Raw genomic sequence first — 287,878 nt, forward strand, 5'->3', positions numbered from 1 at the left:
AGGGTGTTTGTTATTTCTGTTGAAACTGTGTTGGAAAAAGGAGCAAAGTGATGAATTCACTGACTGCGCAGTAATACTCCTTAAAACTCAACTACATAAACCATCACCAAAAACACTGAAGCAAAAGCTTCTCCCCATAACAAGATTTTTTTTTTTAATCACCATAGAACACAAGTTCCTGCGTAGGAGCCTAGAAGATGTCATGGCTCCAAGAAAAGTACTTCATTCTGAAAAATGGATCAGTGATTTGGGGCTACTGATGAATTCAAGGTGGAGAAGAGTGAAGACTGGGATTGGTGGACTTCTAACCATTTTGTGTGTATGTGTTTTGGAGGGCTTTTTTGCATGTGGGTTGTGGTTTCTGTTGTTGTTTTGTGTGTGGTGGTGGTTTTTTTTGGTTGTTGAAGGATATTTTTTTGTTGGTTGGTTAATTAGGATTTATCTCCCTAACAGAGTCATTATCCTGTCTGAGCAGCTAGGTCATGGTCAGCACCAGTTTCTTAGTGTAATTTCCAGAAAAGCTGAGTCAAGGCTTTTGTGCACAAATAACATCCTAAATTAAAAACCCCAACATCACTTCGTAGGGGAGCTATGGGGCAAAAGGCTTCAGTGCCTAAAGGTTTATGTATTTTTTTCACAACTGCGTTATTTTCAATATAATATGAAAATACTGCTCTTCTACTTGCTGTGATGTCTCCAGACCATCACAGCTGCAACAGAACTTGTATGTTAACTAATTCATTTAGAAGCTGAAAAAAAGTTCATGCAGTATTTAGTACTTGAGGGCAACCAGGGTCAATGAAGACTGCTCAGTATCTGATCATCAGATCAGTGTTTTGACATTTCTGCAATGAATTTATATAGTATCCTTCAAGATACCAAGAAATAGATGGTTGATGAGTTTCACAAGCTACAGGGATACCTCAGACCCATGTATGTAGTAGCATAACTACAAGTTTATAACTGGCCACTATTTTTCCTACTAAGGAAGAAATCTGACTTCTTACAAGAACAGGAGTTGCCATCTCCTTACTTTTTTAATGATACCTGAAATTATTACAGCATACTTAAATGTCTAGCCTTAGATTATAGCTACATTTAGTGCATCCCTAACCTGGGTTTGCTTTTATGTGGCAATTTATAAATGGATTTCTCCTCTGTGCTCTGGAAATCACTGGAAATCTCTGACAATCTCTCTTCATTTAGAAACACAATGTCTTTCACATAAGGACTTTGTGTCATATTAAAATCAAGAAGCATGGGGTGCTGTTGACTCTTTGAACTTGAAAAAGTTCCTGTTTCGGGATAATATTTGAGATGGCTTATATTCAACACAGTCTTTTATGAAGCTAGAACATTATGGACCCATTCCTTTATATCTTGCACAAGAAATACAAAGTTGTAGCATTGGGCAAATAAAAATGAACAAGGAGGAGAGGGAGGAGAATATTCCTTTTGGAAATGGAAGTGTCTGCTACAGTGTTTTGATTCCTATGCTGAGTCCTTTTGAATTTTATTGTAAACTTAGATTTTTCAACAGATTTATTGTAGCTGGGAGTAAAACTGTCAGATTTGTTCCTGCATCACCAGTCTAACATATTTTGTTATATTGCCATGGACTTCAAAAAATAATTTGACCAGTTCAGGTTGTAATAGTGAGTACATTGAGGAAAATGACGCACATGTTAAAAGGTATGTTCAGTCAGAACACAGAAAAGACCAATTAAGTTAATGGGTTTTACTCATAACATGGAAATTATGCTGATAGTATATTACTGAAGTGATTATCTGATGGTGTAATGTCTACATATTTTCATATCTGAAGTATTGGGTCTTCAGACTCACTCAGCAAAACACTCCTGCATCCTGCTGCTGTAATGCATATCTTCTCATGTGCTGTACTTACAATCCATGTCATGGGACAAATGTTTGTTATTAGCAAAAGTTTCACTGATGAGTTTCACCATCCATTTTCTGGTTGACACCAATTTAACAACAATTTTCTATTTTGCCTGTAAGCTAGGCTTGTGCCTAGGCTTTTTCTTTTAAAATAAACCTGGAAAAATTAATGCAAAAAGGAAAAGGTAATTTATTTTGACTTTTAAAAAAACTCTAATAAACAAAGAGTTAATTTATACTGTACAATGAGCATAATGTAGTCTTCAGTTTCATAGCAAATAGCTGAACTTGACAAAGGGCATTGGTTTGATAACAAGTTGTTACGATGGCCATTTCAACATCAAAATTCTTTGCTAGATCTTAACTTTTCTGTGGACTGCAGTCCAACTTATTTTTCCTGGATAAGCTCTGCCATTGTTGGGATTGTAGGGAATAATTCTGAAACCTAATAGCATGACAGAAAAACAAGTGTATAAAAACTGTTCATAATTAAATGTGTTGTTGAAGATGTGCTGGATCAGTCACTTCTACACAGTGTTTGCAGTTAGGTACAACATTTTGTCTGTAAAGAAATATTGGAGTTTCTCAGACAGAAGTAGTGACAAAACTGAAATTTAGTGTGTGCAACCTTTTCTGTCTTAAGCGGTATGGATAAAAACTACTGATATATGCGCTCAGAAGACAATTTACAACGATGTATCAGTAGGTTTTGATCGCATGTCATTTAACATATGCTCAGAGTTAAAGTTCAGGGCACTTAAGGTAATTAGTTTGTGGACATTAATGTAACTGATGCACTTTGGAAGGCCTCTTAAACTCACTCTGTCCTTATTCCCATAACAACCACTGACACTTTTGAGATTTTCTGCCTTTGGGCTAAAGCTTCTCATATTTCATTTGAATTCTTTTTGGTTTTTGGATTGAGGAAACGGAGCAAAGGGAATGTAAATGGGTTAAAGTGTTTCTGTTCCTCTCACACACCCCGTCTTTTTAATGCATGTGTAGGAGGAATGAAGAAAAAGCTATGGTCTCTTTTACTTGCTACAGCTTTCATTTCCTTGCCCAATGTGAAAGCAGAGACTGCAAGAAATAAAAATCCTGTGCATCATTTGCTGGGATTTTATGTTAAAGATTTAGAGTTTGGGTTTTTTTCTGCCAACACCTCCCCCACCCACCCCCACCAAATTATGAAATATTGCATTTGTAGTAAACAAATACCTAAATAAATTCTTCCTGTGACATTAGCCTAATATGTGTCTAACACTGGGAACATGCTTGAGCATTTTTCTGAAAAGCTACTGAATTGCAGATTTTATGAATTTTGATACAAACCTCATTATGTTTGGTCAGGCAGGCAGCCAATTTTATTTTCTTAAGACTCTTAATTCACCTAAAGATATAGCAAAAAATGAAAGGAGTATATACTGAAAAACAAGCTACAAGTAGACCTTATGAGATCAGTCAAGGCAGGCTGTGCTGTACCTGCATCATTCCTGACACTTCTCTCCTCTGTTCTTGAAAACTTTTGATGTCCAAAGCTCTACAGCTTTTTGGGTAACCTGTTCCAGAGCTTTGCTAATCATACCATTAAAAAAAAAGAGGTACTTTTTTTTTGCATCCCTCTGTAAATCCACTAGTTCTTTTATGGGCACAGTGAGCAAATCAATCTTTCTTCATCACAGCAGCCTGTCTGTTATTTATGGTTCTTATCTTGTCCTTGCTAAGACCCATACTCAATATTGAGAGGTTTTTTCAGGTGGTATTTTCAGAACTTTGCAGGGTTTCACAATCTCCTTTTAACTTTCATCTTTGGTCCTTCAGGAAGGATGATGGTCCTCTTTCACACAAGTAAATTCAGTAGGAGAACAGAGCAATCTGAGAGGACACCTGCTATCCAGTTAGGTGTGCCAGCCAGCTGGCAGCCAGGTACGCCAGCGAATGAATTCCAGGTCCTAACCCTAGGATCAGATGCTAGCTGACCACTGAAGTGGCCTAAGGGAGCAAAAAGAATCTCTGGATAACCAGTGTTAGTTACATAGAATTGAATTGTAAAATCAGTGAAACTTAAGCAATTGCAGCTACTTATTTTACAAAATGAGTAAACTATATAATAGAAAAATTAGTCTGGACATATTTTTTCCTTGTAGTAAAGGGGACTCAAAATATGCAAACTAATGCTGGGCCTTGAAATTCTTGGCAAAGCTCCATTAGGAGGTAAAGTCATGTGTATGAAAGCATGCTGTAGCTAAAATGGTTACCTACAGTTGAATTTTTATGAGTTTTTAGTATATAATCTTAATTTTTTTCAGGATAGTAAACTATCTTGTACTGATACTGTAAAGATACAGTATGATACTGAAGCACATGCCTAATTCCAACCTTGTTGCTAGTTCAGCTGAACTCAGTAGAACTAGGTATGGCCTAGCAGGTTTCTTCTTAGAAAGAAAAAACAATCAAAAAGCCAATAACTCAATAACTTTTTTAAAGTACAACTCCATATATTCTTTTTGGGGAAAGACAATTTGAGCGGGAAGCTGCTGTTATCTTCAAGTCTCATTCTAAAGGGCCTTCAATGAAAAAAAAGTCTTTCTTCCAGAAGACTGTTACCAGTGCACTATGGGCAGTCTTCCCAAAATCATCTTCTTTATGATCTTTCTTATTCCTGCTTGTTTCTGACTCTGCCATACATGCAGTCAGTAAACGCAGCCTCTAGTTTTCAGTCACAAGGGAAAAACAATACATATCGCATCACTCAACTCTCACCTAAATCTTGCCAGCCTGATCTGTGAGCACTCCCTTCTGTTGTTACCATTATCTTTAGTTACTGTATGTATTTAGACAGCAAATCAATTATTTTTAAATTTGCAGATCGGGAAAATATTCATCTGAGACTTTTAAAAGCAGTGGCTAGTAAGCCAGCTGCTAGCAGCGGTTTTACAGCTGTGAGATGGTGTCAACAGGCTGGAAGAGACTGTGTCATTCCAAAGTTCATCTTGACATTTGGGAACCATGAGAGGAAAACATGAGAACAAATTTATAAACTATCACACCAAAAAGATTTAGTGAAGGTCAACAGCTATCAGTTCAGAGGAAGGTAAATACATCAAATGTAACCTGGTATCTTTCCCTAACGAGAATGCAGCTTGAGAGAAGGTAACAACACTCGCAGTATTTGTTGACACTCAATTGACAACAGTAGGCCAGTAACAAAGAGGCTCAGGCTGAAGAAGGAAGGACCTTTATATGTATCTCATCCTATCTTCAACTATTGTGTGTCATCTTCCTATTACTAGAACTGTGAATGTGATGCAGACCAGCTGTAAAGCCCCCTACACAGAAAGCTTGAACTTGTCATTATTACAGCTCAAACAGGTGTTAGAAACCAGCCTGTGTTTGTGCTGATTCCTTCAAGGCTACCAAGAATTCCTTCTGGACATGCTGGATTCCAGGAGGAAGGAGAAGTTTCAGCTCAGTATGGTGTGAACGCACAGAGAGCTCAGGAGTAGGGCTGTCCCCAGGTACCTGGACCCCACCTTAGCTCAAATCACTGGGAGCACAGTCCGGAAATACCACACTGTACCCAGCTGTGTGTACTTGGAGATGGTTCTGGGTGTTTTCCCTTCTTCCCTAAGCAATACATAATTCATGCTTGTATCTTCGGAAAGTATCCCAGTGCCATATTAATGTAGGCTAAAGACCACATATAATTTTATTGGTGGCACCTAGCCCTTTGTTAGCCTTTTGCCTTTGCAATGTCTGATACTTTATGAGACATTATAGTTAAGAATAAACAGTGTGCTATATGGATTTATACTTCAGTGTAAGTGAGACACACCAAACAGTCAAGAGGCTTTCTAATAGGCCCTCTAGGAACTAATTCTTGTTCCTCAGCTATTTAATACTTAAAAGCAACTTAAAAAACCAGTAAAAGAATAGGACCTTACAAGTAAGATAACAGGTGGAAACTGATCAGGAAATTATTGAGGCTGACCTACTCTAAGCAAACAAAAGATATTTCATACAACAAGCCAGACATTTAGGAGCTAAGACTGTTGGTTGAACTTAAGAGTATTTTTTTCCTTTCAGTTACTGCATAAAGCAGTAACTTAATGCATCATAAACCCCATGACTTCTTTAATCAGCTTTGCTTAAGCTCCCAGAGAACTTAGGACAAACATGTATCATAAACAGTAAAGATTCTTGTAAGAATTAAGTGATAAACATTACCGTGTTTGGTGCTAGGTCAGCCACTATTAGAACACTGTGTTACACCCTGAAAGCCAAACTTCAAGAAGGATTTCTATAAACTGGAAATGGCTCAGGGAGGAAACACCAGGGTAACCTGACAGACTCTTGCAGCTTGGAAAGAAAGGTTGGAAGGTGAGTGGTCACGTTTGCTCCTATTTTTGCGTGGAACAGGACTAGGCAATCACATTTGTGTGATTGATTTAGACTGTAGATATTTTGGGGGTTTTTTTTGTTGTTTTTTTTTTTTTTCTCTGTGGTTGTACTGGATTTGAGCCAACAGGGTGGTTTGGTTGTGTGTTTTTTAAGGGATCCAGTCAGAGGTTATCCTCCAAAGACAGTTCTTCATTTCTGTAAGTTATTTCTAATTGTGAAACCATCCCTAAGCTTAAGCTTTAACATCAGTCTTCAGTCATCACTTGATCTTGGCTGGTTTGTCCTGCCTTCATGCTGCTTCCAGACAATTGAAAAATATCCACAGAAAGTTGTCTTAGACTTCCCTTCCTTGCATGTATTCTTCATTTGACATCGACACTTTATTTCCCATTATCCTCCCAGGTTTTCCCTTAAAGTGGTTAGGGATTTTTACTTCAGTTCATTGTTGTTTGCATTCTTAGAAACTTTTTTAATTTCCATCTTTGCTTCTATTTTTAAATAACTTGTGTCTGTCCTTGTGCCACCCTATTCCTTTAGCACATGTAGTTCTCCGTTCCTGGAACTTACTAGAAATTATGTTCTGTCATCCAGTTTCCATTAGGATAAACTAATTATTTTCGTCCTTCATTATGTTCACCTTGGTGGAACGGAGAAAATGGGATGATTCCAAGCACTCCATTGCTACATATACATTCCCAAAACAAAGCACCAAAAGTATGTTGGAGTAATCCATGCTGTGAAATCCAGTGTCCTCATTGACAATATGACTGGCAAATAGTTTGATGCTAGAGGAAAAAAAACTTGAGCATAGTAAATCTGTACAACATGCTTGATTTTCATGGAGCTATATTGATTCTTGCCCTCTGAGAATTTATTAGAGAGTGATTAAGCATCAGTTAAAAAAAAAGAAATTTGCTTTCAGAATGGATGTTTTTAAAGTAAATGGTAGATTGCTGTAGCTGCTAAGAAGTTGCTCCTAATTATGGGAGGAATATTGAAAGAAGTGATATTTTGAATTAGACTCCCTTTTCATTCTCCTTAGGTTCTTGTGATCATTGAGGGGAATTAGTACTTTCATTTCCAGGAATTCTTACTCCAGGCCTCTGTCCTGTATTTCAGCTGATCTTAGAACACCAGAAGTCAGAAGCAACAGCCCAATTCAAGTCTTTCAATGTTTAGGTAGAATTATATTACCTGGAGCCCTAACTGTTTAGGTGGCTGGAAGAAGGAATCCATATCAGGATGCTAGAAGAAACTGTGAAGTAAAAAAATTAATTCTTGCAATAGACAACATTAAACCTGCCTCACTTCAATTGCTTGTTAGTCCAGCTGGAGAAGGAATTCTTCTGTGAGTTTGATTCCATCTGCTACGTGTTCATCCATTAAGCCACTGTTGACCATTGCCTCTTCATACATGAGCGCTTTCTTGGTAACGTTCATGTTCACTGGCACTCTGTTCCTGTGCATACGTTTTAAAACTTGCAAACATACGTCTATCTGTGAAAGTGTGGGATCTTTTTACATGAGGGTGTAAATCCTAGGATAAACTGTGATATGAAATAAGTATTATTGACTGCAAAGGAAAGCGTAGCTGGCTGAAGTTAAACTATTTCTGTAATTTAAAGAAAAATAAGTCTCATGCCCTCCTTTTCCTGTCTATACAGCCTCATAAAGCATGTGAGACAAATTTTCAGTTCAGTCAGAAGTCTCCACTGCAATCTGTAGGAATTATGTTGACTTTCTCTAAATAAAAATAAAAATACTTGTTTAACCTCAAAAATATCAAGAACATCAACTCATGACTTGTCTGTTTTTACTGGAGATTCCTCTGGATAACTGGAAAAAGTTGTTCTGAGTTAAAAAAAGAATAATGTGGAAAGAAAGCCAAGTTAGTGCCAGAGGACAGTTTAAAACTGTTGAGGACAGATGTTTAGAGTGTTCTTTGGGTCAGTTTGGAGGAAAATATGCTTGTGTGACCCACTCAGAAATTCTGTTGACAGTGATGGTTATCTGTGTTTTTTCCTGGAGAAACAGAAAAGCATCATATTGGTTAACAGTAATAGTGGTATTTAAAATCTGTCTGCTTCGTCATGATGGTTGAACCTGTGGGCAATCAGAAATTAAATAAAAAGCTAAAATAATTCCCTGAAAGTTGGGTATCATTAAACCAGATGACAGAAAATCAAGGTGTCCTTAACTGTTTCTTACCTGGGCAGATGAAGTCCCATGAGAACATTCATAATAATTCCCTTCAAGGTTGCTTCATTTGGCCCTGCTCTAGCATGGGTTGGACTGGGAGTAAGAGATGTAGGTGAAGAATATGACTTGAATAGGGAGCACTTTGTGGGTATCCAACAAAGAGTCTTGTTTTAACTATGTACTGAAACTGGGAATTTTCAGCCTCTAGAACATCATAGATTTAAGAAAGTGCAAAGTGCTTTCTAGGACAACAAGCGGTGTTCCACATCATATCCTATACATATCTTTACTAAGTGTCAGATGTTCCTAGATTTCACTGAATCTTCTATGAATGATGTGAAAGTGGTAAATCCTCAGATAAATGATGACAAAGTAACTTAAATATTACAGAGCTAAGAAGAAAGTAAAGCATTTGTGTGAAAATAGAGATTAAACAGTTCTCATTGTAGCTGGCAGTACACACTATGCAGAAGGAAGGGTCTGTAGGTGGAGGTTTCAGGCTTTTTAGCAGCTCAGAGGACAATTGGCTTGAGTTCCTCAAGAGGCACCCTGTGGAGTGCCAAAGATATATTTGGCTAAAGCTAACAGCAGCTGCAGAGCGTTGCTGTGTTGTCATGGGATTTACAGAGGCTGGGAAATGACAGCTCGAGCCAACAAAGATGGGGGCCTTCAGAAAGGCTTTTCTGCTCCCAGCTAATGTGCTCGGGAGCCACAGCTGTTGTGAGTCAGGGAATCTGCTAGAGCTGAGTAGTTCAATCTGTGAGCTGAGTGCAGAGCTGATAAAGTGATTGTCCGTGATGTCTATGTAGATTACACAAGTGCTTAATACATAAACAGGGAAACTGCCTCCCTGTACTGGGCTCTGCATGTGGAAGTGTCATGTGGTGCTAGGCAGGGCTGTCCTGAGGTCATTCTTTAATGTTCAGTAACTGTCTGGTGTGTGGCCTGCAAATTACTGTCTTCTCCACAGGGGAAAAAGGTACCCAGAAAGCAGTACCTGGCCCAAAATCAGAGTGTAAAGATTCATCATGTCAGTATTTATAAATAAATAATAATGCCTTGTTGACATGGAAATGCTGACTCTGATACTTGGAGAGCCATCTGTGAATTACTGTTAACACCAGAAAACACAGATTAAAAGACAGACCACAACTTAATTATCAAGAGAATATGTCTAGAGATATGTGGATATACCATAGTCAAGAGTGCCAAGATTCCATCCTGCTGGCTTGGGGAGAGAAGGAGGAATCCCCAGCATCAGTAAAGAGCTTCTCACTAGATGGACACACATCTACTGCAATTGCACCTTCTAGATCAAATCCAAATCCTACCAAAACCCATAACAGAAACAGAGGTGCAGCCCCTATTACAAAGTGATGGGTATTAAATTCACTTGGGGAAGGAAACTTTGCAGGCAAAAGATTTCTTATTATTGAAGCACATTTGACAGCTTGAACCACAGTGCAACAAGGTAGCAGAACCCAAGCAAACACCAAATAACCCTGACAAAATAGATGCAGTTAATCTGCAGTTATAAAATATATTACTTACTGATCTATGTCAGCTTCAAGTTTTCCTTCTTAGCTCGAAAAATAATGAATCTTCTTTAGGATGGTGTTGTATAAGCTAAATACTTAGGTTGCAAAAACCATCAGTACTGTCTCTAGGGCTGCTTACACTGACTTAACCTGAAGCTCTTTTACTTTTCCTTACAGAAATGGCTCTTGGAACATGTCATCTTCAAACTGAGGAAAGTACTTTCCAGACTATTGTTGACTCCTGCAGTGTGAGCTGCTCAGTTAAATATCTTCTGCTGTATAGAAGGAAATAAAGGTTTTACATTAGACTGAAAGACTCAAGGAGACTTGTTAACTTATTGATTTTACAATATAGGTGTATTTATCTCATTTGCTCTTTAATTTGGCACTTCAGAGATCAACCACTAGTGAGAACAGAAATAACTGTAAGAAGCTGACATTTGTAGCAATACTCTGCTCTGTCCCAGCAACACTGTCCTTTATCATGAAAACACTGATGTCTGCAAAAGCAGTTCACTATCTCAAATAGCAGCTTCCTCTGAATACACAGCGCTGAATGCTATAGATGAACTATACTGAGATGAGTCAGGAGGGTATGCCTTATGTGAAGGAATACCCTTTTTTGTCCATGTAGTTGCAGTGACATGGGGATGTTCTTTGGAAACCATAGTAAGAGTTTCCTGCTGACACTAACAGTGCAAAGTAACTTTCCCACTGTGTGACATTTGAGTACCCAGAAGGATTTGTAACTGTGGAAATGCTTGACTTGCTTAAACTCTATGAGAAACACCTTGAAAGTGATTAATTTATGTAATTTAAGTATATAGTTTAAAAAGGGTTAGACTGCTCGTACCTGTGTATTCTTACTCTCACCTTTGCTTAGCACAGCGTCTGTTCCGTACACCAGTGTATAAATAGACTCCCGTTGTCACAAAGTGTGGCAAACACTCCAGTCATATCAGTAGTGGTGTGGGCTACTCCTTAGCATGTTAGCTCAATTGTTTTTTACTGCTGAACAGATATTGTACTTAACCATTTCGTTTGCTGTGTTGCACAGCTCATAAATGTTTTATAGCCTTAATTCAGAGCTGGTGATAAAGCTGTTCCCAAACTTAGAAATACCAAGAGCCAAGAATCACAGTTCATCAAATCTCTACAGTAAAAAAGGCATGTGTCAAACTTGCCTATCCATTGGCAAGGGGATGCCATGAACACTGGTGTCTGATTGTTGATAAGGGAATGTGAGCGTTGTGAAGTGTTGACTGATACAACACTCAAGGGAATGGAAAAGAGAAAGCTGTGGAAGGTGCAAAAATGTGCCAGCTGATATCCCAGCAGGACTTCTTTTTCTGGTTCTGTGAAGATACTCTCCTGATGGATTGCAGGGAAGAATAACTCTCAAACTTCTAGCAAAATCAGTTTTAGGAGGTTTATTCCAGTAGTTTTGTGGAGTTGCTGTGTGGTAATAGAGAGTCTGTAAGCAAGGATTTTTTTAAGTGCATGCCCGGTCTGGTTCCCTTGGCTGTTATTTTTGTGGTTATTAATACTTTTCACTTTTGAAAAAGTAACCCTATGTTACCTTGGTTAGAACATCCAAGAGCTGATGTGACAGAATTGACAGATACTTTGACTTGCTCTTTACTCCATTTATTTATCTCTATATGAGGAAAATCACATTCAAAAGGGAGACTTTTTTCGTCCTTTTATTTTTGTTTGTTTTGAGTACCTTTGAGTGTATCTCAAGGCTTCTCTTTTCTTTTTTGTACTTCCTCTCTAAGAATTATGCTCTTGTTCTCATAGGATATGTCAACTACTCATGCTGTTGCTAGTAAATCAGCCAGGATCATTTCCAGTAACAGAGGCCATGTGTCATGATGCACTAGCACTGGTATCCCACAGTTATAAATAGATTCTTGCATGGACCTCAGAAGGGTAAGCAGACATTCAAGATTACTGCAGTCTTATAGGAGAGGAATAACAACTCTAAAAACTAATGCCAGAGCCCAGTGTTTGGTTATTCAGAGAGCTGTTCTTTCTCTCAAAGGACTTGGCTTGTATAAATCTTTAGACATTTAAAAATTTAGTATTTTTTTCTTTAGTTTTACTTTATTTGTTTTCCTCTGGCACATGGACAAACTGCTGCTACCCAATGTGTGCTTTACTGTTGTTACTATTTTTTAGGAGGAAAAGGAAAGTTTTCACTCTTATGATTATTTCTGGTTTTCATGTTGCTGCATTCTTTTCACTGCTTCTGTCCCCACATATGCCTCACTCTGGTGTGTGTATAAGAAGCCTCCCCGTGTTCTGTGTATAAGAAATCTGCTGAGTCAAGTAAGAATCTTTTCAGTCAGAAGGATGCAACAAGTATTTGAAAATACTTTGTCTTGTCCTCCATAAGTGCAAGAGGTTTTGGCAGTATTGTAAGAACATGTGTAGAAAAGAGTGTTATTTGCTGTGGTGTAGATGCTAAGCCTGACAAGGCTTTGGCCTTGTGGATAGGTCTTGCAATATGTTTTGCAGTGGATTCTGCCCCCCCCCCCCCCCAGCCCCGTATACACTATACACAGTTTTCTGAAACACTTCTTTCTGCCTCCGTCGCCTGATAGGCTAGAGCGAGCCACCTGGGTGTCTGTGAAAATTTCAGAGGTTTTTTTTGGCTTGGGGATTTGTCAAGCAAATTCTGGTGAATCTTGACACCGTACTTTAAACTGTTTCCTTGACCTGCAGCTTTCCATGCTGCAACTCTGCTGGAGGTTTCCACCTCTAAGGTTGAGTCAAGGTAGTGCTCGAGTCTCAGATGCTATAACATGAAGTCTAGCATTTTAGCTTTAAACTGATGGAAAAAGTGTGTACCATCTTCTTGTAAATTATTTGGGAGTAATAGGTTTGGAAAGATGCAAACCAAGGCTAGTAGGGATGTGTAGATAGGGTTTAAACCATCACAGCTCTATTTGCCTCTTTCTAAAGCTTGTGACACGATATGCCTCCTAAACTTTGTTCTGGTAAAAACCCAAAAAGGAGCAGAAGTCTTGCTGGCTGTATGGATGACAAATAAACACAGGGCTCACATGCTCATAAGAGAAAAGTTTGGGTTTGGCTGACGAAACTTCCTGTGTCACACTTCCCAAGGACTTGATCTCGTGCACTAACGGATGTGTCACACTGAACAAATCCTCAAAGAGTCTCTGGCATGTACACATCGTTCCCTATTTTTTGAAGAATGTTCAAGCAGGACTACATTTTAGTGAAACATTATGTCTTTTTAGAAAACTTTTGTTGACTTGCATGGGTGCAATAAAACATCTGGGCTGCAAAATACAGCGTATTTAATTTGACCTCCCTGTGTAAGTTTTGGAGGGCTAGAGCACAGCATTATGCCTTGTATGTTTGCTCAGCACTCCCACTTGTCAGGTTCTGGTTCCAACTGATTCTTATGTGCCAGGTTTTAACCATTTGCTCTTGGCGTTTCCATGGCATGTTTCCGCTGTGAGTGTCAGTATTAGGCTGAATGAAGCTTTCCAGAAACAGCAAGAATGATTCAGCTTTCTAAGATAGGAAGGGGAAAAATATTAGTGTCCAGAAAATTCTTCATAGCCTTTTCAGTGAGCAGTTCTTAATTATTATTTATTATTCATTATTTCTTATTGTTTTATAATATCATTATTTATCTTTAATCTGACACAGGAGTTCCCTTATTTTTTTCTGATATAGGGGAAAAAGAAACCAAATAAACCAAACACACATACGTATGTTGACTGGAGACTTGTTAGCTTGTCATCTTAAATTGACATCTGTGGTCGAAGCAGCGGATGCTTTGAAATCTGACGTCTCTGCGTCTGTCCCCATCTCCCCTGAAGTACTCGGGACCACGCGCTTATCTAAAATACCTTTTAATGGCATCCTTGGAAGGGTTATAGAAACTCTAAGAAGGCTTCCCTAGGGAGCGACCGCTTTCCCCGCTCCTGGCGAAGGGGTGAGCCCTGTTACCGGCGCCTTCCTCCCGGCGTGTCACACACGCCCGTGCCCACTAGATGTCACCATTGCTCTTCGCCACCTCCAAAGGGAGGCTCTTCAGGCGGGCTCAGCCCGTCCCTCGGCCACCCGCGTCCCCATGCAGGCAAACAAGCGGCCGCTGGATCGCAAGGCACACGTAAGCGTTCACACACTGAATTTTCGGGGAACGGGGTGTTTCAAAGCCAAGGTCACGCACGCGCTAGTGGTGCATCTGACAGAAATACCCCAGTGCGCTTGCGGAGAGAGTATCATCAAGTGGCAGGAGTCCCAGAAGTGCTATTGCACTTCCAGAGTTAACTGGAACTGTAATGGCTCAGAGGGAGTGATCCTGCCTATGAATAAAACTGCTACAATCCGTGTCCTCCACTGAGTTCACTATGCCTGAAAACCACAAATGGAAATCACGAACTTGATTGATTCTGTTTTTACCAGAATGACGTGTGATGGTTTCCATGCCAGAAAATTAGTCAGTATTGTTTAATTAACTTACTCTTGCATTTCTTGTTATCTTAGCCCTAATCTTTGACAGAATTTTGTGCTGCCACTGGCTCTAGAACAACATGTTAGATTACAGTTCCCAAACTGGAGACGCTTGGATTTAACTTTTTAAGGGTTTGTCTCTTCCATAGGATTCTTGATAACTACATAGATGAGTTCATAGAGTATTGCAGTAAAAATATCTGGGTTAAAAAAAGAATTAACGATGCAAAATAAAGCATATGTGTTAAATTTAATATTGCCTGTGTATCCTGTGATTTCTCCTTTCTACAGAAGTAGAAATTCCGTGTTTAGATATACAAACAGCAAACTGCTTATTTTTACCATGTCAGCACGTTCTTTCGTCTTCAGCCGAGATGGTCTTTACATCAGCAGCATTCAACGCTTCTTTTATCTTCATTGAGAAAGATATGATTCGTATTGTGTGATGATGACTGAATTAATAATTTCTTTGTGGACACTGTTGTAATACTTTGTCTATATAAAAAACAAGCAGCGCTACTGGGCAACCTGGGCAATGTTGTGAGACGGGTCAAAATTGCCAAGCTGCTGTTAATGTTGATGGTCACAGTGAGATGTCTTGAAAATGCTTTCCAAAGCGTGCTGCTTTTTTATACCATATTAGGTATTCAGAAAGCCATCGATACATGAAACTTGGGCTGAAAATGCAAGCACTCAGCCAACTTGGCCAGATGTTCCACATGGGACATGTAAGAAGTGAGAGAATTAGTGAACATCATATAAGTTAAGGTTTTCTTTGGAATACTGCCTTTTGTTATGTACAATGGCAGACATAGGCCCTAATTCTTCAGGCAGCATTCAACTGCCTTGACTCTAAGAATATACTTCTTTTTTTTCTCCCTACAGTGATCTTGATTTGCCACCCATCTCCTGTGTTACTTAAAACCCAAACAGCAACAACAAAACAACAGAAAAAGAAACGAGACAAAATTATAAGGACAATAGCAGCCCTGGCTATGTAGCTGTGATCATGGTAGAACAATATAAGACTGGTGCAGAGGCTGGATACTGTTGCCAGCTTGTCTTTAGTTCCTCTTGAAAAAGTAATAGTTGAATATATTTGAAGCAATCCTTGTTGTCTCCACCTGAAATTGATGTACCAAAACTCAGCCTTTGGAATGACTGTGAAAATGCTGGAGCAGAACTTTGCAATTCCTTCTCTATGTGCTTCATGAGGGCAGGAAATAATCTCAAGTGAAACAAGTATTTTCACTGTAAAGAATATGGATTCATAAATGTATTTAGCAAGCCAAATAAGCCAACTTTAGCACTGATGTTTTAGGTGTAAATTCACACTAGGGACATATGGTTCACCTAGGTGCTTGCCCTTTGTACTGGCTGTGTCCAAATTTGATATCTTCACAAGTCCCTTACTTAGTGGACAATGGACTTGCCCAGTTTCTATGTCTGCTTACATTCATTTACATTAGAAGTACCTAGTCGCCATCCAGAGGGACCTTGACACACTTGTGAGGTGGGCTGATGACAACCTTACGAAGTTTAACCATGCCAAGTGCAAGGTCCTACACCTGAGTCAGAGCAATCCCAGGCACAGCTACAGGTTGGGCAGAGAAGAGATTCAGAGCAGCCCTGCAGAGAAGGACTTGGGGGTGTTGGTTGATGAGAAAATGAGCATGAGCTGGCTTCAGTGTGCACTCACAGCCCAGAAAGCCAATCGTACCCTGGGCTGCATCAAAAGGACAAGGGCTAAGGGGCTAAAACTTAAACAGGGGAAGTTTAGATTGGATATAAGGAGGAAGTTCTTTCCTGTAAGGGTGGTAAGGCACTGGAATGGGTTGCCCAGGGAAACTGTGAATGCTCCATCCTTGGCGGTGTTCAAGGCCAGGTTGGACAGAGCCTTGGGTGACATGGTTTAGAGTGAGGTGTCCCTGCCCGTGGCAGAGGGGTTGGAACTAGATGATCTCAAGGTCCTTTCAAATCCTAACTATTCTATAATTCTAGATGTCTAAAGCTCTGTTTTGAGCTATGATATGAACTGCCTCAAATGACACAGTATTGGAAATGTGCATCTTTAAGGATTCTGTTAAAAATTTGGGATTTCTCTGCCTGTCCCAGCTTCTGTGCTCTGCCTTCTGTTGTTCTTAGAGCAATCTACGCAAAATACATGGGAGAGAAAAGCAAAGCCTGCTTTCTGTTCAGCTGCTCAGTGGCTGCGATACTGGCTCAGGAAAACTGGATTTGGGTGTTATTAAATGGGTTTAGACCTGTGTGTCGGAAGAATGTTGCTAAGCTATAGCTCTCTGAGTTGCAGCCATGCTGACTTCCCTTTGTTTGCCACAAAATACAGTGGGTTTCTTGCTTATTATGCTGGGCTTTTTTTGACTCCTATTCCAAAGCATTCACATTTCTTCACATAGCAGCATAAGGAACACAGCAGCACTTTGCAGGGATGGCCAAGTTCCCCAGTACTTACAGTCACAATGGCTTGCTCGCTATCACTAAACTCATATCCATAGCTTAACCTGCCCAAATTCAAGACTGTCTAGCTGAAAACTGAAAACTAGTGGCCTCACTTTTCCTGATTTTTCTGAAATTTCTTTCCTGAGCATTGCAAAGAAAAAGGTGAGGGCTCTTAAAGGCTTTCAAAGCATCAGAGAGAGCACAGGGGGGGAGTGTTGATTTCCCGCTGGCTTGTGCAGAGAATTTCCCATGCCTCGGATTCCAAAATGCTAACTGGAAACAACACACCCTCACACAAGGGAAGGCAGAAAAAGAGGAATATTTGTTATTCTTCTCCACATATGCAAATCTAGAAAAATCAGCTGGAGAGATGAGTGCTCTTATAATAGGTGTAGTAACCCAAAATGTTTTTAAGGTATTTCACGTTCTGCTTTTTCTACTTTCAAATCCTAATCTTAGGTGATACAAGTCTAATTCACACTTTGCAGCAAAGATTTATTTTCATTTTCTTCCCAGTGTCTCTTCATTTGCTTTTTCTGGGCCTAATTGCATTTGTTACTGCTGAGTTGCATGCAGTCTCTGCAGCTGTTTTTTCTCCTGTGTACTTGTGATCCTCTTAGCATTTATTTATCAAATCCCTGGGAATCCTGAAAAAGGGACAAAAATTGAAATACAAGAGGTGGTTTAAGGCTAAAATCTGGTGTCCAAATTCTGCAAATCTGCATCTCCCAGACCACAGAAGTAACCAGGGTAAAAACTTCTTTCACAGTTTCTCTTAAAACATATGTTCTCTCACACTTAAATCACAGGAAAATCTCTGTACCATAGTAGCAATAGAGCCACAGCCAGGAACCCAAATGAAAAAACACCCCAATTTGCAGTTATGAGTAATCTTGTTTGGATATATTTTTTTTCCCTGCCCCACCCTCTCCTCCCCTCCCGTTTGCTTTCAGACAAAATGCAGGACAACTTTGCAAAGCTGAAGCAAAATCTAAGTTTTCTGTTTGAGAAAGATGTAATGAGTTGTTTTGCAAAAAAATGGCTTTATTTTCTCAGCCCATGCACTCCACAGATTCTGGTCTTAAGGGATAACATATTTTGGGATTTCTTATTTTTAAAGAAAATATTAATACTGAAAAAAAAATCCAAAATAACCCAGCAACCCACCATGATAAAATTCCCTTTCACTTTACATACAAAACACTGCACTAAGCTGCTTATCACTTGAATCAAGGTGTGTTTGGATATTTGCTTCAGTGAAAGCATCTATATTGAGGTTGCTTTATGCTGTTATCATGGAGGTTTGCATATTTAACTGCTGCTTGATGCATTAAGGATGTATATAAAACAAGAGTAATTCGAAGAATATGAAGATACAGCTGCAGCATGTACAGGTTTGCATGCATATTGTATATTTGATAAGTTAACTCCTGCTTAAGACACAAGTGGGTCAACTATTGTGAAGCTGCCAACAGTCTGAAGCAACAATTCAAGGTTCCCATTCTGTTGTTCTTGACTCCTGTGGAATGCTTTTGGGAAAATCTTGTACATAGTTCAACTGACTTCTGTAGTTTCTGTTGGATCTTGTTTGTCTGTGCCTCATTTACCCATGTGTCTGGATGTCAAAGAAATGTGGATGGAAGATTAGCATTTAATTAACCTTAACACATTTTTTTTTCCTTAAGTACTTCTTCATCCAAATAATGCTTAACTTACTTTGACCACATATTTTTACATTCAAAAACTGGGATGCAATTCAGCACCAGGCAGTTTGAGGGGTGTTGATGGTTTTCAAGATTGTGTGATGTTGAGGTTTTCAAGATTGTCTGGTTATTCTTAAACTGTTTAAGAAAAAAAGAGAAAGTACAGAAACATTCTTGGGCATGTATTCCATTTCCAGGAGAAGGGGGGGGAAAAAAGATGAAATCTATTATTTAAGAAAGAAATACAGCCAGTGTGATAAAAGTGTCTTCCCACGTCTTCTGGCCAGGTGCTGCGTGCATATAAATGTTTCACGTTAAGCTTAAAGATCAAGGAGAAGTCTGTGGGGAACCTTATTTCCTGGAGATCTGCTTGCTAGAGTAGCTCTCAAGTACTGACTTCCCATTTTTTATTTGGTTATTAAGGATGAAAGGCTACATCATTTTCTGGAATAGCTGTTCCTTGCATGTTATTATCTTTGTCCACAGCTATGAAACATGCACTTCCACAGGTACATGTGGATACTTAGCCTAACTCAGCCCCTCTTTCTGCTGCTTTATGTAAGTTTAATTCAAAGGATCACCTTTCTATTGTATTGTAGAGCGAACAAAAGATACATAGTTTAATTAGCTGAGAAACTGGGGTTTTCGTAGGTACAGGAGAGTATAATGGGTCTTCAGCCTATGTAAGAAAGGGCACACTCTGTTACCACTGAAAAGGAGACTTTAGAAGTCTAATTTTCTGACAGGTTTCACTCTTGGCAATGTGTGTATGTATATGCAGCTTTACATAATCAAATCGCTAGTATGAAATTTTGCACACTATCAAATGTTTAGAGAACCAGTAGAAAAATGTGATTGAAAACCATTTATATTCAGTTTGCATCAGAAAATTATGCACAGGATTAGAAGTTCCAGCACTTATTTATTTATCACAGCTACCCTGCAAAAATATCCCTTCCACAAAGTCAAGGCTGGCTCTTTAAAAAAGACTAGCATGATTAACACGGATGCTTGAAATATCTAATAAGCTTAGCAAATAATTTTTTTTTGCTCGGAAAAAATCCTGGTTTCTTTATTGTATTTTGTTATTTAGCTAGTTCATAGCTGGTGAATGCTATCAACCTGAACATTTCTGAAGCATTAAACAGTTCTTTCTAAAAAAATGTAATAATTCAAGCTATAAAATTCTTGCAAAATATTATTACCGATGTAATAATTCTGTCAATGTAAATGACAGAAGCAATGTTCAATCAAATGTAACATATCACTGCGAGATGGCAAATAGTAACAGCCTTCATACAGAGGTATCAAGGAAAGCACAAGAGCTGCAGCAATTTAGAATGAAACAAAGTCCTGCAAAAAACCAAATAAATCCTGGTAATTTACTAAGGTTAAAAGTAAGTATAGGTGTGGGTGGTTTTCCTTTCTCACGGGTGAAGGATCCAGCCTATAGATCTTTTTCGTCCTCTGACCTGCTGCTTCTCTCGCTCTTTAATGTATTTGAAGGTACTTTTGATTCATCAGGATGCCTGAAAACAGGTGTCACGGAGTTGCTTGGGAAGAAGCTAATAATGGCAATCTACTGTCTGGAGAGTTTCTGCTCATGTGTTTCGCTAACATGACACACATATCAAATATAAACTTAACAAGGACTGATCTATATTCCGTACCTTTCAGATGCTGTTACTGAATCTATTTCCTACTGACTCTAGTGAAGAGTAATGGTGTTGCTTAAAACCAGACACATGGTTGGTATTGTGTAGAAAAGGGAACTTATTTTTATCTATTTCCATGCGTTGTTTGTGGGACCAAGAAGCCTGTATGTGTGTACATATTTACACACACACCCCAAAAATGTATGTCTGAGTACATCTATATACAGAATGGATACTTCTAACTCTTCTAACATATATGAGGTATAAATGCTACTATCTTTCTCTGAGAGATACAAGCTGAGTTCTAATATATGTACCCTTTTAAACACCAAGAACATGTTAAGGAAAGAAAGGAACATTTATTTGCAAGTAAACATAAATGGTAAAGCAGAAGACCAGACAGTTTCTATTTTCCCATTAAATTCACTTTAGCTTTGATTATCTTTCTTATTTACTGTCTCCAAACCTTCCTGTGGTTGTGTCTTTTTAGCAGTTTCATAGAAAGGGTAATCCGACTTTCTAAAAATGGAAGGTAACCTTTTGTTCTGTATAAATATGATTAAGAGGAATTTCCATGCAGTTGTATGAAGGGAACAGGAAGAAAAGAGAGCAAGCACCACTCTAATCGTCTTCACAACAAACCCAAGACTAAACCACAAGGCTCTGATAATTTGTTATTAAGCAGTGGTTTATATAATTCGAAATGCTTTTGTGACACTTTCTTTAAAAAGCTGTTTACATCAGATAAAGACTTATTTTTAAAACTTGGTCTTGTTTTGCCTTTAACATAATGCAATGTGTGTGGGGAAAATAGCATCAACAACTTTTAAAGCAAAATAAGTAGTTGTTTAAGTTCCTGTGCTGGAAAACCTAAGACTTAGCCAGCTAAAATCAACTAACTATAACCAGCTTTACCAAACCTGTTGTGTTTTTCCAACCACTGTTATTTATGCCTCTTTCATAGAAAAGCAAAGGGGCTCAACTTAGAAGTTGCCTTGTGGTAAGAACAATAGGAAGGATTTCTAAGCAGCGGAAGATAAAGAAACTGTTTCAGTTAATTTAGTTTTGACGATAAATGCAGATAAAAGCACAGTGTGCAGGAGAGTAATATCCTTGGCAGAGGAAGGAGATAAATAATTTGCATGGTCCATTGCTCTGTCAGCTTTTCATTGCAGTAGGTGCTGAAGTTCAAACACTGGTTTTTAGAATAATTCAGTTAACGAGTTTCTGAAAACAGTCTAGGAGTACGAGTTGGCTTTGTGTGTGGTGTCAGAAAAGCTAGCAGTCATGAACTAGTCCTGTCCTTCCTGTGTTCTACTTCGGTCTCTGTCTCTGATACATTATTTTGATGCAGTAAGCATTCTGTTTACTTTGGTGTTCTGTTAAGTGTTTCATGGCCTGGCATGAACTGAGTATCTGGTGGCAATGCTAGACTAGGCTTCCATAATATGGCTGGGTTTGGTTACAAGGTGCTTGAACTGGTGACTAATATGAAGGAAAGCCTATGTGCTTATGTTATATCTTTATCTTTTTTTCCTTCCCCTCACACGTATTCTCTTTCTCATTTCCTGGGTTTCTTCTGTTCTGTTCTTTGAGAAGCTTTTCTACTCACTGTGGACATTTAACATTTTCCTTTTTTATTTTTTTTCCCTAGGCTCCTGTTAATCTTAACAGATGCACCTAAGGGAAAGTAAATAGTTTTACTTCTAATAATTCTTTTTTATTAATAAACTCCTCGCCTGTTTTACTTGGGTTTAATAATTCGGTTTTGATTCCATCTTCTTTTCTCTCTGTCCCATATTCTATCACTGAATCTTTATTTTCATTTCTATTTCTCCTCTTTCTTAATTTATCTTTAATTTTTCTCATAGCAGGGCTTGGGTTTGGGTTTTGGTGGTGTTTTCCTGTTTGTTTTTTTTTTCCTCCACCAAAATCTGACATAATTCTATTTCTCTTCCTTTGATTCATTCAAGCCTGAAAAAAAAAAAAAAGTTTTTCTTTTTTAGGCTCAGTAATCCTTCTCAGCTCTCAGGATTATAGAGGAATGAGGTGGAGCCCTGTACTTCTGAGGAAGGATATATAGTTTTTGGCATTTGCCCACTGTGAGGAATGAGGGGAAAAAAAGAAAAACTCCAAAATTAAGAATCCTACAGGAGACCCCTTGAGAGCTGAAAACCACCCTCCTTATGTGAAAACCATGTCATTTACATTGTTTCTAACAGATCACAATTGCTTGTTGATAATGTGAGTGGTTTGGTCTGTTTTAACAATGAATTTCAAAGTGTGTGCTGAAAAGGAAAGTGAAGTTTTAAGAGTAGCGCTTAGAAAGTGTACTCTGACGTACACAGATTGACTTAAGCCTGGTATGTCTTCATGCTTCCCCTGGAAATCGAAGTGCTTGGTCATTAACACAGTGAGTCACAGTAATGTGTTATGACCTGATCTGGCATTTATAAGGAAATATAGCGTCTAGCCTTGGATACCTCTTCTACAGGTCATTTGTTCTAGTGATAAAGAGAGTGCTTGCTCCCAGGGGAAAGCAAAGCTGCCCATTATGTCAGCTCACACCCTGGAAAAGGCTGCAGATTTCAGTGCATCTATTTGTGATGTGCTTTCTAAACAGGGTCAGTGTTATAACTGGGAGGATGGAGCAGTTTCAACTGTGAGTGCTTGGAGAAAAGGTATAGCTGACTCTGTCAAGGATGAATACAAAATGTAGACATTTTGTCAGACATGCTGGCATGTTTTATACTCATTTAAAAAAAATACATATGTAATGATTCAGTGTTTGGACCATTGATTTATGTCAGTCAGATGAAAAGCAAAATTTCTGTGATGTCTTTATTATTATTCTGACAAGAACTGCTTTTAAGTTAAAGACTGGTAAAGAATGCCAACTTTTGACATTACTAGAACAGCTCTATCAGCTTTAATTTTCTTTTGGATTCTTGTTGTTACAGAAAGCCATTAGGGACAAATTATGTTCTCAAAGTGGTTAACATAGTGAGGTACATTTTTTCGCCATAAATTGCCCAACCTGGTTTGTAAAGCATTATATGATCTCATTGAGAAGCAAACTGCAGAAATCAGAAATTACAAATATTGAACATCATCAGTCATTAGGCCAGAGGGTTCTCAAACCACTGGAAGACCATTGGTGAGTTGTCCACAGATGAACCGTTGTGTCATATTTAACTGCAATGTATGAACCCATTTGTTCTGTCTGACTGTACTTTTGTGTGCACAGTTCTTTTATCATGCTAGAGACCGCTAGAGTGTGCTCAATTATAAGTCCGTCAGGAAGCATACAGCGGTGCATAGGGAGTATTCAAGGTTGCTGAAAGTTTATTTTTTCCACTAAATTAGGGAGCTAGTGCTCTTGTCATTACAGATCAAAGTTAATTGACCTCATACCATTAGCATCAGTATAGTCACAGCACAGAGTGTATACAGAAAGCTGGAGAATGTAAAACTAGAAAGTTTCATTTTGACCAATATCTCTGTGTGTATGCTGCCGTTTCACGCTTCAGGAGAGGAGTAACTGCAGATTATGAGGATTTCATGCAAAAGTTTGTTGCCTTGTATCACTCTTGGGCTCCATTACATTCAATTTCAAATCAGACTTTTCCCCCCTCTTCTTTGCTCTCTATTCTTCTTCTTTCTACCAACTTACTAGTTTGAATGTTCAACCATGGTGTTTTCTAATAAACATAACTGACAGCTAATAATAATTTGCTCCTCTTTAGCCTGTGTTATATCAACATTATATTAGCGTAGTCAATGTTTTCAAAACCTTTATAAACATTAACTAGAACTAAGCATTGCCCAGCCAAGTAGGCCAGTATTTGTGTATTTTGACAGGTAAACTAAACTACAAAACAAAATTGTATTGCTTCCTTGTGACTGTAAGACTGTGCAAAAGCCAAGACAATAACATGCATCTTCTGACATTTATTTCTATGCTCAACCATACAATGTTGATTTTTTTTTTCCTTTCAGATATGTATACGTTTGTCATTATAATTAAAGGGTTATGATTAACTTTCTTCTGAGAATAGATAAAATGACTTCTTCGTATTTATACTAGAAGCTTTCAAGTGTAATATATCATCATGAGTAGGTTATAATAAGACTGACACACTGAGCACACTTAAAAAAAAATGATCTGTGCCGCTCAGCTGGATGTTAGCACAGATACATAAGGCAATATGTGAAGTCAAAGAGAGAAAGAATCGGAGAGAGAGGTGAGAAGATGCTGATAAAATCAGCAGAAAATATAGAGAATGACAGAAAAAAAAAAGGGGGGGGTGGAGGGGTAGAAGATGGGAAGGAAGAGGAGCCAGGCTGGATTTATTAATACTTAGGACTAAATTGTATATTATAAATACTATGTCCAGGATATAATAATCAGATATTATTTAGTAAAATAAGCATATTGAGCCTAGAATCGCACAAGTTTAGAATAGAAAAAAAATCATGTTTCCTCTCACAGTGTGTAAAGACTCCACTGTCAGCCTTCTCTATTTTTAATGCATGATTGTAAGGGAATAGAAATATTCTGTATGTTTCACTATCATGATGTGGTGGTGTCATATATCAGTGTGTATATCTTATCATATATCTGTGTCCTATCAGTGAATAGAAATTACTTGGAGAGAAATCCTCGATTTATCAGTGAATAGTAGCATCTTTGTAGGACAGAGACCCAAAATAACAATACCATGCAGAGTTATTGTAAATTAAATCTTTTTTTTTTTCTTTTCTTTTTGTTTCCTTGTAGTGTATGTGTTTGCAGTATCCTCTTTCAAGACTTTGGTATCACAGAATAACTGTTAGCGTTTAGTCACCTTCTGCACCAGTGATTTCATCTGCTGGGGATTCAATTGATTTCTCACATCTCAGCATAAGAAAGCCCAGGCTGTGCCCTATTACCTGTGAGTGTGTGGTGGCAGCAGCAGTAAGGGATGTCAAGGCAAACGCTTTTAGGACAAGAGCAGTGATGATAGAAATATCACAGAAAGCCTTAAGGTTTCATGAAACTGCAGACATTTTCTGATCTGAGCAGTTCAAAATGTGGATTTCATATGGCAAGGGGCCTCGCCCTGCAGGATCTTGCCTTCTTAGGTTTTAAATAAAAAGTTGTGTTATTGTTCCTTGAAGTAATTTTCTTTTCTATTTGGGTTTAATCCTCAACTATTTACACATGAAATTAATTTGTATTATTTTCTTAATCCTATTTGAAGATACTCCTGGGAAGTAGCTCTTTCCTGGGAAGCACAGAAGGTTAGGGATAGATGTGGGAGCAAGCAGATGATTGATTCTATGCTACCTGAGATTTTACCTCTTAATATTTTGTGCCCAGGCAATATATTAACTGCATTTAATTGCTGTCAGGGCATTTGAAACTTCTGAACAGGCTGAAAATAATCATAGATTCTACCTAGCCCCTTGCTGCACTCTTTTGCACTTCTCCAGCCTTAGTTTCATAAATGGAATGGTAATAGAGGCCAGTGGGACTGTGGTGGCAAAATAGGTGCATAGAGAAGCACAGTCATGAGTATGGAGGCCCTTTGCAACACTGTGAGTGGGTTACTTCTTGAGTTTCACCTAATGGTTGATGTTTGTAAGCATTGCTTGCTTTTTCATATGGTATTCCCATAAAATCAACCTTCATCTTTCCTTTGTTCATTAGAAGTTTGCAGGAGCTTAACTCAGCCTTTGGCAAAGGCAGATTAAGGCCTTTTGACCTGGAATGACAAATCAGGGTGTAATGCTCTTATTAAGGTATGACCATGTGACCTCTGTGATGCATGTAAGAATTAAGTCCATTAAAGGGAGGATTCCAGCTCATTTACAGGAAAGACCGAAAGACCTTCCTAGGTTGATGGCAAACATGACTGCTAAAATAAGCTCTGAACTAGGAAGTTGGAGAAGGATGCTGCTAAAACTTAAGCCTGCTACAGACAGTAAAAGGGAAAGAGGCATAGTTACATGATGATGAAATTAAGAAAAAAGTAATGTTTAACACTGGCAAATGAAAGATATATTAAGTACACTATCTATGTCACTGCAACTGGCCTTTCCTCCTGCTACTGGAAGTCTGAAAATAGGAAGCAGGAATTAGAACTCCGAGGACTGGATACAGACCAAATCTTGTAGTAGTGATAAGAATATGGAAGACATGACATATTCTGGATTAACAAATTGAAAGATATAAACTGATGAGTAAAGTGAGAACTGTATATATAGGCAGTGAGATAGCACTGTCTGTTAGTGAAATGAAAAAAGGGACCACTGGAAAGAGGGATGATGAGAAATATCCAAGGCTCAGAACTGGATAATGATATCCATTTTGTGAGTGGAGGGTGGGGAGTGGGAGGGCAGGAAGTGGTAGTGGAATTTATATGATCATGGGTAACTAATTTTCCCAGACTAAGACACAAATAAAGTTCATTGAAAAATGAACTCTGAATACTGTAATCTTTTTCCCAAATTTATTTTCCAATAAAGTCAGGTCTCAGGTATTTTTGGAAGTGAATTAAGTAGATTTGGTTGGTTGGTTGTTGTTTACTAAAGAGTCAGTGAACCAGCAAAAAAAAATAAAAACAAAAAATGATGTGTGATGCTTAGTTTCACTAAACAAGAAGATCTAAAGGGGCTGGACATAAAAAGTAAACTTGGAGCAGATTCAATTTTGTCCAGTTCTCTTTCTGAGAAAAGTAAAAGATAAATCTGTACTTCTGGAGGCTTAGAAAGGCAAACTGAAAAACTGAGGATTCTTAGGGAGTACTGGGAAGCTTACATATTTGAACGTGGAGGAGGAGGCAGACTATAATAACTTTGAATCAAAAAAAGTTTTAACAGCAAGCAAGATACTAGCAGGAAGGAGCATAGATCTCCCCGGAATGATAGTCATCTAAAACTGTGTGTTAAAAGCAAGAAGAGAATCTATAAGGAATGCAGAAGAGGATTGATTAGGAGGAAGAATTATGCCCTGTAGTTTGAAAGATACAGAACTGAAGCAAGAATGGCTAAAAGCTGTGTTAAACCAGACTTTACTATTCATTTCAGTTCCCCCCAGAACTCTTCAGCTTTGCAAAGAAAAATCGAACAAGGAGGAAAATTTCTCATCCTAAGGAGCATGCACAGGTAGAGGGATGTGTGGCGGCTTTAAACAGCTGATCAGCAAAACCCACCTCATAACCTTAGAGAACATTCACTGTTACTGAGAAATACTGGAAGAGGGGCTATAGTCCCACTACTTCCTCATGCTTCCTCCCTTTGCAAAAATCTGTGCTGTAGTCTGTTTTGTAAGAACCTTTTCAGAGGGGCCTGTTTTGTTTGCTAGTAGAACATCATCAACAAACAAAGAACATCAACATAAGTCTTTTGGCTTGCCATTCAGAGAGCTAGGCTAAATGGGGCTTATATGAGGCATTCCACTTGGTGCCATGGCAGAGAGGAAAAGTCTTTTGGAAAAATGCAAGAGAAGAGATTCATGTCCCCAGGACTCCTTCCTCTTTTACTGCCCCATTTGGAAGGTTTGCAGCGAATTCAGGAGGAGATTATAGGACAAAATATAAAAGTAAATGATCTCAGAGTTGATGAAAATGATTTTACTTCTGTAGAATTCATTTCAGTCTCAGTGTTGTTGAGAAAATTAGTTGTCACTTGACACTTTGATTTTAATCTCTCTGGCTTTTGGTTCTCCATCTATAAAACGGGAATAATTTTTCTGCTGGTGGAGGCTGTGTATGTGAAAATACAGACATTCTTGCTGTAAAGCACAATGAGAACACTGACACAGAAATCATTTTTATTCTCAGTGCAGGAATGTGGAGTGTGTGAGAATAAGGTTTGGGATGATCCTTTCATCTGCAGGACTTAATATGTAAACATTTGAATTAGGTAACGATTTTGTAGGGAGGAAAAAAAAGTTCTAATGACATTTAAGATTGTACTGTTCTGGTGTTTCATGGAGAAACTAAGGTTGTACAAAGAGATCGGTGTTGCTTTTGGTTTTGAAATGTTTTTTCAGTTTGTGAGTGACTGACTTGGCAATCTTTATATACATGAGACTTATTTCAGTGTATTGAGACTTATTTTAGTGTATCATATAAATATTTGCACACAGAGAGAAAGGCTTGTATTGCCTATGTATATAGCAGAAAAAAATATTAGCTAGGATAGGAACAACCTTGTGTTATAGCCTCTTACCCAAAGAGGTATTGCTCAACCAGTGAGCTCTCTACAAGTGAAATAATCACAATAAGCAATTAAAGAAACCATTTATAGGCTAAGATTTACAAAATCCTGCAGGACCATCCAGCAAGAGCTCCTCACAGAGATGAGATTGTGTGTGGAAATGCATGCCCACCCCTATGTTTGTGAGGGAGTGCAGGAGGGAGGCTGACTGGTAGACTTGGTTGTTGACCATTAATAGCAATTCACTGCTGAAATTCCTAATTGCTGTTTTAAGGAGAGAAGTTTAAGACTGCAATAATCTGTTTTACATGCATGCATACTGCTCAGTGCACTGTGTCAGCGTTCAACAGTACTGTTCCTTCCACCAAGGACTGGGGAGCACGTGTCACACAAAGTAAAGTCAGTCTTTACTCAAAGTTTCACTGGACTCAATGTAAGACTGTCCAGGTGAAGCCTGCGGTGCTAGATAGTACAGTTCTGGACCTCCTGAGTGGGTCAATGGATGTGGGCAGAGATAACTGTTAGTGGTGTTATTCTGAGTCACTAATAAAAATCATGACAATGAAAGTATTAATTTAAAATTTCAATATTTTATGCTACAATATTCAGCTGTGAGGTTATTGCAAATTGTAGTTGAAGGGAAAACAGTGAAGTTAATAAGCTGCAGACTTTGATAAACAATGAGCAAAGAGAGGTTTCCACTATTTTTATTATGTATTATTTCTAAAACATTGTACAACAATATCTTCATGTTTGCTTTATACGCTCTGCTGGGTGTATACCTCAAGTTTACAGTGTGATTGTAAATTCTTTTAAGGAAGATGCAGCACTTCAGCAGCCCACTGCCTTCTGTGATATGAGTGCAGTTTCTTCTGCACTGGTTCTTTTGTCTGTAATGTAGCTTTTGTTGCTCATCTAAGAGGAATAGTGAATTAAAGTGAGCTAAAGCTATGAAACGTGCTTTGTAAACAGTGTTATTTCAGCAGTACTGCTCATAATATTAAAGCACAGAGTTAGGGTTTTGGTTTGGATTTTATTTTTTTTTCCACAAATGATGAGCTTTTGAAATGATCATGCAAATATCATAGATATTCCAGTACATCTGCAGTTCAGCCCTTAGCTTCCATTCCTCTGAGATTCACATAAAATTTGACTGGTGTTTTCCCTTTTATTTTCTACCTTTGCATATGATAAATCAAACAGTGCGCATATTCAAAACACATTGGTTCTTTGAATCCTTCTGGAAGACTCCCTGCTGTGCTCTCTGAATTTTTAAGTTTTTCAGCATCTCATATGACAAGTGTGTTTTCTTCCAATGGACATGTGCAATGCACAGCCTGTCAGGTCTTTCCCAACTGTGTCTCTCAGAACGAACTTCAGCGTTGTTACATCAACTTATTTTTGATAGCTGGAAGCTTTCAGGTCTTTCTCAGTGCATCCCGGAACTGTAATTCTTGCGCTGGAAGAATAAATACAAAGGGCACCCCCTTGGTTAATCTTTCCTCACGTTCAGCTCGGCTTGCAGGCTGGAGCCACCAAGGCAATATGGTTTTGCTTCAGTCTTGCTCTGTGTGCTCCCTCTAGTGATCTAACCACGTAAAACATTTTCTTCTGAGGGGAGAGCTGGAATTTCCCAGGTGGCTCACAAAGCGTTTAATGAAGTGTGTAGCCCAACCATTTCATTACAACATATTGTGTACTTTTGCCTTTAATAACTGCATTCCTCATCCAAGAAGTCTCTGTAGCTTTCAAAAATGAATTACAGCGGTATTATTTTTCTCGGAATATATTTTTCCATGACAAGAATAGCACTTTCCTAAACTATTGTATTTATTAGCAACCTGTTACCCTCTGACACTTCTGTCATTTTCATCAGCCTTGATAAAGTGAGTATCATTTAAAATCTCTTTAAAAATTATTAAACCATTTTTATTGGTTTGGGTTTTGTTGGTTTGTTGGTTGGTTGGTTGGTTGCATTTTTTTAACTGTTCACAAAGCAAGAAAATAGTCTGTAAAAAGATTAGAATTCTTATTCTGATTTGCTGGCATTTGAAGAATCAGACTAGCCTGAGGGTGAAATAATCTTCTGTGGTGGGACAGAGGAATCATACTGTCCTGATGAAGAACAGGCTGACTTAGCTTGGAGATGGAGAACACCTTCTAAAACATGAAGCTTGGTGCTCCTATTCCTAGGTGGGTACTGCTTCAGCTTCAGGAAGAGCTGTTGCTCTTTCTGGCAGTTCAGAGGTACTGAATCTGTAGGAACAGAGTCCCCTGCACAATTTCTTGCTTCCTTCCTCTTTCATTGCTTTTGCACATGCCTGTTGCTACTGCCTTTCCTCTGTCCACTGAGGATGTGAAGATATGAATCAAGATTGTCTATAGATAGGGTGGGAGATCTCGTGCTTGCTTGCTACATGATATGCGAATTTTACCCTGTTAGAAGGACATAATTATGTCATAAGGAATTTATTCCTTCAAAATACAAAAAACCAAACCCAAATCATAATCAGTACATTGACTCCCTGTACCTCTTACGGGACCTCTGCTTAGGTAATCATTCTTAATTTATTAAATAAGTTTTTAACAACAGCATAGTTACCGGTGGTCAGAGCTGCAAATTAGTTAACCACTGGCACCTCTTAGCTAGGCTGAGGAATTAAGAGGCAAAGAGATTGAACTGTCTTTTGATACAGAAGTCGTGCTCCTGACATATGCTCTTACATCTTTGTAGAAATCCTGTGTGACCTAGCAGCTGTGCACAGGGTTAGGATGGAAACTCTTTCCAAGGGTCTTTTCCGCATGGATGTTCAATCCTCTGTAATAACTGTCATTATGAAAAGCTTCAGCCATTGTGTGATTCAAAGGAGTTAGAAGAGTTGTGATCAAAATAATTTTATTTCTAGCATAGAACTATTAGAACAAAATTTTTAATTTTTTTTTTTTAACTGTGGCATTATTAGCAGAATTCCATCCTTGGAGCATCACGGAATTGGGTTTCATGTTCAGTTCTTGACAGATATTTGAAAGGGGTGCTTTTGTTGTAAGCACAGCAGCAGCTGGAGCTACAGCTCAGCTTCACTTGTTTACAGTGTGAATGTCATCCTATTCATTACAGCCAAATTCTGCCCTTTTTGGACAAACTTCAGCTTCCCATGAACTTCAACAGATGCTGAGACCCCATACAGCAGCCCCCAGTCCTGTGCCAGTGTCAACATTTTAATAAGTGTTTGATTATTCACAGGGTACAGTGTACAAACAGCATCCAATTCTTCTGGTTGAGTATTTCTCAAATCAATGGGTAGAGGACTTAATTTGCCAGCAATCAGGGTGTTTAAATGAACTGTGCCTCAGACAGCAGATCAGATAGCTGTTCACATGGAGTTTTGCTTGTAAACAGTACCTCTGATAGGGCCAAGAGGTGTTAAATCTAATACGTATGTGTGACTAATTTGTGCATACACAGTGAGAATCACTGGCATAGAAAAAATAAAGGTGATATCCAGTTATTTTATTAGCCCTCAGCAATTCTAGATTAAAACAAATTTATAGAAAAAAAAATCTTCAATTAGCCTGACAGCAAATTTTGTCCATTGCTATTGTCGATATTTCCATACTTTCTGCTAGCATCTGTTATTTAATTCATTCCTGTAGTTGAAGGACGAAAAGAACCAAAACAAAACAACCCAAAAACAAACTTAGAAATTTCCTTATCATGAAGAATTAAAGAATTATGTCAGGCACATAGGAAAAGAAAGAAACTGTGTACACTGTCTTGCTTGTGCAAGGCAGCGAAAGGGGGTAGGAAACCACTGAAGAATTCCAGGTCTGTCAAAAATATGACCTTGCTGAGTGTGTTGTTCACATCAGCTAGAGATGAGCAGGTCGAAACTGCAGCAGGTGGTGGCTTCCCCTCATGCAGTGATGGAGGTAACAGGGCTGAAAGAGGTTTCTGTAAATTTTGAATCAAGATGACAGTGTAGGCAAGATCTGTACATATTAAATTTTATGTTTGCTTGAGTCCTTCAAAAAAAAACTGAACAAAAACCCCAACCAGTTTGTGGTTGTCAAAGCAAACAAAAAAACTGCACTGCAGAAATCCATCCAAAGGCTGTAGGAGTCACCAAGGGGGTGATGGAGGAGAAGCCTGGTCCAGAAGGAAGGCTTACTAGCAGAACCAGAATGGATCCAAGCACTTCTTCCCTTTGATACAACTATTCAGGATGCCATTTGGGATTTTTTAAAAAACCTTCCTTTTTTCCAAAATGGAATTATGTCTGGTTTTCCCTTTCCCTATATTAAATTGGGCAATAGCTACTTTTTCCACATTCCTGTTTGATCCAGGCAGCAGTTTGATATTTTTTACTGTTTTCAGCATCCTGAATGCTTTGCCAAAACTACTAGCCACTCCTCTGCAAATTATGAGATAACTAATACTGACATTCTTCCCTTGTTTGTGAGCTGAGTCCAGAGAAATTTCTGCAGAAGCTGAATTTGTTGGGAATGTAAAGTCAATGATTCTATGCATTTGAAGCAAGAAAAAGCCAAATTTCAGTTTTAATGTAAAAGTAACCCTGCCTGCATGCCAAACTCTGAAACCAGCAAAGAATAACACAGCAGAGGGGTTGATCTTAAGACTTACATCCATCAAATGGTGCTCCAAAGCAAGGGAGCAGCTCAAATACAATTTTAGCACCTCTGCCTTTCAGAACTCAGTTGGATGTAATGTCTACATCAAGGAACTGACAGAATGAAGCTAACTGGTGTGAAAAAAACCCAGTCCTTCTGAAGAAGCTTCTAAATACCAGTTGTCTAAGTCTATTGATAAGCAGGGATGCATTATTAATGAAGCCTGCAGCCTGCCTAGTGCTGCTCAGATGGTTCAAGCATTTAGTAGGAAATATTTCTGTGAAGTGCTGCATGGAATAATGACAGTGTCTGTCTTAAATTGAACAAATGACTGTAGCAAGCTCTGGGGAGGCTCAGAGCAAGCAGATGCTTTCCAAGTGAAAGGCAGTGGGGTACCACCTGCTGTAGGCAGGCAGGCAGGAACAGTCCACTAAATATTGACTTGTTAATAATTCACGACAACAGGAACCCCTAGCTCTTCAAGCATTGCACTGCTCCTTCATCATGTGGCTTTTCATCACCCTAATGAGCTACTTGAAGAATAAATGTCTTGCAGATATTCCCCAATCTGCCATAATTCTGAATAAAAAGTTGTCTGCACTTCACAAAATCAAGAGAATTTTAAAAGTGGAAGGATCAGTGGCTTGGCTAAATATTGCTGTTTGCTGCATGTTGCTGTGTGGTGACTCAGTCTGCAGTTTGTGAAGCTCCTGAGGCAGAATGCGTGTCATTTCTCTGACATTTCTCTGGCTAAAAATAATTGACATTCCAGTTTATTACTGGCATATCGATAGTATTTTTTTCAACAAGAAAAAGAGTTCTGTGAAAATCCACAAAAGATTACACATAACTAGAAGTCTCAGTTAATGCTTTCTGAAAAGGATCTTGGTTTTGTGATTAGTATGTGTTTGGGACCCTCTAGTGTTCCTGCCTTCATCATGGATGTTAAATCAGCATTCGCAAACAAATACTTTTCAACTGAAAAAATTGGAATTGAATAACCCAGTGATGATGAATAGTTTTTGAAAAGTTAGCAAAGCTTCTCTGCAGACTTTTTTGACTTCCTGGTTTACTATCAACAGCAGCAGTTTGCCCTGCTTAAACACTGCCCTGCTTAAACACTGATGAAATGCAGGAGCTCCTCTATGGATGGTATATACCCTGATGATTGTTGATGTTGCTTCTCTTTCAAGGTGAAAAATTAACAGAACCTTCCTATTCATTTCCTTTTTTTTTTTCTAATTTAAGATGTTTTTCTTCCCTAAATATATAATTTTTCATTTATTTTGGAATGATAAAGTAATATACTGAGATGTTTCTTGTTTGTATGGTTTTCCCAGCAGTCAGCTATCACTCAGCTAGCAGACATTGTTACAAACTTCACAGTGAATTTTGCTGCACTTAAGCAAGGTGATGAGGCTTGACTCTGTGAACAGGCTTGACAATTCCAAATGGAATTTAGTACACTGTTCCTAAAGCAGGTGATTATCTGCACTGAGGAACTTAAAATTACAGGAAATTCAGTAGTATTGCTATGAAGAGAGTGCTTCCTTCATGCTACAATGAGTGACTTTCCAGCACTTCATTTAAAAGAGCCATGTGTATGGCTTTCTCTGCTGCACTATTGAGCTTCTGCTACAGCCTTCTAACTTACTACTCATCTGTATATATTGACAGTGTTTGGATTTATCAGAAAAGACACAAAATGACCTAGGCTCCCCTACTGAGCTGGTTGAAGTTGCCCCCACACCTCCGCAAAACTTATGTTTTCTGTCACGTGGAACATCTGTCATGCGGAACATCTGAGCAATCTATACTGTTCATTCAGCAGTGGCAGGTCCTTACTAGACCATCTGAAAGTGTTGTGTATGAAATCACTCTGTAAAGAAACCCCAGGAATTTAAAACTGCAGCTGTAGTCTTTTCCCAAGTACTGTTCGTTTTTAATTGAGAAAGGTCAGCAGGATAAAAAAAAAATCCCACTTATTCCAATCCTAGAAAGAAATTAGAAGCTAAACGAATTGCTGTACTTTGTATGTGAGGCAGAAGCAATATGAGCTTTTGTTGTTTTATTTTGCTTACACAACACCTTGTTTTATGATAGGTCATTTTTCTGGTCAGATGTTATTACTAGAGAGTGTAATTAGTCCCCAATTTTTTTTTCAAATGGATTCTACTGTCAAAGTGTATGACTACAAATTGGCAACTACATGTTTGTCTTACCTACAATGGTATTACTAAACACTGATCACTTTTCCGCTTTCTAAATTAAACGGTGAAATAAACATCAGTCTTGTTTTCTCAAAATACTGCTACATGTTGATAGATCCTGAGATGTCAACAGAATATATGACGCTGTTGAGGAGTTATATGCATGAAGTTTGCATGTTTCAATATGTTTCACTAGTAGAAGCAATAAAGTGCCAAATTCTTCACCAACACTGCCAAGTAGACAGGATTTAAGGAGGAGAACATAATAGTGTTATTCAAGAGTGCCTTTGATCATGGGAAGCTAAAGCTTTTGAAATATCTTGCAACTGGCTAGCTTAGAATGAAATTTTTAAAGGCTGCAAGGATCTTAAAGCCTTCAAAGCTGTGCTTTCTGTCAGAAATCACTGTGATTGCTCTGCTATGTGAGGCTTTGCTAACAGAAGAAATACTTGCCTTGTATGTCAACATTAGCATCTCTGAATGCCAGAAGGTAGTCAGTAAGATAGTTTTAAATGTCCATTGAGCCATTTTTCTAGTGGACCTGCCAGGACCCCATCCGTGCAGCTACCAGGCAAGTATGTTGAGGTAGATGATGCAAAGATCTGGGCAAAAGCACAGCTGGCAGAAAGGACTCCCTCCACCACTGCATAACTGTTTGGAATCAGAAATTGCATAGACAAGAGTATCAGGGACATAATTAATAGGCATTTATTATTAATTAAGAAATAGGCATTTCTTAAAATGTTTCATTGTAATTTTAACTAAGCAGAAAAAGAAGTCCCTCATTTTCCAATAACTTTGGTATGATCAGAAATAACACTCCAAAAGTCTCTGTCAAAACATCAGAGGAATCCCAGCCAACCCTTCATGGTGCTGAAAGGGAACAGAATCAAGTCTGCCATTTTATTAATTCAGATTTTTTCTGTGATTAAATTTGTAACTAGTTTTCCTCTATAAAACCAATTTTTTTTTCATGTGCAGTTACTCATGTGAGTGCTACTTCAGCAAAGGAGAAAAAACTCGGGGGGATTCTACATTGTGGTAGTGCATGAGGTTGCCACTCCTCCGGCAACACTTGCTGCTCTACTGCAGACTACATCTGTTGCTCTATTTTAAAAGTCTATTCTGCCTTTCCTCACATTCTCACTGATTTTTTATGTTTTTTTTTCCACTCTGAAGAGAGGATAGTTCAACAGAATGCAGTAGCTTAGGAATGCATATATTCAGTACCACCTCTCAAGCTGATCTCATTTTTATTTAACTGTACATCTAGACTCTCCAACTACAAACCCCAAAATACCCTCAAAACATAGGCCATTAGCAAATGCTTTGTTGATTTAGCCAGTAGGTTGACTAATAGGTTTGGGTTTTTTTAACTGGAAAGGAGCCAGGTGTTCTATTAGGACAGCTGGAAGAACAATCCACCCTGTTGATGTTGCCCATGTCCCAGTCGTACAGCTGACTTGTTCTATGGCCTTGGATATGTCCCTTTCTCTCTCAGGCTTCCAGGTTTTAGGGTCTCATGTAAGTAATTTTCCTGGAGTTAACTATATAAGCTTAAATGCACGCTAAGATAAGATTCTGATTTACTGACTGTGAAGAAATAAATTGCCGTTTTACATGGGGCAACTGTAAGAATTCATTAGGAAAATGTTTTGAAAGGATGTCTAGCAGAGCTAAATATACTCCCCAGTCATGATATTAGAGTATCATGATTGGGACTTTTTATACCTTATAAAAATAGTGCAATACCATAAATCTGAATATACACCAGCCACTCATGCTTAATATCTATCAGAATGTTTTTCTATATAATATATTTTAGTTTGCATGTGCAAATAATCTTAAAAATGTCAATTTTCTGGCCAGGAAAATGTAATCTCATCTATTAGTACAACAGTAACAGAATGGTGTGGAATCATTACCTTGAATGATCCTTTGGAATGTGAGATAGTGATGTCACGCAGCATAAGAGTGGTCCTATCCCCAGAAACATTCTTTAACAAATGCCTTTTTCACACTAACTTCACTTAAGGCAAGAATGTATTTTTTTGAAGCTTTTCCCAGTATCCTTTTTCTTCCTCCTTCTCTTCTTTTGGTGGAAAGTCTCAGCTTTGGCAGGGTGAAACAGCTGAAAAACTTGTGAAGTATAATGCTTTGACTTCAGCTTAGTGAATGCCCCAAACTTCTGATCTGTCCCCATCACACACACCCCTCCCCCCCCTCTTTTTTCTTTTTTTTTTTTAAATTTTTCTTTCTTAATATTGGAAAGGCAAATACTAAAAAATTGTCCCAATTATTTGGACTAGCCAGATCTAGGCTATACAGTGAGTAAGAAGAAAATGTCAGACCCTATTCTGTCACCGCAAGATACAAGTAATTGCATATAACTTTAATAAACACTAACTATATTGTGGGCAGGAAAATAACATCCAGATTTCCTGATTAATGGGGGTAAAACCATGTAAATGGACAGATGTACTTTCATTTAGAATAGTTATGTTCAAATTCACTTTTTTTAAAAAATGTTTGTTTAAATAGTAATTACTTCTCTCATTCAAATAAGCAAAATGAAGCAAGGACTTAGGGATGTAAACTATAAAGAGAGCAGAAAGCTATTTTCACACAAGTATCTGTCAAGGTTGCAAGAGTGGAGAGTATGATGCAAGGAAAGCATCATGCAGAATACATTAACTTTATCCATAGATAAATTTTGTCATCAGTGGTGTTACAGCTGTGATGGCCTAAAGACAGATGAGGCAAGGCTTGTAAAAAAGAATGGTATCTTCCATTAGGTCTTCAGTACAGAGGAGCTTTTGGATGCATGAACCTCTTCCTCATGTTTTGTTTGCTTCTATAACGCACTGTAACAAGGCAGTTCCATTACATCAAGGGTTGGAGCTCCAACTGCTGGCGGCTAGTGGGGCAGAGCCTCTTTTATTGAGGCCACCTTGAATATAAGAAGAGGAAATGATGAATGACCAGGGGCAGGGTCTTCCATGCAAAAGGAAACTGAAGATCTGTAGTTGGAAAGATGATATAAGCTGGGACATACACTTTATTAAAAATCCTTTTTTTCAATTTAAAAAATCTTAGGAGATGTCTCTTTACAGCGACTATGTAGTTCAGCAGAGTTGGTTGGACATTCTATCACCTCATAACAACATTATGTTTTGAGCTGGGAAATGTTCTTTCCTGCTCAGAACATTGTTATCTTTCTCAATTATTAGAAAACCACTGCTTTACTGTCACCTTCCCCCTCTGGCTTTTAAGCAGGTTTATCAGTTTTCCTCTGCATTATCAGTTGCTACCTTATAATGCAGAGGAAAACTTGCTGGCTCATAGAAACACCTGAAGTACTTTTCTAATTGTACAGGAGGGAAAATATTCTTATTCTGAAGTCATATCAGTTTTGATATATTAGACTTGAGATCACACAATGTTCATTCTCTCTCCTCTTTTCTATTTTTGTTCAGATTTTTATTGTGACTTTCAGAAGTGACTGGATGTGTCTTTCACTGAACTGTTATTTTCTGAATGGTCTATTATTCTTCCTTTCATTAACAACTTTAGGTATTCAGTACTACTATTCTTTAATAATATGTCAAGGAAAGAAGTTTTAACAGCAAAGACACCTGGTCAGTGAGAATACAGCCATGGTATTTAACCTGGTTCCATGTTCCATTATAAAATATTTTTACCAGAAAAAAACCTCTTGCTCCTTTTTTTCTTATAATCCTTTTAAAGAACTAGTGCATTTTAAAGTATATCTTAAATAAGTTTGTAATTTTTGGCATCTTAAGGTGCCAGAGCAGAGAAATGAACCATAAATGAGAAACATCAAAAGTAACTTAGAATTTTTTTTTAATATTAAAGCGATGAATCACAGGCCAAATTAACAAGTAAAGGAATCCATTGATAATGAAATCTTTTTTTCTAACATAACACTTCATTATAAAGGGAGTTTTTCTATAATAGTAGCAAGTGTAATTACATTTTTATATATAATTAGGACATTATTATCATTTCACCATATCAAAGTTCATTATAAGACATGTCCAATGCATTTTTCATAGAGCAAAAATAAAAAGAGAACAGGGGTCCTTCAATTAGACTAGTATAAGGACATCCACAGAGACTGAGGGAAGCTGATCAAACAGCTTAGACCAAAAGGGACCAGGTAGAAACTCATTGCTTCTCTGGCACAGGGAAGTTGCATTTTTACATATCCTACTTGGTATTAATTATACTTTTCACCCTTCTCATTTTCCACTACATTGTTTGGGATACAAAAATGCTTTTCAAAATATAATCCACCAGAACTAAATATGGAAGATAGGAAATCTCTGTAGTCTATGAATTTGAGTCATGAGAGCTTCTCTACCTTCTTGAGTATGCTGCTCTTATACCCAGAAAGTTATATCTGTGTCACCAGAAGGACATGCAGAGGGAATCCACATAAGGTATTCCATTTTCCAGATAAATTTTAAAGTGTTTGGGATCCCCTTCTTTCTAATTTGGAAAACAATTCGACCTTTTCCTCTTTCAAAAATTCCTTTATTTCTGAGTAGGGTAAGGATTAAGGAACTATTGATAATTGGCACAAGAACAATCAAATGTCATGTTGATTATTAGCTTGTATATTTGTTAAACATTGTTAAAACTATGCATCGTTTGAGTATGCTCCGTGTACTTTCCTAATCCTGAAAGAGTTTGTTATCATCTGATGCACCCGTACATGTAAATTCTACATGACTTTGTAGCTTCCAGAAAAGGTGTGTCCTCTTCGCTTTATAAAATACATTTAAAAGTTCTCTGGTAGACCCATGGAATGGAAAGTGTTTAACTCTGAATTAGTGTTAAACTGAGTGTATTTATCCCATTTATCTATCAGTCTAGAAGCCAGAGATAGGTAGATTAAATCACAGACACAGAAGGAAAATGAGTATTTGCCATATAAAAAACCTGCAGTCATTTGTGAAGCTGGCAATAAAGAGATCTAATCAGATCTTGAAAATGTGGCTTTGGACACTCCACCTGTTCTGGGATGTGGTAGGGGAACTACCACATGGTGCTGGACTGTGGTATCTAGTGTTTGGCAACGCAGATGTGTTCCTTCTCCAAGAATGCACTATAATGCATATATAATGCTCACTAATGTGACAACAACTGGATGAAACAGGTTGTGAAATACAGAAGTACTTTAAATGGCTACAGGTAAAATGGCCCACTCATCAGAGGTGCCTGACTTGGTTGCTTGACTGCTCTCCAGGCTGAGAGCTCCTCAACTTGGTGATTAGTTTTGGCCAGTGGGAATTGCTGCCTTCTGGGCAGGTCAGAATGACACAAAAGGTGCCTTGTACAGAAGGTATGCTCACTAAAGAAAGGAGCTGCTCTCGCATACTCTTGCAGGCTGCTTCTACACTAGGAAAAATCCAAGTTTATGTTGAAAGTATACTAAATAAGGATGCCATTTCTAGAAACCAAATAAAAAAACCCTTAACCAAAAATCACTGTTTTGTTTTAACACTGTATTCCTGGATGACAAAAGCAGATTTTTGTCTGAATAGGTTGTGGCTACACAAATGACCTCTGCTGCCAGAGCAACACTTGCTCTCTGACACTTCTGTGCTGGCAGAAGGCTGTAATACAGACCAGCTCAGGGATCGGGCAAGAGGGAAAATGAGTGGGAGCCCCACCTGCCCTGGAATTAAAAATGTCTTGCTATGACCCTGCTCTAGAGATCCACATTCAATACATTTCTAATAACAAGCTGTTGTGTCAGGTTGATTTCTGCATGTGAGATGAAGAGAATCCCTGGCTTTATAAGCGCTGTGGTGACTCCACGTTTTACTGGTGTTACAATATTTGGTGATTTCTAGAAGGTAGCTGATAGATTGTCTACTGAAATGGGTGATTGCAGAGAGCTGACTGTAGCAATTGGCATTTTATTTTGCTCATCTCAAATGATACCTCTGGCTGTAAAGCAATATATTTCAGTCCTGCATTTTGGAGATTCCTTTCTGTTCTGTTCTGATCTACAGGCTGTTGTAACACTTCACTGTGCTCTGTATTGTAAGGCCTTGCCACATTTTACCTATAAATATTGAAAGAATATATTACTTTCTGCTGTCACACAGAACACCATTGACAATTATTTGCTTTGTTATTCCTGGAATAAGAATGGCTTTCAGAATGATGTAAAAGTTTTTTGTAACCACCAGTGTGTCAGGGTGTAAACTGTCACTCGGGTGGTACATTTCAGGCTTGGAGTGCTTCTTTGCGCTGCACAGGCAGAGGTTGGAGGTGGAATGCCATCACGCACTGCCAACAGCCCTGACCTCCCACAGCCCTCCTGCTTCCCTACAGCGAGCTGATCGGCAAATGCATCAGTCCTGCAGGGCTGAGAACAAGCTCATTCCTTTTTTAGTGTAACATGGGTGAAACATGCCTACATTAAATTAGATGAATGTTCTTGTTTCACTTGTTCATTTCTTCACTTTCTCCTTTCTTTTCCCTCCTAGCAGCTTCCATTAATTATTTGCATTTAGCTCAGAATTATCTCCTTTTTCTTGTTTTCCTCTTCTCATTTCCTGTGAAACCAGGATTTTTGTCCTGTAGGACAAAAGTTAAAGTATAGTTCAGTTGCTATAAAATGGAGTAGTATTTGTTCAGGGATCTGACAGATCTTATATAGGACACAAGAACTGCTGAAAGATCTAAATCAGGAAACTACAACTGGAACTGAAAGTTCTACTGTAAATAGCACAGGCACAGGAATTTCATTACAAATAATCGCATTTATCTGAATGGTTTCTGCACTGCTCGAGTGAAAGAGGGCGAGTAACAGCATCCAGGGGGTTTATGTTATATCCTCCATTTTCACAAAGGTGGACTTTGCTCAAGTGAAATACTTATGAAATCACTGGGCCCTGCTGGAACAGTTGGGCTTCTCCCCAACTTCACTGGGATCTGTGAGACAAGACACAGAATGCAGGGAGGAGAAAAGCCTGAGATAGCAAGGGTGGAACACGAAGACCTGCAGACCACCCATCTGCAGATGTAGACAACTGCTCAATGCAACCACAGGTCTCCAATAACAGAGCAGCTGTCTTTGGTTCTTTCTGTAAACATTACAGCACAAATGACTTTTAAAACAGGCCTGGAACGAAAGAAATGTGGGGACCTCAGCTTCAAGTTGTGCTGCATCATTTAGTCTGACACAGAGGCTGCTCAAGGCCACTGTTAAGCTTGTAAAATCTTGCTGGTAGTTACAAAATACAAAGAAGCTCCTGCCCTTATTTACCAAATCAGCAAAGACAAAATTGTGATAATAATTTCTGCTATGTAGTCCCATGTCAGTGAGGTTTGGATGACTTAGGAAGTAAAAACCCAGTCAAGCAAAATACTGTATTTACTGAGGGATGATTTTTAACTGCTTAAAAAAAGTAAAGCATGTCACTTCATCTTTGTACTACAAACCAGATAAATCACCATTTTTAATGAATCATTGCATACAGACAGTCAGAAGTTACACAGATACCCAATTTTATTAATTGTAAGAATCTTAATTATTCTCCTGCACTCACAGCCAGGAAAAAAATGGTGATGTGGAAAACTCTCAAGCTTCCTAAATTCTGGCTGTGCCTTCTCTCCACTATACTCTTCACCTTGCAGAGTGGCTTCAGTCTTTGAAGAAATAAAACACTAATTTTTAAAGAGAAAAGAAGGACATAAAACTGATTTAGTATAGAGTAAAAACATGTGAAAACAGCCATGAGAGGGGGGGGGTGAGACTTCTGTAACATATGTTATTTCCAAGAGAGTAATGCAACAGCTGTTGCTTAGAACATGTGTATGAAGTCTTTGCAATAAGGATGGGAAGAGGCTCTACCTGCAGTCTGGGCAGCTAAAGCTAAATAATAATGTTACCATAATGCTGATCCTGGCTGCAGGGCCCATTCGTTGTCCCTGTGTTCATCAAAGCACTAGCCATGGCTGCAGGTTTTCAGTTTGGAGTGGTCCATTCCTGATAAGCTCAGAGAATGAGCAAAGCAGGCTCTTGTCCTTTTGAAAGACTGTAGATGTCCCTATAACCATTCATCACTTCGAAGACTGAATTTCAAAGTATTATGAGGCAGCTGTTTGCCCTTTGGCCTTTTCTATTGAAGATATTTTGCACTCACACAGATACATGGTGGCAGCACTGTGAATTTCTGGTGCAGAAGTGCTGAGCTAGAGGAAATCGAATCTCAAAGACCTGGGTAAGATGCTGAGAGTCCAGTTTCTTGCACTGAAACTTTTAACACTTGGCCTTCTACCTGAAGTCATTTGAGTTTAATTTTCTGTGATGCTGAGCATTGGCACAACTTTTCTTAGCTGTAGTCATGGGAGCCCAGCACCTTTTAAAGGAAGGAGGAAGACAGCAGGAAGAAATATAAAACTTCCAAAATCCAAGGGACCTAAAATGAAGACCACTAACAAATGTTTAGTCAAAATTTCTGACTTCGTCTTGCCTCTCTATAAAGTAAGGCTGTTAACAGCTATATCTCTCAAAAATGGATTTGGGGGATTTCAGTATATGTTAAAGCCCTGAAGAAATACTGTCTGTTCTCTTTAATGAAGCTCTTGGGAAGAAAATGAGTTTAGTGTTAACATGATCCTGTCTGCCTGTCCTTCCCCTAGACAGCTATTCCCTTCACAGTAAATGGCCCATATTGCACTTCAAATATGGCAGGTAGAAAAACAACATGAATTTTGTCCATGGGAGCTTTGCTTTGCCTGTGACATGGGAAGGGCCCTGATTCCAGCAGTGTGACATGGTTCACTTCTGTTCCCTGACCACCTTATGGCCCTTAGTATGCACACACTCAAAGTGAAGGCAAACTTTTGGAGAAATAACCAGAGAAACCTCTCCCAAGACAGTGGCCCTTTAGGAATAATAGGAGTAGTATTTTGGGTTTCCTTTCCTTTTCCTTGCCTTTCCTATTTCTGTTCTACTGCTGGGATGGGATTTGCTTGTCATCTAAAACAGTAAATAGACTAATAAATAAGTTCTTCTCACAAATATTAATAAAGTTGTCTGCAAACTTAGGCAGGTATCAGTGATTTTATTTAACTTGGATCAGATTCTGGATTTCTTTTTTTTAATGGCCAAGACTATTAACAGAATCATAGAATCATAGAACAGTTAGGGTTGGAAAGGACCTTAAGGTCATCTAGTTCCAACCCCACTGCCATGGGCAGGGACACCTCACGCTAAACCATGTCACCCAAGGCTCTGTCCAACCTGACCTTGAACACTGCCAGGGATGGAGCATTCCCTGGGCAACCCATTCCAGTGCCTCACCACCCTAACAGGAAAGAACTTCTTCCTTATATCCAATCTAAACTTCCCCTGTTTAAGTTTTAACCCATTACCCTTTGTCCTGTCACTACAGTCTCTAATGAAGAGTCCCTCCCCCGCATCCCTATAGTCCCCCTTCAGATACTGGAAGGCTGCTATGAGGTCTCCACGCAGCCTTCTCTTCTCCAGGCTGAACAGACCCAACTTTCTCAGCCTATCTTCATGTGGGGGGTGCTCCAGTCCCCTGATCATCCTCGTGGCCTCCTCTGGACTTGTTCCAACAGTTCCATGTCCTTTTGATGTTGAGGACACCAGAACTGCACACAATACTCCAGGTGAGGTCTCACAAGAGCAGAGGAGAGGGGCAGGATCACCTCCTTTGACCTGCTGATCACGCTCCTTTTGATGCAGCCCAGGATACGGTTGGCTTTCTGGGCTGTGAGTGCACACTGAAGCTGGCTCATGTTCATTTTCTCATCGACCAACACCCCCAAGTCCTTCTCTGCAGGGCTGCTCTGAATCTCTTCTCTGCCCAACCTGTAGCTGTGCCTGGGATTGCTCCGACCCAGGTGTAGGACCTTGCACTTGGCATGTGGTTAAACTTCGTAAGGTTGGCATCAGCCCACCTCACAAGCGTGTCAGGGCCCCTCTGGATGGCATTCCTTCCTTCCGGCATATTGTTGAAATAAAATGCTTCTATTAAGGTATTTAAGCAAGGGACCAAGTTAGGAAAGCTGAGGCCCAGTTAGAATGAAATGGCTAAGGATGTGAAAGATAACAAGAAGGGATTCTGTAGGTACATTGTGAATAAAAGCAGACTAAGGACAACGCGGGTCCTCTTTGGAAGCTATCAGGAGAACTGGCTACCCTGGATTTGGAGAAGGCTGAGGTTCTTAATGACTTCTTTGCCTCAGTCTTCACTGGCAAATGCTCTGACCACACCACCCAAGTCTTGGAATGCAGATGCAGGGACTTCAGACAGTGGTAAAAGATTTTTATGTTTTGGAGGAGAGGGGGTACCTTTTTAAATCATTAAGGCCGGAGATATAAAGTTCCTTCTGTACTGCCTCACTGATAGCATTCTCCTTCCTAGGGGAGGGTTTCAACATGAACTGATTGTTTTGATGGTGATGTAATGTGCTTCTAGTGACTATTTTTCTTGGGACCCTTTCTTCTTTCTGTTGCTGTCCAGTAGAGCCAATCTGCCAGTATCTAGTCAATAAGGCATTTCTCAGGCAAATCCCAACCATGCTGCAGGTGCATTGGTAACCACAATACTGTATGAATCCTCGCCCTGATTTTGGCCAGCTGAATTACTGAAGGGCATGCATTGTCTCAGTTATTATAATAGGACAAACAAGCCATAAAATAAACACCAAAGAAATAAAATCAGTCAAAGCAAAGTATGCACCTTGGAACAAAGCTACTAAAAGATTACTGAGAGGTACTTCAAGGACTGCAATATCTGTCAGATATGCAGTACAAGAACTAGATTAAATGATTCAACTGATGCATTAAATGATTTCAGTATAATCAAGTGGAAAAACTCAGTGAAGAGGCACAGCCCTTGAGTCTGGTAAGGAGCATGACAGCTGGTAAAAAAAATGACAAAATACATTTACATAGAGCAATTCATTTAAACAAGGTAGTACAGACATGAGCTCAATAACAGATGCCTACAATTGAGGAAATAATATCTGAGTTGGCTGGCAAATGCACAGGCTGTTTTGCAAGCAGGTATTTTTGTGTTAAGCAAGCAATTACTTACCCTAATCTCCACACTACAGAGCAGAAATGCATGGCTGAGAGAGACAATGTCGATTAAGTTTGCTGTAAAAGAATATTAATGCTGCCAGCCAAATATGCTAAGAGGACTCATTTGGATAGATATCTGGGTGAATCAGCTTGCTCAGGTATAGTAATTTGAAGTTAGCAGAAACTAAGGCAGATCATGTCTGCAACATCCTATTGCTTCTCAGAGCAAGCTAGGGCAGCGTGACTAAAATAAAGGGAAAAACAGAGAAGCAATGACTGACAACAGTGTTATACAGGGGTCACTTGCTGCCTGTTATGAGTATAACTTGATCCTGGGAAGGCTAAAGCAATGTGACAGCTGCCTGTACCTGAAGTATATCATCTTCCTAGTAAGGAAGGAGAGACTAAGAGACTATTAATATCTGTAAGTTTTCAGGACTATATTGCTTCCAAGCATTTAAGGTGTCACTTGAACAAAGATGCAATGCAGACATAACTGTTTCCATTTGGTGCATCCAGTGTGTAACTGGAAGTAAGTGACCATCTGTTTATTGTACAAATCCTAGATTCACAAACAAATAATGTGGTGTCAGAGAGAATGTGTCTGGGGCACTCCTTCTCCGTAAAGGACACCAGGTAGCTTCCATATCAAACCTGCTGTTATCAATGGAATGCACATTATGAAAGTCATGAATTGGCTTTTCAAATGCAAAATTTGGCCAGTTCAATTTTGCAATTTGAAGATTGTGAATCAATTTGAAAATGAGCATGACTAACCAGATTTTTTTCTCAAAAATATTAGGAGTGGCTTCCAAATGCTTTCAACGCATGCAGCTAAAATACTGGTGTTCCTTTTATACCACTAATATTGCTTAACTTAGATTAATCCAACAAGGAAAAGATTATGGTGTATATACAATCTTGAGAACAGCAGAATTATAAAATTGTAATAGAATATGTCTGAAATTTTCGAACTTCAAGAGAAAAAAAGTGTAAAACCTCTAAATCTATCAACCAGACCAGTTATGAGGCACTTTTAAGAGAGGCTGAAAACACCTGATGTAAAGAACAAGAAACAACTATATGTTTGTTGTTCTGTCAGTCTGGCCAGACATCAGGAGCTAAGGACCCCATTTACATGGCAAATTGACTCCTTGTGATACTTGGGTCATTGAAAACATGAGCTCTAAAGAATGAAAACAGATCTCAGATAGAAGTGTAAGTGCTCTAAGGGGGCAGTTACCACATGCTGGTCAGACATCACCCAGGTTAGCAGTGACCTAAGAAGGGAACTTTCCCATTAGCAAAGCAAAAGCTGCCAAATCTGTATTTCTTTCTGTGTCCAATGCAAAAGACATATATGAAAGCAGAAAAATAAGAAACCAGGTGCAAATTGCATGAGATGTTGTGTTAGAAAAGGAGATCTGGACAGACTGTTTCATGATCTCTTTGCAGTCTTTCCTTCAGTAATAAATGTTTGGTACCCAACTGTAAAATTGTTTGTATACTTTTTATTGTAACTATAGATTTCTAATTACCTTCAACCATGGAGCCAAGATGACATTTCCTAATTACACTTTTTCCCAGTGACCTGAACAAGTGTGGCACTGCTGTTTAGATTAGGTTTGTTCTGTTTCACCAGGATATTTTAGAACAATGTGATTATGCATGGTTGCACCTACCTACTACTATCATGACAAGTACAGAAGTTAAATTATGAAGCAAACGTAAGCTTTGAAGAAATTTTTATTTAATCTGTATTCCCCTGTTTCATCTGCTCATCCATCCAGCACAATCTGCATCATTATTAACCACACCATATTTCTAAAAAAGGAGTATAGAAAGTAAGACATCTGTGTTATAGCATTAATATATTCAAAGGTTTTTACTTTCATCTTCCAGGCATTAACACTATGTAAGTGCAATGTAGGCGCAACTTACAGCATTGATGAGATACCACAAGAAAAACGTAGTAAGTGGCAAAAAAAGAAGGAAAAAAAGATGCAAGTAGACTATTATGTAAAAAGAGGACTTTTTTCATAAATAGAACACTTTCACCTATTGCTCCTATATATGTTTATTTCTAATTGCTACCACAATTTTTAAGGCACTGAGGCAAGCCTCCAGCAGTGTGCTGAAGGTGTGTTTGTGCTGTTATGCCCTCTGGCTTTGCTGCCAGCCTATTCCCTCAGATCAGAGCCAGAAGGCAGACTGTTTTCGAATACCGATCACCTCACCCGGACCTAATCCTTTGAGTTCTCTTTGGCATCTATTCCTTCTGCCAGTTTCCTCTTCTGTTCCTCTCTTTTCTTCTGAAGTTGACAACAAAGACATCCTCAGGGCCCTCCTTGATGTAAGACCACTCTTGATGTTGTTACAGTGTGGGTTTTTTTTTGTACCCTAAAGTTGTGCTACTTTTATATTCAGCTAGCACAATATTTGCACACCAGAAGATAAAGAAAATGAGAATACGTTACACAGAATGATAGTTTCTTTTTTATTTGTACACGCTGGTCCTTTCAGTGCAAACCTTTTTTCTTTTTCTGTCATTCATCTACATACCTGATCAAGAACCTAAAGGTATCTTTTTACAGTCTGTGCTGCTTATATACCTTAAATTGGCCTGACCTGCCACTTTTAATTTTAAAAAGATGGCTGTATGGAATGTGGATGAATACGGAATTTCTATGAAGCACAAAACTTTTGAACGGTTCCTGTCCTCTGTGATAGTGAGTTTTAAAAGGGAAATCTCCAAAGAGCTAATTAGTAGACAAGTAGAGCTCAGGCTGAACAAAGCTGAAAAGATAGCAGATAACTAAAAGGACCTGGCCATAGCTGACAAAAATCAAAGCGCTGACAGAGAGCTGGCAGTAACCTTGGGCTGCTAACTGACAGGGACAATAATAAAAGCCTCTGAGTGTGGCAGAGAGTGACAGCCACAACCACAGTCTCTCTAAAGAGCATGAAACCTCCACCAAAACGAAGATATAATCTTCTGCCTGGCAGCACCATACACTTTTCTCTCCCATTCCAAATCAGGGAAATCTGAGCTTATCTAAATAATTCTGCTGCATGAATGTGAACTGAGGAAGGAAACACAATGTGCAAAGTTTAGTGTCAACCCTACGATCTGAGGGGACATGTCTGCAAAAATGTGAGTTTAACTGGGGGACAGTGAAAGTTTCCTTTGCTTACCCTGGCACTTTTGCTGGAGCAGCCATAGAGCTGCTTTACTCTATAAACCTTCACAGAATAAACATATAGAACAAACTGGGAAAGACATTTAGTCACAACATGCTCCCTGAAATGTTGTATAAAATGGAAAACAAAATTAGTTTCTCTGCAGTTAGTGGGGCAGGGGAGACACCGCTGTATCATATTCACAGAGGAAAATGTGCTTGATCTGGTTCTAAAAGTCACATTTTTGCATAATAAATTGTTGCGATTCCATATATTTTTATGCCCTCACTGGCCGTAACCATTTACACACTGTGATCAACAACATGTGAAGCCCTGTTCAGCAAGTAATCACTCACAAACTAAGATACTGAGGAAACATACACAGGCAGCAGGAAACATATTGGACCAGCATCCACGCAAATGAGATATGCAAAAAAGACTTGGAGATTGTTTCATAAGACAGTAGAGATGGTAACTGCAGGGAAACCAAGGTTGCAGAATGCAGAGAGCTGTTATAAAGTAGTATCATCTTCCTGAAATCACCATGACAATAGTTTGGGTGCTACTTTTGGCATATTCATGTTAAGGCAGAGATTCTAAAGTTTGATTTTGTATCTCAGTGTTCTGTCTGCAACCAATTTATCTTTTTTCATATAGTGAAATAGGGACCAACCTTTTTCAGAGGTGGCCAGTTTCTTTTATCCTATGAGTTTACTACTTATCAACAGTCCTCGTGACACCTAGCAAACTGTAACACAATTACTAGGAAAATTTCTCTTGTTTTGTGGAAGGGATGGGATGATTTTAAGGTTAAAGAAGCGCTGAATTTTTCTCTATATTCTCCAGGAAATCTTGACAGCACTTAATTGTTGACTTACCCAGTCCTAAACCAGTCACTATGCCCCATTGTCTTGGATATATGTGTTTAACTTGATCATTCAGCTAAATGGTCAGTTCTGAAATGTATGTATTTGAAACATTACATAAGGCTCAGAAGTAATATCTGCCCCTGACATGCATGAAAAATTGATATACCTCAGTACTATTTTTTCACTTACTTAAAAGCTTAAAAATGTCTAAGTCCCTTTTTCAAAATTAACACTGCCATTTAATAGTTTCCATCTATTTGCAAGCCAGACCAAATTCAAACTCATACAAATCGGCCTGCAGCTTCTAACTCTCATAAAAGCAATGTCCTTTTGCTTCATTTACACCTGTCATTTAGCAGCCTCCAGACTGGGAAATTCTTTTATTTAAAAACTGTAATTCTAAACGAGATCACACAAAGGCTGCTTAAGAGAGCTTGTGTGGTAGGACAATGAGATGAATCTGGGCATCCTGCAGACAGCCCTGTTTACACTTGCAGTCAGAGCCATGCTCTATACGAGAATCTTTATCAAAAAACTGTCATGGAATCCTTTGAATGTTAATATTTTTTTAAATTTCATTCAACCTATTTGCCACCTATTTTCATTCTCTTTTTCATATGACCAAAACAGTCTTTGGTTAAGCTTCATTTCTTCTTTTCTAAACCATGTCCTGAATCCCTAAGGATTTTTCTCCTCTTTCATGCAACATTTGTTACAGTCTCTTTTTAATCCTGTAAGTTCTTCATGGTTCCCACTTTCTTCCGCACAGGTGTTTCTCACTCTTTGTCTACATACATTTCTCCTTCACCCCCTGCAAAGGATATACTTCTTTCTCCCTTCCTCAGAAAGTAACTTTTCTCTTCCAAGTATGTGTTCTTCATTCATTTGATGTCACAACTCTGTAAATTCATATGAACCAGAACAATATAAAGGGCCAGCAAGAATATGGCTGCTTCAGGTGTTTTCTTGCTTAGTCTTCTTCAATGAAATATGCCTTGATCATTTTTCCTCTCCTCTTTCTCAAACTGCAGCATTCATCTCTATTTCCCTGCACTGTATTAACAACTGCCCCCACTTAAAAAAGGGTTCACAGATTCAATCTCTGTTCTTACACTGATGTAGCTGAAGAGAAAAGCTTTTAAAAGCTTTCGTTAATCTTAGTGGTTTAATTCCTTACTAGCTAAAGGGCTGGTACAGATTGACATACTAACACATATATACACTAAAACCATTGTAAATTGGTGTTGGAAGGTAACATTGTACTGCGTTATACTCAATGCATTCCAAATGAATACAGTTTATAAGGTGACATTCATTTCTGGGAGCAACTGAAACAAAATTGGACCAGTTTAACTGAGATTGACATTAATATATCATTGAGCAGTTAGTTTTATCACATGAATTAGGTATTACAAACTCAAGAATCATTTGTTATGCTTTTAGTACAAATTTTCCTGACGTAAGTGAGATAGAGATAAATAGCCAGTCACAAAGATGTCATTCGGTCTCTTGGGGCTATATTGATGATTCCTGCTGAGAAACTCTAGCAGCAGTTTACCATGCACTAAAATGTGGAATGGGTATCTATGGTTTTTGTAGGGGTCTTTTATGATTGGTTCCTCACTTTTTAATACTGATTTTCATGAGGATGGTGTCTGTGTAATTTGGCAGAAGAAACTCCATTGAGAAACTTTGGCATCTCTTCCATTTAACTGACATTAAAAGAAATGTCATAAAGAAAAGATGAGTTCTACTTCGTTACTACTTCCAGTGGAAAAGAACAGCTGTAGGTAATGAGGCTTTATTTTGAGTGTTACTCAGACATATCTCTACTTTCCTATTCTCAGAACTACCTTGTACAGCCCTTCCAGATGTCAGCATATTCACAGTTCCAGTAATTAATTACAGATTGATGATACTAAAAAAAAAATAAATAAAAGTTTATTATTTTCAAAGATTGCTTCTGTACTGTTATATTTATGTTGAATTGTTCGAAATCTGTTCTCCCTGAGTTTTGGGAAAATTCAGTAGCAAATTAAGAAATGCTGCCTTCTTGTTCCAGTTCAAGATAAAAATTCAGAAATGCCTGAATTTTCTCTTGGGCAAATATCCTACCTTCAAATTCACCCGAACATTGACATTAACCTGTGCGCACTCTGTGTATTCTTCCTCAAGTACAGTTTTGTGACTCTGGATCTTGTGGACAGCACTTGTGTTCAGCAAACATTTCTGATACTGTCAGTAGACAGGATTTGTAGCAGCACAGCCATCAGCAGTTGCTCTTGCAGCATACAGGCTTCCTTTCTTTAAACAAAAGTGTCCACTACTCAAGGGATGCTTGATGAACATAGTACCCATTGCAAAATATCCAAGTGGAGATGCCCATTACAGATCAGATCCTTTTATTTATTGTACCCTTACTGGCCCAATATGATTCTTTCTGCTTAGCTACCTTTTACCCGGGTCTGTACAGTGGTAGTGAGTCCTCTCTGAGCCTCTCTGTGCGTCCACAACCCATTGGCATTGATGAATAACTAGATGTGGCTCTGAGCCTGCAAGGACTCAGGCCTCATGGGCCGGATCTTACTCTTCTGAAACTAGTTCTACATTCCAGTGATGTAAATGAAGGCATCCCTCATGCAGTAGCGAGAGAAGCAAGAGCAGCTACATGCTTGAAGTGCCTTTTCTATTAATATGCACATTCCTTGAATGTGCCTTAAATGACCAACAGCAGAATGTAAAAATGAAAACTGAAGCTTCTTCTGCCAACGCAATCCCCAATCATCTGCTACAGCAGGACTGAATACTTACTGAAGAAACGTAGTCACAGAATTAAATTAATATGAACATTGCCAACACAGCCTCACAGAGAAAATGCAGAAAATCTAAAAATCTCTTATCTCCTCATCATACCACACTGCACATCCTTCTGTAGTTTTCTTTCTTTTTAAGTATAACAAAGCTGCCAGTTGCTGCATGCATACTTTGTCTAGTACACAGATATTTTTTGGGGCCAGGGGCATCTTTAAGCAAAAGCTACAAAGGATTATTTTGTGTATATCTGGTTTATGAGAACTGTGTCTGAAATATGAATAGAAAATTTACTTTTAGTAATATAATTCTGAAGTAGTTTGTGTTGCGTTAGTTAAATGGGATCTTCTTTAATCTTTTCATTAAAAGAATTTGCTTTCTTCATAAAATTTATTTTAAAAATTCTTTTATTTAAATGAAAATCAATAAAACCCATATCACAGCTACTGCTAAGTAGAGATACAAAAAAGTAGCATTTTAGAGAGACAACAAATGGTCTAATGATTTTTTGCTTTTTATCGTGAGGAAATTTCTTCTGGTAAAATACACCTGCCTGAAAAGACATATTTTTGCAGGAAATGTGTACAAACTAGGACTTTGGCTATTCATGATGGACGAATAATGTCAGGACCTAAGGGTGTTTTCTTCATGCATATATTTGGCAAAGAAAACCACAGATTTTCCTTTCGGAGATTCATCTTCACCCTGTAATGCATTCAAGCCGAGATAAATCTGATGTCTCTTCATATACAGGATGTGCCCGTTTGTGTGTGGTGGGATTGCTCACAGGGAAGCTTGCAGTTGCTTCAGTGTCCAAACACATGAGTTTTATGGCTTGAGTTACTGAACAAAGGTCACTCCTTTATTCATATTCTACTTTGACACTTCAGATGAGATGAAATTCTTGAATTATAAAGCTATTTAGGCAGCTATGAATTGTGCTGAGTAGTGAGAGCTCAGAGTTCAGCTCCCTAATGACTAAAATAGCCCCAGATTGTTCCCCCAGAACCTTCCAGGGCTGATCTTTTTCAAGAGACTTTGATGTACCCATAAACTGCATTTTTGGAGGAGTGTTTTAATTGACAGTGGCTCTATTAATCTAACATGCTTTTAGTCTCATAAGCATATATTATAAATCAAAAGGGAGATGCATTATTGTACATAATGTGGTTAAAGAGAATATTAACAGTATTTCCAAGAACAAAGTATACACCATAAGTATGAAATAAAAATGGGATTACACAGTAATCTCTTCTCATTAAAAATGTAATTCATTCACATGAAAAAGTGTTAATTGCATCACAGTGTAAACTACAGTTAATTATCAAGATTAACCATCCCTGTCTGTTCACTGACTGCAGTAAAATAATTCCTGAAATGGATCTGGCCTAGTGACGCATACCTGTGTGTAATGATTTTAAATGGCTCTTCTGATCTCAGGTCATAACAGCCTCATGGAGCAGTGCGCTGAAGGACTGTCAGAGCTCTCACTGTACTGGGCTTGTATCTCTTTGCTTTCACCAAGGATTCATCAGATTAAAACTGATGCGAGGGTGACAAATGCTCTAGGCAAAATGATCTTAAATCATATAATTTAAGGCCATTTTGTGTACTTTCATTAACAAGTTTCTAGCACACATTTCATGAGGGGGAAGGCAGTCAAAGGTCCTTCTCACTCCAAATAGCCATGAGAGAGATGTTTGCCACAATTTTCGTGAACACATCAGTGGCTAGCATAACTATTCAGTAGCATGGCTGCAGATTAGCTCAGCTGAAGTTCCAGTTTTCTTCCCTTGTTTTCCCCAAATTACCCCACATGTATGAAGTAAACACTGGAGAATTCTCACACAATAACTCATGGAAGTGCTTGCTTTACTCCAGTGCGAGGGAGAGCATATGCTCTGAACAGAGTCAGTCAACTTCTACACCTGTTCGATATTACAGCTTTTGGACGCAATAGCCCGTAGTGTTAACTTGACTCTGTTATTGTATTACACTAAAACATTAAGTGTTGATTCTGCATAGACATTTTCTGTGTGCTTATTCTCGTGGCTATGAACACCAGTAAAATCTTTTAAATACCTTGTATGAAAAAGCAAAAGTTAAAGTATCAAAGCTGTACAGTAGTACAGATGGGTTTAAAGTTACTTATTGCCTTTCTTTCCAGCTGTAAAGTGCATGCTAAGGAAAACTACAGGCATTTGACTGTCGTTACCTGTTGCTAACTGCTTGATGTTAATGGGAAAGAAGAAAACTTGCTGCAGCTTTTTAATCATCTCCTGGCTCCATAAAGACAAGAAAAAAAGTTTATTTAAATTGAACAGAAAGCAATAGGGAATCCAGGAGCTGCAGTTCACTTTTCTTCTATGTTTTTATTAGCATATGGAGGCAATGTTTATATATTCTGATCCTTTGTGATCTTCAAAGTTAAGCTTTATAAGATTAGGCCTACAAACAAAAAAATGACACACATTTGTTTGTTCATTTGCAAAGTGGCTGTTGTATTACAGTTAGGCTAACTCAAAGAGTAACTTGAATTAAATCTGTAAGGCACCGCAGCTAGGTTGGAACACTTCTCAGTCTTTAGTAGTATATAATATCCTTTGGCTAATCATTTTACAAGAACATTTTCTATGATATAAAAATTACATAGCACAAAATCTAGACCACTGAAATATGATAGGTTGGTTCTCATCATAGGTGTGCTACAGTGCTCATCTACCTGCTAATAGTGACACATTAATTCAGCTCAAAAGTCTTGACAAAATACTGAGTTAAGTGTTCTGCCCTCCACTAAGATAATTACAGTGATATCTCAAATATGAACTGGTGGGTTTTTTCCAGTAAGTTTGTTTGTATTTACCATAGGCAATGCCCCAGCAGTTTAATAGTCAAAATTAAAACCTGATTATAATCCAAATATTTAGGACAAAAGCATGGCACTTACAAAGTCTTAAAGTTTGCATGAGAGGACAACTCTGCCAATGCACTAATAAGAAAAATTTACAGACATGTAGATATTATTGTATGCTGTAATGAGCAGGGCAACACAGGAATTCCCTAAAATAATGTCTTTACAGTCAGGTTATATTTGTAGACTAATCATTTGTTCTAAAAAATAACCAGTTTCTTGTTTTAATTAGTCACAGTCTACGGAATCCAAGGAAGGGTACTAACAGCACTAGACAAGAGAAGGCTCTTTTTACCAACAAATAATCCAACACAAGTTGTGTCACTGCCATCAAACATGGCTTCTCCAGCTTCATCCTTCCAATAGATCTACAGACCCTTAGTGATAGCTGCAAACATGCTATGTAAAGCAGAGACACACTAGCACCTCCCACTCTTAAAGCAGTTGCATTGAAAATCACTCTTCCATCAGTCCCTAAGTATTCCAGAAATTGCCTTTCCCCCAAAAGATCAACCCCAACACAAACACCTCAAAACATATTAAATTTGAGAGACTTTAAAGACATGGAAAAGTAGAAGTGTAATATAAAAGATAAATTGTTCTTTTCCTCCTCATATAATGATGGAGGCATTATTAATACAATCGCCAAATTTCAGTTGGCAATCTCATGTGATATGTTGTTAAAGCCTTCTATCAAAATGAGGGAATTCAGGTTCTGTCCTAGTTCTATCATAACCCTTTGGTATGAGATGATAGAGAAAATTGTTTTCTTCTACTTCAGTTCTCCACAGATAAACTGGGATAACAGTGCATTTCACAACAGATGGCTGCTGGTGAAAATTTACTGATAAGCCTAACACAGGCTAAAAGCATGGGCTTTAAAGGACACCACCCATTTGCTAGTCTGAATCATACTGGGAAATGGGAAGTAGCAGATAGTTTTTTAGCAGTATGGGGGTGGGAATGTCTTTTCTATTTTTCTTTCTGAGTTTTAGAAAAATGTAAACTGAGGACAGGAGAAATTCTAAGCTGCAAAAAAGACTTATAAAAACAATAGCTGTTAAAGAGTGAATGGCAATTATAATTGTCTAAAGGAAAACAGAGGGTAGCTGCTTTGCTGCTATTAAGCTGTGCTTTTTAATATCAACTACACATTGGTATGAGCAATTTATCCTAGTCTACACGAATTTAGATTAGGTTAGCTGTAAGACTCTTCAGTACCAGATTGTTGCAATTAAACCTGCAATGGGTAAGCAATTTCCAAAGACAGCAGATGGTACCCTTTCCCTGATACTGCTACAAGCAACCCCTGCTAGTGGAAAAAAGTGATGTATGCTCCTTGCAATTCTTTTCTGAGAAACCATTTACTCAATAGTGAGAATAAATGCTACATCCTACAGCCAGGTATACTGAGTATCAGGCAGTTGTCTCTCAAAAACCACAAACAGAAACACTGATGGAAAGTTTTGAAGATATAACAACTGCCTTTTAAAGAATCACTTAGATGTTGATGAAAAAATTGCACAAGTAATTAAGTATTATTCTGATCTAAATAATACTGTTGATGCAACGAAACATAATGTGAGACACAGCTAAAGTGACTCTTGGGGCTGCTTTATTAGCAATACATGAACAAAAGCAAGGAAAACATAACAGGCTGTTGGAAGAACATCAGTTCAGTAAAATGCAAATGAATCTAACGGAGATGTCAGAGTTTCAGAGTTATTTTCAGAAAGGAAGGCTATTAAATCTGTTTTCACCAATAAAATCAGAGAACGTACTCTCGTAAACCAGACTGATGAGTTGCACATGTGTCAAGAATGCACTGAGGTGAAGAACTGACTAGAACAGAATAAGGGGAGTTGCATGTTTCTTGTCTTGGGTTCTGCAAAGATACTTGTGTGCCATTTACACATAGTTAGCTAGTTACTGTAAATGGCCAAGCCTAGATTTCTTCAGCACAACAGTAGCAGGTATACTGATATGAAAGAAGGAAGAAAACAGACAAAAATAAGTAGATCAAATTAATTGTTCATGTGGACTTACGTGTTCTGTCTACCATGGTGACCTCATTCATCTAGTGAAAGGTGTTGCTTAGGCTTAGTAAATACTTTCAGATTCAGGCATAATTGATTCAACTAAAAATAATATCTACTTCTTTAACCTGTTCTTATATATTTTCACTTAAAATAAAAGTTATTATACAAGTCCTACAGATGAGGAAATGAAGGCACTGAATGCTGTGTAATTAGAATAAGCTTGTCCTGCAAGGTAGCAATTAGAATAAGCTTGTCCTCCACCAGAGTCAGGAATGGAACCAAACTTGATGCAATTACCCCTGGGTCACATTGATTCCCCTTTGGCAAGGATTGCATATGATAAGTTAAATGCCGCTATTGGTTTTGTTTCTTTAATTTATGGGATTAGCTCTTTAACAGAAATGCTGGTTTATGTTTTGGATAAATAGAACAAAATTGAGCAAAAGTGCTTGCTGACTCAAGTGGGTCAAGATCAAGCTATATAATAGTAATTCACAGATGTTTTGTGTATCAAAGCCAACTATCTGAAATCCCTGATCACACAAATTTGCCATGGGGAAAGATAAATTAGGTTATCCTTGGCCTCTTGCCTTGTTATCACTTTTTACTACAAAAGAAGTTATTCTTTTTATTACCAGGTCTAAAGGCTTTGTCTTCTCTTCCTCAATGCCTTTACTTTTTACCCTCCTTCTCAGCTCTTGTTCCGTCTTAAACCTCCTGTCTGTACCTTTGTCCGCTTCTCCCTGCACCACATTCCGAGGCTCCACAGGAGTTTCCTTTTTTCTGTACCCAAAATACAGACAGACATAGCATAGTAGTACAAAAGAGGCATTGTTTGGAAAGGGGATGGGAAGCATAGAGCTTAATACAGCTGCCAACCCTGCCAACACATTCTCCCATGCCACAGCATCAACCCACAGCTCCAGCCATGCATGGTGGCTGGGGAGGCAATGCCACAACACATACAGTGGTTGCTGATTCTCTATTCCTCATTCTTAAATAAATATTCATATATGACAGAATTAAAGAATACTTATACAGAACAGGTTACACTCTGTTGTTGCCTTCCTATACACCCCAGTAAGACAAGAAAATATAAGTACTAAAGTATATCCGCAAGTGTTGTTTTGCTAAAAATACAAATGTTCCATGTACTTTTCCCTTCCCTTCTCTATAATTATTCCATTCATGTCCAGTGATGCATATGTCTCTGATCTGATTAAATAGATTTTGGAATTGTAAAGCAGAAAGAGATATACTCATGTGTAGAATTAAAGGCCCCACTGAAGTCAGCAGCTGTTACATACACGGTGCTAAGCCTGCATGCTGAGTAGAACAGCCAACCTGAAAACAACATGGACAGCCCAATGCATTTAGAGCAGTTAGATACTTGTAAGGTTTGAATGTACTTAGTGGCTGTTTTACTAACAGTACTTTCTACTGGAAAACTTATACATACACCTTTCCAGAAAATACACTTACAAATTTAGCTAATATACTGTATGCATCTTGAATTAACTTCCTTCACAATGACAGGATCTCATACTGAAACAAAAACATTTTCATCTTGTTTTTTTAATTTACCAGTACTACTACTAAAATGATTAACTACTACTCACTTATTCCCACCAATTATCCAATAGAAAGCAGGATATTAAGATATATAAAATAATACCAAAACAAGATATATTATTTAAGCAATGAAGCTTGGGGCTGGAACTAGAATTCTGGTCAAACTGGGGACTCAGGTTTTAGTCTACAGCATTACAGAAAAGGCTAACTGCAACTTTGGACCCAGCATAGAAGCTTGGCATAGTGTGATTTGCATGACTTCCCAGGGAAAGATGTAACAACCCATTCTCATTTATGGAAATGTATTTTACAGAATTAATACAGAATCCAAAGAATTGCCAGGAACTGGGATGTTGTTTCTCCTCTTTTCTCTTTATCCATTTTCTTTGTAAATTCAGACAAGGAGATTACATTCAGAATTTTAAAAGGAACAATTTTCCCAGTCTCTTGTCCAAACTTATCAATTAAGCATCATCTGTTAAGACACTTCATTCTGATAAGGAGGAAAGAAAGCGACTCTTCCTTGTCCTCTTTTTTCATTCTGAAGGGGAGATATTCTCTTTTCCAGGTTGCCTCTTCAGAAGGGTTAACTTCTAGTGATCGTAGTTGACGTTTCCCTTACACACTTTTATTTAGTCATTTTATTTAATGACCCCATCCAGAGCTGAAGATCACAGAAGTATCATTAAGTTTGTAGGAAAAAAACAGCCTTACTTGGAACACTTGGGACTAAGAAAATGCAAGCCTATGTCCTACAAGCTCTGGCACAACTTGCAGCATTTCATCCCTCTGTTTTGTTGTGCACCTTGCTGGGGCAGCAGATCAGCCTCTGTGACTGTTTCTCAGCTGCCTGGTTTCCCAGACTAGCACATTATCATAAAAGGCTGATTTGAAAGTGTTTATACTAAGATGTTGCCTATGAACTGATGTTCTGTTCTGCTACCCATTTGCTGAAGTATTAAACCAAGAGGAAAAAGGTCAAAGAACAAGAAGGGGCAGCCCATCACAGTCTAATTTGCTATGACTTTTCTGTTAGAGCCCCTCCAAAAATATTGATGGTATCTGCATAATCTCAAGGTTCTCAGGGAGGGGCTGATTATGACAGTCATGTCTCTGCTGGCAAAGAAAATTATTTTGCCAGTACGAAATGGAAGACTGTGGAAGATGGTGCGGTAATGAATAGACCTTTGGTTTTCAAAGAGATTTTTGATTTTGAATATCAACCAAAAGACAATGCTAACAACACTTTATAATGCCTTCTGATTTATATAGAAGTGACACCAGAAGAACTTACGAGGAAGGAACAGATAAGACACTAACTGAATGACACCAAAATAGAATAATAATATTAATTTCAGACTACTGAATGAGAATGATGACTGGAGAAGGTCTAATTAAGAATTAGGGGAGGTCTGTGAAGAATGATGATATGTTACTATAAATGATGGAAACAGCACAGCAAATGTACATCTGGGATACTTTCTTGTCTTTTCACACGTGAACTAGAAGACGGAGGAATTTTACCGAAAAAGAACTAAGAGCTCCTCATGTTGATTTTTTAAGTGAGTTACTAGTAACAGGAAAAATATTCTCTGACAGAAGAAAGTGGGAACATGAGGGATCTACAAAGGCTTTTTTCAGAGTATTCAGTGACAGACACCAGTACAGCAGAAATAAGAAGCTGTATATTAATAATAAGAAATAAGAGGCTGTGTAATATTGTGTATTTACTGATATACTTTGCTCTTCATAGTAAAATTCTTGTTCTTCAGAATTCTTTCTTGTAGATTGGAAAACATATTGCCTGAAGGTTTCACAGCTGTCTTCACGCACTTCTCATGTTCTGTTCATAAAAATGGTAAGGGAGCTTCAAAGGGAATAGTAGCACACACATTTGTATATAAGTTCATGTTTGTGTTGCCTGTCTTTTGCCTTGACTATTTCCCTAATTTACAGCCTCTTGAGATAGGAATTATTTCCTTTCTTACTTAAAGCATTTATATACCAATTCATTTTTATAGTCATTCTTGCCCTGCAGATTACCTTCAGGCAGTTGGTTAAAATATTTTACTGTTTTTCTGTGGACACTCAGTGAGATCATATGCTTACTACTTCTTCAGTGGCTGGCAATAATTTGTAGCCAGGTTTCTGGTGTAAAGACTGGTATTCAGCAGTCTGCTACCTCTATGAAGGTTCCTACTAAAATACCTGTGGAACTGAATTCCTCAGCTGAATAGGGTGAAATGAACAGTTTGAACAGTCAGATTTTACTTTTCACAAGCATAAATGTCTTTTCAAAGTTGCTTACACATATTCCTTTAACTAACTGGATGATGTCTTCCAGTGTCATTGGAAGAAAATTAGCATGCCATCTGAACATGTTCCTTTGAAAGATTAGAGTCATGATAGAACGTAGCATTTCAAGGAGACTACACCTACTGTAACATAGAGATTTCATTTTGCTACATCTGAAGTCTTACTTGAGTGTAGCCCAACATACAGTCTTCAGCTGTATCAGACCAGTCAAAACATTGCCAAGTAACTGTTGATCATGAGTAACCAGTTGAAGAACATTTATATTTAACAAGTCTCTGTGATTATCACATGAAAAATATGCTGAGGGCAAAGAGCTTAGGGAATTATCTAACATAGAAATTCTTCTAAGATTTTCATTATTTCCCAAAGTAACTAAGCTACTCAAATGCAGAGATGCAGTTATTCATTTGCAGCCCATAAATTCATGTAAAATGAAATTTTTTTTCACTTTCCATTTGGACAACAGCATAGTGCAGAAGAAACAAGAATGTTTGCTTGATGGACCATAAGTTTTTATTCACACATATCCAGAAATAAAGGAAGGAATCCCTGAAACTTTTGGAAAACAATTTTCATCCAACGGAGACCTAAACTATGAAAATTTCAACTGGCAACCATAAGTTTTCAGAAAGTTATGAGCTGATGAAATGGGAATAGCATGGAAAACGTCACACAACCTTAACAGTAGTAGTCATTTTCTCTCCTACTGTAATATGTAACTGTATAATTTATTCATGTTCTAACGTACATTAGGTAAAAGCAATGAACTCTTAGTGTTGAAAGAGTTAAATCCTATAGAAGTCAGTATAGTTTCTCATGTGTAAGATTAAGCTGGAGGCTTTGCCTCAATTAACAGTTTTCCAGTTGCATTAAATGAGCAAGATTCCATTTTGGTTGGAAATACAAAGTGCTTGTCAAAATGCCATTTCTTACTGAATTTCAGTTTCCCACCCTGGGAAAACAAGCCCTAATAGTTTCCCCTCCCCCCATTGCCTAGCCCCCTTCACATTTTCCCTGCTTTTTTTGGAATAATTATAGCACTTCCTAAGCATAAAAATGCTTCCTTACAAAGCATATTGTTTTAAATTAATTCTTCAGACAGGAAAACTCTTTAGAAATTAAAACTTAGTGCTTTCTAGCTATTGTGCTATAGTGCCTCCTCCTGCTTTTTGCGATCATCTCTGGTTTTCATACACTGAGCTCCTTTTGTTGTTCATTTCACAGAATTCTGTACCTTGATTTTTTGTTGGTTTACTTTTTACACAGAAATTAGATTTTTCACCCATATAAAAATCTGCATATACAGAATTGGAAATGGGCAGCGTATGTATCTAATTACAGTGTGTCTTAGCTTTGAAACCTTAATGGGTAAAGACAAAGAATATTTTCACCAAAAAAACCCCCAAGTTGTCCCCAGTGTATATAAATCAATTTGAGTTAATAGGCAGCATTGACTGCAAAGTCTGTTTTTATGCTACCTTTTTTTTTCTTGAAACCATCAGAAATTTCCGTTTTAGAGTAAAGGTTGCAGTCTGTTCTAAGCAGGCCAGGACTTCCAAAGCATTATTTAAATGCCTCAGCTGAATACCAGCATTCTTTCATCCCATTTCATACACTGAAGTACCAAAAGGGTAAATAACTTGCAATATCATTTTTGACTGACTTGACTTTGAAAAAGGCAGAACCTATATAAACAACTGAGCAGTTGTTAGGTGCTTAACTGGATCTCTAAATGATCCCATATGCTAGTCTGCTAATGCTGGTAATGATTATAAATACCTCAGTTCATCATATTAATGAGTTATAGCCAATAGAAAAGGACAAAATCTATAACTTTTCCACAAACTTAGTTAAATGTCAAGGTTTTTAAAGGCATAGTTAGCAAGTATATTAGATGAGATATGTCAGTTTCCCAATTTACGACTCTGACTTGTCTCTTGTGATTCCTTATAGCCTCTAGCCATTCTCCTCTTACCTGAGGCATTCTCTGGCAAAAACCTGATGCTTCCAGTCATTCTGCATTCTTGTGTTCCTTCAAAAATAATTGGACAGGCACCTCTCCATAAACAATCATCATTAGTCACATAAGGTACACAGATAAGAATAACATACAAATAAGTTTCAATAGAATGTCTGGAGTCAAATAATAATAATTTGGCTAGCTTGCTAAAAATTGATTGACAGGGAGTTAATGCACTTAACACTTTTCCAGCAGGCTGTTAAAATTAGTTCCTTGATGCTCAAAAAGTCCTGCTCCCAGAAAAGTGACACCGACATTGACCAGTGAGTTTGTTGCTGTTCAGTAACCTGCTCCATTTCCAGACTATATGATTAAAGTCATTATGGGAACTGTCAGTAGGAGGGAAAAAAATGAAAACTGTCAGAAGAAGCAACTGTTGGAAATCTTAAGAATTTTTTTCTATAATGCTAAACTATTTTAAAATATTGTCTATAATTTTAATATTGCAATATTCAGCCATATAGTAAGGGTCAATATAATAAAAGAAATCCTTAGAAGTTATGCCATAAATGGTAATCACATCTTTCTTTATTACATATATAGTAGAAAAGAAATTAATCATAAATTTACTTTGACATCAGAGTGAATTAGCTAACAAAAAAGAATTCCTATTTTAAAATGTTGCCATCCTCTGTTAAATGTTAAATCCTCTATATTAAATAAGTAAAACTAGAGAATGGAGGGAGAAAAAACAAGAACTCACAGTTGCAAGAATTTTGCTGAAAGAAAAAGCCTGTCAACTGCGTAATCATTTTTATCAATCCTACAGCACACTGTAGTTGCACTAAATCAGAAAGATAAAAATGTCCTAATTTCAACTTAAAACTTTGCTAAATTTATTTTAATATTTGTTGTAATTATATAGTAATAATTTCACTGATAGTTTATATTCATAAAAACCCACTAAGCTCTGTTTTAATTGCCCCCCTCATGCACTGTAAACTGTTGTTAGTTAATACAGAGATTACAAAACTTATAAATAGATATAAATTATAGTATTTGTCTTGTGTTTGAATATTTTAGTAGGCTTTACTAATTTTGTAACAAATTCACAAATACTTAAGCTGTTGAAAGATTTGGGTTTTTTTTTACATACCAACATAAAGATCTGACCCTGTCCGTATGTTTAAAATATTTTTATAAATCAAGAGGATGCTTAAAAGGAGAGTGTCTTTAATACAATAATACCAACACTATAATTTTCTTATATTTATTTTTCTTTTCTCACCTGCTATGCCTAGGTTTCAACATTAAGAATATTGTGTTTGATATTTTCAGCATTAAAAACCACTTTATGCTTTGGTTCCATTTTACTCCCAGTCAGAAAGATCAGAAAAAGCTCAAGTCACACAGTGAGAAACTTTATCCACTGAATGAGACATTATCCATTCCACCAGACTACAAATCAAAGAGTATCTCTTAGGCTGCTTAAAAATTCATTTTAAAATCTGATCCTGATTGTACTTTTATGGTAATTTCATACCATCAATCATCCTTTTACCTTTAGTCTCTAGGTCCACTGCTTTCCCCATAGATCTCATTCACTCTACCTCATTATAATTCTTTAGGTGAGAAAACAGGGTAAGAAACCTTAACAGAAAATGAGAGAAAGATGTAAATTTCTCAAGAAAAGTCAGGTTCACTAAGAAGCATAGCTAATGATATGTTCTGATCTATGAGGCTTTTTAAAAAAAATTAAAAGATGGAGGAGAATAGAATAGAGTGAAAAACATATTTGCCATGCAAAAAATGTGTTTGCAATTTGTATTCTCACTCAACAATATCATTTATACAACTAAGCTGTCAAAATATCTTCTTAGATGGAGTTCCTTAGGAAAAGAATAAAAGAAAGATTTTTGGAGCTCCATAGAACTTTTCCTAATCAGGCTCTGAACTTCCTATGATTCTGCACTTTCCATTACAGCTGAGGCTGCCCCATCTTTGCTAATACTATAGATTATGTAAATTGCAATAATTAGTGAATGGAACTAACTGTAAAGTGCTAGAAACATGCAGATCAAAACCCCTTTCTTAGACTTACACCTAGACTTACACTACTTCATTATATAAAATGAATATATAACCTTGGTTATTTCTTCAGCAGTGCTAATACCTTCACCAAAAAACAGCTGATCACAGCAAGGGAAAGCTACTGTGTATTGTTCTGTCAACCACTTCTCAGTGGCAGCTAAAATTCTTGAAAACAGCTGAAACCTGGTCTAGATGTGATGGTTTCTACAAAAGTGATACTTTTCCAGAAATCAATATTATATTTCCACTCTTTTCATTTGAATCCTGTCCTTGAAAAGCCTTTCTTACAGCATTGAGAGATAATGACAAATAATGAACCCACTATTCGAGACATCTAGACTAAAAGAAAAACTGTTGTTAATCACAAGGGAAAAGAATGATTTATTTTTTTTTCCCCAACACTATGGGCCCATCCATGTTACAGTTCCTAATGTCTTTAACAAAATGTAGCTATACTGCTGAATATCGGTAATAATCCCTCCAAAATGGTTTGTAACCAGCAGTTAGTGACCAGTTTCTTAGTTAATTGCCTGAGGGGAAAAGCTTTAAAAAAGCTGTATTCACTGTTTCCTCTCAGGCAATTTAACTGGCTGCATTAAACTGTATTTTCATTGAGCTTCCTAACATTTCTACTCTGATAAAATTCTAGTCAGGGAAGGGAATGAGGCAATGGTGGAGTTTGTCATGACTGTATTTTTTAACAGGAACATTAAAGAAAAAAAGTTACTGAGTGCCTTACTACTCTGAATGATGGTAGGATTTGGTACTGATTGTAATAATAAATTTTCAAGTCTTTAAATATTATGTAAAATTTAAAGTAACTAGCAACTTTATCCGAAGAAAGGTGAAAGAGTCTTCAGCTTTATGGTATGATGCAATGCCCTTGAAACAATCAGGAAATACAAGAAAAACTTTATGTGCTTTCATGCAGAATCAAAATGCTAATCTGAAATGCTCATTTATTTTCATAAACCAGGTAAAAATAGTAGCTTATTTGGAAGAGTATCACATGCTAATGTGATACATGGTAATATTAAAAGGTTAATAAAACATGAGTATAGGAGAGCATATAAAACAATTAACATACAGGTTCCATTTATATTTTAGTGAGTTAATACATTGTTTCATAAAGTGCTTCCAACTATGTCATCAATGTACGGGCTTATGCAAGTAGGATTTTTTTTTTTTAAATACACATGCTTTATCTGTACTTTATAAAAAACATTCTCAGTATATGAAAACATTTTACAGCACAGTGCTCTATGAAAACGTAAAGCATGAATATTCCTCCACTATTTCAGTTGTGTGTAAGTCAGCCAAACACATAAACAACACTGCTGATTCCTCTGCCCATCTCCACAGCTCATTGGGTTTATATGGTATCCCTTCACTTTTTGCTGACATGGGTAAAAAGACTCATTAATCAGAAAATTTTTCCCAAGTATAGCAATAAAGTCAAAGGAATGATTGGCATTACACAGAACTCTCTGTAACATACACACAGGAATATAGGCTCTCATTAGGCACAGCATATTAAAAAAAAGCCCCAAAACAAAATACTCTAATCTTTGCTTGTGCTATATAGGATGAAGGAATAGTAGAGAAAATAATAATGTGCAGAGAAGTGGGAGTGACTGGAGGGAATCTGAGGTTTCTGGAGTCTGGGCATGAACAGAAGGAATCGGTTCTGGGGAACTGTCAACCTGAATTAGAGCTTTGGTGAAAGGTTGAAGATGGCACAATCCTGAATAAAGTTACTTTTGTGAAGGACACCAGTGTGAGAGTTTACTGGGACAGAATTATCCCATTCGTGCTCAGCTGCACTGTATGCAGTAAGACTTAGTGACTTTTCATGAACCTTGCTTTTCTTCAAGGGCTCTTAGAGCACTTTTACTGTCAGGTCCCAGTTCAAGGTGCTCTACCACCCACCATAGGGAGAATCATATACCCAGCAATTTTAGGTCTACCATAATTCCCATATGTGGTAGACTATCATTTTACAGAACTTTCAATGTTTTAAAGCTGATTCTCATCCTGAGGTGAGCTGTTCATTCTGTGTAATCTAATGATAAAGTCAACTGAATTATGGTGAGTAGAATGAACTACATTGCATGCAAAAATTTAGAAATAGACATGGTGCTTGTTGGAAACATGACATTCATGCAGTTAAGTCAGTCACAGGATGTCTGAAGTAAATAAATAGTGTTAATAAGCAGCATTAAAAATTACTGAAATGGAACTTTAGGTAGCAACACTGGAATTTGGTATAATTAGGTGGAAATGTGGAGGGGGCAAAGAAAAATACTGAGAAGTGGAGAGAAGAGCTTATGCTTTGAGAACAGAGGCAAAGGTTTTCATGGGAAGCAAAAGCTGAATACCCTTTGGAAAGGTCCCAGTCAAGAAAAATATTTATTTTAAAGAGGAGCTTTCTGTCACATTTACAATTTACAGTTCCAACAAGCTGAAACATTTTTCTTTAATTAAAAAAGAGTAACTGCACTTTTTTTTTCCTTTGTGTATTATACGTAAGAGGAGATTGAAAACCTTCAGGGTTTTTTGTGGTCTTCCCAGCCTTCTTAATCCTCAAGATATCAGATGTTAATTCCGCTTATGCTGGAGAACAACTTGGTGGATGTACCTCCTGCGCTTTAATTGAACTGATAAGAGAGAAGGGACTGAACACTTAATAATAGATTATTCCTTCAAAAAATTAGTAAGAGTATGAAACATTAATAGAATTACTTGATATTAAACTATCTAAAGAAGGTTCTAAACACAAAGGGTCTTGTCATTCAGGTGACCCCATAGGTTAAGTGCTCTGTCTGGATAGAAAGAAATTGGGGGAAATCTGGTCTCCACTGGACATTGTCTCATCTCTAACCCTTACAAGGGGCTGAACTCTTACACCCACTTGCCTAAGCCCAGGCAAGCTTTTAAAACATCAAACTGAAGGTTAGTTCCTACGAGCCAAGGGACTTTGCAGATCAAAAACTGAGCAGAGAAAGGAAAAGAGAATGGACTAAAAGCAAGAGGAAGAGATGAGAGACAAAAAAGGTATTTTCTTGGCAACAAGAGCTGGCTCAGCAGTGTCAGATTTGTATATTTTGAAAGGAGAATTACTTGTTTGCAATTTGGATCATCTTTATTCAAAATAAAACTATTTGTGTTCATTTTGAACAGAAAGATACCCAGAAGCTGGGGCATTTCTCTTTTGGCTGTAGAAATCTTAAGTCACTGTAAAATACTGATTCTGTTATGACTTTGGATGCAGCAGTATTTGTTTCACGCTAACCTGACAGTTTCTGTCAGATTCACCACAAAAGATGTATGATGCAGGAAAAGTTCCTATCTCTGATAACCCCCATAGAAAGAGCTGGACTGATGATAGTGACTTGATTTCTAGGCAATTATCTTCCACTGAAGATAGAGCAACTGCTTATAACTGAGGTGGGAATTTGAAGAGAGAGTAGCTGGTGGATTTTGTGTTTAACAGTGTTGTGGCAATTTACAGAGATATACAAACTGCCAGGTACAAAAATAAACTTTTTAAAGTTACTTTATAAAAGTATTTTGCTATGATGACTGTATTACCTACCAGTTGTTTTGCAGGAAGAGAAGAATTCTCAACTTGTTTTACTTCTCAATGTTTTATTTAAATCTTAGTGAGATGATAGAGCATGGGAAAAGACCTCCTATTTCATGGCTGAACCTCCTTTCAAATCTTCAGGCTCAAAAAGAATTGCATAGTATTATGTGAAATGTATACTATATACAGCCTTGTATACTTGGTTGCATCAAAAGAAGCATGACCAGCAGGTCAAAGGAGGTGATCCTGCCCCTTTAATCAGGAGACCCCACTTGTAGTATTATGTGCAGTTCTGGTGTCCTCAGCATAAGAAAGACATGGAGCTGCTGGAGCAAGTCCAGAGGAAGGCCATGAGAATGATCAGAAGGCTGAAGCACCTCCCATCCAAAGACAGGCTGAGAAAGTTGGGGCTGTTCAGCCTGGAGAAGAGAAGGCTGCATGGAGACTTCATAGCAGCCTTCCAATATCTGAAGGGGGCCTACAGGGGTGCCAGAGAGGGACTATAGTGATAGGACAAGGGGTAATGGGTTTAAACTTAAACAGGGGAAGTTTAGATTAGATATAAGGAAAAAGTTCTTTACTGTGAGGGTGATGAGGCACTGGCACAGGCTGCCCAAAGAAATGGTAAATGCTCCATCCCTAGTATTGTTCAAGGCCAGGTTGGACAGAGCCCTGTGTGACATTCTTGAGTGTGAGGTGCCCCTGCCTATGTCAGGGGGGTTGGATCTAGAAGATCTTAAGGTCCTTTCCAACCCAAACCATTCTATGATTCTATGATTTTATGATTATGTACACTGACTTTTCTGTCTAAGCTTTGGCTGCATACTGCCCAAATGGTCAGTAATGAAGTGACCTCTACTATGATTTCTGCAATATTAGCAATGATGTGAGAAATATAGGTCTTCCATTAAAAAGACAAAAATAAAAAACAACAAACAAACAAAAAAAACACCAAACACAAACACCCCCACCCCCCAAAAAAAAACCAAACAAACAACAAAACAGAGAAACACACAACGTGATTTTGTTTAAAATCTTTTTCTTCTTTACTCCTCATGCTAATACATTTGTGACAAATATTATTTTCCCAGATGACACTTGTACAGTAGGTCTATAGGAAATGTCAGCCAGGGAAAAAAGACTCCTGCATTAATGTACATTCTGAAAGCTTTCTCATTATTTCTCATGCCAGCTAGAAGAATACTAAATAACAAAATAGAATATAAATAATAAAAATGATGCAATTAAACTCATACAAAGTTGGGGTGCTCCAGAAATAGCGGAGAAATATTGCACACAATATTTATGTATATATGATTCCCTTAAGAAAGATAGGGTACTGGTTTTAAGCACACTTTGTATTCTTATCACTCAAATTATGGAAAATTTAAAAAAAGAAATTAAGGTAATACTGTGCTATGGAACAACATACAGTGATGAGTACAATGGAATCTGTCAGGGGTTATCTTTATGGATTCTTTCAAAATAAATGTATGGGAACTGCAGTAGAACCAAAAAGGAAAGTTCAAAAACTACCTACAAATTTATGAGATTTTTTAAAAAGAATGAGGGTGATTTCTTAATCTTTTCAGCAAATTAGATTATATCTAATATTTTCCAGAAATTCTTGTTTCCCAAATTTTTCTTCTAAAAGAGAGAAGGAGCAATCATTCCTTGACCAGTTTCTTCATATGAGGAATGACTATATAGGTCTCCAGCTATTCTTCTCTTAGTCAACCCTTTCTAGTTTAGGTAAGCCTTTCTCTTACAAAAACTATGCCCTATCCTCAATTGTCTATATGAACAGATCCAAAGATGGATTTTTAGGGGGAATGTCACAGAGAACAGGACTACATACACAGTACTAGTCCCTGAAAAATGAGGAATAGCCAGTATGTCTGTCCAGCCTGTCTTCCTTTTAGGCACATAAAACTGAATTTTAGTGAATGTGCTGGTCCAGAATCTAAAGCACACTATGACACAATGCAGAGATTCTGCGCAATTTTCTTTAGTAACAAAAATTATTGTAATCTATTAAAGGGATTTTTCTACAGATAGTATTTTAATGAGGAAAGTTCATAATGTTCCTCATACCAAAATCAAAAAGGTCTAGGGCAAGAAGAAACATTCTTTTAACTATCTTAAAAGCAATCTAATTTAACCTTAGAGCAGAGAACAGAAACAAAAATAGCCAGTTCAAGACACTGCAGTCATCCACTCAGGGAACTAAAAGATGTGTGACCTGAATGGCAGGTTACAGGTAAGAGTCCTACTTGAATGAAAGTAATTGCACAGCAGCTATTGACAGAACGTTATTAAGAAACTTAGTGTAAGTCATTTCAAATAAATTAGAAGATGCTTTCATGTGGCCAAGTGGCATTCATCTAAATAGTGGAGACTGACATATCCTGAAGTAGAACTCAGCTTCATGTGAATGGCTGTAGCTACTAAGGAAAATCTCCTTTCTTCCATGCTAATAATCATACCAGTAACTGTTACCCTTAAAAATAAATGTCTGAGTCCTTACCACCTATACACAGACATATCATGAAATTAATGTCAGAAGCAAGGTAAATACTCAATTTCTCTGGTTTCACTGAAGTTATTATATCTTCTTTCTGTTGAAACATTTCTTTAGAAAAAGTTTCTCTGTCATAAATATGACACAATAAATCTAAGAGTAGAGAAATATTTAGTTAAAATTATAATTATTTATACATACATATAAACACATACACATCATTACAGCCTCTTGCTATTTGCCTTTTTCTTTCATTAGCGAGCTATAAACAACATTTTCAAGGGTGATTTTATTTTGAAAGCATGAAGTTGGTGACCTTTCCTTAAATATAGTTATAAATTTCACATAGTCATAAAATTCCAAGAGAGGAGTCTTGGAGAAAAATCTTTCATATAGCTAAGAATTTTGTAGAAAATAATTTTAAAGTTAATAAAATTAATAAAATTTAAAGTCTGGAGCATTTTATATTTAATTCTGAGTATATTTAACAGGTAAACATAGAGTGCATGCCTTAGTATAGAAGAAATTTAACATACTTTTTCATTAAGTTTTAGTTATAATTTTTAAATTGTATGTGCAGGGTAAATTCAAAATTTAACCCAAATTTGAAAAATATAACTAGCCTGTTTGTGTTATATATCCTTACACCACCACCCCTTATTTTTGGCTTTTTATCTGCTTCTCTTGTTGACAAAATCTCAACTACTTTCAATGTAATGTTTTTCTAGTGTCTCAAATGTGACCTTGATCAGCCCTTCTTCAGAACATTTTTGTCACAGACAGCCATACTTTTCCAGAATACTACTAACAGCTTGAGAATTTATTCAGTCTTCAGTCCTAACTGTACCTTTTCCTGCTCCCTCTGATCAGTCTGTCTTGAGTGCTGCTTTACCCCAGCATCTTGTTTTTTTTCCTGCCCACATTTCTGAACAAGTCTATTTAGATAGTCTGTTTCATCAATTTTCAATTTTAACATCAAACTCTATCATTACCTGTTTTGCCTTAAAAAAAAATAAGCTTCCTGAAATCCCACAAAATCCTAACACCAGAGCAGCTGTCTACCTAGTAAAATAAAGACATAATTTCATTACCACGTGCCAGTATCCCTGGTTAGCTAAACCCAGCTGGCACTGGAAACAACGGCCCACAGGAAAGGGTGCAGCATGAGCTTTGTAAGGCAGGAGTCCACAGCATCCTTTTCCCAGGATACTTGGAAACATTGTACATTGTGTAAAGCCAGCACAGCCCTTGATCTGACCACATAAAATTGAGGAACTACTGTTTCATGAGGGCCTTATTCAGTATTCTAGTCTGAAAGGCTCTTTCTTCCTGATTGTATTTAACACATGCCCTGTGTCTGGCACTGCAGATCCCACCCACTATCCTGAAACAAAGGAGATATGAATGTGTTCAAATAGTTTGTTAATTATTTTTATCCCAAGATACCACATTGTGGTATCATTATTTTTTACTAAAATATTTTGTGCACTGCTTATGTAATATCATTTATCCTCATGAGAGCATAACACCTGCCACATCAGGCAGAAACAGATATCTTCTGTTTGTGATATAAAAAAGCATATGACGTTTCAGTGCAGAATTATGACACAATTTTCCCTGATTGGATGTTTCCATCTTACATTTTCACGTACTACTGGGTTACACTCTGAAAGAGTTATATGAAGTCTGTTTCCCTATTTGAAGCCAGATAGAATTCTATGTTCGAATATTAAGCTTGCTTTTTTAATTTGTTTTTAATTCACTATTTTTGCTCCCTAAATAAAAATGTTTATTCCCTTTTAAAATTCTATTAAAATTTGGAACACAGTATAGTGATGAGCTGCTAGACTTATTATGAGCATATAAAACCACATATATATTTATATATGCTAATCCATTTACAACACCCCTCATTTAGGAAATGTATTATTAATTATGATCTGAATTTACTACAAAACAACTAAAAAGCAATGCACTAGGAACCATACTGAAAGTAAAAATACCATATATCCTAAAAACATTCTTTAACAGGCATAAAATCTGAAGCACTTGTTTTCCTATTTATCTAGATACTAAATGTGAAAATCTCTTTAATTTTTTGAATGTCAGATTAACATCTAATGTTAGTCATTGACAAGATAATTGACATTCCTTCTAGAAAAAGAAATGCAAAGATTTCCTATCTGCTCTTTATAACCAACCTTAATACAATGCTACTTGGGGGTAACTTTTTATAGTGGAACTTATACAAAAAAGTATGTAGGGAATGAATAGGAGATGGTGATACATGATGTTGAAGGAGAAACAGCCAAGTTAAATGAGACTATATACAGGATTTGTAAAGCAGTGGTAAGGGGATAAATCCCATATGAAACGTTCAAAAATGGTCTTGGCAATTAGGAGTCAAAGATGAGATGAAGTTTTAAGTACAGAGAAGGATCCAAATGTCAGAAGAAAACCACTCTGAAAGTGCGATTTCAACGGCATGAAATTTAAAAGTACAGAACATTAAAGGACTGTGGAGAAATGTTTCTGCAAGATTAAGTGAAACTCCTGAATGGGTTCAATTTTTTGAATTTTTTTTATGTAAATGCATAAAGCCTAGTGTCGTGGTTTAAACCCAGTCAGGTAATTCATTCGCTCACTTCCCCCCCCTTTCTTGCCCTCCCCCTGCTCTCGGAGGGATGGAGAGGAGAATTGAAAAGAATGCAACTCCCACGGGTTGAGATAAGAACAGTTTAGTAACTAAGGTATAACACAAATCACTACTGCTACCACCAATGATAATAATGATAAAGGAAATAACAAGGGAAGAGAATACAACACCTCAGCACCAGCTGACCGATAACTCGGCCCCCAAGCCCGACCAAGCTCCGACCGATACCTCCTCCAACCCTGCAGTCTCCCAGACCTTCTGGCTAACTCCCAGTTACATCCTGGGCATGACGTGCTGTGGTATGGAATACCTCTTTGGCCAGTTTGGGTCAGGTGTCCTGTCTCTGCTTCCTCCCGGCTTCCCCTCCTCCCTGGCAGAGCATGAGGCTCACAAAGTCCTTGGCCAAACCAAAACATCGCTATCAGTTCTGTTCCCAGGCCGAAAGTCAAAACACTGCACTGCACCAGCTACCAAGAAGGAGAAACATGACTGCTACTGCTGAACCCAGGACACCTAGAAAAAGCAGTTGCAGTACATGGGAATGACACCTTTTATGACAGCTTTGGAGGCATGAAGTCCAGGGTATGTGGTGCAGGAGTAGAAGCTCATTCAACCTGGAACAGGGTTCTGACTGGAAAGTCATTCAAGATCTTGGGCTAAAAGTATTTATCAGTGTAATCAATACTAAAAGTATGTATCATTTGTGCTTTTCTACGTCACCTTCAGCTCAGCTAATCCCATCTCTGGCAGGAAGAAACAGGCTACCTCTGCATTTGCTAGCTTGTCAGATTTCCTCTGATGCTCTGGCAGCTAATATCATGCTAAGACATTCCTAAAGAGAAATCCTCTCTTCACCAGTCTACCTGCTCTGCTGGAATTTCCTTCTTCCAGCATCAGTCACATCTTTGTCTCAGTTCTTGCAATGCTGTATAGGAAAGGTCAGCTCCAAGCAACACTACTTTGTGGCCTCCTCTTTACCTAGTTGTGGATGACTCTTGTCATCTCTGTTGGATGCAACAGTGTTAGTTTCTCTTCTTTCTGAAGTGGCTTAGGAAGAACACTGTTCTTCATTTCAGAGTCTGCTGCTTTCCTCCATTTTTGTTTAGAAAAGGATGAAGTGTAAATGTCAGCAGTTTCTTCTAACACAGCACAATTTCTCTGGTACTCAAATATATAATTCAAAGCCACCACTATTAATGCTTTTTTGCAGCTGAGATGTTACTTTAAAAGGATATTTTATGGTCCCCTCCCTTAAGAGAAATGCCAGATAAAAATGGCATTTTTAAATGGTGCCTGACTTGAAGGTATTTTTAACATGTGGAATAGATAGATCAATAGAAGATTGTACTCCCTTCATCAGGATATTCCCACCTTGTAACTCAACCCTATCCTACTGAAGGTATCTGAGAATGAAAAGTCTGTTTACATGTTACAGCTGCCTTGGACATCTCACCTTTTCTTCAAAACTTCCAGACATTGTAGTTGGCAACACTGGTATCAGTCCACTGGATATCCAGTTGTATTTACCTGCATTTTCACTCTTCTTTCTCAGCCAATACCTGCCCTGATGATGTTTTTCCTCTATTTTCTCTCCAGAAGTGTATTCAGCATGTTTTTAATAACTTACTTTCTCTCACTAATATTAGTTATGCCTTCTTTTCTTCACATTCTAACTACTACTTTTAAATCTTTCATCATCCTCCACACTTCCTGATCTTTCTTCACTAACCGTTTGTATTTCTTTGGATTACCTATTCCACATTAGAAGTCTGTTCTTCTTCTCTTCCTCTTTCAATCTTCACCTTAGTGTCAATCTTTATTTCAAAATTTATCTTTTTTCTGAAAAGTTGTTCTTAGTTTCCACATACATCCTTTTCCAAGGATTTCTAATCAGTTTGCTAATCTACAAAGTCATAGTCCTTTCTTCTTTCTGGAGATTATTCTTCATTGCTCAGTTCCTTCTTGTTGCTTGTCTGCATTACACCCAGTTTGCCCAGCTAGATATCTGCAGCAGCTGTTAGCTGTTTAGGGCAAAACTAAACATGTATGTTGATAAGATATCCAACTAGCAATAAGAACCCTAAAACGGTCCCTGCACCCAGACATAAAACATCTTAATATTTGCTAAAGAAATTTAATAGGCATAAAGCAGCCAGGAGTCAGGAATATAGTTCTGCAGTTACAGAGCCCAGTTCAATGTTATGTTACAAAAAGAAATCTGAACATTTTCTCCCTACTACTAACTAGTAGAATCTTACCTGTACAATTAAAGAGCAATGTAACCACTTTAAATATAACCACTTAACATTTAATTTACTAGCCATGAGTGTATATATATATATATATATTGGTTTTTAATGTTAAATTAGGTGACCCAGTTTTATAGTTTGTGTTTTTATCATGCAATAAAATTCTAGTCAAAATAACCACAGAATGTATATACAAGGTGAAGACACTGTATCGTAGAAGAAAGATCCCTCTACCTCAATGAATAATTAATTTGTGAAGCATGGAGGCGATAAAAATCTGAGAACAATAAATAAATGTAATCCATACCACAAAGCCTGGGAATGCTGAGTGGAAGTTACTCACTTGAGCTCAAAGATAGTGGAAAGAGTTTGGTTCTAGCTGCCCTGCTGAAAATGCCAAGACTGTTATCTACTACGTTAATATAATCAAAGTTATGATCACAATCTCTTCAACCTCAGATGTAAAGAAAATACTACAGCAGAAAAGCAGCTGTCAATTGTTTCTAAACAACTGAAGAAAACACGCTGCTAATCCAAACTGATGACAAGAAGGCAGAAAATTAAGAGACCTTTACTCCAAAAAGATCTTCAGTGGCTGGCAGCAGAGAATGTAGGAAATACACCGTGGTTTGTAATAATTGCTGTCTGCCCTGGGAAATGGCATCAAGGCCAGAGCAGTCACGGCTCCATGCAAGCACATACTCTAATTACTGAAAAACCTGTGTAGAGTCTCAATGTTAATCAGTCTCTCAGAGACTTCAGCTTTATGTGGTTAGTGCAGATTTATGGCATTTTTCTTTTCTTGTTATTAAAACTGATATTTCACAAGGAAGAAACTATCTCCAGACAACTGTTAAAATGCAAAGTTTCAGTCATAAAAGAGAACTGCAGGATTATTCTGAGACTATTCCACAGAGAACTCAAACAAGAAGAGTAAGAAACAAAACATCAAAGACACAAGGAAAAATGCAAAAGGTGAGATTTTAAAATACTAACTAAAGATGCAACAGTTGGCCTATAGATTCAAGAGGTTATAGTGTAATTAATTAAGTGCTTGTTACAATTAGGGAAGTAAAACAGTGCATATGCTAAGGCAACATGAATAATGCATAACTATAAGAAAAATTAAAACAAACTGAGAGGTTTGCATTGCCACATTACCTGAGTTATTTACATTATTGTATCAATGGTATCCTTAGAAAACAAACAAACCCAGAACTTTAAAATTCTATTACATGATCACAGTTTGCTTCCTTTTACTAGTGTTGCAGTAATAGTATAACATACAATTACTGATTATTCCATATTTTAAATTATATTTTGGTCCATAGTACTGAAGCAGTTTTGAAATATTATACACAATGGTCTTTGCCAAACAATATACTTAATCAGTAACATTTCAGATTTTCTGCTAGCTGTGTCTGCAAATTTCTGGCAAAGTAGAAAAAGTTGTGTGTCTCAGTACCCTTTCTCTTACTCTTACATATTACATCAATCTCTACTTTCCAGAAGTACCTGCCACTTCATAAATAGTAGAACCCTGTGAAAGTTCTCAGAAATGAAACCATAAAAATTGCAAACTTCTGTGTCACTGACAGGATTTGAGAAGTGCTTGGGAGGGGGAGAGATAGATGTGTTAGTCACACATCATTTAGTTGTTGTCATGATTTTGAAAATATGAAATCTGAGATCTGATTTGTCTACAGGTTTTAATTTACTAGTGATGGTTCACTGCTCTTCAGTGGCCTAAATTATCATTAAAATAATCCTTCTGGAAAGACATGCATAAATACTGCATAAGAACTGACCGTAGATTGTACTTATAATTTAGAAGTGGCACGTTTACTCTGTATAGAAAAAGATTGTGCAAGATAACAATTATCTATATGGCAACAGGAAGTTCAAAAGATTTAACTGGAATAAGCAGTTGGAATGCCTGAATCAGAGCACAGGACTGGAATCAAAAAAGGATATGCAAACTGACACCTGACATTGGCTTTTTATTTCACTTATGATGCTAATGCTTGAAAAGAAAATAAGGACTAAAATACCACAGATATATGTGCAGAAAAGATGCACAATGATTTAAAGTACAAAAACTTGTATGGAAAAGCAAGCAATGTGTGTTCAAGAATTCTTTTATCATCGTACAAAGCTCTTAGATATAAAGACATCTAGGACACCATTTTAGGCTAATTTACAATCCACTTCCTTAACTGTGATGGTATGATAAATCATGTCACATGCACTTAAAAGTAAATCACAGGTGAAGTTTTTTGCTACCTGATTTACTCTGAAGATGTGAACAATCACGTACAACAACCAAGAAACATTTATGCAGTCAAGTGCTTTATCTTCTGTGGAGGTTATGAACAAGTCCAACCCACAACCAGAATACCTATTTCTTGGTTTGGATTTGAATTTGAACAAACTCCAGCTAATCCTTGGAGGAAAAACATGCACTGAAGTCAGTATTTTATGCTCAGAATGGCATATAAAAATGCATCCCCATGTGAAGTAACTTGATCACTACCAAAACAACTAATACTGTGATAATGGTTATAATAGCAAATAAAAATAACAGGGGAAACATAGAAAACTGTGCATGCTAGTGTGTTTGTGAGCCAGGCAAAAGCAATTAGACTGATGATTACTAATTACATATTATATTTTAGATGTCTATCAAAGAATGAAACCACTCGGTAATAATCTAATTGATGTTTTGTAAATAGCAGTTTCGATCTGCATATTCTTACTTGTATATGTTTTTATTTCTCAGTATTAGCTACCACACTGCCTTAAAAGAGATGCTTGTCTCTACTTCTGGATGCATGTCCAGAAAAAGTTAAGGGTTTCTCACCCTCTTATAAGAACATCATGCTGAATTGCAACTGTGTGCTGATTATATATTATATAAAACATAGACATGAAGGTCTAGGTTTTCACACCTGTTTCTCTATCTGCATCATTATAAATGTGCACTTGAATATTTAGCTGTTCACTCTTAGAACTTGAAAAACTGAATTTACTGAGTGAAATACAAAGTGAAGTATCACATTTATAAAGTGCAATATTCTACAGTAACTACTGCAAACTGCAGTATTGCTATTGTTACTTATAGTGTCTTAAATAATTGCCATATAAATCCTGTAGTAATATTTTCAAAAGGAGGAGAAATGCTTGATTTGTACCAGTAAATATAATTTTCATTCCCCCAAAATTAAAAATACTTAATTTAACTTTCAAATCATACATACAGCCATCATCAATATTTATCCTTTGATTCAACTATGTAAACATAAAAAAGTATAACACTTCATTCTATGATACATTATTATCAATTAGTGAAAATACAGCTGACAGCATCAAAAATATAAACAGAAACTGAATTTTAATAAAGGCTTAGTTCACTGCTTTTCTAACCTGCCACTTATTGGCCTTACAATAATGAGAGATTATTCTACCTTTTAAAATGAACACAAGATTTTTTTGGATAAGAAACTAACTCAACATAATCTTTTAAGACTGAACAGCAGGCTTGATTAGCACTTTTTTTTTCACTTATAAATAAAGCAGATATTCTGCAAAGACTTAAAAAGCTTAAATCAAAATTGTTGCATTAAGCAATCAGTGGCCATATAATAACATATGTATGATTTTTATTTTATTTCATTCAATTTTATCTTATTTTATAAGCAATCCACAATTATATGTCAGTATCCTACTTTTGCCACTGCCTGCACTAGACATTGTAAGCTGTGTCTTGATGAGTTTTCATGTACATAAATAAGTTATCTGAAATGAATGGACCCTGACTAAAACTTTCCTAGAAAAATAAATAAATAAATAAATAACTCTTACTAAATTTCCATGTGGATATGACTATGCCATAAGCAATATGATCTGCTTTTCTGGGCATGCCTGCCTGTATACTAAGTGTCCAGTGTTTCTGTGTGTTCCTGAAGCCCTGCTTGACTACTCCCTGTCTGTATGGATACAGAATTTTGTCCCTCTTCAAGAGACAATGTAAACATAATGAGAAAAAAAAAAAATTCAAAGGTAAAAATGGCAAAACCAAGGGACTGTTCTTGTAAGAAGGCCCATTTTGCTGTAAGTTCAAAGAAGAATCAAGAATTAGCTTTAAATTAGAAAAAGAAACATCAGTACTTGAAGGAAAACGTTAGGTGCAAAGGAGAATCACTAGCTCTTTCTTTAGAGACATATGCTTGAAAACAAGCCAGATAGCTGTGTGTGTCACACATTTTTGTCCAGTACTGTATATTGATAAAAGTAAAACCAATCAAGTGTAGGATCTTTGCAATGCCAGTATTTCATCCACTTCAGTCATTGCATTGCTATGGTACTTATTTATTTATTTTATTTTATTTTATTTGCAACTGAGAAAAGAAACACCAAATTCCTGAAGGTTTTGGGGGAACATGTCTTTGTAATGAGTTCTCTCTGGCTGGATAGCAGGGACCCAGCTCTCACAGGAGTGTGCAAGGCAGAGAAACTGAATGCTGAAACTGTATACGAAGACTGAAAGGCAGTGCCTAAATTCTGCTGAGGTTGAAAAGCAAGAATTGAGACGCAAAAGTTTACCGGGTAGACAAGAAGACAGCTGTTAAAATTACAAAATTAGGCAATTATAAAATTAAAATGTAGGTGATTATAAACCTACATTATGCAAAATTCTTAACCCTGTACTTTTTAAGAAGAAAAGGTTCTGGTTCTGCAAAACAGATAGGAGGAATTCTGTTGATTTCCAAACTTGTTACCCGACACACTGTCCCAAGCCAGTTCTACCATTTTTTTCTTCCTCTTTGGTCAGCTTCAGTTTAGCAATGCAGTCACGCTGCTGCTGATTCCAAATACACATCTGAAGCCTTTCACCCATCAGACTAAGCAGCAATAACTAGGTCTTCCATTCTATCCCCAGCAATGAGAAATGCCATTCTGGGGGATGTTGTCCCCAGTAATAGCTGGTAAAGCCACCTTCCATAAGTAGAGGCACAGGTACCTCCTGGGTAAATACTCTGTTCAGAGTTCTGGAGACTCCAAATTTCTCTCAATAAATCCAAGATTAAAGGCACATGGGTGCTGGCATTACAGTGTATAATCCAGCAGGAGATTATGTCTTTCATTATGGATGTTAGCTTCTAATCTTTCTTGCAGCAAACTTGTATTGCTATCTTTACTATTACTGTAATCCATCTCCCAGGTGAGCCAGGTGACTAAACTTCAGCTTGTTTCAAGACAGAGATACTATGTACTTAGCTGAAACTGTTTGAAAAAATTATTAATCACTCTGTAACATATATCTGGCAACATTTAAGACTAAAGACTGAAGCTAAAGACTGGTGTTGGTATGACATAAATGTTATAAAGGTTTTGAATTGACAGTCAAATCCCAAGAAAAGGAGTCCTTAGCATCATCTTCACTTCTTTCTGGAGTTTAAAGATTAAAAATCCAGAAAGCATGATGATTATGGAAAAAATTATGGTCAGGATAGATGATTCAGATGCCTGCATTCTCTGCATCTGAGGAAACTGTGGTGTAAAATTGCTACATATGTACGTACTATAGTTACAGTAAAGTTAATCCACAGAAGAATCAATGCCAAGAACATCCCTTTTCAATAAACAGTGTGCTCTCCCTAAGGCTAATCCATAAGAAACTGCCTGACACAAACTTCTGTTTCACATTTAGAAAAGAATGTGGCCACCACAAGACAAAGGCTTTTACGTCAGAGCCTACTGCAACTGCACGTAGATCCAAGTCCAGCTATTACCATAGCAAAATGTCTTTTCCAGGATTTATGGTCCTAAACTGTCATTGCCAGCTGCTGTCTTCCATTTCACTTTCCAAAAGATGTTACTTTGACTAGATAAGTGATCAGGAAAAGGCTGGACTGAACCAGTATTACTTTGAGTAACATTTGGATGTCCCTGCATACTGAGGGGCAATAAATGTCACCTCCATCTCTAAACACTGTTTTGAGGCAGATCCATGAAGAATGAGTGAAGCTGTTCTTTCAGGGACACAGATATAATGGCTTATGCTGGGGAATTTCTGCTTCTCTATTCTGGACATCTTGCAACAAGTTAAAAAATCTTCCTTCTCTTTGCAAGGTACAGAAAAAAATCAGACAAATGTTAGTGATTCCAGCAATATATCGTTCCAACAGAAGCTCTGTGCCTTGGCAGTACTTAACTGAATTCTCTGGCTTCATCAGTTCAGTTATTATTTTATATTATCTGGTAATTTAGATACAGTTATTGTAGGTTCTTCAGCCTGTGTTAGATATTCTCTATACTCCCCAGAATTTTTTATCCTGTTTTATACTTCTCTTGTTTTTACCAGTTGTCACCTATTGTGCCTCAGTATTTTATTCTCAGCTGCTTCAATTATACATGAATGTGATGTGGTTCACAGCTGCTCATTCTTATTTGCCATCTAAATACCTTTGTACATGAATGGAGTAACCTACATTTAGCTTCATAGACAGTTGTGCAAATCTACTGTATTTCAGGTTTGGGGTTTGGGGTTTGGTTTTATTTGATAAATGATTTCTAACTGCTTTTTCCCTCTTTCCATATAAAAATAAAACAGGGGGAAAAAAAAAAAAAGGCAAGAAGTCACAGAGCCTATCCCTAAACCTGAAGGGAAAGAAGGAAAAGAAGGGAAAGAGGCAAGCTTGGGATATTAGAGGACTCATTTGACCTAAGAGATTTGGTCATACTGGCTCCTTTGGTGTAGTTCATGTACTTAAGCTTGGCAATTTCCTTAGAAGTGTCTACTTCAAGAAAGAGTAGCTTGTCTTCTATCTTGTTTTAATGTCTTAGTAATAGCAGTAATTATTTGCAAAGCTTTGTTAGTACCCCACAAGACTGATTTTCAAAAGTACTTTCATCATGCAATGAAGCAGAAGCTGTTTTCCCAGTACTCCTAAAAATAAAAGCCTCTGAAAACAGCGAGAAAAGATCTCTGTTCTAAGAGTATTGCCCACAGACAACAGCCAGGTAAAGAAGCAGCAGATGTATGGACTGGCAATGATATTTATATGAATATTCTTTGACTTATTTTCAGGAAATATTTGCAGTGTCCAATACACATAAATGTATTTGACATATTTGACACCTGTGTAATTTTTAACATAAATAGGAAAATCACATATACCTCACATCATACTTCTCTATGCTCTTCATACAGTATCACAGGATAGTGAAATAGAATTTAGTGTCAAATTCTTGTAACTTTGAGGTTGGGCTGTAAGTGTTAAAATCATATGAAACAAGAATCAGTGCACTATGTTATCAAAACCATTTTTCATTTTACCAGGTGATTTTTTTCCCTCACCTGTTTGTCAGAACATCTTTGCTTCAGTCTACATTATTCAGAAAATATACTTTGTAGAAAATATCCATTGAAGAAAAATAAACTGGACACAAGTGTTTTAAGGATGCTCCCACTTCTTAAAGTCACTTCACAGAGCAGATAATTATCTGTTCAAACTCATGGAAACGGTTTGAACTAATGGTATTAATACTCCTATAGTATTTTGTTAAGTACTCATCTTTCTGCTTGCAACTGAATTTCATACTCAAGTATGCTTTTAATATAATGCCAGTCTTCAGAAAAACATATAAAACAATAACCATGTATTCTTGTAAGAAAAAAAAATAATCTCAGTACTAGAACAGAAAACAGCTGCATTGGGACAAAAATAATTCAAAGCAGAAGCCTTCAATATATAGCAATATAACATTGCATTTGTTTTGATTTTTGCTCTTCTGGATCCCATGAGCACCAAATATATCTTTTAGACTAATCTGAAATAATTTTGAAAGTAAATAATTTGGTAGGACTTTCAAAATCAATTGTTAATCTATTATTTGACTGGCAGTCTCACTAATCAGGAAAGCAGCATGACCAAGTGTAAATACAAATCAAAATGCACCAAGAAATAAATGTCTGGAAAAACTAGCAATGCACCAGGGGATTTTCTGACTTCAAATTTGCGCAAATACAGATTGAGCTTAAGATGTGTGGTTATTGGTTAAACAATTTTTAATGAAATATAAAGACCTGTGTGCTCTTAAATGGATAATTTATGTGCATTGTTATTGTCTCTCAAGGTTTAATTAAATGTTTGCCTTGTGGCTAATCAGCTACAATTAATAAAAGAAGCCTATATTCATGTCACTGATAGGGAATGTTAAAATGGCCTCCATTAGAATTTCAGTATCACTTCTGTGGCTGATTGATTACAACAATCCAATGTACCAGAAACTTACGCAAAATAATTTGATAAGAGTACTAAGACAAATTACATTCATATAAAGCAATGTTTTTAACATGGTGCATAATTTTAAGTTCAATTTGAAGGTAAGTAATCTGGAAGTGTATGCCTGAAAAGTGCTTTTCATCCCCAAAGTTTCTGAAGTTCAATTTTAATATCTACTACACCTAAAACCAGCAACGCTTCTTAGCCTTATAGAAGTTTACACAGGGGAGCAAAAACATCCATTAATCGCTAGCCCTACTGAACCCAAAGGACTTGATCTCTGACACAATACACAAAATTTTGTCCTACGACTATGAAACAATGCTACATTATTTTCCTAGACATGGCCTTTCCATGCCTTTTCACTTCTGCTATTTTAAGTTACAATCCTCAGTAGGTGAGCATTTGAAATGTAGGTGAGCCTCTACTCACTCTCCCACCTGAATACATTATATAAATCACAGACCAACAGAGAACAGGCCAAAGGCAATCCTGGCTGTCACTGACAGTGTTCCAGAAGTCGACTAGAAAGAGAATTTCAGATCTCCTGACCTCAAAAGACATCTGTTCTATGTAGTTAACATACTGTTATTTATCATTTACACTGCAGTAGTGCACAGTTCTCAGGGCTAGGCTCCAACATGAAATGTTACCTGTAAATAACATGTATTTACTTCTCTGTATCAGTGTTTAAGATGGGAGGCAATCAATGGGTGTAACCAGAGCTAGAAGACAATAATGGAAGAAGAATTTTATAGCAATTAAGAATAAACAACCTGCAGGGACCAAGTGTAAAACTTCAGAATTTCAACTTACTGAGGAAAAAAAATAATCCTTCAGTGTCATTTAATATGAGCACCTTTTGCTGGCAACCTTTCTGATTATCTCAATTTATATTTTTTTCATTAATTTTAGTACAATCTATTAGACAAGGAAGAGAACTGTACTGGATAATTCTGTTTTCATCACTCAAGTCGTTAATTTTGACTGCACCTCCTTCGATTTAGTTAGATTATCATTCAGCCACAAGTCATACCATATACAGAATCATGAACTTCACTCATAGTACTATCTTCTATTAGTACAAAAAAGGCATAATTTATTACAGTAGAGTAAGGATATTGGCTGTATACTTTGTCCCAGGAAATGAAAACTTATTTAAGAATAACTTATTTTTTGGGGGGTTGTAAAGACATCTTTATCTGTAAGTCACTGTTCTTTTATACAGGCTTCCATTTATTACAGAATTAAGACTGTACAAATAAATGTATCAGAGCTATTCAGCTCAATTCTCCAAGAAACAGAGCTTGTCCCAACACATACCAGAATAAACAGACAATGACACAGTGTATACACAAAACACAGTGAAGTTTTCTACATATGATTATAGTGGCTATTTCTATCAGTTATTAATATCAGTTATACAGATGAAGTTTGGGGTTTTTTTCTTTTTTTTTTTTTAAGTGCTCTGTAAAATAAACAGTCCTAACCTCATTCTGATTACTGTTTTCCATTCAATCATGAAGGAGACCTTCAAACTCACTTGCCCGAGGCACTGAGAAGCTCCAGGTCTTTGACGCTCATGAAAGAAAGATAACGATCACTCTTCAGGGGAGAGAGATCTTATTATACATACCCCGTGGGGTTTTTTTATCCTTTATCAAACTGCACCTTTGTGGGCCTTTAATTTCTTAATGGGTTGTTTATCCTTTACCCCATAATTCATGATGATAAGCTAGATGTCACATAGATACTGTTATGGTGATGAAAAAGTTGTACTGATGAGCCCAGTCAGTGATGTATTTGATTAACTTTTTATATAAATCTTTTTAGACAACTTTCCAAAGACGACAAACCAAGTAAGTTGATAATGTTACAAATGTTTCAGGAGATTAAAATCTAATGCATACCTATAAGTCTGTGAGTACTAACACTTGAAATAAGTAAACATTACCACAGAACTAGGAGGAGATATTAAAGGGATAAAATTCAGTTTATTGTAAAATGAGGGAGCAGAAGTAAACGTATAGAGTGAATGCTGGGACAGTTTTCTCTGCAATGCCTGTAGAATGTAGGCATACAATGGCATGATAGAAAAGACTTGACAGCATGAGTTTTGGAAAGCCGTATTACTTGTTACTCCATTATTCACTAATAAGTTTATTAGGTGATCTCAGAGAAATGCTAATAAAATCTTTGTACAATGCCACCTTTGTTTGTACCATATATGTCTCTCAAGTCAAAGAAATACCGATTTAGACACTTTCTGAGATGTGTTAGGTTACCATGAAACCAGTTTTCATTTGTAATAGCCATAAAACTGAAGTGCAGTATCTCTGGAAATTCCAGGCCTATGAATGAATGTTTATACCCACTTTTTAACAATGCAAAACTCAAATTTCTAGGCATGCAGAACAGTAATGGCCAAGGATGAGAAATAATTTGTCCATTGTAGCCCTTAAACCTATTTGTTTAGAGCTAAACTAGGAAGAGTTGATACTTATTTTAGCAAGTTTTTAGTTATATGAGTAATTCTGTTTTGAGTGAATGGAAAAATTTATATAAGTAAATGTTCACCAGTACATTAGTGTTAACACAGTCCTATTTTGCTTAGTTTCCCATTACAGTGTTTGAATTGCCATAAGCAAAGAGAAATGGAAATTGTGATAAAAGAAAAGTTTATGGTGTCTAATCCTTTTCTCTATTGCTAATCTGGAACATTTCCAAGCTACAGCAAGATAAAACACGACAAGAATCATGAAGTAAAGATTTTGGAGACTTGCGTTCTCTGTCAAATATTTGGCTCATTCCTGAGCCTATTATGCCAGCAATTGAACTAGACAGTGATCTAGTATACCAATGTGCAATATGGATATAATTTGGCATTGCACATTTAAGAATGGACAGTATATTAACAATTCCCTTTTCAAACAACCATAAAAGCTGCACCAACACATTACCTAAAAGGGTACCAGCTACTCAAAATTATCAATATCTTGTACTCTTTGCCTCTTTAGATTACAGTTTTTGAATATTGCAACATCCAAACACCAAATTTGCTCAAACAAATTAAATTTTCACATAGTTTTTGTGAAGTTGATCTGCTATAAAATGTTATCCGTCTTCGGACATTATCATTGCTTACAGAATTGGAAGAAGACCTACCCCAGGGACAGGAATAAAAAGTGTTAGCAATTGAATTGTTGTGGGTTTTTGTTTTCCATGAACAGACACCCTTTCCCTTCAGGACTTGCAGGCCAAACATTTCTAAACTAATTATATTGGTGCTGCAACACAGCATTGCAGGAGTTGGTTTCAACCTTAACCACAAAAAGCCTGCTCCCTCTTTGTATTAATATATAGGTGTAGACTGCCTTTGATTCTTTTCTAGAGTGTCCTCTCCAAGTTACATTTTGTTTGGCATGCAGGATCCTTTGAATACATATTCATAAAAAAATTCTTACTTTGCTTCCATGTCAAATGATTTACACATGCTTAACATGGAAGATGTAGCCATGGTGTAAAATGGCTGCTTGTCAAGTACTTCAGAGATCATTCTAGAATATTACCAGTAATTTTAAGTCTGCTGGCTTATCATTTCAGTCTTTACAATTTTTGTTTGTAAGTTTAAGCACAGGATAGAGACAATTATGCTGTTGAAGTGCTTCATCCAAAATCCCTGTGATAATTAGTCAAATGCTTTACTGAAATCTCATTAAATTACATCAGCAAATGAAACCTGCAGCCTCATTAAGAAAACAGTCTTTTTGCCAGGCTCTATTTTTCTGACTATATACACGTGTGTGTGTGTGTGTGTGTGTGTGTGTATAGCAGAACCACAAGTTAATCAGAATTATCTGTCATCTTTAAAATTTTTTGTTAACTGACTTTTATATTGGCTGTTCCATATTTTGCTTGTGAAGAGTGTGACATTGATAAATTACTATTAACCCTTTTATTCTTTTAAAGTATTGGAAAACTACCAGCTGTACCCTCTTTATGTAAATGTCTTAGTGTTCCAGGAAATTCTGAATATGAACATCGTTAGTGTATACAACTTCTTGACATGTTCATTCAAAAACTCTCTAATGCCAGTTTTGGTTTAGTAACTGAGGTTGAACTGTCCTCCTACATTATCATTTGAATAAAAAACAACTCATTGATGCCATATGACGTAACTACTTCAGCTGTCATCTTCCCAAATGTGCAGAAGTAGCATGTGTGTGTGTGTAAATATGTTTTAACATACAAAGTTTGTCACTAATTATGGTTAAAGCTGACATCATCATTCTTTAATAGGGTCTTCTCACTATTCAGATCATTTTCTATCATCTATACTTAAAATTCTGTTTTCCACATTTTAACTTTGTTGACCATATATATATTTCCCTTATGACCTTTTACTACCCACAGCAATTTTCTACAGTTCCTACTTACAGTGTAAATGTATGGTACCACATTTCCTTCTTCTGTTTCATACATGTTTTCCTTGTAAACTACCCTGGCTTTTCAGCAAATGTATTGCCTAGTTGTGGGATTATGTCTTTGTGGGTATCTGAGCTAACATCCTTAAACGGTTTCCAATTATCATTCTCCTATTTCAGATCACATTCTTTCTCCCAACAGCTTTACCTTATAATGGTATTCGCCTTTATAAAATTAGCCCTTGCAAATCATTAAGTATATATATTGGTTTGGACTTAATTCTGTTTGCACATAACAAATGTGATCAAATCATTATGAGTTATATCTGAGGTATGGCTAATTTTTAGTTCGGTGATCAATTCCTTTTCATCTGACAAGGTCTAATATAGAATTCCCCTGTGTTGGATGCAACACTTTTTGAGTTAGGAAATTGACATTTAAAGTATTTTGAAATGCCAGGTACATTTTAACACAGGCAGCATGAGACCTCCAGCATATGTCACTCAGATTGAAATTCACCACAGTACAACAGTGTTTTCCCTATATATTGTAGGTGGGTAAGACATAGGTCATGATGTTCTCTAGTGTGATTTGATATCAGCTAAGTACCCTGTCAGTTTCTGACTTATCTGTTAGAACATTGACCCATAAACATTCAAGATCATTTGCTTCCGACTGCCATCAACTCAGAGAGAGGTAATGCCATTTTTGAAGTGCTTTCTGTCCACTTGATCCTTCCAAAATACATTATAACAATTGATTTTGACATTGTGGTTTTCCAAGCAGTTTTAGCAATAAGAAATAGGTCAAACCTGTGCTAAAAAAAAATGATCTCTTCTGCAGGTTTCCAACACCAAAAAATAGGCTACTGAAAAACCTCACCTCTTTGTATTCTTCAGCATCCTATTATGTTTCTCTTACAATTTTCATCTGCATTTACAAAAAGTTCATTGGTTCCTTCTCACTATTTCCATTTCTTATAATCTCCCAGATTCCTTAGCTGATCTGTCCCCTGGAAGAGCAGTTTCTTTCTACAATAAATTAAACAGCAGGATCTCATCAACAGAAAGCAACAGAATTTTTCCATTAACCAAAAGCTTTCATGTTATGTCACTTACTTAGCAATTAGGTCTAGACTTTTCTACTTGCTTTTTTCTGTTGCACAAAAGTCCGGAAGGATGTCGGGAAGATCAGAGGTCCTGAAGGAAAAAAGCCTGCTTACAGCAGGTGTTCATCTATAAACTAAGAGACTGCCCACAAACCTTCCTTTAAGTATCATTATGATATTGTCACTGGTTCTTTGCTTGTCAGCTTCAGAAATTCACTTAACTTTGAGACATGCTCCCATTCAGATAAGCTCATTTAGATTTCATTTGAGCTCCAAGAAACCACACAACCACTTGTTAGCTGGAGGACCTGTTAATGTGGAGCACCTCGAGTGGTGCTGATTTCTCACAGCTTCCGCGTTTTCCACGGTCTAAGTCGGACTTTGCGGCCCACCTGGCCCGCAGGCCTCACCCAGAAGCGAGTCACCAGGCTTGCTCCCCACGCCTCGGCGTCCAGCCGCCCCACAGACACCAAGCGCAGAGGTGTCTCACATGGGGGCGGACCGAGGCGGTGACAGGGCCTGGCAGAGGCGGGTTCGGGGAAGACAGCGAGGCGGGAGGCCGGCCCTCAGCACCGCCCACCCCCGTTGCCATGGCGAGGCAGCAAGCGTCCCGGCTACGGGTGGTGGTACCGGGGCCGAAGTCGGCTCGGGAGAAAGGGGCCGCGGCCGTTTGGGGCCACTGGGGGCTCCCTGTGCCCCCCGCTCCTCCCAGGGCGCACACGCCGTCTCGTCCTAGGCGGCGGCGGGAGAGTAACGAAGCCATTAAGCGAAGGGTTTGGAGGGCTCGGCAATGAAGAGCTCATCCTGCAGCAGCAGCACCATGGGTAGAGGTTAGTTCCTCTGCAAAGTTCGGTTAATTCTTTCTTATTTCTTTAAAGCGGCTGAGACCGTACCAGTGTCAAGGACTGAGGGTATGTAGGGTAAGAGGATGGTTAACAGGTGAGGGGAACAAAAAAAGTGTACCTGTTGGTGGCTGGTGAAGGACAGGAAGCGGCAAGAGGAGGCTGTCTTCTGTCACCCACAGCCAGGGCTGGATAGCCACAAAGCCAGAGGAGGTTCAGAACATGGGTCGACTGCCCCAAAACCAAGCGCTGGTCTGGGCTGTGGCCTCATCCTGGCTACTTGGACCAAATTCCATCTATCATGAAAGCTACAGATCTAAAAATAAAATAAAATAAAAATATTATTTGTTTTAATCAATCATATCAGTACTTTCAGTGTAATAAAGAAGCATGGCTGTAAGTCAGTCCTGTTACACTCTGACATCCTTTTGTTTTATGAGGTGCTGGGTAGCAGCAAATAGGTTTGCAAAGGGAGCTGGATGTAGCCATGCCTACTTCCTAGGCTGCTGCCCCTCAGAAATGCTCAGCTTCCAGTTGCATTTATGCAGAAAATGCATGGGAAGAGTTAGGTGGCAGCAAACATGTTTCCTAAAATGTGCCAGGAAAGACCATTGTGATTAACTGGCATTTTACCTTTAGCCTCAATGCATGCTGGAGTAATTCCAGCCTCTGGGGAGATTCACTCCATCATGTGATGAAATATAGCTCTTCTTTAGGAACAAACTGCACTGCCTTGTCTTTTGCTGAAGTCTGTGGTGCTTGATTAAGTAAATGAGATGTGGCTTGGGCCACACATAAAAGGAGTAAGATGGAAAGGGATTAGCAGTCTTTAAATGGTCAGCAACAAAATGTATGTGAGTGTAATAGGACACATTTCAGAAGGATGTGTTGCTGATACCTTCATGTCTCTCCATGATTGTAATTTACTTGTAAAGATTAGAGTTACCTTGGAAATGAGGGAAAACCAGCATTTCACTGTGAAAGCAACTTCCCACTTCTAAAACAAAAATTAAATTGGCATTAGTATGAAGCAGAAATTATTTTTTTTTTTTTGATCCCAAGCTATGAGTTTGAAATAGGAGTCAGGGCAATAGTTTTAATCCTTGTGAGGCAGTATTGGACTCAGGAAACGTCTGCATCTGTGCTTCATGTTAGTGTGAGACCTGTGTGTGCCAGACTGCCTTATAGTATGCTTGATGTCTGTGGGGTAGGAACTGGGAGTGTGTGGGCCAGTGAGGACCTACTGTATGCTCCAACCACGTCCCGTGTGGGTGCAACATGGAGCCTGTGACCTGTGGCATGCCACAAAACACAGCTACCAATTGATAGCTTTTCATGGTTGCAGTGCCTCCACCAGGGCTTTCCAGGGTCTCCTTTCAGCAGTTTATCCCCTCCTTTACTGCACCACAGCTGCAAATGGTCAACTATCCTGCCTTGTCAAATACAACAGTTGCCATTAATATGTTGTCTACCTGCTTTTTCTCACCTAATACCTCAAAACTAAGGATTGTAGAACGCTTTTCATCTTCTCTGGGCTTCAATATTGTTGTTCCGAAGTTTAATTACTATTTCTCACTGAACAGCATCTTCCTAAAAAGAGATTTTCCTTTCTATATTGCTTGTGAATAGAAACCCATCATTCTCTGTAAGAAGTATAATCTTTTATAGTGATGAATTACCCATATGCTTTTATTATATTGAATTTGTTTTTCCATGACACACTTCTGTAAAATGCTGCCTTTAATTGTATGTTAGTTTATTTATAAATAATACTTTTTCTTTCTGTAACAGATGTTAGCATTAGTACTAAGCCCTAAAAGAATGACTTAGGGGAAATATCATATCCTATCATCTTTTCAGTCTCTAATTGTCTACATTATTCCATTCTAAGTAATGCAATTAAAAAATTATTTCACTAAAACCACAGCAAAATATTGCATCACTGGAATGCCTTTTGATCCCAGAAAGGTTAATATGTAAAATATCTGCTAGTCTGATGCTGATCATTCAGAATCAAGTTGGCTCATATCTAACATTTATTCCCTGTAAAATAAATTTCCTTTCACTAAATGTAGCAAATGGTTAAATTCTTCCCCCCTCCTACTATATTCTGTTTTCCCATTCCCATTAAAAGTTTCTGCCTTGAGGCCTACCAGCAGGGCATGCAATACCTACATTAAACCAAATTTAAAAGTAAGGGTGCTCCTGCTGCTAATGTCCTCAGATCACAGACATGCAAAATGAAGGAACTGGCAGCTGAAACTTTAATGGTAGGAAGTGTAGACTGCATACTTGGGGAAAAAACACAGTAGCTCTATATGACAAAAAAGTCTTATTAACATTTATGTACTTCAAAACGACACGCTAGATGATTCTACATAACTGTGGGGCTTTCAGCTTTTGTTTTAAGTAAAACCCTGCATTGTAAGAATAGCATCGCTTACATTTTTTATTCAAAGGATTGTTACTATTATGATTATGTATTATTTTGAATGTTAATACAGTGCCTGTTGTCGCATTGCACACTGTACGTTCAATCATTTCTCCACCTTATGTATTAACTTGAAATATTACTAATACTTGGATGTAGACAGCTTGAGGAAGAACAGGGAATCATGTGCAAGTAAGATTCCTGAATTAGTTGTTCCTGTGCAAACCAAAAGCACTCCGGGGAAAAAGAGAAACCCATTGAAAGAAAAATCATGACCATTCATTCACTTTATGTCCTACTGAAGTAACGCTGAGGCCTGAAAAGATTTGTGTGGAACCTGAGTCCAGTTGCACATGTAATGCACTGGGAAAAAAAGGAAGTTGACTGAGGAGTAGCACAAAAAAAGTATAAGAAACTTTATCATTGTGAAGATATTGTTTCAAGTAACGTGTTTTGTTTGTTTGTTTTAGTTAAAGTGAATGTGCTGCCTCAAGCAATCCTGCAAAGCCCAGGGGAGCATCCCAGGTTCATAAAGCAGACTCTTGGCCCCTCATTAGACTCTGCAAGGTATGTACCTCTTTTTCTTTCAGAATTTATGGTGAACAGCTTCAGTCAGCTAAGGTGACAAATTCTGTTTGGGTTTTTGCAATATTTAAAACTGCAAATATCAGAGGCAAAGAATTTCTCTTTTAGGAAATTTTCATAATTAAAAGAGGGGAAAAACCTAAATAGGAAAAGTGTTCTGTGTAAGGTAGATATCCTAATTTCTCAAAACCCCTTCAACAGCTGCAGGAGGTTAGTTCTGTTTAGCATTGTTATGAATGTAGGTTATTGAAAATGTACTTATTCGGATGAAAAGACAAGATTTTAGTTTTGTTGGGGTTTCTTGTTGTTTTTTTTTTTTTATTCAGGCACAAGATAGTTTTGCATCTCTCAAAATATGATGAATAAAACTAGCTTGAAAAACATTATCCTGTACTTAATAACTGAGTCAACAACAGTGCCAAGCCATCTCCTTGCAAATGCCTACAAGGCTCCCTGTTCCGTTGCACTCATTTCTCATTTTAGTTACTTATATCCATACATTTTTGTCTCCCTTAGTGCATGTTGGTCTGAGCTACTACTCTGCCCTAGTATGGTCCTCTTCCTGGAACTGCCTCCATTTCAGAAATAATTGTGACTAATTTCTTTTTTCTCCTCATTCCCCATGCCCCCTCAATCACCTTAGCCTTTGGCTGAAAAGTCTGCAACATTTCAGAGTTCAGCAGCTGCATGTCCATATCTAAAAGCAGTGAGGATCTAGTAATGTCAAAGCCTTGGGCCCAGTCTCTCGGGTGGGGCTCATACTGCTGTATTCTTTGATAGGAAATTTTGAGAAAACTGGAGTTCAAGTTAACAGAATAGGCAGTGAGGATAGAAAGATTTGTGAGAATCAGTTTGGTCCTTTATGGAACTTTGTTCTGTTCTTTGAGTGAAAAGCCAGGTGTATTAATCATGAAGTTTATTTCCAGGAAAAAAACTCAGTAGTTATCTTTTTGTTGTGTAAACTGGTAACATAAATATTGATAGGAAAGCATGGTGTAAAATGTTAACTCTAGAGTAGGTGTCCATTGGGTTAAATATATTTGTCTTTAATAAATGAGTTATTTAAAATTAAATAGAAGCCAATTTACAGGTGAAGCAGACTTTTTTATAAACCATTTATGAAATACTGTGAGTCATCCTGGAAACACTGAAGAAATAAGGCTAAACCAGTTTGGAAATAGCAAGTGACTACTTCTGGGGGGGAAAGAAACAATGCCTCTTTAGCCAGTGCCATCCTCATCTCATTTCTTTATTAAGAATCAACCTCCAGTTCAAGTCACAGTCCAGTTCTTCACATTAATTAAATTTATTGGTTTTAATTCTCATTGCATATTACAAACCATTTTAAATAATGATTATTCGAGTTGACAAAATTTTCTACCACATATTTTTTCCCATGTATCATCTGCCTGCTTTTTCTGTGTTATTGCTACATTAACATATTTGATAATAACAGCCAGAATGAGATAATTTATTGGTTTTACTAACTTTAAAAAAGGTTATTGCAGAACTTATGTAAACAGTAATTGTTTTGCAATTTCTTGCTTTTGGTTTCCCCAACCCCTTGGCTGTAGTTCTCTTTTAAATTAGAGGGTGTTAGCAAACAGAGCTCAGAAATTTATACCTTGACTATAAGGCAGGTGACATTTTAAATTGTATCTGATTCTAGGGGCTTTCCTCCTGATTGCTTTTTCTTAAAATACGCTTGAGAACATAAAGAAAAGGCATCAAGTTTTCCTTTGTTCCAGTTAGAGATGATTTTTAACTGCAGTGTAGATTAAATTGCAGCAAGCTGATAGTGATGCCTAGGAATTTGTTTGTTGTAGTTGACTGTTTCAGTTTGAGTGTTTGGACACCCCACCCATGTGTTCTCTAAGTGTGTTCTCTAAGTGCACAAAGCTCATTTTTGCAGTCTTAAAGTACGAAGGTCACCAAGTGTTTATTGTGTTGCCTACTGAACACTTCATATTTAATTATCCAGAGTTATTATTTTTCAATTTTTGTATTACCTCATGTAAACCTACTGGATCTTGAAATATGTTTTACATCAGATTAAAATATGCAGTAATTACCTCATCTTCATTAGCCTAATGTATCTTCTTGAATTGTGACTGTTTTGGTGTGAAAATTTTGATATGGATTAAATATTGGTATTGATTATAACTGAATTTTTATGGCAATATCCGTAAGGTGTACATTTTTCATGGTCAGCAGCAGCTCATATGGCTTGTGTTATGTGCAGCTTGAAAGCCTAAGCCTCTGTTTGGTGCAGCAGTAGTAATAAATTCTGGAACAAATTTAAATGTACTGTTTGTGCCAGAAGTTTTTACTATTACATTGTTTTAAATACAGACATGTCAAAATATCTCTACATTGCTTAGCTGTTTTGTTTTCATTTAAATTAACTTCATGAAGTGTCTTTGGTATTCTCAGAGAAATAAGGAGAATGACGCTTATATTAGCTAACATTATGAAAATAATCTAGTCTCATCACTGTAATGAAAGACAGCAGTGTAATACAGAGAGAGAAAGAGGAAAGTAGTAGATTTATGTGGAACACTGATGTTGAATTTCTTTTGTCTTTGAGTGATTAACCAGACAATCTTCATGCTCTTTTAAAGAAGTATAAAAATAAATTCACATTACTTTTATAAATATAATATCCTCCAAAGTCAGGATATCAGAATCTATTCAAGCACACTTTATGGTCAGTAAGTATGTATCATCCTTTAAAATTCTAGGCATCTCTTGTGTATCAGAGTGCGGATGCAAAGAGATGATGGCTCAAGTGAAAGGTGAAATGATGTACAGTTCTAATTTTAAAATTCAATCCATGCATCCTGAAATTTGCTGTTTATTTTGATGCCTTTTGTATTACCCTGTTAGTGGACCGCCTTTTGAAATATGCTGATTGAAGTGTGGAAAGCTGAGAACAGTGTTAAAGGTCTGCATTGCACTGAGGAAAATATTTTGAGTTGGGTTTGGGACATTTTTTGCAGAGGTTTTGTTTTTTTTTTTTTAATTTCAAAAAGATTAAATACAAAATAGATTGCACCATTTTGGCCCATACTGGCAATGCAAAAATGTAATGGTTCTTTAGAAAACAGTTTAAATATGGATGGCTTAATCAATTATTACTGATTTAGCTAATACACAATTTCTTGTAGTTTAGACAGAAAGATGAGGTAACTGGGTCCTAGAAAGCTAATACCAACTCTGTTTTCTTCTAGAAATCAAGATTTGAAATACCTACAGACCAAAAAATTAACAAGATATTTGTATGTGTTTATAGAATGTCTGATATATTACTTTCTCAGTATTTCAGTATTCAGCTCTACTTGGCAATGCTAATATATTATACATGCTGCAGAAGTCTACGTTAGCACCTCACAGTGTTTCTTTTAATTTTTTTCACTTAAATTTAGGATTCATTTGATCAAAGACAAAGACGGCATAGATGATTATTTGGCAAAGAATATCAAAGGACTGTCAAAACAAGAAGCTGCTGCGTAAGTTGGCTTTTTTTGAGCCATTTTAACATACCTAAGTTTATTGTTTCCTTTGTTTCTACTCATCATAATCATTTAAATTTAAAGCTCCCCAGGCCCTACCCTTTTTAGTGGAACTTGGCGTTTAAAATTGAAGTTGATATTAAATAATGATGGTTCATTTCTCCTGATCTTAAATATATCAAAGCATTTAACTCCTCAGTTTTACCAATTTGTATATTTAACAAAGTATTATATCACATTTGTAGCATTGTTGTTAAGATTGTGTCAGTAATTATGTTTGAAATTGTGTTTCTCTTTTTTTTTTCCCCCTTGCTTTTTTTTCCCTGAGCCTCTGTGAGGTATCTCCTCTGGGGTGGAAGCTTTGTATACCGACATACACATTCTTGTAATTTCGAATTACTATTTAGCCAAGCCCAAGTGCTGACTTCTGTAGTGAAGCATTTAATACACCATTAGTTATTTAAAAAAACAGTGAAAGAAAGAAATCTAGATAACTTTTGATTTCTTAGAGCTGAGGTATTTACATTTAGAAGTTACAAGAGACTACAACTGACTTATTCTTCTGGAGTCTTTTAACAGATCTGGGGTTCAGCATCATCAAAATTAATGAAAAAATTCTAAGAAATCTGAATTGCTGGTTGCTTAAGTGAGATGATTTATTTATTTCAATATTTAAATAATAAAAAGATGCATATACAAGGCCTCTAGGCACCATAACAATTAATATTGCAAGATCACCCTTGCAGCATAAAAACATTTTACCAGACAGGAATTCGACCAGTAGTTGCTTGCATAGCATGCTTCTTTTCTCCTTCCTAGCTCAAAAGCGGACTGGCAAACCTTCCCTAAAAACTTTCAGATTAAAATCTAGAAAATTACCAAATTTGAGTTGAGGGGTAATGACTTTAGCAGTGTCCTAAAACCATACAGACAAGACTCAGCCAGCAGACGCCTTTCTCTTTCCTGTAACACATGTCCAATTTGCCTTTATTTTTACAATGGTAACATGATAAAGCTAGTAAGTGTAAGACTGTCAGTACGAAGACTGTAATGTGTCTGGTCTGATGCTCTAGGAAAGCAATCTATTTAAAACAAACTCATACCCCACTTCTTTTATTTGGGTTTTGCCTAGGTTCAAAAATGAAGGACTAAAGATTCACTGAACCAAAATTCAGTGGTAGGATTGGTCAGGACCTTCTCAATATGCCATTCCAGGGTTTGCAAAGTTCAATTTATTCCTTCATTTCTGTATGAGAGACTATCATCATGGTCATGGTCTGTGGGAGAGAGCAGCCTGACAGTGACAGGAAAGTGAGTTAGGAAAGTCCCATGTTACTTCTCTGTGAGTACATGTGGTTGATGTGGGACAGTTAACTTTGATCATGCTGTCGTACTAATTGTGCTAGGTGTCATAGCTGGTTTAAATACTCTCTGCTTAAAGAGAGGGAAACTAAAATTGGTCTGTGACTCAGTCACGTTCTGCATGAGCTGGACCAAAATAAGGAACAGATCCTTCCTGAGCAAATGCTGTGTTGACAAGAGGTCCTGTCCCCTGAATTAGGGGTAGTGTAGTTGCTCTGTGAGGGTAGATGTATCAGACCCCAGGGAGCAAGCATAGAAATAAGTACATTCATTTATTGTCACCCTAGTTCCATGCCAGCTATGCAGTGCTGCTGTAGTCACTACTCTACAGCAATTGTTGCAGAGCAACCTGCCTACCCAGTGACCTGTTTCAGTCTTTTTAGCCCCAGTGGATTTCCACAGTACACACACTGTGGTAGGGACAGAAGCGTTCTCTGTGATTACACAGGAAGTCACTGCTGTTTCAGTAAGGCCTTGGGGCTTCAAAGTTAATTTTACAGATCTGATTTGATCATGTCAGCCTTTTACTGCTATTTAAAAAAAAAAAAACAAACAACAAAAACCAAGCCAACAACAACAAGAAAAACCCACACCCCAAACCCCTTCCTATATGATTTTTCTCTTTAAATCCAAACTCTTAGTCTGGAGATTGTGGAAAAAGAAACCAGCAAGGAAATCCACAATGAAATGAGAATTTTATCATCTGTTCTGCAATACCTACACAAAGTGGGGTGTTTCCTTACTGGTTAGTAATATGCTGTTTTTCAAAGTTATCAAAGCCTCTTGCAAGATTAAACTGGTACATGTATTCTAGTTTATTTCTATGGAGTTTTTTTGAGTACATCTTTTAAAAGACTATGTTCACATTCTTTGTATTTAATTATTCTCAGAATTTTAGCTTTTGATAGTAGCTCAGCAGTTACAAAACTTCTATAGTGTATCATTTACTACTGCTCTTCCATAAACTTGATACACTCATTTGAGAACAAACAAATGGTAACAAGCCACACAATTAAATTAGTACTAGGATAATATCTTTATAAAAAGACTAAATGACCAATTGTAATTTTAAACCAATTTATAAACTAAGGCAATGCCATATCTGTAAATGATCTTACTGAAATCGATGTTATCCTTTCCATGCCTTGGCAGCCAACAGATGTTTTTCTGAAAAAAAAAGAGAGAAATGGCTTATAATATGCTGTGTATTTCTTTAAATAGTTTCCATTCCAAAAGTGGATTATTGCACTTTTATCTTTATATCTGTATTTTTGTTTAATATGGAGGTTGTCAGTCATTTCTCTTTTAAGAGAAATTCTTGTAGCCACACCGCTCCTTAATTTTAAGCACCCTTTTTTTTGTTTGTTTTTGGTGGGGGAGGGGGAGTTGTACATGTTAGGCAGATTTATTACCTCCTAAATAAAGGCATGTATGGCTAGTAGCATATTTATGGAAAAAAAGTAACAATATTTAAATTAAAACTGTCCCCTAAAATTTTGTCCTTCACAATATTCTTTAAAAGTAAGTTAGTTTCTTCAGAGCTGAAGGGAAAAAGGGTTGCAGTTATCCCTCTATTATACAGTATTGTACTTTGTTCCAGACTTCAGCAGACGCAAAAAATTTTGTTGAGTGTGCTTATGTTATAACCTCACTTTTCTGTGAAAAAATTTGGAGATTTTTTCATTTCTCTTCTTTGTCATAATTTTTGTCCCAGGGTGATATAAGAAGAAATAAAACCAGTTCTTAAGAAAGATAGTACTCTAATCCTATTAAAACAGGGTATTGCTTTCGGTTTTTTCATTGATTTTGTTTTGTTTCCTTCTCTAAAATTTTAACTTGAAATAAGAAATGAATGCAGTGAAAGCAGCTGGAAATGGAAAAAAGTAAAGGTTACATTAATGCAGCATGTGACTGCTTTCCTGCTACAGCATTAGGCTTTTGTAAGCTTATGAGGAGTTTGGCTGACTTCACCGGCCTCCAGTGAGCCTTCCGTGATACTTTCGGTTCCTAGCCTTGACTCACCAAATCATTAATGCCTCAAAACTGGGTTGCCAGAAAAACCAAGTAACAGCTCTTTAATCTTCAAATCAATGAAAATTGTCCAAATATGACCATATCATCAAAACAGAGTTAAAGACTAGAAAAAGAGATTTTGAAACCTTTTTTTCATGAAAGGAGCAGCTCTGTTTAATATTAACAAAAAAAAGCAAAAAAAAAAACAAAAAAACCCACACCCATTCATGATGCTCCTAGATGTATTTCTGTGATTGGATGATGCAGTTCTAGTATCTTCAGTCAAGACCCCTTGGTAATCAGATGACATCTGAATTATTTTCCAGAGACCATATGGCTTGACCTAGGTATGCAGAAAATTTGTGTTTGCATTTTCTGTCTTCTGAGTGGTGGGTCAGTGTGTTATTGCCTTGATAAATTTGTGTCAGTAAAGACAGGCTCTGATATGACAGTTTTAGTCAGGAGATGAGATTATTTTATATGCATTCAATCAGATGTTTTTTGAGATAGAGTAGCTTGTTCTGCTTAGAATACACCAGAAAGCTAGTCCTTCTCAAGATCACCTGAAACACAAAATGGCAAAAGCTTTCACCCTCAGGTGGGCTGTATCTCCCAGAGCAATTGCCAGGTATCTGAGCTAATACTGGGAAGATCAGCCATTAAACTAGTTTGCAGATTGTATAGCGACAACTGGAATATAATGTTTTTGCTCTAGGAGCAAATGGTTGAATATAGTAGCAACCCTTTGCTTCCATAAATTGTTGTCCTTCTCTTCAGATAAAGGGATTTTAATCTGAATTTAGCTGATACAGAGGACTAGGTTAATCACCACATATAATCAATTTAAATAATTAAGAATAAGTACTTTGATTAGTTAAACCCAATCTTTTAGGATTTACAAAACTGCTTGAGAACAGGGTGGATTATACTTTTGAAGCACCTGTTCCATAGCTTACATAGAGAATTTAAGGTTACCAGCTCAAGAGTAAACATGTAAATATACTATTAAGTCCTACACTGGAGAACTATTGGATTTTGAAAGTTGTAAAAAGGACCAGGTAGAAGTCTTAGAGTTGTGTTCACTACTTCCTGCAGTAGCATTTCTACAAGAACCTGGCAAGTCCAGGACAAAAGTGACCTGGCATCTATTTTACAACTTCTGTTTGTGCCATCTGCTAGAAGATTATTTTTCCATTCTTCAGTGAGAGAATGAAAAGGGGTAAATTCATTACTTCCCCCCCACCCACCCCCACCCCCCCAAGTTTCTGCTGTTTTCAGTGTCAGTATCAGCTACATACAGTTAAGGAAAAAAGATGCTGGAAAATAAACGAGTGAGTAATTGTGAGTACTCAAGATAAATTTGTGGAAATAAAAGATTTCTTTCCTACATCCTTACTTCTACTACCAATTTGGCTTTGAATATTCAACCTCATCTGTCCTCCAAGACTGCAGGAAAAAACCTCCTCACTTGATTAGAGGCCAGAATGATTCAGAGAGTCCACTGCAGGAGAAGAATGGGGTTTGTGGGCTGGTGGAGAAGAGGAGGACTAGCTTGAAGGGTGTCCTGTTCCTTATTTTCATCGTAGCCATGTGTCCTGGGTTCAGCCAGACTAGTAAACCCTACTATTAGGCTGGGTTTCTTCTTATCTTGTCCTCTCTTTGTAAGTTATTTAAATCATTTGGTACTCAATTTTAGATTTTTTTGCTTTTCCATTTGTCCTTATTCTATCTTTTGCATTGATGGACCAATTTATTAAGGAAGCTGAACACAAATATCTTCTTAGGGTTTTGATTAATCCAGGCTTTCTAGTAGCTGTCACTTCTACCAAATAAATTAGTAAGGTGACTTCATAGGTGACCTATGAAATCTTTTACTCAACAAATAGATTTGGACAGCTTATCATATTGTTATGGGTGAGGTTTCTTCTTCAGCGGTATATCACATTGTTCTGGTTGGAGGGTTTTTCACAACCTTAAATCTTTACTGGGGCTTCCCAATTTGAACATGCGTAATTTAGGCTTAAGAATTCTGGGTTGTGAAGTTGATATGACCGTTTCTGTGTTATGGGGCGAGGTGGTGTTATGTGGCACTTAAGGGACAGGGGAGGGGGGCTGCCAAGTGTAAGAGTTAGGGAAAAAATAACTTGTTGGTGTGGGATTAAGGCAAGGAAGGAAGACTGGCACCTGCTGTTACTAGAAAGCTTGCATAAGGCAATTTTTAGACACAGATAATGTGTAAATGCAGATTCTGCTTCTACCTTGTATTGCAGTCCCTAATTTCACAGTATTTGGTTCTAGTGGTTTGAACCGCTGCCTTTTCTTTTGTAGATAACACTATGAAGGCAGAGGGAGAGAGGAGAGCTCAGGGTAGTTAAAGAACATAGCAGCAAAAGGAGAAAGGAGTGAAGTGTTCTTTCTCTTTCATGTTCATGCCCAGCATGATTTTATGGTTCTTGCTGATGTCAGTCTTTCGATATGACCTGTGAGCACCTTATGATTGTTTGCATTACTCTGAGAACTGGTGGAATGTTGTGTCAACTCCACATTTTATGAGGATATTTCTGCACTCTTAAATACTAAAAACTATGGAAAAGGGTAAATCACAACCAAAAAAATGTATCTTTTCATAGTAAAAGAATTTTTAAATTAAGGCACTCTATCCCAAACTCCCTGCTGATTGTGGAAAGGGAGATGGCACAAGTCACATATTGAGCTAGATGATAAATTTTAAATTTCTGTTACAATATTATTTAAATATGTATTTTTTTCTGTCTGAATTATTCCTAACAATCTTGCTTGCCATGATCAGGATTCAATGTTTATTAAACAACTTTCAAAAAGAGATTTTTAGCACTTAGAAGAATACATTCTTTTTGGTTAAATGAATGGTCTCTGTGAATTTTGAGCCTGATAAACTTATTACTTAGTGTAATTAGGCAGTGATCTAAAGAACAGAACTGTGTGGGAAGTGAATGGTTTGCCTTTCCTAAAGAAACTTCTCTGAGCGTTTGTGTAATGTGAAAGGTTTTTCTTGAAAAGGTTAAAAAAAGTTCTAATCAACTTCTGTACATTATGTAGAACTTCATTTTCTAAACTCTGCAAAAGAAAGTTTCATATTTAATGGGAAATCATGAATTATTCCATTTATTATCTACTTCCTCCTTTCAAAGACATGATCTGGATAAAAGGCGGGGTGAATAATTTCAAAAAATACAATACATTTTTAATGGGAAGGTGCAAACTACAGATTCTCATGACTATTAGCAAGTATAGAGGAAACAGAATTTTACTTGCAAAAACTCATCAAACTCTTGCAAAGATAAAATACATGACATACTTTAATAAAGAAGAACACAGTGAGCTGAAGTTTTCCTTTTTTTATGTATCTTGTTGTTTTTACTAAGTTTGGTCTTACAGTTTTCTAGTACTTTCATTTCTCAATAGTTCAACAATATTTAGTACTGAAGATAATATACAAGCAATGCACAGCTGACTTCTATTTTTAAAATGCTCATAAAAGTGAAGTATCTCTAACATACAAAGAGAGTCTGAAATAAAAACAGTCTAATTTGCCTTGGTACAGTCACGACTTCCTAATAATTCTCGCAGTAGATCCTTCTGAATTGTGTAAAATCCTCTCTTTTCTTTTTCCCTCTAAATCTGTGTGGTCTATTTGTCTTTACTGAATAAGTTCTGTTAGAGAATTGAATGAGCTATCATAAACAAAAGCAAAAATACTGTGGGAATTGTTCATAGCAGTAGTATAATAAATGTATTGACCTGTATAGGGTTCTGTGATAATTCATAGTGTCAGCTTGAGAAGAATCAGAAAGCAAATAGTTATGATTATCTTTTTCTAAAGATAAAATTTTGTACCCTGTGAAAGAAACTTGCAGAGAAATTTGACTTCTCCTATATCATACAAGTCAAATTGAAAGGGTTCCAAATTCAGATGCTTCTAGCTCTCAGTCCACTAAGTCAGCTCTGAAATAAAAGAGGAAAGTTGAGAAATACTTCATTTTGATAAATAACAGTTAATAAAATATGGTTGGAATTACTCTTTGTTAATGAATGTAATTAATTTAGAAAGAAAAGCAGGAAGATTAATGAAGGTAATGTTTTTGTCTGATTATGCTTGAAATATTCACAGGTGTGTGTGAAGAATATTTTTATAAGGCTAGTGCTTTTATCTTTATTTTTAGTGCTTTCTTTTAATTTCTGTTTAGGGACATAATGTTCCAAAAGTTCATTGCTAAATTTATATTTCCATTTTCTGGGTTAATGAGGATTCTTAATTATTACAGTACTTACATTCATTTTAAAGTACTTTTTCTGTGTCATCCTTTGATGTTTATAATTGATTAATTTTTCATTTTATGTAGTATTAAAGTGGCAGCGTAGCTTTGAACAAAAGGAAGCGAGTTTAATATATGTGTCCTTTGCGAGATCCTGCTGACAGGTTATGCATCCACCTTTGATTGCATGATTTAGGTTAAAGTGTGGTTTGACAACAGTCAGAGAGTCTGAAAGAGAAGATGAAAAATACTGCATTACTGATGCTGAAAGTGATATGGAATATATGGTATAAAGTACCTATATACTTGTTTTCTGATATACTGTATTTTCATCTTTCTATTAATAGTTCTGAATACATAGCTTCATAAAACTTTTCTTATTTAAAACCAAAATCTAAATTGTTACAAAAGTCAATTTAAAGTCATGTTCTTCCCTCTCATGATACATACAAATTATCATGCAATATTTCTTATTTATTGTTTAGTGTAGGGGATTCCTTTGATAAAATTTTGGAGGCTTAGTTGATTTCGTGTTTGTGGTTTTTTTAATTAGGACAGTATCTATTTCAGCTTTGTAATTTGGAATTAAAAACCATGCACCCATCCCAATGTAAGTTAATTCTCAGCCTTAATAATGAAAAATTCTGATGTATAACTGATGTTTATTACTACTTAATGGCACTTACTGTACTTTCTTTAATGAGATTACTATAGTCTACAATTTAACATATTACTATCCAGTAAATATTTCATAGAATCACAGAATTAAAAGTATTTAAAGTACTTAAAAGTATTAAAAGTACTTAAAAGTATTATAAAAGTATTTAAACAGATGTCTATAAACTAGGATTTGACAGTTGTTCCCTGATTCAGTTAAAGAGCTCTGTATAAGTAGCAGCATGTAGTGAAAATGTGCTGAGTACTTGACCAACTGATACACCAAAGTACTTATGTATATAAATTTTCACACTGAACTCGGATACTCAGATGACTGAGATACATTTTCAAATTAGCTACGTACCTATAACTTCGGCGGATTGCAGCCCAGACACATGACAATTTAGATTTCAACAGTGTGAGTACATGGGTTTATATCTCTGTAACCTGAATCGTAACATTGCTGAATGCAATAGTCAAATCTTCAGCTTCCAAATTTACCAGGTATTGGCATAATTGCTTTCAGCAATGCCCTGCGGAAGTCTGAACTGTATTTCAGATATGGGTCACTAACAGTGTTGGGTTTTGACTGTCCAGCTATAACTAAATAATAATTCCTCTTTCAATTCTTAGGCAGAGAAACCTGAAGTTACAAGCTCTTACAGCATGCTTGGCTTTTTAGTGTTTTGTATAGTTTGGTTTTGGGGTTTGTTTTTTTTTTTATTTAATGCACATATTTTTCAATTTTTTTTTGTTTGCATATAAATTAAGCACAAAGTAGCAAAGTATTCGCATGCTTGATTTAATTTTCATTTTCTTGTCGATTTCTAGACAGGAGATGTGAGGGGAAAAATAGTAAAATGTATTTGTTTGAACAAACCTAAGCAAAAATGTCTTGATTATTTTTCATAATTTTGTGAGCCTTCTCCAAGGCATTTGTGTCAGTCATTGATTTACTAACTGAAGAAGGAAATCCCAAATGGATGAAACCTGTTTGAATACAGTTTTTAAACATTATAATAATTAGTAATTATTTTACACTGGAAGTATACTTTAATATTTCATATATCATTGTTTAATCCATGCCATTTTGTGTTTTACAAAATGGGAGTGCTACAATACACTTGTAATCAGCCGGCATTAACCTATAGTAGTAATTAAATCCTACAAATTTAAAGATATGAACCCTGATACTAAAAAAACAAACAAACAAAAAACCCAAAACCCAAAACCAACCAAACAACCAAAAAACACACCACAAAAAAAAAAACCTGTCATCTGAAAATAGTAGACTTTTACACTTATTTTGCTTGTCTGTAATTGACCACACCAGACAGGAGGCATGGGGAATTAAAATAATGTTAAATAACTCTGTTATGCTATACTGACTGTTCTGAATTTTTCCAACACCTGTACCTGCCTCTTGGTCTCTTAATTTCTTTTTTCTTTTCTTTCTTTCAGTGCGAAGGGTAGAATGCCAATAGCCTTGCTGTTCAGGAATTTAAGTTAAAGGGAATGTAATACAGTACTGTCCTGATCACCTAGCTTTGCTTAACAGTCTTGTAAAAGTACAATGCTATAAGATAGGAAGGTGCTTGAGATTGCAACAACAGTGTAATTTCATTAGCCCCGCTGAAGGTTATTATTTATGATTTTTGCATGGGTAAAGACAGATTAGAATCAGATTTCTGTGGTTCCTTAGCATGACTCCAGATCATTTTAGAACAGCAATGATAATAAATAAAAAGAAATCTGTATAAGAAAATCATATAAGTAGCTATGGAGTTTAAGAAAAGTATAATGCCTGTAGGAATACGAGGTACACTTAAAGCACAGTGTTAACTATAGCAAGCAGTGTCTTTTCAAGCTTGCAGATCCACATTCAATAAATAGCTTCTTCCACCCATGTGATATACTACATGAAATCCTTACCTATAGCATGGCATCATCAAAATGACAATTTCAACTCTTCGTGGTTGATTGTTTGGTGCTAAAAATTATTCTGATCTCTCACCCCATGACACACATGCAGAAGGGTAGAGATTTTTTTCAGCACTTCATGCATGAAATGCCACATTGCAGTAACAGCTGGTATAGGTTAAATACATCATACCTTACCAGAGCTACTAAGTGGACCTCATTCATGTTTGACCCAGTCTGATTAAATAAACACGCTACAACATCTGTGGGATTTCAGTAATGACAGAGGTAGCTGTACAGAGGAACAGTGGATTCTCAGCACTGTTTATGTTTAAGTATCATATTTTTCATCTGTTGAATTCCAGGGATCAAAAAAAAATAAATAATGAAACAAATCTGCTTGAAATTAAAAACAGATTAAGTGGTATCTTTGTTTTTGCCATAAATGCACATATATGTTTCATATTTCATTAAAAATTAATCTGTTTTCAAAAAAATCCATCTGAAACATTTTTTTTCCTGGCATGCCCATGTGATCGTTCGAAAGGGAAAGAGGACTTTAGGTTTATATTCACCTCATGCTTCAGTTTTAACATTAAACCCAGCCAACATTACAGAACTGCCTGCTCTTTCCAGTTCGACCGGTTGAGCTCCTTACAGGCAGCTTTTGTGTGGTTGTGGCACTGTGCTTCAGCGGCACGGCGTAAGGCAAACCGGAGCCTTTGTAGAAGCAGGGAGCAAACCGCGTTGTCCCTGCGCGCTGCCGGCGGCGCTGCGCTCCCGCGTTTCACAAGCGCGGTCCCCTTCCTTTGTTCTGCGGCCGTGCCCCGCCGCACTGACAGCCCCGGGATTAACATGTCCTGCGTGCAGTTTTCCGGATTTCCAGTAGATGCCCCCAGAGACCATTAAACCTCTTGAACGGCTCCACTTCAAATGAAAGGCCAGTCTTTCTCCATTTTTCTTCTTGAAGTAACATAATTGTTCAAAGGAAGCCTAAAATCGGCTTGGGCGCCATGCAGAAAAACAAACTTACCTGCTTAATAATATATAATAATTTATTAGGTAGAAAGGTTCAAAAGGTTTAGCGTAAACTGCTTCATTAATGTAGTAGAAACATACTGTTAATAGTTGGATTTTGTAAAATAATGTGCCTTTAATCAGATATCAGTTTTTTATCTTGATATTAAAAATAAAGTGATATTCGGTTACATTAAACATGAGATGCTCTATTTAAACTCACATTTTACATGCTGCATGATATATAAAAAAAAACAGTATGAAAAGAATTTTAAGGGTTTATTTATAGGTTATCTCAAGATATCATGAAAAGTTTACTTCTGTCACCTACACTACTCCTTCTGTTCAAAAGCACTGTTTGGTGGGAAAAAAGGGCACTGGAATTTCCATCTGTAACCCCTTCAATAACTGAATAAATTTCAGAATTCATTGCAGTGTCATTCTCTCTTAGGTGTCAAATACCATTCATCCACATAATATCATTCATTTCTATCCCTATTTTGTTTGTGTGTGATCAGCCACTTGTAGCTGATATATTGTAAAAGCTTAAGAAAACAATAGTATTATTTTGTGCTTTGTGTATTTTCTGGTTTTAAGAATAACAGAGAGATAACTTTATGACTGTAAAATTTGAATGATTATACAATAGATAGCAGCTTCATTGCTTGTGAGCTAAAATCAGTTATCTTTGCCTAAGGAAAAAAACATGAGCTGTGCTGTATGATTACTGCAGCATTATTTCACTTTATTAATTAGGATAGGATTTATTAAAAGAATATTGACACTAATTTTTAAAACTTACCTATTTTATTGTGTGTTTCGTTCTCCTGAATTGGTTTGCTAATAATGCTATCTTGTGGGGAAAATGTGCTTTGACTCCAAGCAAACAGGATCAGTATATGGGAAATAATGTTACATGGACACGTTTTTTCTGTTACACAAATATAAGTACTATGCAGCAAATGTTAAAAATTAACTGAATGACGTTTTGTTTAATTACTGTGAAGATCTTCTTGCAGTACTTTCTTGTTTACTTCCAATACATCTAATGATCTAATGCATGCACACATACACACATATAAAGATCACATTATAGGAATAAATATGCCTGTGTCTGCTCTGCAAGTTGTTATTCCACTGCTCTGAGTTGTATTACTGTAGGATTCAGTTCTAGGCCTTTGGAAGTTTATAGGAATTTTTACCCATATTCTACAATATTTTTTTAGTTAGAATTTTAAAACAGAAAGCAGAAAGCATTCAATGTAGACTAGAGAATATATTGTATGGTATTAACATAATGTCTTTACAGTATTTTTAAGCTATATACTGTGCATCTGATCTTTGACAAATGTAGCATATACTGGCAAATTAAAATGTACATTTTTAAAGATATTTATCATTTACTTTTCTTAACATTTACTTTTCTTAACATTTACATTTACTTGCTGCAAATATTTTCTGGTACAAAATAGTTACTTTTTTTCTCATGTCTGTATGAACAATGCATGTTTTTCAGTCTCAAAAACCACCTATTTATGTATTAAAGATAAATTCAGTACTGTCTAGTCTAAATTATATCAGGCTTTTGTAGTACTTTTGTGTTCAGTTTTGAAACTGAAATACAAAAAAAAAAACCATGAAGGATTAGCGTGCATCTATGGAGTAAGCAATAGATTTTATTTTAATAGTATTAAATGTGAACTTATGCTAATTATTTACTTCATACATCTTACATTACTTTTTATTTCATTCACATCTAGTTAAGAAGTTTTTTACATCACTTCCATCTTACTAGCATTGTTAAAGAACTGCAGTAGCTTTTTTTGGCTAGAAGTATTAGTCTCATTAGGCTATTGTTTAGCATGAGATCATCTGAATTTATTACATACACTATAAATCCCAAATTTCAGAATTTCATATTTATTTGAAAGCTGCTGAGAATCTGAAGTTAGTGGATTTTAATCGAAAAAGATAGTCTTGAAAACAGTTTGGAGACTTAATGGAACATAAAATATAGAACTAACACTTCTGGGTCCTTGCCATTTTATTGGGACAAAGGTTTGTTTCCTCCCGCTAGATTCCTACTCCTGCAAACCTTTACATCTGTACTTTAGTGTTACAGGCAGTCCCATTGGACTCATGGTTTTCTCCAGGATGGGACACAATGATTGTTTCATGCCACATAAAAGAAATATTTTGATTATTTCCATAAATAATACCCCAAAAGATATGTTACCTCTTGAGAATGTTTGATTGCACAACTTTTTGATATGCATATCTTACCAGAGTTTATGAATGAGACAACTTTGATATAAATTCATCATTGCATCATTTGATGTTAAAATTAGGGAGAAATTATCAAAATTTTACATCAGTAAACCAGTCCCAGCTGAAGTTATATGCTAAACAGAAGCAAAATAATACCTAGTGATTATGTTTTTGGCATAGCATTTGTCTGACATTTTAAAGCACCCCATCATGTCCTACAGCAAAACTATTAAACATATACATAGTTTTGACATGTAGAATGTGCCTCATTTTTCCCTGTGCACTGTTTTAAAGCAAAATAAAAGTTCATTGTGTTTTCATGAACTAATATAAACATGGGGAGGGGGGGTCTCCCATCAGTCAGACTTTTTTATCAGTATCAGCTAAAGAACACCAGTATATTTTTAATATGTTTTCAACATATATATATATAGGTATTTATTCATTATTGCCATATTTACTTCCCTATGGTATGACATTTGTAATCATATTTTAGCAGAATGCTTTTTGAGAGAGGGATAAAAATACCCCTTCCCTGCTGCTGGACTGCAGAGGTCCCTTCTTGAAAGCTGTTTTCGTTATCTTTACTTATTTGGTAAGGCAGAGAACAGAGTATGGGTTTAAAGGCTTAAAATCTATCTTTCTTATTCCCAGTAACAGGAATTCATACAAGAAGAACATCTGCATAGACATGCTGCGACAGGGTTATCACAAGTCCTTCTCCGAGCTCTTCGCTCTGATAGAGAAGTGGAATGCCTTGAGGGAGGCTGCAGGGCCTGGGTCAGCCATATGGCAGCAGAAGTCCCTGGAGGAGCAGCCTGATAAGCTGGATCAGCTTTACCACTTCCTGACCAGGGCTGAGGCAGCCCAGCGAGCAGGTAAATGGGGGGATTGTGGGTAGCAGAGCAGTGGGAGCAGCAGCAGCAAATGCCTGGGGGAAGCTTCCAAATTGTTTCATGTATGAATTTGAAACGCTACTGCATCTTAGCACATTTCAGCCTTAGTCAACTAAGCTGTATTTATAGAATAAATTATTAGGAACTGCAGATATCAGGAGAGGTTTTGTGAAGGAAAAAAAAGAAAAAAGGAAAACCATGTAGAGTGCATTATGATATCATCAGAAATGTTTGATGTATTTATAGCTTTGTTAAGATCTCAATTAATTTCTCATTGTTTTATTATTTATTGTTTTTCCTTCTCTATTGATTTGAGTAGCTGGGTTTTTTATTAGAAAAATTTAATAGGTGAAATTCTGTTTCACACAGTAATAGTTTTATAAATCTGATTTTATTAAATACCCTGTCTGCTAACTGTGCTTGGATTTGTGACTGACTTAAAAAGGATTGTGAAGATGTCAAATAAAATACAGCACACAGATGTAAAATGCCACCTGTGAATTACTAGATATTAGTGAAGACATAAGTCCAAATTACTGTATTTTCACTGTTGCCTACTATTTACTAAGCGGGCATATCTATCATTTCCTTTTACTATAAATAGTAACATAACTTATTCTGTCTTTCTCCTTTGGAATAGTTGTAGGGATGGAGGTGGATAAAGCTCTAACTGCAGTGCTGTTTGATTGACTGAGCTGATATCACTATAGTTGGCGTGTTTCAAGTTTTGATCGTTGTAAATATGAATACCTACAGCAAAATAATTTAAAAAGGGAACAGCAAAAAAAAAAACCCTTTCAGCACTTTAAAAAAAAAGAAAAATAAACAAAAAACATTAATTTTAAATGTTTATTTTATGTTTATTATGAAAGCCAAAAGTTGTTCTTCAGTGTTAATTCACTGTAATTATAGTCAGGATGTCTAGCCATCCTATGACTGGAAGGAAGCTTCAGATTTGCATGAAATATGTCTAAAACCTGAATAGGCACCCCTGTACCTTGCAGGAGTAAAAGAGAAAAGTTCTGCACTCAGACTGCCCTGATGGGAGCATACTACTGCCAGCAGTTTGTTCAAAAAGTAGTACATATGCCTTACCTTGATGGGCCTGATTCTTGCAGCTGCTTAAGGAGACAATTTTGCCTTCCTTCAGTGCTACAGTGTTACAGACTGACGTGTGACAACAGAGTTGGCGGACATGCTGCCAAAGTCTCAAGGCAGTGTGGACCATGCAGTTTCTGTCCCTATGAAAGGCAGGGGCCCTTTCCCTCACTGAATCCAGCAATTGCTGTTGCTGGGCTCTGAAAGTCTTTCACCTCTCACAGAGACAAAATACTACCAATTGTCTGACTGACTGTATCTTGCATCTAGGAAAGAGTATCTCCTAGCTTTACCTGTTAAAGTTGATTAAAATGAAAGATTAAATGAGAACATATCTCCAGAGCTGGCAAGCCTCTTTACTGAATTTTTAGATTGAGGTATATTTAGTTTTGATTTTTTCACCTGTTTCAGTGCAAACCTTTGCACAAATCTCTTGTTTGCATTAAGTGAGGCTCAAGTCACCTGACATGTGAAGCGATAGATGCTAATTCATATTGCAGGTGTTAGAGCTAGTAGTGCTGTGAAGATAACATGAATTACACAGCTCATCAAATACTAATTGAGTAGTTCTGCTAATCCAGTTACTCTCTGATTCTAACCAAATTGCTTGGGGCTCTGGCTTATGATCTCCTGACAACTCTAGTTGACACTATTTAAGAAGCATTCAGCATTTCACCTCAGCTGGAACTTACGATGATGTAGCAGTCACAACAGCAGATGACTTGTATTTGCTCTTCAGCTGGCATAGTTCAAGCAAGGATGAAAGTAAGATTTGAGGGTGCAAACTATAAGAATTTCACAGTGTGCCTGCTATCACTAATATTAGGCTGAAAGTACCTTTCTCAAGCATGCTGTCCTGATCTAAGAGTTGTGTGGAAGACATAGCAGGTATAAACTAGGAGGGAAAAAAAGTAATCTTTGTGACTTGTAAGATTTTTGAAAATTTAAACTTCATGAGGGGATTGCTCTGTAACTGAAGTGGTAAGTGGAAAGCAAAATTCCACTTACCTTGTCAGTAAAAACTTTTCTTATTTGTTATTTGATTTTCTCACCTCGTATTCTTGCATCACAGAGTGTTTCTGTCTTAATCGTGAACATAACTTAGAGCTGCTGCTCCTGTTTTATAGTTTTATGGTTGTTACCATAGCGCACAGAGAAAGCTAGGTATTTACTTTCCATTTGCTGGTGGAATATGCCAATCTTCTTTTTTTTGATAGTTTGTAGTTATAGGATACCATAATGCTGGACATAAATTGTTTGCTTGAACAGGATCAGTGCCATCTGTCATGATGTGGAGGCTGATATCAAATAGGAATTACTTTCTTTACTGCGGGGTTTGAAAATAGTAACATTTTATCAGTGTTAGATTGTACAGACTGTTTGCCTTCACATACACCAGTGAATGTTCTCTCTGTTTTCATTTTTAGTGGAACACTTTGATTGAATTTCAGATCATACAAGAGTCATTTTCTTTTAATTGGTTATTACCAATATTATAGTGTGCAATGAAAATACCTTTCTTTTTTGTCTGCTTAATCTCATTGTCATTGTATTTGAAAACCTTCCAAGTATTTAAAAATAGACAGCTAGCATTAATCCTTGCAGCTTCTTGGAAAAATAGCTGACAGTGTTTTGTTCTAGGTACAACATTATCCCCAAACCAGCGGCAGAAATGTTGGCAATACATGACTGCATTCCTATTTGGTCCATTTTAATGCAAATAATGTAAATGTTTCTGACTTCAGAATTGAATTGTTTCTATTTATTCCCTGATCTTCCTTCATTATCCTGGACTAACCTCTTTTTTTTACTAGTTCTAGTCTCAGCAGCTTAAGAAAAAGAAATAAAGTGAGACAGTCTAGCTGTTTAAATAAGTGTAGTAGTACGGTCTTTTATAAAAGAATGCAGGATAAATGACAAAGCAACATACCTGTATAGCTCGGCTTTTGATGTATACAGTTCTTGGCATGTGCATGAAAATGTTGGTTTGGTTTTGTTTGGGGTTTTATGTTTGGGATTTTTTTCAAAAATAAAGTTATATTTTGAAGCTGTGAAATGGCCTCTCTGTTTGACTGACTGATTGAACTGCTCAGAGTAATTTCACTTAAAGCTATAATTGTCCTTGAAAGGTATGATACACTGCTAGCAAGGTGCTGCTGCTATCTGCTTGAAAAGGCATAGCTCCCTAGCCCCTACTCAGTACTGTTCTAGTATTTGTACATTTGTTCATTTTGCCATATGAATGTAACTGATACTTTAAATCGCTACTTGGCTGCTATAATCTGTCTTATTGTTTTATAATGCATTGCTGATTTACTTGTTGGGTCTGTGGGTTCATTAGGCTAAGGCACCTATTTGAATCATCTCATCAAAGTATGATGTAGCTACTTTTATTTAGTTCATTAGTACTGAGCCTACTAGAAGAATGAATGATGTTATGCAGATTATACTGCAGAGCATCAATCATGTGGTTTAGGCTGAGGCCAGCCTCTCGGTGATAGTGTACCAAATTTGATTTTTGTCAAATTAGAGGTGATCTGTCCCAGTATTATTTCAGAAGGGCTTGGAAAGTATTGGTTTTCATATTACATCTTAACTACATATTTAATATAGGTCAGAACCCTAACTGAATCTTTACCTAGGACTAGCTGAGGCCTTGAAGAGCTGGTATGATCAGCACTTGTTAGAGTGAGCTGGTTTACTTGCACTGTACAGGTTGGAGGGAATGCAATGCACAGATCAAGAATAATTAAAGGAAGAGATGTCTCAGACATTGGCTCTACTTTGCCAGAGCAGAGGCGCAAAATCAAGGAAGGTGACACAGTTCAGTAGTTGCAATGTGAATTGAGCAGTCAGCACTATAGCAACAGATCACTGAGTTCACCGTGCCAAAGCCAGTGCATGGAACCTATACCTGGGTATGCACATGCCTTCCAAAAGGCACTGCTTGTTGGCTGATCCCTGGGACAGCTGGTGGAGAGTAAGAGTTAAGATCTGGAAGCTGCTGTTATTCTCAGATTACATCTGCTCATGACTCCTGACCCCATGCAACCTTTGTGGTACGCTGTATGCTAAATGCTGAATCTGTGTGTGCCACAGGCTGCAGACCCTTGTTCTAGAGAATACCAGACATGCAGAATTAGAAGGAAGTGATAACTTGGCTCTTTTTAACTCAATTCAGTGTAAACTTTAGACAGTATGAGTTATCATTTGTTGTTGTTGTAAAAGATGACTTTTCATGAAGTTTATGAAGAAAGCACAAGTATGATATTTTTGCACTGGAGAATTTTTCTTTGAGGTACTTAAGGTTGAGAACAGAGTTTAGTATTTTACAGCATTTTACAGTAGAAAGCTTTTCTGTAAGATTTCACACTTATGCCTTAGGCTGGGCTAGAAACATTGCAATAACCATATTACCCATGCTATTTTGAAAAAAAAAAAAAAAACAAACCCAAAAATAGAAAGAGGTTAAAAAGAAAGAACAAGGATAAGCATACCAAAACCTCTGTTAATATTTGCTTGGAAGAGGCAACCTTTTATTTGGTTTGGGTGGGTGAGGAAAGGAACACTCTTTTATTTTCTGAGCAGATTTTCTGTACTCAGTTTTTATCACAGGGAAAAACACAGCAGTTGCTAGGGACCAGTGGAGGAGTTTTTTATTTTTGTAATTATCTTACAAAAAGTGAAGTGTTTCTGTGTGGAAAAGAAGCTTTATCAAAATATAGCCAATTGTAGAATTACCATTGACTTCAGCAGAAGCAGCATTTCTTAGAAAAAACCTGTAGTGTGTTTTCATTGCAAAGTCTTGGAGTTCCACTTTAGCATCCAAGATTACCAGTTAAGTGCCTTATATCATCATCATTAGATATCTTTGCCCTAACTTGGCAAAATTACTTCCTGGCTGTTTTGTTAGCATCTCTGTATAGATTGTACTTTCATTGAATATATTCCCCTTATGTAACCAGCAGTGTCTGAAGGGATGTGCTCTTTGTACACTATGCCTCATGATAGATAGAAAACAGCAGGTCTGCCTGAAACTGAATGATGTCAGCATGCCAAACACATCAACATTTCTTTGTGTGTGAGTTTAGGTTATGGATAAGCTTTCTGGAAAAAAAGAATGATTGGGTTGTCCTCAACCTGTAGATGTAGAGGCATGATTGTTAATGGCCTGTTTTAAGATACACGTGTAAGGCATGAATTATCTACACAGTTAACTATTAACTCTTTCTTTCTTTGATGTAAAAATACAGGCTTAGTGAAAGTGGGTGTGTTCTTAAGCTTTTTTATGGGTCCTGCTCTCAGTTTTCACTTATTTGATGAAACAGGCTTCCCAAGGAAATGGTGGAATCCACCACTCCATCCCTGGAAGTGTTCAAAACTGTGTGGATGAGGCTCTTGGCGACGTGATTTAGTGGTGCCCTTGGCAGTCCTGGGGTAAAAGTTGGACCAGATGATCTTAAAGGTCTTTTCAAGCCTAGTTGATTCTATGATTCTATGTTTATATGATTATCCTGAACAAGCAAATGGGACTGATTCTTTGTTGGGTATGGATCGAGGTGGAAATAAACTTATTGCAGCACATACTCTATTGACATTCATGCTTCTTTTCAGCCCAGCAGTCTCCATTCTGGATCTTTCTGTATGTGAATTCTTCACAGCATCAGCTGTCTTGTCGCTAAGTCACTAGTATTGATCTCTTTGGCAAAACAAAAATGGAATTTCCAGTATTAATGTTGTCTCATTCTGACATAGAAAAAAAAAATGACTCCTAGTGACTTAAAGTGACTTAATTGATCTTAGGCCACTCCTTTATATGTCTGCAATAATAAATGGTCAGTTGTAAACAAATCATACTCGCTGAAAACAAGTAACTGAACTGGAAGATAAGTGTTATCAGCTGTTGAAAAGTTTCCATATGGCCTTCATCTGGCAGGAACAAATGACTGACTGGGGCTTTTTTTGAGTAGAAAATATTGAGCCATAAATGGATGTTGAAAATTTCCTTTCTGATATCTGTATTTCAAAAATAGGTAAAAGTTCTATTTTCCATTAACAACAACAGTTCTCTTTTCAAGGACAATACCAGGATAGGATCACTTCATGATGTTGTTTTTATCTGCTCTCTAAAGACCGTTTTGTACTTCTCTTCCTTTCTTTCACTACCTCTTATCATGAAGGAGATCATGCACATGTGACAGCAATTGTACTTACATCATAGTAGTACGGCTTGCAGATCTTCTATATGTTTGTTTTTTCTCACCTTAGTTCTCTTGAGGTTGTTAAACTCCACCTCGCTACCCCCATGCATTGCACTACTTAGTAGCTGTCTAGCTGAACACCACAAACATGCAATCCACTGAATGATCCTCTGTTCCATGCACACCTTTTCTTGCTTGAAGACTGAGAAGAGCCCAGGAACAAAGATATTGTTCAGTGGTCTAATCTGAAGCTGTAGCTTGAGCATAGCAAGGGGAAATCCTACTTGACAGTTGAAATGCACTTGAAGAGATCCTGATGCAGAGCAGGAAATACTATATTGTTTAACATATGGGGTTTTAACGTTTAAGGTCAATTTGAAGGGATTTTTTATTTTAAATAACAAAAAGATCTCAGCAAGATTTGATAGGTGTACCTTCCTTTTGTGCATGCACACCCGATTTCAAAGTTGTTTTCCATTTCAAAGGTCAATAAAAACTAAATATTCTGTAAATTTCAGTTCAAACAAAAAGAAATGTCCGTTTTCTGTAATTTAAATTCTGTGACAGAAACATAAAAATATTTAAATACTACAAAATAGATACTGTAACACAGCATGACTTTTAATTTGTTTTCTGCTTAATTTCTGTGAAATATTACTACCTTCAATTCGGTAATTGGGCATTGAAAAAATGTTCTGTTGAATAATTGCTGATAAGATATGCTCTTAGCCCTGCTTCAGATCTTCAGTAAAGTCCAAAACTTCAAACTACCAGGCCTCTTCACCATCTGCTCCATCAGGTTCTGTTTGCTCCGTGTAGCTGCCAGTTTAGGTAGATGTTCATCTTTACAGTGTTCTTACAATCTTGTGACTTAAATGTTCCGCATGAATTTAGCTTCCAGTGTTTTATGAAATGAATATAATTTTGGACATACTAATGGGATCGGCCTTTGAACTTTTATTTATGTGCTTTCTTAATTGTTTCTTGTTTAAAACCAGGAATTTGCCTTGCAGGAACCATTTTACAATTGCTTGTGTGATTCAGACCTCTGTTTATGTTCATTGGTATCACATTCCAGTGCCATCAGCCTCTGTTTGATAAGTGATGCAGATAATTTTTTATATATATATATATATCTCAACAGATACATAATGATTACTTGTCAACATATATTCTGTTACCAGGTGTAGAAAAATACAAAAATTCAGAGCTCAAAGACTTAATGACTGAACTAACTATGGTATATTTTATAGAAAAGAGTATTTACCTATTTTAATACATTTCTTCTCCTGGGGAGGTAAAAGTTCACTTTTACTAAGTCTGATGTGCTAGCTCTACTGCTGTAGGAACAATCTTAATGAATTTCTTGATTTGTAAATCAGAGTTCAAATCCAGAATACAATATGTCTTTTAAAATCTCTCTTTGGGGTTTATTTTATAACCAGCATATCTGGTCAGCCCCTGTCCAAGACAATTACAGAGAAATGGTTGTCTTTGTGCACTTCTCATTGTTATTCACTGGCAGGATAGTCATCAGAGGGTCACATTAAAGTTCATTCAATCAAAGCTGTGGCAGTAGCAATAGTCTGCCTCAGGTCAATTCCCTCTCTTGGGATTTGTAGGGCACTACCTGAAGTTATTTGCGTAATTTTATGTAGCATTAGTGCCTTGATACTTTGTAGCAAAGATTTCAAAGGCAACAAATCTGTATCTAGTGTTCTACTCCAATGACAATCCAATTATCTTTCCTCTTACTGTGTTATTGTAACCATTTTTATGTATCTTCTGGTATCTTCTAAATTCATTTGCATTTAGCTGTAATCTCTATATAATGTGTACTGTTATCTTTATGTTGGTTGTTATAATTAGGTTTTGTATTTCTCTGTTCATGTAGTTATTTGTTATGTACTTGTAATCATCGTTGGAACCTCTGCCTTTTACTTTTGAAATAATCTTTAAAAGCACTCCCTTCTGCTGCAATAGATAAACCATAGCCAAGTGTCTGCTTTTCTTCAATGAGAGTAAAGGGATCATAGGCAACCCATACCTATATCTAAATCGGTTAGTTTGGGTGAATCCCAACTGTGTCTTGATTTTTTTAATCTATGCATATGTACAGATGTGCTTAAATATACAGAGATTTATGTGTGCACATACACGGATAGATATACATATATTAAGGCCAAATCAGTTCTGTTACTTCCATTGCAGTATCATTTGCAGAGATTTTTATGAGGCTATTTTACCACAATATTTTTCATTTCTAATGCATGAATAAGTTTTATATGATGTACATTCCTGCATATTCTGCAGAAGAGGTACCTAAAAGGTACTTTTTTGGCCTGAAGGGGGAACAAAAAGCATGAAAACTCACAGCCATGAAGAGTGTTCTGATCAGGAATATATGAAGTCTGTATGTAGATTATTATTCTTGAGAAGAATTTCCAAACTTAAACTGATGTTTTGGTATCAAACCTTAAATACAAATGAAAGCATGACATTATAATCTAGATGTAATTTCTGGGGTATTTCTATTTGGGGGATTCTAAAGAGACTGTGAAACACTCTTATTTCTTGGAAGGGGTATTATTTAAAATACTAAAAATGGAAATGTATGTAACACAAACTGGTTCAAAAATCATAATTTTATATATTTTGGTAAGAATTATTTAAAATGTAGAAATATGAGGTACTACTTCATGGAGGAAAAACTGTGAGAAAATAAATAGGACAGCAAAATAACAGCTAAAAAGGCTAAAGCAATGAAAAGTAATTTTTAGCATTAAAGAAGGTAAATTAACTTGTAAATCAAAAGACAAAACCAGAGACTGTTCAAGAATGAGGAAAAAACTTATCAGCTCAATTTCAGAAAATTAAGCATGGAAAATTCAGGAATATTCTCAAAAATGGCTGGAATAGATAAAGATGAGGGAGAAACAAATACTAAATAAACTTTTTGAAGACTGCAACATGACTAGGTGGTAACAGAATATTTTCAGAAGGCAGAATAAAGTTCTTACAGTGTTGTGCAATGCACTGGAAAGCTTTATTAATATGTTCTGCAGTCAAAGAACTTAGTCATAGAATCACAGAATCATAGAATGGTTTGGGTTGGTAAGCACCTTAAGCTCATCTAGTTCCAATCCCCCTGCCATAGGCCAGGATGCCTCACACTAGGTGGTGTCATTCAATGCTCTGTCCAGCCTGGCCTTGGACACTGCCAGGAATGGAGCATTTACCACTTCCTTGGGCAACCTGTTCCAGTGCCTCCCCACCCTTGCAGTAAAGAACTTCTTCCTTATATCTAACCTTCTCCGCCTGTTTAAACTTGGACCCATTACCTCTTGTCCTATCACTACAATCATGACAACAGACAGAATAGGAGATTAAGATTACTTCCTATTATACAATACATAATTTCTCATTTTGACTTTTGGGACAAGAGATGCTACAGATGAGGCTGAGGAAACACTTTCTTGTGAGGTTCAGTGATACATTCCTGTCCTGGGTTCAGCAGTAGCAGTCATGTTTTTTCCTTTGTGTTAACTGGTGCAGTGCTGTGTTTTGACTTCTAGTTTGAGAACAGTGTTGGTGAAGCCGATGTTTTCGGTTGTTGCTAAGTGATGTTTACCCTGACCAAGGACTCTGTGAGGCTCATGCTCTGCCAGGGAGGAGGGGAAGCTGTGAGGAAGCAGAGACGGGGCGCCTGACCCGGGCTAGCCGGGGAGGTATTCCATACCACAGCATGTCATGCCCGGGGTGGGGGGTAACTGGGAGCTACCCGGAAGGACAGGAGCTTCCGGGTGGAACTCGTTTTCTTGGCCGGTGGTATCGTATTCTCTTCCCTTGTTATTTTCCCTTATCATTGTTTTAGCTGATAGTAGCGGTGGTGATTTGTTGCTGGACTGTTCTTGTCTCAACCCGTAGGAGTTGCACTCTCTTGATCCTCCTCCCCGTTCCTCCGGGAGCGGGGAAGGGGAGAGCCCCGGTGCGGGGGGGGGGGGGGGGAGACGGACACGGACCTTGATTGTTGTCAGCTCGGCACCACTCACTGGGAGTGAGTGAACAAGTTACCTGACTGGGTTTAAACCACGACAGTTCTTTTTGGCGCCCAACGTGGGGCACGAGGGGTTGAGATAAGAACAGATCTGACTGGATTGATAGGCACTCGTCACAATGCTGATTTATTGGCTCTCAAGGTTTTTCCTCTTGATCTCACAGTTTCAGTATACCATATCTTACGTCCATCCGGTATTGGCTGTATTAGTGTTTTTCAAGTGTGGGGCTTGGGCTAAGGTTTTTATCCCATTGTACTTTATGGTAATGACTTGTAATACAATAGAATCATTGATCATGAAACTGATCTGGTTTATGTTCCCAGTGTGGTCACCACCTTTATACTTTGGGAGGTATATGATGGAGGTGCTTAGCAATTACGCATCTTTTTTCTCCTTCTCAGGTGCTCAACCTGTGAAGGAGACATCCTTTTACCCTCCTAGTCGTCCCCCCAGACCATTTACATTTGAGAGTTTTGAATTTTTTGAATGGCCTTTTAATGCTGTTGAGACTTGTTTGCTGATGGTGATGGGAATCACCATGCTAACACACATACAGAGTGTGTTTTGCCCACTACTGATTTCAAGAGTTAAGCAGATTCAGGTTTGGGTCTTGTCTGGGGTCAAAAGACGATGTAGGAGGACCGAGAGATTTTCCCAGAGGCTGGACAGCCATGAGTGGCAGGGTGTGTGGGATAGTATGGGCAAGTATCTAGGTCAGTGGGCCCCTCCAGTATTTTGGAATTTCACTACCGAACAACTGCAAAATCCAGAAGAATTAGTAAAACACTTAAATGAGGTGTGTGGTCATTCTGGCCATACCAGAGATGGACAAATCACGGCAACGTGCTGGGGCTTGGCCTATGCTTACAGGGCCTTGTTCAACACTATCCAGCACCTTCAAAAGGAAAAGAATATTGGCGGATTTGAGGGCAAAGCGACAGTCGCTACTCAAACTTTGGCTGCAATGAACTGCGCAGCTACCCCAGTGGCAAGTACAGCAGCTGCTCAAACTTCAACTGCAACAGACAGCGCGGTTACCCCAGCTCCAAGCACGGTAGCTACACCACCCCCAGCAACAAGTACAGTCGCTACTCAAACCACAGTGATAATCACTGCAGCCAAACCAGAGGACCAATTCGTACCGATATTGGTTGCCCCTGTACGCAAGAGAACAAGCAAAAAGGAGACAAAAAGGGTGAAGCGAGATGAAGAACCAATGAATTCACCACCCGGTCCAGAATCTGATCAGGAGTCATCATCACATGACGAAGAAGAAGAAGAAGAGGTAACTTCTCGACCTCGGACCTCAACCGAGCTGCGGAATATGCGAAAAGATTTTACCCGTCAACCAGGGGAGCACATCATCACCTGGTTACTCCGATGCTGGGACAATGGGGCCGATGGTCACGAACTAGAAGGTACAGAAGCCAAGCAGCTGGGATCACTTGCTAGAGAAGGGGGAATTGACAAAGCAATTGCAAGAGAGAAAAAGTCCCTCAGCCTTTGGAGGAGGCTCTTGGCAGCTGTGAAAGAAAGGTTTCCGTACAAGGACGATGTTACGAGTCGTTCGGCCAAGTGGACTACTATAGACAAAGGCATCCAGTCTCTGAGGGAATCGGCCATTGTAGAGATGATCTATCACATCAAGCCGAATAACGGGGATACACCTATAGATCCAGATGAAGTTGAATGTACACGACCCATGTGGCGAAAACTTACACGGAATGCACCGTCATCATATGCCCATTCATTGGCAACAGTGACCAGGAATGACATAGTACCACTAACAGTGGATGAAATGGTTCATAAACTCCGAGAGTTCGAAGACAATCTCACTCCTTCCATCATCTCAGCTGTGAAAAAACTGTCCCAGGACCTCGACAAATTGAGGGACGATGTATCTGATTTATCCAGCTCCTCACGTGTACCAACACACGTCTCAGCTATTAACAAAAGACGTCCTATTATTCGAGAGAGGAGATACAGAAGGTATACGCCACGGGGTACCCTATGGTTTTACCTGCTGGATCACGGAGAAGACATGACAAAGTGGGATGGAAAACCTACTTCAGCTTTGGAGGAACGGGTGAGTGAACTGAAGAGGGGAGCAAGGGCCAAGACTGATCGTCCCATGAGAGCTACGGCTTCAGTCTCTGGTGAGCAGTTTCCCAGATGGAGTGGAAGAGCTGATTTTACTCCAGCTCCTGTGATAATGAAGAATAATCCCTTTCAACACGACTTAAGTGTCCAATGCTGTGACGACCATTAGAGGGGCCCTGCCTCCAGCCAGGTGGAGGTAGGGGACAATTGGATTTACTGGACTGTGTGGATCAGATGGCCTGGCACATCAGTCCCACAGAAGTATAAGGCTCTAGTAGATACCGGTGCACAGTGTACCCTGATGCCATCAAGCTGTCAAGGGGTGGAACCCATCTATATTTCTGGAGTAACAGGAGGATCCCAAGAGTTGACTGTGCTGGAGGCTGAAATCAGCCTGACTGGGAGGGAGTGGCAAAAGCACCCTATTGTGACTGGTCCAGAGGCTCCATGCATCCTCGGCATAGACTACCTCAAGAGAGGGTACTTCAAAGACCCAAAAGGGTACCGGTGGGCTTTTGGTATTGCTGCTTTGGAGACTGAGGAAATTGAGCAGCTGTCCACCTTGCCTGGTCTCTCAGAAGATCCCTCTGCTGTGGGGTTGCTGAAAGTTGAAGAACAACAAGTGCCAATTGCGACCACAACAGTGCACCGGCGGCAATATCGCACCAACCGAGACTCCCTGATTCCCATCCATCAGCTGATCCGTAGACTGGAGAGTCAGGGGGTGATCAGCAGGACCCGCTCACCCTTCAATAGCCCCATATGGCCAGTGCGAAAGTCTAATGGAGAATGGAGACTAACAGTAGACTATCGTGGCCTGAATGAAGTCACACCACCATTGAGTGCTGCCGTACCGGACATGCTAGAACTTCAGTATGAACTAGAGTCAAAGGCAGCCAAGTGGTATGCCACGATTGATATTGCCAATGCATTTTTCTCCATTCCTTTGGCAGCAGAGTGCAGGCCACAGTTTGCTTTTACTTGGAGGGGTGTCCAGTTCACTTGGAACCGACTGCCCCAGGGGTGGAAACACAGCCCTACCATTTGCCATGGACTGATCCAGACTGCCCTGGAACAGGGGCAAGCTCCAGAACACCTGCAATACATTGATGACATTATTGTGTGGGGCGATACAGCGGAAGAAGTCTTTGAGAAAGGGAGGAAAATAATCCAAATCCTGCTGAAAGCCGGTTTTGCCATAAAACGGAGTAAGGTCAAGGGACCTGCACAGGAGATTCAATTTTTGGGAATAAAATGGCAAGATGGACGTAGACAGATCCCCACAGATGTGATCAACAAGATAACAGCAATGTCTCCAGGTCACCAGCGACTGGCCCTGACTTCCCTCCAGCCATCATCCCCACAGAGAATGAACTTGGAACATCATGGACCGAATGGACTCGGCAGCATTATAGGGATTGGTCCATGCACTAAGAAAATGATTTTTTCCTCTTGGTCTGTATGGATATGGATGTATATATGTGGGAGAGCGATGGTGTATTGAAAATGTGGGATCTGAGCACGACGTGAATGGTATGGAATAAGGGGTGGATAATGTCCTGGGTTCAGCAGTAGCAGTCATGTTTTTTCCTTTGTGTTAACTGGTGCAGTGCTGTGTTTTGACTTCTAGTTTGAGAACAGTGTTGATGAAGCCGATGTTTTCGGTTGTTGCTAAGTGATGTTTACCCTGACCAAGGACTCTGTGAGGCTCATGCTCTGCCAGGGAGGAGGGGAAGCTGTGAGGAAGCAGAGACGGGGTGCCTGACCCGGGCTAGCCGGGGAGGTATTCCATACCACAGCACGTCATGCCCGGGGTGGGGGGTAACTGGGAGTTACCCGGAAGGACAGGAGCTTCCGGGTGGAACTCGTTTTCTTGGCCGGTGGTATCGTATTCTCTTCCCTTGTTATTTTCCCTTATCATTGTTTTAGCTGATAGTAGCGGTGGTGATTTGTTGCTGGACTGTTCTTGTCTCAACCCATAGGAGTTGCACTCTCTCGATCCTCCTCCCCGTTCCTCCGGGAGCGGGGAAGGGGAGAGCCCCGGTGCAGGGAGGGGGGAGACGGACACGGACCTTGATTGTTGTCAGCTCGGCACCACTCACTGGGAGTGAGTGAACAAGTTACCTGACTGGGTTTAAACCACGACAATTCCAAGTACTTTATACTTTATTGAGTAATTGTGGCTGTTTGTTCCAAACAATAGAAGTGACTTGCACCGATGATTGATAGAATTCACAGTCAGAAGTCCTTTTTGAAAGTTGGATTTTCCCCAGTTATTCCTGCAGATAACAGAAGACCAGAATTTAACTTCTTCTTCAAAACTTTTCTTCAAACTTGTTTTGATACAGTATCATGATTTTAAAACACTTAGAGACGATAAGGACTTTGTGTGAGATCTTGCCTGTACTGAAGTATTGGTTTTTTCCTCTTGATTTCTGTGTGGTGCTCAATAGCCAGGTGTTCCTTTTCCCCCTTTTCTCTTTGTTGAGCAAAGCTTACAAATTGCAGAACTCCCAAAAGAAAAGCAGTGCTGTTCACACATCTAGCACACAGTCTCTTACCTGCTGAAAGACTTGTGCTTCTTAACAACATCTTTACCCAACTACGTGAAAATTCTTTTAAGAAGTAGCTGTTCGGCTTACATTCATTTAGCAGCCACAAACACAATAAATAGCAAATCAAAGCTTCCATGGAATTTTAGCTAATTATCCTCTATTCACATCTGACACAAGCAGAGTGTTGAAAGAAAATCTTAGTTCAGCTAGTGATAAATTTAGCTGTGAAACATATAGGTTCATGTTTGTCATGGTTTAAGCCCAGCCAGTAACTCAGAACCATGCAGCTGCTCACTCACTCCCCCCTCTTCTTCCTAACCCTGCTCCCAAAGGGATGGGGAAGAGAATGGCAATAATGTAACTCCCACAGGATGAGATAAGAACAGTCCAGTAACTAAGATAAAACGCAAAACCACTGCTACTACCAACAACAATAATAATGATAAGGGAAATAACACGGGAAGAGAATATAACCACTCACTACCTGCCAACCAATACCCAGCCTGACTCGAGCAGTGATCTAGCCCTTCGGGGTGACTGCCCCCAGTTTATGTACTGGACACGACATGCTGTGGTATGGAATACCTCTTTGGCTAGTTTGGGTCAGGTGGCCTGTCTCTGCTTCCTCCCGGTTTCCCCTCCTCCCTGGCAGATCATGAGACTCACAAAGTCCTTGGTCAGGGTAAACATTACTGAGCAACAACTAAGAACATCGGTGTTATCAGCGCTGTTCCCAGGCTGAAAGTCAAAATCATAGCACTGCACCAGCTACTAAGGAGAAAAATGACTGCTACTGCTGAACCCAGGACAATGCTGTAGGGAACATGTATTTTAAATCTTCCTTAGGGATAAGATACTGTAAGAGTTGTCACATAAGTTTTAGATCTCTACTCCAAATTAATATAGTTTTGGAATAATTCAAAGAAGATTTTTTTTGTGGATTTTTTTTTTTTTAGGTGCTTTTCTGAGAGAAAGAACTAATTCCATGGAGGCTCTTATTCTGAAATTTTAAATTGTGAATGATATATTTATTGATAAGTTTGTAATATTACTTAGATTTGTGACTTGCATTTGTTGTATAAATTTTAGCATTAGTGTGTGTTCATTTAGCTGTCTGAGATGATAAAGAGCAGGATCATGTTTTTTCTTCAGATCATAAAGGAGTCTCCCCTACTTTCCACACTTGTTCTGAGAGCAATACCTAGTGACCTGTCTTTTTCATGGCAAGGTGTAAAATTTCTTTGTCCTTAATTTCTGAGGATGCTGAAAATGGGAATATAAATGAAAGCAGTAAGACTTAGAAGAAAGACTTTCTTTAAACATTTAAAATTGTATGAATTAATGGGTTTTGATTGCAGAGTGATCTACTTGTCTCTTTATCTCCATCACCATAGTCACCCCCTTAGACCTGTTTTGAATGCTCTCAGTGCCTTTTTAGGTTTAAGCGGCACAGAAAAACACTTCCCTGGAAGTGACTGTGTACTTTTTTTTGCTCACTGTAGCTTCTTTCTTTTGCCTTATCTAGGTTCTACATGTTTTATTGAACTGAATTTTGGGTTTGCATACAGAAATAAGAGCAATTTATTGTGGCTTTGTAAAGTTCTCAGTTCTGCCTTATCTGTAAGGTTATCATTTTCCCCTTATATTTCTTTGAGTGGACATGTAGGAGAACTTGGCATTTGAGTGGTGGAAATATAAATAGCTCCTAATTTTCATTACATGATTATTGCTGTAATTTGTAAAATTTCTGAAAGCTGATAATAATCTAACATTTTGATTGTATTCTTTTTTCTTAAAGGGCACTATGAGGAGGTGTATGATAACCAGCTTAACTTGGCCTACTATTTCAATGACCCTGAGGACAAGTGGTTAAGTGATTACTTTCATGAGGAATGCTTTAACACTGCTAAACTAATAACAACTGATATCAGGAAAAGAGAGGCACAAGCACATGCAAATATGGGCCTCATCAAAGAGGAACAAGGTAAGTCACTGAGGTCATAAAGCTGTATTTTACCAGTATTTTAGACAGCCATCTTTGATTTGCAACCATAATTTGAAAGAAGTTTTAAAACTCTTACAATTTTAATTTTTGGAGCTGCAAATAGGAAGACAGAAAAATCTGTAATTATCCACAGATCTGTTTCCTCTGACGTTCCATCTACTATTGAGAGTACTCCATCAGATGAAAAACAAAACACAAGTTTAAAGGATGCATTTGTTCAGTGCAAAGTTTCTTTGGGTTTGACCTTACTTCATTTTGCCTGGTTTTGGCAAGACTTGTAATGCTGCCTCAGGCCATCAGTGTTTGAATAGAATGGCATCTGTGGTTACACAAACTGAGTTGATTTAAGAGGTATAAATGAGTAGTTGAGTTTAATCCTTGGATAAAATGTCCTATATTTTTTGTGTCCTTTTTAAAAACTACCTTTTGATCGTTTGACTGAAAAAGGCACCCAGTTTGTTGGTACACAACTGCCACATTGGTGTTTGCTTCAGATTTGTATCTTACCACAAGCTCCTTTTCTCCATTCATTAATCTGTATCCTCAAACTGTGAGACTCTGAAATTAGAAAAGATATTAACAGAAGTAATTAGAATCGTAGAACAGCCCAGGCTGGAAGAGATCTCTGGCCCAAACTTTCATGGGAAAGATTGCCAAGATGAGATCATTCAGGCACCTTGTCAAATCACATCTTGAAAAACTCCAGTAATGGGGATCCTACCACATCCCTGGGGAGGCTGTTCCAGTGAATTATTGCTCTCACTGTAAATATTACTTTCTTATATCAAGATGAACCTTGTTTCTATGTTTAAAAACATATACATTATCTTTCACAGCTGAAGGCTTTGTGTGTGTATCGTAGTCTGGGTATAGAAAAAAGTGTTTTCCTATATTTGTATTACATCCTTTCATGTTGTAGGAAGACAAGCAATGAGTGAACCTCAAGTAACTGAATAAAATGTCTCTTTCAGTTTGAATTCCACAGTGTAGTGGAGGCCTAACCATTGCTTAAAATATATATGGTTTGTATAGCTATCACAGTTTTATTTTTAAGTTTGACTTTGTGGGTTGAAACTATTCCAACTCTGAGCTCAGTCTGTGGCTGGTTTCTTGAATAGAATGGCTTTTCTTAGAGAGAAAAAAGATTCACAGAAATCGAAATATTTTTTGGAAACTGTGCAATTCCTGTAAATATCTGACAGAATGGGTGTGTCTTGAAAGATAGCCTAATTTCCTAACAAAAACCTGGACGTAAAACATGTCTCCCCTTCCTCCTCCCCTCCTTCATGTCCCCTTCCCTCCCCCCTCCCCACCCCCTTAAGAAGTGATTGTCCTGGGTTATTTTTCTCATCTTCTTTTGTAGTTGAAACATCACACTTTTTTTTCAGTATGTCCTCATGTTTTCTAGGCTGCTTGTAATTCACACTGTTTTCCTCTGAATTGTTGCCATATCTGTCTTGCCTGCAACACCCAGAGCTGAATTCAGTTTTAAAATTTCAGTTCCTATCAATGATAAAAAAAAACCACTTGTTTTTCTTACAAGTGGTTCTATTTGTACTTTCAAGTATGACATTCACATTCTTCGTTTCAACTTAAATTGCATACTCGTATTCAGTTCATGACCTTCAGTAATCTCTAAATTCTTTTCTGAAGAACCATTAGCCAGCTACTCTTTCTCCATTCTGAGATCAGCAGTTATTTCTGCCAAAATGCAATATGTTGTTTTCTTTTTGCATGGGGTAGCATCCTGTGGTTTGTAGGCAGTTTCTAGAAATTGTCAATATTGCTTTGAATTCTGAATTGTCCTTCAACATGCTTTCTCTTTTTCCTACTTTGGTATTATTTGAACATTTTAGAAGCATTTTCTATCCTGTAATTCAGATCCTTAATGAAAATGATAATTAATAAACTGGACCTAGGACAGGCATCTGTGGAACCTCATCAAATACCTTTTCCACACTGGAGTTCCACATAAGTAGTTCTAATGAACTACTTATAACCAACATCTGTATGGGATTTCCTAACTAGTTTGCACTCACCTAACAATAACTGCAGGTGAACTACGCTTCCCTCATGCTTTACAAGGAAGTTATATTATAAAAATTATTGTTACTATATAGAAGTTATATTTACAAGAAAGTTATAGTCAAAGTGAGAAAGAATTTACTAACTTAAATAGAAGATTGGTTTGATGACATAAGCTCTTGACTTATTGGAGTTGGCTATAATATTTTCATGTTTTCTTTAAATGCTTGGGAATAGTCTGTTCGAGTATGTATTTATTCCAGTATTGTTTTAGGAATTTAAGTTAAGCTAAATCCAGTTTTCCAGTAGATAAGATTGCACATGCTTAAAGCCCAGTCAGTCACAACCAAGTTATCTTCATTTTGAGTGAAAAATACTTAATTAGCTTATCTGTCTGATGCTCAGTAGGATAAAATTATTGAAGTTGATGGTTCGGTTTGTTTTGGGTTTTTTTGCAGCTTTTTCACTTGGTCCTTCAGTTACTAAAAAAATAAAATTATGAGAATGTGCATAAAAGCAAACATCCCTATCTTTTTGCAGCTTCAAAGGCTTATACTAAGTAAGTGTGTCTCGCTACTGTTATCCAACCACTGGAAAAAAAAAATAAATCAGCATTTTCTACTTCTGTGATGTATTAAGCAAAAGTTGCTGAATACTTAAATATATTTAAGCTCGTTACAAAACCCAATTAGTTATGAAATACACTTTGAGATGCTCAGAGAAGGGTGAATTTAATTTTCCTGCTGTAAAATATTAGAAAGAGAAGCTTATTATTAACATTGGTAGGAAGAGATAAAGCAAAGTGTTTTTTCACTGCCCAGGGTAAAGCTCCACTGTATAGTAGGATCCGTCCTTGCAAATGTTTCTTTCCAGGAGAGAAAGGAAAAAAAAAAGGAAAAAGCTGAGCGAGTAAGCATAGGATTTGTTTTGAGGGACTACTGAGTAAAAGACAGCAGATGTATTCCATGCACTCTTTATTTTCAGTGGGTGAAAAATTAAACCACAAGTTCTGTTTGAAGAAAAGGTGTAGGAGCAGGTGTTGAGCTGGCATCATATAAAATTGCATAAGTATTTATGATGTTATAAGTAAAATTCTAAACATGCTAATTTTAATATTAAGGCAGATGGATATAGTTTGTAAATTGGTCTTTTTGCTCAGTTATTTATAATTATGTAATCTAATTATCTTGTGAACTGAATGAGTCAGATGCTCACTTCCTATGGGTGTGTATATACATATGCATACAGGAATACACATGTATAAACAGGTATGTGTGCATTAATATATACATATACGAATATGTATTTGTACCTATATTCCTCGAGGAACCTGGTCTAGTGGATGGTGTCCCTGCCCATGGCAGGCAGTTTGGAACTAGAGGTTGGAACTAGACCTTTAAGGTCCAAACCTAGCCATTCTATGGTTCTATATAAATACAAGGATATCTCTGTAGGTATGTGAATGACGCCTAACACTTACATGATACTTTCATCTGATTTAAGTCATCATATCTATATTAACTTCATTGATTAATAGTGTGGCCAGGAAGATAGGAAAATTTGCAGGAACACAAAGTTAGTCTTCTGTTCATATGTGCATCTTTTTAACTCTAAATATCTCATACCAGTTTTTTCAGTTATGTCACCCAACAGTGTATTTTTTATTACTTGTGAATGGAAGTTGTCTATATATGCTTAGGACTGATTGCTTGTGAATATAAAGTTAAACATGTACTTGTAAAGGCTGTTGTTTGCCTTGGAAGCGAATCAATAAATTTGCTGGGTAATATTTGTGTAATCAAATTTAAAGTTCTTTGACTTTCAGCCTGGTCCCTGTCCTAAAGGCTGGATATAATCTGATGTTCATTAATCTTTAAAGATAAACATTTGAAGTGTCAGCAGTGTAGACTTCAGTCGTGGTATTTGGATGCAGGTGATTATGGCTGTCAGTACACAAGGGAAAGAAAAGACTAATAATTGCGTAGCCTTCTATAGGCACAAAAGTAACATTTGGCTTGAAGCAAACATTATTTTAGTGATATTTCTTTACAGAATGAGATTTTAACTTCTTTAAAAAAAAAAAATCTGTTTGTTAAATCACAGAATCATAGAATAGTTAGGGTTGGAAAGGACCTTAATATAATCTAGTTCCTACCCCCCTGCCATGGGCAGGGACACCTCACACTAAACCATGTCACCCAAGACTTTGTCCAACCTGGCCTCGAACACTGTCAGGGGTGGAGCATTCACAGCCTCCCTGGGCAACCCATTCCAGGGCCTCACCACCCTTACAGTAAAGAACTTCTTCCTTATATCCAATCTAAACTTCCCCTGTTTGAGTTTTAACCCATTACACCTTGTCATAGCACCACCGTCCTTAATGAAGAGTCCATCTCCAGCACTCCTGTAGCCCCCCTTCAGATACTGGAAGGCTGCTATGAGGTCTCAATGCAGCCTTCTCTTCTCCAGGCTGAACAGACCCAACTTTCTCAGCCTGTCTTCATACGGGAGGTGTTCCAGTCCCCTGATCATCCTCGTGGCCCTTCTCTGGACTTGTTCCAACAGTTCCATGTCCTTTTTATGTTGAGGACACCAGAACTGCACACAATACTCCAAGTGAGGTCTCACAAGAGCAGAGGAGAGGGGCAGGATCACCTCCTTCGACCTGCTGGTCACGCTCCTTTTGATGCAGCCCAGGATACGGTTGGCTTTCTGGGCTATGAGTGCACACTGAAGCCAGCTCATGTTCATTTTCTCATCGACCAACACCCCCAAGTCCTTCTCCGCAGGGCTGCTCTGAACCTCTTCTCTGCCCAACCTGTAGCTGTGCTTGGGATTGCTCCGACCCAGGTGTAGGACCTTGCACTTGGCATGGTTAAACTTCATGAGGCTGGCATCAGCCCACCTCACAAACATGTCAAGGTCCCTCTGGATGGCACTCCTTCCCTCCAGCTTATCAACCGAACCACACAGCTTGGTGTCATCAGCAAACTTGCTGATGTTGCACTCAATCCCACTGTCCATGTCACTGACAAAGATGTTGAACAAGACCAGTCCCAACACCGATCCCTGAGGGACACCACTCGTTACTGGTCTCTAGCCAGACATTGAGCCATTGACTACAAATCTGCATGTGGCCATCCAGCCAGTTCTTTATCCACCGAGTGGTCCACCTATCAAACTGATGTCTCTCCAATCTAGAGACAAGGATGTTGTGTGGGACAATGTCGAACGCTTTGCACAAGTCCAGGTAGATGACTTCAGCTGCTCTACCCCGTCCATCAGTTCCATAATCCCCATCATAGAAGGCCACCAAATTGGTCAGGCAGGATTTCCCCTTAGTGAAGCCATGTTGTTCTTAAGATGTTCTCAAACCAGATCCTCTCCTACAGTGGGCCTAGGGTCTTCATTCTCACAATCCCTGCATCTGCCTTCCAAGTCTTAGGTGGTTTGGTCAGAGCCTTTGCCAGTGAAGACTGAGGCAAAGAAGTCATTAAGAACCTCAGCCTTCTCCAAATCCAGGGTAGCCAGTTCTCCTGCCAGCTTCCAGAGGGGGCCTACATTGTCCCTAGTCTGTCTTTTATTCGCTACATACCTATAGAATCCCTTCCTGTTATCTTTCACCTCCCTAGCCAAATTTAATTCTAACTGGGCCTTAGCTTTCCTAACCTGGTCCCTGGCTTCCCAGACAACATCCCTGTATTCTTCCCAGGTTGCCTGTCCTTGCTTCTAACTTTTATAAGCCTCTTTTTTCTTCAAAGTTTCATCAGCAGCTCCTTATCTGTCCAAGGAGGTCTCCTGGCTCTCCTGCTGCACTTCCTTCTAGTTGGGATGCAAACTCCTGAGCTTGTAGTAGGTGATCCTTGAATATCAACCGACAGTCTTGGGCCCCCCTGCCCTCTAGGGCTATATCCCATTGAACCTTCCTAAGCAGGTTCCTGAAGAGGCCGAAGTCTGCTCTCCTGAAGTCCAGGGCAGTGAGCTTGCTGCACGCTCTTCTCACTGTCCTGAGGATCTCGAGTTTGACCATCTCATGATCTCTGCATCCAAGGCTGCCCTGGAGTGTCACATTTCCAACCAGCCTTTCCCTGTTGGTGAGCATGAGGTCTAGCATGGCACCTCTCCTTGTCGGCTCCTCTATTACTTGCAGAAGGAAGTTGTCTTCTACACAACTGGGGAACCTCCTGGATTGCTTGTGCCGGGCCGTACCATCCTTCCAACAGATGTCAGGGTGGTGGAAGTCACCCATGAGAACAGGGGCCTGCGAGTGTGAGGCTGTTCCTATCTGTCTGTAGAGTGCTTCATCCACAGAGTCCTCTTGATCAGGCAGTCTGTAACAGATCCCCACAGTAATGTTTCCCATCACTGTTCTCCCTTTAACCCTGACCCACAAACTCTCTGTTGATTGCTCACCTGTCCCTAGACAGAGGTCCATACTCTCCAGCCTATCCCTAACATAAACAGCAACTCCCCCCCCCCCACCTGCCAGGCCTCTCTTTTCTAAAGAGCTGTAACCTTCCATTCCAACACTCCAGTCATAGGAGCCATCCCACCATGTTTCTGTGATGCCTATTATATCATACCCCCGTAGATGTGCACACATCACTAATTCCTCATTTGTTCCCCATGCTACGAGCGTTTGTATAGATGCATCTGAGCAGAGCTCCAAATGAAGCCGGCTCATTGGCTGGAGCAGCTGGAATATCTCTACATTGCTCCAAGCATTTATTATAGGTTCTGGCAACTGACTGGGTGTGTTGGGATGGAATGATGCCCCCCTCCCCCAACACATCTAGTTTAAAGTCTTCTTAACCAGTCTGGCAAGCCTCCTACCAAAACCGCTCTGCAGCTCCACCAGACCCCAGTAGACCTGGCCTACTAACTTGGGTCCCATGTTCAAGACACCCAAACCCCTGACTGTGGCACCACCCTTCAAACAAGCAGTCCTGCTTCCTCTCAGCTTCCCTGACATCTTTTAGTCTATTGACAGCGTCCCGCAGCTCAGGACCTCCACCAGGGAGCACCGGGTGCAGCCCTGCCCATTGTGCACCTTCCCCTCACAAGCCCAGTGCAGGCACTCTCTACGCTCCGACCTCTGCACTGCAGCCTCCCCTCTCATCGGCTCTGTCTGGGTGCCTACGCTGGCCATCGCCGGGGCACCCAGAGCACAGCTCCCAGAGCGGGCCCTGGTCATGAGGCGAGCGTTCCCCATCCCGCAGGCCTGCCCGCGCTAACTGCCTCCACCCGCCCTGATCGCTTGCCCTCCCCGGGGCAGGTTTTTACCCAGCCAGGGCTGGTGCCTCTCCTCCTGGCACCGCCCCCTGTGAGTCCCTGCTCGCGTCAGCTGAGCTGCCGGCTCCTGGGCAAGTCCTGTCGAGGACGTGAGGCTCCCTCGGTGGCTGGTGCCGCTCTGAGTTGAGGCTCCTGGACTCTGAGCTTCCTCCTCTCAGGTGCTGAAGGTGTCCTCTCTCGAGCTGCTCATTTCAGCAATTGACCAAAATAAGGTCTCTGCTTACAAGTTATCCAAATGTGTTGCTGCTCATTGATTATTATAAGAGTGTACAGGTTATGATGCTGTTCCATGCATTGCACTCACCCCATAGTTCACCTTTCTTCAGGGGGCTGATAATAAATTGTTAGTTTAGTCGCTAGTCATTTTCCCATATCGCTATTAAATGTGCTGATGTCACTTTATACACTTGAAAAAAAAAGCAGTATCATCTCCCCCTCCTCACCCCCGCCATTAAATCTAGCATTACTTTTCACTCAAGTAAGCACTGACTTTGTTACAGAATCTCAGTTAAGAGAAATTAGTTTTAAAAAAAAATGTTCATTCCTGTGCTTTGAATGTGTGTTTAGAAGTTGATACCAGTCATTACAAATGTGCACATTTTTCTGCGTACTAGAGAATACGGTTATCATAGCCTGTGATGATAGTTTTATTTTATTATAATAGTGTAAATTCTGCTGAAGTTAGTTGTGAACTTCAGGTTTACACTGCTGTATCTTGCAGAAATAACAGTCTGAGTGTATTAATAAACATAATGGCTAGCGGTAGTGCGCATAGGTTCTTACTCTACCAGTGCTCATCATTACAATATTTGAGTGATTTATTTTCTATATTAAATGGTTAACATCTACTGGTCATGAAATTATGTAGGCCTTAAATATACATCAAAAAGATTCAGATAACTTACATCAGTAATAAACCAAGTCCAGGTGGAACAAGGAATTTGTACTTGTATTTGCTTCAAATAAGTTATAACAAAATTAAGTATAGTATATTTCTATGTTATACAAAAGCATAATAAAAAAAGCAAAATAAAAAAAATAGCATAATAAAAAAATAAAAACAGATATCTGAAAGTGTACTTATTCTAATAGCAACTGTTAAGGCCGCTACAAATAATACATGTGTTTGTATAAATATGCGTGTACATAGGTAGGTATGTATGTGGATGTATATATACATACATATATATGCACACATATGTATGCATACATATGTGCACACACTTTCAAAATAACCAGTGCTTTCAAGCAAGAACTGCAGATGATACCAAAATTTCAATCTTAATATCAAACAATTCTGCATTTGTGAGAGAATCTTAAAGATGACTAATTAATATATCTGATGGTGTTTTTCCTTAAGGCACACCCTTATAAAGGATAGGTTAGTGGTACATTGTCTGTGGGACAGCGGAGAAGGAAAAGTCACATCAAGAACTCTGGAAGTAATGAAAACATCATCACTACAAACTTACTATAAATATCTACCCTCTCACCCTCAAATAATGTAAGGATCTCAACAGTTATACTTCAGAGGTTAGCAACAAAGGTAGACATCCACAGACCACCATGGTTGCCTTCCTGCATTAGTAAAGCCATGCTCAGGAATGTCTATGATTGCTGGAGCATAGCCTAGTGCTGAAATGGTGTTACTAGTCCTGCAAATGCTTTTAGCTTGTACTAACTTGGACCTTCCTACTCTGCAATTATTCATGGGTGCAGTTTGGTAATTAAGAGTGTTGCAGGGACTTTTTCTAACAGTTTGCATGTAGTCACACTGTTTTGAAGTCTAAGAGAGTTTACTAGGATAGACACACCTTTTCATAACTGCTGGTTGCTTGGAAACATTTCTGGATACATTTAACTAGTTTTGAGAAAGCATGAAAATATCACAGTAGAGTCCAGTGAATAAAACTTTCACAATTAATTCCAAATGTAAATCGGTGCCATGCCAGAAACTGCATAACCCCAGGCATAAGAGCTGTCAAACGTGTGAACATTATGCTGTTCTCTCAATGCAGTTGTGACTTCGAATTAGTCATCAGATTTATGCTCTGCTAGCATATAAGGATCAACAAAAGGAAATGCTTGCAGACCAGAAAGACTAAAGGCAGAGAGAATTAGTAACGGAGAGAATGCAAAGCAAATGACAATGTTAGATATCTCGTTGATAATTCCTATAACATACAGTTAATCTGTGAATCAAATTTTGTCTTTTTGTGGTTTTCGGACTGCAATTCTTAAAGAATTCCTGATCAGGGTCTCCTCAGTCCTTTCTAAAATAAGCTTAGACACTTCAAAAAATCTGCCATATTCTCCAAATTAATGAAGGTTTCTGAGTGTTCAGTCTTAATCCAGCTCTGCCTTGATTATAAGCGATGTTAAGCTCCTGTTGCTTTTCAGTCAGAGCAGTGTTATGCCAGAGTTGATAATTTCTGATCTCTCTGCCCCCACCCCGAAAATATTAATAAATTGCACCTAATTTATGAGAAAGGTTTAATTGTTCTATCTGTAATCATGGATAAAATACAGTCTATTTTATATATTAGAATTCGATACAGACTTTTATGGTTGAAAGGCTACTGAACACAAGGAACTTACAAATAAATTTAATTAATTTGGGGGTGGGGGTAGGGGTGGGAAACACGGTTCCTACAAACTTTGATAATTGGGATTAAGACCAAGAAGTAGGATTGTGCTTATCTTGTAAGCATGCTGCTGAAATTAAAGTTTTTAATCAAAGCTGGTGGAAATAATAGAGCTGGTGGAAAAATTCCTGTTCAGTTTAATGGGCTTTTGATAAAAGCTTATGAAGATTAAGTACAAATTTCTAAATATGTTTGGTAAACAACGATTTACAGATCTTTGTGTTTTGGAACATAAAAAACCTAAATTGTTTATTTTCTTGTTCTTAGCAGGTCCTATTTAATCCATTGATAAGAAATTGTTGCTTTTGTATTTATGGCAAGTGTTTTTCAATTAAAGACTGTAGTGCACAAATGAGAGAAACTCCTCATACATTCATGAGTATATATGCAGAGGAAATATGCATGTTTAAGCAGAATTTCCCCAATTGGTTTGGCTTCAGGCAGAAATCATTTATATTCAGATTAAAAAAAAAAAAAATTTAATATTGCAAAATGAAGTACTAAAAAAGGTCTAAAAAGGCAAAAGTTAAAATTGCTTATGAAATTTCTTATGCTTTTGTGTGTGAACATTTTGTGACATTTTAATTGCATAAACCTGTACTGCCCTTTGCTTCTAGGAGGTTACGAAGTATAGCCAGAACAAAATTCACCTGTGGGATGGACGGCCGACATGCACTTTCTATGTTACTAGAGTTTTATATTGTTACCTATATTGCAAGTGTGCTAAACTCATTTAAACAGTAAATCCACATTGTGCTGTATAATGTAGAAATGAAAAGTGCTGGTTTACAATGCACAAAATTGGATACAGCTGGTAAATAAAATAAAACTGTGGGGGACATTTGTGAAAAGTGAGATTCCTTTTTGTAAGAAACTTCTTTTGGTTTAAAATGATACTCAGGTAAGTTTGTGATTTTTGTAAAAGATTATCCTTGTATCTTCCTTTGTCATTTTTTATAATTGGATTTTTCATAATGTGGACCAAAAAGAGAAAAGAGATTTAAAGATAAAAATCCCTATGTAATTTTTTTTATAGGAAGCCTGAATGCTTCTCAAAATATGGCAGTGGTTTTAAGGAGAGTAGCTGTTCTATAGATTTAGAGACTATCTATCCTTTGAGTCAGGAACCGCCATTCTGTTCTGTGTTCATACAATACTATTTCCTGTATGCTTCTGTAACACTTGTACTTAGTAAGGTTCAGTAATAAATTGAAAACTAAATGTGAACATGCTTCTCAGTGCTTAGTTGCTGCAAAGCAGCATGCTGTCCTCTATAATATGCACAGCACAGTCCTACCTGTTTGTCTGTTTGGAATTTGGATAGATGTCTATTCTTAAGCTATTAATTTTCTAAAAAGTGGTGGGAATTTATTATCTTACAGACTTCTTACAACTTCTTAGCAAATTTGTTTGAAGTTCACTGCAAATCTGACTGGAAGATAGTATGGGCACATCATAGATTTGTTTCCTTTGGAGACTGACATAAAAATTTCTTTTTGTACTGCTCAGTGTTTGGAGAGAACAAACAAAAGAAACAAAACAGTGTTTCATTTGATTCTTTTACTTTTTCTTCATATAACAGACCTTATTTTGTAGTAGCCAAATACCATTGATTTATCATGAATACTTCAGACGTGAAAACTTACATTGTCTCGTAATGTCTTTGGTTACATATACCTGTTGCTAAATTTGGTCTGTAAGTTCACATGGAGACATATTCTTAAAAAGAGTCTCCACATCAGAGAACTTCAAGAAACCTTCCCTTAATGGCACATGGAATTCTGCATACCCAGTTTGACCATTTAAAACACTTCTAGTCATTGATTTTCATCATATAAAGTGAAGCTAACTTTCTTTGTTATTCTTTGCTTACACTATTTCACAAAGTGGTAATATCAGGGGTTGTTTTCTGGTTGCTTAAGAATTAAATGCATAAGTTAACTGGGAAAAAAAAATGAGCATAAGGAGCAGGAAGTGATTCTATAGGTACATAGAAAATAAAAGACAGACTAGGGACAACGTAGGCCCCCTCCAGAAGCTATTAGAAGAATGGCTACACAGGATTTGGAGAAGGCTGAGGTTCTTAATGACTTCTTTGCCTCAGTCTTCACTGGCAAAGTCTCTGATCACACCAACTGTCTTGGAAGGCAAACTCAGGGATTGTGAGAATGAAGACCCTAGGCCCACTGTAGGAGAGGATCTGATTTGAGACCATCTTAGGAACCTGAACATACACAAGTCCATGGGACCTGATGAAATCCATCCGCAGGTCCTGAAGGAGCTGGCGAATGAAGTTGCGAAGCCACTGTCCATCATATTTGAAAAATCATGGCAGTCAGGTAAAGTTTCCAATGACTGAAAAAAGGGAAATATAACCCCCATTTTCAAGAAGGGGAAAATGGATGACCCAGGGAACCACAGACCAGTCAGTCTCACCTCTGCGCCTGGCAAAATCTTGGAGCAGATTCTCTTGGAAGGCATGCTAAGGCACATGAAAAACAACAAGGTGCTTGGTGACAGCCAGCATGGCTTCACTAAGGGGAAATCCTGCCTGACCAATTTGGTGGCCTTCTATAATGGGGCTATGGAACTGATGGACAGAGGTAAAGCAGCTGACGTCATCTACCTGGACTTGTGCAAAGTGTGTGACACTGTCCCGCACAACATCCTTGTCTCTAGATTGGAGAGACATCAATTTGATAGGAAGACCGCTCTGTAGATAAAGAACTGGCTGGATGGCCACACGCAAAGAGTTGTGATCAATGGCAAAATGTCTGGCTGGAGACCAGTTATGAGTGGTGTCCCTCAGGGATCGGTGTTGGGACTGGTCTTGTTCAACATCTTTGTCAGTGACATGGACAGTGGGATTGAGTGCAACATCAGCAAGTTTGCTGATGACACCAAGCTGTGTGGTTCGGTTGATAAGCTGGAGGGAAGGAGTGCCATCCAGAGGGACCTTGACATGCTTGTGAGGTGGGCTGATGCCAAACTTACGAAGTTTAACCATGCCAAGTGCAAGGTCTTACACCTGGGTTGGAGCAATCCAGGCACAGCTACAGGTTGGGCAGAGAAGAGGTTCAGAGCAGCCCTGCGGAGAAGGACTTGGGGGTGTTGGTCAATGAGAAAATGAACATGAGCTGGCTTCAGTGTGCACTCATAGCCCAGAAAGCCAACTGTATCCTGGGCTGCATCAAAAGGAGCGTGACCAGCAGGTCGAAGGAGGTGATCCTGCCCCTCTCCTCTGCTCTTGTGAGACCTCACTTGGAGTATTGTGTGCAGTTCTGGTGTCCTCAACATAAAAAGGACATGGAACTGTTGGAACAAGTCCAGAGAAGGGCCACGAGGATGATCAGGGGACTGGAGCAGCTCCCGTATGAAGACAGGCTGAGAAACTTGGGTCTGTTCAGCCTGGAGAAGAGAAGGCTGCGTGGAGACCTCATAGCAGCCTTCCAGTATCCTAAGGGGGGCTACAGGAGTGCTGGAGATGGACTCTTCATTAAGGACTGTGGTGCTAGGACAAGGCGTAATGGGTTAAAACTCAAACAGGGGAAGTTTAGATTGGATATAAGGAAGAAGTTCTTTACTGTAAGGGTGGTGAGGCACTTGAATGGGTTGCCCAGGGAAGTTGTGAATGCTCCACCCCTGACAGTGTTCGAGGCCAGGTTGGACAAAGACTTGGGTGACATGGTTTAGTGTGAGGTGTCCCTGCCCATGGCAGGGGGGTAGGAACTAGATTATATTAAGGTCCTTTCCAACCCTAACTATTCTATGATTCTATAATTTAAAAAGTATAAACAGCAGATTTCTAGGAGAGAAAGCCTTCAGATCAGATGCTTTTCTCAGGCAATGGCAGACTTAAGCAGCCATAAATCCAGATAGATTCCTGGGAAGGACAGATTTAAAAGGTTTATTAAATAATTGAGCTCATTCTCATGCATGTGCAGAACGTAGTTCCTCTATAAATGACATCTTATCACATGCTCGTTAGTGGTATTGAATTAGCAGGTATTGTACTGAATTGATGTTATAGAAATTAGGTATGTTTTCAGTTCAAATTAATATATGCCTAGAGCCTGAAAGAAGCTTCTGAACATACAACAAGAAAGCAAGAAGGCCCTGTTGAGGTCATAAAAATTTTCTTCATATAATTACTTTTTTAAAAGGTTTTGTAGGCAATGGAGACATTTTGAATAAGAGAACTCATGGACAATTCTGTAGAGTTCTTATTTTCATTTCTGAAAATAATTATTGTGAAAATGAAAGGCTTTCTTCACACTTTTCAGTCAGTTGGTATGTATCAAGACTTACAATTAAGCATAGGGAACTAATAATTTTCTTTACACTAGAAAAATATGAGCAGATTTGCCAAAGCCTCCTTAATCCTTTCACCATCACCGCCACTTTCTTAGCTTAATTCTTCAAATGGAGAATATTTCAGTCCTGATATAATGCCTGGGAACAGCTCTGTATTGTTTCTCTGTAATGAGAAGATCCTCTGGAACATTCATGACAGTGCAAAAGTGCTAATTCTAAACTTTGTAATTTATGTTTTCCTTAAAAATATTGATATATGCACAAAAACCCAATCATAAATTAGTTACTGTTCTTAGGTATCTGGTGATTGTAAAGTTCATTTTCAAATACATCATAAAATTGCTGAAAAAGTATTGCTGTTGTTTGCATTGAACGATTAAAGATATCATATCAGAAATATTTTTAGAATATATTTTATGTACACTTGTGTCCTGGGTTCAGCAGTAGCAGTCATGTTTTTTCCTTTGTGTTAACTGGTGCAGTGCTGTGTTTTGACTTCTAGTTTGAGAACAGTGTTGGTGAAGCCGATGTTTTCGGTTGTTGCTAAGTGATGTTTACCCTGACCAAGGACTCTGTGAGGCTCATGCTCTGCCAGGGAGGAGGGGAAGCTGTGAGGAAGCAGAGACGGGGCGCCTGACCCGGGCTAGCCGGGGAGGTATTCCATACCACAGCACGTCATGCCCGGGGTGGGGGTAACTGGGAGTTACCCGGAAGGACAGGGGCTTCTGGGTGGAACTCGCTTTCTTGGCCGGTGGTATCGTATTCTCTTCCCTTGTTATTTTCCCTTATCATTGTTTTAGCTGATAGTAGCGGTGGTGATTTGTTGCTGGACTGTTCTTGTCTCAACCCGTAGGAGTTGCACTCTCTCGATCCTCCTCCCCGTTCCTCCGGGAGCGGGGAAGGGGAGAGCCCCGGTGCGGGGGGGGGGGGGGGGGGGAGACGGACACGGACCTCGATTGTTGTCAGCTCGGCACCACTCACTGGGAGTGAGTGGACAAGTTACCTGACTGGGTTTAAACCATGACAGTTCTTTTTGGCGCCCAACGTGGGGCACGAGGGGTTGAGATAAGAACAGATCTGACTGGATTGATAGGCACTCGTCACAATGCTGATTTATTGGCTCTCAAGGTTTTTCCTCTTGATCTCACAGTTTCAGTATACCATATCTTACGTCCATCCGGTATTTGCTGTATTAGTGTTTTTCAAGTGTGGGGCTTGGGCTAAGGTTTTTATTCCATTGTACTTTATGGTAATGACTTGTAATACAATAGAATCATTGATCATGAAACTGATCTGGCTTATGTTCCCACTGTGGTCACCACCTTTATACTTTGGGAGGTATATGATGGAGGTGCTTAGCAATTACACATATTTTTTCTCCTTCTCAGGTGCTCAACCTGTGAAGGAGACATCCTTTTACCCTCCTAGTCGTCCCCCCAGACCATTTACATTTGAGAGTTTTGAATTTTTTGAATGGCCTTTTAATGCTGTTGAGACTTGTTTGCTGATGGTGATGGGAATCACCATGCTAACACGCATACAGAGTGTGTTTTGCCCACTACTGATTTCAAGAGTTAAGCAGATTCAGGTTTGGGTCTTGTCTGGGGTCAAACGACAATGTAGGAGGACCGAGAGATTTTCCCTGAGGCTGGACAGACATGAGTGGCAGGGTGTGTGGGATAGTATGGGCAAGTATCTAGGTCAGTGGGCCCCTCCAGTATTTTGGAATTTCACTACCGAACAACTGCAAAATCCAGAAGAATTAGTAAAACACTTAAATGAGGTGTGTGGTCATTCTGGCCATACCAGAGATGGACAAATCACGGCAACGTGCTGGGGCTTGGCCTATGCTTACAGGGCCTTGTTCAACACTATCCAGCACCTTCAAAAGGAAAAGAATGTCGGCGGATTTGAGGGCAAAGTGACAGTCGCTACTCAAACTTTGGCTGCAATGAACTGCGCAGCTACCCCAGTGGCAAGTACAGCAGCTGCTCAAACTTCAACTGCAACAGACAGCGCGGTTACCCCAGCTCCAAGCACGGTAGCTACACCACCCCCAGCAACAAGTACAGTCGCTACTCAAACCACAGTGATAATCACTGCAGCCAAACCAGAGGACCAATTCGTACCAATATCGGTTGCCCCTGTACGCAAGAGAACAAGCAAAAAGGAGGCAAAAAGGGTGAAGCGAGATGAAGAACCAATGAATTCACCACCCGGTCCAGAATCTGATCAGGAGTCATCATCACATGACGAAGAAGAAGAAGAAGAGGTAACTTCTTGACCTCGGACCTCAACCGAGCTGCGGAATATGCGAAAAGATTTTACCCTTCAACCAGGGGAGCACATCATCACCTGGTTACTCCATGCTGGGACAATGGGGCCGATGGTCACGAACTAGAAGGTACAGAAGCCAAGCAGCTGGGATCACTTGCTAGAGAAGGGGGAATTGACAAAGCAATTGCAAGAGAGAAAAAGTCCCTCAGCCTTTGGAGGAGGCTCTTGGCAGCTGTGAAAGAAAGGTTTCCGTACAAGGACGATGTTACGAGTCGTTCGGCCAAGTGCACTACTATAGACAAAGGCATCCAGTCTCTGAGGGAATCAGCCATCGTAGAGATGATCTATCACATCAAGCCGAATAACGGGGATACACCTATAGATCCAGATGAAGTTGAATGTACACGACCCATGTGGCGAAAACTTACACGGAATGCACCGTCATCATATGCCCATTCATTGGCAACAGTGACCTGGAGTGACATAGTACCACTAACAGTGGATGAAATGGTTCATAAACTCCGAGAGTTCGAAGACAATCTCACTCCTTCCATCATCTCAGCTGTGAAAAAACTGTCCCAGGACCTCGACAAATTGAGGGACGATGTATCTGATTTATCCAGCTCCTCACGTGTACCAACACACGTCTCAGCTGTTAACAAAAGACGTCCTATTGTTCAAGAGAGGAGATACAGAAGGTATACGCCACGGGGTACCCTATGGTTTTACCTGCTGGATCACGGAGAAGACATGACAAAGTGGGATGGAAAACCTACTTCAGCTTTGGAGGAACGGGTGAGTGAACTGAAGAGGGGAGCAAGGGCCAAGACTGATCGTCCCATGAGAGCTACGGCTTCAGTCTCTGGTGAGCAGTTTCCCAGATGGAGTGGAAGAGCTGATTTTACTCCAGCTCCTGTGATAATGAAGAATAATCCCTTTCAACACGACTTAAGTGTCCAATGCTGTGACGACCATTAGAGGGGCCCTGCCTCCAGCCAGGTGGAGGTAGGGGACAATTGGATTTACTGGACTGTGTGGATCAGATGGCCTGGCACATCAGTCCCACAGAAGTATAAGGCTCTAGTAGATACCGGTGCACAGTGTACCCTGATGCCATCAAGCTGTCAAGGGGTGGAACCCATCTATATTTCTGGAGTAACAGGAGGATCCCAAGAGTTGACTGTGCTGGAGGCTGAAATCAGCCTGACTGGGAGGGAGTGGCAAAAGCACCCTATTGTGACTGGTCCAGAGGCTCCATGCATCCTCGGCATAGACTACCTCAAGAGAGGGTACTTCAAAGACCCAAAAGGGTACCGGTGGGCTTTTGGTATTGCTGCTTTGGAGACTGAGGAAATTGAGCAGCTGTCCACCTTGCCTGGTCTCTCAGAAGATCCCTCTGCTGTGGGGTTGCTGAAAGTTGAAGAACAACAAGTGCCAATTGCGACCACAACAGTGCACCGGCGGCAATATCGCACCAACCGAGACTCCCTGATTCCCATCCATCAGCTGATCCGTAGACTGGAGAGTCAGGGGGTGATCAGCAGGACCCGCTCACCCTTCAATAGCCCCATATGGCCAGTGCGAAAGTCTAATGGAGAATGGAGACTAACAGTAGACTATCGTGGCCTGAATGAAGTCACACCACCATTGAGTGCTGCCGTACCGGACATGCTAGAACTTCAGTATGAACTAGAGTCAAAGGCAGCCAAGTGGTATGCCGCGATTGATATTGCCAATGCATTTTTCTCCATTCCTTTGGCAGCAGAGTGCAGGCCACAGTTTGCTTTTACTTGGAGGGGTGTCCAGTTCACTTGGAACCGACTGCCCCAGGGGTGGAAACACAGCCCTACCATTTGCCATGGACTGATCCAGACTGCACTGGAACAGGGGCAAGCTCCAGAACACCTGCAATACATTGATGACATTATTGTGTGGGGCGATACAGCGGAAGAAGTCTTTGAGAAAGGGAGGAAAATAATCCAAATCCTGCTGAAAGCCGGTTTTGCCATAAAACGGAGTAAGGTCAAGGGACCTGCACAGGAGATTCAATTTTTGGGAATAAAATGGCAAGATGGACGTAGACAGATCCCCACAGATGTGATCAACAAGATAACAGCAATGTCTCCACCAACTAATAAGAAAGAAACGCAAGCTTTCTTGGATGCTGTGGGGTTCTGGAGAATGCACATCCCAAATTACAGTTCGATTGTAAGCCCTCTCTATCATGTGACCCGGAAGAAGAATGATTTTAAATGGGGCCCTGAGCAGCAACAAGCCTTTGAGCAAATTAAACGCGAGATAGTTCATGCAGTAGCCCTTGGACCAGTCCGGACCGGGCCAGATGTAAAAAATGTGCTGTACACTGCAGCTGGGGAGAACGGTCCTACCTGGAGCCTCTGGCAGAAAGCTCCAGGGGAGACTCGAAGTCGACCCCTCGGCTTTTGGAGTCGGGGATACAAAGGATCTGAGGCCAGCTATACCCCAACTGAGAAAGAGATACTGGCAGCGTATGAAGGGGTTCGAGCTGCTTCGGAAGTGATTGGCACTGAAGCACAGCTCCTCCTGGCACCCCGGCTGCCCGTGCTGGGCTGGATGTTCAAAGGCAGGGTCTCCTCTACGCATCATGCAACTGATGCTACATGGAGTAAATGGGCTGCACTAATTACACAACGAACTCGAATAGGAAATCCCAGTCGTCCAGGCATTCTAGAAGTCATCATGGACTGGCCAGAGGGCAAAGATTTCGGAATGTCACCAGAGGAGGAGGTGGTGCGTGCTGAGGAGGCTCCACCATATAATAAACTGTCAGAAAGTGAAAAGCAGTATGCCTTGTTTACTGATGGCTCTTGCCGTATTGTGGGAAAGCATCGGAGATGGAAGGCAGCTGTATGGAGTCCTGGACGACAAGTTGCAGAAACTGCTGAAGGAGAGGGTGAATCGAGTCAATTTGCCGAGGTGAAAGCCATCCAGCTGGCCCTGGACATTGCTGAGCGAGAAAAGTGGCCAGTACTTTATCTCTATACTGACTCATGGATGGTGGCAAATGCCCTGTGGGGGTGGTTGAAACAATGGAAGCAGAGCAACTGGCAACGCAGAGGTAAACCCATCTGGGCTGCTGCACTGTGGAAAGATATTGCTGCCAGGGTGCAGAACCTGGTGGTGAAGGTACGTCATGTAGATGCCCATGTACCCAAGAGTCGGGCCACTGAGGAACACCAGAACAACCAACAAGTGGATAAAGAGGCTAAGATTGAAGTGGCTCAGATGGACTTAGATTGGCAACATAAAGGTGAATTATTTTTGGCCCGGTGGGCCCATGACACTTCAGGCCATCAGGGCAGAGATGCAACATATAGATGGGCCCGTGACCGAGGGGTGGACTTAACAATGGACACTATTGCCCAGGTTATTCATGAGTGTGAAACATGTGCTGCAATTAAACAAGCCAAGCGGTTAAAGCCTCTTTGGTATGGAGGACGATGGTTGAAGTATAAATATGGGGAGGCCTGGCAGATTGACTATATCACACTGCCACCAACCCGCCAAGGCAAGCGCCATGTGCTTACCATGGTGGAAGCAACCACCGGGTGGCTGGAAACATACGCTGTGCCCCATGCCACTGCCCGGAACACCATCCTGGGCCTTGAGAAACAGATTTTGTGGCGACACGGCACCCCAGAGAGAATTGAGTCAGACAATGGGACTCATTTCCGGAATAACCTTATAGATATTTGGGCCAAAGAGCATGGCATTGAGTGGGTATATCACATCCCCTACCATGCACCAGCCTCTGGGAAAATCGAACGGTACAATGGGCTGTTAAAAACTACACTGAGAGCGATGGGTGGGGGAACTTTCAAGCATTGGGATACACATTTACCAAAGGCCACCTGGTTGGTCAACACCAGAGGATCTGCCAACAGGGCTGGCCCAGCCCAGTCAGAACTTTTACATATTGTAGAGGGGGACAAAGTTCCCGTGGTGCATATGAAGAATTTGCTGGGGAAGACAGTCTGGGTTATTCCTGCTTCAGGTAAAGGCAAACCCACTCGTGGGATTGCTTTTGCTCAGGGACCTGGATATACTTGGTGGGTAATGCGGGAAGATGGGGAAGTCCGATGTATACCTCAAGGGGATTTGATTTTAGGGGAAAACAGCCAGTGAACTCAATTGTATGTTGTTGCCTGCTGTGTAATGCTTTTATAGCCCATCAACTAGATGTCTCCAGGTCACCAGCGACTGGCCCTGACTTCCCTCCAGCCATCATCCCCACAGAGAATGAACTTGGAACATCATGGACCGAATGGACTCGGCAGCATTATAGGGATTGGTCCATGCACTAAGAAAATGATTTTTTCGTCTTGGTCTGTATGTATATGGATGTATATATGTGGGAGAGCGATGGTGTATTGAAAATGTGGGATCTGAGCACGACGTGAATGGTATGGAATAAGGGGTGGATAATGTCCTGGGTTCAGCAGTAGCAGTCATGTTTTTTCCTTTGTGTTAACTGGTGCAGTGCTGTGTTTTGACTTCTAGTTTGAGAACAGTGTTGGTGAAGCCGATGTTTTCGGTTGTTGCTAAGTGATGTTTACCCTGACCAAGGACTCTGTGAGGCTCATGCTCTGCCAGGGAGGAGGGGAAGCTGTGAGGAAGCAGAGACGGGGTGCCTGACCCGGGCTAGCCGGGGAGGTATTCCATACCACAGCACGTCATGCCCGGGGTGGGGGGTAACTAGGAGTTACCCGGAAGGACAGGGGCTTCTGGGTGGAACTCGCTTTCTTGGCCGGTGGTATCGTATTCTCTTCTCTTGTTATTTTCCTTTATCATTGTTTTAGCTGATAGTAGCGGTGGTGATTTGTTGCTGGACTGTTCTTGTCTCAACCCGTAGGAGTTGCACTCTCTCGATCCTCCTCCCCGTTCCTCCGGGGAGAGGGGAGAGCCCCAGTGTGTGTGTGGGGGGGAGACGGACACGGACCTCGATTGTTGTCAGCTCGGCACCACTCACTGGGAGTGAGTGAACAAGTTACCTGACTGGGTTTAAACCACGACAACTTGGATATAAGTGTAATACTCAAGTGAGTTGCTTATACATATCCATATGTAAGAATCATATTCTTAATGTTTTTGCTATCAAATGTTGCTGTTTGCTTTATGTGCATGTTCATAAGACTATGACATTTAATGAAGAGATCCTTTTAAAGTATTGATAGCTGTGAGTAAATCATACTATGTTTGATCTGTGTTAAAGATTCAAAGTCCAAGGCCTTTGACTAGAACTTAGAATAAAACTAATTAGGTTACATCCCCAAAGTCTGATATATCTTTAAACAAGACTGCAAATGAAACTTTATTAAAACTTCAAATGAATTATTTCTTTGCTTTTTTAAATTCTTTTTCCCTCTCTTCTCTTTCATGTCTCTTACTGACATTGCTGCTTGTATTTTACCTGTCTTTTCCAGGGTGTTTTAATTATTTACTGCTTAATGACTGGTATTGAGATGAAGCTTCATTCAAAGCTGCCTGCTCCCTAACAGATTTTTTTGCTTCAAAGCTTTGCAAGATCTTGGACTACTGAAGCTGAACTAGCAGTTGTCATCATAAACTTTCCTGGAGACAGTGTTTCCTCTTAGTAACTGGTAAGGGAGGTACTGTTTCTGGAGGTGCCTTCTCAGTGGGACTGAAAGCTGATAGGGTTGCATGTCGTCAGCCATTATCAGTAATCTGTAGAAGTCATAGGTAAAACAAACACTATGAAGCTATTAATACAAATATCTCACTCTTCAGGCGATCATAGGATAATTCAAGTTAGACTGGACCTCAGCAGGTCATTAGTCCAGCCTGCTACTCAACACATCCTTCTGAAGTAGATTATCTGCACAATAGAACAGCTCTGGTGCTGGAGCATTAGGGTTAGGATTAGGGTTAGGGTGAAGCTGTGAAAAGTAAGGGGAATGGGGTCAAATCTGAATAACATGTAATTGCTACCAAAAACTTTGAGGCAAGCATTTGACATGAAATAGCAAAAAAAAAAAAAAAAGAGTAATCTATTGAAACTCATCTGCTTCACTGTCACTTTCTGTATTTAAAAGATAATGATCATATTACTCTTTGAGATGAAATTGTAATATAACTTGTTTTCATTTAGTTCTCTTGAGCTAAAAAAACCCTTAAGCCGTGAAAAACTTAACTGCAAAGCAGTTTCACCTCCCTCTCCTCCCTGCATTTGAATATCTGCCTATAAATACTGAAATATCTGTGAAACCTGAAGTGTAAGCATCTTACTGAGTGTGGGCCTGCTCTTATTCAGAGCCTGGAGCCTTACATTGTGAGAATCCTGAATACGTTTTGCATCTTAGATAGCCTTTGCATACAGAAAGCACTCTGAAGCTTTACAAACATGAAAGAAGAAGGTTTGAATGTTATCGTGAAGCAAGAATTCTATTCTTTTTAAGATGGGTATGTTGTTATTCAAGTAGTGTCCAACATTGTCTGCAATGTTCTCTATATTGAAATTGACATATATCAAAATTGTTTGTTTATATAAAATCAAACAAATTGGAAAAAAAGGCATCTAACAAATGCTGCTTTCATAAAGTATGTTAACCTGAAAAGATAAAGGAATTTTGATTGCAAATGAATGTGTTAGTTCATCTGAATATGAATGAAAACAGGCAAGTTAGTGTAATTTTTGTATGGACCTCTTCAGTTGTCAGTTTTTTCCTGAAGTTGGAAACTCATCTTGGAAGTGTAAGCTTTTATTTTTATTCTAGGTTGCATGTGGGCAAAATGCTAAACCAATTTGTGCAAAAAATGTTGCAAAGCCTCCAAAGATTCTAGATTCTATCCTAACCCTCTGTGAAAATGCCTGAAATATTTTATTTTCACTGTCAAGCCTAAAGAAAAGGGAAACATTGGTGATATAATGTAGTTCAGATAGCAAGACGGTAATCACAACTATGTTTCTAACTTTCCAAGTTAAGGTTACACTTAGTATGAAATTGTTCTTTGATTTATTACTGTCTTTCATGTATGTCCATATGGTATATTTTGTACCACTCTGTAATGTGTAATGTCTGTGTGCATATAGTTTCGGGGGAAATCATGTAATTGACACTGAATTTTCTTTGTAGAGTTACTCTGAGTAGTTGAAATCGATATAGAGAACAGCTCTATGTCTCTTAGAGAAAATCTGACAGGTCTTACATAAAGCTAGAAGCAACTTAAGGCCTGGAGCTAACCCAGAATTTTGAGAGTGCAGTGCAGTAACTGGAAGAAAGGCAAGAAGAGGATTTTGTTCCAGTCTCCTCTACAACAGAGCCTGTTCCACCTGTACTCTTCATGCTTTCTTCTAAGAAAAAGAATATTTTTCATAGCAGTTCCTCTTTTGGTAATGTGCTCTTCAGTTAATTACAGGGTTTTTATTATTGCTAGTCCACAGTAAACTATCCCTAAAACATCTGCTGTTTCAGCTGTCTCTGGGAAACTATTCCTTCTTTGCAGTTCAGTAGTGTTGGCAGCATCAGGGGAGGGACAGTCAAGCAACCAGAGAAACCAGTGTTATCCCAGTTTGTGAGGTACTTCTTAAAGAATCTTTTAAGCAACACCTTTTTAAAGCATTTTTAATATCATAATGTGTTTATGACATGATATATAGTACTTTAAACAGTCCTACAGTGGGTGCTACAATATGCCCCATCCTCTAGGTTTTTTTAAGTGTGTTTAGCTTTAAGGTAAGTCAATTAGGGCCCCAGAAGACAAGACTATATATATACGTATACACACACACACACACACACACACACATATACATCAGGGAATCAGTCTACCAATGCCATATCTCAAGTTGTGTGATGCTCAACTTTCCTTTTATCTCTCTCCTCTCCTTTATGTCCTCAAGCTTTCTACTTCTCAGGCATGCTTTCTGCTGACCTTGAGCAGCTTGCACTCTAGGGACAGATCTACTGGTGTATTGTCAAACTGAGGAAATTGTCAGAATACACTGTGATAAGGCAGTGTGTTCATTACAATATTCTTATGAACAGTCTATGTCATTTTGCTAAAGCTCCCTGTGGAATCTTTCTGAAAAAAAGTTATCAGCTCCTGTATAGTAAACGCAAATAACACTTTATCTTAAAAATATTCATCTTGATTGTTGTCTGATTTGTGGTGATTTAGAGGAATTTTCTAGAGCTAAGGAACCACAAAATTTCATCTTAAATCTTTTCCACAGTTTTTGTCTTGCCTTTGCAGATGGCACAAAGTCAGGTTCTTTTATACGAGTCAGTCCTAGTGACCTCTATACAATTCATTTTATCTCAGGAGTCCAAGGTGGTTCTACTGTTTACTGAATGAGGGCCTTATTTTATGATTCTTGTGAACTTTTTTTAACACCTCCCAATGCATCTTGTTGTAATTTAGAAAATTGCAACCTCTGTAGATAGTGGTTCACATTGTAAACTGTGACAGATCCTTAACTATTTCAGCGTGAATAGTGCTACCAAATTATCATAACTGATCATATGAAACTAAAAATAAGTAGTTCAAGCAGTTAAACTAAAATGTAAGCCATATATTTTAAAATAGTAATAACATTTTTCTTTTTTACTACTGTTAACTGTTGCTTCAAGCAGATTTTATGTCCATGTTGCACAGTGAAATAACTGATTAAAAAGATCTCCTAGTTTTAGGTTGAAATATACTATAATATACATAAAGATTTATTGTTCCTTTAGGTTGTTGTTTTAAGCTAAATTTAAGTATTTTCTAAAGTCCTCAACAACTGTTTACATTTTAGAATTAAATGTGCTTTCTGCTTATACTACTGCTGCTGAAGAAATGTACCTAGCGGACCTGTCACTTTTTTGTGTGGTTGTTTCTGTGGCATTATTTTCAGTGGTGAATGTACAATCTGATAGAAAAGGAAATCATTAGGTGCTCTCAGTATTGCTGAGGCATGGAGCTACACCAGGTCAGTCACTGCATTTTGCAGATTTTGACATTTTAAATTACCTGTACACTACTGGAAGCAATCTGTGGACCTAATTAACATCACATCTAATTAATATCAGGACTGCATATAGAGAATTCAAGATAGTTTTGCGCTGCCTTTATTTACTAAATGCCACATTATTAAAATCTGTTATCTTTAATTTTAGTATGGAAAACTTCAAATTTGTGTGCTGTTTTCTTAAGTGGGAGTAACTTCCCTTTTGTTTTTTTTCTCCTTCAAGTAATCAATGCACTGCTGAATGAGTTCATTTTAATGCACTCAATCATGCCTCTAATGTTTGTAGCTTACGGGCGCAAGCATCAGTAATGCAGGAATGTTATATGGCTTTAGTTTGGTCCATTTCATAAAATATTCATGGAATCAAAAATGTGCATCAAAATAGCGGCTGGGAGAATTACATTTATGTGCCTGCTTTTATGGCAGCTTCACATTTAAACCCATTTGTGTTAATATCTAGTCAATCTTTCTACTTAAAAAAAAAAAGGCAAAATAGTAGTCTCCATGCATCCCCCTTTAGGTTTGATATTTATTTTGATATAACAAATGTATACTTTTGGAGTGGGTTTTAGGAAGGGGTATTATAAAGAGAAGGTTTAGATAATGTAAAAATGTTTCTCTTCAGTATTTACAAAATTACACCAAGTTCTTTTGCTTGAATGAATAGATTTATTTTTTTGACTTCTAAGCAACTCAGTGAAAACTGTAGCACAAATCTTTGTGCATACATATGTAGTTGCTATGAAAATAAGAGTAATTTCTAAAATTTGATACTGTTAGTGGCAGGATAATGTCTTGTATTCATATAATTGTTTAAAACTGATTCTTTCCTCCCAAAATTATATTGTGGCTATGTTTACTTCCCCTATTTAAGGTTGAACTATTGCTAAGGTTGAACTATAGGGTTTCTTTTGTTATGCCCTAAGATATATAAAGCTACAACATTTTAGTAGTGATAGTATATATGTTGTATATATATAGTATATATGTATATATGTAAGAGGTACATTGTGTTTTGTGGTTTGTTGGGATTTTTAAAATTCCTTTTATAAACATGGAAAAGATATCAGAGATTCTCAAACTCCATTTAGTATATGCTGAGTTAATTTCTGTGTGCCAGTGGGAAAAGAAATATACAATTGCTGTTAATGTTGCCAACTGAGAATAGCTATTCTGTTTTGTGTAACACTTTTCAAAAAAATTTTTGAAATATACATTTCTGAGAAACACCTTCTGTGTTTTCCTCTTTGAATTCCTAGAGGTATAAAAGATGCATTTCTACAAACTTTTCCTACTCACTATTTTTCCTGTCATTTCGCTTTTTTTTTTCTTTTCCATTGATAAAAAGTCGGTTAAAAGTCTACCTTGTCACTTCTCAAGTGAGGTAAATATAATCTTACTCTCAGAATGTTCCGTAATTCTAACTGAATCAAACTTGCCACCCTTCTGACAATGTTTCTTTTTCTTTCTCCCCACAACATTTGAAGTTCACGTAAACATTATGGATTAAAGAAGTAATTTGTCATTTGCCAATGAGAACAAAGGATTTCAGACTATTTTGATGACAGAATTAAATCCAAACTCTAAAACGTTTTCCCTTCCATGAATTTGAGAGGTCTCCAAATAGCTAGTATAACTTCAAAAGTCTTCAGTAAACAAATTCCCAACCACGTAAGGGCTTTCAGGTCAGGAATTACATCTCTCCTTCATTTAGGAAACTAGCAAGTATTTTGATTTTTTTTGCTCGGCTTCTTCTTTTTAGTTTTTCTGTGAGCAGATTGTATTACTTTTTACCTCATAAACTTTCTTGGTAGTTCAGTGAAGTCAAATGCAATTTAGTTACAATTGAATACTACCAAAAAGATGCTTTTGTGTTTTGAAGCTTGATGTAGACGGATTGTTTCTAAAAGGGTTTTACTGAGATCTGGTAAAAAGGATGTCAGGTCACAGCTCTTATGGTTAGGTCAACTCTTGAGAACTATGGGGTGTATGGAATATATGAGTTCAATTTCTAGTCTGACAGAAACTTTCTCAAGGGGATACTGCAAGTGAGGATGCATGGGCAAGAATTACTGTACTGAATAGTTCTAACAATCTAAACAATATTTCTGAAGGTTGCATGTATTATTTACCTAAATGGTATGTCCCATTAAGAGATTATATTAGAGAATGTTAGGAGAAACTCAGATACTGTGTTCAGCTTCAAAGTTCTTGTCCAGGTGATACCATTCATTTGTTTGCTGCTTCCCATTCTTACTAGAAGTGTTTTGAGTTACACATGAATCAAACTCTACTATTCTAAAGAATAGAGTCACACATGTAGTGAAAATAGATCACTTAGGAATACCCTTTCAAAAGGAAAATCAGTTGATTAATAAACTTTTGGGAGAATTCCAAGGACAAGTCTGTATGTGTTTATGAGGATTCAAGTGGATACAATACTAGATACAATACTAGATCTAGCTATTAACTATATATTAACTCTATTTCAACTCAATTTTTTGCCATTTGTCACCAAGCCAACACCAGCTTCTTTGATTAATATCTTAAATCTGCATTTAGCAACTTGGATAACTGGCATTCTGTTGACCTCTGGGTTGGGCTTGCCCTAAAAAGTTAACTGGACTCGATGGGCAAAAACACAAATTCAAATTGGAAGCCTCTTTAGAATGGACAAGTTTTCATCTGGGTTTAGCAAGTCTGCATCTCTATTTCCTGCTACATGAGCTGTCAGTGAATCCTTAAACAGCTTCTACTGGTCATGACAATTTCACTTTGCATTTCTGTTTGTTCAGCCTGATATGAAGTCTGTGACATTTTTGAAAGAATGTATTGATCTTTCCCTGTCTGTTTACAGGGTCTGATAACAATATGCTTTTACTTCCAACATTTTGGACCATCTTTCTGATACTTTTCCCTAGCTAGAATGAAATTGAATAAAGCCCGTTGTCTCCCTTTTCACCTGACACTCCACTTTTTGTTGTGTCCTCTGGGACTTATATGGATCATAGGTTATAGAGCCTGAAAATGATTTTTCTATTAAACTCTTAGTTGCTTCTTCGAAAGTTTCTTATACATCTCAGTTTTAGTTGAATTCATTTTAATCATCAAAGAAGCTTAGTAGGAAAATAAATTTAACTCTAATAAAGAGAAGGGTTATGTTTCATTGCAAAATTGAAAGCATGGCTATAAAACGGTAACATATGCAAAACACAAATCTAAATTAAGTTAATGAGAGGGATCTGTCATAACTCTTCTGCTGCCTCTAGGTTGGCTGGAGGCTTCGGGAATTAGCCTCATTTTCTCTCAGAATCCTTAAAGAAGGTCCTTCTCCAAGCTCCTCTCGCTTTCTTTCCCGCAGCTGGGAAGCAACTTTTCTCCTTGCTTCTTTTTGTACTTTGAATTCAGCCCTGTAAAACCAGCAAAACAGAAACTGTTCCTTATCAAACATGTTTCAAAAGAGGTATAAACTGCAAGCGCATCTATACAAAGTTAGTTTATGGCTTGTTTCAGCTTTTAAAAGAAATAGCAACTGATATATTAATGATCTATGGGACAGGATTCCTCCACACATAAACAAACTTAAGAAGCAAGACATTCACAGTTCTCCCAGCTATAGAACATTCTTTGTATAACATTTTATTAATGTAAGATGTCTCATCTTACCTGCCTCTCAGCAATTTTTCTGCACCTATATATAAAGAAAAGTTATTCTGTTCTTTCAAAGGGCATTGAATTTCCATTGTCTAGGAAATATGGAAATCTTCTAGATTGCATGTATACATGGAGATAAGTCTAGCTGAAGGTAAAGGGGAGGAAAAAACTACTTACATGTTGAAAGGAATTGAACTTTATCTTCAGACTTTTGCTTGCCTTAAAGATGTTTGAATAACTTATATTTGAAGACCTCAAAGTGAGGTCTTAGTTGAGTATCAATACTTAATCTATTAATGGTTGATGTTTTTCCAGTAAGTTTACTATAACCAGAGTTGGCCTAGTAACAACTGTTGAATAAATTACTTTGCATAATAATTCTTTTTTTAACAATTAATTTATTTGAATGAGGACTGACTCCCCCCCCCCCCCCCCCCCCCAGCACATACTTTTGATACCTCTGTTTTTCACATCTCAAATCTTTCAGCACAGGGTTTCATTATGAAAGAAGAACCTTGAGGAACAGTTTGAATTGTGGTTACTTCTGCATAGATGTGCTTTTGAAATATATGATCCACAAAAGGTATTTTAATGAATCTATAATAGGTGTATTTTCTAGAAACTTCTGACTTTGGATTTTTGGGATCACACACTCCCAACATTGTGACTCTACAAAGGAAAGCTAATTTAAATAGTGATACATTTAAATTACAGAATTACTGGTAACTGTGAGATTTGGCGGTATTTTCTAGGCAGGAAATTTTCTAGTAAGTTATATATTGAAGTGTCTTGAAAAATTTTGATATGGTTTGCTACAGCTTATTTTTAATGAGAATATTATTCTAGGTTAATAACTTAAAAATTGTATTGATTATACTGATTGTAATTACGAATTACATTTTCCAGGTCATGCCTTGAAAGCTGCTGAGTATTATGAAATATTTTATCATCTAACGGTTGGTTCAACATGGAAGGATGTGACAGGCCGTACTTACAATTCACTGGCATCTGAGTATCTCTGGAGAATTTATACATTACTAGCAGACAAAATGCTAGAAAATAATGAACACCAACAGGCCATCAAAACATTAAAAAAAGCTTTAAAAATGGCAAAAAATGGTAGGTGGAAAATAACACTTTCCCACTGCTTTGTTTAACATGCATGTTATGATTTTTCCCAAAAGTATAAATTGTCAAGTGTTTGACGGGGTGATTATTTCCTATGAAATGCAAAGACCAGTGCTATCAATACATTTCCAGATCTTACTAAAGCAGAAAAGCCTTCTTGAAGACAGCAAAGAACCTTTAGGCTCCTGAAAGCTTAGTGTCCAAAAAAACACCAAACAAACCCACCTTCTGGGAATAATAGTGTACAACAGTGAAGTCATAATAAGGAAATAAAGTCACTGACAAAAGCTCAGCCCACTGATTTTCTGATTTGGAAGTCACTCTTGGTTTGGCAAATTTTGAGTGCTGATTGCTGCTGGGACACTACCTTTTCACTCTACATATTTATTCAGTACTTGAAAAAAAGCAGTTTTCTATCATAAGAAAACAAAATTACTTCCATATATCTTAATACTTGGAAGCCTAAAGAAAAAATTACAGAATTGCAGAATAGCTGAGGTAGGGAGATACCCTCGGAGATCACCAGAATTAGCTAAAGCAGGCTGCCATAGACTACGTCCTGTGAAGTTTTTAATACATCCACAGGTGGAGATTTCATAACTGCTCTGGAAAATACTTTCCACTGTTCAAACACCCTCACAATAAAGAAGTTGCATTTTTTTTGAGCTCAGATGGAATTTCCAGGTTTGTCCATTGCTTCTTGTTCTGTCACTGAGCACCACTAAGAGCCTGGTTCCATCTTATTTACTACTGCCTAAGAGGTACTGATAAGATCCCCCTCTGAGCCTTCTCTTCTGTGGCCTCAACTGTCCCAGCTCCCTCAGCCTCTCCTCCAAGGACAGTTGCTCCAGGCCCTTCATCATCTTTGCAGCCGTTTGCTGGATTTGCTGCACAATGTCCCTCTCTCTCTTGTGTTGGGAGCACAGCATGGGACACAGCACTCTTGGGGTGACCTCATCTATGCTGAGCAGAGGCAAAGGATCACCTCCCCTTGATCTGCTTGCAACACTCTGCCTGATGGATGATCCTATTTGTTGCTTTCGCTTTGCTGTCTCGGCTTCTATATGAGGATGTTATGGGAGATACTGACAGAAGCCTGGCTAAAATTGAGAGAAACAAAATCCACTGCTTTTCCTTCATCCACCAAGACAATCATCTTATTGTAGAAGACTATCAGGTTGGTGAAGAACAAATTGCCTGTATTAAATCTGTGCTGACCACCCCTGATTGCCTTCTTGTTCTAAATAAGGTCTGTATGAAGCTCTGTCTACGTATGGATAGGTTTAAAACTGGGGGAAAATAGAATAGCATTTGAATGTTATATATAATGTGAGAAGTTGATCAGCTAGAAATTGCTTTGGAGCATTTCTTACACATGAGAGGGAACAGAAAAGAGAGGGCAAATCTTACAAGTTGACTTTATGGAAATACTTATAATTTTCCAGATTTTTTTAGAAATCTTAATAGTCATTGTTTCTTATAAGATGCTGTTAAATGTCCGCTTCTACAGGCTTACTTTTCCTAGATGGTTATCCAAGATGATTATTAGAGTGCTTCTCAGAAGATAGAAGGTTTCAAGTGATCATGTGTTTCCAATCACACCAGTTCAAGAACCTTTCATGGTATTCCTTAAGGGGCATATTTTGCATATGAATTGCCCATAAAATTAATATATAATATTACTTCAATATTTAGCACCAGATACGTTAGTTTTTTTAATTTAATAATATGTGCAGAATATACTTGCCATTGTTCTTTTAAATATAAAGCTTTAAAAGCTTCTTTCAGATGAGTTGCCTAGTCCCCATTCCAGAACCATAACCTCTACCTACAAAGCCCATAGTTAATTTAGTCAAACCCGTACTGACTCTGGGTACTATTTGTAATATCTATTTCTGTCCTTCTGGACCATCATCTGTGTTTAGGTATTTTATGAATTGGAATTACATATCATCCACTTCAGACTCTCAGACTGTTCTTAAGTGAGGAAGGAAGTGTTTTATATCCCTAGAAAATTTTCATTTATTATCCCTCTGGTCATCTGTATTTTTTTTTTTTTTGCCTCATTAAGCCTTTTAAGGGTTATTGAGCACTGGAAAATACCATCAGGGTTTTGATTTGCAGACTTTTCATAATTTTTGTAATGTATTAGGTAGAGCACTACTATGGCCTCAGCAGTTATATCATTCAAAAAGTTCCAGAACTAGATGTAGGCTTCTATGTGTTTGAACATAAAGAAATTATTAGTAGGTAATGTAAATAGATAATCTCTCCTTTCATTGCAGCTGTATTTATGCACTTTACGAAACATCTTAATATGTACTTATGCTTCCGCTTGATTTTTCCATTCTTTATTTCATTTGACAGGATGGATTTAGAAAAATAGAAAGACTGAGTTTTTGTTACTTTTTTTTTTTTAATGGATACTCATGTTCTGGAGGGAAATTTTTGAATACAGTAAGCAGTTATATAATTAATTTATGTAAATTTCAGTACTGAATGGATGATTTTCTATTGAGGGAGAAATATAAAAAGACCAGCAAGCAGTGTTTGTTAGATCAGTATTATTGAAATAAAATCTGGCATGGAAAAGTGTGATGCACTTCGATTAGCAACTGCCTGTGCAGAATTTTCTATGACTTCTTCTTGCAAGTGTAAGTTATCCCTCCTTTTTTTTTTTTCTTTTTGGCTATTCCACCCTACAGTATCTTGCAAAATGACCATGAGAATAACAAATATGAATGTTATCTACTGGTAGTTCTGTCTTGGTATTTCATGAAGTTTCACATCAGCAAAGTGTATGGGTCAACATATGCTGTGTTTATATTTTTGATTATATATCGATAGCTACTTTAATTTTGTATATTCATATATAGAGAGAGGCTAGTGTGATTTTCTAACGTGAAGACACTGTTATTAAGCAACTCATGACAGAGACCATTACAGCATGTTACATCGATCGTACTGCGTTACTTACTGGAAGATATTTTCTTTGACTTTGCTGAATTTTCTTGTTGAACTCCGCTTAAATCCATTGCATCTATTTTTAAGTGTCAATATACATTTTTGGAAATAAATAATTGGCAACAGTAAGGAGAAGGGAATAGTTAATGTAGTATTTGAACATCTGCATGTTATTTTAGAACCTGCAAGAACTGTCTGTACTAATGTAATTTGTACAGATTATGGTGGTAAAGTGTAACTTTAATCCTTTCTTTAGTAGGTGAAATGAAGATCCAAGGAGAAGCTACATATTGCCTGAGTTTAGCGTATTATTTTGCTGGAGAAAACCAGACAGCATTATCAGTAAGTTTATTTTAAATTTGTTTTAGCTTTCCCAATGCCTTTCTCTGACTCCTTGGCATCTTAGGCATTTTGGAGAGTGGAAAAGACTTGGAAAGACTTGGCCCACAGACCTTTTATAACAGTATCTAGATCTGTAAACAGGGATCCATGTGGCTTAAGCAGTTAAGGTTCAAATAAATTCCAGAACTGATGGAGTCCAGGTTTCCATGCGTGGATCTGTAGAAATAATATAAATTTATAATTCAGGTTATATGTGACTAGCTTTCCTTTTCCTCTATTCATACGTATATAAAACAGCTACTCTTTAGTTGGGGTTTTGGTATAAAACACCAGTTTTGCAAGCTAGTTTGATGCAGCATATTTGTGAGCAACAAACAAAAATATGTCAATTCACATGTTCAGCTTTTCAGAACATCAGGAATTTAGAAGAAACATGAATCGCTTTTGGTATGAAAAGCTGTAATGCAAAAAAGATGCAGTCCCTTCTGTTGATACTTCAATTCAAGCTCCTCATGTTTCCCTTGAGTATCCCATGCATAATAATCCTAACAGAATGAGAATTCTGCATGTGGAATTCCAGTCTCAAAGGAGGGTTCCTCTAGTTCATTGTAGGTCAGTATGAGGGGAAAGATAAGCAGCAACTTGACTTTGTCTGTGCCAGTCATAAGAGAATTCACAGTCCTCCATTATCCTCTTAAAAATATTGTGAGGAAAATTAATTTATTTGAATATTTTTTTCCATTATTATTGCAATTAATCAGCTGGATAATTGTTATTTCTGTTTCTTCCTGTAACTGCAGAATGACTTGGTATTGTATTAATGAACACATTCTATAGAGTTCATTCTTTGAGGTTATTTTTTTCTGGTGGTTATGTTTTTCAGAAAAAGGCTGATAGAAGTCGCAGAGTGAATTCAGCATGAGTTTCAGTATTGCTTGCTTGGCCTCTGCAGTATAGGAAAGTTTCTAGGTTTCTGTCTTGAAATATCTTCCTACTTGCTTTTAACAGTTTGTGGTATGATCATTTCTAAGAGTTACTGATTATATATAATTCCTCAATGCTGATATGCCTATCTTCCATATAAATCAACTGAATGCTGGAAAGTGGGAGCCTGTTCTTACATCAGTTGTAGTTAAAGTGTGTAGCTGAATGTGAAAATATTTCAAAATTTTAAAAGCTACATATAATTTTATAAAATTATATTTAATTGTTGCAGCAGCATTGAGAAGAAGATTATTTGATCTCTTCCAAGAATACGGTACAAGAGATTAGTCTAGAATTTTTTTGTACTGAACTTTATCTTCATTGTTTTTTGACTGACAAGTGTGCCAGCATTCTTACCTGATCAACTTATCTGTTAAGTTTCTGAGAGTTGCAATAAACTGTGTGAGTGATAACGAGCAGCAAGATAACAAATGTGCTAAATAAAGAAGCCTGAGAGCATATTTGAACTCTCCATCACAGGAGAAATTAATTAATGAACAAGACTGCACAGTCTCCATGATATGCAAAGGATCAAACCACCCTTGAAAGTGCCAGAAATATTACATGTCCTGGCATTATCTCCTCAGGATCCATTTTGCTTATATTTTCCCTTCCCTGCATTGCTCCCCCTTTGCTCCTGCCAAAAAATTACAGCAGTCATTTGGAAGATCAATTTCTCTTTGTCATATGCAGATTTATTTTTTTTTTTTAAGAAAGATTCTGAAAACTTGAGTATTGTAATGTACTACAATTAATTTAAAATATATACATGATAGGTTGTGCCTATTGGGTTTGGTCTTACAAAAACACCTGAGAGTTAGGGAAAGCAATGTGAAAAAGAGGAAAAAAAGACTCTGTAGTACAAAATATAAATGATACTTTATGTTAAGAGTATAAAATGTTATTTTAACAGTAATGAAAATACCAACACATTTCAGTGTAAATAATATTATCTATTATTGTATTATGTTATAATGGCATTTCCTAATATGGAAAACCTATGAAGTACTTTCTTCCAGAAAAAATAGTGTGTGTTAGGGGGCTTAGAAGAAGGGGTACAATTTTAGTTCCTTTTGTCCTTCACAGTGATCAATACAGACAGCAATAAAATATCAGTGGTTGACAGTGCTGTTGAGCACAAGTTGTCTTCACTCTCCAATTGGAAATCATTGCCTAAAATTTACCCTTCTGTTCTCAGTTTAATGGTCTCTGTATCCAAGGGGAGCTCAGATGCTTACAGAGATGAAATCATTGCATCCTATTCCCAGAGGACTACTGGTTATCATTACACATAACATGCAGACAATACTGCTAGGAGCCAGTTTGCCTCATGGTAATATGTAGTTCATCACCAGCTTCTGTAGCATGCTAAAGAGGTCTTGCCACACAGTTTGGGACTATTCGGGTGTAGACTCAGGGGTCTCAGCAGTTATTTTCCTGTTTTGCATCAGTTTTCATCTTCTTTATCCTTTTCTGCTATGGTCCACCTCAGGCAGTCTCCTTCTAGGGGAATCTGAAAGGAGCAGCTGTTACAGATACCATTTCCTCCAATTGTTGCCACTGGTTCCTTTTGCTGTTTAGCGTGCTTCTCCCTCCCCCCAACATGCACACACAGTAGCACGCATATAAACTTGTTTCTCTTTCATTCGTGTCTTCTAACAGGGCGGAGAAGCATATGTTCAAAATATTCATTATCTGATGCAGTAATTAAAGGTTGAAATGATTAAGCTGCAGCCTATTATATGAAAAATACGCAGTCACTTTGTATCGAATGGGCTAGTTTTGTTGGAGAAAGTGTTTTATTTGCCAGGCACTTGGTGTTTAATCTTACGTAATTTGATTTGGTGTGTAATCTGTATAAATTGCTTTAATTGTATTTGATATATATGATTGATTTCAGTGGACCTACTCAGATGTAAAAACATAAGTGTTTGCAAGTTTAAAAACCTGGGAACTAATTATGTTCAGTAGCAGTGTGGTATGTTCATAATATTTTTCATATCATCTGGTTTATAATCAAGCCTAATGGCTATTCCACAAAATATGACACAAAATATGAATAGTTCACATTATATAGATTTTATCTTAAACATTATAGATTTTGTCAGGGAGAGTTCTCTATCTAGACTAATTTTTAAATAAGTTACTATTTGCTAATTTTTCTTTACACTTCTGTAACAAGCTAAATATTAACTGAAACACTTCTGTGTCATTAGAAATTTTGCATGAGGTATTGCAATCTAAGGCTTGATGTGGGAAATTTTTTTTTAAACTGGGCTTTCAATAATGCTTCAAATAGTTGGGCATCATGGATTATTTCCTCTTTTAATTAGAGTTGCATCCCAAATCATCAGGAGAATTCCAGTCCTCATCCCTTGTCTAAGCATTAGGCTTTTTCTAAGTATTCTTATATTTTAGATATTGAATCTTGTGTTTCAGATATGTTACACATTTAAATAATAGAGGCAGTGCTCATGAGTACTGAGACTCATGCCAAAAATAAATGTGGTAATTTATGACACAGCATTACTTGCATGAATTGTCAGAATTACGATATACAAGCCACAGGCATAAAATTATCAAGAAAATTTATGAACTTACAAAGACATCTTCACATTTGAAATGACCCTATTAAAGTAATCAGAGGTGATTTATGACCATAAAATTAATTTCTGCAAAAGCCTATGTCAAAACAAGTGAAAATTTTTTCTCAACTCATGCAGCTAGAGAGAATACAAGTAAATGTGTCTGGGATGTGGATACCCTGAAATGAGTATCACAGTAGATTTTATCTAATTATATCTATTATATCTAATTATATAGATTACACCTATATGTACGCATGAATTTAGTGAATCAAGGAGGATCTTAACCAGTAAAGGAATTCCAAATGGTGGACTGCATGTCATCCTCTTTTCTCCCAAACTTTGTGAAAGGTAGTTCCTTTGAGATATGCTTACTTATCCTAGTGCTTTGCTAAAAGGCTGAACATTTCTGTCAATGGTGACTGGGTAGACACTGAGTTTATGTTTAATCTTGCATTATTGTTACTACAAAAAGAAGCAATTAAGTGAACACTTGCAAAACACATGAAAGGTAGTATGTAATGGAAATTATTTCAAACTTCTTTCTTTTAAATCAACCAGATTGTCTTTTATTCATCTGTAAGTGATATTTAGCAACTACTAATGAAATGTAACATTCTCAGCTTAGCAAATGCCTCACCTGCTCGAAAAAAAAAACAACACCAAAACCCAACATTTTAGCATACCAGTTTAAGAAGAGGTCTTGTCATTCTTTATCTTAGAATGATTTAATCTTAGAATGATTTGGGTCAGAAGGGACCTTAAAGATCATCTAGTTCCAAACCCTCTGCCATGGGCAGGGACACCTTCCACTAGACCAGGTTGCTCAATGCCCCATCCAACCTGGCCATGAACACTTCCAGGGATGGGGCATCTGAACTTCTCTGGGCAACATGTGCCAGTGTCTCACCACCCTCACAATAATGAATTTCTTCCTTATACCTAATCTAAATCTACCATCTTTCAGTTTAAATCCAGTTCCCCTTGTCTTTTCACTACATGCCCCTGGAAAAAGTCCCTCTCAGATTTCTTGTAGGCCGCCTTTAGACACTGGAAGGCTGCTATAAGGTGTCTTCAGAGCCTTCTCTTCTCCTGAACAACCCCAGCTCTCTCAGCCTGTCTCCATAGGAGAGGTGCTCCAGCCCCCTGATCATCTTCACAGCCTTCCTCCTGATATGCTTCAGCAGGTCCACATCCTTCTTACGTTGTAGGCCTCATTTCTGGACACAGTACTATAGGCAGGGTCTCACAAGAGCAGACCAGAGGGGCAGGATCACTTCCTTCGACCTGCTGGTCACGCTCCTTTTGATGCAGCCCAGGATATGGTTGGTTTCTGGGCTGTGAACACACACTGCCAGCTCATGTGCAGTTTCTCATCAACCAACACTCCCAATTCCTTCTCCACAGGGCTGCTCTGAATCACTTCTCTACCCAACCTGTAGCTGTGCCTGGGGTTGCCCTGACGCAGGTGCAGGGCCTTGCACTTCGTGTTGTTGAATTTCATGAGGTTGGCATTGGCCCACCCTTCAAGTGTGTCAAGGTCCTTCTGGATGATAACCCTTCCCTCCAACGTGTTGACTGCACCACACAACTTGGTGTTATTGACATTCAGGGTGTGTCATGGACAGTGGGACTGAGGGTGTACTCAATCTCACTGTCCATATTGCCAAAAAAGACATTAAACAGCTTCACTCTTAGAGGCTTCACTTTTATTAGAGCAATTTTTAAATTGTTCTTAAAGCTGTAGTCATAGATATTTTGTATTTTTCATATCTGAGGAGTAAAAAAACCAAACAAAGCTCTGAGTCATCTTTGAAAGTAGGCATTTCTGATTGATCTTGACAGTGACAATGGATTATGTACAGAGAAAAGTTTTCTTCTTGAAGGCCTAGAATTACTGAGCTAATTCTGAAACTGATTAAATTTCATGTTTCTGAAAGGTCACACTGCTACTAGTCATTTGTGAAGATAGTACACATAAAATAATGTGAGAACAATTAGTGCTGGTAGTGAACTTTGCCCTGACAAAATATACTAACTCAAATACTGATGGAATTGAGAAGGTAGAAATTATTTGTATTGAGAATCTTAAAGAAAACCCAAAACTTTAGGAAAAAGGTGGATGCCTGATCAGTTACAATTTTTTGATAATTTAGCACTTAATTCCTAAGATGAAAGAAAGATCTAACTTTTTATTTGAATATGAAAGTCAACAGTCTCTTAGTGAAGGGAAGATTCATTCTGCTAGTTTCATCTAGGTAACAGTTTTCCTGTCTTAGCCAGTTTCTTGAAAACTTAAAAAAAAAAAACAGGGAAAATATTCTGAGTAGCCTAGAGATGTAATGACGCTATTCTCCTTCATTTCTCTTCTGTACACGACATATGTATACTTTCCTTGGTGGCATGGTGTCTATTATACTTTCCTTGGAACATGATATCATTTTCCTTTTGAATTTGTGTTTCAAGTTGCATTTTTCTTGGTTAATGGCATCAGAATAACTCCATTCAGTAAAAAATGGATTTTTATCAAGTGGCCTACAAGAATACCCTTTATAAGAAAACAGTCTTAAATGTAGTGCTGCTGCAGAATTGTAACAGTGAAGTTATACAAAAATTATACAGCATGAAAAATAAAAGCAGTTGCATATGTAAAAAATCTATTACTTGATGACAAGCAAATCAGATTAGCACATTTCCATGTTTTCCCATAGCAACAAAGAAAATAAATGCACTAGTAACTTGTTGATATCAACCTTACTCTTCAGAAGTCTCATGTTCCCTAAGACTGGCTACCATAAATGGGTGGATTTTCATCTCATCTTTTACAATTTTAAATTTAATCATTCATACATCCCAAAAGAGCAAGACAACTGCAGTGAGCTGCAGATTCGACTGCATGTTCCATCAGATAACTCTATAGCACCTTTTCAGAATTTTAGGACTATCTGACCACAAGTGTTCTTATGAATCTGAATACAAGTTGGTGACATAAAGTTTGGGGGCTATGCACGGAGGACATTGTTTTGTTGGCATGATTGGTTTTAACTCCCAAATGGTATGAATGTTCCTGGATTTATATGCATTTATTAGATTTATGTAGCCTTACTTATATCCTGAATTTAGAAGTCATGCAATTTAACATATCTAATGTAGTTTCCCAAACTTCATACTCTGTTGTTTTAAGATTTTGACTAAGGATATCTGCTACAAAATGGCAAGTTTTATGTTATCTTTTACACATATGCACTTGCTCACATACATCCTCTGTATGAGTTTGCAAAAGAACTGAAGGGGCTGCAGTGCAACATTAATAAGAATAATTACATGCTTCTGCTTTAATAAGAACAACATAAATTGTAAGATCAAGAGAATTCTTTGTATGATTCTGAATCATTTCCATGAAATTGTTGCTAGCTGTTTTCTTTGAAGTTGAAACAAATTGTCTAGTACGGTACTGGAGGTTTACTTAGCTCTAATACGTTGAAACATTGGGGACAAAGTCATAAAAACTCCTTAAGCTGCTCTGCAAGGAAGTGAAAATATCTTTGAATACATTTTTCACAATGCAGGGCATGCAGGGCAAAGCAGCTAGCAATCATGGAGCCTTCACTCTTGTCCTACCTTTTTGATGCAGCTGATAGGACAGAACAATCTCTGCTATTCTCTGGCAGGTTGGCCAATGGGGATGACTCTTCCTTATGCTTTGCCAAGCAAGGCAGGAGTTCAGAGTGTGACCACAGCTATACAGTGTCTGTTTTATTGGATATAAGGTTACAGTTAGTCCACTTGCCCTGACTGAGGTTTCTAAAACTGTAATAACTGTCTTCTGTCAGTTAAAAAATGTGATTTAGGCATTTTCTACTTACTCTATTGAAACTTTTTTTTTTAGAGTACCTAATAAAATATACTACCTTTTTTTTCCTTTTTTTTTTTTTTTAAATAACTACCGGTATACAAGTTTCCACTCATTTCATTCCCACAGGCTAGGAACAAAAATGACAAAGCAGTACAACTGTATGTTGTAGAGGTTATTTACTTTATGTACTTCTGACTATATTGGATTTTTAGCCTATGTGTGTTAAACCTTGAACCTAAATGCTGTATATAATTGGAGGAAAGAGTTAGTTACAGCATGTCTGAGTTCATAGCTTATATTATCTGAGAAACAATAGCATGAAAGATCTTAAGAATTAACAGTAGTATGTCCATTAGTGAAACCACACATATACCCAGGGCTGAAGGAAACGGCTGAAAAACTGTATGAAAAAAAAATCTCTCTTAGATAATATACTTATGAAAGTCAGACTTTTTATGTATTTTTAGAAATGAAACATTTGTGTCCACACTGTACAAACTCAGGAATTTCAGTACTTAAGTGCAAATATATTCATAATCTGGGAGGGTTTGTTTTCCTTTTTATAGTTTAGTTTAAATATACAGGCTTAAAAAAAAAAAGTCTATAAAGTAAGGCTTTTAAAATTAGGTTGTTTTCTCAAATTGGTATAGTTCAAGCTACAGCAATTTACTTATTAAATACATGTTAAAATTTCAGTTATTTCCATTGACTTCAATGATACAACACATATTCAGGTGTCAGCAAATGCTTAACAACTTTGCTCGATCAGAACCATCGATAGCTAGATTGGAGAATAGGAGATCTTGATTCAGGCATCAGATCTTAAGGAATTTAAAATTTATCCTTTGATAAGTAAATAGCTTGAGAAGTTAAAACACTGAAGTGTGCCAGTATAAAGCATGGGGCTTGCTGCTTCATTGCTAGAAGCAATTTGTTTTTGCTGTTTTGCTTTCAGCTTATGTATTATTTCAGAGCTGATCAAAAGAACTGGTAGCAAAGTGTGAAATAAATTGTACTTCTAAATAAACCGATTTAACATTCCTTGGTGCTTTAAGTGATTTCAGTAATATTAATATTTAAAATATTTCTGTCTGCAATCTTTTTATTACTACATATAACAATAATGGCCACCATTTCATTCTGCTGTTTTTCGTATTAGAATATTACACTGTAAACATTGTAAAAATACTATCTTTTAGCACTGAAGTAGATGCAAAAGATTTCAAGTGTCTATTTGCATTTAAATGAGTCAAGTTTTATTCAGTCAATAAAACCAGTCTATTAATCCTTTTACTCCATTTCTTACATGGGCTTAAACCAAAGAACATGAGGTTTTCAGCTGAACAAGAACTTTTGCTTAACTTTCATATAGGTAGGCGGAAAAATAATGGCTTTTAACCGACTTAAACTGGGAAGGTATGCAAAAAAAAATTATCTCTGCCGGTTTTTCCATTGCATTATGCACATTTAAGGATTTATTTGCTTGCTTTTAGATAAAACTGTGTAATTAAAAATACCTGTTCATGGGTGGGCTAAAGATATTAGTAAGCATGAAACAGAATATTTTTAGCTGTTTTGTCTAAGAAGTAATAGGCATTTAAGCATATACATGCATATCGTATGATATTAATGTCTTAGGAGGCTTACAGCAACCTGACAGAAAGGTACATTCATGTAGACATAACAGTGTGATAAAAGCAGTCCAGACATCTGGATCGCAGTGCTGCTATACAGAAACATTTCTGAACAATTCACATTATTGCACTTACCCAAATTTCCAGTCTCATCCACCCCTTTCTCCTTGTTTCTTTCTCAGCCTCCGCCTTTGTCTTTTATGTACTTGAAGAATCTCATTTTTCCTTTACAAGTCACCTCCATCTGCTTATGTGTCAGTGTGGCCCTCGTGCCACACATCACATTGAGGAATTCTCAAGATGAAGGGCTGTATTCACATCAGTACTTCTGTCTCAGCACTGTTTCATGCTTGTCACTGTTCAGCACTCAGCGCCACACTGCCTTGTTTTGTCAATAACCATTTATTTGTTGCTGGAATAGTAGCAACCATTACATCTGACCTCCCTGTTTCATCAATTATGGATAGATTATTGGATGTGAACATCTGCAAAAGCTTGCTGTTGAACTTACCTCCTGGCTGGGATTAGATAAAGTATTAAACTGTTGTTTATTGTCAGGCCAAAACTCTACTGGGAAGCCAGGGAATTCCTGGACTAGCAGACTCCCATCAGCAAGCACCAAAAATTGTTTAGTATTGCCACCGTTTCCCATAAGATCGTAGCCATTTATTATTTACACTTATTACTAGTTGTTATAACATACTTGATAAAAGCTCTTGGCAGGCACAGTGTTTCCAGCTATTGTCACATCTGTCAGGATGGAAAGGATACGTAAACCGGTTTTTCCTCTTATATTGCTGTTAAAGGGTAACAGATGAAGCTTCTTCACTCCAGACTGTTAAGCCATGCTTTATTTTGAAGAAATATGTCAACAGTGGCTGGTTTGGAAAACATTACATTCCTGCACTAAATAAGGATTGCAACAACATTTACTAGAGTAATGTCTCTTGCAGTTGAGATTTCAAAATGCATGGTATTAACAAACTAAAATACCTGACTTTTATGCTTGCATAGGTGTTTGCTTTGAAGGGCCTGGCTGATTTTTTAATTTTTTTTTTAATTTATTTTAATAAAATGCCTCATGAGAGATATTAAATAACAAAATTACGACTGCATTCCTGAAATGTTGTAGGTGTAAAGAGTCAGAACTAATATAATTTAGTGGCACAGAAGGCCAGAATTAAGAACAGTAATCCATCCAGAGGCTAATACAGAAGAAATGGATGGGAAAAAAAGTTAATGTTTATTCAATCATGTGTACATTTCATCTCTTTAAAGTTTCCTGTGCAGCAAAATGAAGCATACAGGGTGAACTCCTGACCTTGTTGGAAGACAACAGACATTTGAAATTGCTCTGGGGAAATGAACTTTTCCAGTTAGTTACTTGTATTTACATATCTTCCATTCAGAATCAAAGCAAAATACTCTGAGTACTATGCAAAGCATACAAGACTAAATACAGACAAAGAACCTTAGGTCTTAACTTGGTAGACTGTTAAGGAATTAGTAAAATTTTTGTATTCTCTCATGCTACAAACAGATAACCCAAATTGTGAATTTCCAGTCAAGTTTATGGAGTGTCAAGGTAAACAGTGCACTTGATAGCCAGGCATAATGGGGGAGGGAAGAGTGGGGACTGAATAGAACAGTTATCCCTCAGGGAGAGTGTCAACCAAGCAACACCTTACTGACAGCCATGTCCTAGAACAAGGGTGCTCCATTTCTGTGTTTGACTCAGCCAGATTTCTGCGTGAGTTCCTCTACATCCCTTCCCATCCTCGTATCCCTGATTCCCTTGCTCCTAGATGCATGCTTATGCTATGCGTTATCTAAATACACACATTAAAGCCCCTGGAATAGCAGTTTGGCCTATTGCAGACAAATTCTTTGTCTCTAGGAACATTTCTGGTTTGAGTTTTGTTTTTTTTTTTTTTGGGGGGGGGAATCAAAGTTTATTTATCAAAACAGTGAAGTCCAGTGTAATTGGATGTGGCTAAGGGCAAGAAGTTAGTGTTCACATTTACAGAATTCGAGTTGATGTGTTTCAGTTGTGGGAAAAGAGAGAGAACTAACAATTCTAGCAAATCAGGGACTATTCACTCTCTCCCCAGCATCGCACCCAGTTTCAGTATCCCTTAACTGTGAGCATGCAGACCCAATGCTGTACTGCTTCTACCCTGGATGCTCATTATGTCCGAATGCATTTATCATTAAACAAGGTGCAGCCTGCCATTCAGTTGATATTGGTGTATTACTTTCTTGGGATCAATAAACTCTGTTTATTGTAATCAATACATTACATGAACAATACAATTTTCTTATTGCTGTCCAACCTTTCTCAGACTGCATTTTGGCCAAAATAAGAATACATCTGGGTTTGCATTGTGAAACTCTTCTTTGACCTTACCCAGGATGGCCACAGGCATGTAACCACTCAAATTATGGTAATCGAAACTCTGATTTTTAGGCATTCTTAAACATGCATTTCTTGGGGAGCTATGGGAGAGAGTTTACTGAACTGCAAAATGCCTATGCATAAGGTTCTATTGTCTTTTATTTTCACTGAATGGTATCAAAATGATTATTTAGTGACTGTCAGAGCTATGTGTATTTTCTGAAAGTATTTAAGAGTTTCTAAGTGGTATGAGGCCAGTAGTCTCTCTTAACTGCATTGTCTTCTACCAACACCTATTGTTGGCTCCAGAAAAATGTCACATGCTTGCTAGCCAGGCTGGGCCTTAGCCTGTTAGTGCAGCGCCTGTCAGAAATCATTAGCTACTGATCTCTTTGACTAATGTTCCAGTTGATTGTCTGATTCATGTTCAGGATCTGTAAATGAGGCAGAAGCATCTTTATTGCTTACCAGCTGTGAAATGGCTAAACACAGCTAGATTTTCAGAAATCAAAATAAATGTATTTCCAATAAAGTTTGACAACAATATCAAGTGCAAAGCTGAGACCAGAGCTATGGGTTTGTGGTTTTTAAAGTTACAGTATTATAAATCAATATTATGCCTTCATGTTTTTGTCAGAGTAATGTATTTTACCAAAATAGCAAAATACTGGTAGTAGCATTAATCTTGTGTCGAGTTGGATAGATATTCTTCATTCAACATAAATTCATACCTTCGATTTTTACTCTTTTGTCCATTATCTCCAGATGTGTCAATGTTTAGGACAGCCTATGGCCTTTTGTCTGAGTCCTCAGTGTATGCTAACAAGGTATGTGCATGTTTTTGCGTATGCATAAAAGAAGTACAGGTGTGACAACAACAAAAAAAAACAAAACTGGGGTTTTGAAGAGGGAGAGTCTTAGCGGAGGAGCTGTTTTATATTAATAGAATAACCCCACAAGGGTCATACTGGCATAATGCTGAGATAACTAGAAGCAAATCTGCTCCTGGGATCTGACTAATATCTTTCTTGGCAAAGGGGGTAAACATGAAAATCACCGCTATCTACAGAATCAGTGCAAGAGCTATATGACAAATAGGCTCTAGTTTGAGGATTTAATCAGAGCTTGTTACTTTATCTTTGCACTATAACTAATTGTAGCCACAATAGATTTACAAAGACCCAGGAAGAGAGTTGATTTTGGAAAGAGGTGCTCCCACAGTAGCTATCGTCCTTCCAGATGCACTTGCGTCCAGCTTTTGTTGCTGAACAGGAAAACAAGGGAAATTGTGCAATGCATCCTGTTGTTTTTTTTTTTTTATTTATTCCTATTTTGGAACCATAAAAACTCCTTTTTCTCTTTCTCCCTTTCTTTTCCATTTCTTTCCCCATTTCTCTTTCTTTTCACCTTTCCCTTTTTCCTTTTTTTTTTAACTCTGCATACACCAAAATAATACTGGATAGCATATAGGACAGTTGTCTGCAATGTGGAAGACAAAGTTAGAGTCTTCACCCTGCCACCTTCCCACATTCTGCGTAAATAAGAACAAGCAGTTGAAATCCACTGTTCATTTCTTTATGACTTTTATTGTCATTTTATTTTGGGTTTTTTAGCCAGCAATTCTACTGTAGACCCACAGAAGTATGAAGTTTGAGACAGTGTGCTTTGTCATACAGAGCCAAAAATTAATTCATTATCAGAATCAGTGCAGTTTTCAGAATTTTTATGTTGTTAAACTTATCTTACATTTTCTTTTCAGAGGGAGAAAAAAGTGTACATTATTCTGATCTGTTCAACTGCATATACAATGGTATTTTTCTACTAGTTGCTAGGAGTATCAAACTCTCTGAAACAGTATGGAAATTTTATAATGGAGTCCAGCATGATCAGGATAAATTTATTGCAACAGCTTCCTTCCTCAGAAATCTTTGTACATAGCAAAATAATACTAAAATAAAAAAAAAAAGAAAGGCATTTTGCCCCTTCAGTAACTCTAAATCTCTGAAAACGTTGTTACCAAGATGACATTTTAATGCACAATACTGAAGGAGATGAATGTTATTTTAATAATGACACTTTTGTTTCTCCAACGTTTACATGTTAATCCAGCATTTCATCCAGCCCTATCTCCACTTCTTTTTCTATCCTGAATGTTGAAGTTAAGGCATGAACCATAATTGAGGAGGCTCCTCTGCACTTGCTCTACATAAATGGATACTGAGCAACTGTAGTGTACAGGGGCACTGCACAGCTCTTTTCCATCAAGAATACATCCCTTTCTGTGTCCGTATGTAATATATGAAGCTGGAGGAGTTACTTAAAATACAAGCATATTTTGTATTATATTTCTACTTCTAATACATGATATTTTCTATTGTAATTTATGAAGATTTCCTCCCTTTCATGTAGATGATTTAATTATTGTTATTTAATCATTATTTAGAGTGAAATGTCTGATTTGTATAACATAGTAGTAATCTGGGACCAAAATGGGCACTTTTCATCAATACAAATAAGTGGCTTTATTTATTTACTTACTTCTTTCTAGCAACTGTTTCAGGGATGCAGTGAACCAACTTTTTACTCTAACTACTCTGTCTAGGTTTTCCCTTGGTTTTAGCTGTACTTTTTAGGCTTTTTCATATCTTTAATAAAAAGAAAAGTACAGTAGCCCAAGCCTTAGGCACCAAAGTAAAATTCCTGTGCTAGATAGTAACAACCAGAGGCCTAGTTAAATATTGCAGAGGACAGTTTAAAGTCTTTCAGGATTTCAGTCCTGTACATAAGAGTTTTGGAAACCTCCTGACACTTTTATGGTAGGTTTTCTTATATGGACACAATTACTACAACAAATGTTGTAGCTCCTCTGGGTTAAATGCAAACCCAAGAACTGTTTTTTGGACACTTGTGTGTATCTCTGATATCATCCTGGAGTATTAGAAGGACACACTACAAGCTTTGACAACTTTGAGTTTTGGGCGAGTTCTGAACTGATGTGACAACTTACTAACTGAGGTGCCTTTATGCTCTTTTTGTCATCTTGTGCATTGAAAATGACTCAATTGAGAATGACTCAATTGAGAATGACCTTCAAGTATAACATGCAATGCTAATGTACCCGAGAATATAACTGGTAAGAAAGTACTTGAGTATGGTAAGTAGTGCAGTGCATATTAATAAATGCTACTTTTTGTGCAGAGCTTATATAACAAAAAAAAAAAGAAAAAAAAAAAGAAAAAAAAAAAATAGCCTTGTCCAAGGATACTCCTGCATGGAGTAAAACTCTTTCAAGAACTAGCAAATCTGAGTAGTGGAAACTGGTAGAAATGGTGACATCCACAGCATTAGCATACACAGCTTATTTTCTTTTGACCCGTGTACTTTTTTCAATGACAGGGGATGCAGTCTTAATAGAAAATGCCCTATCTTTTATCTTAGTTTAAATAGGCATCTTGGGGCATGCACGATACTGTCATATGTCCCTGGGTATCTCCCATCCCCCTTCAGAGCTGGTAAATGACATTCACTACTCCTTTCTTAGAAATGTGCAAAAAGGATTTCCATAGATCGTCTTTGGAGATTTGCTGTTTCCTCATGTGTGTAATAGGTTGGGTCAAGCAATAAAGAGGAGGGAGGAAAGAATAAGATTTAATTTTATATGTACTCTCCCATCATAACCATTGGAAACAAAAGGGCTGAAAAGAGAAATTATGCAATAGTAGTGATGGCAGTGTTAAGATCATACATTTTTATACAGCAACTGTAAGCCTATGGTTAAGGAAGTGGTCATGATAATGGAGCATTCCCAGCCAATGTTAACAAACTGCTTGTGTGTGTAAATAGTCATAAAAATAACAACTTTATCTGCATTTTTTTAAGGCAACATAAATTAAATGAATAGCCTATAAATTATTGACTTCCCGTGCATCCAGATTCTACTAAGAAAAGTTGTCAAGTTGATAGTTTAAAGAAAGAAAAATATTAAGTTTATTTCATCTTATCATTCTAAAACACTATGAATGCAAAAGATACCATCTTCAGGTATTGATTATCAGACATTCATAAAAGCACAGCCTCTTAAAATCTTTTAAATTATGGATAAGGAAATTTATATTGTGAATCAGGTAATATCCCTTTGGCTTTTGCAAAGTGCTAAAATACAGGGATTTAAATGCAGGTTATATCTCTTTAATTTGTAATTATTGAGTAGTTTCAAATAACTATAAGTCATGATCAAAAACTAGTCCCATTACAGCTAATTAAGGAAGAAATGTACAACTGGGAAAACTTTCAATTTTGTGTTTCATATGGACAGAAAGACTGAAAAAAAAAAAAAAAAGTATAAAATCTTAGCATTGTATTTATTGGGTTTTATTTTCCTGTTTCACAGACTTTGGACACCTCTGTAAAAATCTTCACACCACTTTGTGATTCTGCTGGCCTAAGCAGAGCATATGCAGCTATAGCCAAGATCCTGGTAAGGTAGGTTAGGACATCCTTGTCAGTGCAGATTCATTCAACTGTGAAAGACTTAAATTGTTAGAGGTCTGTCACTTCCCATTACTGACTGCTTAAATTTTAAGCAGTGCCCTTCTTGCAGTAAGTGACCCTTTCATGGAAAGTTATTTGAAGCTGGTACATATTTTCTAAAGTGTATGATCCAAGCTTTTCTTTACCTGTAAACTATAATATGTCCTTTTCCCCTCCCTACTTTGGGAACTGTGGTTTTTTGTATGTTTGTTTGTTTTACCCAAGACTGGGAGAGATCTTACTGGAAAATGGGAATCCAGGCATATTTTCCAGGTTAAAAAGACTTTAAAGAATGTAACAAGCTTCAGCAGGTGTCTCAGTGTAATCTCTCTGAGCTCTAAGTTTCTATTTATTGTACTTTCTTCTGTGGAAGAATTTCTAGTTTGTACATGTGTAACTAGATACAAATTTGTCACAAATAAAATGTTTGTCTTCAATGTTTTCCTTTCAGCATCTGAAATTAAAATCTAATTCCAGGTGAATTTTTTTTTAACTCTTCAACTTGTTACACAAATAATTTTGAAATAAAGTTGTCTAATGTAATTATCTTATGAAATAAGAAACATAAAAGAGGTTAAAATTAAGGTTGCAACTTATCCTTGATTCCTCCTATGTTTGGGGACTTCAGTGCATATGATGCATGATAGAGGTTGGCAATTTTTTTATAGAGGAGGACTTCTCACTAGGTTTATTTCAGCGTACAGAGAAAATTCTCCTGTCTGAGTTAGCTCCCTTTTCTCTCAGAGCACATAGGGGCTAGCAATAATCACAGGTCTCTTCAGTTCCCTAATATATAACTTACAGCTACCACCCTCATTGTAAAATATTTCTTCCTAACATCTAATCTAAATCTACCCTCTTTCAGCTTAAAACTCTTACCCACACAAGGGTATCACAAGGGTATCACAACAGGCCCTGCTAAAAAGTCTGCCACCATCTTTTTTATAAGCCCCCTTAAGGTACTGAAAGGCCACAATAAGCTTTCCCTTCAGGCTCAACAAGCCCAACTGTCTCAGCCTGTCTTCATAGAAGAGGTGCTCCAGCCTTTCTGCGGACCTGCTTCAACACCTCCCTGACCTCAACATGTCTTAGCATAGCTTCTGGGAGGATCTGCTCCATGATTTTTCCAAGCAGAGAGGTGGGACAGACAGGTCATTAGTTCCCATGGTCCTCATTTCTACACTTTTTAAAAATAGGCGCAATGTTTCCCTTTTTCCCGTCACCAGGCACTTCACCTGGCAGCCATGACTTTTCAAATGTACAGCCAATTCTCTTGGGACTCTGGGATGCCTCTCATCAGATCCCATAGGCTTATGTATGCTCAGATTCCTTGGGTATTCATAAACCTGATCTTCTCTTGCAGTGGGAGGGATTTTGCTCCCCTAGTCAACATCTTGCAGTCCATCCACTTGAGAGGCGTTAAAAGAGAGGTTGCCAGCGAAGACCAAGACAAAAATTTGTTGCGTACCTCAGCCTTCTGCTGTCTGTTGTTACCATTTTGCCAGGAGTAGTCATCAGGGGGGTATGCTTTCTTTTCTGGCTGACATACCTTTAGAAGCCCTTCCTGTTATTCTTTGCATCCCTTGCCAAGTTCAGCTCCAGCTGTGCCTTGGTCTTCCGGACCCCATCCCTACATAGCCAAGCAGCATCCCTATAATTTTCCCAGGGTATGTGTCCCTACTTCCACTGCCTGTGCATTTTCTTCTTGCCCTTTAGTTTGACATGCGGGACTTGACTCAGCCACGCTGGTACTTTGCATTCTTTTCCTGATTTCTTACACCTGAAGATTGAGAGCTCTTGTGCTCTATGGAAAGCATCCTTAAAGATCTGCCAGCTGTGTTATGCTCCCTTGTCCTGAGGACGGTTTCTCAAGGGGTCCTATTGACTAACTCCTTGAAGAGCTAGAATTTTGCTTTTTCAAAATTCAGCATCCTGACTTTATTCCTCACCTGACCCATATCCCTCAGGACTGTGAATTCCGTCAGTGCATGATCCCTGCAGCCCAGGCTGCCTCCAATCTTGATGTCATCAATTAGCTCATTTTTGTTGGTGTCTAACAGCGCCAGTATCACATCCCCTCTTGCAGGGCTGTCTGTTAGCTGGCTTAAGAAGTTAGTCTCAATGCAGTCCAGGAGCCTCTTGGATTGCCTGCAGCTCACTGTGCTACTTTTCCAGCAGATGTCACTATGGTGAAATTCCCCAGCAGGACAAGAGCCTGCAAGCGCAACGCCTCCTGTAGCTGGAGTAAGAAGCCTTCATCAGTAGACTCCCCTTGATTGGGTGGCATGTATTAGATGTTTCCTTTGCTGCCTTGGTCTCTAATTCTTACTCATGAGCTTTCAACCTGCTTATGGCTATTCTTCAGAGACAGCTCTTCACACTCTATCCATTTCTTGATGTAGAGGGAAACCCTTCCACCTCTCTTTTCTTGCCTGTCTCTTCTGAACACCCTGTAGCTATCAATAGCTATACTTCAGTCATGGGATACATGTCTCAGGTAAGATATATAATCTGTCTGTGGGCCTTATGTCTTCTGTAATGCTTGAACTCCATGACTGAGGATCGTAAGACTTGTGAAGCTTTTATCCATTTTCTTCAAAGGCCAATTCTGTTAGGAGGTGTAACAGATCATGAAACACCATTCCATAAAACCCATTCATTCATTGTTTTAAGTAGAAATGGATAAACTCCATTATAACTTTCACTATATCACAAGCAGCAGAAATAGCTGAGTAGCCTGTAAAGTATCTCTGACATGAGAAAATAGCACAAGCAACATTTGAATTGAGTGTTGAAGAAGCTGTCCAAATCAAGGCTGCTTTCGATTATCTTTGAAAGGCTGTAGCAACTAGGGGAGATTTCTGAGGACTAGAAGGTTGCAAATGTCACTCACTTCTGTCTTCAAGGGAGAGGATCCAGGAAACCTCATGCTGGTCAGCCTTGCTCTTATCCCTGAGAAGGTGACAGAGCAAATGATCCAGAAGCAATTTTCAAACATATTAAGGACAAAAGGGTGATTAGATTTAATAATCCAGGGAATTTGTACTTCACCAACCTGATAACTTTCTATGATAAGATAACTGGCTCAGTGGATAAAGGAAAAGCAGTGGATGTTGTTTCTCTCAATTTTAGCCAGGCTTCTGTCATTATCACCTATAACCTCTTCATAAATAAGCCGATAAAATATGGCTTAGATAAATAGAAAGTGAGGTACACTGAAAACCAGCTGAGATGCTGTTCTTCGAAGAACTGTAAACAGCAGCATGAGGTCCAGTGGGAGGTTAGTTAATAGAGGTGTACTCAGACAGTAGTACTGACACCAATACTGATTACGATCTTCATTAAGAACCTGGATGATGTGACCAAGTGCATCCTCAACCTCTTTGCAGACAATACAAAATAGAGGAGAAATGATTGATCCATACATAGGTGGCTGTGCTGCCCTTCAGAGGGACCTCAGCAAGCTGGAGAAATGAGCCAAAGGCAGTCTCATGAAGCTCGGGAGTGGGAAATGCAACATCCTGCATCTGGGGACAAATAACTCCAGGCACCAGCCTAGGCTGTGGGCTGACTGGCTGGGAAGGAGCTTGGCAGAGCAGGACCTTCAAAAGTCACTCAAAATTCCACAGGCCTCCTCTAGCTGACCTTGCTCTGAGCAAGGTGAATGGAGATAGCTCTGGAGATCCCTTCCAATCTTAACTATACTCTGATTCTGTGTTGCTGTCTTAAGCAGTCCTAGATAAATTGTTTTGCCATGTAATGCTCTCTGGCAAAACACTTTTGGTAACCCAGTGTGATGAATATTTCAGGCAAACCTACTTCTTAAAATTCAGTAACAGAATTTTTCATGAACAAAATCATGCTGATCTGACTCTACTGATTCTTCCTTATAGGAGGAAAAGGCAGAGAAAAATGGTTTGAGAAGCCAGCGTAGGGACATTTAAAAAAACATTTCTGTTTACTTTCACACCAAACTTTTGGATATTTACTTGTCTGATTTATAACAAGCAAGCAAATTTCTGTCAAGCCTGTTCAGAAAACATTGGATAAGTGCATGAATACATACTGTTGGTGACATAATTTCCATACTCGGCTTGATCACTTTTTCTTTACTTGTATTTTTATCTGATCTAGGCTAGACTTGTGCAAATAATAATTTGATGTGTAATGTCTTTACAAAGAAAAGATGGCTGTTTCTCTAAAATAATATGTTTTAAACATAACATCTGAGAGTTCACACTTACTGCCTTGTGACAGGTTGTAGGAAGTCAGCTGAGCCTTCCTAAATCACTCAGAACTTGTCTATAGCTTTGGAATATTTTGTGAAATCTATTCCAGATGTTTTCACAGACCATGGGAAACTAAAAAACTCTATCATGTGCATTTAGGCATGTCATTTTCTAGGGAAAAATCTGACATAATAGCATCGTGTTCTTGACTTATTCTGCAGGTGTCCACCATGGTAATGACTTCTTGTGGACATATGATTTATACATCCAATTCAATCACATGAGCAATCCTATAAAAGGTGCATATTTTCATAAAAGTCTAATAGGGGTAAAAATCTCATAGGGCATTTTAGCATGAAACTGGAAAATGAGTTGCTGTAGATCTGTAATCTCTTCTGCTGAAGTCATCATAACTGATCTGTGGGATCATGAATGACTATATCTTTTGGAAATTACATTTTATGCATTTAGAGAGGTGATGTCTAAGGAGATAGAAAGTATATGGCTGTATAAAATAACAGGTAGGTTTTTGAAGGAGCTATAAAATATTAGCCCTTTGAGTAGGAAAGACCTGTTCATCGTGTTATTGGGTCTTGTACAGGATAAAGTGTTTCAGTAATCCTTCTAGCATACTTTAAATATCTCAAGCTGGAGTGCTTTTAAAAGTACTTCCTTTGAAAAATTGTTAAACTCTACCAACCGATTGCTAGTTGGCATAAGTGAAGTTCTAACAGTGAGGAATATCTTTCTGGTATATCAAACTGATTTCTGTTTGAAAGAGGTTATATGCCCTAGCAATTTTCATATTTTCTATATGCAGAGCATAGGTTTTTATGTGAAATACAAAAAATGACCAAAAACACATCAGAACATTTCTATTAATTCATGAAATTAGGAAAACCTTTTTACATTTTCTCCTGTCACTGATTCCATTTGCTTTATTACTTTCAGCCTCTAGCCCGCAAACTTGGTGGCACAATCAACAAACCCCTTAGTGGCTGTTTCATCTCTGCTCTATTTGATTTCTCCACTCTGAGTAAATGATTAAGTTTTCATGCATTGGTTCAACCAAAATCTATGTTCACTCAACCACATCCTTTATTGATTACTTCTACTGCAAACAGTAGGCCAAGTGTGATATACATAATTGGACAGTTGTCAGGGGATGTGGGTGTTAACAGTCCTGTTTTCCCAATTGGAAATTGGAATCACCTTGATACACAAATATTCTGCACTGTTTCATTCTCATTCCTTGGACCAAGGAGTCCTTTTCCTCAGAATATATTTTTTTAACTCTCAAAGGTCTGGTTGAATGGATTTAATGATTATACCATATAATACGCTCTTCAAGTTGCACCTGTGCACTGCATATAGAAAACTAGAAAAACTGGAATTAATATTTGTCTAACACTTTAACCTTGTCCTTTAACTTATATAAATCATATGCTGTGTTTCTGTGGAGGAACATTTGATTTTCTCTTCTTAGGAAAAAAAAAAATATTTAAAAAAATGTGTTTCTAATTCTAAAATTCAGAAGCCTTTTGATGCTTGGCAGATGTTTACAGTACAGCATATTTAATGTTCTCATTATATTAAAATACTTAATTAGGAAACTGTAGTAAATCCAGCTCTGCTTATTGACAACTAAGGTTTATGGTAGCTTATAACATGTGGTAGCTGGTTTGCAGTGTTTTAGCATCTTTTTCTAGGAATCTAGCTCATCTCAGTCACATAGGTAATCACTGCAATATTGTAAATTTGCAGCCATGTTTTGTTGTGTTTCCTATTCTGGCAGGGTCTATCCTGTTATAATTACTCTAATGGGAGGGAATTGCAGACTTCTGACAGATTTTGAAAGCACATATCCCTAATATAGTTTATAATAAAAACTATAATGTAAATGAACCTCAGTCATTTGCTGCAGGAAGATAACTTTAAGGTGTTTTAAAATGGTGATAAATAAATCACAATTCTTTATCACTTACAGGAACTTCTATTTCTTGAGTTTCTTAATTAAGCCTAGATTTTTCTGGCTTGCTTGGTGGCTTGACATTTAGTATGCTACACTCCTACATTAGTGACTCAAGTTCATGGCTAATATTGAGGTCAGCTACAGCAACGCTTAAGCCTTAAAGGGAAAAAGAGCGTAGTGCCTTACTCACAAGCAAACCTAGATATCTATCTTATGTCTTGTAATCATACTGCAGAGATCGTCTATTGTTAATATGACTAGCTTTATTAAAAAATAAAGGAAATCTGCAAATGTTACTGTCAAAGTACATTAGCCAATTTTCAACTTAGATTCAGCTGTGACCTCAGGTTGCTCTGATCTCACTGGGATTTGGGGGTGACACCTGCAATCCACAGTTTATAGGTTTGCCTGTGTGATTCCAGCAGCCTTTTATCCACCCAGCCAAAGTGCAATATTGCATTCAGGGAAAGGCTGTTATCCCCAGAACTAAGAGACAGCACTGTTATGGAGCTACTGCTGCACCACCAGGGTTCTAGAGCAAGAAACGGCATCTCTGAATGACAGGAGCCCAAAAAAGCCTTAGTGAAAAACTAGCCTTTTACCTTCTTCCCCTATTTTTTCAGGATGTGGGGTCCTGCTATATTGAAAATATTATCAGCTGCTCAGTAGAAAAACCTGGAAAAAATGGAAACTCCAAAACCCCTATAAAATAATCCCCTGCATTTTCATTTGTGGCCGTAAAATATGGCACCATATTCAGAAGAAAAACTTTATTTCACTTAAAGGATCCAGTTCTGCCCTCAGGGGTTCTGTGTGGACTCGTCTTGTTGGTCTCAGCACAGGTAGTGCCCAGATGACTATTTCGGAAATAAAGTCCAATCATGAATGAGTCATCACAAAGTTGCTTCAGAACAGGCAGATAGTTCTTCAGCATTTGGAGAAACCTTCTGAGTGGTTTTTGTCCCTGTCCTTTGCTTCAGTCAGGGAAAAGCAGCTGAAACTACAAAGCACTTGGAAGAGTTCATGAAGGCTGCTGAGAACGCTCATCTAAGACAAAGCCTGGTGGATGCATGTGTATTACTTGGGAATATTTACAATGAAAAAGTAAGTATTGGTTGCAGTAACATGTCAAACAATTGGGTTTAATTCATGGTAAAAAAACTAAGTTTGCATAAGAGATGGCCCAGAATGATTTCATCCAGGTGTTATGTCTTACAAGATCTACCAAAGAAAATATTGTGTGACTAAATAAAATGTGCCATAAGTTTTTGGGTGAGGTGAAAAATTCACACCATATTTAACGCATAGGGGTTTGTTCTAGAAAAGGTGAATAAAAATTCCAAATTCAGATTATGGAAAATTTTCAATGTTGTGAAAATCTGCATCCGAATCACCATTCAAGCCTCATATGCCCATAAAGAGTTAACGCAAATGAAATTTTATTGTACTACACATTGAAATTCATGCTTTTTTAAAATGAATGTATACTATATTGAGTATTAATAAGCAGTATTTTATTTTAGCTTTTATTTTTTCTCTACATTCTCTCAGCTAAATTTAAAAAGTGGGTGCTATCAACAAATAGTTTGGCAAAAGTCTGTGCTGGTAGTGTGCTGGTAGTGGAAGTGCTTTTCCTCCTTTATGCCTCCATCCAGTCTGATGGCTTTGATTTGGCCTGTCTAAATGAATAGAGAGTCATTGATAGGCAATATTAAATTGAGACAGAGGTGACTAAGAAACTCCTTTATTATAGTTTCTAAGGTCTTTTGAAGTGCTTCTTTCAGACCCATGTGTCAGTCACTGAATGGTTCTGGGATGGATCCTGCAAAGGCAGCAGCTCTGTTGGCAGCCTGTTTGACTAGCGATTTCCATGCTTACTCTGTCCCTTACCGCATCTAGAGGTGTAGCACTTGCACTGCAGTAGCACTTTTTTTAAATGAGAAGAGTTAAAAACATTACTGCAGAAGTGAAAGATTCATGTTGAGCTCTCAAACACCTATTTTAGAGCTGAAATCTTACATGAAATTATTTAGATATAATGAGTAATAAAAACAATGTCCTGCAGCCTGTACACTGTGGAAATTAGGAAACAATTCCACTATGAACAAAATAAAACTAGAAATCCCATTTCAAAACCACCCTTTCTAGCTTCTGTGCCCTGATTTTTGTCAGAATTTCTTTTCCATGTGTAATATATTGAAGAGAATACTTGCCCCTTTTCACTTCCACTACCATCAGATGCCTTTGGGTTTTTTTCTGGATTTCTCTTACAGAGAAATCCCACTACCAAAGCTGCTGGCCCATTTCTTTTTTTTCATGAGCTGTAGAAAAAATTCTTACTCTGTTCCCTGTATTAGCTTAAGAGGCTTCTATTGTACATATATTCTTAGCATAAATGCTAAATTTCACATTGAAAATCAAGTTTTGAGTCCTTGAGAACTTGCTAAAGTAACTCTAAAATGGATCTAAAATTTAGAAGAAAGTAGAGTGATGTGACAGTGGCTAAATTATTCTACTCCAAATTCAAAAAATAATTAACTAAATTCTGCTTAACTATATCTCACTGCTTCTGCCACCATTGCTAATAATCAGTTCTATGAGAACTGATATTTTAAGAATTAACCACTTTTTGGTTATTATCTAAATTATCCTTCACATTTCAGAATTTGCTGCCTTGAACTGAGATAGTGGTGCAGAAGAGAAGAAAGTTAGTAACTTAATCTAATTAATTTACATAAAATATATAAATTAAACATAAAAAAAAAATCTTCTCAAGATTTACAATTCCCTATATTATACACCATTTTTTCTGCAAGGTCAGTAATGTTTACCAAAACTGAATCTAAAGTACCATTTCCTCTCTCGGGTCACTGCCTGCTTGGTGTCAGCTGTCATCACCAGTATTCCCTAATTCATTATTAGGGTATTTTTATTCAACTCTGTACTTCCCTGGTGACACAATTTGCAGTAGTACTATCCTTTTCATCGAATTAAAAGATATCTCCATTTATACCCAGATATGTCCTTAGGGAGCCCTTAGTAAACCAGGTATATAACTTTTACTGCTCTTCATAAAGTGACTTTGACCAAATTCACTTTGTTCTGTCCATGCTGTTGCTGTATCTTTACATTTCTGTCGTCTTACTATTCCATCATCATCACTGTCTTTCTTTAATGCTGAACAATTGGTTCATGCTTTCTAGACAGGCTTGGTTTACCCGTATGTTTCTTGTTTCCTAAAATGCCTTGGTTTGTGTAGTGTGCAAGTATTAGGTCTAATTTCTCCCAGTTTAAGTAATTTAAGTAAGTTAAGTAAGTTAAGAGTTCCTTACTTAATATGCAAACTCTGTCAGTTAACACGACACAGTGTTATTTTTCATTTTACTTTTCTCAAGTTTCTTAGCCTGATTTGTTGTATTCCTCTCACTAATTGCATCGCTTAACCTATTATAGTTCTCATGAGTATGATATGTAGATGTTTCTGCTTTTCATCTATTATCCTACTGCTTATTGTTCATTATTGTATCCCCATATGCCTGAATCTGCTCTCTTGTATTAAACAAAGCTTAAAGACTACCTGAATTTCTGTTACTCTTTCCTCCTTTTTAAATTACATGCACATTTTAGCAGTTATATAAATTTTGATCCCCAAAAGTAATATCAAGTGCAACAGGTATCAGTTGGAGTCTCTCCTCCTGGTTTATGCTCTATGCACAAGGAAATTTCAAATTTATTAAATTGAGCTGAGAGTGAAAGAATACAACATCTCTGGAAATGTTTTCACTCAGGAAGTTTGTGCCATCAGGGCAGCAGAATTCCACACCAATAAGAGAGAATGGAAGGCATCATCCAGAGGTGCTTTAATTTGTATTGTATGTACAAAATACTACAAAACCAGTTTTGCTCCTGAGAAAGATATGAGCAGTGTTATCTGGATTTTAGAGCTTAGGAAACAGCAAGGGAGGTTTGCTTAATACCTTGCCATGAGTCATTCTGTGGTCTGGCCTCTCAGCTGCAACATCTTTGAGGTGCCAGAGGAACAGGCTCTAACGATAATGTCAGGATAAAATACAGGTGTCTTGAAGTAGTTTTTACAATTTAATTTTTTTTCTTTCTTTACCAGGGGAGCTATAATGAAGCTTGTGAATATTTCAGTCAGGCTTACGAAACAGCAAAAACTTTAAATAATTTGCCCTTAGTGGATGAAACAAAAGCTTACTATGGCATTGCAAAGGCTCATAAGCTGATGGTGCCATTTAATAGCCATATAGTAGCAGAAGATCTCATCAGCCTCAAGTATCTGCTGGCATGGAAAGAGAACAGAAGTGACATGTGCACTGACCCTCTTACAGTTGGTAAGACATTGGTTATGAAACACATTAGTGCTGTATTGTCCTCAACAGTTAAGTCATTTTACTTGTAGGGTTTTATTAAGTTATTTCCTGGGTTTAATTCATGTGCTGAATGGGGTTAGATTTACTCCTTTGTCTGCTTATTTTAAAGGCTGAATTAAGTATGTTTAATAACAGGTAGAAACAGGGATAAAACGGGGAGAAAAAATATAACAACGAGAAACAGATAGTAGTAGTTGCTATGGATGGTAACTTACTTTTTTTCGGTGCTGTTTTCCAAAACATCATTATGGGCAAGCAGTGTTGTATTAGTTTATTCAATTTTCATTATTTTAATCCTTAAAAAAAAATTTAAAAATCTTCATTTCTGGACAGTTTTTCATGTGCATCCAAGGATAAGTTCCCTGTTTCTAAAAGTAAGAAATAATTTCTGCTTGATATAGGGGGCATAGTTTTGAATTCGGAAGAACATGCTATTTTATTTTTAGCATCCTTATACTTGACATTGGAGAGGAAGGAAGGAATAAAAAAAAAAAAACAAACCTACTCTGTTTCCTTCACTGTGTTTCCTTATCTGAGATAAAGGGTAGAGGAGGACTTTGTATGGAGTAGACCTCTTCATGGGTTAAATTTTCTTTACTTTTTTTTTCCCCTTTGCTATCTGTTAATACAAGAAAAACTGAATAATGCATTATCTCCAAGTATTGATAGTATAAACTATATTGTTCTTTGGAAGGAAAAGGGACAAGTGTACTACATCTTAAAGCTTTCCTCTCTGTATTCCTGTGGAGAGTGTGAATGTGGAGTATAGTGCAAATAAATGACAGCTGGGTCAAATTCATAACATGGAGCTTCAGAGTTACTGTGTCCAAATTCCCTCAGTTATCATACTCTCAAAGACAAAGAACTGCATGTCTGCTGTTTTCTTTTGTACCTTTTCCTTTAATAGCATTGGGAAATGAAGTATAACTTCAATTGTAAATTTTATATATAAAATAAGTGGTTTAATAGACTGATATTCAAAGATATTAGCAGCTTAATAGGAGCCAGGATACCAGAGGCAACACTGGAAGCAACTGAGAACTGTGGAACAAAGACATTCACTGGCATGCTAAAGTGATGACAAATTAGGTAGCACACTCTTTGGAGTTCTAGTGATGGTAACAGGGCAGTCCTTTCTCAATGATATTGGGTTTCTTTTTCAATGACTGTATATATTTATGATTTTTGCCTCAATAAGTGAATATTCAGCACATTCTTAGATTTTGGTGGCTGGCAGAATTAACTGGGTGCATGTCTCCTGCAAAGGACAGTAAGTTCCTAGACCTGTAGTGCACATGCCAAGAATTCCAATATGGTCAAAGAAGAATCCAATGTCAAGCAATTTTATATGTATTTCACATGAGGATCATTAGCTGTAGCTGATGTAAATAGGAGGCAAAGAAAAATCAACAATGGCAACAACAAAAGAACAGGAGCCTCAACAATATAGGATGATATTTGTATCTTCAACATTTATTTTACTTCTTTCACCTAAAGAGGTTTTCCATTCTACTTTTATACATTGCTTTCTCCAGTCAATGGTGAAACTTGTTTACATCCAAAAATGGTATGTGCCCCTTTAAGCTTGAGATTCACGCTTCTTTTTAACGGTACTTCAGGGATAAAAAGAGTATGATTAGAAAAACCCTTTATGTCCTGGCAAGCATGATGCCAGAAACAAGTTTTGCCTGCTGAGATTCTCTTCCTTCTGCATTTCTGCCTAGTTTACCCTCTGTTACTTTCAGTATTAGTTTTTATTTTAGTTCCAGTTAACTCCAGGAACCCTGTGGCTACTGCATATTTAGCATCTCTTCCAGTTCAGTATCATTCTTCTCATTAGTGCTCCAAGCTTACTCTCATGATACCCCAGATTACATCCAGGAAAACATAGTGTCACACTGTCAGCACAATCTGTAACATTCTTCATGTTTTGTGTGCCAAATCTCTCGTTATTACTGGCATTACATTTTTAATATCTTTGTCTGGCAAAACATGACCTGGCATTAATTCAATATTAGGATTCACTGGCTTTGAGTTTCAGGTACAGCCTTTATCCTACCTTCCAGGAGAATGTCTGTGCATCCTGTGATGAACTCATCACTTTGGAAATTCCTGCTGTGATAATAGAACAGTAATTCTAGCTCTTTCAAACAGCTCAGCATCAATAACCTACTAGATTTTTCTCAGTCTTTTTAGGATGAAACAGCTAAAGACAAGATACAATACTAATTCTTAATCCATGGGGGATTTAATGACAGGAAGGTAATAAATTTTTATTTCTGACTGAATAATGTTTCTGTCACAAAAAAAAAAAAAAATTTAAATCAGGGTAGTTTCTGTATTCTTAGACAGAATAAATACTTAGACTATTAGACAAGCAATGATATTTAAATTCAAGTACTGCCATGTACCTTATGTCTTTCAACCAAGACTTATTTTCTAAATCAATCATTTCAACAACTAGGCAGGAAGAACCATTAATTACTCAACTTATCTCAACATTTATTAATAAAATGGATGCTTTGACCAAAGTTGTCATGGACAAAAGGGACAGGATTGTCAGAAAACTGTGTTTATAAATGCAAAGGACAACGTTTCCATCTCCTGCATTTGACTTGGTCACCTGTCTTCGCTTACAAAAGGAATATTTATGCCATTGTGAGATGCCACTGCAAGAGCAAATAATTTTTTTATTGATCTGTCATGATTAGTCAAACATATTTTCAAAACAATCAGCAGAATCAGTAGATAAAAAGGCTTGTGACTCCGTGTTAGAACCTAAAAAAAGAACCTACAGCACGACTAACATTGATGAAAAAATATTTCACAAGTCTTTCAATAAATAATCTCCAAGGGAGAAGAATAATTAAAGGTGCTGAAGGCAGGAAAAATTTGGATCAGATTTTTTATATTGATTACATGAAATGCTGACCAGGAATTGTGTTTTCTGTGAGTCTGGAAACTTCTAGGTCATTGCATCTAGTAGGGCTGTGCCTCAGCAAGAGGTCTTTGATGCTTGAAATCATCTAAACACTTTTAAGAGTAGACTTAAAATGTATCATTTTCCTCATAATAAAAAGTCTTCTGTTGTTTTCTTGAGAAACGTTCTGTGCTTTTGAGAACAATTTAGATTACATTTCTTAACATCAGAGAAGTCTGAAAAATTGGCACATTTTACAATCACAGGTTTTCCGTGTTTTCTTATTTTGGTTTGGTCTTTTTTCTGTCTTTTTTCTTTTTTTTTTAATAGCTATAACTGCAGGGTAAATTATTGTCTTACCCATATCATCAATTGTGAGTCCTACAATCAACAGAATTATCTTGTACCATCAACTTCAGAACTATTTCTAGCATTCCTCTTTAGAACATGATAAACTGCATTTTTTACTGTCTCTTCTTTCTGAAGAACACTAATTCCAGGAAAACTTCTAACAGTACGAATCTTATCTTTCCTTCTTTAATAGGTACCTCAAATGCATGCTAAGGAAAATTGTTATGCCATGACACTGTACCCAAAATGCTCGACTGTACTTGAGCAAATCAAAGCCAGTCTTCATCAGGAACATGCATTGTAAATTATATTTTGATTTGCCCAGTAAATTTGCCTTGGTGGTAGCAGAGTTTGTGATCTGAGAATATTTAAAAGGGAAGGCATGGTGTACTGATCAGAACTATAAAACCAGCAAGTATTTGTACCTTACACAGATAAACATCCATAAAATAGTCTTTATGTGATATCAGTGGAAAGGTAGTGGCTTGGGTTAACAGGTTCCTTTCACTCCATATTTCATATTTAAAGCTCTATCACAGATTTTGGCCTATCGTGATACTGACGTAGGACTATCAGAATTATGCACATACATGCACTCCCTCAAAACTACTGTCTGTGTCTCTTATATTTATTACTTTAAAAGGTCTATTCTTCAGTTAGCATGTACAGAAGGGAAATATATATTAGCTTGTATGGTGACTGAAATTAGCATACAGTCACTATTTTAACATGTTTCTTTTTGATGGCATATTAGTGGGGTTTGTAACTATGTTGTCAAGTAAAGTTAGTGACAAAGTAGCTTGACTGAATTTGAACAGGGCAAACTATGACTTTCTTCCCAACCACTGCTGTAAAGACAATGGGAATGACTCAGACCCTCATTTTGGGAAGTCGAGAGCATGCCTGTGCCTCACAAGAACCCTCTGGGGTCCATCTTCCTCCCATCAGTCTGTTCACTGTGCAAGACTCTGGATGTAGGATCTGTAATGGACACTCCTTCAAGTTCTATATGTTTATGATATACGTCAATATCAAATTGTTAATATGACCAAAAATAATGAGAAATTGAAAGGACTTTAGAGACAGGTTTCAGTGTTTTCTGAGAAAATACAGCTGAACGTGGAATAAGGGAATTATACACTTGTTCCCACTATTAAATAAGAACTATGAATTTAAATTATTGAAAGGTATGTGACCAAGTACAGACTCCAAGGCTGTCCCTGTGCCAGAGCACAAAGGCTCGCTTCTTCATAAGCATGTTTCAGAAGTAGCTGAAATGCTTTAAGTGTTCCCCACTGAAATTCATAGGATAGCTTCTTCCCATTTTTGTGGGGTTTACTGATTTGAATAATTTGCTTTCTTCTGGAAAAATACTGTGGTTAGAAATGTCAAAATATGTACATTTAAAGAAAAATGATTAGGAAAAAAAAATGTAGAGGTGTTTCTGTCTTTATTATTCCCTGAAAATTTTCTAAACTCGTACTGCCTCTGCTTGTTCGTATCACCTAGCACTCACCAGTTGCTGAATTTTAGCTTTTCTCACTTTTCTGTTTAAAGAATCTCAGTCTTTTCTTTTTTTTTACTGCTGTACCTTTGATATTAATGCAAAATATCCTATGTAATTGTTGAAAACCAGCATGCTTACATATAGACATTGATGACATGGAACAGATGTGTTTCAGAAAATCATCTTATGCGCTTATCATGGTTTAACCCCAGCCAGCAACTAAGTACCATGCAGCCACTCATTCACTTCCCGCTTCCCTTCAATAGGATGGGGAGAAGAATAAGGAAAAAAAAAACCAACAAAACAAAAACCTCATGGGTTGAGATAAGAGCAGTTTAATAATTTAACTAATGTAAAATATAATAATAATTGTAATGAAAAGGAAAAAAAGAGGAATAAACCCCAAGAAACCCAAGTGATGCACAGCTCGCAACCCACTGATCAATGCCCAGCCCATCCCCAGGCAACAATTGGCATCTCCTGGCCAACTCCAATTCCAGTTTCTATACTGAGCATGACATTCTGTGGTATAGGATACTCCTTTGGCCAGTTCAGGTCAGCTGTCCTGTCTCTGCTCCCCCCAGGCTTCTTGTGCCCCTCCTCATTGGCAGAGCATGACAGACTGAAAAGTCCTTGATTAGGGTAAGCACTATTCAGCAACAGAAACATTGGAGTGTTATCAACATTATTCTCACACTAAAGCCAAAGCACAGCACTGTACCAGCTAATAGAAAGAAAATTAACCGTATTCCAACCCAAACCAGGACAGTGGTTCACATATTTTATTTATTATTAATTGGGGTTTGGTTTTAAGTATTTGATTAAGTCTACTTATCTACTTTGATATTTTTAGAAAGTGAGAGTGATTATTGCTTGAACTACAGAAAGAACTGAGGGTGACAGGGAAGATTTTTGTTGCATTGTGATAAGCAGCCTGACACAGCAGATTCTGAATGAAGAGTCTGAGAACACATTTTAAATGTCAGTTTAGCTGTGAGTGCAGTAGCTTGTGTTTTCTGCTGATGTCTGAAGTTTGTCTGACAAGGAAGTGTTAATATTCAGTGTTCTCATGCTTTGTACAAATGCACTATCCAGGTTTTCTTCCTGTGATTTTTTTTTTTTTCTTTTTTCCTGTTCTTTTAATGCTGCCTTAATTGGGATTGCGACACAGGATCAGACTCAGACCAGGTGTGTGGATTGGCAGTACCAAATTTGAGAGGATTTGTGGAATATTTTGATGTTTAGCCATGGAATAATGTGGTAGGAGAAGTTTCTACATATTTTTTGCCAAGAGTTGGCAGTTCTTGTATAGCTAAGTGGTGTTATAACTTCAAAAAATTCAATATCATCCTGCCTAATGTGACTGTGAGTATTCTTGACATCAGTTACATATAAACATCCTAACCAGGGGAGGATTTGGATCTCATCTAGATTTTTCTTCCATCTTATACTTTCAATGGAAACATCTAAATCTCACCATACATTTGTTTTCTTTAGACACAACCTGTGCTAAACGTTGCCATCCAGCTGTGTTTTCCCAGACAATCTTTTTAGATCAGCAAAAAATGTTTTCCTAAATAAGGTGAATTGTTCTTTCTTGTGAAAAAAATAAAAAAAAAAAAACAACCAACAACATTGGAAGTGGTGTTCAAGCTACAATATATTGTCAGACTCTTTAGTGTAGCTTTATCCATGGAACTAGTATAGCTTTGTGCACTGCATTGTCAGTGCTTCTTCCAAATTGTAGTCCCCTACCAGTTTAAATTTTCAGAGCTGAAGCTCAGTCCTGCTCTGATTCTCTAGGACACTTGAATGGCACAAAACAAACAGAAACTCTTGCCCAGCCACATTAGGACACTTTCAGAGAAATCCTTGATTTGAAGGCACCTAGGAGTTTCAGCTTTGCCTGCAGTCCAGAGCATAAGAAATGCATTGACGAAGAGAAGAGTCACAATGCAAAACAGCTGGCAGCTGAAACCATATTTCTTTTGCCCAAAAATCCACCTCTCTTTTTATTCTTTTCCATAATCACTAGGAATATATCATGTTTTTTGGAACAGTTTCTGAAACAGTCGTTTTCTTCTTGGTTTTCATCCTTTCCTGTCTGTTCGGTGTCCTACATTTGTTTTGTCTCTTGTTCTTCAATTCCATATTGTAAATTATTCTCTCCCCACTTTTTGGCTCCACACCTTCATTCCAAACCCCAATTTTATGTAAGTTTCCAGTCAATGTTCAAAGAGCAGAAGTCAGTTACCCCTATACCCTGTAGTTCGCATCTCAATCTATACCTTATTAGGTATATCTTCTGTGTTTGCAGTAGAATCAATAGGTGTTTTTTTAAGAGTGATGTTTCAGTTTCTTCATACTTGCCATTCTGGCACCGATCTTCATGCTGTGTCTTTATTACACTGTGATGAGAGAATACACTGGAAAGAATCACGCTTCCTATTAAATATCACAGTAAATTGGTTAATAGAAAAATGCAAAGTATCAAAATAACCTTTAAAGAGGCCTTAATTACCTGAGTGAATGGATTGACTAAGTTTAAGTATACAACTAGTGATTAATTAGCTTGAAGATCCAAATGCATGCTTAAGCAGATGACCATGCCCCCAGGCTCATCCACTTTTTTCTACTCAGTTAGTTAAGCATTCAATATTATCTGTAATACAAAATATTCTTATTTAAGGGCTCATACAAATCTTGCCACAGAGCTAAGTAATTATACAGTATTTTCCATGGTGTGTCATACAAGTGCACCATTTTGAACGTGTAGCTACTATCCTATAATACTGAAAATAATAAGTATCAGATAGAGTAATTGATCATGGGAGGCCAATTTGAAATTGTTGTGAATCAAGGGGGTTTTTCATATTTTTCCATGGTTGCTACAGTGTTTTAATCCAATTCCTTTTCCTAAAAATTCTGGCACATTTTTTGATTTTTGAGGTGTAGCTGCTATGGATGTTAGTCAAACAGTGCTGCTAGTGTCAGCTTCTGTGGGGAATTAATCTTATGCAGCAGTCTTTGAAATGGTAAGTGCAGGTGCCCATCACCATCATATCTGAACTTTATTCTTATTCACACACTAATGATAATGTCTGTGAAAGCCTGTACTCAAACTATGTCTCTTTTGTGAAGGTGTATTTTGTGCTGCTTGATATTTACAAATGATATGAACATCAAGCTGTCTGATTGTGTCTACGTACCTCAGCCAGGGCATAGTTAGGACTATGCATTTAACTCACTGCCAATATAAAATTGAACCTGAAAAATGGAGGTTGAATATACCATATAGTAGTCTTGCTCAGTTCATGTTGTGAGCCCATGGAATCTGAGGAATGAGAACTTCAGATTATGCCCCAGTAGCTGGTGTCAAGGAAAATCAAAATGTTATAGTTGGTAGGAATCAGGAGGGGAGAGGGCTGCATGCTGCACAATATTCGTAATTCTGGGCTATCCACTGATTCCTTATCCTGTGTGCAGAACTTGAAGCCCTCTGTTTACCTGAATCTTTTGTTCTCCTGGTGGAAAAAGTCACTTCATGGTACTATGGAGCCCAGTCTTTTGACTCCAGATTTTTTCACTCTGCCAAACAGCATCTTGAGATGTGTAATTCCCTGAAAATAAGCTTATCCTCACTGGTACCTTTAGCTCATTTTTGAGAATAATATTAAAGCAAATTGTATTTTATTTTGTTGATACTTCTGCAAGTATGCACAGTAAGAAGAGAACTGAGATGAAACATTAATGATTTTAAGCAATTGATATATTGGAGGATATCTGGGTTTCTGTTCTTGTCATCTCATATATCTTGAAATAGCTCACTGTTTGCATGGGGGAAAGCAATATTTCAGTTGCTATATTAAAACTTAGTAGCTAATAATGACAGCAACAAGTTAGCTGTGATTACCAGGAAAAGATTGTTCAGGCTAATGACTTTGAAATTTGATTTATATAAATTTAATTTGGGTTTAGTTCAAAATAAAATCTTTCTATTACATACTTTTAATTATTAATTATTGTAGTGCAATTATAGTAGCTGTTTGGAAGGTGGAAGTACATGCGGATTATATATACATGTATATGTACATACAGAGAGAGAAACTACACGGCAAAGAGAGGAAAATGTAAATATGCTAAAAATTGTGAACCAAATACTGTTTTTTATTATGCTCATAAAATCTCGTTGAGTTGCGGGGGGGGGGGGCGGGGGGAGGCAGTTGCATAAGTGTAACTGTGAACAGAATTTATCCCATTTACCTGAGATTCATTATGAAAAACAGACGTTCAAATAATTGTGAGAATTGCTAGCTGTGGTATGCTGGGGAACATAACCTAGATAAAAGGGAGATTCTGACTGAAGGCATTCTAATAAATTTTAGTGTATTATATTTTGTATTTCTAAAGCATGTTGCTTGAGCATTTGGGTTGAGAAGCACTGAAAAATATATTACTAATCACAGTTGTAGCATGTTTAAGGAATGATCATGCAAGTATAATTCAAAAGATGCAGGAAGAGTTCTATACATCCATAGGAAAATACGGGGTTAAAGTGGATAATATTTTAAGCAGTGTTCAGTTGACTTGATGTGTGGAGAGAGACTGAGCAGTCCTGGCTAATGACTTGTAGGTACTGAATCCTCAGGTCTCTCAGGTGGTTTCACTCGACCAGTTTCAGCAGAATGATGAAAAGGTTGAGATAAAATAAACTGACAGTTGCTACTCATCGCAGGCAGCAAGCTGTACCCTGGCAGATGAGACCCTGGGAGCCCTCTTTTTTAAACAAAGGCTTTCACTACAGTGAGCAATGAACTCCACACAAAAAGGGAAAAGGAGAGAGAGATTGGCAGCTGGTGACCGACGGGAGGAGGGAAGGGAGGGAAACTGAGAAACATAGCAATTGTTGGCTAATTAGAAGCCATTCCCACCTACTTAATACCAACCCATTAAGCAGAAAACACTTTTCATCTTACTCTCGCTGCTACACATGACATTGTACTCCAATCAATACCTTCCCACCGGCTGCCCCACTGCCCACAAATGAATACATTGCAGTTCAAGAATGCAGTAATTGAGTTGGGGCAGCGGAACTGCAGCTCACAGTCAAGATCTTTCTCTGAAGATACTAATGTGGTGCTCATGATGCTTGGATAAAGAAATCAAATCCTTGTATTAACAACTGCCAACAGCTGGCAAATGGACGAAGTCAGCAATGAATCCACTGTAACCTTTGACTGAAGAGGCAATCAGTGTTTATTTTCAGAGGACCTTTTCCCATTTGAGTAAGAGATCTAGAGGATTTGGGCACAGATGTTTAGATTTTCCAGGGCGTTTTGAACTCTGATCCTCGGTTATACCTGCAGAATATATATATATGCACATCATTTTGTACATGGAACAATGCATATCTACATCTGTGTACCAGTATATCTCACGGGGGTCCCCGTTTTCTGAAGTTTTGACGTAATCTTAACCTTTTAAAAGTGTTTACAGCAGTTTGCTGTTTTGGTTTGGTTTGGTTTGGTTTGTAGGCTATATACAGTCTGGCTAATTTTTATTTCATTTTAAGTAAGTCCTACTATAAGTTTTAGGGATTACCTTAAAATGTACCGTTTGGTCCACAATAGTCTATTGTGTGGTAGATCTGGGATCTTACATTTCGGCCATTAGGATCGCACATTTAAGTCTTACATTTAGATTCTTGCATTTTTTTTTTTTTCCCCAAATTAAATCCCTTGTTCCCTGAGCCATCTGGAGCTGGTAATACTATGCACAGTCTGCAGCATAAAGTAACTGTGCAGACTGCAGTGTAACTCCTTTCTTCATGCCAGTTTTGTCACTACAGAATCAAATCAGCAGGACACTGTTACTCTCCCTCCTTGGTTAGACTGAAGAAGACATCAGTGTTAAGTCTTTTGGAAATGCTGTTCCAAATACAACACATGAAATCTCTCCATCCCTTTCAATTCCAAAGTGACTTGAATTTCAGTTCAGGAACTTAGATTCCTTGCAGTGTAAGTTTTAAACAATCTTTCTGATGTGAATAAATTGCACACTGTGACATCTGATATTTGGAGAAAGAGACTACCATCATGTGTGTTGTTCATTGTCATAACAGTATTGTGGCATCTGCAGTATGGCATTTCTTCAGATGCTGATTGCTAAAGTTCTTCTTATATATAGAATTGTATAACGTGCTTTTAATCTGTCTAGCTGAGCCTTGAACCCTTGAGTTAGTGTCGTGGTTTAAAACCAGGCAGGCAACTTGTTCACTCACTCCGCCCCTTCTTTCCCTCCCCCTACTTCCGAAGGGATGGAGAGGAGAATCGAAAAGAATGCAACTCCCACGGGTTGAGATAAGAACAGTTTAGTAACTAAGGTATAACAGAGATCACTACTGCTACCACCAATAATAATAATGATAAAGGAAATAACAAGGGAAGAGAATAGAAGACCTCAGCACCAGCCCCCCCCCCCCCCCCAGCCCGACCAAGCACCAACTGATACCTCATCCAGCCCCGCAGTCCCCCAGCCCTTCCGGGTAACTCTCAGTTACATCCTGGGCATGACATGCTGTGGTATGGAATACCTCTTTGGTCAGTTTGGGTCAGGTGTCCTGTCTCTGCTTCCTCCCGGCTTCCCCTCCTCCCTGGCAGAGCATGAGGCTCACAAAGTCCTTGGCCAAACTAAAACATTTGAAAGGTAACTAAAAATATCGGTGTTATCAGCACCGTTCCCAGGCCGGAAGTCAAAAACACAGCACTGAACCAGCTACTCAGAAGGAGAAAAAATGACTGCTACTGCTAAACCCAGGACAGTTAGGCATTATGTATGTGCAATAACTTAGCTACTACTTGGGGCTCTAATCATTTAACAGCTTACCTACAGCTGAGTAAGAACAGTTAAAGCTAAGTGTAATCAATAAGGCTGACAAATGTTTTGCATGTTTTCATATTGAAAACCAAATAACAAGTTGCTACTTTGTTGCCTCTTTCCAGTTGTATATTTTAAGCTTATTAGCATAATTATCTTTAAATTTTGCTCAATTCATTTGTTTTGTAATATTATAAAGCACCTTTAAGCCACCTTCTTTGTGTGCGCTCCCTGGGTGTGTTTTAATGACAATCTTGGAGAAAGACCTATCCTCAATATAGTCTGTAAAGAAGAAATAATTGTCTTCTGATGGAGAAAGCTGGAATCTTCACCACTTGTGATGATGTAGTTACCTAGGACGTAGGAGTTGAATGTGATCAGGCATGGAGACAGAGGTTTTGTTTACTTAGAGATGCTTGGATAGGACAATCAAAGCAGATATATTCAGATTCCACATAAACACAATCTGCTGCTTAGAATAATAAGTTTATAACATTTGTTTCTATAAACTATAGGACTTCGATTCATTTAAACACATACGTGTACAAGTTCAATCTTACTTTGACTAGATGCCAGTTAGAAGGATCATAGGCAGGCTAGGGAAAACGTGAAGAGCAGTTGGCAGTCTTTCTCAGTGCAAAAGCCTGTGGGGTTAATTTGAAGATACCCAAATCATCTTGGCAGCATAAACTCTACTCTTTTCCAGAACTGGAATATAATGAACCAGGACAATAAACATAGGATCATAGAAAAATAGTAATGAAAGGGAGTTTAAGAAATCATCTTCTCCAGCCCCAACTTAGAAGTAATTGTATTTATGTCATTTCTAAGAGAAGTTTGTCTTGCCTGTTCTTAAAAAATATCTGGCAATGGAACTTCCACAGTGTCATGGTTTAAACCCAGTCAGGTAACTTGTTCACTCACTCCCAGTGAGTGGTGCCAAGCTGACAACAATCAAGGTCCGTGTCCCCTCCCCCACCGGGGTTCTCCCCCACTCCCGGAGGAACGGGGAGGAGGATCGAAAGAGTGCAACTCCCACGGGTTGAGACAAGAACAGTCCAGCAACCAATGTACACAAATCACCACCGCAACTATCAACTACAACAATGATAAGGGAAAATAACAAGGGAAGAGAATACGATACCACCGGCCAAGAAGACGAGTTCCACCCGGAAGCCCCGTGTCCTTCCGGGTAACTCCCAGTCACCCCCCACCCCGGCCATGACGTGCTGTGGTATGGAATACCTCCCTGGCTAGCCCGAGTCAGGCGCCCCATCTCTGCTTCCTCCCGGCTTCCCCTCCTCCCTGGCAGAGCATGAGCCTCACAAAGTCCTTGGTCAGGGTAAACATCACTTAGCAACAACTGAAAACATTGACTTCACCAACACTGTTCTCAGGCTGGAAGTCAAAACACAGCACTGCACCAGCTAGCACAAAGAAAAAAAAAACAAACATGACTGCTACTGCTGAACCCAGGACACACAGCACCCATGAACAATCTATTCTAAAGGCTAAAATGATGCAGGAAAAGACTAGAACATTTTACCTTTATGTCTAAAATTGCCTGTAATTCAGACTCGCATCTATTCTATCCAATAAGGACTTCAAATTCATTTCTTCCGTCTTTGCAGTAATCTTGGGGGGAAGAAGTCACATGACAAGTGCTGGGGTTTAGAAGAAAATTTTATAGTGATTTCTGAAAAGGATGGTTATAAGGATTACTTATTTAATTATTAATTCGATATGACAGGATGTAGTTCCTTCTTATGAGCATGACTTCTGGAAGAAGGTAGACAGTAGATGCAAGGATCCTGTTTCCTTTTATTTATTTTCCAGTTATATTGTCCAGTAGGACTAGTCCACTCAGCTGAGCATAGTAGATTGGTATTGGGTCCAAAAGGGCAGGAAAAACAAGGGCTTCATCAGCAAGAACTAGACCAATGCAGGGGAAGGGTTGCTGCTAATTCTTAAATGGTCTCTCTAAGTGCTGGGAAGCTTTGTTATTCAAAGTCTCTTACATAATTCAGGACTCTTCTCCTTACATAAGTTTCTTAAGCAGGAAAGCAGCTAGATTTCTGAATTCATCTTACTGAGTTAATCCAATCATACACTTACTAGAGGTGCAACTGAACTCAAATGAAATGCTTTAGGTTGTTATTTATGACTGAGGGTGCTTCTAGAAACCCAGGTGTGAGATCTGAACAGTCTCTTTATCCATTTTAGACAGCATGTTTTGATACTTCACAAACCAGACTCTGATTTTTCTCCAGGTTCAGAGTTCAGTAATTGAATCCATATCCTCAAATAAATATGATTACACTACTGCTCTGTGCCTTCACAACCCTCAATTCTTATAAAACTGTACTAAGTCCTGTTTTGCCAGTCTTTCTTAAATAGAAATCGAAATATTTACAAGACAAATGGCTTATCTTTTGAGCCCTTATCAAATGCTTTTATTCCCTTTTCATATTTTTTTCCCCTCCCATGGCAAATTAAGGCATTTTGTTTTGATTTGGTTTGGGTTTTTTCTGATCTTGGGGACCCTTCTAATAGTCTTATCTGCAACAGCCTCCTAGGTCCAGGTTTTCAAGTCAAATTCTTTTCTAAATGTCACTCCTCTTTCTGTCCTAAGATCTAGCCATAGCAGCCTCTATTAGCTTCCTACAGAGAAGCTTCTAAGTCAGAAGCTGGCAAGGCTATATGTTTGCATAGGGCTCATTCGTGAAAAAAGTCTGAGGCTCTATTTGTCTTCTGCAGAAGTTATAACTAAAGGAAGAGAGTACAAAAAGTATCAATCTCCAAACAGATCAAGTAAGAAAGTAAAACCCACTCAAACTGCATCCAGCAAGCATTCAGCTCAAGGAGACATTGCTTCAGGAAAAAGGCTTTGTCACAGTTGAACAGAATGAGTATCCTATAGAAGCAGGTATGGCCAGGCAGTTAGTTGGTCTTCCATACATTTTTTTCACATGAAATAGAGGTGTGTTTGATTTTCTCCTACCAATTTCAGTCATCTCACTCTGCTGTGAATGCTTCAGACTGATAGATGGAGCCTTGCTGGGGAATAAGGGTGGTTTTTTTCCCCTACTTAGATGTGCACTGAGCACTGCAAAGACATGTACCGTTTTGGTCTTTATGTTGTGAGATGCCGCTGTGTTTGGGGATGTTGGGGAGAGGAGTGTTTCTAATGGAAAGAACAAAATTGTCTATTAACATTGTCAGACTTAAAATATGTTGTCCATTATTGATTTCCATAAACTTAAGCTTTGTGTTCAAATTCTCATAATCATTGCATCTTCAATGCCTCTCTAGCTGTAAATGTTTCCAAGTATTTGCCTCTAAGGATGCATGTGTGGGACCTGCACGTGCCCAATGTTAACAGTCACATTTAGTTAAGGGGAAAATGTTTTTTTCCTAACCTTATAATTTCTGTGTACACAGAACTTTGTGGTCTAGATATTAAGGAGGCTGTTGCATTTTATTTAGTCCAGATTGAGGTTTCCTATGTCCTGAGAATCTCAGTCTCCATGGATAAAACAAGGGCTTAAGAGCTTCAGAAGTAATCATTACTTAGAAGACTGAAGGATTGTAATCTATAGATTCCTGGGAACAGAAGAAAAAAGCTTCCCTCTGTCAGTGTTGTTTTAATTGTGATTCTGAGGTGTTAGCAGATGATATGTGTTAGCTGAAAGAGTGAGCTGCAACTTTAGTTTTTACTTACTATTTTAAATGACAGTTTTGATTAAAAAATGGATTATTTGCATGCACACCCCCAATATATTCAGTTTGGGTTTTTTTTAAGTAATCCTGACTCTTCATAGTTCTTTCCTTATTCCAAAGTTGCCTCCATTGACTGATTTTGGTGCAGTTCTCCAGGCTGTACATCCTGACTGCACAAAATTTTTATTTTTATACATATTTATATGTATATATATACAGTATGTGTATACACGTTTGGCAGTTGCCTGATTTTCATATCTACCCGAGACCCATGAGGTTCTTTCATATTTGCTTTGCTATACAGAGTTTTGTTTCTCTAGTTTGAGATTTTAGCCAACTTTTTATATGCTAAAAGTAAGATTAACAAACCATAATTAGCAAATATAATAACTTAAAAAATTGGCCTATAGAACAATCTCAGATGAAGCCACAGTGGCTCAATTTCAGTAGATGCCTGGAAGGGATGGGTATACCTGGCTGATGGCACATGCTTCTGGATGACATACCTCTGATGCTGTATCTCTCTGTGGTGGCATGGTATGAGCTAGAAGTGAGCAACACTCCCCTGTTGCAAAGTCACTCTTTCCTTCTTTTTTTCCTATCATGTTAGCAGTATTGTAAGCAGAAATACTTGAAACAGCAAAGTGTGGCTTTTAAAATCAATTTTAACTGAAACTGCAGCCACTAGTGGTCATTTTATATATATATTACATGTCACTACAAGGTAACTGCTTCTGAACCATCAACAGCAACTGTTTTGTAAATCTGAGATTCTTTTAAATATAACCTTAAGGTAATTCAGAATTTCCTGGCTTTATTATGCTGGGGAGGGGGGAAGGGAGGCAGAATTGCTGTTATAATTTAACTGCTTTTACACACAAATTCCTGACACAAACTCAGATTTGATTACATCAAATGCAATTTTATACATGAATGATTGCAAAGTTGTACCTGAAAATTTGGTCTACCTTGGTAACCAGAGAAAACTATGAAAGAGTTTAAGACATTACATGTATTTATGACCAATACATGGTATCCATAAAAAAAAAAAAAAAAAGCTTTTTTTAATAATCAGTGCAAAAAATAAGATCTTTAATAGAAAATTGTTTCTTAATGAACAGAGTACTGTCTTGGAAAGCCAAGTGTAAGACATTTACCATGTAATAGTTTTGTTCTGAGTGGGGTTTTGGTACTTTCAGGTCCACTCTTCATATGATTTATCTAGACAAAATAACTTAATACTGTTCTTACCCCTAATTAAATGAAATTGGTATTCTTTCACATGGGTGCTTTATTTAGCAGCAGGGAGGTATAGCAGGACGTGAAATATGAGAAAAGAAGTAGTCATTTCATTGTTAGCTGAGGAACAAGATTCACAAGCATGAGCCTTTACAAGTAGCCCAAATGACATTTACAGCACAGTTAATTTCTGTTCAGGAATGGCTCTGAATCATTTAACTGGATATATTCTATATTGAGATTGGCTTTGAGTAAGAACGACGAGCTATTGAATTAGTATATACAACTCTTTTCCTCGAACCTGGGGGAGCCTGCCTGCCTTTGCTTCCCCTGTGTTTCTTTGAAATTATTATGAGCTTCATGATGTCGTCCAGCATGAGCAAGACGTGGCCCTTATTGCAGGCAGGCATAAGAAAATCTTATTCTTCATTTTGTTTGTGCAGTTTTATTATCCCAGACAGCAATGCCTTGCAGGATACACTTGTGAAAGAACATTCCTTACTAGCGTTTTACATCAAGAAACCAATGCAAAAATAGTATTTTTAACACCTCTCTCACAACCGCCTATGGTTGTTTTGTTTACAAGAGGTGATCTAGGGCCAAATACAGCCCTCGGGTGAGGGGTGACTTGCAATCCTGCCAGAAGTTGCATTTAGCCTCTAGAGGGTGCACTTTGATCCCTCTTGATCACACAACAATTTGCTGTGACAAAAGTAAAGTGAGGGGGCGAATATAGGCACTTAGGCGTGAACAGCAACATCACACACCAGCAGACAGTGTTGAGGCAAGGCTCTCATCTTATGCAATAAGCCATTTCAGCTTGTACTCTTCAGAGGTGGAACCTGCCTTTTTTTTTTTCCCTGAATTGGGTGTAAGGTATTCAATCAGCATTTGGATTTGTGCTTTAGATGCTCATGAAAGAGGATTCTTTCCTTCGTGTGCCTGCCAGTGGTGATGCTTGCTTGCAGTTTTTATATTTCTGGAGTCATTTTAAAAAAAAATATTAGCAAAAACATCCTGCCACATAGACAAATCTGAGGAGATAATGAAAACTGAAGAGTTAAGAGATTTGCATTATAAGGTTTTATTTTACCTTTTTGACTTATTATAAATCCTTTTTTTTTCTTCTTCTTTAATGTGAAAGGTGTCTTCAGGAACATAGCTTATCGTTTTCCTGTGATAGATGTGTGCCTTATAATGTAGTCTAAATTTGCTCAGAGAAAATCGCATTCAGGATCTAGTAATATAGTTGCATTCAAGACAGAATAAAGCCTTCTATTGCTACATCTGATTCAAAACAATGGCTTAATTGGCCAGGAAAATGTAGTTATCAGATGATAAAGATATGAAGTCAAGGGCAAGATATGCCTGAAAACAAGCATTTTCCTGCCTAAAATTAGGCAAAGTTAATAGGTTAAATTTTGTTTATTGAATAAGAGAACCCAAAGTTGATTGATATAGTAATTTCAGTGTTTGCTATGGCAAATATTTAGCTCATTATCAGTTTTAATAGCATTTTGCAGAACAAGCCTTTTCTTGACATGCAGAAAATACTATTAAATTTCCCTGCATAGATACATTGTTATGACATGCAATAACTACTTGAATATAAAGGGTATTAATAATTTAAAAGGTGTTAACAAATTAGGGCCATCATTAAAAATAGACTTTGAACCATTTTGTAGAAAAATCAGATTGAGGTAATGCTCCGCTCTTATGATAAAGAATTACAGCATTAATTCTGCAAAGTGAACTTATTGCTCCTATTCGTCTCCAAAACCCTGGAGCATTAAAAGACAGGAAGAATGAAATGATCACTGCGTTTTTTCAGGCACAACAGCTCTAATATTTCCATCACAGTTCCACAGCTCAGCTTGCATGGCAGTACTATAGAAAAAAGCCCATAAACGTCATGCTTCTCTTTGTTTTGTTTTTGCTGGTCTTATGAAATCAGGTCGAATTTTTTTCAGACAGTTTATATTAATATACTGTGAATTTTGCTTGTACAGCATCTGTGCAGAGTACAAAGCAAACACTTCCTCTGTACAGAAGCTGTTCTTTTCTTGATTTTAAAATGTAATCCTCAGTTTTCATTTTAATTTTGTTTTTCCTTTCTTGAAACAGTTCATGACCAGAGGCATTTCAAGGTTAAATTCTTGTTGGTTTGCAAATTTTTAATTTGTTTTCTCTCTAACTTGAGATAAACAGAAAACAGATCACTTTTAAAGCCTTTTTTGTATTATTTCACATTGCATCCTTTAAACATGCAGAAAAATCAATACTTTTTTTTTTTCAGTATCAGCACATTAGAAAACACATTTGTGATTCTTACTCGTGTGAGTAATCTCTGCCCATATGAATAGTTTCACTGCAGTAAGGGTTAGGATTGGACCCTTATTGTAGATATAGTTCAGCTGAAAGATTTAAACAAGCTTTAAAAGGCTAAGCTTTTATGGTTGCTTCATTCCTCTTACTGTTTTCTTTCAGATGTATTTTGGAGAAGAAACAAATAATTTCTGGGATTTTAGTAATAAATTTCACATTTATTGAGGGACAAAGATACTAGGAGCTCTTCCAAGCCCCAAAGGCAGCAAAATATTTGTCCTCCCCCTCACTCTTATTCTCTCTTGCCATGGTAGTCGTCTTCCTTTAAAACATTTCCTTCTCATCCACCTTCCTGAGTTTTCCCTCTCCTTTTTCTTGCATTTTCTGAGACCACAGACCCCATATGGTGCCCCCACTGTTGCCAGGCCCCAGAGGATCTGTTTCTGTTAAGACCACCTCTCAATACCTGTACTGAGACACATGCCAAAAGTCCAGTACTGAGATATGCTTAATTTCAGTTCTTTCCAATTAATTTGCTTGTCAGCACCAATTTTTATCCCTAAACTCAGGTCTCCAAAATTGTCAATGCTGCAACACAGAGTTTAAATAAAGCAATGAGTTTCCAGTCATCTAGTTGTGATTTTAGCGGAGTCAGATGTTGTTAAAACACCAATCAATAAATGGTTAAAGCATTATTTATATAGCACCTCTATTTCTCCTAATACTGAAAAATTCATAACACCATGACATTTTTCAGGTGCGTATGTTGATACAGACAAAAAGTACATCTTTTGTATACCAATATACCAGAGTTTGATTTTTTTTTTTTTTGATCATACAGAATTGTATATATGGAGAAGTATGACGGAGAAAGTAGAACATGTAGCAGAGGAGAAAAGATTCATGTTCTGATAAAGTAGAAAATAAGAGTAGCTGTGGTAGAGATACAGTTAGCAAGGGACATCAAGGATAGCAAACTATTAGTACGTTATTAACCAGAGGAAGATCAAGGGGAGTACTAGTCTGCTATACAACAGAGGGGAGAAACTCTTAATAGATGACCTAGAGGAGGCCAATGTGCTTTAATGCTTTTTTTGCTTTAATCTTGACTGAAAAAGGTCATCTGGGATCATGTGGCAAACAGAGTTTATATCTGCCACAAAAAAAAAGCAAGATCTAAGGCTAGAGCAGCAGAAAGTAGGCTAGAGAGTACTTAGAGAAGTTAGCTCTTCAAATCAGATGGGCCTCAGAAACTTCATCCTATAACACTTAAAAAACTGGCTGGAACAATCTTGAGGTCATTAGCCATTTTTGAAAACTGACGGAGGTCAAGTCAGGTTCCAGAGTAGTGGAAAAAGACAAACCTGATGCCTGCTTTTAGAAAGAGAAAGAGGAGGAGCCACCAAGGAATTTCAGAAAGATCAACTTAAGATCCTGTCTTGGAAAAATACCAGAACATAGAATCAAATATTTAACAGAGACCTAGGAGAAAACAAGGATGTGCATGACAGCCAAAATGGATTTGCCAAAACTAATTGTGTAAAGCCAAGATAATTAACAGGGCAACAGGACTTCTGTGTAAAGAAGTTAAAATAAGGAGAATATATGTTATAGTCTGTCTGAAGCTTTTGGCATAGTATTATACACAATATTTATTAGCAAATAATGAAGCATGGACTACATGAACCTACTATTAAGTGACTGAATAATGATTACAAAAAATCTGACTGATAAAAGCTATCAGTGGCTGTTGTTAGAAATGGAAGGCTGTTTAGCATGTGCTTCTGCAGGGATCTGAGTCTGTACTGTCTTGTATTTTCATTCCTTCTCTGGAGGCTGGAATGGAGAGTATGCTTATTGCATTTGCAGATAATACAAACTAGGGAAGGAGCATAAGCATTCTGTTTCATGGTATCACAATTCCAAAAGATCTTGAGGAATTGCGAAACACATGTAATGTTCTCAGCATGAATGCGTGTGTGTGTGAGTTTATATAATCAAGAATAAACACGTGCAGAGTTAAAAAAAGGAAGCAAGTACCAATTGTACAGAGAGGGGAAGAAAAAATCTAGACTTGCAGTAAAGCACAAATTGAACCTGAATCAACAGTGTCAAGCTGTTGTAAAAACTGCAAACATTTTGTTGGATATGAAAAAATGATGACTTGTGAAGTAATCCTTCCGTCTACTCGACACTGATAAGGTCTCAACTTAGTACCGAGGTGGTTCTGGATATCATGCTTTATGAAGTATGCAGACAAGCTGGAGAAAGTTCAGAAAAATTGAAAAGTATCTAAAAATTGTGACAAAAATAAAAGATTAATTATAGATTTTGAGCTTCTGATTCTACATGAGAAACACAGGGAAGACACAATAGCAGATTTGAGAAATGTATAATTTGAAGAGGGAGAGAAAATAAATAATGATCTTTCATCTTTGTCCATGATAGCTTGAACTAAAAGTGCAGTTACTGGAAGAATGCTTCCGATTAGCCATTGGGAAAAACTTATAGCAGTTTGAGGAACAGACTGTGTGATGTCCATTTTATATACATATATATATATATGTCCACATGTTTCAATGGTTTGAGTTGCACTAGGATGAGTGTGATTTATATACACATATATATATTTGTTCATACATACAAACATACAAACAGCAGCATTCTAAACATGCTGTAATTCTGGAGATATATCTGTTATTTTCTGAGAATAAAGAAACTTGCATTTTATTTGAAAATAAACACTCATTTGCTAAGAAAGTTTCGGTAAAATAATTTCTTTGTACCTCAGTTTGCCCATCTGTGACATCAGCTTTAAGATGTTGATATTTTTTACAAAATAGCTTTCCAAAATATTTCTTGACTGAAGGATAGTAAGAGAGAGATATTCCTTGCCTACCCCAAATTATCCCCTCATCCTTTCTTCCATGGAAGCTCTCCAGTTCTTTCTTCTCTTATCCCTGCTCCTCTGCAGAAACCATTTCAAGGCTTCCAAAGTATTAATTTTCATCCAATAGATTCTTAGGGTAACAATATTCAGTTTTGCCTATTTTTGAAAAGCCTAGAATCAGCTTTGTATTCAGGTTTAATGTGAGGGAAAGCTAAGAAGACTGCATGAAATCCACTTTTGCCTCTAGGGAGCAAAGTTCACAGTTGCAGTTCATACTCCTCCCTCCTTCCATTGCCTGTCTCTCCTCTCTCTGGCTAGAATAACAAACCAGTCTTTTCATCCTGCTTGAACAGGCATTACCATGTGTCAACTTTCCGTTGTCAACTTTCTAGCCCAGGCCCATTTTATCTCATACTATTATCAGGCTCTGGGCTGGCAGGATCTACTACAGGATCTACTAAATCTACCAGGATTTACTACAAGTAGTAAATTCAATCTTTTACATTTTCAGCTTTTGTCTCCTTCCAAAGCATTATCTCTTGGGTCTTAAGCCATGTGCATGACCTCATATTAAGCTGCTATTAATGGCACTTTCATGAATGTGCTGGCTACATAGGACAAGGTTTTTTTTTGCTTTTCTGTGATTTTTTATCCTCAGGTACAGACATTTTCAGATTCAAATATTGCATTGAAGAGAACATACATATTCTAAATTTGTGACCTCCTCCTTTGCTATTCCCTGGGCTGCATGCCCAAAATCTGACAAGCTTATCTTAAGGGAGCAGCAGCATGCAGTTCCATCACCATCCTTTCTGCATAGAACCTAAAGGCTAATGTTGGCAGCTTTGGCTAGAAAGTGTGGGAGGGTAGAGGGTCTAGCAGCAATTCAGTGTATTTCTTAGGGTTTGGGGTTTTGTTGGTTTGGGTTTTTTTTCACATGAATTGTTTGATTGTAACAAAATGTATGTGTGCATACGTTGGTGTACATGGGTTTTTTCTGCCAATGCTGAAAAGCTTGCACCATATGAGAAAGTGGTGAAATTACTGAATGATTTCTAAGAGACCTTTGTAATCAAAACTAGAATTGTGAGGAATACTGAAGCTCCTATTCTGTATGTAGTTATTTATGAAAACCTGAATATGGCATTCCTGTATGATTGGGACATGTGTCAAAGAGGGGTTCCAATCCAAATTGCTCTGGAAAGTGGTTCACAGATCCTGTTTAAAAGGCATTGAGGGTAGCTTGCAGGTATTAGTGTTTAGGATCAAGAGTAGCTTGCAAGTAAGAATTTGGGGTGGAGATTATTTCCTACTTTCTTGTTCTTACTTTGTTTTAAAAAACTTTCCTGCTTCTCCAAGGGCAAGTCAATCTTGCCTTGATATGTTTTCCAAATAATGCACTGTATAATTACTGTTTTAAAGCTACTTCAAGGTAAAATGTTTTGTTACATGCATTTTTGAGTCTTAGAACCTCTGGTAATTAGCATCCAAAGATGACCACATGCTATAATTGAAATGCTTGTTTTCACTGGCTGATATCACCAAGGGATACGTTTTCTTGTTCAACATTTTATGTGCCCTCACAAGATTGTTTCTCTGGCTGCCAAGTCTTCTGACATAGTCATGATTTTCACTAAAATTTATTTTTCAATTTTAAAATGTTTCCATGTTAATTCAACTTTAGACATAGGTAACTAACAAGTAAGATGAATTTGAAAGAAGTTCTGTTGGGTCTGCAGTGTTTTCTCCCTGTACTCAATATTAAAGGATCTATAACCCAAGAAATTAGGACTTTTGAAGGTAAACTGAGCAAACAGAAAATCGGGGAGGGAGGTGTAAGTTGTAAAATATTAAATATCTGAGCATTTTTCCATGTCTTTTGGCCTATAGAAATTACAAGTATTTATGGATTTGAAATTCAGACAACTATTTGGAAAATAATTGAGTACAATACTTTCTGGTTAATCTGTATCTATTATTTCACCACTCTTTTATAAGCCTTTAAACTATTTGATTGCTTACATTTTAGAGGAGGAAGAGAAAGATAAAAGGGCTATAGAACGATGGAAGCTGTTTCAGAGTCTGACTTAATAAATGTGATGATCAAATATGAGGATTTTTGGAAACAGGGATAAGTGATGCTAGCCTGGAGGCTGAACTTTATGTCAAAGAGGGTGTTCATGCAAAGTAAAACAGTGTATCTAGTAAACTAGAGAAATATCATCTTAGGAGAAAAAAATCTCTAAAGATTTTATGCCACTTTTAACAGACAACAACAAAAAAGCCCTAGCTTTACCTCAGGATATGATCAGTCTTTTTGAACTGAATTTGTTCAGTGCTTTTTTGTTCTTCAGTGCTGTCTGTGAGCATTCCCTGTCTCAGTCATAAGGCTTAGAGTTTGGCAGTTTTATTTCTTTGTTATATTTTCATCATGTGAGATAAAAAGTCACGGATGAGTGATATAATGGAAACAAATGTTACCTGTGTCTGAGCAGGAGGAAAAAAGCCCTCAGCTGCACTGAATCCATGCTCTTATTCTTTCATAAAATTGTTTGAAATCTTTTGAAAATGATAGGTGATTTTTTTTTTTCTTCTCTGCTCAGCCAAACTGCCTCTCTACCAGAAGTGAAGTTCAGTAGCCACCTTAGGAATAGCATTTCTCAGGATAGCTGAGATTGAGACTGTTGTAGGTATGAAATGTTCAGACTCTGTAGGAGGGGATGAAGTCTGCATCACTCTCGAGTAGCCCCTGGAGGTTAGCTCAGAGCAGCAGTACAGCTTTGGAGGAAGCTGTCAGCCCTCTGGGCTACAGGGATGTGCTGTTTTTAATAAGTACATTGCATAAGACAGTACCTATGAGTTAAAGTGTATTTTCTCACAAGAAATTCTTTTTGAAAATAATAATGAGTCCAAAGCTGCACAGCTAATTTCTGAAGAGCATAGTATGTTCAAAATATCAGGCACTCCTAGATGTGTTAAATGCGAATAGATCCTAAATAAAATACATTCTACAGATAGGCCGTTTGGCTCATCTCTTTCTCAGAGATTTGAATTTAAGCTCAATTTGGTTTTACCAGTTGTGAAGGAGTTGGTTAGAGACACAAAGATCATTTCATTCCATTCAACAGTGGCTTTTCAGCTAAATAATATTTAACTTGATCAGTGTATTCATTATTGTGGGGGAGAAATTGAAATAAGGATAAAAATAAGGACTATCAATAAGTATTCATTTTCTAGATATCACAATGCCATATATATCGCAATAAATTGCTTTCAGACTGTGCAGTGCAGCAGATTTTGAGGCTATGTTTATAACTCATACTTTCATTTCTTGCTTTACTGTTTGGTGATGGCAAATACTTCATTTATCATGTTTTTCAAGTTTAGCTACTTATGCTCTTCAACAATTAGTTACTGAATGATTAGGCTTCCTTTATTTTGGACGTAGTAAGTAAATATATCAGAAAGTTAATGAAAATTTAAACTCAGTGTTTGTTATCAACATATTAAGCAAAATTTACATACTCATGGGCAGCAATTGAGTGTGCTAAATCAGACAATACTTTAAATATGACATGACACAACAAAGAGTCCCTTGTATTTTCTTTTATGTATTTTTCATTATTACACAATCTTGCAAATCTGGTGCTCATAGACATAATTCGCTGACCTGCTCATTGAATTCGGGCAGTCATAATCAAAAAGTCCTGCAGAACGTCATTGACAAACTGGTCTAAAATGAGACCACAGGATTACTTAGCTTTTCATTTCCAAAGAAATGCACATCTGCCAGAAATGAAGGATGAGGTTCTGATTGTCCTAAAGCTATTACGAGTGGGAGATTATACAGACATATATGGTAGTGATGAACAAAGATCAGAGAGACCAGAACATCAAGGGGAAGGAGAAAGGGGAACTAAGAGATCAAAGGTTGTAGAGAAACTGGAGGGAGAGTTGGCTTTGTCTTCTCTGCCAAAAAAGGTGTGGTTTTCTAGTAAAAAAAATAATTCTAGCATTAGTTATTCTGCTGTAGAAGACAGCAAAGGCTCTGTAGCTTTTATTGTGATGAAGGTGAACAAGTTCAACTACAGATGTGAACTGTAACACTTCTGTTCCCTGTCTCCCATTATGCTGAACAGTAAGATAATTTTTAATGAATGAACAGTGAAAAAATTACTCTGAATTTCTCTGGTTTACTTCGTTGAACACTATTCAGAGAGGAAAGCCTAATGATAAAGAACAGCCTAACTTGGACAAAAATGATGGAGTCTGATTTTCATACTAAGCAATGTTTGATACCCAGGAAGGACTGAGACTGTCAGAAATGCACATAGGGAGTAATATCTGGAAAGGATAAGGCACTGAAGGTTGTCCAGTGTGAGACAGGTATTTATTTGCCCCTTTGCCACTAATTTGATTTGGGAATGTTAAGAACTCACTTTTCCTCTCCTTTTTTACTTTTTTTTTCTTGTTTCTTAAATAACCACAGAAAAGCACAGTTATTCATTAATGCTTCTCTTAATCTTTCATTATTCAATAAAAACCTTGCTGAAACTGAAGGTCAGATCTCTTCAATATTGGCTATTTATAATTAGGCAGTGAAAGCCATACCTAAATATTTAAAGCAGTTTGAGATGTTGATTACCCATTACTCCCAATGGAAATACACACTTTACTTATAAGAAGCCTACAAAAAGAATGAAATGGGGGGAGGGGGTGTGGTGGTGGGACTGGGGTTTTAAATAGTATGCTAGAAAAGTGCCTGTCCAAAATAATTCAGGTAAAATTGATTCTGATCAAAAATATTCCAGGACTGTTTTTTTCTCACTATTATCTTGCACTTCTTGGAATTCAGTCAAAGATGTAGCATTAAATGCCTAAGTGTAGCACTCCAGTTTTAAAGACATTTTCTACAAATAATAACTTTTATATAATTTCTCATATAAAATTAACTGAGACTTTGAGGAAACTTGTCTACAATTTCTCCCAACTCAGCAGTAGCAGACAAGGCTTTGTCAGAACACTTCGTATAAAGAAGAATCTGTGAGAGCACACTTACCATAAAACCACAGAATGATTTGGGTTGGAAGGGACCTTAAAGGTCATCCAGTTCCAACCCCCCTACCACAGGCAGGAACACCTTCCACTAGACCAGGTTGCTCCAAGCCCCGTCCAACCTGGCCTTGAACACTGCCAGGGATGGGGCAGCCACAGCTTCCCTGGTTAACCTTTTCCAGTGTCTCACCACCCTCACCGTAAAGAATTTATTCCTAATAGCTAATCTAAATCCACCCTCTTTCAGTTTAAAGCCATTCCCCCTTGTCCGATCACTACATGCCCTTATGCTGGGTCATATCCTAAGTGCCCTTTATCATATGAGTCTCTGTAGAAAGAATTTGCACAATATGATTATTTGTGGAAGAGTTGATAAAGCAAGAGTAGAATTTCTCATGCATGAGATACGCTGAAACAGTTACTTCCATTTGGTGAATTAGTTTAGTTCCATTAAATTTACATGTACAAATGTGTGCCGGAAGCCAATGCACCTACCACCAGGTTCTCATTACTTTCTAGAAAACACAGTATATAATTCTCTTTTTAGTACCTGAAAATGATTAAGAGAGAAACTTTCTCACCCCTAAAGTTAAAAAGCAATGGCAATACAGCCAAATTGTAATAACTTTATTTTCTGGCTTCAGGATAGACCTCATAGTAGTATCTTCCTAAATTCACAGAAAAAGAACAGTTTAATTTTCTAAGGGTAATTTTTCCTCTAGGATTCTGTGTTTAACAGATGTCTACTGTATACCTTATCTAGGGAGCTTATTCTTTGTTTAGTATAAGTAGCATTGGGATCACAATAAAAGAGAAGGCTAGCCTCCTTTGCTGTCTGCAGACTAGATTGCCTTAAGAGACATTGAGACCAGTAGAGAAAAAAGAAATTACACTGATCCAATAGATATACTGCTGAGAGGTTTCTATTATATTCTTACCTCAGACATTGTACCACCATTAAATTCACACTTTCAGGCCCTGGGAATCAGGTCAGCATGACAGAGAAGTTTGGCTAAAATGAATCTGCTATATTAGTTTTTGTGAAAATGATTAAGCTCTGCAGGTTCCAGATCAGTACTATTTTTCAAGCAGTCATTGTTTCAAAGCTAGGCAAATAAACCCTAATATAAAACAGAAAATGAGAGGGAGGCAGAGAAAGATGAAATTGAGTAGCACAGTAAACAAACTACCTGAATACATGATCTCAAGTAGAAAACAACACAAAGTCTTTCATTTGGCACAGCTGAAAATCAGCTGGCAGGCATTTTTTTAAAGTATTTTAAGAGGACTGCCTATCAAATAAGCATAATTATAATAAAAATTCTTACAACGTCCTCAAAATTCCTAAAGGCAATCAGCTCCACTCAAATTAGTAACTTGGATAAATCACCATTAATTAGCTAATATAAGCCAGCAGGTGGTTTTGAGCCCAGAGAGATTCCCTGGTTATTTAAATTATGTATACTATACGACACCAAAGATAGAGTACGTGAAAGGGGAACAACAGGCACAAGTCTGTTTAAAAAAAAGATAAATAAAAAATAAATGTTTAGGGATGATGCTCAGCTAAAGTCTTCTCCAACTCCCACATCCTACCCAAAGGAATACAAGGTGGCTTTCACCCTCAACTCAGATAATATAATCCAGGAATGTGCTGCATAGTTCCTATTTCAACACTGAAATATATGCAGGAAACAAAACCTGCACTGGAAGCTTGCTTGAACAGGTTTCTAGTAAAGATACTGTGATTGCTAGAAGAATGACATAGCAGTGACTATGCTTTATAAAAATGCATCATTGAAGCCACAAGGATAGCATTGCTAGCATTCACATTAATCTCAAAAACAGGGGCTGATTCTTTTTTGTGAGCTTATGGTAGGCATTTCCTATAAATAAATAAAATAAAAATTGCATCATTTTAAGAGATTAATGCCCAATCTTTTGTGACCAATGCCGCCATGCTCAGCTGTGGACAAGAACTGTTAAGAACCAACCAACATTTTTATATTAGTATATCAGAAGAAAAATATATTTTCTTTTTAAATACTGCTACCAATAACTTTGTGTGATCCAGAGATCTTTGACAAAATCTGATCCAAATCTGTGAGCAAATCTATTGGCTTGCAACAATTTCTATCTGCATGCTGTGATGCCCTAAAAATTTCAGAGATTGCCGCAACATTTTGTCATAAATTACTGCCACCCATAAAATTTATGCTTGGTGATCACGCAAAATCGAGGCTCAGCTTCGTTTCAGAGTCTTTGATTGAAGCTAATGACATTGCATGGGAGGAAATGGCAGGATCAATACAGATATTTGTATTTGTCCCAGTGATAGCATCTCTGAAAATCTGGACTGTGATGCAGTAGCAGTACTTTAAAGGATTAAAAATCCTGCCATTTTTACTGAATGATGTGCAGGTCTGGTAGTAATATTTAATCCCAATGTATGCTCTTGGATCATCATGCTTTTCACATTAATCAGATCAGTGTAATGTTCTGTTTACCAAGAACTAAGATTGTGTATCGCACTGTATTGATGCCTTTGAATCTGGCAGACTCATTGCTGGCATATGCTTCATGCTGGGTGATGTATTTTGATGAACTTGTTTTCATACATTTATGCAGGTTTTTAGTTTGTCACTTTTTTTTTCATTGTAAATGATAAATGTATTATAAGCATATTATCCAAAAATGATTTAGCATTACCATTCAAACATGTTTCTATAAATTGAGTCTGTTCAATACCCAAGAAGATCTGTTCAATACTCAAGAAAGCTTTTTCATCACTCAATTATAACCCAAATCCCAAAGTCCTCATCATTTCATTTAACAGAGAGAGCATGAAGTCTGTACCTACCTAAGCCCTCTGCACTTCCACAATAAACACTTAGGAATCAGGCTTACCCCACAGAAATGCGGAGTCAAGGCAGTTCCCAAGTTATTGTAGCAAGACTCAAGGTGTGTTGCAAACTACTGTACAATTTCTCATGGCTTCACAGACCATGCTTCTTTAGCAGATAAAGTCCCTCACAGAAGACGACAACAGATAGATAATGATTGAAAGCCTGGAGATAGATTCACACTGTCAACTTTCCGGCTGCCTACAGCAACTCGGTTAAAAGGTGATACAGAGTAGAGCTTTATTCATTTTCCTTCAGACTTCTTTACCCATCACCATTCTCCATGCTCCTGACATAGTTGCTTTAGGTTGCTCTGCCAAAAATGAGGGAGCCTGAACAAGGGCCAGTGTGTGTGCACAAAGGCTTGAAGTCTGCCAAATTTGAGGGTGATTTTGCCTTGTTTTTAAAAGGTTTTCTCCAGCTTTGCCCTAGCCTTTCACTCTTTTGCTGAAAAAGAGAGTTAGGGCATAAGCAATGATTTTGGAATATATCCTCAGTCAAATGCAAAATATGTAAAGATGGTAACAATCATAACTAATTCAGTAGGTAAAAACAATTCCATGTATACACAAAAGTAATATCACTACATTTTAAGAAATGTATCCTGCATTGTATTTTAAACTACCTTAAAAATTCTTTTTTTTCTGTGTATGGTACAGAAGCATACAACTGTTCAGGGAAAAAAAATGCAGACTTGTTGCTCAACACATGCAACAGTGCCCTTTGATATCTTTTTTCTGGACTTTGTAATAATGCTGTGACTACTGCTGTTCACAAATATTTTATTTATAAAAACTATCCTCCCACAGGGCTGTTGCAGATGATCTGCAAGCTGAAGACTAGCCTGTAAACTCCACTCGCTCTAGGAAATGGCACTGCTGTTTTTAAATATCAGTGCTTGTACTGGGTTTTTTAATAACTAGTAGTGTGCTCCCAATTTCAGTATATGAAGTAAAGGGATCTAGCTATTGGGTAAAGTGTTGAATAACAGTTTAATGTTCAGTCTTTCTGTGAAATGCTGTTATGCTCTATGATTGAGAAAACCTAGGAAAACAGTCTAAATACCTTCATGTTAGCATGACAGATAGAATTATTACTATTTACAGATTACTATTTACTATTACAGATTATTACTTTTTGCAAGTAAAAATTATCATTTCATATCTCGGAAAGTTCAGTGCTCACAAACCATGATTTGTTAGTAGCTTTTGAATGGGAGCAAAATGGGCATTAACACTCAGAAACGTAAAGTTTAATAGATTGAGTTTTAGTGACCAAAAATGGGAAATTTAAAGAGTGATGAAAACCCTGGAATAGTGTTTATCAGAGTCTAATTTTATACAGGGAACAATTCAAAGAGTTCCTATGTAGGTTTTTTTATGTTAACCCTTCTCTAATCTCCATTATTAGAGATCTTTCTTTTCTACTATTAACATGATATACTGGAAAAATGACAGCAGTAAGTTAGATCAAAGGCCTATCTAGTCTGGTATATATCTAGCAGTGGCTAATACATTAGGAAAAAATTTAAGAACAGGAAATTTGGAAACGATATTTCTGTCTGGTATTCTCTCCACATCTTCAGCAACCTGCAAGAAAGGAACTTTTTGAAGAAGCTGTTGAGTGTAGATCCCACAATATTTAATAAGCACTCCTGTACTTGTTCGTGAACTTGTCTAGCGTATTTCTAAATGTTGCATAATTTTGGCAGCCAAGGCACCTCACTGAATTTCACAGCTAAAATACAGTTTCCTTGAATCTGTCCTTAACTCACTGTGTTACAGTTAGTTGTGGCCCCTCAGCTTTTCCTCTGTGAGAAGTAGTGAGTTATCATTTCTCACTTCTTCATGGTGCTCATGAAAATACACACATCTCCGTATCCCACGGTCAGTCATCTTTCTATCAACCTGAAGCTTGCAATCTCCCGATACATAAAGAACTGTTTTCCACATCTGTATTAATTCATGTTTATCAACACTGAATTTTGTCCAATGCTTTATTGCCCAGTCACAAAAGGTTTTTGAAGTTCTTTAAAGTTTTTATACTGATTACGCCGTGTAGCTTTTTATCAGCAGTACATTCTGTCACTTTGCTCTTCACTAACATTTCGTGGTTTGGTTTTTTTTAATGTTGAACTGTACAAATTCTGCCTTAGATCCCTGCTGAATTCACCACTGATCTGTCTCCATAGTGAAAATCAATCCATCTATTCTTACCTTTATTTCCTACCTTTAACTAGTTATTAATCCAGAGGAGCTATCTGAAGCATTCTGAGAATCTAATCAACCAAGTAATATTCAACCATATCCTCATGCATTCCTCAAAATGACAATAATCTCATGAGAACTCTACAAAAGCTATCTTGATTTCTTTTCTTCATTATAACATTTTAATTCATTTATCTATCATTATATCTTTTGTTAGAATAGTAGCTAATTTGCCTAGTATGGAATCAGATTTCTATGGGTCTCTCCTCCCAGGGAAAATTATAGGTTTTAATTAATGTCTTGTTTAACACTTTTTATTATTCTGGTGTTGAGGCTGATTTAAGCAATAGGTATGTGTATGTCCTTTAAACCTCTTGAGCAAGTACCACTTTCTTGACTGATTCATTTCTGACTTTGTTCTAATTCTCCTCTAATGATGTTTCAGTTTGGGACTGTTCCTCTGTCTTACCTAGAAAATAAAGATGTTGATGTATGTCTCTGCTGAAGGTCTTCCTTAGTGACCACCATCCCAAGAATACATTTCACCCATCTACTGTTATCTTTTATTCCTTGAACTCTTTTAACTCTAGTGTGCGGGGTTTTTAAAAAAAATTAATTAATTAATTAATTAAAAAGAAGCATGTAATTATGCTTCTTCCCACTATTTTATTGGAAGGGTACAAATAGAAATAATAAATTCTGTTTGGAAAACAATATAATCTGTGGAAATGTGGTACCTGAAATCTGTGCTCTGTTACCTTTGTGCAGTCCTCATAAAATAAAGCAAATGACTAAGCTGTATTTTTTGTGCCTATACCCTGACATATTTTGGCTCTTTTATTTTAGAAAATTGTTTCAAATATCTTGGCACTGTGCAAGTTAACATTACAGTTGATTTTAAAGCCAGGTAGTCATCAGCTATTTGTAGGTGCAGGGAGGGTGTCAAGTTGATGCTCTTGGGCTGCAGCACTGAACAGGTTTCTGTGTCAGTGGCAAATGAGCAGGATACAGAGTGACTGCAAAACAGCTACGTACTCCTGTGCTATCCAAGGGAATTTCTGACAGGCATGTCAAATTACAGAGGCCATGATTCTGCTTTTAATTAAGAGCTATATGTTAGAGACATCTGTATCTACCTTCTTGCATGTTGAAAAGTCCTGGGAAAGCTTCTACAGTAATCAGCATCAGAATACAACCTTCTGGGTTAACTAAACTTTTAGTGATTTACTGGTTCTTCACTGTATTGTCTTATTAGTCATTTGAGAAAAAGTGCTGTATTGTTCATGACTATTTCTGCTCTTCATTCTTCCTCCTTCATTATTCTTTTCACATTTTTGCTGTCTTCAGGGTTTTCTTCCATCTTTTCTCTGAATTTCTTTTCCCACAGGGACTTCACTCCTAATTCTTTCCTCATAGCACTGGTTCAATAATCAGAGATGAAATTTGGCTTGATAGCAATGTCACTATTTGAATTTAGAGATAACATCTTCATCAAATTGGGAGTGGAAGAAGAAACTTACTCCTCAAGGGACATTGCTTTAAGTTGTCTGCTCATTTAGGCAAATACCACTGCATTACATATTGGAGGAACAATGTGAACCTCTGGGGAAACAAATGGAGGGAATAGTTCAGTGAAACTATCCTACAAGTCTCTGTGTATTTGAGAGAAAGGAAAAGAAAGAAAGAGTTTGGAATACATAAATGCAATGAAACAGTACAATCAGCAGTAACATCAGCGCTCAAAGAAAGATAGATTTGCATCTTCTAAGAGTTTTGCCTGGTCACCCAATAAGGGGGGTCAGGGATTCAAAAGAAATTGAAAATCCAGTTTGTGATCCTTTGTGGCTCTTTTTTTGGCTGATCTTCTGTTTGTAAAGCAATGCTTAAAGGTGGTAGGCTTGCTGAATTGTTTTGGAATTTTTGGATGTGGTGTGTGTTTTGTGGTATTTTGTGTGAGCTTTTCAAAGTTATCTTTAAAGCTCTCATAGTACATTTTTGCCAGATTACATTTTCTCACAATTGTATGATGTATGTTTAAATTAAAATGTCATGGTTTGTTTAAATGCTTGAAAAAAAATTTAAAGAAGTAAAAATGATGAAAAATTCATGTCCTTTTCTTGACAGCTTAACTTTTAATTTTTTACTTTATGGTGTCCTCAGCCTGCTGATTTTCCTATTTACTTTCTTTACGTAGTCAAGACCTACATTTAAAAGAACAAAACATAAAAGTACGTAAGTAAAAATTTAACCTTCAATTTATATTATATAACCTTGTATTAAGGCCTTGTCTGCAGATGTCAGGCCTCTTTGCTTTCAAGTTAGTTAAGTAGCATCATTATGCAATTATAAAAAAAAATAAAATCAAAACCAGACAGATATCCTTTTGAGCTTGCTGGTGTGAGCTTTGCATGCAATGAAATACTTAGCGAAAGTTCCAAATCCCACCATAGTTATCAGAGTGCATACACCTACACAGATGAAGAAACACCAAGCTAGAAGACCTTTAAAGTTAAAGGATAATGTTGATAGAAGAAGAGAGGGGGTTTTATGAATTGGCTCATTGATTTAGGTCAGGAAATAAAGGTAGAGAAGTCTTGAAAAAATCCTAACATAAAGTGTTAGGGACTTCTGTTAAGGTAGGATTTAATACTTACATAAACAAGATTCTAATATGTGACTGCTACAGTTAGATTATGATCCTAAAAACACAGAGGGTGTTGATTCAAACTTATAAACTAAAAAATGAAGATTCTCAGGCACTCCTTGATGCCTGATTCAGTTTTGGGACAGCAGTTTATGATTCACTTCATAGTTTTTCATGGCATGTTTCAAGACTATTGAGGATCCAGTTATTTGTGCTTTTAATTTCTCTCACCCTCTTTTTTTTCTTTTTTTTTCTTTTTTTTTTTCACTAGTTAACATTTTTAGGAGTGAGGTTCAACCATAATTTTAGTATAGCTGGGGAGAGATGGAATACAAGTGTAGTTTTAAGATTTTTAATTCCCTTGGTGACTTGAGTGAAAGGTAAAAACCTCAGCCTAATATTTTACAGAAAATATATGGCTGTACAAAAAGTGTTTCATTAGAAACACCAGGATTCAGTTGCCACTATTGGAAGAATTCTGTTCTTCAGGTTATTAAAATTGCAACCATTTAATACCAATCCCCCCAGTGGTTAATAAAAAAACTTGAGAAGTTTGACAAAGTTAGGATTCAGTCCGCACCTGAACTACTAATTTGGCAGTGATGCAGCTCACATTAAATTGTTTACACTCACTTTTGGTCAACAACAAACATATTAGCAACCTCAGCAAACATATTATTTGACATATTAAAAAATATTTAGCATTGTCTTCAGAAATTTAGCTGTCCATAAACAGTTTTGGAACTCTTCAAATAAATATCTCACATTTCATAATTCAAACCTCTCTACAAAAATTGCTTTTAAAATGCCAGTAGCTGTAGTCTTTATTTATTTGTAAGTCCTTTGTGCATGTGTGAGTGTAATTAAACTTCAGAATAAGTTATAAGAAAATACTCTGGTTTCTTACAGCATTTCTTAAAAGCTCCCAGGGAACTGAGTTGTAAATACTGCTCTCTGTGACATGTTTTTCCTATAAAATCAGAAAACCAATTTCCTTGTAAATTTGCTTTTTCATATAATTATTAATTGTGATGTTTTTTGCCATTACAGACAATAATGGGAGTGGAAATAGATCTAAAAGATATGTATTTGAGAAGTCTGTATTTTTAATGTCAGTGAATTTACTTAGTGATCTCTAAACTAGCAGCGTCCTAGAAGACTACAGAATGATTTCTGTTTCTGAATTTCACTTAGACATTTAGAATTGTGATTAGTAAGGAAGACCAAAATTCAGAAGTGATTTAGCTACTGTGCAGATGTGCCTCTGTGGATATTCTGGTATGAATCAAGTAACATTACCAATAACATAAGTAACACACCAAAAGGTGACATTCAGTTGTGCTTCAAATCCATCTCTTGGTCTGTTCAAGTCATTTGCATGGCATTTGGTACTGTCTTAACTGATCTTTCCCTTCACACTGTATCCAGCTATTACAAAGAACTAAACTTACCCTTAGTCCTTGTGGAACTTTACAAGAAGGCTGGCTCTGGGATTGTGTTTCTCCAAAAGTGCCTACTTTGGAGAAGATTCAAGCTGTGTTTAAGTCTTACTGTTAACTTATTGTGGACTCCATCCATTTTGTTGAGGTGAGACAGCAATTTTTTGTAGTTTCAAATGCTGAAGAGTGGTCCAAAGGAACAACTTCTCTGTCTGTCCTCTAAGTGTTGATTAAAGGAAATCTGATCTCACAGCCTCACAAGCCAAGTATGGTTACATGTCTTGGCTTGAATTTACACTGTACTAAAACTCTAAGAGTGGCTTCTAATTAGAAATTCCTTGTGGTAAGTCTTTGAATATGCCATCTTATGCCAACATAAGAAGTGGTTTTTGGGGAGCATAGTACTTGACTACAAATGATGTGTGTATCGATGATGATTGATCAACATCATTTGTGTCAGTAAAAATAGAAGAGAATATTCCTTTTTTAAAGAGTTATTGCTTATCTCATCTGCACTCAGGAAGGAGTAAAACCATACAGAAATATCAATTATAATGATTAGTGTGCCTATCAATAAGGTGCACAAATTGGTACTTAGATTTGGATTAGTATTAGAAAAATAATCTTGTGAAAGTTTATTTGCATATTAAACAATTATGATAATGAAGAACACTGCTGTTACAACACATGCTTAAAGTTCTTACCCAGAAGTAAAATACACAAAAACTAACGCTGACTTTGGTTTCAATTCTTTCAAGTAAACAAACTTGCAGATAGGTTCAAAATATTTAATTTCTATTGAAATTGAAGTCAGTGACTAGAAAGGGAAAATGTTCGTCGCGGCTTACCCTAAAGGAAGAAATATTGGGCTGATGAAAGCAACCTATAGAGAACGTGAAATAACAGCCAAGTGCTGGCATATTAGGAATGTCTCTTCATAGATGTGCAAGTTTTATTTCACATTGTCCTCACCCTTCTCAATAAGAATGACTGATAGCTTCACTTTGTGATTTCCCCGCTTTTAAGAGTCTATTTTTATTTATTTTTTATGACCAACCTTACACATGTTAAATGTAATTTTTGCTTTATGTAACATAAAAAAGAGCACATCTGCAGTATGCTGTCCCATGAATTAACAGGAATGACTGGACATAAGACAAAAATCCTTTAAAAACATATGTTCACATTAAATATCTGGGCTATCTCAGTAAAGGAGGTCTTATGGGGTCATTTTTGATGCAGTGCAAGTAAACCATTTCTGCTCTTCTGAAATAGTTTCTTTCAGGTTTATATTGAGCTTGTATAAAGGCACATTACATAAATAAGGGCTTAGTTTGTACATTAGTTGTTTATATCTTGGATTCTCACTAAATCCTTGTTTTTACCAACTTGGTGCTTAAGAGAGATTGATTTCTGCTACACATCTATGGTGTTTATTTTGATATGCCTGGGATTAAAAACAAAATTAACACGCATAATCAATTTTCTTAGAATTAAAAAGGGTGCTTTGGTACCTTTGGCTACATGGTTCTGAAGAAAAAGGAGAGTAAAAGAGATGTGATAATAAAGGGATCGATTTATTCAATCACTGGGCATAAAAACATTAGCCCTGGGAAAGACCCTTCCTCTAAGAGCTTTAGCTGCCCAGTCTCACTTGTGTGGCACAAAATAATTTGCATTTTTAGAGAAATTTCATGTCTTCTGTGAGATCTAGTGAAACATGAATAAATTGCTTTCTTTTCCCCTTTTTCTGATTTTTATAAAGCTGAATCCATTAGGGGCTGAGTCAGACTGTAATGAAAGAAAGGCAACAACTGAGATGATGGAAACCCTGGATTAGATTTCTTAGTAGTCCAAGCCCAGCTGTCATGGCCTACGTGTCAAGTTAGTGCTCTTTGGGGAGGCTTGACAGTACATGTGAATATTTTTTTACCTGCTGTGTTACAACAGGTCTCTAAAGCAGCTAGGAATTAAAGAGAAGCAAAGATTAAGAATTAAATAGAGCCACAGCAAGCAGTTCACCACAGAGGTTTGCAGTCAGACAAGTAAACCTTTTCAGGCCTGCGAGCCCACTGCCATCTGCCTGGCAGGCTTGCATGTGACCCACCATGCCCTCTTTGTGCACACCGAGTTTATATGATTGCTGAAGATGCGTGTAAAGGATGTGGGTGCTCATGTCACTGAGTGCACTGGCCTTGTACTGCTCTAGCAGAGCCTGTCAAATTCACCACAAACCAATGCTCAGTTCAAATAAAGCCTCTGTGGATGGCTGGCATTTATATTCTTCCACATTACATACATTCTTAGCTAGTTCATAATATAACAGGTACAATCTAAACAAAATCTAGAAGAAGCCAAAGTACTTTCAAGTTTTATGCCTAATAATTGAATTTGCACACCAGGATCAAATAGCTCTGCTATTGGAAGAAGGGCAAACCTCGAGATCTGTGCCTGTGAAATATACCTTCTTGCTAGAATGAGGTTTTGCTTGGAGATTCTTAAACCTCCAGGTGGGACTGTCTTATTCTAATTTATAGCACGGAATTTTGTCATTCATTTTTGTCACTGGCATTTCAAATAGCAGCAAATGTAACTGAAATGGTGTCTTCTCCTTTGGCTGATGCCTTTGTAAGGGACTGAACTGAGAGTCAAACTGTCCCCTAACAGTCTAACTTATGGCAGCAACACAGAAATAACCCCGTTTCATTTTTCCCCTTCCATCATGGCTGGGGGGAAAGGTACAAAAGAAACCAAATCCTTGCTCTCCTACCCTCAGGCCTAGAAGTCCATGCCCTCCTTCAGTCTCAAGTCTCTGCCATACTGGAAGTATCCAGTGGTGTCTCTCATCTCACCCTTGTCACTGCAGTCAAGGAATACAGTGGCAGAGCAACATCTTTTACTTTATGAAAATATTTGTTTGCCTAGTAGATGTTTCCAAGCTCTGCTGTTCCTAGAGCAATGTGATTGATATGGCATAGTTCAAAGTGAATTTAAAATTACTGAAGTCAAATGTTTTCTTAAAAGGCCTATTTTGAAGCAATTTGGCTAAGCTGACATAACAACGCTGACTTCACTGAAGCTGCATTGGTTGCATCACTTGAGGGTAGGGCTCAGATTAGCCAAAGCAACTATTTTCAAATTCTAGCTTCTACTGGCATGTTCTTAGAAGTCTCTGTAGTTTTATAACTTTCTGAAGTTACTCACAAGTTGTATGCTGACTGCTAATAAAACAGAAAATCCATTTCCATTTTTCAGTGTAACCTTTTGTGAATCCATTTCTCATTAAAAGAAGTGGATGACTGGCCTGAAAGATAGAGTTCTCAACTGTGAAGACAGAAGAAGAGTAGTGGCCTTTCAAGTTGTCCCATGTTGTCTGGAAGAACATGGGCATAAATCCAAAAGCTAAGAGGGAGAAACCCAATACTCAATATTACTCTGCCCAGCAAAAGTATTGTTCCCAATGCCTGGAGAAGAAAAGTAGGTCTGATCTCATTATGTTGGTAAAATCAGCAAAGAAAACTGAGACAAAGAAGCTTCTCTGAAGTGCCTGTGAGAGAAGTATCTCACAGCATTGTATTCATGTCACCACATGTGAATCCAGGATTCACATGGTTCCTGAAACCAGGACCTTCATTCCCAGCAGCTGTTTTTTCTTGATTGTTTTTTTAACTGAGAAGTAGGACCGCTTTGCATCTATTTTAGAGAAGGACCTTAGCTGCTACAGAGAATGATATTCTCCCCAGAAAACCTTAGTCACGAGAAAATTGATACTTCCATAAGGGATTGTGTGTCTTCTTTTAAAGAACACAATCTTCCAGATTTTTCCCCTACACCTCCTTAGCCAGAGAGGATGCACTCATGCCTAAGGTGCATTAGAACATGTAAAGCTAAAGTCAGGTAAGGAGAAAAAAGTCTCCCTGGGATCCTTTTTCTTTGTGTAGCAGATGCCTTGCTGGATTTTCTCAGCTTTACTGACATCAATTTCTGTACCCAGAAAGAGACCTTTGGCTAAGCTCTTGGAAGGCAGTTTCCCAGGCAAAAAAAAAAAAAATGCATTATAGAAGCCTCGATGATAAACAGTTTGTGAGCCACCAGGCAGGGTAGTCACTGAAGATGCTGAAATAAAGAAGTTTCAACCATGAAGAAGTACTCTTACATAGAATTATAGAAGAGTAGGCAAGCCTTTAGAAGACAGGAAACAGCAGAGCCAAACCAGAACATAAAGAATGAGTTCTGCAGAGCAAGAAACTCTCAATAAAATAACATACAGCACTCATGTCAAAATAGGGAGATTAAGGAAAATGAGTTAAAATCAGGTATGCATCTAATCAGAGCAGTTTGATACTATATTTGAACCACAGTATGCTAATGAAATATAATTAAGTAAGAGGAATTGTTTAAATAATCATTCCAGCTTTCCCTCCCTTTGGGACACCTTTGAGAGACCTGGATTTCAGAGAAAGGGGTATAAGCACTCTCTGATAGCCAGATCCTTTGAAGACACATCAAGCTGCATATTCAGAAAAAAGATCACACATTACCAGTAACTTAAATATGAAGTTCCTCTGTTCAGTGACATATTTTGCTCAATGGATACAAAGTGGAGTTTGCAAAATGCAATTATGAACTGTCCTGCTATTCTATCTTGCAGGTTTTAACTGTGCCTTTATAGCAGTACTTAACAGAATTAATGCATGTTATGAGTAAAGGATAAGATATGAGGTTTTATGTGTAGCCATGTAAAAATGTCGCATAATAAGTGCATAAACTAGGTTCTCAAACAGACTATTTAAAAGTTTTACAGGACAAGGACTGTAGTGATTTGAGGAAAGACGGCAAGATTTTTTCAGGTAACTGGCTTGGGCACCAGTTGGTCTTAGAATCATTGCTATGTCTGAAATCTGTGTTTTCACATCTACTGTACTGTAATTATTTACTGAGCACCTGATATACCTTGCTTTGGTTTAAAATGAATGTAGCAATAATAATTCTGCACACAAATTGAAACCAAATATTCTGCTTCTGTTATGATCATTATGTTGTCTGAAACATCAGTCCACTTACTGCTTCTTTATGCTTTGCAATGAGTTTATATTTTACTCATGATTATAAAACAGTGTTAAAAACTTCTGTGCTTACATCATTCAAATACACACATTTTTGTAAATGCCTATAGTAATATCTTTTGGCAAAAGTTCTCCAGGACTATAAAATACCACATTCTGTGAGCAAGGTAAAGATTTCCTTTTGTAAGGATTTCTAACTAGCTTTTGGGCTCAATCTTTAATAACTCATGGGTCTCAGCACATACAGAGGTAGTGGAAGTGTTTTTATACTCTTTGTATGTTTTCCTCACCAGCTCCTCAGGGTAGCCAAGGGTGAATTTGGCATCTACCACAAGAGTGAGCAGCACCCCTTTTGCTCAGAACTTTGTAAGTTCCCCTAGGGCTTGTCCTGTCCTTAGGAGAGAGAAAGTAGGTTCCAGTTGTGATATTTATTCTGCCTCTGTGGGGGAGGGTGAAGGGAAAGAAACCCTTCTGGGCCATCTGGGAATTCTCCTCTGCACTGTGGAAGCCTTGATTAACCAGCTGGGCAGGCACTCATCCTGCTTTATGTTGCTGGAAAATTTTGCTTTGACTGAGAAAGTTTAGAATCATAGAATCATAGAATAGTTAGGGTTGGAAAGGACCTTGAGATCATCTAGTCCCAAACCCCCTGCCATGGGCAGGGACACTTCCCACTAAACCATGTCACCCAAGGCTCTGTCCAACCTGGGCTTGAACACCACCAGGGATGGAGCATTCACAGCTTCCTTGGGCAACCCATTCCAGTGCCTCCCCACCCTTACAGTGAAGAGCTTCTTCCTTATGTCCAATCTAAACTTCCCCTGTTTAAGTTTTAACCCATTTCAAGATACTGAATCAGAAACATTGTTTCCTTAATTTCTCCCTAGCTTCAGTTGGAGTAGAGCGAGAGATGAGATGCTGTGTTGAAACTTTAAACTGATAGTTTGGATTTCATAAAAAAATTGTTGACAGTAAAGGTAAAACTATAAGCTAAAAACTGGCTGGTGTTTTGTTTAGGTTTCTTCATGTTCAAAGTGATCTTCTTGATGACTGTTTTGAAAGCTGATTTTTCTGTGTCACCAAAATTTGTGTAGAATTTTTGTGATCCCTAACTTCCAGATACACAAAAGACACAGTGTCATATTTTGGCCTTGAGACCTTTTTTCTACCTACAGTCAACAATCTGACATGATAGAACAGTTAAAATTGATGTTCAAGAAATATTTTGTGCAAAAGATGCTGCTGTACTACATTGTCAGATGAGTGTATAATTTTCACAATGAACAGAACTGAAAGATGTAAGATCAAGAGAGATTTCCATTGAACAAATGTCTGGCACATGCCCAAACTCTGTGAGAGAGGAAGATTAACTTGTCTGAGGACTGCTGAATATGAATAAGTAAACAATAGAAGTTATTAGGCAGGGAAAAACTCATATTCCCATTAGGTTTTCTCATCCAAACCAGAAAAATCTTGCACTTTCCTTATAGTGCCATAGTTGAGTAAGCTCTTTAAAAGCATGCAAAATAAATTCTGCTTCTCATTCATAAACTTACCCATCTGTGAAGCCTTTATTCAGAGAAACATACCTGCTCAAATGCTTGCTGCAGTTCATTAAAGACTCCCATTTGTACTCATAAAGACTCATTCATTGCCCTGAATAATATATATGATACACTGAAAAAGAACCAACTCTTACTTTTACAATCCAAATTAAACAACTTTGTCTAATAAAAGAAGTGCTGTCTCATTTCTAACTAGGCCATAAGCCCTAAGGGTGTTGTAGGTGTGCATTTATTTGTTTATTAATTTTTGCCACATTGTCCTGCAAGGATCTGAAAGCTAAGTGAACCCAGCTGACTAAATTGTTTCTTTTCTTTTCTGCCTGCTTAGAAAGACTGAAGCAAGCATGGGAACAATTGTACTGGAACAAATACTCACCTGTAAACTTCTTCTAAAATGCAATTGGGTGATCTCCTGTCCTTTCCTTGGTTCCACCTTCTAACCTGTCTAATCTTGAGAGTTCATCTCTATTATATGTGGCTCTTACAAATGCCCATGATTAATAACTATTGTGATTCATTAGCCTGTGTTGTTGGTATTGTTTTCCCAATGGGAGCATTTGCTATCTAGGGATAGCCCATGATTACTTTGCCATGTGGAACAGTAAGATGCTTTCAATCTAATGTGCTGTCCACATTTTAGCATAAAATAATATTAAGGCATCCACATAATGGAACCGTCTGAAGATCCATTTTATTAAGCACTGAAAGAAAATGTGCGTGTGTTTGTATGTGCAAGGGAAATATAATCAGCAAATCTTTTTCACCGGAGACATGATTTCAGTAAGCATTTCACATAAAGACACAGCTATTTTGAAGCATAGTTCTTCGGATATGAGGTTGAAAAAATATAGCAAAAATCTTGCCTGGTACAATTAACTTATTCAAATTATATACACCCTATTCAAAATAGGACAAATAAGAAGCAGAGGTAGGGTTATTGCGTTTATTCCATTTTTAGAGTATTTATTTTAAATGCAATCTACTTTCAAGTACAAAGCTGTAGTGCTCTTAAAAGATTACTGTTTCAAGTTACTTCACCTACCTTAACAGAGCATGTAACCTTTTTACATTATATGATCAACTTTTTGACAGTGCAGGGCCAGCACAGCTAATGGAATAATAGCCTGCAGGGTCCAGCTAAATGATATACGAATATAATCAACCTTTGTGATGACTATTCAAAAGTAATCCCTTTAGCTTTCAACTGCAACATATATTTCAACCAGGCAAAGCCATATGAAGAAAATCTCTGCAGACTCCACTGATACAATATGGCCTTCATATTCCCACAGTGTGTTTGCTGCTTACAGTGAGTTTTAAATTTAAGGTAATGGCTACTGTGTATTCATGTGAGCATAGAACAATACCTTTGATTTGTTGGAGAAATGTTACATTAGCTACCAAGGGCCCTATTCAGTAAACTTTGACACAACCCTTATATATGGTTTACTGCTTATTCTAAATGGAATATGCCTGATAAAAATGCTTTGCATGGCCAAATTGTACAAATTCATTAATCTTTATATTCATAAAACCTTGAAGTTCAACTGCCTCCATTCCAAGCAAACCTAGTCAGGATACATGGATAAACATGTAGGCCCAATCTGCTTTTCAAAAAGCTTTGCATCAATTTTCATTTGTCAAGACAGAAAAAAACGTAGGAAGATCTTCTACGAGTGTGGGACATGCATGTTGTTGGCAGTCATATTATTTTCTGCTGTACCTTTATTACTACTTCATTACATCGTTCTACAGATTATATAACTAAAACCGTTTGCATGACCTTTAAAAATGCAAGTTAATTTTTAAACTACAATAATGGATTATATCTCATCAGCTGCATTACACCAACATGACAATCTAGCATGCCCTACTAAATCATGGGGAGGATATAAAGAATATGGTGAGATAGTCTTGCTTTCTCTCTCTCCCTCTTGTGACAAAACTACAGTATTGGCTGACAGTGGAATTAGCTGTATTAAAGGAAAATAGACTAACAGTAACGAAAACACTGCATTGTCTTATATTAATACTTATATATGTACAACATAGTAAGAGTTCACTCACGTTAACAGCAGTTGCAAATATGGTCTTGCTTGCATATGTGTACCTAAATACACGTGAAAACGTAACAGCACTGTTGCTGTCTTTTGTTTGAGGTATTGTATTAGAGGATTTTATGCCACTTAATCCAGTTATCTATAGTGGTAGAGTAGGAGAGGTACAGACTTTTCTTTTGTTTGCCATGTTACTTCTTGAGCCTGCAGAAAATTAGGGCATTCCTGCAGCATCCTGCAGCAGGGAGTTCTAAGGATGAGTTAGCCACGCACAAAGAAGCCCTTCCTTTGACTCCAAGCTCACCTCCTGCTGCTTTCAGTATATCCTACCTCATTCTTTTATTGCAAGAGACAGTGAAAAATGGTTTCTGGGTCACCTCCTGCATGCTACTCTCATTCTTAACTTTTGCTATCTCCTCAAAATACTACCTTTCTTTTTTTTCCAAAGCAATTTCAGCTCCCAAAACAATAGTCCTCTTATGATCTTTCATCAGTTCATGAAGCTTTTCAGTGGAGTTCTTGTTTAATAGAGTCCAACAAACTCTGAACAATTAAAAACCTGGATTTGAATGCTTTCCCATCACATGGGCCTGCAAGCTCAGGAACACGAGCATTGCCTGTTTCATGTCATTTAGAATCTTTTGAGAGAATGGTGCCAAAAATTCCTGCCCTCTCTGGAGTTAGTGATCATTCTAGCTTCTGTCTTTGTAGGTGCAGCTTTCATTCTCCTGTATGACTTCTCACTGATTATATTTTGTAAAGGACTAGCAGCTCTGCTTAGCCTTCTCCCAGGAACATAATGGAATAATGAGATTTTTAGGAGTGAAACACTCTTTAGACAGACACATGTAAACAGCAAGAAGAGAGATGCCAATTCTAGCTGCACTGAAAATTCAGCCAGACAATTTTAATTATATTTTATCAACAGCAGTGATAATGTGTCAGGAACATCCTATTATGATAAATTATATTTGCATACTATTAATACATATTAATGTTTATCTCTGCATTTTGCCCAACACAATATGATAGAAGAAGAATGCTTGATGGTGTGATCTGTGGTGGTATGTATGTATTATCATTATGAATATGAGATGCTTTTATTGTTCCTAGATAGCACACACCAAAAAAATGCCAAGAAAACATTTATGGTCCAGTATTCCATCAGTTATCCTTGATACGCTTAATATTTGCTGGGAGGGTAGAAGTGCTAATCAGACAATAATAGCTTGGTGTCCAAGTGTGAAGGCAAAAGGCCAAAAGGTGCATAAAAAAAGCAATTTATGCTATAATTCCCCATCATGTACACATCCCCACCATTTTTGCATGTGTCAGTGTATGTAAGATACATTGCTGTCAGAGTCACACTTTTATGTGTATTTACTTGCAAATATGCATGTTACTACACAAACGTAATCACATTTTGGGCTTGAGTCACCCATTTGTCTTGTACCACTTTTCCAACAATAATCTTCCACTGGAAAGAGCAATAATGATGCCCTGGTTTAAAGCTGGGTAGGGCAACATAATTCAGACCCTTTGTTAGCACTTTGGAATTGCATGAGGCTCTCAGCTGCTTCACAGTGTTTGAGTTCCTAAGCCAAACTGAGAAGTTATAGACTCTGCAGCTGTGAGCAGACTGCCTTGAATTCAACTAGGTTTTGTTAGGTTTTTTGCTTAGACGTGGTCTGTTAGTAAAGGAATTTCCATTGATGTACTTCAAGCCTGGTTTCAGAAAATGTTACCTGGAATAACTACATTGCTAAATACACAGTAAATCCCTAACATACATGTTGCCTTCATACAAAATAAGACTTCATATCACAACTTACAGTAATTCTCAGATGTTGTTCATAGTTTTACTTGTCTTATTCTTACTTGCATACAACTACAGATGAAGTCCTAGTTAGCCATTTTGCTTAATAAAAACCTATGATATGATGAAATGTGAATTTTATTGAGTATTGAGTGGTCCAGTAGTTTGTATCTGTTCCAAACATTGCATCAGCAGAGACACTGCTTTGAACATTACTTTTCATCTCCACCAGAACTGGATTAATATATTTATTTTGGACATTAAATTAGGATATTATAAGTACCACTGGTATTGCTGTGGCTGAAAGAAAGAGTCCACTTTTAGGCAGCACAGTACAAAGAGGTGTGACAAATTAAGGGGGATCCAGCCAAGGATTGTCCAGATAAAACTTGTCTACAAAACACAAGTTCCTTTCAAATATTGAAGAGACTGAATCTTCAATTCAAATATTGAAGAGACCTCAAAAAGAGATTAGAGGAAGGGAAATAGTCTCTCAAGCTATAAGGAGTTGTTATAAAAGAGGATGGCATTCCTCTGCTCTTCATGTCTACCAAAGGTAGAAAAAGACAAAAATCAGCTTAATTTGCAATAAATATTTATCTTGAGTATCAGGGAAGAAACTGAGCTACAAGATTGTGAAGCACTGGAATGTAGAGATTAGGGGTGTTGTGAAACAACCTTCGACAGAAGCCTTTTGGAATAGGTTTGACAAATACATGTCAGGGATGGACTAGATATATGTACACTTTCTTCATTTGAGGAGGTGACCCACATCAGTAGCTCCCAAAATAGGAAACCATCCCCCAGAGAGGGGGGAGGTTGTAACTAGGCAGAGGGAGACTTGCTGGACAGACACTGAGAACAGAGCAGAAAGTGCAGCTAGGAGGTGGCAGTTTAGCGCAGAGATAGAGCAAGGAAGGAACAAGGCTGAGCATCACAGATCACTGGAGCAAAGGAAATGCATGGCTGCCCAAAGCTGCAGTTAAGCCATTGCCTCCCAGCCACTGGCTTTTTTGATTACATCCTGTTAGGTGGACCCTGCTGAGAGGTAGCAGCATCACTTATCCAACCTCCTCACTCTCCTTTTGCTTTTGGCACTGCTTGCTTCTTCCCCTGGATAGTTTTCTTACTGCCTGCCATCTTTCAGTGCTGTCTTCTCCTATATGCATCTTCTTTGTTGGCTCCTCAGCTGGTCCCACCTGGAACTATCCTGCAAAACTGGCCTGGTTGAGAGCAGCTTCACAGGAGTGCAAGAAATAAGAACAGAAAACCCTATAATTTCTGTATTCTAAGATTATGACTTTTGTGGCTCACCTCTGTATTGTCTTAGATTCCTTCTTCTGTGACTTTTTACTGTATTGCACTTTTCAAATAAACCTTACAGGCTTTTTTACCATTAAGAATGTTGTGAGTCTAAAGCATTAATGCACTTCTTTTCTTTTTTTTTTCTTTTTTAATAACAGAACCTGATAAAGAAACAAGTGCTTCAGAGCCCTGTGAGCCTCTTCCAGAGACACCAGATCTAGATCTTTCATGGTACAGTATTTGCTGTTAATCCATAGCCTTAACCAGATGCTGAACCCAAATATAAAATATGTGGATATCAAAGTGTATATATACTTACAACATTTACTGGTTTTTATTTGCTGTTTTTCATTATAGAAGATGCCTGCTTACTTACAGAGAAGCTAGTAATGAGTACAGGAAGATCACTGAAGAGTCATGCAACCAAGTAGGAATTTTGCTAGGAGTTTTGTCATTTAAATGGAAGCACAGTGTTACAGTATAAATATCTGAGAGCTGGAAGTTCTTTTATGACTGAAATGTGGCTTCAATGTGTATTGCATGTTTTTAATCAAAAATAGCTGGTGTCATTGAAATAAATACAAAAGAAAAAGAGTAATACAGAATAAAAACTTTTCATGTTGTGCCCCAAATGCTTATTGCCTTTCAAAGCGTCAAGATCCTCCTGTTAAGATAATAAACGTACTTTATGCCTACTGAGTGGGAATCCAAGATGCACAATACCTTGTAAGATCAGGTTCTGAACGTGCCTGGAGAGTTTTCGTTAAACGCCAAATTATTGTCCCTTTCAGAAAAAAACAACTACAAGCTTGACACCTTATTCATAGGGCTATCAGTGATTTTAGCAGCTGTGCTTAACAGTTGCTGTTCAACTGTAGCTTAAATAGAGTAGATCCAACATGGGTGGCACATTATGATGCGATTTTTACCTAATCTATAACGCAGGTCGGACCCAAAGCACAACTGTTTGTTTAAAATCTGGTTGAGTACGCTCATGAAAGTGTTGAAAGCCTGTACAATCAAAGCATTTGAAATGTCATTGACTGTCTCAAGTGCAATGTTAATCTACAGGCACAGCTGAAATAACTGTATTTAACAATGAAAGTACATCTGGTAGAATACCTGTACATCACATTTTCAAAAGTGAACACGAAATTTCCCTTTGAGCAAAGCCTGTGTTCATTCACACAATCAGGTAAAAAAAATCTGCTTCAATTCTTTCTAATAAATAATCTGAAGCACTGATTTTGGAGTGTGTGTAGAGAATTGTCTCCCATTTCAAGCTGATGAAATTCTTGACTGTGGATTCCCCATACAATCCACAGCAGTCAGACTCCTGTTGTCTTCACAGTCCTCAGAAGGCATTTTCCAGCTGCCATTGCTATTGGTCCAAAGAAAAGTTAGAGGACAGAAGATGGAGGTTATCACTTTGCAAAATACATGTAAAAGCAGGATTTAGAACCTTTAACTTTTATCTGGTGCAAGCTTTCATAATTTCATGTATTAGAAAATCTGTTCTTTCAAACCACATAAAAAGAGCTTTCTGAATCCAAACAGTCAACCACTTGTTTCTTTAAACAGAGGTTTCCAGATTCAGCATTTGAAACAAGATCCATTAGACCTGTAATCAGTTTTTATGGCAGTCTTTGAGCAAACAATAGCTTTTGCCATAGTAATAACTCAATTCACAGTTTTCTTCAGGATTGCAGTTTGAGTAACTGGTTGACATGGGACAATAGAATTTCTCCCTGTTTTAAGGCATGGTAAAAACGTTTTCATTAAACGTTTCATTAACTAGCTCTTATTAGACCATTTTTGATGGTCTAATAAGAGTATACATAATGTACACATTTTGATGTGTATATGCAATGTAATTACAGTACCTCAATAATTTTATCCTTTACTTGGAGGTCTTTATCATCTGAACACCAAGCTTATTACTAAATGAACACCAAGAAATATTCATTTATAAAATGTTTTACAAACCTGAAAAATATGTTTCTACGTGTAATTATGCACACACATGAAGATACAAATCTCTTTGCTGAGGGTTAAAAAGCGGTGAACATTTTATGAAAACCAGAAAGATGATAAACAGGACCAATATAAACAAAAGGAGTATCCAGTCTACCCCTTATATTTTAATGCTGTTGACATAAATATATATACATATCAAACCAGCGCAATTTTGTGCAAACTCTTCTGATCTTGATAAGTATAGTATGACTGCTTGTAAGAAGTTGCTATTTTAAATAACTGGAATTTCATTTGACAAATTTTGACAAATTTGACAAAAGAACTTGTCAAATTCTTTTGATAATATTTATCAGAATACTGCCAAAATAAATGGTGTATTTTAATTTATCCTTCATAGTAAGAATAAATAACACAAACCAAGCAGACATTCTAGAAAAGACAATTCTCAATTTTTCAAGGAAGACAGGTTTTTATATTCTTGATGGTTTTTAACCTCATGTACATTTCTGCAGCAACTGACCATTCTGTGTACGTGTCCCAGAAGTTATTATGCAGTTATATTAAACAGTGTCCATGATAATCCCTATTTTTTGCCAAACTGGACATGTTACTAAGTGATAATTTTTATATGGTTGTGGAAAAAATTGTCACAGGTTAATCCTCTAGAGCATTAACTTTCCCATACTTTTTAATTATACTTTTTAGTCCTAAATCTTTTGATGAAAATAAGGGAAGTTTTATTAGCCTGTAATAATGTACATGCAAGCTGTGTTCCCTAGCATCAGGAAGCTTTGAGAGAAAATTATCTTTATTGAGCTAAATTCTCAGGCATTGTTCTGCTCCTCACAGGCATTTTCAGCAGGAAAATGAAGGCTCTGCTTTCTCTTTCAAATTAATGGGGCAAGGAGGCTAGGCAGAATGTTGTTCCATACTTTATTGTTTGGACAAGATCCTGGAACAAACCTGTCAGCTGTTAGAACAGCCCAAACTCCATGGGTCATGGGCAGGCCTTGGTCTGTCACCACATGTGACCCAGTGTGAAGTGCAGTGCTCACAGATACTTGGCTGCAGTAACGACTCAGTATTTCTTTAGATGAGAAGTCACCATTTTCTGAATTACCAATGCTTCTTCCAATATTTGTTTGGTGATCTCTTGTCAGACATAGTCCGGCTGAGATTAGAGTTAGTATAATGGAACTTTAGTCCTTTGGCTCTTCACATGAGAGATGCTCTAATTTCTTTAAGGAGCTCCCATATGGAATAGAATTAATCTCTACTCTGCCTGGTTCATTATCATTGCAACCCTTCCTCCAAGTTTTTCCAGAATGCCCCTAATGACCTGGCCCTTAAGACTTTGCAATCAGAAAGGAGGACTCCAGAGAGAATATGAATTGCAGTTGTAAATTTTAGTGTACCTGAGAAATTATAGGCATAATTTAATGAAGTTAGGAAAGCAGGTAAATTAATTTAGCCTATAATGCCAATTGGTCTGCTTCAAAACAAAAGCTTGTCAAACACATTACAGCAGATGGATCTCTGAATAGTTCTGAGGTGTAATATTGATGTCTCTAAAATCTCTGTCTTAAGGTATGCAAGACTGGCAATTAAGACTGCTTTTTGAATAGGGTTTTAGTAGGTTTCACTGTGGATGTGTCAGATGGTATTGACTAACAATTCATAGCAGAGGGGATGGTTATATCTCAAGAAGAATTCTGTTTATGAAAATCATGTTTTATGGCCATTAATAGGGTATATCTTGTTAATTATGATACTATACAAGGTATTTCACCTGTGAAGCCATTTTGAAAATTAATCTTTGAGTCACAGAAAAGTTATTGCCATTCTGGAAGGAATCTCTTCATCTCTAAATAGGCCATCCAAATATAGACCAAGAAATACACTATACATAATTACCAAGAAATAGATGGAATAAATAAGATTGATAACAGGCATTACTAAAGCCACATTTTAGTTTACTGCTATGAAGAAGTAGAATATAACTGAAAAAAAACATAATATACATGTAAAAATACAAGAAATAGGTTAAAGTCTTACGTAGTTAAGTGAGATTCAGCTATTACACATGAGGAGAGAACTCATTAGCCTTCAGAAGTGGTGTACATCAAGGCCTTTGTCCTGAGATTCAGTCAGGTATTTCTAAAGACAGATCCTACAAAGAAAAGAAATAGGACTTTTTTTTTTTTTCTCCAAAACTGTGTCTTGTTTGACAGCATAACTTCATAGCACCTCTATATTTGCCATATGCTTACAAGCAGATAGAATGTATAAGCTGTCTTTGAAGATAAATAAATATGTTAATAAATATTGCCATTTGTGAGTCTTCTTTTGACACAGGCATAACACTGAAGAGGGATGCTGAGCATGAAGGAGCCCAGCCGCTGTGATGGTAAAGTGGATTGCCAGGAGTTTAATCTTAGGAGATAAACTTTTCTTTCTAAACATGTAAGGTTTAGCTTTTAAAACTGCAGAATAAAAGCCCAGAATGACTGCTAGTCAAGCAAGGTCTCAAGCCCATTTAGCAAAGAAGAAAGAAAAAAAGATGTGAGTGTGCTTTTAATTGAAAGTCTGCTGTTTAAACTTAGCTCACCTGCAGCATGTGGGAGGAATTAATCTCAATAAGCAAAAAAGCAATTTAGTAACCAAAATCCCCCGTCCCCATCTCTGCTGAATTAGTAGGTTTGTTTCACTTGGGTTAACATTGTTTGTTTCATTACCACACAAAAGGCTGACAGACAACTCCGCTACAAGAGCAGCTGACTTGGGTGAGATGGCCCTGCCTGCAGTCTCTGGGAGTTGAGGGTGTGCAGCCCCAAAGGAATTGCTCAGCTCTCTGTAAGATTGTGATAGGGCAGGAGGGAAAGTCTTAAACTGTTCCAGCAGCTTCCCATTCTTCAGTTCTGCAGCCTGGCTGCCTGCAGTATGGCTGGGCAGGAGGATAGACAGCAGATTTTCAGTAGCACACAGACCGGCAGTGGATCCCGGCTCGCACTCAGCTTGGAGCCCAGATAGGACTGAGATCTTCTTCCCCAGACAGACTGATGAGAGGTAAGCCTTGTCTGTAGAAGGCAGCTTCTTTCAATACCAGCAGTCATAATTGGCATGCTTAGCCCCTGATCTGGGACATACATGCTCCTGTTACAGCAGTGAATCACCTTTGAAAGGTTGATTTCTTCTACACTGAGCTATTCTATCCCCACCAACATTGCTCCTCAGTCTTCCTGGAGTGTTTCAGAAAACATTGCCCCATCTGGTCACAAGTTTACTGCTTGTAATTGAAGTGGCTTGAATCTGAACTGAACACAGCAGTGCTTCTAAAGACGTCTTCAAAGAGCCCTCCCTGAAGCATGGTGGTCACAGTTATTTTCCCCTGTTTCTTTCATAAAAGTTGTCTGCCTCCCGGCTCCTCAGCATCAGTTGGTCAAGAAAATTACACACTCTCCCTTTTCTGTGCGAGTACCAGGAAATCAGTTTCCCTGGCATTGCTCTCTGCTTTCTGGGCAAGCTCATGCTAGGTTCACAGCACAGATTAAGACAAAATTTATTTATGATAAGGGAACTTCAGGATTACCTGGCTTCTGTCTCCAGGCCCCACTCTCTCACAGCAGCCTCTTTAACTTTTACATTCTGAATTGCAATGAGCTTTCATGTCTGCTGAGCCCCGATACTCTCAGAGGAGCTCTGTGAGATTAGAATATTTTGATGAATTAGAGCCTTTGCTTTTACTTCGCCTCCACCAGCCTCTGTTCTGGGAGAGCAGTATCACCAATGCATTCCCATTTTGCAGTGCATTTGGCAGAAATGGCTAAGCAACGGCTTGAGACAGGGACAGTTAAACAGAAAGGGGAGAGGATTTATGGCACTTTAAATTCTTTCTGTCACACTGAAATCCAGCACTTGCATTCTCTGTTTTCATGGGGGCAGGGGAGGGTGCATCCGGCCTTGCCAGCAACAGAGCAGATCATATACACAGAGCCAGCTATGCATGGACACCAGTGCAGGCTTATAAGATGTAGCTGCTCCTGAGCTGGTTGTGTGGAGGTTCTAAGGGCAGGCAGCAGCTCCCTTATGTGGCAGTGTGTTGGGTTTGTTTTTAAATCATGGCTGTAGGTCAGCCAAGCGGCTGTGTACTTGCCGTGACACCGGAGCCTGGGGCTCCACAGAAGCAGTACAATCAGTGCTGGCACTGCATACTTACTCTGAATAACTAAGGGGGGACACCACAAACAAGACTCACTGATGTGCCTGTAGGGGAAGTTCTCATTAGCCAGACAGTTGAAAACTCTTGTGTGAAATCAGCGTGGACCAAGCCAGCTCAGTCTCTTGAAACACAAACTTGCCGGCCAGCAAAGGTGGCTCTAGCAGGGGGAAGAAAGATGTCAAGGATCACTGTGAATATTTTAAGTGCAGTAGGAGCCAGTTAGACTGTAAGATGTTGGGACTAGGAACCATCTTTGAGATAACTTGTGCATAACAGGCTTGGCACAGTAGCTGGGGACCAGGAGTGCTGTGCTGGCACAAGCTGTGCCCATGCACACACGCCAAACTGCCTCAGAGCAGGTGATGTTCAGTCAGAGTTTGCTGGTTGGGGTTACTGGTGTAAGTCATGTTCCAGGGGTTTGCTTTCCTCCTCCTTCCTAATTAGAAAATTGCAGGATAGTGGGACCTGGCTAGAAAATCTGTGCCAGTAAACTTTGTAGTTTATTCAAAGTAAATGAAAAAACATGCTGTGAAAGTGAACAAAGTAAAATAATAATAAACCTAACCTAATATATTTGCAAGAAGTAACCCCCTCTGTTTCTCCCAGATCCCACATCCCACTGTAGGGAGCTGTGGTATTTCCATCAGTGAGACAATGTATTTTCCCTTGAAAGCTGCTGGGTTTAATCTCACCATTGGATGGTGTGATTCATTTCTGCAGTCCCTGTTGTACATTTCATAATATCAGACATGAGTGAAATATCTTCAGGACTGTGAGTAAGAGTGGAGTTAACTATTTTTTTAAAGGAAAAAGGTGCTGGAAATATAGAGTGGCCTTCATCAGCTGAAAGAGCACATGATGATGGGCTGCACATGATGAGCCTGTCATGGTATTGACTAAGCAAGCCAGCCAGAAAGAGGCTTTCACACCTCTAAACTAGAGCCAGTTCTGTTCAGCTGAATGCCACATGTAGTTCAGAGCATTTGGCCCAGCATGCACCTGCCTGGATGTGGCCACATCTGGTGAGTAACAACTATACCCATGAAGAAGAGAGGGCTTATGCCAGCTACAGGCTGCATGAATTCTTCCACAGCACAGCAAGGCCTTCCGCTGCCTTTGCAGTGCTACACGGGCTCCACAGAGCTGTATGAATGAACAAAAAGCTTCATGTAATAGGTTTTTTCCTCATCTTTTGTGAGACCAGCACATGTACATAGTCTGCTTTAAATATGGTCATCATTTGCATGGTCTCAAATCATTGTATAGGTCCTGAGAGCTGTGTTCAATGAAGACAAGCTGAAGTCCCTTACTTTTTCCTCTGGTTTCTGAGTCTTAGAAGTCTATTCAGGGTATATGCTAAAGCTCTTTCCTGCAGCAGCTTTTCCGTAATGGAAGCTGCAATTCTCATGTCATGTCCTGACTTCTGAAGCAAAGGCTCCAAAGCCTCCCCAGATACTACAAGCTGACATAAATATCTGCATGTTGGTAACCCTGAATTACATGTCTTTGCACCTTTGCTTCCTGATGATTGTACTCAGGCCTTTTGAATTTCTACCTGTAAATCATCTTCAACACCTTGGAAACACAAGTGTTTGTAATGGTGCTATGAGCTGAAAAAGTTTATTTCATAATTTAAAGTGGTCATGCCATCATTAGCTGTTCTTTCACATCCCTTTGTACTGATCACCCTTTAGAAGGGAGTGCTTTCCATGACTTTGCCATGACCAGTTCCTTGGTTAGGAGCTTTGTCTTCTTCCCTCATCCTTTCCCCCACGCAGCATCACAGTATTAAAAATAAATTAATCTGTTGATGAGGTAAGTGGATATTCACAGCACAACTAAGTTGGAATCTCATTCCCCAGCAGAAAGGCTTTGGGTTGAAACCCAAATACGAATGCCAGTAAAACTGAGATTTTGAGCCTCTGTATTCATTTCCTATTTGCACTTTCTTCACTCTTCCTTGTGCTCATTTGTTTCCTCTTTCCCTTTCATTCATATCCTCCCCTCTGTCTTCACAATTTTGATTAACATTGGGTGCTGCAGAAGGTCATTCACCCACCCCACACCACTTGCCAAAAAGTTGGTGTGGGCAGTTTCTTCTTTACAAGCCGTCTCTTTTCTCTGATTGTCTGAAACTGCTTCCTAACCAAAGGTAAGTCACATCTCCGAAATGATCATGAACTTGTTTTCACTGCTAGGGAAAATGAAACTGTCCTGTAGTGCTGAAAATGAGTAAACTCATGTGTGCTCATGAAAAGTGGATAAATTCTGTTTATCTGCGTTTATTCTTGACTTCACAACTTTTCCCCAGTTCTCAGGTGTCAGCAGCCTTTGAAACAGCAGGATTTGCTCTGTGCTGCTATAGCCTGATTTTGGTTTGTCAGCCTTCCTTCATTGTCAACCTTGTATGCCTGTTGAATGAATACTTGATCCAGAGGAGGAGTAAAGATGATGAGCTATTTCTACTTGAGCTTTGCTGCAAATAGCTGATTTTTTATCATACCTCAAGAAAAACAAAGGCCTAGAATATCACTGATCTCTGTATGCCAGCCTGCTGCTAAATGAGAAACTCGGACCTTCATCTTGAGACCTAGCTGTGGGGGGTGCTAATGGATCTGTACATCAGAGTAACACAATGAGTTGTAAACTGGTAGTGCTCTTACCCAGTATCATCCACAACTGCCTCCCCATTTATTCTCTCAGCGTGGAAGCACCCTGATGTCTCCTTAATAGGGGTTAGCATTATTTATGGCAATTTACAGGTGTGCTGCTAAAAGACGGAACTGTAAATCACCTCAAATGTTGTTCCATGATGAAGTGCCCCTGCGTTATTTAACAAATTGTGACCGAACGTGACTGAATGATGCACAATGGAAAAAGTTGCCCTAGAAATGTAGTATTGAAAAGGCCATAGCACTGCATATCTAGTTGAGACTTGTAATTGCAATTGATATTACTCTGGTGGTTTTGTACTCCAGGGGTATTTTCAGCTTCAGAAGCAGAGTACTTCTAACCTGGGGGTGTCAGCAGGCAATACAATGCCTTATACGTATGACACTTTTACAGCTGGCACTGCAGAGGTATTTGGCACAAAAAAGATTGGGCTGCATGTGCGTGTTATAGTTACAGCTTACTGCCTAGAGTGTAAGGTAGGAACGTTGTTTTACAGTGTATGAGAGCGATTCTGCTTCAGTAGAAAGAAGATTGAGGTGTGATGAAATGCCAGCCAAAAGCGCCTACAGATACCTCAAAATAAAGAACTACACATGTACTGAGATGTTGGTCTGTCGTATTCGGCCTTAATCTGGTCAGAGTGCTTCCCTAAGTCAAGGAAAGGCTTGTAATCTTGAAATGAGAGGAAAGGCGGAGCAGCATCTTCTTCCTACAAAGCCTGGACTGAAAATGAACCACATTAATTGTTATATTGGTCCTTTATAATTGCAGGTGGTTTTCTTCCTTCAGGCATGCAGGGTATCATTATGTGGTAAAAAGCTTCTTTTCTTTGCTGGGCCAAGGACAGTTTAAAGATTGTCATGCCTAAAACATGGTTGAGGTCTCACTGGGTGAGATCTGGCACAAAACCTAACAGAGCAGGCCAGCACCAGCAGCCAGGCCAGCAGGTGATTTCCTCTGGTCAAGAAAACTTGCTCACAGATGCCCATAGGCAAATTTGGAAAGGTAAAGGAGGGAAGAAGGGATATGGAAGGGTGAAGGGAGGGTTGGTATCAGTATTGCTTTCCCAAGGATTCAGAGTTTGGATGTATGAATCAAAGAATCTTTTGTAAATGTGAGAATTTTAGAAAAGTTCTGTGCCTCTGTTGTTTCTTAAGGAGTAACCTTTATTTTTCAATTTAACCTTTTGAGTTTTCTCAGTTAAATCTTATCAGTCAGAGCTCTCTTGATGTGATCTTTAGACAAGACATCTAAAACTACTGGTGAGGATGTTTAAAATGTTGCTACAGGAATGAAGTGCCCATTTCCATGTGGATAATGGGGCTGTTTGTGTTCATGCATGTCCATGTGCAGGAGGACCCACTTAATTAAAGGCAGACTCGGACAGAAGGTGCATTAAGGCGCTGGGAGGATGAGGGCTGTTGCAGCAGAAGCAGTCTAGGGGGCAGGAAACGGTGAAGGAGGTACCCTGGGTGTTGAAATGCTCACCCAAGCAGCATCTCTTTTTCTTCAGGTGACTCAGTCCCAGATGGGAGCCCAGCTTCTTCAGGAGGGCCTGGGGGACCACACTCCACATGGCTGTCCCTGTCTGTTTGTACCTCTGTTTATGCCTCCATCAGCCTCAGACTGGTTTTAAAACTGCTTTAAATCCACTTCAGACCAATGAAACACAGAAAGGGCTTATCTGTGAATATATCCCCCCAGATTTTGTGCAGTGAAGCAGCTGACAGAGGGGACCCCATGTGCAACCCACACAAGGGAAAAGGCAGAAAATCACACATGTACCAGAAAGACTGCCCCAGGCAAGGAGTTTTATTAATGCTCAGTCCTCAGGAAAAGCATCAGTCAGAGTTTGTGCCTTATTTGACACCAGAGAACCCAACAAAAAGACCTAGGGAAGTCGCTTTTGCCATTCCACTGCCACTCAGCCTCCCCTCTGCTGTACCTGAGGCTAAGCTTTAAAAATTACTGTGGTGCTGCTGGTGGGGAAATACACCACATCTTGCCATGTTGGAGGTTGAGGTTGGAGGTGAATGGGTGTTTCGATGGGTATGTCATGCTGCCAGTGTCCTGGCAATGAGATAAGCAAGGACATTACTGGTTCAGCTTTTTGGAGGTACTATCAGATGGAGCAGGGTTGGTTCCTGGTCTGAGCGCTCTCCTAGGAGTTGGGAGACTTCTCTACAGTTTCTCATCAATCCCAAATGTCTGTTTTCCTCTACTGTAAGGTTGGGTAGCAGCACATAGAATCATAAAATGGTTCGGCTTGGAAAGGACCTTCAGATCATCTAGTTCCAGCCCCCTGACATGGGCAGAGACACCTCACGCTAGACCATGTCACTTAAGGCTCTCTGATACTACCAGAGAGAGGGGCAAAAGCACTGAATTGCCATGAAGACCCAGAAAGATTTGTAAAACTCTAGGGGAAAAAAAAAAAACCTCCTTTAATAAACCAAAACAACAGCCAGTCTATTGGGACATGGTGTTAAATACACTGTCACTCATACCCAGTGTGGCTTTCCCTTTTCTGCTTGCACTCTTCCTCCTGCAATTCAAGCCAGCACATATGAGATGGGACTATTGCAGCACACACAAGTGCTGGAGTTTGGACTGTGCGTTTTGCTTCACAGAGCACCTCTGCCTCAGCACTAGAAACCTTGGGAGTGATGTGTTTTGCAAAAATAAATAAATAAAGGAGTGAATGAAAATGTCATCTACATAAATATGCCACAATAAGTTTAGTCTTTGGATCAAAGTGCTCAAAACGACACAGCTTTGAAACAGAAAGGTAGGAATCGAAATTACACATCCCCGTTATCAGCTCAGATGACAGCTGCTTAACTGAGGTGTACGTACTGCAGCTGATTAAATGAAAACATTTTAACAGCTGCCTAAAAATGTAAAACCCTCTCCCCATCTTCCTGGGGCTGTATACCATCCCCATGGGCTACCCCAGCAGAGCAGCTGCTTGGCTCCAGCCTGTGCCTGCCCCATCTCTGCTCACCAGCATGTGTGCAGGGGCTACCAAGCATGCAAGGCTGCTCAAGGCTCATCTAAAGGACAAGTAGTAACATCCTGGGCAAGGTCCAGACCTTACCATATCCTGGTGCCGTTGACTCATAAAACTATCCCTCTACTCCACTCATGTGGGACCCACTTGGAGTACTGTTTTCAGCTCCAGGGCCCCCAACACAAGAGGGATGTGAATCTGTTCAGAAAGTCCAGAAAAGGGCCATGAAGATGATGAGAGGGCTGGAGCACCTCTCCTATGACAGGCTGAGAGAGCTGGGCTTGATCAGCCTGGAGAAGGCTTCAGGGAGACCTTAAAGCAGCTTCCAGTGCCTAAGGGGAGCCCACAGGAAATCTGGAGAGGGACATTTTACATGGGTGTGTAGGGATAGGACAAGGGGGAATGGCTTTAAACTGAAAGAGGGGAGATTTAGATTAGACATTAGGAAGAAATTCTCTACTATGAGAGCGGTGAGACACTGGCACAAGTTGCCCAGAGAAGCTGTGGCTGCCCCATCCCTGGAAGTGCTTAAGGCCAGACTGGACAGGGCCTTGAGCAACCTGCTCTAGCGGAAGGTGTCCCCATCCGTGGCAGAAGGTTTAGAACTGGATGAGCTTTAAGGTCCCTTCCAACCCAAACCGTTCTATGATTCTGTAAAATTGCATCTGGACAAGAGCCCATCAGCTGGCTGGCTCTAATCCAGACTATTCAATGAGTTAAAAGTAGTGCTGGCTAATTCAGGGGAACAAAGCTGCTCAGCATCTTATGGGGAGAGGGGCTGGATTTCATACCCACGCCAAACACAGCCTGACTTCCCCAGCAGAGAAGAGGATTTATGGAAAAGAAAAACATTTAGGTAAGTGGTAGGTGGTCTCTGGTGGCTGCATCCCTGTCAGTCTGCAGAACCAGCTGGGAAATGTTCTCCAGCCCTGGGGCCAAGAGGCACTGTGTGACTGCTGATTCCCCTCCTCTCTTCCCGCCCAAAACCACAGAGGCACAACCAAACTGCCTGTTGAGCACATACTGTTCCCAGCCCACGGCCAGGCATTGCTTGGCAGAGCTGTCTGTGCCCAGGCTGGTGCCCCTATCCTGCTTCACTTCCTGATGTAGGCACAGCCAGGACGTGCTGACCTGTGGCGCTAATCCAGGCTCGAGCAAGAGCTGCGCTGGGTGGTTTCCCAGGATCCCATCCCTTCAGCTATGCTGCATGGATGGTGGTATTCTTGTAGCACAGGTGTTGCCACAAGCCCCAGCACTGGCTTTTAGTAGTGTCCTCACCAGGGCCGGCAGCAACTGCACAGCCTGGGCTGCATCAGCCATTACCCCTCTCTGAACACAGCCACCCAGCCATGGGAGGTGAGTGTTCCCCATCCACCCTGAGCAGACCAGGGATCAACCCGGTCACAGAGACAAGAACTGGGCATGTCACCCTCTACCACCCACAGCCCACTATTGACATCCACCCTGTGTCTGCTTGTTGATGGAAGCTGAAACAGAGTGGTTTAAGTTGCAGTTAGGTGGGAGGGTAATGGGGCACAGGCAGACACCCCAGCCATCATGGATGAGCTGCAGCACTTAGGAAGAGGATCCTAGCTGAGCTTCCCCTGCTCCATGAGGAAGGGCCAGTAGGAAAGGATTGAGGGCATCTTCACATAAGGTATTTAAGTACAAAAAACTTGGGAGAGTTATGTGTCAAGGCACCAGGCACGTCCATCAACAGTCATTTCTAGCAATGCTGCATTTTAAGAATGTATTCTTAAGGAATCTGTATTTCCAAAATGAAGAGCAATCAGGACAGGAATTTTACAACTCAGGATATAAAAACAGCTTCAGACGTTACATCTTTTGCATAGTATCTGTTTTAAGTGTGTGTTTGTGGGCACCTGCAGGATGGACACTTTTATTATGGTAAGGTTTGTTCAAGCCTTCCTCATCACGTTCTTCTCTGGCCCACTGTGCTTCTCATTGCTGCTTGGTGGGCACAGCCACACATGTAGCTGCCAGAAGCCCACCCCAAGAGTCACAGTCATTACTGGGATGGGAACAGGACCTGTACACAGATCATTCACTGCTGCACAGCTACCATGTCTGCCCACAGAATAAGGCAAGAACCTGAACGGTTTGCTTAAAAGCTGTAAGTGCTGTTGCCATAAAATGTTCTCATCATTCTAACACAAGACTTTTCCAGGGCTTTCCCTCACTCTGTCTGGCATGGCCTGGTTTGCCCAGCTATGTTTGACATGATGGCTTTTAATGTCTTTGTTAAATACAGACAAAGCTAACTTCCCGTAAAATGTCCCCTCCTCCCCCCCAAAATACATGTATGTTCTCAATGTTAAGTTTACCCCACCTACTTCCACAGTTTTCCGTCAAAATAACATGGTGCCGCGGGCAGGAGAAAAGCTACGAGGGTTTCAAGTGAGCATATGGGTAGGAAAAGGCTTTCCACCATGCAGTGAGCCCTTCTCAAATCCAGCAGGTCACACACGTGCACCCACACACACCCTGAGGACTCTCAATCCCCAGATGCCACATGCAAACAGACAAGGAAAGCACATGCCAGCCACGTGCACAGCAATGTGCCATTGTGTCACATCTCCTGTATGCTCCTGGTGGCAACAGCTATGAGCACTTCTGCAAGTACCGTTCAACGCGTCAGCCTTGGGCCTCTGGTGGCTCTTTGTGCCTCTTGTTTTTGCCTACCTGGGCTGATGCTTTCACTCGTTGTCCTGAAGGCATTATCCTCCGCTGTTCAGAGAGTATTTGGGACCAGTGTAGCAGTGGTGGCTCTCGGGGGGGGGCTCACGTTGCGGGCAGCGACCCTGTGATCAGAAGAAGACATGTCCAGCTCTTCAGGACCAGCCCTCTTGCGTGCAGGTCTAGGGCTGTACGCACTCCACCCAGCACAGGTGCCCCCCCCGGGCTCGCTGCCCAAGAGGCAGGGAGGGCTGGATGCGGCTGTGAGGCTGCTCACAGGTCTCGCTCCCAGCTGGAGAGGAGATGGACGTTCCCACGGGTGTCAGTGTGTCTCCAGGACTGTGGTGAGGTAAATACCCATTTGATGCAGGCCTGGGCAGAAAGCCGGTTACAGCCCCTGGGGGTGCGGGTGTTTGTGCCAGGTTGCAGCGGGGTTTTAAAGGCCATTGATACCTTTCTCCCCGCAGCCCCTCTGCCCTGGACGCTGACCGCAAGCTCTGGGAGGGTCCGGGGGCAAAGGGGACTTTCCGATGCATGGCGAGAGCCCCCCCCTGCGAGGAGAGTGATTGCCGGCGGCCTCCCCACCTCTGCCTATGCCGCCAGGGCAGCGGGGGCCCCTCTCCGGGGCCTCGGGGCGCGCGTTGCGGGACTCCGTGTCCCTTCCCCGGGGGCTCTGGCCCCTCCGCACGGCTGTCACCGCCGCCTCCTCCCCGTTATTTACATCCGTCTTTAGCAGTCTAATTACCCGCTTTATTGCTTTCGCCCGGGGGAAGCCCGGGGACGGCGGCGCAGGGAGGAGGGGGAGACCGTCCCCGCAAGCTCCCGCTCCGCCCGGGGCGGACGGGGAGGGCTCAGCCGGGCCTCCCCCCTCCCTGCCTGCTCTTCACAGGGGTTTGCTGCCGGGGGGGTTGGGGCAGGTCTGCGAGCCTCGCAGCCAAGCAGGGCCGGGTGAACATCGGGGAGATGGGGGGGGGGGGGGGGGGGGGGGCGGTTGGAGAATGATGCGGAGGAGGCTCCCTACCGCCTGAGGCGGCACCAAAGTGATGTGCGGCAGCGGAGGGAAAAACCCCGACGGAGTAGGTGGATTTTCAGGCGAGCGGCAGAGGTAATTTATTGGCCTTTATGCTCTTCCGATGGAACAGGGAAGAGCCTCCGGAGCCGTGTCTGCGCATCATTAAGGGGGTTTACTCCGCCTCGGCCAAAAGAGGTTTCCCTCGACCCCCGCTGCCGGGGGATGCCCTGCGCCCCAGCCCACGAAGGTGCCCCGGGCAGCCACTCCCCAGGGCCCTGCGCCACTGTGAGGGGTGCTGCCCCGGGGGGAGCCGCAGCCTCTCCCCGTTCCTCCAGGTTGTCCGCGACGCGCTCGGTCTTCCAAACTCATCTAAATTACATCAATAACAGAGCGCACTCTTTAATGAGCTCTCAACTTTAAAGACTTGAAGGATATTAACAAGCCGCTTGACAAATGGTGCTTAGAAGCACATTAAAGACGCTGCTAATGGAGCGCATAATGACGGCTAATTTTCGATCAGATATAAATTAGAGACCCAACAGTTATTTGCCTTAAGGACTTTATGTAAATGATCCTGTTCTGTATAAACGGGGAGGCGAGAAGCGAGCCGAGCTCCGCCGCGCCGCTGAGCTGTGCTGCAGCCGGACGGGGTGCGCAGCCCCCGGCTCCGCCCGCTGCGGAAACACCGCGGGGCGCCGCGCATGCTTCTGACCCCTGTCCACACACAGCCCCTTCCGCGCCGTACGCAGTGGCACCGGCCCCCACGGGCAGCGGAGAGGGTTTGCTGGGGGAGAAGGTGGAGGCCGAAGACTGGTCCTTCTCCGAGGCTGGTCGCTCTGGGCCCTCTCCCCGGCCCTGCCCCAACCCTCCGCTACCCCTGGGGCAGGGCCGGGAAGGATGGCACAGCTGCGAGGCTGGCTCCTGCTCACACACACCCACTCCGGGGCTGTCCCGGCCTTTTTTCTCCCTCTGTTGTGTCACTTCGGAGGTTGTGTTGAGCTTTGGGGTAGGTCTTTGGTTTGATTATGTTCTTTTCCTTGCTTTCAATTTTCTTTGGCAACAAGTGCCGGTGGCAGGGCAGGGAAGGCCTGACCCACCCTGTCCGGGAGCTGGAGGCAGCCCCCGGTTTTGTGACACCCCCCGACCCTGTGGGGTTCTGTGAGCGGGTCAGCATCGCCCCGCCGCTGGGAGGGGAGGCCGGCTTTCTGTGGGAGCCCTCGGAGCCTGCCTGGGGGTTGTTTTTGGCTGGTGGGCTGGGATTCCTTTTCTCCATCCCCCTTCACGCTTCCCTGCGGGGTTTCTTCCTCCCTCCCAGCACTGCGTGTACCTTGCGGGTGAGGTGAGCCGAGCCGAGCCGAACCGCGGGGCAGGGGCCGCTCCTGCGGGTCCGGTCTCCCTCCTCCGGGAGGGCAGGGGTCCCACCTGCCAAAACAACAATAACAATAAAGGCGGGTGGGGAGTGTTGTGTCCCCGTCCTCCCTCCCCGTTAACGCGTCCGGACCACAAACCAACCGGGCTGCCCTGGAGCAGGGCTGCTGCTGGCGTCTGCCGCCTCCTCGCTAACGGGGACCTGAGGCCGGGGTCTCCGCGCCACCCCAGACCAGCCAGCCCCTCCCGGGAAGTGGTTCTGGGGGAAAACCCGTGATCCCCCTATCTTTCCCCCTTCAGTGCCCTGCAGGCCGGGGCGCGCTGCCACCTGCCAGGGCTCAGTAGTTGCGCGGGCGCGGAGGGCCGGCCGTACTCACCCGGGCGACCCCGGGGCTGCGCCTCTTGCTTCGCGCTCGCTAACCCGGTCCATCGATTTGTTCCTGGAAAACGCGGCGCATTCTTATAGCAGCCACGAGCAATTAATATTGCATTAACCCGATTAAAAAAAAAAAAAAAAAAAAGGCAAAGGGAAAAAATCCGCGCCCCGCCGAAGCCATCCATTATTAACGCGGGGGTAATTGCAGACCCGAGACGTTGGGGGTGTGCGTGTCGTGGGGCAAGGCAAGCAAACAGGGGTGTGACAGTGTGTCGGGAAGGAAGGGAGGCCGAGGGTGGCTAATATTTAATTTCAGGTCTGTGGTTTTCTAATTCGAGATTAAAAGCAGTCACGTCTTTGAAGCCAGACACTTGGTGTAAATGTACAGTTAAAATATTCTATTCCAGCGTCCCCAGGCAGAGCTCTGCTACTCCCAGGCTTCATTAAATTTTAATTATCATCCCAGACTGGAGCAAGGGAAGAGGGGGAAGACTGTCCACCTAATTGCAATTGATAAAGGCAAGGAAGCCGAGATCTTATTCTCGCCGTGCACTCACAGCAGTTGTTGTTGTTGTTTTAATGCGGGCAAAGCCCGGCGAGGGCAGAGTGAGAGTCTCCTCCTATAGATCTGCTGTATACAAAAGATGCACGTGAAGGAAAGTGGGAAGTGATGTTATGGATTATGGAGGGGGGTACACACATCAACTCTTGGACAGATCTGGCGAAAGATCAACGGAAGAGCCAGGGACCCTCATTAGCGCTCGGCAGCTTATTGTCTCCCAAAACAAAGCACGGCGGGGCCTCATCCCCTCCCGGCCAGGGCAGCGGTGCCGAGCGGCAGCGGAGGGATGCCCGGTGCCCGGCCTGGCTCCTCCGGAGCCCCCTCCCCCCCCCTTCCTCCGGTTCCTTCCTGTCCTTTCGTTTGTTATAATCTGCATGTGTTGGACAGGCAGGTACTGGGGGAAGTCGACCAATTGCCTCAGGTTTTTAATTTTGGGAAACCAGAGAGCAGTCAATCTTCAGGCAGTAAAACGTAGAAAAAAAATAAAACCCACCGCGTTTGCTTTCTAAGCAGCTTCCTATTATCACATCGCCACTTAATTTTATTTCCATTCTCTCCAAGTTAAATAGAAAGCCGAGCTCACAGGGGAGCTGCCATGTGCCTACAGACTGGGGATGTCAAGCAGAGACTCACTGTGCAAAGTTAATTTCAATTCCCGAGGAGGATTTCACATTCTCGCTCGCTCTGACCCACAGTAATTAGCTGAGATAACTAATGATTACTTACTTATTCCTTGTAATTATCTGGATTTAATAATTCGCTGTGTAATTTATTAATTCGCCAGTAATAGCCTTTAAGTGAATGGCTCATTTAAGAGGGCGAAGCAGCAGTTCAGGGGCTGTTCTTCGCCCGCTGCCTGCACCTGCTGACAGTTTTGGGGGGCTCTCTGCTTCTTTCAGGGGTCCCACTGGCCCAGGTCCCTGCCAGGCTGGCTTGCCCTCACCCCTTTTTCCCACCCTCACGACCCCATGCCCGCAGAGGTTGTGCGGCAGGGGAGCATTTTTCGGGGGGGGGGGGGGGAGAGAGGTCCGACGGGGAGCTCAGACCTGGGGCTGACCCTTCACCGGGGCGCGCAGACGCGCGCAGGAGTGCGCGGGCTCCGCTGAAGGGCAGCGCCGCCCCTTCCCAAAAAGCCGTCCTGCGCCTCCAGCCCCGGCAGGGGCTGAAGGAGAAGAAAAGCTGCGCTGAGCACCTGCGGGAGCCCTGCGTGCCCGTGGGATTTTATGGTACCGTAGCAATGACGGTAACGAAGCGACAAGCGCTGGCCATGCCGAGCTCGCGGAGGCGGACCTGCCTGGGCCGGCCGTGCTGGGAGGGGAAAGGACGAGGCGATGCCTCTGCGGCCCTCCGCGCCCGCGGAGTCACCTCCCCTGCCGTGCCAGCAGGCCGGCACCCTCGGCGTGCCCAAGCGGCTTTGAAGATGCATCTGGAGCTGGTGACTGGGGGGAAATATGAATATTTAATAGCGGTTGGTGGATGATCTCCTCTCCCCCTCCCCTCCTCCGCCGTCGGGTTTCCCCGGCTTTTGTGAGCGCCACGCGGGGAAATTACTTTCTTCATCCCTTCTTTTTGTTTTTATTGTTGTTTTTTTGCTCGTGCTCGTGCATGGCACTTTGGGCTGCCCCGCGCCGGGAGGCAGAGCGGGTCGGGCAGCGGGGGCACGGCGGGGCACCCCCAGACCTACATACCTCCCATACATACACACACATCCCCCACCAACCTCCACGCACAATTCTGGCCACGCACACGCTTGCCCACGACAACCTAGGCGCTGTCCATGGTGCTTCCCGCACCCTCGGGCCACTCTCCTAATTCCCCCCTCCGCAGCTCCGCGATTTGGGGGACCCCGACACCACCCCTTCGGCTCCGAGGCCTGAGCGAAGCCCCGGCCCGGAGGCGGCGGTGAGCTCGGGTAGAGGGTTTTAAAGCATGAGGCTGCAAACGCGTTTGGACAAGAAAACGTTAAAACCCTTTTTCCCTTTTTTTTTTTTTTAATGAAAGACGATTCAACAACATTTAAAAATAACTTAGTACATTACTCGAATAAATAAACCTCCTATTGACCAAAACAAAAATAATCAAACGAAATCGGGACATGTACAGAACTTAAGACTTCAAAACAGCCTCGGATAGAACAGCGGTACAGCAGAATCTGTAAGAATATATCTATATGTTCTTCAGCGCCAATGAAATATTTACAATCCATACAGGGACCCAACCGAGTACCCTCTGTTTATTGTTGTTGTTCCAAATAGAAATGTACCAAACCAGTTGTGAATTTACAAGCAGTGCAGCATAGCTCCCTCCCTTTCCTACAAATTGAAATTTGGCTTTGCTACAACCAGACCTCCAAAAGGGACTTTTCCTCCGTGGAAAAGCATTGTGATTAAAGGTAATAAATAACCGACCGACCGAATAAATAAATAAATAAATAAGCAACCGGATAGATAGATAAATAACCGAACCAGTCTGAATCCCGTCGCGATACATCTCTGAAATTGAGAAAGACGGATATTGTGCTGGCAAGGAACCCGAAGCGACAACCCCAACACCCTCCCTCCCTCCCCTCTGTCACCTATGCGGCCGCGTCCTTTCTCGCTCCGGGAGCAGCGTGTGCTGGGGACAATGTGGGAATCCCCATTAAATATGTAACGCGGTAAACAAATACCTTGGACAGTGAATCAGGCTACACAAATAATGTAGGACATCTACTACAGGGTGCCGACGCCGTACGAATAAGAATACTCGCCAGAGAAATACCTTAGGTTTAGGTGACAATTTACAGATGGCCAAAAGGGACGTTCAGAAGAAGAGAAAAAGCTCACGTTCAAAAATCCTACCAACACAAAATATTTGATTCTCGCTATCCTTTTTTTTTTTTTTTTTACTTGTATGAAGACTTAGATTAAAGAGGTGTAATTAATTAGAATGAGCACGAAATGAAGTTGCTAGAGAGATAAATTAATAATTTACAAGGGCTTGTTTGGCAGTAATCTAATAATAGCTTTTGAAGACCAGTGAACACAGCAGGATCAGCTCTTTCCCTAAGCGTTATAACTTCAGAGAAGGAAAAGGATTATAACCACAGTAAAAATATATATATATTTATATATTTATAATACGCAGTGTAAATGCAGAAAAAAAACCCTGCCTTTTTATCATCATCATTATTCTTATCATTATTATCATCATCATCATTTACATCAAAATACTTTCGAGACGTCTCTCGCAGCGCGAAGCCTCGACTCTAGGTTCTAAGTTTCGGTCCCGGGGAAGCCCTGGCGTCGCGGCCACGCCGCTACGAGGATTTCCCTTCGCGCTTGCACCCAGGCGAGTTCTGTAAGAATAAAAACCAGCGGTACTTGCCGGGCCGGGTCCGGGCGGCGGCTCCGCGGGGAAATTCCCCCAGAAAGTTGGGCGCGGGGCGGGCTGTGGAGTGGGCTGGGGAAGGGGGGCTCCTCCTTTCCTTGCTTTTTTCGTTGCTGTTGTTTATATATATATTTTTTAATTATTATTATTATCTGTTACGGTGATGCTGTTGGCTCCCCGCGGCCGCGGCTCAGATGCCAGCCGAGTACTTCATGCGCTTCTGCTTCTGGCGCTGGTTGCAGAACCAGACGCGGACCACGTTCTTCTTGAGATCCAGCTTCTCGGCGATGGCGGCGATCTTCTCGGAGGAGGGCCGGGGCTGGAGGGCGAAGTAGGCCTCCAGCGAGCGCTTCTCCGGGGCGGCGATGGAGGTCCGCTTGCGCTTCTTCTCTGCGCCGCTGAAGAGTTCTGGCTTAGCCAGCTTCTCGCGGTGGGACTTCTCGGCCTCCTCCAGCCAGGCCTGCAGGATGGGCTTGAGGGCGATCATGTTGTTGTGGGAGAGGGTAAGGGACTCGAAGCGGCAGATGGTGCTCTGGCTGAGGGAGCCCACCCCCGGGATCTTCAGGTTGGCCAGCGCCGAGCCCACGTCGGCCTGGGTCACCCCCAGCTTGATGCGGCGCTGCTTGAATCGCTCAGCAAAGGCCTCCAAGTCGCGGGGGTCTGCGTCCACGTCGCTCATGCAGCCCATGTGGGCGGGAAGCCCGTGGCCGTGGGCCATGCCCAGCGCAGCCGGGTGCATGGGGTTCATGCCGGCCATGTGCGGAGCATGGCCCGGCGTGGAGACCACGGCGCCGTCGGGGCCCGCCATGGCCCCCAGCGCCAGCCCCGGCGTCAGGTGCTCCAAGAGTTCCCCCTCCAGCGCTTGGTGGGGCTGGTGGTGGTGATGGTGGTGATGGTGGTGGTGGTGGTGGGTGCCCGACAGGGCGGACGGGTGGGAGATGGGCACCGAGGAGGAGGAGGCGGCCGAGGTGCAGGGGATGGTGTTCATGGTGTGGTAGGTGGCGTCCGGCTTGAAGGGGCTGTGGTGCGGCGGGTGGTGGTGGTGGCTCTTGCTCGGGGAGACGATGTCCACCGCTGCCAGGGCTTCGGCGCGGGCCAGCAGGCTCTCGTCCAGACCGCCGAATATATTGCTCTGCAATTGCAAATAGAAGGCACACATAACGCTCAGCAGGGAATTCGCCTCCCCGCGCACTCCGCCGTGCCACTAAAACCTTCCCAGCATGTTAAAAGAGAAATCCTGGAGCAGGGGAGGAGGGGGGAGGTTGGAGAAGGGGGGAGGAGAAGAGGGAGCGAGCGGGGCGAGGGAGCGGGCGCGGCGCGCAGCCGCTCGCACAGAGGCAGCCAGCGGCGGGCAGACGGGCGGACGGACGGGCGGGCGGGCGGACACACACACCAGCCGCACGCAGCATCCCAGGTCATAAAAATTAATACGGGCGGCAGGAGCCGCCGCATGCATAAGTTGGGCGAGCGCCCGGCGGCGCCGGGTGATTTGCTGCGCGGCCATGAAAAAAACATCAGGCGGATCCGGGGGCCGCCAAGGGGTTCCCCTTAAAGCGGGGCGGCGGGCGGCGGGCACCTACCGGAGGGGCGGGCAGGCAGGCCCGCCGCATCGCCTCCGCGCCGCCGCTGCCGCCGCCGGAGCCCGAGCCCGAGCCGGAGCCGGAGCTGCTGCTGCCGGGTCCGGAGCCGCGTCCGGCGGAGCCGCTGGTGCCGTTGCTGCTGGGGGAGCTGGCGGCTGGGGCGGCAGCTGCGGCGGAGGGGCAGGGCGAGGCGCTGTGCAGGGCCGAATACTTGGTTTCGTGAAGGCTGCCGCTGCCACCGCCGCCGTGGGGGAGGCCGAAGGGCTGCTTGCTGCTCAGGGACATCATCATGGTGCTCGCCGCGGTCCGGCCCGCCGGTAGGCAGCCGCCGGAGGAGGGCAGGGGCACGGGGCCGGGGGCCCGGACCCCCCGGAAAAGCCACAGGAGCCCCGGCCCCTCCCCCCCTCCGCGCCTCCAAGCGCGAAAAAGTAAAAATATAAAAATTAAAAAAATCCGACTCGGCCCCCGCCTCCCGCACGAGCCCCGCCGGGGGGACGCTGTCGGGAGAGGCGGCTGCGGCGAGCCGGGGATGCGCGGGCTGCCTCCTGCCCGCCCTCCGCTCCGGCGCTCGCCGCCGTCCGCCGCCGCCTCCGCTCCGGCGCCGGCTCTCGCCTCTCTCGAAGTGCCCTCCCCGCCGCCGCGCCGGTGGGTTTTACTCTCTCCCCTCCCTCCCCTCCCCTCTCGCCTGTCACTACAGCCCAACTCCTCGGGAAGGGCCCCTCCGCGCCTGCCTCCTCGGCCCCGACCCCCCCGCTGCCGCTCCCTGCCCGCCCCCCGCCACCCCCATGCTTACTCCGGCACTCACGGCCGCGCAGCGCCCCGCAGCCTCACAGAACGGGGAGGGAAAGAGCCAAAAAAGAAGGGAAAAAAAAAAAGAAGGAAAAAAAAAGGCGCGGGGGAGGGGAGGAGCCCCCGCCTCAAATCTACCGCCATGAAATAAAAAAAAATAAAATTAAACAAAACAAAACAAAAAAAAAAAAAAAAAAGAAGAAGAAAAGTCCCGTCCCGGCTCCTCACAACGACCCCGCACCCGGGGAGTGTTCCGGGAGCTGCACTGGTCCCGTTCTCCGCTCCGGGGGGGGCGGCGGAGGGGAGGACAGGGAGAAGCGTCCCGGGAATGTCTCCCTCCTGGTGTCCCCCTTCCCCGCAGGCGGGGAGCTGGAGGGATCGTCCTGCAGAAGGGCAGCGCTGTCCCGGCAACTTCCCCCTGCCGCTGCCTTGGAAAGAGGAGAAAAGGAAAAGAAATAAAAAGAAGAAGGGAAAAACAAAAGAAAGAGAAAAGAAATCGGCGAAAGTCAATTTTACTGGCAGCGGCCAGGTTTATTTCCATGAATTTCACTTTGCAGCAGAAGGTTAAAATAAGTGCTTAGGTGTTTAATTTCTCACCTAAACAGCAGACTTAGTAATTTTAAGGGAAATAAATAAAAAAAAAAATTACATTGTATCAGCTCTCACTGTCGCCAGCTCGGAGAAACGAAATAAATCAAAGTTAAAAGCTTGAGTATCATTTAATTATGGTGCGAATAGCGCTTGGAAAGAAGTAGAACAACATCTCTAAACAAATTATGGCCGGGCCAGGAAGGAATTATTAGATTGAAATTTCATTTAGGCTCGGGAGACACAGCGCTTCAATATGTAATCTGTTATGCCTCATCTGATTTGTATGCTTAATTCAGCTTGACGAATTTATTAGTTTTCATAATAGTAAAAAAATTGAGCAGCACTATGGGCTAATGCATTGTGTGTACTATAAATTGTATGTCACCGTTGAAAGGCTGAAGTCTATAGAAATCTTTTATTAATGACAACATAGGAAAGAGGATTTTCTTGCAAGCCTTTAAGGAGTTCATGCCAAACCTCTGCGCCTCGCGTCTCAGTAGGCTATTAACATATCGTCATCTTAATTAGGCTACTTCATGAGTGATATAATTTCAAACTTTAGATTATGTTCTAATTAACAAGGGTTGTCCAATTTGCTTCATCTTCAAAAGGCTTTTGGCTTGTCTAATTACTCGAAAGCACCGAGCATCTCCAACGCCCGAGAAAAACCATCAAGAATATTTTTGCCTTATTTCACTAGACCCGGGCAGGGCCCAGGCAGGGCGCGGCCCACCCGTGGCAGGCAGGGGCTGGCGGGGAGGAGGCTGCCCGTGCCCCCGCCTCTCTCCACCTCCCTCCGCGATCCCGGCCGCTCCCGCACTCCATCCCCTGCCGCAGCCCTTCGCGCTTCAGCCCTGGCTTGCCAGGAGGTGCGTGCGGGCGAAGGAGGGAAACCTCCCGCTTCCTGATGGAAGGGAGAAAGAGAGGTAAAAAAAAAAAAAAAGAAGAAGAAGAAGAAAACACTTCGTTGGCGCCGGGTCCGCGGAGCCGTGGAGGGGCTTTGCCCGTCCGGCTCACCCGCTGAACTTCGGCAGAGAGAAGGGCGAGGATAAACCCCCTCCACGTTATACATTTAACCCCTCCCGCACGGAGTTTAATTACTCGCAATAGTTGTTCTAATGTATGCTGTCACACGGGAGAACTGAGAACGCATATCGTTAATATGAATTAATCTTGATTTTAATAGCAGCTGACAACCCATCCTCCGAAACGCGGAGCGCTCACCGCCGCCCCGAGCGGCCGCGCCCGGGGTGCAGCAGGGTGCGGAGCAGCGCGGTGGCACAGCTGGGAAAACTTTCCTCGGTGTCGGGCTCCGGGTGGCCCCATAGGGTCCCCGCGGAGGCCGCTCCTGCCGGTGGCACCCCAGGAGAAGGGGACTGGCTGAGGGCCGGGCCCCGCGAAGCCCCGGTAACCCGCTGCCCGCGGCCCCGCCACCGCTGCCTTTCCCTATTGCCCCCGTTTCCTGTGGTTTTGGGAGGTGTTTGTTTGCTTTTGCTGCCCGGCTGCACCCTCTGCCTGCTGTGGCGAGGGACGCCCAGGAGAGCGGCAGCAGCGGTGGAGCCCCCGCCGCCCCCCAGCAGCACGACTGTCCTCCGGGGCCTCGGGCACCACAGCCGGCTCTGAGCACCGTCGGGCCTCCTAAATAAAAGGAGAGCCCTCCCTCTCTTTGCCCACGCCCACAGCCTGACCCACGCAGACATCTGGGGAGAAATCACTGTCGCCTCTCATGTATCCATGTTCTGATTTACGATTAAAATTTAAAGACGCACATTCATATTTTACCGAACCTAATGCGCCCTATGAATTTTTAATCCATGAAGATGCGGGCTACACTTTGAGCAAACTCTACCTTTGTTGTGAGCACGGGGCAGCACCAGCCCCAGTTCTACCTGGGGGGCTGCCCCTGCAGCCTCCCCGCCGCTCCCCTGGTGCTCAAGAGGGGACACCCGCTCCCGCCTCCGCGGGTTCAAACGGATGGCTGCAATCCGCGCCGTGGCGGCAGCTACCGGAACAGGCCGCCCCGTCGGGCCGCACCCCCTGCAGCCTCGCCCCCTTCAGCCCGGCACCGCTGCCTGCACCGGTTCCGGCTTCCCCTCTCCTTCCCTCCAAATCTGGTTTCTGTATGGGCAGGCACCGGGGATGCAACCTTGGCGGGGCCCCGCCGCCCCTCGGCCTCGCCGGGGCCGCGCCGCCGCCGCAGGCAAAGTCAAGTCACGAAGTCAAACTTAAAGCCCGGAACGATCAATGAAGACTTTTGCCGTCCGTGGCGCCTCGTGCTTCCTGGCACTAAAATAAATGCAAGAAATCGAAACTTAATTACTTGAAAGAAATCCAGAAATCCCTCTGCATAATTTATCCAGACATTTTCGTGGCGTTTGTGTTGAATGCATGCGTTTAACACCGCAAGCTCCCCTCCCCGACGCCGCTCCCCTCGGCAGGCAGTGGCGGGCCAGAGGTCGTCCCGTCCCGGCGGAGCCCCGGGCTCCCGGACCCCGCCAAACCGAGGGACAACGGAAGGAGTTGGGGGGCTCTCTGGAGGAGATAGAATATAGCTTGGGGTCGTCCGGCGCTGAGCTGAGCCCTTCGCCCCGGCTGAGAGCATCTCCGGGGGCAGGGATGCAGGCAGGGCGGTGTGAGATACCCACTCCTCACCGCCTGCGACGTCTGAGCCCCGAGTAAGGCGCTAGGCAGATATTTCCTGATCAGGAGTGTCTGGTGTAATGGAAAGTGCCAATAAAGTAACTCAGTTATGCTGATAAACTCCCCCCTTGTCTTTAATGATACTCCCGTGGCCTCCTCAGTCTTCCTTATGAATAGGGTATGACACCTGCGAGCTGGGGGTACTACATTAACTGGCAATGCAGCTCTGGCCTCCTTGTTTGCCATCTAGCTCGGCTGATGGGAGCCTGCTCGGTGCTGCTTCTGCTGAATTCATTAGGACTGGGAGTCTGCCGGCTCGGGAGCAAACTTTATCACAGACACCTCATCGAGAAGTTGAAGTAATGTTATGAAAGAATGAAAAATACATTTGGGAGCTGCCTGGAACTGAAGTACGTTTTGATTTAACTTACATTAACAGAAACCTAATGTAAAAGTGAAGGGATCTAACAAAACCATTAATAATTTAAAAATAATTACAGATAGTCTATCCTTACTATTCATAACCACTCAACATTTTAGACAAAGAAAGCTGAACATTCTTTGTGGGAGAAAGATGTGAGCAGACTGCTAAGCAGGAGCCATTTGGGTCACACTGCCTGTCCTCTGCTCATGTACATACATGGCATGTTCTACACTGTACTCAGGGCACCAGCCAAAAAGTACTTTTCCAGGAGGGAAGGTGAAAGCTGGCTGGAGGTGGAGGCAGGTCCTACCTCTGTGCAGGGCTTTCTGGCAGGTATATGGCAGGGATTTCAACCCCTTCTTCTCGCTAGAGTTGCTGTTTGAGGTGGGCCTGGTCTGTCATGGGAGACCAAGGGTGCTCACACCTTCTTGGGTTCTAATGAAGCTCTGACAGCCTTGGAGGCTTTGGGAAAGACCTTGTTGTATCTGTAGCTTTGGTTAACACTAGTGGCAACGGTGACCCCGTGCTGTGCCACCCTATTAAACAACAGCTGATATCAGCACCATACATCATCTGTTTGGCTTGCCATGGCTCCGTACAGAAGTTATTTTCAATGCATCATTTTAATTCAAGTTTCCATCGTATGCTTTATAGCTCAAGGGCCTTGAGCATCCTGCAAGGCCAAGATTTTGCCTGTGTTTCTGTTCATTTGTTGAGGGTTTTTTTTTTGAGATACACCTGCTGTCCAAACGCTGTGTGAAATCAAAGCAGCTGGATATGTAGCAAACTTCACTGCTTTTCCTTACAGATAAGTGAAAATTGTAAAGAGGAAAATTCACAGGCATAAAGTGCCTACTAAAGGAAAAGAAATACTGGACAATATGAAGTAGATAAGAAATTCAGTTTTAACTCTCACAGCAACCTATCTTACAAATAGCCTCACAGGTGGGATCCCTTCCTAACCACTTCCACAATCACTCCTTGCACTGAGAACATTAAGATCTCAGGGATCATTAAAAAAATAATCCTATAAATCACACTGCAGATGTCCTTGGGACTCTACTCTTGCTGATTTAGACAAAACCCCGGTATCTTAGATTATCCTTCATTAATTATTTTCATTAATTTCCCTTGTTATGGCTGTATTATCACAAATCATATTCCAAACACATCCCCTAATTAAGCAAAAAATTCCTCCTCACCTCTGTATGCCATTTAAACGGAGCGATGAGAACTTGTGTGTTCAGCCTTGTGCCCAGGGGCTGGTGGCAGGCAGTCCATGCAACAAAAGACAGTGTTCATATGTCAGTGATCTTTCGAGACTTGCTCTAACTCACAGAAAACATTTTGATTTTCCATTTGGTCACCAACATGGGCACGTTCTCAGTGCAGAGCTCTCAGCCCTTCCAAATGTTCAGTGTCCTCTATCTTCTTCTGCAGTGTTTTGAAGGTAAATCTGAGTTCCTCTTCTTCCATCGTGAGAGGTGTTGGCTGATGTCTTTATGCATGCCCAGGATTAACTAGGCACCATCACAGAAAAACTATGACAGGTGATAACCATTGAAAATGGTGATGAAAACATCACATTTCTGAGAAGGCTGTCACCAATGTATAGGTGCCATTTTAAAAGTGATTTAACAGTTGTGTCACTGGATTGGTGTTTGTAACTCAGAGTCACTAAACAGTGCTAAAATACTTCCTTAGCTAGACAGCATTCTGTGGCCCCATGTGAGAGGTGTATAAGGTACAGCTGTGGTATTTGGTGTGCAGCATGGCATGTTCTGTGCTTTCCATGGGCAGTTTTGGTGAGGTTTTGCATGGACACATCTTGCTTCTTGAAAAAGCAGTGGAAACTGTGAATTAACCCTTTCTCTCTCTTTGACTATATGTCCATATGATCAGACGATGATGAGACTCGACCCTGCTGATAAGGCAGGCCCACTAGGACCAGTGTTTGCTAGAAATACTAGACACATGGTGAAGCATCTGTTCCCACAGGACCAGGCATGCTGAGCTCAGACTTAATCTACAGGCTCATCCTCCTTGAAAACCAGATTTTAGTAAATTCTCAAAAAATATATCTGTGCATAAGAGCAATGGTAATGGTGTGTGTGGGGGGGGATATGTCCACCTTACATGTGGGCATAGATGCTTGTCTACATTTTATTCAAAGCTAATCACAATCTTCTTCTTTTTTGGGAGGTTAAAATTCAGTAGAATTGCATTCCACCTTCCCTACAACCTTTGGGCACACATCAAAGCCCTTCCCTTCACACACAGAGCATGGGCAGATATCTGCCTGTGTTTTCCTTTCCCTTTTTATAAATGAAATTTTGTATGTTCTGAAGACTGTTAATACAATGAAATCATATTGTGAAATGCCTCTGCAGCTGCTACTGACATTTCCTACTGGAAACAGCCTGTTAGGAGTATGTTGTCATGTAGCTCTTCCAGTCTTGAAGCAGCAATTGAATTCCAGTGAAATCTGTTACCAAAGGCAATCAAACTATCAATGGGAGGTTTGGCAGTAACATCAAACCTGATGAAATGATTCTGTGTTAAGAACTCCAAAAACACACACAGAAAAGGGGACAGAGCAGAAAACAGGACTATGAAAATAAAGACAAAATAAGACAGAAAATAAATGATACCCAGGAAAAAAAAAGGGGGCAAGAGATTAGTAACTGACTGACATAAGTAGCCGATCTAATACAGTGTTCAAAATGCAGGCTGCACAGTTGTCTGTAACACAAACTCCTGCAGAGGCATTTACTCAGATGAACTCTTATCCACATCTCCTGGTATACGTATTTTGCTGAATTGGGCTGAACTGAATTTGTGCTTAACCTGTTTACTGATTGTTTTGACTGGGGAGATAGCGGATAATCCAAAGAGGCTGTCATTTTAAAGCTTTCAAATATCAAGCTGCATACGTCCACGTGCGTGCCTGTTGTTGCTATGTATATATGGTAAATATAGCACCAAATAGTATTTTCACTTGTTAACTCTTAGCAGTGACGTAGCCTGGCAGGTACCCTGACACAGTGAACTTCTTTGAGCAAAATACATTTGTTTCTCTTGTTTCAGCCAGCACATTTTCCTGGAGTAAGTCAACTTGCTGCTGCACATCCAGGAGATGAAGGCAACACTTTCTAACACGTCCCAGCATCCCTGTCTTTCCCAGTGACTTGAGCTCCCAGTGTGCTTGCCTGTTTCTGGAAATATTCCTGCTGGCTTCATACGCTGTAGCCCAAAGCAGGCCAAAATGGTGGGGCTGGTTTTTTGGGTGTTTGTTTTTTTTTTTCTGCTGGGGGGGGGGGGTGGGGGGGTGGGGGGTGGGGGGGTGGGAAGAATTTATTTATTTATTTATTTATTTTAGTTCGATACATTTTTTAATAGCATTTATGGGTATTTTTGAATGAGAGTGCTGGATCTGACAAAGCTTTTACCATCATTAAAACCTGTCTGCTTTAAGTGCTGATAGCTGTGGAATGGCTCTTAATAAGGAGGGATGGACTCGGGCGCGCTCTGCCCGTAGTCTGCCCGTGGTGGTGACCAGCGGCGCAGCATCGGCTGGGGGGAAGACGCCAGTGTCCCCAGCGCAGGGTGAGAAGGGTGCGGGTGGCTGCTCCATCCCTATGGATACAGCTGGGGCACTCTCCGGGGGGCTGCTGCCTGTTTTTTCCCTGGAGGCCAAGGCAGCCCAGACGCCGGGAAGACGGGCTCAGGATCCTCTCCTCTCCTCTCCTCTCCTCTCCTCTCCTCTCCTCTCCTCTCCTCTCCTCTCCTCTCCTCTCCTCTCCTCTCCTCTCCTCTCCTCTCCTCTCCTCTCCTCTCCTCTCCTCTCCTCTCCTCTCCTCTCCTCTCCTCTCCTCTCCTCTCCTCTCCTCTCCTCTCCTCTCCTCTCCTCTCCTCTCCTCTCCTCTCCTCTCCTCTCCTCTCCTCTCCTCTCCTCTCCTCTCCTCTCCTCTCCTCTCCTCTCCTCTCCTCTCCTCTCCTCTCCTCTCCTCTCCTCTCCTCTCCTCTCCTCTCCTCTCCTCTCCTCTCCTCTCCTCTCCTCTCCTCTCCTCTCCCTCCCCTCCCCTCCCCTCCCCTCCCCTCCCCTCCCCTCCCCTCCCCTCCCCTCCCCTCCCCTCCCCTCCCCTCCCCTCCCCTCCCCTCCCCTCCCCTCCCCTCCCCCCCCTCCCCTCCCCTCCCCTCCCCTCCCCTCCCCCGCAAACCTGCTGCAAAAGATGGAAGATTCCTGTAGATATTCACTCTCCCTATTATCGTGTTTTAGCAGGGGAGAGCTCTCTACACGTGGCTGTTGTTTTCACAGACTTGTAGGTAAGCTGTATCAGCACAGCCCTTATAAATCCCATTTTCACCAAAGATTTATGATATAACTGTAAATGCGTGCTCTGGACTGGTGTTTTCCATAGAGGAGTTTAGTGAGGGATCTTATTTTTAGAGGGTTGGTGAATTTATTTTCTATGCCTAATTGACATAATAAAAATGGATGATCTTTGAGGGGACAGCAGACTTCTGAACCTGCACAATGTCTTTCTTGGTAGTATTTTGATACTGATTTTATGTGTGCGTTATAGTGGTGTGAGAGGTAGTGACAGTGCATCAGGCAATAGTAGGAGCTGCTGCATGGGCTCTGAACCTACCAATACCGCTATGTGTGTATAAAGTGGTCAAGCTGGATAAAGAGGGAGGGAAGAAACACTCATTCTGCAGAGGTACATGGCTAGATTTGCTTTTATTGATTCCCTTCAAGCCAGAAATAACTGAGTGAATTGAAGCATCTTTGCTGAATTAACACATATGTGAATGCTCTGAACATTTCAATGTTCTTAAGAAATTCAGCCATCCTGGGAATAGCTGGGTAGCTTTCTTCTGAGAGCTCAGGTACACCACCTCCTGTACTGTTGTTTGGCAAGACTGCCTATTTTAAAGAGGCCATCCAAAGTTACAGCTGGTTTTTAAGCCAGGCTGCATTCACTATTCCATTTTGTGTGGTATTGCCATACCTGTTTGTTTATTTTTTAATCATGGTAACTTTTTGTGTGTGTGTGCAAATCAAGGTGTTACACATGAAGTGGTGGAAAACAAGAGATGTTTGTATCTGTATGAATAGTGGCTGCATTTCCCCTTATTCAGCGACTTCATGCACTTAAGGTGCTACAGGCAACTGCAAAGCAAAAGCTGTGGAAATGATAAATGAAAGCTGGGTGGTGCATTCTTCTTTTTGTGGCAAAGCTCCTTCCAAGTCAGACACCAGCCATCAAATGAGTTTTACCTGAATCTCCAAGAGGGACTTAGGCTGTACTAGCGCTACTAAAATTAAGATGCTGCTAAGTGAAATTTACAATCTTGTTTTGGTTTAGCTTTTGGGTTTTTTTAAATGAATTTTTGTTTGTTTGTTTTTGTTTTTTCTTAAAGAAATAACTGAAAACAGAAACCATAAAATCTTAGTTGCTTAGTGTGTATACACACTGTCATGTTTTGAAAATATCACCCCTCTTTGTATTATGCAAGTGGAAATTCCTGTCTTATGTTAGCCCATGTTAGTATGAATTCTGTGATGAGCCAAAGAGAAGTAACTGTGGCCTGAGTTGTCTATGTCTGCTTCGGATTGCTAAAAATGTCCTGTGCTGTTCAGAACTTGCTTGAACTCCACTGATAGTTTATGCTTATCTGCAAATAACATTTATTTTTTGTTTTTAATCTGCTCCTAATTGCTATAATCTGTCATGAAGACAAACCATCAAACCATTTTAAAGCAGGTAGGGGATAGCGGGATCTCAGGTGATGGCAGTGCAGGGTGTGAGCAGGGAGCATAAGCCTTCTGAAGATAACTTGTTTTTCAATTAGGCCTATGTTTCAGAGGAAAAGCAGTAGAGAAGAACAAGAACCTGGTGATGGAGGGTTAAAAATAGACTACTAAATCGTCAGAATGAAGACTTTTGTTCCTCTAGTGGGATGAAAGTTAGTGCTGTAGGGGATGGTGTTTTTAAACTCTGTTTTCATTAATCCTTGCCTCTGCAAATGGAAAATCTTTTTTTTCAGGACTGGTCCCAGGGGCTGGTGACTGATGTTTACTACCTTCTACCTCAGGTCCCACACACTTAGTTGACTTGTTGATACAAAGTTGTCTTTGTGTTCAGCTGAAGCATTTAATCTCATACCAACATCTGAAAAGAAACAAAACAGAAGAGAACTATAGAAACATGACAGCCTGGGCAGGAGGAAAAAATATGAGTTAAGTGGTTGGGGTGAAGGTAAGGGAGCATAGTTGCCCTGTGTCAGTCATTACTTGCACTGCTTAATGTACCCCCTGTAGTGACACTTGGATGCTCCAGCACTGAGCACCCATACGATGACTGGAGAGGTTCCTGATGGGCAGAGGTTTCAAGGTGCATGCTGCCAGTGTGTGCCACCAGGACCTTGTGAGAAGGGTGAGCTGTCAAGCAGGAGGACAAGTTTAGGCTGGGTTAATGTGATGGCTTTTTTATCATAAACTCAGCTGATAACAGTAAGTCTGACTCAAGCATGGGTTTTCGTAACTGCAAGGCAGAGTCCCCAGAGATGGTGTTAGGTGTCTGGGTTCAGTTTGTTAGCTTCAGTGACTGTGGGTGTTTTAAGTTTGTAATTTCCAGAAGCAGTTAACACAAGAAAATGAAACACTGACTCAGTGAGGTGAAGCAAATACCATACATTTCAGTACTTACTCAAAAGTTACTTTTCATCCCTGCACTTGGCTAACTCTTCAGGAATTTCTTTTTTCTCCCTATCAGAATTGAATTAAACAAAGATTTTAGTCCCACTTCTTTCAAGACCATGCTCCAGAAAACTCTGAACAAATGCGCTGTGGCTAGTAATGACAAACAATGTGTTTGGGGGTTAGAAAGAAGCCACTGAACTTTGTTTTCTATTTGAAGCTTCTGGCTGGTTCCAAGTTTTGGGAAGCTCAGGCTGTGTTGGCCCAGCTGCTATTCAGCCTTATAATGGCCACAGGCCCACCTTTCCCATCATGAATTCATGTTTAGTGAGAGTTTAATTGCAAAAAGCTGAAATTGGATACTAATCCCCTGTGTGGAGTATGTTGGAAACTGTCCTGTCGTTCTTGGAGTAAATTGAACATAGTAGGTTTGGCAGTAGGTGCATTTGGTCTTTGTTACTTTTATAAGAAGCTGAATGACAGATGTTGATGCAGGATAATTCCTCTTAATTCTAAATCATCAGGTAGCTTATTTAGTAAGTAGGATGACACATGAGCACGAAGCTGCCTGCTCCTTTTCAGGCAGGGGTGGGTCCTGGCAGAGCTGGGCTGTACCCATGCCTGGTCCTCTGAGCCATCACTGGGGCTCAGCTGCAGGATGGTGCTGGGTTGTTGGCTCTTCAGAGCAGCTGCTGTCTTGTGGTATGCCTTTACATGCTGAAAAGCACAACTGTGCTTGCTTCTGGCTGGGGTCTTCAGAGGCTGCTGCGACACCAATAAGTAAAAGTTAATTGCAAATTTATTTCCACGTAGCAATAAGGGAAAAACACTTGGGGCCAGTTTCCTTTAAAGAAAAGGGGGGAAAAGCCTGTTCTACACTCATTTGATTAACCCATGCTGTTAATCACTGCCAGGTTTATGAACCTCTATTATAAACTTGTTACTCTAAGGGGTTTCAGTTCAGTGATTGAAAAACAGCTTTAGGGCTTGGGTAGGTAAGAGTAGCAAGAAGTACAAGTAGAAGCACTGAGCCTTTGAAGAGGTGTATAAATAATTAGCAACATATTTCATGTGGACTCTCTCGTTGAGATACACTGTCAGACCTGGGATTTTATCAGAACATGATGAAAATATGAAGAGCTCTATATTTATTCCAGCATAACAATGCTGAAATATAAAATAATTCTATTAGATGCTATTTTAGGTCGCAGGTAACAGCTCTGCACTGCTGAACTGCTCTTGTATGTGCTGCAGTTTCTTCAGAAAGCAGCGAGTGTATGAAAGGTTCTTTACACTCTTGTGTCTTTTGAATCTTAGATCCATATTTCATGGTTGCAAAACATACAACACAGGTGAAAACCTGAACTGTATCTTAATAAAGCAAAGTGATGAATAAATAGTAGCCCATGCACCTGGTGCAGGGAAATACAGCTGGTAAAATAGAAAACAAAAGTGGGAATTTCTCTAAACACTCCAGTGGAAAAAACCCAAACCTCTAAACCCTCTAGGACATGTACCCATGTATCTCACTCAGAAGTGACAAAAGCTGTGTTCTTACTAATAAACAATCACAAATCTTCCTAACAAAATACAGGTACCTGGAAGTTAATGGCATTGTTAAGTGTCAGATACTAAGCACAACACTGCTTTGACCATGGCTTGGTCTAGCACCATTCCAGTTGGTTTGGGTTTGGTTTTTTGGTTTTGCTTTTTCCCAGTTCATGTGGTGAAAGTGCTTTTTAGGGCAAGATTTCTGCTCTCCCATTTTCAAACAGTAATCCTGATCTCTGGGGAAAAGCCTCAAGCCCAGCTGTTGCAGATGGCTTTGCTCATTCCCATATGGAGGAGGATTTCAGTGGGCATCAGCAGGAGTTTTGTCCAATTAAATTCATTTTGGCAGTGTTGGCAGGTGGGTTTGGGACCCGTTTGAGAAAGCCACGTGCTCTAATGCAGAGGTTATTTTAGCAGAAATGCAACTGTCTCTGCTATTTTTGGAAATGCTAACAGGACTTCAGCAAGGTCAGGACTTTGAAACTGAAAGCTAAGATTAAGTTCAGTTGTTTATAGCACTTTATTAACCTGAACAGAATCAAGATTTCACTCTTCACCTTTTTCTATCAAGGCTTTCTGCCCAGCTTTGAAGTCTGGACGAATGAATCAAATTCAAAGAGTGAACTTCATTTTGCCTCCAGTTTGAATGCTTGGGACTGAGTGGTGGTAATCTTGGTGCAAGCCCATAGGGCAGTGAATTTCTAAGTGGCGGACATAAGGCATTTTCCACCCCCTCTACTTTTATTAGGAATTGTATAAGCTTGTTTAAATAATGATTACAGGTTTTTAGTTGTTTTTAATTTTAGCTTTAGTTTTTAATAGCTGTCATGGGATCTTATAATGCCAGATTGGAAGGGACCTCAAGGGTCATCTGGTCCAACCTTTCTTGGCAAAGCATGATCTAGACAAGATGGCCCAGCACCCTGTCCAGCTGAATATTAAGAGTGTCTTATGTTGGGGAATCCACCATTTCCATAGGGAGACTATTCCAACGGCTGATTGTTGTCACTGTGAAAAATTTTCCTCCTGTGTGCAGTCAGAATCAACCTGGGAGTAACTTGTGCCCATTAACCTCATATTTTCCATGTGACCCCTTGTAGAAAGGGAGTCTCCATCTTCTTTGTAGCCACCTTTTAAATACTGGAGCAGGGTGATAAGGTCTCCCCTGAGCCTTCTTTTCTCAAGACTGAACAAACCCACTTCCCTCAAACATCCCTCATACAGCAGGATCTCCAGTCATTGGATCATCTTTGTGGCCCTTCTCTGGACCCTCTCCAGCCTGCCCACATCTTTTTTCATTTAGTGGGGACCAAAAATAACTAGAATGGAATAATGACATCTTTATTTCTGCTGGTGATGCCCTTGTTGATGTAACCCAGCACCCTGTTGGCTTTCTTTGATGCAGCAGCACACTGTTCACTCCTATTGACCTTGTTGTCCACCAGGACTCCAAGGTCCCTTTCCACAGAGCTGTTCCCCGGCCAAGTAGATCCCAGCCTGTTCTGCAGTCCTGGATTGTGTTTACCCTGGTGCAAGACCTTACACTTGTCTTGTTGAACTTCATAAGGTTCTTATTAGTCCTTTCATGCTTAAGTGCATTTGTATTTTAAGAGGTTAGTACTTAGCTTTAAACTGTATTTGTTCCTTATGCTAGAAAAATAATTTTAAATGAATACGCTGCATTATGAAAAAAAATGGTGTTCTCTATTTGTGTGTTATGTGATATGAAATGCAGTGGGATCTTCATGGAATATAATACATAGCAAAATGAGAAGTTCCAGCTGATATGTGGAAGGAGATACTATCACCTCTAATCCTTCTGGGCTTCGCTTGGCAGCACTTGAGCTCCTACAGATATGACACAAAGCAAAACTGGACCTAATGTGTGCCTGTGGGCACTGCCTGTAGCTCCAGTCATGCAGTCAATGTATAGCTGCTTACTCCTGCCAGTGTTTACCCACTCAAACAACCCTGCAGGACTCTCAGGCAGTTTGTCATAAACCCAGTGAACTCAGTGGCAAAGTTCTAGCTGCAACTGTACACTGGTCCAGGTGTTATTCCTCTGCAAAGTGCTACTGAATTTAGCCTAATTTACTCTTTAAATTGTCATTTGCACTCTTCTTTAGAGTGTACTACTCTCTGGTTTACATTCTGTCTTTAAACTTGCCTTTGCTACTCAAATGGGAAGCAGTGTGCAAGAGACTAACGTTTAGGCACCAGACCAAATACTCAGATATAAAGCTAGTCCCTCTTCCTTAGAAAAACTGTTTCTTTCCAACCTGTCTTTAAACTGAAAGAAATTATATAGAAATCCAGAAAAAGAAAATAAAAGTTTGCATTTTCTTGTGTACTTTCAGTCTTTTCTGGTGTCCTTTAAAAGCTGACATTAACCTGACCATTTCATGTTCCATGGAGTCAGACTAGCTTATTTGGTAGCCATCTCTATGTTGAGGTTGATTTTTATTTTCATGGTAGCCCATAGGGCAGGTATTACACTTGACAAGTGAGTGGAAACTGAGACACTCGCCTATTACTTTTTAATCTGCTAAGCAGGAAAGCAAGCCTTGTAAGTGCCTGGCTTGTGGGAGGTCATCATTAGTCTGTCAAGATATTTCTTTATTGCTATCTTCCATAAATGTATTTGATATGGCAACTTCTAGTTATGCTGTTTTGAACAGACAAGACATACTGTTTATGAAAACAGACTTTGTGGTAGCGGGTAAAGGAGGAGAGGTTGTTTACAATATTTTAAGCCAAATTGTTCCTTTGGCAGGAGGTTTTCTGTAACAAGTGAGAACAACAAGAATTAGCACTCTCAGCACTTCAACAAGCAGAGATTTTTGTCTGTAATGAGAAGAATGAGACTTGTTTGACACAAACTACAAAACAACACAGGAAAGATGAAAAACAAGGGCAGAAATACATTACTGAAGGTGAGGAAAAACAACTTCACTGCTCTACTGTGAATTCAAGATTCTTGCTCATTATAATGTATAATTACAGCTGGCATCATTCCAGAGGAGGGGTTGAAAGAAGGCAGGTCTTATCAACCGTAGCAAATCCTGTTGAGGAACTGACCACAGCAGCATCCTACCCTAGTTCATATAGTCCAAATCACTGCCATTTTATTCTTCTATAGCAGGTCCTTTATGCAGAAATGCAAATGTTCTTTGGACTCCTGAGATTTGAAAACTGATTAGAATTTTTATGTTCCTCCGTTAGGGGTAAAAACAGATTATCCCAAGGTAGACAGCTCCTCAAATTATATACTGATCTGAGAAAATGGGAATAACTTAATTTTGTCATTAAATGAATAACTACTTTCAGCAACTGGTGCCAATGGTGTTGTGTGGCCATTTTTGAATTTTTTTGCTGTCTTTCTGAAGTTTTGAGCAGTTTTAATGGTAAGTTTACTAACACCAGATTCTATTTACTTGAAGTGGGATATTCATCCATGTATCATTTAAAAGCAAATCTTTGGTTTGCTTTCTAAATCTAGTATGAGACTGAGAACAGCAGAGAGTTTACATATGTGGCTATTCTAATTTCCTCTGCAGCTCTCACAAGGAGCAGAGCTTGAACCCAGTGAGGAGACTGAGCTGAAGTAGTTTGGCCATCTGTATGTGTCTGGGTAGATATGTGTATGTGTGACCTCTAGGGCATGGCTTTTGTTTTTGAAAACAATGATGCACCAGGATACTGTAGGGCAAAGTGAATATTTATTGAATTAAAGCTCAGGATTCAAGCTTCAGGTTGTTGTTGGCCAGATATTTCCTGTGTTATGAAATTGTAAGGTTCTTTTTTAACCCTTCCACCTTCCCTCCCCCCCCCCCTTTTTTTTTTTTCCTCTGAGAGCAATTGCAAGGCTAGGTTGCACTGCTGGAGACCTTTCACACCAGTAAATGATGTCATCTAAGCAGAGGTGGATGGCACAGATGAATCTGGACCCTGGTTTCCTGGCTTTGAAATACCTGTTCGTTTGGTGGTGTGTTTTGTTTGGTCTGGCTCCCAAAAGCTCTTCACATCAATCATATCCTAGTTACATTGATATTGTTCTTCTTTTTCCAAGGTCTTCTGACAGCCTCAAAACTGGAACTAGTCATAAAGTATTCACTTTGTCACTTGCTCACCCTGACTCTTGTTGGGTGTTGCATGGCAGCTTGGCTCCCCTCCTTGACTTGTAGCAAATCGTGTATGTGTGCTTCATTTCATTGAAAGCTTGGGACGGGAAACTGATGAAGTGGTCTGGTTGTCAGGGGTAGGGTAGTAGAGGGGGAGAAGCTAAGGCTCTGTGTAACGGAACAAGTCTTATGTGTGCAGCTTTCATTCTGTTTGGATGCAACTGTGTGCTGCTTATTAATATTTCATTTGTATTGCACATGCATGCTGCTAAGAATGGTGCTTATCTAGGCATAAAAAGGCTCTTAATGACAGATCCTATATGTACCTATGGGTTTCGAGAATCTTATTACAGAAGTGATTCTTTTTCCATACTTACAGTGCTAGAGGCTCCGTTTACTTCTGCTTACTATATTGCTGTGGTTTTGTGGTTTTGTTTTTTTTTTTTATAAAGAGAATAGCTAAGAAAATCAAAATGTCCAAGGATCTTAAAGGAACTAAATAATTTTTACAAAAGAGTTTATGAATTATTTGGAATGATTTCTTCCTTTTATTTCCTGTTGGCAATGCTATTTTTGTTACTAGAGCTGTCTGGGGAAGTAAAGATGCGTGTCAAAGCCAAAGGTGTGTGTATTCCATTGTATTTTACCTACAGGTTTTGTTTTAGATCCTGATCTGTTACACAGCCATAAAGCAGGGGTAATGTGATTGTAATAATGGATGCAAATCAGGGTTAGGTCTGCAAAGCATAAAGTGAGAGTTATACTGAAGTAAAGATTTATGGAGCTACTCCTAGTTGTATTGGACAAGGACAAAACCATGGATATCTTCTGTAAGCATATAGATATATATGTACATATATAGATATATATAAAGTTACGGTATATATAATCTACTGAACCTTATTCTTTGTCAGTATGATAAAAGAATTATTAAATCAGCAAGCGGAAAATGAGCCAGGTTTTATTGCTATGATAGGAGTCTTACAATTTCATGTCTATGGTGGCAATTTGGAAAACAGTGTATTTTCGGCTTTCTCTTTGTGGGTTGTTTTTTTTTTTTTCCCAGTGCTGGTATGAACTATAATTAAATGAGGTACCCATACGTTTACATAGAAAGACAAATGGTCTGTTTATTTCAGCAGCTGTTTAATAAGCCACCAGCACAATCAATTAAATTAATCCCAGGAAATAAAACTTGAAATAAAGATGATATCTGCAATCATTTTTATTCATGGTTAGAGACCATGCAGATTCTTTTGACAAGTTGAAAAATCTTATGGGTGATGTTGAAAACTTCAATGTACAAGTGCTAATTCAATTTGAGGGGAAAAAACCTGACTTGATAGAATGGTTTCTGTAGAGATATTACTTGAATATCAAACCCCCAAGCAATACAAAGGCAGCCAGAGTATTGTATGCTCATTCCTTGAATTTTCAAATACTTAACAACTGTGGGAAGTATGAATATGCAAAACTTCCAGACTCTGACCAACATTTCTTGTATTCTTTTCTGTTCCTGGAATGAAAAAGGCAGTGGTTTGTCATTGCATACATATAACTGTTATTAACTCAATTTAAAGTTACATATGGTATAAGGTCATAGGTCTCTAACTCAGTAGAGCATTTAAGTAAATCAGCCTCTTCACCAGCTGTAGCACCTTATATATGTGTGAAAGTGCTCTGTTGAACTGGGGCTAAAATTTCAGCCCTTGTATCTTCACAGCTGTTATGCAGCAGAGATGAAAAGTGCACCTTGCATAGACAGTACAATATTAAAAATTTATTAAGTCACAACTATAGAAATTATAATAGGAACAAACTCTTGCCTTTAATGGTAAGGGTCCTAAACTGTTATCCTCTTCTCTAGAAGAAAAAATATACAAGAGAGCTTTACAATGAATGTTCCATGTGGGGGAATGGTTTGAATAAAAATTCCTCTCCTATGTGGAAGACCCCTTGATCTCCATGAGGATTCTGGGGACTTACTGCCACGTTGGATCTGAAGGTGCCAAAGGCACTGTTAATGTACCTAATTTTAAGTTCTGGGCCAGATCCTGCAAGCTCTTGTTTGCAAATATAGTCCATTATGTCTGAATATTTTGGGGCTGATTTATGATAGTCCACCAATTTGTGATGGACAAAAAAGATGTTTGTGCAAGACAGGATCTTGTGCTTACTGCTGAATGCCCAAAGCTTTCACATCTATTCCTAAACAAGACAGTAAAACCTACAAGAGTCTGTTTTTTTAAAATGCTAAAGTCATATTGCTATAAATAAAGAATACCACCAATCTCTGCAGGTTAACAGGGAAGTAGCAAATCTATTTGTATGTGACTGGGTTTTTAAAACACATTTTTCTTACATTTAAAATAAAAAAAAACTGATCTGTGTGTAGCACTGAAGAATGCCACGAAAAAAAGCCATGAATGCTTTTATCTTTTACAAGACAAGTTTTTATTTTGTGCAGGCATTAAAAGATTTGTTTTGCAAGCTTTTCTTCTTGCAAAGAGATACTTGCAGTCTTTCTCCTTCTTTGCTAGCTCTTGCTGGTGTTGTTTGCAAGAGACTTCTCAGCTGCCTGAGTCCCTTGATGGTGGCAAGTAGGCAAATATCGTAACTTACGACAAAAGCATCAATGCTCTGAGGAAAGAGCTGGCAAAATTTGTATTTGCTCTGGGCTCTCAAAGTTCTAGTGCTCTAATCACTTCAGTGGGATCTGTTGGAGCATGTCTGTCTACCTTCACTTCAGCCTGAATGCTCCTGTTTCCTTCCTGTGGAAACCAAATGGTACAGTGGGCAATGGAGCACAACTTGGTCATATTTCGGTATGGAGATAGGTGGTCATGTGCCCTGCAACCTGCATAGTGCTTCAGGGTCCTTAGCATATGCTAAATTACAGTGGAGGAATGGAAGGAGAACTGTCATTGGAGTCCGGAAATGTGGCCGGAATCTGAAATGAGACTCAGTAAAAGCAGAGCCCCTCAATTGTTCATTAGTATCTCCACAGTGAATTTTCCCCATGGACAAATTTTCAGCTGATTTTTTTTCATGTCTCATATACTTAACCTGAAATGGGAAAATCAGTTGATGTTTCTGCTTAAATATTGTCAAAGAATTTCTCTACCTACTTGCCCACTGTAAATGTGTAGTAATGTACTAGCTGACACATATTATGTGTATTTTACTGACTTCAAGGAATTTTTATCTTCAAGAAACCTGCTGATTTTTAAAGCGCAAAATCATCTGTAAAATAAGTTCACACAAATGAAGAGATAAGCACAGGGAAGGAATGGTGTCGCTTCTACATGCCCAAAGTTCAGAACATGCCTCAATCTTAACTACAGAGGACACTGCCAACTACTGACTAGAATTTAAGGTTTTAGTTGCCATGTGTCTTCCTATCTAACAACTGACAAGTAATTTGAACACTAATCAATATGCTGCTGCTCCCTGAAGTTGTACACATTTCCTAATAATCAATCTGAATTTTTGTTTGGCTGTCATTTGTTAAAGATGATCAGAAAAGAAGGGGTTTGAATATAAATGAACTATCCTATTCCTCTAGGTTGTGCAAAATGGTGTTACTTGGTGTTGACTCTGTAGCTTGCTTTATGCATAAGAAGGCTGGCTCCGTATTTTGGAGTGCTGAATAGAAAATTAAAAATGCAGGCCAGTCTTTAGGAACATTTCACTTACTGTTTTAATAAACTTTTGTTTATGCCTAGAGGTGCCATTAAATTACCAGCCAGACATTAACATACAGTACACAAGGGATCTTGTATATAAGCAATGATTATTACTGTGTGACTCGGATAAAGATTGCTGTAGACATAGATAGTTGCTGGATGGGAGATGAAAAGCAAATACTTGTGTGGAGGAAGAATGGTGGTGCTTAGGCAGAGGATGTGCCGTTTGGTCAGTGTCATGGTTTAAGCCCAGGACAGTCAGCTATGTTTAGAAGTAAATTATTTTCTCAGAGCAGAAGTATGACTCAAGGGGACAGTGGATTGTCATAGTAGAAGAACCTTTGGTTTCTTTCATAAAAATAAGGGGAAGCAAGCACATGGTGTGGATGATTCTGGAGCTAAAGGTATGAAGCATTTTCAAGTGAAGTATTGTTCTGGACTCCTTTAGACAAGGAATCTTTATACCCCCAAAGCATCTGCTTTAGTTGCTGACTGTGAGTGTGCAGGGATGCTGGGAATACTTAATTCCAAATACAACTTGTTCTCTGTGCTTCTGTACCCACAGTAAGAACGTAACAAAAGGAAGTAAAGACTGCAAGAACAAGCTGGAATAAACATGGGCCATGGACACCACACTGTGAAGTATCTGTCTGAGTAAAAGGGTGTAGAGGTAAAATCAGAAAGATGTATTTTGCTGCAGGCCTTGTGCTTGCATGCTTTCACAGACAGGTACAACTTGAAATGGGGGATTGCAGAAGTAAGTCCATCTAGAAGGAAAAAAAATCAAAATCCCTCCAGCTTCTGAAAAAATATATGCCAATTAATTCTGAACTGGGATTTTCCTTTACATTTGATCTACTTAAGAATGCACCAAATGGAAATCTTCCTATGAGGAAAGCTTAGAAATGCTCTCAGTGGGAAAACACACCATCGTAACTCTCCCACTTCCTTAAAGGAATCAGGGTAGAACTCTGCTTAATGCACATCCTCTAAAGGAAATATAAGGTCCTACCTAATACAGCCTCCCTAAGTTCTGCTGCAAAAAAAAACAAACCAACCAAACGAACCACAACAACAACAAAAAAACAACAGACCCCAAAACCCCAACCAGATGATCATTCCCCATCTCTGTTCTTGTTTTTTGCCTCCCTGCTGCACTTCCTGAATAACTTGCACCCACAAGAAGAGTTCCTTCCTTCTGTTGTTAAGCACAGGCTCTGGCATTAAAGCTGTTTATATGGAAAGAAATGGGTGAGATTGGATGAGACTTGTGAAAAGAACAACACAAAATCGACCTAAGATGAGTTGTGTGGTATAAGTTGGATAGATATTAGGCAGTGAAGAGTGCTACTTGGACGTCTTTGTGAAACCTGATTATGTTGTAGGAATACTTAAAGTTCACAGAAGAATAACTCTTTCTTTCCTTGGGAAAGGGAAGCAGAGGACAGAATATCCCAGAGGTAGAGCTCTTCAGCAATGGTCTTGCATGGAACAGATGCTGAGCATGAGAGAAGGGAGGAGTCAGAGGGTTTAGCAACTTCAGTGGCTGTGCCAAAGAAACAAGTGATGGTGTTCAAGCACTTGATTTGCCAGAGATGTAAAAGTCTTGCCTTCATGTATTTGCTTCCATGTTTTTGTTTTTCATTTATGTCATTTTTTACCAGCAATACAGAGTCATGTCCTTAGTTTTAGTTCAGCTTTATTCCCTTGTCCTTATATGATATTTTTTTTAAGTACAAAGTGTCCCAGTTTCCTTAATACTTCATCATTTATTAATGCCACAGATTGCAGGATGAATAGTTCTCAGCATCCTCCTTTTTTTTTTTTCCCCTGTATTGACAGATATAATAGCTGATTTGTTATTAGATAGCTTTTAAAGAACCTCTTCCTCTCTGGTTATATTTTTTTCTTATTTGGTGTATTTCCCAATACCTTATCTCCCTACTTTACTACTCATTTTTTAGGGGGAGTCTTCTTTCACATTTGAGATAATTTTTCTGATTAACTCTGAGGGGGGAAAGTTCCGAAACCTTGGGGGGGGGGGGGGGGGGGGAAGGGGGAAGGGAAGACAGAAGTGAACCTGATCAATATCAGGCATATCAGACCCATTTATTAATGTGTCCTCATGCCTCTCTAGGAGAGGACTTGTGAGGATGTCTGCAGGAGGTGGAGGAGGAGTTTGAGCTTTAACTCAGTTTGGAGTACTGCTAGTGGGGATCTCCTGGCAGCTTTGGCCTGGTGGCCTCTGTTTGTACCGAATCATCTATGGTATTAATTACTGCAGCTGGTACTAACAAGGACTACAGTAAAGTGAGGTTGGTAAGTGTATATGCACTACAGTTACTTGACTGCAAGTATGACTGTAAGCTCCCCTATTAGCATTTTAAGAAAGGTCTGATTAACTAAGGGAAGAGCAGGCAAAACCATCCTTTGCAAATCTGTACCCTAATATGTATAACAAGCTGCTTGGTTTCCATTCTGTAGGGGGAAATCATGGCTGGTGAGGACTAAATGGTCAGGCTGTAAAGTTATGAACATGATTTGATGTTCAAAATAGTCAACAGAAGTCAATATGCCAAGCTAAGCACAAATGATGTGTTCATGCTTACATCTTTCTGTTGCATACCATGTTGATCCTGAGACTCTAGTCTCCTAAAAGACCAAAGTGGCCATAGTCAAATTTCACCATTACTCTGTCTGGGGAACGTATTTGGCTTTTATCCAGACTGATGAAGAGCTGCATCCTGGCCTGTGGTGAAGACATGCCATGGCAATGACATGCAAACATCCAAGAGGCATGAAGGAACAGGTGCTGTAGCAGGATGAAGTCAAACTGACAAATCTGTGAAAGTCTAAGGACAACTTCTCTGGCATTCTCCCTTCCAGAAACTAGTGAATTTGCCCTGTTTCTCTGCACTTTTAAACTCTTTTGTAATGTTAAAGTCAAAAGTGACAGACACAAGAGAAATAAAGCCCTACCTTCCATTCAGCTAAGTGAATATGAAATTTGGAGCATGGGCTGTCCTCTCTCTTGGAAGATTTTTATACTGCAATATACAGCAGAGGTTTTTATATCGAGACTGCTCATTTTTTAGGTGTTTTGGTATGACTATTGTAATACTAGAAGGTTATTTTTGTAAGTGTAAGGAGAAAAAAACATGTCTCTCAAGTGTCTTACTAACAGGTTAATTCAGTTAATTCCAGTTCTTCATTGTGAAATCATCCAGAGAAGCAATTTCATGTTCTCAGCTTCATTTTTCAGGTTTAAATATGGACAGCTTTTCATCATTAAAAAAAAAATTTTTTTGATATTTTTAAATTGCAGCTAAAGAAGCCCATAATGTGCTCTGAGAACAGCTTTATTATGCTAGTTGCTTTTTGGTTTTCTTTCTTCTTTTTTAATTTTTTTTTTTTAATCCAACCTTCTGAATCCATTATAGCCCTGCTGTCTACCAGGAAACCATATTTCAAGTGCAAACATGAAAATTTCTCTAATCTATATGGTCTCTTAAAGGTCTAGGAGGAGAAGGAAAGAGACTATCATGAGCAGAGCAGCACTAAGCCAGGTTCTGTTTCTCTGTAAGAACAAGCAGGTTCTAGGAAAAGGATCAGCAAAGTCTTGTTTGTTGCCTTTTAAATTTTCTTGATGTCTAAGATCAGTGCATGAAAATTTCACAATAGGCTCTTAAATAAAGAAAAAAAAAATGCTTATTTTTAGATACCTAAACATGAGGACCCTTTGTTACAAGTTAAAATCCCCTCATCATTATGCATTTAAAGCCTTGGGGGTGGAGGGTGGGGGAAATAGTACTGTTACAGAAATAAACCCATATAATCACAAAACCTTTTATCATCTTTAAGCTTCTATGTAGAAAAGCATACCTATATGTGTGTTTAAGTCCCATTAAGCACTGTTCTAAATTGAACTTGTACATAATTCCTATTAGTGCATTTTGTTAATGGTAGTAAGTCTCACATCTGGCAAGACCAAAGTGCTCACAGGTATTTACTAACATCCAGTAGCAACAATTGAAAGATCCCTTGCAGATGCCTGAAACAGTATAAGGACCTAGGCCAGGATGGAATAACAGTTGTGAATTCCATTTCTATAAGGAAAACCAGCTAATGGGATCAGTATATCAATCTCTTCAAGCACCTGAAAAATCTGAGATCATGCCACTAAGTGCTTGTGAGAAATATAAATGCGTTGTAAACTGTCCCATATATTTCCACTTTTTCTCCTCAACTTTCCTATTTATAATTAACACCTCTCTTTATCTTGTTCATCCTGAATATCTTTGTTCTTTTCAAGTTAAATTATTTAATACTATCTCTTCTTCTCATTTAAGCTCCCTTTATCTCATGATCCCCTCTCCTTTATATTGAAATCTCTCCTGTCTAAATGCATAATCAGATGACATCTGCTACTACGAAACTTAAAAATCCCAGCACATTCCCTAAAATAATTTAACTGTGTAGTTATTAGGCAGCAAGGTATGTTGCGCAGATAAGAAGCTGGGTACGCAAAAGAAATAGGCTCCATACGGCACAAAGGGGAGCTGATGTCTTGGCATCAGTTACAAACCACATAAGAGTGATTGCTCATTACATGAAGCCCAGAAACACCTAGTCCAGTTCTGCATCTTTGCAGACATGAAACCCAGTCATTTATCACATGAATAGTCCTGTTGATGTCAACAGATGACCTGTGAGCAATGAAGATTTGGTGTCACATAGCTATGCATGCCATAGAAGCTTTTGTATTATGCAGAAGGAAGCACAAAGGCCTTTAGAGGCAGGAAAGCGTCTGGAAGCCCCGTGATATGTTTGCAGTTGAAAAAAGATGAAAATTTGGTCATGTGAAATCAGAAGTTAAATTCTCATTCCTGTACTGTCTAAGCCACAGCTAAATATGTTACAAAATGGTGATGTAATGGAGATGTATGTATGTATGTATGTGGCAGACCATTCTGGGATCTGGTTGAGTCCCAGTGGTTAATTAGGATATGTATATTATCCGTATGGAAACCTGATAAGGAAAGTGAAATGTTGCAGGATATACTTTCAGATGACAGACACTGAATTGTCCCTCTCTAATACTGACCAAATGCCTCAATGTGGATGACAAGTTGCCTTGTAGCAAAAGAGATGCTGTCTTGCAAACAGATTTGGGACATGTGAGAGTCCTGCCAATATACAATATACTTGCAATGTTTTCTTCCTTCCTCCTGTGTGATAGGGCAGGGCTTACAAAGTGCTCTCTTATTTAAAAGCAGAAACAATTTCATTTCTTTCACTTGAGACTTACACATTTATCATAATTGAAGAACAGCTTTTAAACAAAATCAGCTAAAACATCTGGTGGTTTAGGTCTTTTGATGCACATCTTAAAATACCTGTGTGCAATCTTCAAGAAGATGAGAGCTACATGAATCCATGTCTTTTGTAACTCAGTTGGCAAAAGAAATTTGTTACAAACTTCAGATCTCTTGGAAACAAATTTCCAGGCAAAACATCCACTCAAAGCAACAGAGCCTTATTAAAGCTTCTTTTTCTTTAGTGAGTAGAAATAAAGCTTACTTCTTCTGCCATATCTGATGACCACTGTGGTTTTCTTCTATTTCTTACAATTTTTTCTTTAACTGTTCTAAATCTAATACATGGTGAGATTGTCTCTCTAGAGAAGAGACAGGCTTCGGGCAGCGCACAAGGGATGATCCTTTGGAGGTGAAAATTAGAAGAATCTTCCAGAGTCTTGGACTGAACCTGAGGCTTCCAACTTCAGCCAATCAAATCTGCTGTGAGCAAGCATCTGACACTTGTTAGCAAAATGAACATGGAATTAACTTGGGTGGCAGGCAAGATTAGAAGTTCATAATTAGTATCCACCTGCAAAAAGTGAGGGGCAGAAATAGCACTATGTAAAAACAATGATGCAAAACCAGGGAGAGGCTGCTGTCTTAACTGCAGCATTGAATTTTATTGCCAGACTGAGAAACCTCCATACCCACTCCTTCTCTGCATCCATCTACAGCTTCTGCAGCTACTGACATTGCAGCAACTTCATTCACTATGAAATTTGGCTGCTTCTAACTTCTGATTGCTTAACTTTCAGCCTCGATAGATCTACTTTCTGTTAGTAAAGCTTTCCTGAATTGTACTGATGCTGTTTATGCCTTTCAGCCCTGCTGGTGCAGAGTGAGGCAATGAATCAGCTGGGCTGGAACCCTGTTAGGAGCTTGAGTGTTGCATATGCATCCACGGCAAAATGACCTGGGAAACACTGGACATCTGCCTAGTCTCCTGCTGTATTCAGGTCAGAGGGCGTTCTTGCTAGTGTGCTTTCAGAGCCATGTGTGAAAAGATGTAAGCACTCTGATCTATGAACTGTGCCATGTCCTAGAACTAAGGCCATCTCACCTGCGAATGAGTATCCACACAAATATTTCATATAGTTTAGATGACAAACATTGACTTTCCAACTTTAGCTGAATCACCCTGTCCTTCCTGCGCAGTAATCA

At 39.0% G+C, this 287,878-nt stretch overlaps 2 protein-coding genes and 1 long non-coding RNA gene across 7 annotated transcripts; 1 reads left to right on the forward strand and 2 right to left on the reverse strand.

Moving 5' to 3' along the window:
* Positions 1-18,058: 18,058 nt before the first annotated feature.
* LOC133275589 (uncharacterized) lies at positions 18,059-91,568 on the reverse strand. The gene is made up of 4 exons (XR_009745611.1): positions 91,294-91,568; positions 91,087-91,167; positions 41,367-41,490; positions 18,059-18,832 (listed from the first exon to the last, which is right to left on the reverse strand). It is a non-coding gene; the product is annotated as an uncharacterized LOC133275589 (long non-coding RNA).
* A 197-nt stretch (positions 91,569-91,765) lies between these two features.
* Positions 91,766-239,877, forward strand: TTC29 (tetratricopeptide repeat domain 29). Of its 5 annotated transcripts, none has more exons than XR_009741242.1 (12): positions 91,766-91,906; positions 94,820-94,916; positions 98,360-98,443; positions 112,633-112,856; positions 129,685-129,870; positions 160,015-160,227; positions 163,457-163,542; positions 179,387-179,478; positions 186,708-186,831; positions 189,851-190,082; positions 224,239-224,346; positions 238,364-239,877. XR_009741242.1 is itself a non-coding variant. In XM_061441143.1 (12 exons), coding segments are annotated over exons 1-12 (1,452 nt in total). In that variant the 5' UTR covers positions 91,766-91,866; the 3' UTR covers positions 238,365-238,433. The 5 variants fall into 5 exon arrangements, 4 of the variants coding, with proteins under 4 accessions (XP_061297127.1, XP_061297119.1, XP_061297136.1 ...); XM_061441143.1 differs by lacking the exon at positions 224,239-224,346 and adding an exon at positions 238,165-238,237 and having other exon boundaries at positions 238,364-238,433; XM_061441135.1 differs by lacking the exon at positions 224,239-224,346.
* Positions 239,878-257,871: 17,994 nt separating this feature from the next.
* On the reverse strand, positions 257,872-260,516 carry POU4F2 (POU class 4 homeobox 2). Its single transcript, XM_061465643.1, has one exon. It carries the CDS (start codon positions 260,426-260,428, stop codon positions 259,460-259,462), a length of 969 nt encoding a protein of 322 aa, XP_061321627.1. The 5' UTR covers positions 260,429-260,516; the 3' UTR covers positions 257,872-259,459.
* Positions 260,517-287,878: the final 27,362 nt, after the last annotated feature.

The sequence above is a fragment of the Pezoporus flaviventris genome, unplaced genomic scaffold (assembly GCF_033815535.1).
Source record: "Pezoporus flaviventris isolate CSIRO_AGI_PZ_B2104156 unplaced genomic scaffold, CSIRO_AGI_Pfla_v1 ptg000002l, whole genome shotgun sequence".
Taxonomy (NCBI): Eukaryota; Metazoa; Chordata; class Aves; order Psittaciformes; family Psittacidae; genus Pezoporus; species Pezoporus flaviventris.

Bases quoted from the DNA above. Each gene is read 5' to 3' on its own strand.
- TTC29 (XM_061441135.1), top strand. From the start codon at position 91,867: ATGAAGAGCTCATCCTGCAGCAGCAGCACCATGGGTAGAG. The intron at 112,857-129,684 runs GTAAATGGGGGG...TTTTTCTTAAAG, and splicing joins TGAGGCAGCCCAGCGAGCAG to GGCACTATGAGGAGGTGTAT. The intron at 160,228-163,456 runs GTAGGTGGAAAA...TCCTTTCTTTAG, and splicing joins TTTAAAAATGGCAAAAAATG to TAGGTGAAATGAAGATCCAA.
- POU4F2 (XM_061465643.1), bottom strand. From the start codon at position 260,428: ATGTGTGCCTTCTATTTGCAATTGCAGAGCAATATATTCGGCGGTCTG.